The sequence below is a fragment of the Aythya ferina genome, assembly GCF_964211825.1.
Source record: "Aythya ferina genome assembly, chromosome: 2".
Classification (NCBI taxonomy): Eukaryota; Metazoa; Chordata; class Aves; order Anseriformes; family Anatidae; genus Aythya; species Aythya ferina.
In genome coordinates, this window is record NC_140297.1 from 108371649 (window position 1) to 108660006 (window position 288358).

The window sequence follows — 288358 nt, forward strand, 5'->3', positions numbered from 1 at the left end:
TTCTTCATTCGCAGAACAGGTTGAATCATGATAGAAGAAATATAAGTGCTCTAAAACCATTTATTCATAGTGCCTCAGTCCTGATCACTTTTAGAGATAAAAGGATAATTCAATCATCATTTAGTTTCTCTTCCTCTGAGACTCCCAGCCAGGGATGATTTATTGAAAATTGTCATGATAGCTGTTATGTTTCAGACATTCTTGGAAAGGCTCTTTCAGAAGGCGTAGCCAATTCACATGGGCAAGAAAATGAACTTTATTTTAAAGACAGGTTTTTTAAAATATGTATTAGAGGAAAAAAAAAAAAGAAAGAAAAAAAAAAAGACATTTGGATTAAAACTGAACAGCTATTAGCTTCCCTAGATAGTCGTCTTTTTTTTTTTTTTTATTTCTTTCTTTTTAGTAATGATTGACTATCAATTATTTATTTCTAGTAAAAAATTTGCTCTCAAGCAAAATTCTTCTGATTTCATTGCCCTTACTGCAATCACTACTGCAAATCTGTCATGCATTAACTCCAAATTCCAGGCTCAGTGATTCTTTTTTTTTTTTTTTTTTTTTTTTTTTCCTTTTTTTCCTGGGGTAAAGTTCAAACTGACCTTAATGAGAGTTTTGCTTCAGGAAGGGATGTGGAATTTATCTTTTTGCCAATATTACGCAAAAGTTATAACAGTAAAACCTGTTACTTTGACAAAGCAATTAAACCCATGAACTTAGAAGGCATCCGGCTTGTTAAATGCTAATAAGTGAGTTCAGCATGGGTACCAGAATGAACCAAGTATCACAGAATCACCGAATTGAAGGGGTTGGAAGGGTATCAGAAATTTTCAGGGAATAAGAGGTGCTACGAAAGTTGTTCTTTGTTTTTCAAAGAGGTGAGGCAAACGTGGCATCTAAGAGGAGGAAAAGAAAAATATTATTTTTTTGAACGTGGAGAAATGCTACGAACAAGAAGTATTTATTGCACTCACATTGATTTTCAATCAGGTTGCTTATTAGCTACTGTGCCTCCTGTGCCCCTCTTCTACCCAGAGCTCTGCAGCCTTCTCTGGATGCTGTTTCAGATGAACAGCACGTGAAACAAGCCTGCAGCTGTGGCTCTTCAGGCATTGTATGCACGACGAGGACATTCATGCAGCCGGTAAGTTACATTAGGGAGGTGAAAAATAAACTCGTAAAGCTCGAGCTTTATGAAATAAGCTAACGCTTAACTGTTCAGGAGCAGAAAAACTCCCCTACAGACAGCCGGTCTCATCATTTTTTCCATGAGAGTGACTGTTTTGTCTGCCTGAAGCATCCTGAGCTGGCCAGCCTCCTGCCAGGCACAGCCAGCGGGATGCTTCTCCGTGCAGCAGCCAGCAGCGGGGGATGAGCACAACCGATCCTGATTTTTCAGACTTGCATGGTGACAGATGTGAAAAATACAAAAAGGCCACAGCCAAAAGCAGCCGGTGGCCTCCGCTTTGCAAATACAGGTTGAGCTGGTTCCATTAGCGCAGATGAAGAGGGTGCTGGGAGGAAAGGAGTTAAAGGTTTCAACTTGCAGGTTTGCACTGCCACCCAGTGGGTGTTTTCAATCACTGCAGAACGAAATCTGGAAACGGCACACTGAAACAGGAAGATTGCAGGTTCGCCAGAGATAGGTAGCTAAGATTTACAGATTTGAATAAGACAGAACATAGGTCCACAAATACTTAATTGTAGTTCTTTATTATTTCTGTGCGATTTTTTATTATTTCTTTAGCAATTAAGACCTTTTCATTACAAGTTTTTACTCTAATATTCTTTAAGTATGTATAAAACAAAAATGTATTACTTCTGTTAGTATCGAGCAAGTAATTAAAAATCAAATTAAAAAATACTTTAATAACAAAATACACCAAAACACAGCATCATCACAAATACCATAGCAATACTTGAAAATTGAAGTAGTGCTACTATTTTTCATCAGGAAACAAGCTACATGCTAGTGCTCTGGTTTGGATTTGAAGGGCTTTTGTTTTATTTTATTTTATTTATATAGTCTTGTGCTTGTGGTTTCATTGTTGTGCCAATTAATTGAGCCATACCTGTTGTTAGTGTCATCATCTTGTAGAGTTTATAGAATGCTTTGGAAATTATGTAATATAAAATATTCACCAAAAATCACTGCGTAAACTCCATGCTGACTTGTTTATTTTGTAACTGGCTAATTTTCAATTTTCAATGGAGCAACTTCCAGTATTCTTTAGTTCCTGACATTTTACCAAAAATCCTATTGCAATAATAGCTATTTTTCCTGTCCTCTGTTAGCATTTATAAAAGAGTCTTCCAAGCAAAAGTAAAATATTTGCCTGGTTACATTGTGCGTGTGATACCAGCCAGGGCTTTTTTTTTTTTTTTTTTCCCCTGACTTTTACAAATTAGAAAAACTGAAGAAGAGAAAAAACAATGGTTTCATTGGCACCTTCAGATGAGCTACAAATGTTATCGTCAGGCTGGTTGGTGATGCCTCTCCCCAGAAAGATGCAGGCTCCTGGGAGCACCTGTGGTGGGGTCACCTCAGGCTGTAGGGTGATGGAAGGAGAAGGAACTTTGTGTAGATGGGGAAGAATTTTAATTGCCACTTTCAGGATAGCACCTCTGTCTGCTCCCTGGAGACAACCAGAAACGTGCAGGAAGGAATTCAGGGATGGTAAATGCAGTGCTGAAATGTCTCTGCAGATAAGGACTGCCTACAACTTGATAATGTTTTCATTTTTTCAAATGAAGGCATTTCTTGATTGAAGTCAAAGACGAGCTACAGAGCTCACCTCCTAAGCTCTCCCCTCATCAAACTGATTGGCTTTGTGTCTCTTTCTCCAAAACAAACCTCTAATTAGCAACTGTGTTTACATAGAAACAGTACCTTAGTAAATACAGCCTGACAATCCATCCATCATGTGGATAATATTTATGTAGACACAGTTGTCTCTTCCTGCTAAGCAATTCAGATTCTAAACATTTCCAGTATCTCATGAATTTTTAATTATCGTTCTTTTTCAAGTGGAGCTGATACCTTGCTAGATATTAAAAAGTGTTAAACTGCTTCTTCACTGATGAGAGTTTATTTTATACAGCATGAAAGAGACTGAAAATGCTAGCAAGACTCAGTGGCATTTAACACTGAGTTTGCAGTACATTATTAAAAAAAAAGAATCAGAAAATAAGTTCTAGTCGGTGTAATTTAACTTGTCAGTAATTAAGATATCCCCACAAACTTTGTCCTTTTGCCTGCTACCCTTTAGTTCTTTATGAGTTAAAGGGGTTTCTCTGTTCTCCAATTTTCCAGCTCAGGCAAAGAACTTAAAACACAATACAAACAGTGATTTCATCACTTCCTGTATTTAATTCAATGTATATGTATTTAATTCAAAATCAGGCACTTCAAAGAGTGCAGAGTTAAGTTTAAAGATAAAGTGTAAGCCTTAGCTCTGCTTCCATTCAGTATGTTAATGCCAATGTTTGGGTAGCAGAGGGTATCTCTAAGTACCATTAGAAAGGTGAAGCACAAAGATTTTCAGACCACATCATCAATTTTTTCTCCACTTACAAAAATTTGGTTGAAATACAGATAAAGGCACCCATCAGGCAGTAGGAAGACAAGTTCACCTGCTGTATAGAGAGGAAGAGCTAGTGCTGGCTTTGAAATGATGCTTCTTGAAACTTCACAGTAGGACACTCCTACTGTACCCTATATTATTAGGAAGCCAACATAGTTTTCTGAATTACTATTTTTTCAATGGTGTGAGTCTTAGGCGGGTATAATTTCTTGAAAATTGGAAGTGATAAATTATTCAGTTTGATAATAATGACTTTCCAGATAGGTGTAAAGCACTTTCTTGCAATAGCAGGGATGGCACTTAAGATTAAATAATAGCATTATGTGCGTATTTCCTCCCACATCAATGAAGTTGCATTGCCTCTTCATGTTGATTCTATGGCAAATTTCTGTAACAGAAGCTTAAAGCTGACATTAAATTCATGTTTAGGTGTATAAATAAATGACTTCACTTTAAAAGCTACGAAAGACAACCACAGATATTTATTGTTCTACAATTTGGAAAAAGAGGTCACATATTTAAACTCTTGGCTTTCATTTTCTACTTTCTAGAAGTTGGGTTTCTTGCATGATCTCCAGATACTCTACAGAAAAGGTGATGTAAATCTTGCTAATATCACATCAAGATGACTTTTTTTAACACAGATGACTTTTTTTAACACAGATTTTGCATAGACAGGTATATGTCTCTGGGCAGCAAAATCTTGGCACCTGCTGTTAAAAGCTCAACCACCGGAACAATACTGACATCCTACAGATCTTTTCCCAGCTGCATACCTGACTACACTTGAGAAGAAATCCAAACTCAACAAAGAAATGATCAGACTGTGTGATTAACTGATTAACTCCTATTCAATATATTTTGCAAAACAGTATGGAAGCAAAAAAAAATCACAAACTTTAATCTTCTTTCATAAGTCAGTTGTGGTTGAGCTAAATAATTTATAATTTCTCTGTTCACTCAGAACTATCTTAGAGGTTAGGGGCACAAATTAAAAGCCATTCATCTTGCACATCTCTAAGAAGGCCACGTTATATTCTTTCCCCTTCCTAACACAAATTTGGAAGTGGTGGGTTTGTATCTTTCAAGTCCCACAAGCTCTTTCTACAGATCCAGGATCAGGTTGGAGATGATCAGTATGAGTTAAAAATTTTTCTGCTTTTATGCTGAGTCCTTCATTATAGATGCCTGTCATGAACTTACCTGGGGCCGTTCCTTTGCCTACATGGGTTACTGGAGCCTTCAAGCTCTTGCAAACAGTTTAATCAAAATGCAAGGAGGGGTTCCATGCCCAGACTGGAAAGAGCATTATTGCTGTTGCCGATCACCAGCGGTGATGGTATTGCATTCTGTATAATCTGTAAGTCCCATTTTTCCAACAGAACAAAAATGTATGTGATTTTACTGTGATTTTCAGGGAGAATATATTTACCATAATACAATATAGCATCCAATCATTCCCCTTGGACGGTAATCACGACTTCCAGCCTGTAAGCTATTCACAGAAGACATGCTGAGTCTGCCTTTGACATCTTTCACAGCCAATGCTTCCGTCCCTTCTGGTGGAAAAAGAACAGAAATCAATCAACAGAAAAACATCAACAGGTATTTTGCATCGCAGAACCAGTGCAGGTCTATTAACCCATTTCCAGATCATACCACCCGAGACAGGCACGGTTCCCTGGTACCAAGTACCTCTTGCTACCTGCAACTCCTTCTTTGGTCGTCATGAAGGGCCAGGAGTTACACAAAGTGTTTTCACAGTCAGATAGGTGTCTTGGTGTGATCCAGGCCTGCGATATATTTACCATAATATAATGAGATAGTTTTCTCCTTCAGTTCAAAACAGGGAGTCTGGGGCAACTATATGGCTTGCCTATAATAGGTCTACCTATTGCTGCATGATAGGAGGAGTGAAGAGAATGAAGAGAAATAAGAATTGCTTGCTATCAATAATCCTTGTCTTATTTGCATCCTATTATAAAATCACTTTTATTATGTTATTTGGTTATCTTCCTGAGATCAGGAAGAAATCAGCCCCTCCCTGGTGCAGAGCAGCCAGTAATGACACTTCTGTCTTGTGCTGGCTCCTGCCCACATCTCCTCCTCGGCAGAGCTTTTGGTCTCTTTGCTGGAGCTCCTGGTGCCTTCTTCACAGCAGAAAGCACCAGGTGCTTTCTCCCCAGATGCTTATAGCACCTGGGCAAAAATCACAGCTGGTAATAGGAGGGGGGCACAGGGTGTCCACAGCCCCTTGAGAGCCTGGAGGGTAGGGTACCACTAAACCTACACGTGGTCAGGGTAAGGCAGAGGCATGTACCTGGTATATGAGGTAGCCCAGGAATTAAAAATCCTCTGTGTTATATGAGTGTTCTGGGAGCAGAGTAGGAATTTACACCAAATTTCCCATTTTCTTTCCTCCATTCCCCCCTCTTGGCATCCAGACCATCCTAGAGCGCTTGCTTCTCTCTAAAGCTAGCCCTCCTCTCTGGCAGGCACTTAAGTCCAGGCAGCTCCTGGGGTCAACAAAGCCCACAGCATGAAGTAGGCAAGCCTTTGGGTGACTGCATCTGCAGGGCAGCCCACGCTGTGCCTTTTCTGGCCAGGCTGGAGGCGCTCAATCCACTCGCACCTTGTCCTCTTGCCTGTGACAGCTCTGTGCAGTCTGCTGGAGCAGCTGTTTCCCAGCTTCCTCCAAAACAGCAGATTTTCTTTAATCCTCCTGGAAGCCTTTGTCATCTCGGAGCCAGATTATCATAACACAGATTTCAAGTTATGGCTTGAAATCATTTTCAGGAATTGGAAGGGCAAAATATTTTGCAGAGAGCCAGGCTACCAGCAGAGGAGCATCGGCAGGGAATGGGGATCTGCCCCAGCCCACACCTTGTTCCTTGAATCATACTTCCCACGTGTCAAGCTGTAAAGGTGGCTTTCTCTGATGAGAGGAAGTTGTAGGCAGGGTGTGCTGTGAAGGGCCTTTTGCTTTGAATTTACCCCTCTCTTTGGTCTGTCACAGCTCAGATTTATTAACCTCCAGACGGACTTTTCTGAGGGAGAAAAACACTTGAAGAGTTCTGGGGAAAATAACAAGTTATCTAAACCGGCTTTTAGTAGCGAGTGAATGTTTATTAGAGGCAGACAGGCAGTTTACTGAACTTTTTTTTTCCTCTGATGATAAGTGATAATTATTTCCAGAGTACTTTTTCAGAACACTTGGGTGGTGCTTCTGAGCTAAGGAGACAAAGACAGAATGGATAACAAGTGTGTGCAAAAAAAGCCCAACCAAAAAAAAAAAAAAAAAAAAAAAAGACAGCAGCTAAAAATTAGAAAGACCCTTTGTAGTACAGTACAGCTATTAATAAGAAGCTTACTTAGCTGTCAGATGTAGTTCTGGGTGGGATTATTGACTGGTTTGATTAGCATACCTCCTTTGAGAAGCTATTCCAAATTCCCCACCGCACTTCCAGCAAATACTGCATCAAAGGTGTTTGTAGTGTAAAAATGCATTGATTTGCAGTGGAGAGAAAAGGATCACTAGAAGTGGGGTAGGTAGCAAGGTGGGATGCTGGGATGTGCAAGTTATATGCTATGGATGAGGAGAAGCACGGCACTGCTGACAGCTGTGAGTGCCCCCACTGCCCTCAGGGTCAGGAGGTGACTTCGTGCTCCTGAGGGGGCTGGAGGGAACCTGCCACCAACACAATAGTTCTGCCTTAAGCACAGCAGCCCAGACAAAAGCTGAAAAAACATATTTGGTGTTCACTGGGCATTTACTTAGGTGCAGGATAGCAGAGAGGTTCCATTCAGACTTTGTGTATTTGGTCTTTCTCCAGTTTAATTCTCCCAAACCTCTGTTTTTGCCGAAGGCAATGTTTTTATCAATAGGCTGTTACCCACAGATGGCTAGTTTAACGTATTCACTTTGTGCTACATAATCCCAAATATTAGTATTTTCCATTTCTTTGCAACTGAAACACTTAGTCCTTAAGGCAATTCTAATTCATGAAACTTGTGGTGAGAGAAAATAAAATTTTAAGAAGTTCCCTGTAATCACACCTCTGAGTATTTTCTGGTTATTTACAGGTAACTTTTTTTTTTTTTTTTTTTTTTTTTTTTTTTCTTTCATTGCATAGCAAGCTTGTTTTGTTTATTTTGGAGCTAATTTTAATTAGTAAAACAAATAACTGTGAGGTATTCAGAATTCATCCTTAGTAAAGTTTGTGCTATCTCTGCCCTTATTTCATGGAAAGTTTTAGCACTAGCAAGTTAATCATTTTGTAATATAAAAGTCTCATCTGCCATTTTATTTTGTAGTGTTACTATTTACATTAAGCATATATGGCATAATAGTGCTCATAGTTTCAGTTGATGGATATGGGCTATGAGGACTGTATAAATGTGCATGAAAGAGTACAGTACTCTGAAATGTTTTCATTCTTGTACACTTCTTCACACCATCAGGATCTTACCTGTACTATGACATTCCATTTTCTCATTGGATTGGTTTGGTAAAGACTAAGAAATTTCTAATCTTCCACAAATGGTACCTGATGTGCTCAGTGTAAACATGCATTATAGTTACACTCGCTTAAGAAGCTGAGATTCTCATCTAAAGGCATAATCATTCAAAGCTCATTAGAAACTGAGGTCAGGAAAGAATTATATTAGCAGTGGTATGTCTTGAAGCAGGGATCAGCCTGATTGTTTGGTACTTTGTACCAACAGCAGTGAACTGTGGAAGCAGGAGTGAGAGGAAACACAATAATCCTCCTAGAAGAGGTATGTACTCACATGAAGTTGGAGGAGAGTTGGCTTTTGCAGGGAATGGACACAACAACAGAGATGCGGTCCTGCAGACAAATGCAATGTATACTTTTCAGTTACAACTTGTATACAGATGTTTAGTTAAGGTATAATAATTGAGGCTGATGACATAGTCCAGGGCTGGATCTCGATACACATACTCTAGCCCTAGTAGAATATTTTGACGACGATTAATGCATGTAATAAAGAACTGGCACTTGCTCATTGCATGGATGTAAAGAAAGTACTCTTCAATCTGTTGGAATTTGATGAAATGGTTAAACTAATTACAAAGCTGCAGACTGGTGGGATTTTATGTTGCACAGATGCTCCTCTTTCCCATTCCTTTGTACTTGGCTTCCAACTGGTACTTGCGATCCTGCACAGAGGATTCCTTAACCTGACCTCTGTGATTTTAGAACAAATGACACTTGGGCTCTTGAAATTTGTTGACTTTTCTCTCCACAGATGTTTTGCTTTCCTCCTTCTTGCCTGTCCTGAAATTTAAGAAGTTCCTGGTGTGAGCAAAGGACAGATCTTTTGGAAGGGACAGATGTGGAGTGTTATTTATTTGTAGGCTTGAAGGCCTTTGATACCATTTTGTGGCAGAACATTTTCATTTTTTTCTCCTTGACCTGGGGATTCTTCCTTTTTGTGCGTGTTTGGAGAATAAATAATGTTATGCATTCTCAAGTACAATTGATAACTCTTCAGTTACAGGATAAAAAATAGCTTTATTATTTTACGAAATATACAAATTACTGTTCTTTTCTTGAATTTCTTTACCCTGATCAATAAAAACCACCAGACAACCAAGCTGCAGCCTGAAAGCTATAAGCAGCTCCCCACGACTTGAAGAATGCACTTGCAGCCTAACTTTGCTCATGCAACTCACAGATGGCAGTGCATTTTGGAATGTGGTTTCTGAAGCTGAGCAAACTTAGGTTTTCCTAGAAAGTAACCGGGACGTGTTCTCAGGTATGAGACGGTGTGTCTTGACTGAAATTCCCCTGCTCCAACCACACAGCTCTTTGTTTCGGAAAGTGTGGTACCTTGCTGCAACTCGCTTGGGATAGTTGTTAAGGAGTAGCTGTGCGTATGAGCTGTGTGACTGACGACCCTTAAAACAGGGAAGCCAAACGTGAATGAAATCTGAGTGAAATATGTAGAAACGATCCTGAGGAATTCCCACAGCCGGTTTTCTGGTCCAGGTCGGACCAGAGACGAGCCCCCCAGTGCACAAACATGGCTGCACGGCCACGCAGCAGAGGAGGCTCAGGAGGGCTCCGCACAGCCGGGGGGCGGGGGGGTGACACCTCACGACGCCCTTTTGGGGTTTCTCAGGCGCCCCCCTCGGGCCTCCCCAAACGGGACGCTCCGACGGGGGGGGTCGTGGGTGGGCGTGGGTGCGGGTGCGGGGCGGGCCGGGGGCGGTGGTGGGGAGGGGGGCGGCTATAAGGCGGGCAGCTCGGCGGGGCGGGCGGCAGGCAGTCCCTCCCGGCGGCGGGGTGATGATGAGGATGATGGTGGGCAGCAGCGGGTGGCGGCTGCTGCTGGCTCTGGCCTCGCTCCTCTGGGCGCCGGGGCACGGCCAGCCCCGAGGTGAGGGTCGCGGAGGAGTGGGCGTGGGGTGCGCGGATCCAGCTTGTCCCCATCCCCATCGGGGGTTATGGGGTGCCCCCTGCCCGTGCTGGGCACAGCGGGTGCGGGGGTGTGGGGGGCTCTTTTCCCCCTCGCTCCTCCATCTCTGTGGCTGCCGCAGCCCTTTCTTCCCCCGAAGCGGCGGCGGTGGGGGCCACTCCGCCCGGCCGCCTCCTCCGGGCCACCCACTCCCTTTGTGGGGGACGGGGAACGCCGAAAAGGGGCCGGGGGAGGGAAGGGGAAGGGGGCACGGGAGCTGCCCGCTCCCCGGGGCCGGCGGGGGGGACCCGGGGGCCGCCCCGTCCTCAAGGGAGATGGGGGGCCCGCAGCCCCGGGTTCCCCCCTGCTGGGGAAGCGCCGTCGCTGATGCAAACCGGCTTAAGCCCCTCTTCTTTGGGGTGAAAGGGGATGAAAAGCCCTCTCCGGGCGTGAGGGAGAGGCGGCGTGAGGATGTAACGGAGCCGATTTACCAAAGTTTTCTCTCCTCGCACGTGGTACCGCGGCGGACGGCTAGGGGCGGCCGCTTTGTTCCAGGAGCAGAGCCCGGGGAGTTTGGCTGGCGAGCAGGAGCCGAGCCCGGCTCTGCAGGGGTCTGCTCGGGTGTGCTGGGCTGCCAGGTACAGCGCTGGAGCCATCAGGTGCTCCTGCTCCGTGTGCTTCTCCTCCTGCTGGAGCCAGCAGCAGGACCTGCGCTGAGCGCTGCTGCCGGCACGGCACGGCACGCCAGTCCCCAGCCGCCTCGGGTCTCAGTTAAAACCAAAAGCCGAGGACGGAAAATGGTTGGAAGGCATATGTTGTGCAGATGCATGACTTGGTTTTGTTTATGGTGAAGTGTGGCGTTCAAGATGGGTATAGCGTGTGAGATTAGCATCTGGCTGTTTGCACGCTGCAGGAAAAGCAAGTGTGCTTATTAATGTTACGTGTACAAAACCTCCTCCTCAACATCAAGGTGACAAAATCAAACCCAAGTTGCTGAGTCAATATATTTCAACCTGTAATTAAATACACCTTGCCTTGGCTGTGAGAACTTACTCTTAGAAACAAATGAAAAGTGGCACAAAACTTGCACTTCACTGTTGTTTTTCATAAGGTACCATTTGTCCATCAAACAACCCTAATTCACTAATTTAAATATGCATGCTGGCACACAGTTTAAAAAGGTAAGAATTATCCTAAAGCTAGTCAAGTATATCTGAGAGAGCCCATGCCTTTTCTTCTCACACAGAAATTTGCAATGATCACGTTGCAGTAATCTGCTGCAACTTTAGTAATGAGTTTAGTGCTGGCATTCCAGCTCTTATGTAGCAGCTCACATGGTCAGTCATCTTGATAAAATGCATATTTTTATCTCACTGATTGAAGATAGCAGTATATTTGAATGTACCTAAGCCACCCTTCCTGGGGCTATTTAAATTAATTACCCTATATTTTTCTAGTTGAAAGATTAGGTCAGGAGACCATTCCTCCTATTAGATTAAGTTGATAGATTTTTCTTTTTTTTTTTTCTCAGCATGAGAGCACAGATCATCAGAGGAAGCAGTTGGTATTAAACCCCCCAGTGGATAACTGCCTTACAAAAAAACACAGAATTCAAGATAACTGAACCTAAAACAATGCGAAGAATGTGATGCAGATTAGAATAGCCATGCTGCTTTTGCAGAAAGTAAACAACTGAAGTTTAAACTTTAAGCATCGTAATGATGTAAAAAACATTGTTTTGTTAACAGAAAGATTTCTTGGACACTGCAGGAGTATTTGAAAGTTTTTGGGCAAAGGTATCTTGGCTTGCTTGTGGAGAGTACCTTGGTAGAACCCTTTCAGCATTTCCTGTTTTTCTGTTGGTGCCTGCTTTTGTCCTGTCAGCAGATGAGGAAATGTGCATACAATAGTTGCGGGGGTCTGTCAGAAAGTGCTGAAGTCCAATCTAAGAAAAAGCAACGCGGAATAGTAAAGTTAGTGCAGCAACCAGCTTTAAAGGTTAATGATTGGTTCTTTCAGCCTGAAGATTAATATCTACATACCTATAAAATTTACTTGGCATTTTAATTGCAGGTGTGTTGTTGAAATATTACCATCATGTTGAAAAGCTGGGTCTGTATTTTCAACTGAGTCTTTTGTATTTAATAATGGGAGTTACTCTTTGTGAAGCACGTATCTTTAGTGTCCAGATCCAGACAAGAGCTGTTGTGCTACCTCAGAAGCAAATAACCATTTCAGAGGCTTTTGTAGCAGCTTTGCTCCACTGGAATGCATTCTTCATTATTCTGAGGGTAAGAGTGATACAGGTCTCTAAAGTGGAAAGAAAAAGCAAGTTGTGCAGCATTACCTGTATTTCATAAACTTGATTCTGCCACTGTCAGGTGATTTTTCTACAATTAAAAAAAATCTTGCCACAGTAAATGTCTTTCAACGATAACTCTCAAATGTGTACTAGACAAAATCTCCTTGGCTGCATCTCATCTCAGTCTGTTCTGTGAGCTGGTGTGCTGTGGCAGCCTGTTCTGTTCCTGCCTGGGGTTTCAGAATCAAAAGGCTTTAAGTGTTGGTGCTCAGGAGACTGAATGAGTCCAGGGAGGTGCCTTGGGTGCCTCCTCTGGGCAGAACTTAGCAAAGGTATTTCTCGGGCTTATCACCATTTGGGTTTCAAACCTACCTTGCTTTAAGAATCTGGTTTAGAAAGTATGTGTAAGTTATGACTATAATACACAAATCATAATGTGATGTTCAGCAAACACATTTTTTTCTGAAACATAAGTGATGAGGTTTACTTATGAATCAGATTATTAGAGCACTTGCTCAGGAAGTGGGAGATTTAGGTTAATCTCCTTAGCTTGAGATGGTCTGAACCCATGTCTCCAATTTCTGAATAAAGTGCCTTATTACCAGTTTGCTATGACAGGTAGTGGAGGGGGAGGCATATATGAAATCCCTCCAAACCTCTGTTTGAAACCAAGCTACTGTGTATCCAAGTTTAAAGGGTGCAGAAGGATAATGGGCAAGAGAAAAAGCTGATGCTCTATTTTGGTCAGCACTCAAAAATGGAAGGAGAATCAAAATGCTGGCCTTCTCTTTTTTATCTACTTCTGTTGCAAGCAACCATCAGACATTTAAATACAGTATGGAAAGGTGTTTTTTTTTTTTGTTTGTTTGTTTTTAAATATCCTTGTCCACCAGCTTTTACTGGGTCACTTGGTGGGATCCACTGTGCATTCCACTTAGTGCAGATAGATTTCCTGGTGCTCTTGTTCAGGATGGTGAAGTCCACCTTGGAGCTGGTGTGCTTGAACTCTAGGTGTGTCTTTAGTTGTTAGAAAAATACTTGGGTCTTTTTTTTTTTTTTTTTTTAGATCTGGTCTTCAGTCTGCAAGCCTAGATAGGTAAATCTAGGTATAGTTTTAGTTGTCTCACTACATCCTCATGTTTTATGGGATGATCTACAATTTCCTCATACCCTTCTGAAACTGAGAGCCAAACTCCTAGGATGTATTAAGATGATGATAAAACTTTGAGGAAAGTCTTCTTAAGCTCTCAAGATAGGGCTGGTCACTTCCCCTATGAAATGAAACATTATTTCATAGGGAGTTTAGAACTGCCATGTGGTATCTTAGCAAGTAAAGCTTTTTTCCACTGGTCTTATAAAAACCTATGTGTCCCTCATGTGCCTTCATGTGGGTTAAGTAGCAGGGCCATGAGGTACTTATTAACTGTCCAAGCTCTATTTACCTTGTCAAGCTATGTGATAAGTCTCCTCTTCACACACACAAAGGAATAAGGTGGGGCAACCCCAGTACAAAACTCAGTCCCTCTCAGGGCTGTCCCATGATAGCCATCAGCCCGTGGGGCCAGGACTGTGACACCCATCACTGTGAGGGAGCTATGGGAGAAGTTCTCCAGGTAGTGACTGCTTATGGGGGACTGTGGGACTCCTTATGCAATGCAGGGGAAGAACATTTTGCAACTGGACAAAACTTATTATGGGGAAGAGCCTCAAAGGGGAAAACCCAAAGACAGGGAAAGGGGAAAAGTGAAGGCAGAGAAAGGAGCAGAGGATCCAGGAGTTCTGAGAAAGAACAAGTATGGAGTAAAAAAGAGGGATGAGAGGATAAACATGTTGGCTGTAAGCAGGTTGCCAGTCAGCAGGCTTGTCTTGCTGTACCCTGTTCCTCATCAGTACAGTCTATCCTGTCTTTATTAAACTGTTTCTAACTGTTTTCCTGGGTGAAGGGGTCTCAGAGTGTGGAGGTGAAAGTGTCAGTCCCTGGAGAGGGGACCACAAGTCACAGGGACCTCTATGTCTTGAGTGGCTGTGGCTGGACAAACCAGAGAAGGTGTTTGTTGTTTGATCACACTGACATATAGAACCACACCAGGCCAGCCAGCAAGTAGGATGAGAGGTTTAGGAGCAGGTATCAAAGCAGCTATAGTTCTAGGATGGATACTGAAGAGACCAGAGGGTCTGCAATTCAGCAGCCAGAGGGATCAGAAGGACCAGTGCTACTGAGGAGACCATCTAGGGATTGACCAGGAGACCCATCTTTGTGAATGTGCATCTGTGCATGAGTCAGAAAGAGATGAGAAGAGTCAGGGCCAGCTTCTAGGTAGGCTGAAAGTCCAGGCCAGTTACTGGAGGGATCCACAGTGAGCCTGCACATAGGCAACAGCCCATAGGGCTGTTGGCTTTAGAGGCTCGCATGCCCAGGAACCAGTAAAGGGGGAGACCTGGGATTCAGGGGCCAGTTACTAGATAGATTGAATGCCCAATTTTGTAGAAATCCAACTTGTATATATATGAATATATATTTTCCACTTTTACTTTGTTCTGTATAGTGCTCTAACCAAATTCAATTTTAGGTTACTTATCTGCCAGGTCACCTCAAACAGAGACCACATTGCATGTGCCCAGGAATGCTGCCTTTGCAGGTACTATTGCATTACAATGATAATGCTAAATTCCTAATAGGGAATACAAATATATTTCAAAAATTATTAACGAGAAGTAGGGCTTGATAATACTCAAAGAATTTGAAATGTAAAAAGAATAATGTAAAAGATAATGAATCTCAGTGAGGTAAGAATTTTGATGATTGAGGTCTGACTGGAAGATGGGATAGAAGAAAATGATGAGAAATTTCATTTTTTTCTGGTGGTATGCAAGGAATATTTTGGACATTCTGTGAAGAAAACGTGCTTGGCATTGAATGGAGACTCCTAGATCCCAACTTTGCTTTCCTTTTCCTTTTGCCCACACGTCTTTTAAAACAAAGTTAGCACCAACAAGCTACAGACTATTTCTTCTTTTCTCGGAGTGCAAAGGTATGTGACAAAGAAAAATCCCATGAAAGCATGCTAAATAGACTGAAGATTAAGATAAAAAAACATTTGTCTGTCATAAATATTTCCCCTATTCCCTAAGGGCTTAGAAAAATGCATCTCTGGAAATTCAGGACTATCAGTGTGTTGATCAGTTGTTGGTATTTACAGCACTCTCACACAGGATCTTCAGACGGAATATGCTTTCTTTTTTTCTATGTCTTTATTTTTTTTCTAAAGGGGTTAGACAGCTGCTGTCCTCAAGGCATCCCTTTCTGACCAGAGAAATAGCATGTTGGAGAAGTTTTGCAAGGTGAGATTGGTTAGGTTGCAAGAATTGTAATTTCTTAGTTGGTATAAACCTTAGGTGCACATCAATCAAACCTCCCATTTACATATGTTTTTGGGTACATGAGTGATATCCTAGAGGCTGATCCTAATGCCCAGGGGCACTGTGTGGTGAGTATAGCACTCTGGCTTAGAGTTTTGATATGAACACTTCATCTGCTGGAGTTGCGAGCCAAAGCAAAAAAGGTTAGGAGGTATGTTTGTGTTCATTCCTTTGTAGTTAAAGTATCTCTGTAAGAATCACAATTGTTTTAACAACTATGTGAGTTCATAGGGCAGCTGGAAGGGGGGATGCATGGCAGTCACTCACCTGCTGCCTGGCCAGAGCCCTTGCCTTTCTGCAAGCAACCCAAACTTGCAGGCTCTGTGAAGCAGTGGCTAATTTGAGGTAATGGCCTCAGCAGTTTTGTCTTCTCTTTTCTGTGATTTTCCTACCAGTCAGCCCCATGAAGATCTGCTACCACTTTGTGTAAACTGAGTAGATTTGAGCAAAGCCAATAAAACAGGAGGAATTAACTTGTTAGCTTTTGATTTTTTAAAACTATCATTTAATACAGTAATGGCTATATCAGAGGTATTCCCTGACCAGTTCATTTTAGATTAAAGTCTCAGATTTTAAATTGTTTTGCTAGCATACAGTAATTCCTTTTCCCGAACTTATTTATTGTGCTGTGAGTTCCAATCCCCCTCTTGATTCCCGCATGAGAATAAAGGTTAAAAAGCTGTTTAAGAAATGGCCTGCTTTAAGTGGAAACTTTATTTTCCCCTTGGCTTTGCCTGCATTTTTGCTGTTCTGTTTCGCTGTAAAATGACCTTGAAGATAGGCCTGTGTCCACTGCTTCCTTTATCATTTTTGTTAGTGTAAGATTTTATTTGCTGAAAGGCTGCAGGAACAGTGCAGAACCCATACAGGTAATTTGAAACAACTTCTATAGCCTTGATTTGATTATTGAATGTTTTTCTTTTGTAGATTTGATTAAGTGGATAAGCTGTGCTGCTCCTCCACTGCCTCTTCCCCAGACAGAGCCACTGCCTGGGGTGTGGGAGGGTAGAATCTGTCCTTACCAACTTCTCAGTTATTCTGAACCCATCTCGGAGTATCCAGACAAAAAGCATTTGAGTGAATTGATGAGCATCCAGCTCCAGTAAAATGCCTGGGCTTGGAAAGCCAATTAATCAACTCTCGCCTTCCCTGTTTCTGCTTTGCTGAAGGGAGGAAACCAGTTCCTGAAGGCACTGCTAACACGCTGCTGAAGAGCCCCCTATTTTTTTTTTTTCCTAATGTTTCCTTACAAACTTTTCTCATTCAAATGCATGAATTGTAATGCATGTTTTGTAATCCTCCATGCTACACCATTCATATATTTTACTTGCCTTTCTAGTAGTCTCTTTTGTTCATATCTTGCACTGTTGTAAGAGAGGAGGCAAAATAGGGTTGTAACTGTCTGCTAATGCCTCTTATGATTAGGTTTCAACTTTATTGGCTCAGAGGGGCTAGATAGCAGAAATTTGCAGTGAAGGTTCTTTGAATTATAAGGGTCTGTGGAAACCCTGGTTTGAATTGGGGTTGTGAAATCTGTGCTGTTGAAATTTCTAGGATTCCATCCATTTGCTCTAGCCTGTGGAGCCTCTAAAACACATGCTAAGTGACTTCTACCAGAAAATACCCTTTAAAATATGCCAGAATTCAACTTTTTGATGGGAATAGGAGAGATCAAATTAACTCCACTGACTCTGGGAGAATAGCTGTGAATTCACATTTATCTACAGACAATTGTTCATTTATTCCTTCAGTAGTTGCTAACTAATGCCATTGCATTAGTTCAGTAAGGCATTTAAATTATGTTCATTTTAAATTGTATGAGTTGTCCGATTTGCATTTACAGGATAATACATCTCATTTACAAGATGAAAAACATTGTAAATGTTTTAACTTGTAAATCTCAGTAAAAGTTGATCACATTTTAGAAAGCATATATTTTTTGCTTTGCAAAAATGTAAGCTTGTTACTGAAATGGTCATTTAAAAGTAAACATGAATTTGAAGCTGAAACTGACAAGTATCAAGTCCTAATGACAATTTATCTTCCTTTAAGTAGGTTTACAGCATGTCTGCCAACATCCACCAGAAGTTTATCATTGCTAAAGGCATGCAGAAATACTAGGGTCAACTAGATGACCTCTCTCCACTTCACAGTGGTCACACAAGGGACAGCTTAATTTCTTTTGTATTTCATAATACTGGGAAGGGGGCATTTCTAATAGGAGAAATGACTGCAAAGTGCAGTGTAGGCTTTCTGTGAAGTGGAGGAAGCTGTTCTTTGCAAGCAGTGAGAAAGATGTATGGGGCTGGGCAGGGAGCTTCAAGCTGAATTGCATGTTGACTAGAGGAGAGAAGATCTGTCTGTAATGATAACAGATAGCATATGACCTGAAGGCACCAATGAAGTAGTAGGTAGAAGCTGTGATTGCTGGTGGATAGCTGAATTCAATGTGTCTTGGTGTAGATCAGAGGTTGCCACACTGATGTTTACTCCAGCAATCAGTAAGGTTGCTCAGAAACTTTATTGCAGGCACTTGGTGTAAGGATCTGCTATTGCTGTGCTGCCACTGCCACAACTAATAGCAGTAACTGAAAAACCTTGGCTTGGTTAAGGCTGGTAGGCCAAAAATCCTGCTGAGGTAATAAGAAAAGAGGGTAAGAAGGGGCTTTTCAGTGGTGTCAGGATGTTTGCCCCCAAAAAAGAAAAATCCTTGTATATACCATATAATACTAACTGATGATACAGGCTCTTTCTTTAAAACTTGAGCAGCCCTCTTCATCTTGTCTATTCTTGAGGACAATGAGAAATACATGCATTCTGCTCTGCACCTCTTCCCGGATAATTGTCTCACTTCCCACAGTAAATCAGCAGAAATGTTTGGGGTGTTTCAGGGTAGGATCCAAAATGTGCTTTGCAAGTTGTAATGTCACAGTAGCGTTGCTGAATTTTAAATTAAAGGACTTCAGCTCTCAAGCCTGGTCTTCAGACTGTTTGAATTTTCTTTAAAAATTACCCTTTAGGCTGAGATGTATCATTCTTGTTTTCAGGCCAAAGGCAAAATACTTTTAGGACACTTGATTAAAATTCCATGTGGCTGAGTTATTGAGCATTGATGGTAATACAGAAGAGAACTTTTTTTTTCTTCTGCAATGTTGTTTTTCCCCCCTCTTTAATTTTGTGTCCTTAAAATTACACTTTCAAGAATTTATCCAGTGTGACACAAATGCCTTTGGTTTTATAAGGATGTTTACTCTAAAATAATGAGGGTTTGAAAGTGGTGAGGGCTTGAAACACAGCAAACATGGAATAGGTGATTTGCTACTAATATTTTTAAATTAGAGATGCAAGATATGCCCTGTGTATTTGTTAACCTGTGAGTAAAGACAGGCAAGTGGAAGTAAATTAATGTAGTTTGCAATTTTACTTTGTTGCCTGGAGTAAAAAGCCTAGGGAAAAAAAGTAGCAGTGTATGTTTTACTTCTTGCAAAAAGCAGACCACCACCTCTGTAGCATATTAAACAGTTGGTTATAACAGAAAAAAGTCCTGCTGAGGATATTTCCCAATTAACCTTTTAAATTGAAGATGAGAAGATATCTCTTAGTAGAGGTGAGGGAATGATCGAGTCTTGCATGTCCTAAGTGTTGCACCAGTTGCAAATCATACCAGCTCCATCTGAGTTAGAGGAAAGGTGCTCCCTTCCACCCAGGAATATCTGGCAGTGATACAAGGCTGTATGTGCTCTGATAATGGCTTTGTGCCTGCTTGAGTGAAAACATTTTTTTTTCTGTGTTTGGAGAAACAAGTGGCTTTGTAAAAACAGGAGAGCTGGTAGTTCTGAGATGCCAAAAACTATTCAACTTGAAATAGCTTTTGTTAATTAATGGAAGTCCATTTATTTTAAACAAGCATTTAATTTCATATAATGCAGCTATACACAGTAAAATTAATATAGTGTGTTCATATTAGGAAAGCAAAGAAAGCCATATATAAAATTTATTTTGACATATGGCTGGTGAATGACAAGCGTAAATGAACTAAGTGAAAAATAAATTTCAGAGTTACCCTGTAGTGCTACTAGTTGCTATAAGACTTGGTTTATGATCACAAGGAGGTGCCAGTAGCCTCAAGGGATCCTTCTTTATGTTTATATGGGAAAAGACATAGTAACATTTTATAATGTTGTGATACTGGGTCACCATATAGAAATAGCTGGGTCTACTCTACCTTTAACTTTTTTTTTTTTCACTCTCAGGCCTCTTAAAATTTGCAAGTAATAAATATAAATTTAGCATCATGAGAGAGCTAATAGATACTTGGGTCATAACTTCTAATTTATTATATTCAATATGAAGCTTAATGCTGCACATTTATGCATGCAAATTTAATTAGGGTCAAACCCAGGCATGATTTTCATTTGCAAGGGAGACTGTTGCCTCAGGTTAAAAAATGATTACAGAAGAGAAGCACATGATGAGCTGTAATTTGTTGAGGTAGTGATAGTAAAAGGCAGGAAAAAAGGCTAGCTTACATCTAACATCAATAGGAACAAAAATGTTCTGCATCTTTGAAATTAAGACAAATCATAAATAGTGTATAACTGAGTTCCCTAATCTTTGGCATGCTGATCACAATCCCAGTACTACTGTCATATTCATCTCAGCTAAAGTCTTTTAGGCTGCATGTAAACTAATCTGGCAAGACACTAAAATATTTAATAGTTGTATTTTCTTTAGCTTTGAGTGAAAATTGTTTCCAAGATTAAGGTGACTTCAGGAAAAAGAAATAATGTGGTGCTTAAAAATTTCAAAACAAAACCGGAACAGCCCCCAAAACAATAAACACAATGATGCAGACTCCTCAACATGTGGAAAAAGCTTTTGGTGAACAAGAAAGAACTAATTTCATGGTCTAGCAGGTTTGTTGTTCCTTGGCAGTCTGCCCATCTGTCAACTTTTGGCTCTTTTACTTTGTTATAAATACTGTGGCAAATACTAGGCAGATTCTTGAACAGGCCAGCATGATAGGAAAAAAATATATATACATACAAGACAGGACTGAAGAAATATAAGTTATAGTTTAAAAATGCATGATATATGTAGAAATTATTCACAAATTTCTCAACTTTTTATATTCAGTCACGCCGTTCAATGCACGAACTAGCATGAATGCTAGTTTTCTTCTTCCTGTCTCTTAGTATGTTCTGGATGAAAGAAAGCAGGTAGTTAATGCCACGTTATCTAGAAATTTCTGTTTAAAGATTTGATTATCTTTTTATTCCCAAGAATGGAAAAGTCAATTTTTTGCCTCTGATGTGTGAAATTTGTGGCAGACCAAGCCATGAAGCTATAAAACCTATTGAGGGCTGTGATTTAAGCTATTAAAGCTATTATATTTCCCAATGTTTTTTATTCCCTCAAAATGTTGAGTATTTTCAACCTTAGACCAACAAGTGTTGTGACATACGCTCCTTTGGGCAGCAAGGTAGCTCATTTGTAGGAATCTGGATGCTTGCTCAAACTCCTTCAGTGTTACACAGTTGCATGCTGACCATGTCTTTGCATCCTAATAACTCTACATCCAATTTGAGCACATGTTCATTGTGACAGAGTTTCTATATGATTTAAGTCTGTGTTTGCAAGCTCAGAGCATGAGGGATTTGTAAGAGAAGATGAGCTGTTGTAAAGTTTGCATTAGCTATCTTGTTAGCACTTGACTTCATAATGCAAAGGATATTATTCTAATGTTGGTGTTCAGTCTAAACTTGTGTCTAACCCATCTATGGTGTTTAAAACCATGCTTTGTGTATAATAGCATTAGTTACTGTGTAACAGAGGTGACAAAATTCAGTCTCTGTGGAGATGTGTGTTAGTATTGTTTGTCTGCTTTTTTTTTTTTTTTTAGCATTTAATTTGGAAGTCTGGGTTTTCTTTCATTGTAGGACTTTTACAGGGAGTGTAGTAACTTCCTAATTTTAACTCACCATCCTCTGATGCTACATATAGGGAAACTTAACATCTTGAAATTAAGACTTAGTGTCAAATGCTTTCTTCTCTCTTCCTTTACCATTAGTTTTCCATTGTCTTTTATATTTACCATGCTCCTTATGCTTTGAAATGTAGTATTTTATTAGAGTTAAGGTATTACTTTTTGGGGGGCAAATTTTCTTCCTTATTCAAATTATCTACTGTGTTTTGGCCATCAACCTGGCTATCTGCTGTGCTGAGTATTTGAAGGAAACCATACAAGTTGTGTAAGACTTGCTTTTAATCTTCAAAAACTCTAGAGAGAAAACTAAGGTGTGTGAGGGAATAGTACAGCTGACGTTCATTCGTTATAAAGCAAACTTTTGCCTCCTGTGTTTCCAGTCTGAATTTGCAAGCATGCATCTTTACTAATTTGCAGTGTTATACTTTTTTTTCCCCAATACTTTTCTGAGCCATTGGTTGTTAATTAGCACATCATCTAGCCCAGGGAGACCTCAGTAGTCAAATGCTTGTTGCTGCTAGTGCTCTCAAATTAAGGCTCTTGTTAATAATGCTGAATGCACATAAGCAACATCAGAAAGTGTTTGGCAGAGAAGCTCTCTGTTATTTGGGCAGAAGAAAGCACAGAGTTTGGTCTTCTCCAGCTTATTTGTGCCCTGGCAGCTTGCAGGGTTCAAACAGAATATTGTTTACTGGTCACATTAACCATTGTAGTGTTTTTTTGTTGGTGTTTCTTCTGCTGTTTCTGTTGAATTGTTCAATTGTGATTTGCAGAAGCTTTATGGAATCAAAACTATAAAATAATCAACAGATTTTTCTGAAATCAGGGGCTTATGAACATTCAGCAAATGGCTGTAAAGTAAGCTGTTTCCTAGATAACCTGAACTCATCTCATGGGCTGGTGTAGAGTATATGTCTCTATTGTGACTGAGTAGGAAGCAGTGCAACAGAAGAAGATCTTTAGCATACAACGCAAACTGAATTGTAGTGCCTTGCAAAGAAACAAAACTTATTCTGGGGTGTGTTGATGACACTGTGAAGAATTCAAGATTTTTTTTTTTATTTCAGTTGGTGCTGATGAGGTCTTAAGAGTCACACTGGAAAGATGCAAACTGCCAAGAATTCGGAAAGATAAGAGGTTTAGAAAATTGACTGTGGAAAGACTGAAAGGCTTGTTTCTTTAGTCTGGAAAAGAGTATGTGTGTGATAACAGCCTTTCAGGTAATCAAAAGCTGTAATCAAGATCATGACAGATCATGAATGGAGCAATGATGACTAAAAATCAGTAACTTTGCAAGTGATAGAGCACACAAGTTGAAGAATACCTCTCACTTGCTCTTGAACAGAGTAGACAAATTTAGTACATTATTGTATTCAAAATGGATTGAAGTAAATAAACTTAGTCTCACTGAGTACTATTTCCGTGAATGACATGTTAGTCAGTTTTGCTTTACAGCATGAGGAAACAAAGAAAACAGGTTCTAGGAGAATGTTTGTCATGGCACTGAGGATTAATTCTTAATCTGAAATAATCTTATCTAAATACTTCAAATTAAAGTTTGTAGAGATGCTGCTAATAAAATTATGTTCCTTGGTTGGCTCATGTATAATTTGTGTTGTACTAGCAGAAATTCTGCTCTCTGTTGAGCTACAGAAAAATGAGTGGTCAGTTTTCTGAATGATTTCTTAGTGGCTTGCTATGTAAACCCTGTGTGGAAATTGTAGTGAAACTTTCAGCTTTTCCTATTGGTTGATGCTGCTGCTAATGCATATTTTCAGGTAGTGTCTCCGCAAAGTGGTTATAAGGCAGGTTGGGTGTTGCACAACAAATTTCCTGCTTACCATAGGAACAGAGAATTAGTGCCTTAAATCCAGCAGTTAGAAATTAGGGATTTACGCCCATTTATGTTAGGGAAATCAGCTCAGATTTTCATTGTGATTACAGGATAGGATTCTGATGAAAGTATGTAGAAAAGGTTAAGCTAGGGACATTTGCTGGTGAAATAAAATGAGAGTCAATCTATTAAGAAGGCAAAGAATCTGAACCCAAGCATGACAGTTCCAGGGTTTTTATTTAGTAAACTCACTTAGTCCAAAACTTTAATAGGACAGAATAACTAAAACAAAAATCTGTGCCATTGAAAAATGGCTGAGAATGTTATAAAGAATGTGACCTCAACTTCTGCAGTGTAATACTACCACATTTTATACATTCTAATCTTCTGTGACATTTTATTACATTTTGTCCCTAGTCCTTTGTGTTTTCCTGGAGTGCATCAAACTATTCAGAACAACTATCACTACATCCTCTGTAAATATTTTCCATAAATGAATCTATTGCTAGTGAGCAAATTTCAACATTGCCTGCTTTTTATGAACCATTCATTGCCTTACATTTTATTTTAAACACTAACTTGCAAATGAGATTAGACCCCTTCAAGTATCTTTGCTTCTGAGAAAAGACAAAATCAAAAGCTCATTGTTACTATATGCATCAGCCCTTATGTTCAAGTTGCATTTACTCTGTTCACTTGGAATTACTTCTTTATTACCCAGTTGGCACAAAAACAGCCAAAATACTTGGGGAAAATCAAGCTCTTACTTTGCTAAATGTCTCAGAACTGTTCACTGAAGTCTGGTTGGAAGTGTTCATTTTATACACTGATGAACAATGCAGAAAACGCTGTCATCTATTGGACTCAGTGCTTGGTTTGCTTGACTGTCTTGCATTCATTTCCCATCAGTTCTGTTTTCTGATTTCAAACAAACAAAAACACCGTCTGGATTCATTCAGTTTATTGGGATAGCATACAGATTAGTTAATCCGGATTCAGTGGAAATCTGTTTTAAATGGGGTCTTCTTGTGAGAAGTTTTGCTGTCCTTGCTGTGTTTATCAGGTAACAAAAAGTAGTATAATCTTTATTGCACTTACTGAACATATTTGCTGACATAGTGAAGCCTATGGAAAGCAGAACTGCCATATGTATCTTTCTGTTTGTACAACTGTGTTTGTAAAAGAAACATTTAATCAGCTATGCCTCTGCTAGGAAAACAGCTATTCTGAGGAATCCCACAGTTTCTCCACATGCCATCTGTAAAAAGGGAAGAGGTACAGCCTGTCAGTCACATTATGAAATCCATACACATCAAATATGTTCAAACCCACAGACAACACAAGGATTTTGCCAGAACACCCAACCCCAGTCCCCCTGCACATGTAATAGAACAGTGATGAAAGACTTAATTTCCTGGGTAAAAAATGCAATAATCAGGGCTGGTGTTGGGATGTCATTCAGATCTAGCTATACAACATGCAGACAATGGCTCTAAAGTGAGAGTATTTTTTAAAGATGAATGAGGGAACATATATATCTAAAAAGCCCTTGTTCAGTGGCAGAGAAGGCTTACACTTGCATGTTTTTATGTGCTGTCACCTGCATGCAGACTAAGTCTAATGTCTTTAAAGTGCAGTGATGTTTCTGTACATGGGCAGGCTATATGAGCCAGCCTATTTGAGAATGTTCAATAAATCCAGCATGCATCAGATTTGTCTAAATAGTATGGAACTGATTTGCTCATGTGCAGTAAATCAGGTGTATCCAGAGTGTGTTGACAGATATGCATTGGTCATATACAGGGTTTTTCACTCCTAGTAGGAGTTTACAGAAACACAGAACTGTGGAAACATGTCCCAAATACTTGAGATTCAGGAAAAAAATCAGGGGTGCTTGTACCTTTAAAACAAACAAACAAAAAACCTCAGATGAGGAAAACTTATAAAACCACTCAGAATTAAGAATCCAGGAAAAATGATGGTAATCATTCCTGTAACAAAGAGCTTGCCAGGTCTTCTGTAGATACTGGTTTCAAGTAGGGTAATTCCCAAAGAAATCTAGGCCATATGTCTATCCATAACCTTTACAATGGAGACATGGATAGGTGTCCTGCGTGCAAACATCCACTACTCACACAATGATATATCTCAATCCATAATGACTTTGTGTGAATTGTCATAACTTTGGATGTGCCCCAAAAAGCTGCATGCTCCAAATGTCTCATTCATTTGAAGGATTAGCATAGATAGGCACATGGAAGCACATAAAATAGATGTTGACTGCCTCATCTACCTAAAAGCTCCTTGTCTGCCTTTCTTTTCCCTGCCATGCTGACCACCTGTTCATTACAACTGACTTCTTTATGAGCAAGCCTTTTCTCTGACATGTAGTAAAATATTAACGTTATGTCCTTCACCACAAGGTCTGCCTGCTGAGCTATACCTACAGCAAATTTGTCTAACCTTTAGATTCTTCCTTGCCACTCTAAGAGTCAAACATTGTAGAGTGTTAATGTGACAAATTCTGCCACATCCACATTGCAGACCACGTTGTTAAGGATTTGATTTCCTCTGCTTCCTCTGAGCCTGGGGCTTTCTGCCTCTGTTCCTGTAGGAAAGCTCTGAATGGTGTATTTCTGGGAGCATGCACCCAGGTATGCAGATTTTCAGCCTTTCTGTAGTTTTAGTTTTGTATCTGGGTAAAACCAAGTCCTTACAAATGAGAGCAACTTCCCTGAGTATTCAATGAAATCACACTCAATTTCTGTGCTGAATTAGTGAATCAATTGTTATTCTTTCTTAAGGTCAAACTAGCATGTACACACACAATTCATTTTCTGGTATCAGGTGGTGTGTCAATCTCTGGTTCAGGGCAAATGGGCTGCTTAGTAGATGGGAAGAATCATGTTGAAGAGTTTACCTTACCATGAAAAGAGTTGGCCAGCACTCAGAATTAAATGCATTTACTTGAAAAATTCTTATTTTCTTGGGACTGCCAGTCTTCTTGCAAAATGATGGATGGTAACTCCCAAACAAAAATGTTCTCAATGGTAGAAAAGTGAAGTAGCAAGTGCTTACATGCAAAATTGTCTATAAGGTATTTTAATAATCGGAATATAGTCAACCAGACCAGATTAGCCAGCTGAGAAGTCACTGTAGAACTTTACAGATTGTGGCCATCTGTATGGAGGTCTCTCAAGGCTCTTTCTAAGCCTCTTTGGTACGATTGCATAATGTGATAGAGGTACAGGATATCTTAGCAGTGAAGTTGCGAGGATTTTTTTATGTAGCACTTACCTTCTTTTCTAGTGAGAAATAAGTATGATAAATCTAATTCAATCAATCATCTGTGCTGGACTTCAGATAGCAAACTGTAAAAGTTACATTAATGCCTTTAAGAATGCAAATATCACTTGCTGTAAATTCAGTTTAATGATACGTGGTATCTTCCGGCAGAGCTTTATGTCAGTTACAACCACTTTAATTTTAAAGCAGGATATGATCACAGTCACTCATTTATCTGTAATTGGCTCATTTAAGTGACTGATTCTGTGGTTATTCATCTTTATCATACCTACCTTCTCCCTAAGAAAAGTGAAAATGTATTTCACCAGATGGTTATAGTCTTCTTTTTGTGGCAGAGGAGCATCTGGAGTTCATCTCGCTATTATGAGTACTCAGCTTTTCTTAAAATTTTCTTAAGACCATGCTGAATGACTGAAGAGGAGCAATGTAATGTAAAGATGTAATTAATTTATTTTAATTTGCCCCTTTTTTCATGTTGTTTATTCCAGATACTTACTGTTTCTTTATAAATCAGATCATAGGCTATTCAGTCTCCACTGAAATCAGTGGCTACACCTCTGAAAATTGCCTTAAAACTTGATTGCATTAAAGAGAAGCAGAAATTAATGTGATTACCTAGCATTTGAAGAGATGCATCATGATAAAGCTAACAACCTCTTGTTTTTTGTTCAATTCTGGGACAAAAACACTACAATTGGATTGAAATGCCCTATTTCTTATTTCTTTGAGAGAAGAAAACTCATTATGAGACTTTCATGGCATCATACCAGCATTTCATTTTATTATCAGTCAGTGCATTTGATAAAGTTAGTGAGATGCTTGATGACAAGCAGTCAAAAGGGCTCAGTCCAGAGTGACAGCTACAATGTCTGAACCTGACCTGAATTTGGGATTTTGGAATGAAACATTTCCAAGACAGCACTAACCATCAGCACTTTTTCTTCAGAGCTTTTCTATTCCCATGGCACAAATTTGTTGACTCATGGTTATTGTAGGTAAATTATGTCACTCTAACAAATGACCCTGGAAACGAATGGCAGGGCTACTGTGTAACATGAGTGAAGGGTAATGAATGACCTGGGAAGTTAATTGGTAGATCTTGAAGGCTGGCCAATAGATGCCTTTGTGAACAGTAGTGAATAGCGAATACAGAAGTTTTTTTTAATCATTAGGGAGTAATGTAAAACAGGGTACCCTCTTCCATCAGTGAGCTTTCTTGTCTGGTAAGAAAATGTAGGCTGCATTTCTGCTTTGCCTACAGCTGTGAGTCTGGAGCAGTACTGCACCAACACTACAGTAAACATGAGATGAGTGTGCAGACGGCATGTTAATGGAAGAAGAGGCTCACCATATGGTCAATAGTATGTCCTCTATGTCATCGCCTGCTTCAGATTTAGGTATGATGAGAACAAGGTGTATGCTCTGGTATAGATTTAACTTAAATGAGGTAAGGATTAAAACAAACAAACAAAAAAGAACCCACCTCCATCTTCCTCTTTGAGTATGGCACAATTCAGCACAATGAAAAACACGGTTTATTACTCATGCTGTGGTGAAGAAGGTTAGGACTTAACCATGTAATCAAAGGAATATTGAATTCTACCTTTCTGAGGTGGACAGCTAAGAAATACAAAGTATTAATATTGCAATGTATATTGTAGATTAATGAAGAAAAATAATTTTTGTAGTTGTACTCGAAGAAAGGCATGTTTTCACAAATATGCTTAAATATGTCTGGATTTTTTTTTTTAATTCCTTAGACGAAAAATTATAACAAAAAAAACACAACTTTCAGAAATGTGATTTTAATACCTCACTATTGCAACAGTAGCAATTCTTGCAGCACTCTTAATATGCTATTCCAAGGCTCCAACTTTGATTTCAGCCCATCATGTTTAATCTCTTCACACAGATCAGTTTTTTCCAAATTGGTTCTCTTTTTCAGAGTTGTTTCTGTATAGAAATGGAGTATTTGTGTTGTGAAATGGAGTATCTGTGTTGTATTGATGGATGCAAACTTAACCATGCAAGAAGCAAGAGATTTTTAACCTAGGAGGGAAGGCTGGAAAATTGTAACAAAGCTCCTGAGAAGTTGTGCTTACTTAACTTCTTCCTGTCATGGGAAGTATTCCTTAAATGTTATGAGTAGACTTCAAGCTCAAGTAAAACATCCCTCCTTTTAGAAAATATTAAGAGTTCTGAAGCCGGTAACAGTGGTCTTTCATTACTCCTGTGCACAAGAGCATTACCGCTTGAAAGTACTGTAAAGTGTGTAAAGATTAATAAGCGACAAGCCAAGTTTTCCTTAGACTTTACACAGGCTTCAGAAAATCCCAGAGTAAAGGTCTAAAACACAGCTCTTAAAATGTGCAAGCAGGGAGTGTGTCGCTGAGGGCAGTGGTGTTCTTGCCCTGGGGAGCTTGGGTTAAATGCTTTGTTCTGCATGGGCAGAGGGCTTGCTGTACGGCTCCTCATCCATTCTGGCAGAGGGCCAATTTTCCCCCTGGTTTTGATTATTTCACAATGTGGCAAGAAGGTTTAGTAACTGGAACAGAGTTAGTTTACTAGCTCTTATGTTCCTCAGGAGAGCTGGGGACTCCCCTGGGTCCATCAGAGCAGGGCATGACACCCAAGGCCCATCCCTCCATCTCATCCAGGAACAGGGCAACCCGGGATTGCCTCCCTGGTGACAGGACCAGGATGTAGGGCCATGGTGTGCCTGGCTCAGTGAAGGCCAATGGCTGGGCAGGGTTTGTCTGTGGGGAATATCACTGGGTGGGGAGAGAAATGGGGATGCTTGGCTCTGGGGGGGGTCTTCTAGAGGGGGTGCCCCCAGGAGCCCTTGGGGGGGTGGATTAGGGAATGTCAGGACCAGTGGTGCCTCAGGGACATAATGGGTGATGTGCTGTTGTCAGTTTGGTATGATGATGTTTTCACAAAATAATCTGTTTTCATTGCATTTTTCTGCATCTCTGTCTCTAGGCTAGAAGCTTGTCACAAAACAATGCATATTCAGAGATCTATCTCATAACGATGACTGAATTTTGCTTGCTTTACACTGTGACTGATAATTGTTTTTTATTTCAAGGCCTGTTCCCTGCCATTTTGAACCTGGCCAGCAATGCTCACATCTCCACCAATGCCACTTGTGGGGAAAAAGGACCAGAGATGTTCTGCAAACTTGTTGAGCATGTCCCAGGCCGACCACTGCGCAACGCCCAGTGCCGGGTCTGTGACCGTCACAGTGCCAATCCCAAAGGCAAGTTTCTCTTTTTTGTTGTTGTCATCTTTTTTGTTTTTGTTTTCCATTGTTTTGTCTTGTTCTCCTTGACCCTTTACCATAAATACAAAGTGCATTGGGGTCAAATACTTTTTGCTTTTAGTGTCTCAACTACATGAGTGAAGCTGCCTTTAAGCAAAAGGACTGACAGAAAGCACAAACACCTTAAATCACCGTTAAGCACTGCAGAGTCCAATGACAGCCTTTTTGTCTGGAGGCAAATTTCAGCTTTTACTTTGTGGCAGAAGGAAATTATACTCTGCATGAAGTAAATGTACTGGGTCAGAGAAAATAGCTTTAGATGTATTTTCAATAGATGTTTAATTTTTTTCTCTTTAATACAGAGCAGCACCCAATTTCTAGTGCAATTGATGGTACCAATAATTGGTGGCAAAGTCCCAGCATTCAGAATGGGAGGCAGTACCACTGGGTCACCATCACCTTGGATCTAAGGCAGGTGAGTAACATTTACCTGAGTGTCTGTCACTTATTGAATGTACAGTATAAGTCTATGCAATTTATTGTAGTTCTTCAGTGTTTAGATGGTTGGATATTTATCAGTTAGAAATTTAACAGCACATAATTAAAGCTGGACAGTTAAACGTTATACAAACTGATTTTAAACAGATGTGTTTTTCAGTTATTATTAAGGAACATCTTAGAGATTTTATTCCTATCAGCCTGGAATGGAAGTGACTTTGTTTTCAAGCAATATAGGTCATGAAGTGTTACTGTAATTCAAGACACAGCAACAGTTGTGTATGTGTGAAGAAGAGAGTTTACACCAGTGTTCGCTTTGTCTTCATAACCTTCCTTTGTCTGTTCTTGATATCTTTCCCCTGACAGTCCTCTGCTATTGTTTTTCTCTGCTTTAGATTTCATGCAAGTTGCTTGAATTCTGGGTTACTGAAGATATTTTAAAGCAGAAAACGGTGTTTTCAAGGTGTAACTCTGATAGGCACAAATTTTATATATGAGGATGCATCTTTTTTTTTTTTTTTTTTTTTTTTTTTTTAAGCTATATCTATCAGATTTTCACCTGATCACTTGATCACTGTACAGTTTTGTAGTAAAAGAGTAATGATTTGGAGTAGAACATAGCAGAAACATCTAACATTTACTACAAGAAAAAACACACAATACACTTACAAATATGAACTCTTCCAATCCATAAGCATTGTAACCCTGATACTGAGTTTAGGAGAAAGAAAGAAAAGTAAGTGACAGGAATAAATGTACTCACATCATTTACCTGATGGTAGATCTCAAGTTATATGGAAACCTGTTAATGGAATGCAATGATCAGACTGAAGTGTAAAATGTCAGAACGTTCAGCTGCAGGATCTCCAGAACCCTGGAAATGCAGGCTTTCCTTTCAGTTGATTGATATGATAAGGACTTGACCACATAAAATAGAGCAAAGTGTTTTTCTGTGCTTCCCTTCTGACTGGTTCTGATCACTCTTTTTTTTTTTTTTTTTTTTTTTTTTTTGTTAGAAGGAACATCAGAAAAAAAATGTTCTATATTCCTTCTGTGGACATTTAATGTTAGTTGTTCTGCAGAGTTAGAAGTTAGAGGTCTGAATCAGAAATTTTTGCCCTCGGGAAGGATGGAACTACTTTTACAGAGATTGATTCCTTTGCTTTGGCACTTAATGACAAAAAAATACCCCCAGAAGCTTAGAGGTATTTGCCCCTTCTTGTAGCTGGTAAAATTCTTACATGGGAAACTGCCAGACTGCACAGATGATTCCCTAATTTGTTGGTTTGTCTGTTAGGCATGGAAGAATCAAGTCTCCTACCCTGCCCCAAATAAAGACAAAGTCATTTCTGAAGAAAATGTTTTTTCCTTTGATTCTTCTTTTTCTTTGAACAGATCTAAGCTATTTGAAAATCATAGGTCAGCAATTCACAGATTATTAATATTAATTTGCAGCTTCATTTAATATGAATTCTAATATGAATTGAAATTAATATTTCTGAACTCTTAGCTTTGTTACTAGCTAAGAAATGCGTACTTGCTACACAGCTGATAACAAGCTTTTGCAAGATTGTTAAACTCTGAAGGTTATTTTTAATGTTAAAACAGAAGATTTAACTTTGTTTTAAAAGAAGTATGCTTTAAAATGAAGCATAGATTAAACAAGTGTGTAGTTTCCTCTTTAATTAGAAAGCTGAGCTATTAGGAAAATAATCACATGGTATCTTTTGTCATAAGTTTGAATAGGACTTCCTTGTTTGGATAGTTGATTTTGTGTTTGATTTATAAATGGACAAACAGGAAAGAAAAATGAAGGAGGGAGTGAGGCTTTCCTTTTTTTCCTCCTAGAACATTTTTACTTTGGAAACAGACCAACTGAACTGCCCTCTAAATCTTAGCCCTGTTGATGTTTCTTCAAATAAGTATCTTTCCTCTCTTGTCCCACACTGTTTCACTGATTTGATTTGAAAAGTTTCCCCTGAGGGGTCTTTTTTCTGTGTTTTCCTCAGACAGTTTGAGAGAGAGAAGGCATCTAGGGCTATGCAACATGAATGTAAATTGCTGCTCTGCAAGGAAGGATTTGGTTAATAAAGAATGCTTGAAGTCAATAAGTTATTAGAGCTGACTTGTTGTCCCTACTTTAACCGAGTCAGCACGAGTAAAAAATAACAAACAAAAAACATATGAAGGGCCCTAGTGATTTTAGTAACTTTTTACTTCACAAATTTTGTTTTGAATGAGTTAAAATACTCTTCTAGAACCTTTAAAGGTATTCCTGAAATTCAGTATCTCTAACTATATGCATTGCTTTGTCTCTTTAGCATTGGTACTTTCTTTTAAATTTCAAGCTTTGTGCATTAAATATGTCGAATAGCATATTGAAGTTTTTAACTTTTCTTGGCAGAATATAGAATATATTAACACCCTTTTGTGATGTGAAGAAATCTAATCTGAATATTTCTTATTATTTTTGAAAAAATACTAGAAGTTATAACAATATGAAAAATGTTTTTTTTTTTTTTTCCTTTTTTTTTTTCTTCATATTTTTGCTAATGTACGGCATTGAGATACAACCCAGCAATGGGGTTGGTGAGTGCTGGAATGCAGTCTTAGCTGGTGAATATGGGGAAGATTCTGGTGGAAATTATGGTTCCACTCAGCTTATCCTAGGTATATATATTCTGGCCACAGTCTCTGTCTGTTGGCTGTATTCATCTCTGCTCAAATTTGAAGGGAGCAGAGAATATTCCTTCAGCTAATATTTTAGCTTGCAGATAGTTTATTTAGTTTAAAAATGTTCCATTCAAGATCAAAATTGCTATTTAGATCTTTCTCCTTCAAAATTTCTGTGCTATTATAACTAATGCTAAGCATTTTGTAAGGATAGCTTATGGCTACTTCACAGTTCTGTAGCTCATATGGATCATGAAAACTAGGTACATATGTTCTGTCATGCATTTTCGTGTTCCCAGGACCAAATACATGTGCGTGATAGTTGGGAAGACTTTTTTTTTTTTTTTTTTTTTTTTTTCCCCCATTAAAATGTATGTCAAAGTTCCAGAGCTGGGGAAAGAGTAGTTTAGTAATGAGATGTAGTATTGGTGTACAAGATACCAACGTTTAATTTATGATCTCATGCTTTCTACACTGGCAGTTCTACATAAATAAATACACAGCTGTTCTCTGGACAGCTATTTTGCAAAATGATAATGAATTAAAATAAATGCCGACTATTACAAATGCCAGTTGTGTGCTTGTGCCAACTGTAAAATATTTCTCCATCACAACATTAAATGAATATTTTCCTTAGTATTATTAACATGTTTCAGACTTTCAAAGGTATTTAAGGGTGCTTAGTGCTAGGCAGTAACAGAATGGCACAAATTTGTATCCCACAAAGTTCTTGAATTGTAAAGCAAGATAAGTCGTTCTTGTAAGAACTCAAGTATGAAGTTGTGAAAACATCTCCACTTTGATAAAGTCATAGCTCATGAATATTTCATGAATACTGGATTACAACTCAGAGACTGTGAAAGAATAATTTTCAGTTTCTGCTATTAGAAAGTCAAATATAATGTAAATAATGTTATGATATGATATGTGCTGAACTTTCATCTTGAAATCACTTGGCAAGAAGAAGTTACTGTCAGGACAAACCCTTTGCTGATATAAAAAATACAGTTCTCTTGACTAGATCAATGCTAATTTACTTTATGTGGCAAGTTAAAGCCTTGTTGCTATAAAACTGATGATGAAAAATTCAGGGTGCTCGTTCATCTGTACTTTCTTATAATACACTGATTGAATAAAATTAACTTCTATTTCAAAACAATGGTTGCATCAGAGCAAAATGTAGCAAACAATTGCTAGCTAGGTCTCAGAATTTTACTATTTATATGAACAATGCAGACTGATACTCAGAATATCCCTTCATGTAGTCTTGGACTCTGAGAGTTTGCAAAAATATCATTCATTTTAGGCTTTTTGGATTCAGAAAGGAAAATGAAATCAGAGAAAAAGTACCAGCTCTATATGTATTGACACCATTAAGCAGAAAGGTTTTTTCAGGTTTACTTAAAATACAGAGTAATGTTAGTTGTTGCAAGCATTTTCACCACAGCATGTCATGCCATTTTGAAAGCACGCTTGGCTGTTTTTTACATTGCCTTCCTGCACTCATCCTGAAGGAAAGATTTAGTTGAATTTATAAAATTAGAAGGAACTGATCTGTTAAACTAATCTGAGATTTAGAAAAAAAAATCTTTTGGGACTTATCCTTCCTTTTAACTTTTCACTTTTGGAGACTGGGGCTCAAATAGTTATGGATAGACAGCACATCTTCCCTTACTATTCTGTCAACCTAAGTAAATTGAAAAATTTAACTGGCAGTCTTTATCCAAAAAGACTACTGGAAAAATTGTACTTGCCAGGACATGCCTGTGGAAATAGGAACATTTGGCTAGCATCTACTGTGTGGTCACTGCTAGCAGTGTCTTGAGCAAAAGAGTTTGTAAAATTGCCTGATGAATGGGGAAAAGGATTTATCTGCCAACCTTTTACAAGAACAGAGTACCTGATGTCGCTTGATCTGCATTCAGGGAAACAAGGTCATTAGAAAAGCTAAAGAAAGTAAAAGTGATGTGTTATGTTGGTATTGCTGCTACAAAGAAGGGGTTCTTCAGTACAGGTTTATTTGGCTGATCTTTACAGTCAGGATTGAAATGCCTGTAAAATGACACTTCTAATCTATGGCTGCTTGGGAATTGCTAACTTGCTTTGGCTTGCCCTTTTTACCCTTGCAGCTCAATAAGGAAATGAGTCCTGGGAAAGCTATACAGTCAGATTAAAGCATACAAATCATTAGCTCTTGCCACACAGCTCAAGTTTATCACACGGCCAGTTTGTGGACAATGAATGAACATGTAGAGTGGGAAGAAACTGCCCTCAGTGATGTTCAAATGTGGAGACCTCATTAAAGTAAAAATCTTTAAGGAAATACTGAGGATGTTGGTGTCAGTTTGCCTTATATGGAATCCTGGTTCAGATCCATTCTAGGTTGCATAGGTTATGGGATATGAGGTCTCCCAAGCCAAAACTGACGTTCCTTAAAATGTCTTCATATGAACACACTGGGGACACCTGAATCCCTCTGTTAGCTTTGTTCTCTTGTTTGGGAATGTAATTCCTGAGAACATAACTTCTACTGGCAGGTTGGCTTGTGATTTCTTGATAGCAGGAGCATTTATGCAATATCCTTTCATTTATATATTTAACCTATATAATTTCAGGGACTGACATATTCTAGAGTTTACTGACATTCAGTATCATGTGAATTTACCTATGAAGTATTTTCAGGTACTTATGGGCTATATGTGGAAGAGACTTGAGAAAATCCACAGGGAAAAGAGCCTGGCAGTGTTTTTTTACACATGCTATATGTTGAAGTATACTATACATACTTCAACAGATACAGACCATTCATTATTTTTTGAATGCCTCTTTTGGGTTCTTAGTTTCAAATATATTCAATTCAGTTTTTGGAGAACTGTGTACATGGAAGAAAAATAAATCACTAGAAGACTTGAGAACCAGACTGGGCTACTTTTCTGAAAAAAAAAACACATTGGCTTTAAAGGATACGACATTAAAATGAACTGCTCTGGAAGTTGCTGTGAGAAATTTTATCTTTATATAGCTTTTCCCCTCACCAAGAAACTTGATATTTAAAATAAATGTCATCTACATACTCTCGTATGAAAGTATCTTCCGGTTTTATTTCTGCCTGCAGTTAGTTTGTGATGAAGGATAACTTATTGTTACTGGTTGGAACTGGATTTAAAACTAGCCACATCAGCTGCAGAACATAATCGGTCTTGAAAAATCTCAGTGTAATCAGAAGTAGATCATTTGTTGTTCAGCCAACTGTGTAATAAGTAGGGAAGTAGTTTAGTTGATGAGAGCAAGCACAGAGAAAAATAAATAAATAAAAATAAAATCAGACCAGCTGACTATCACATTTTATGTATGATTTTTAATCAAAACCAAGATTGTTTGACTTTTTTAGATATTAAATCCAAAAAGTCAGAATTTAAAGATGAGGTGGAAAAAAAAAATCACAAGTGTCTGTAGATTTCCTAAGTAAAGCTCTGTTCACTTGTGCATACAATGTAATTGCTCTGTTTTTGTATGTTTATTTCTCCATTTGACGGAACTGAAATTTGCTTTTTCATGGCAAGTGTTATTCTTGCTCTGGCTTTCATCAGTACTGTGAAACAAATACAACAACAAGTTACAAAACAAACAAACAACCCCAAAACATGTTTAAAAATGTCTGAAAGAAATCATAGGAGTTACAATAATTATACCAGCTAACCAAGTGGTCCACTTTAGTGAGAATACAGACCTCTGTGATGGTAAAATAGCACGGTGTTTTTCTTTTTCCAAATGTGGCTTGATAATATACTGCACGTAAAACATTAAACTCTTATAAGGAGTCTTATCAATTTGCAAAGAGCCTTTTGTGAGGCAATGGGGGCATTAGTTAAGGAAAAAGGTAGTAGTTTTGGAGTAAGATCATTTCAGTGTTCGTGGCTGATGCTGTAGCTAGTTGCAGGCCAGCACAGGTTACCTAGCTGCCACAACAAGGTCACTGGAAAGGTGATATAAACTTAATTACTGTCCTGCCTACTCAGAGAAGAGAGCAGAACAATGCTGTTGTGGGAATAGAGTTTTCACTTTGGACACAGAAGAGTTTAAAAACAAAAACAACAACAACAAAAAAAAACACCTCAAGGTTATGCACATAGCTGAGAGATTCCATGTCCTAAAAGAACGATTTAATTAACATTATCATATTTATATTTGTCATATTCACTTTATCTATGTACATTTTCAGCAGTGTCTGTAAGTAGCCTTATGCTTAAATAACTTCAACGCAGAATGAAAGTGGAATGCATGGAGATTTTTAATATAGGATGTAAAAAGCTTATCATAAATGCTATTAGCAGGAGGATTAAACTCCAAGCTAAAATGAATGTGTGTGAAACAAAGAATTGTTTTGGCTGCAGCTGTTTTTGGAAGAAAAAAAAAAAGAACTCACTTCGTTGAAGCCTTCAGTGGTCCAAAAAAGCTAAATAGCACACTTCCCTTAGAAAGACTGTTATTCCCAAGTAATCCGGAAATCAACTTTGTGTGTAAATATACAAGTATATATATTTCAGTTTGTTTTGTTGTAATATTCAGAGTTTTGACAAAAAATGATACATATTTCCATTAGTATCATAAAAGATTAATCTAGCCTTTGGTCAAAAGCTTATGCAAAAATTTTATCTAGAGCCAGTCTACCAAATTTTACCCTCTCTCCAGGCAAATTGCGTACTGCCTTTAAAATTTTAGTTAATTTTAGCAGCTGGCCTCTTGTGGTCTTTTACAGCAGAATGAAGTGTTAAAATTTTCTTTTTTCATTTTTTTTAGGTCTTTCAAGTTGCATATGTCATCATCAAATCTGCTAATGCTCCACGACCTGGAAACTGGATTTTGGAACGCTCCATAGATGGCACAGAGTTCAGACCATGGCAGTACTATGCAATTAGCGACACAGAATGTTTAACTCGTTATAATATCACACCAAGAATTGGGCCACCAACGTACAAGAGAGATGATGAAGTGATCTGCACCTCCTATTACTCCAGACTTGTTCCCCTGGAACATGGAGAGGTACGTTTGTTTTTGCACTTGCAGTTTGCGAGTGTGAACATGGACTGATTGTAACTTGAAAACACTTGAATTCCAATTACAGAGTTCATCGCCCTCAGCACTACCAGATGATCTGTTATTCTTCTTTAATGATACTATCTTTACATCATGTACCAGTATAGAAAACTTTTAAAAGTTGGGATAAAACCTGTCTTTAGCTCTACACATTCCTATTACAAAACTCTTTGCTCTCTCTCTGTACACATAATTTGATGGTGGCTATTAACTGTGAATTATTAGTTGCTTTATCCTATGAAAGGCTGCAACAGAGGCTCTATGTTCTGCCAGGTTTTTCATTTAATAAAGAAAATCCCTGTGTTAGGAACACCTGGTCGTGAGATAAAGCTGCAAACACTGTTGAAGTGCTCAGCACAGCTGGAACTCCTAAACTAGCCTTGGCATTGTTTCAGGGATGAAGCATAATTAAAAGAGCTATGAGTTGTGCAGCCTCACTGTTGATTGTTCGTTCTTTTAGCAAACTCTATTCATGGTATTTGTGTAATTTATTTCATAGAGGCAGCCACATAATGAAACGATACATTAAAACCAGTGGTTATTCTATTGTGAATGCTATCATGCAAGAGTATGATAATAAATGCAGTGTTATCCTATGGAGAATGCTACTAACTCTTAGCTTCATAGGAGCCAACATGTATTTATTGCTTAAAAAAAAAGAGTGGAGTGTGTGCAGTAAAGGGCTGAAGTTTGTCAAGCTTTTTCACATAAAATTATGTTTCAGACAAAACCGATGAAATTCAGGTGATGTCAAGTCCCATTTATTTTAATCAAATTTTTGTTTCAGTGATGTAAACATATCCCCTACAGATCAAATGGAACAGACAAAGAAACTTAACCTGGCTTTCACCACAATTAATCAGAAAGCCCTTAGGCTGACTGTGTACAAACAGTGCCTCTTGTAATGAATGTCTGATAGGCTGTCCAGCTCCAACCCAGAAATGATAGAGATTCAGATTAGTGACTTTTCTCCTTTTAATCAACAGCCCTATCCAGAACATTGTGTTTTTTTTTTTTTTTTTTTTTTTTTGTTTGTTTTCTACATGTAATAGCATAAAAACAGTAGAAGAATATAAAAAATGACAGAATTAAGTTTCTGTGTGCTACATAAATAAATGTTGCTCACAAAGAACAGACTGCTCCATTGTAGCTGGAACAGCAGACAAGAATATTCCTGGACAGAGAATGTCATAATGAACTTTGGCATCCTTTTAAAATGTATATATATTTAATGCTTTGTAATTGGTTCTGGACAATATATTGAACTTAAGTATGGGGCTCTACAAAGTTCCACACATCAGTTGATGTCTGCAGATACCTGCTTTGTATCCTTATCCAGCATTTGTTAGCAAGCCACTGTTGTACATTTTGCTTGTAGTGCCTTGATCTGAAAGAACAAGGTAAAATGACCATGTGTCTCAATGTGTCTTAACAACATTTAGCTAAATCAGACATTTTGCCAGTTTGGCTGCTAGATTTTTCGCAGGTTTAAAGAGGTATAACTGCACTGTTATATAATCTGTTGTTAACTTGATTAATACTGCTTGAAGATGTGCTCATAGATCTTCATAATACTCTGCTTCCAGAAATTTATGTAATGAAGTCAGGGCTTATGATGAATTCCAAGGCTCAGACTACAACTGCTGAGAAATGATCTTCAATTAGGGAAGACAAATAAGACAAAAATATATAATTCAAATATATCAGCATATGTAAGGCGTATATAAACAAAATGCAAGAAGTATATTAGCCAAATACAGCAGTGTACATGGAGAATCTTTATTTTTCTTCCTTAATGTATCTGTCCCTACTATTTCTTCCTTTTCCTAGTAGGAAAGATTCCCCTATTGCCTCTATGTAAATTACAATGTATTATTACAGATTTTCTACTGGTCTAGCCAGTAGATAAGTTTAGAATGAAAATGTGAATAAGGTTAAACTTTTCATCATTTGAAAACACTATTCATGAATAGAGATAATATGTATTCCCAGAGAACTGGAGCTTGAGGCAGGAGAGATTATCTAAAATGAAATGGCTTGTGTTGCGCAGGAGGTAAGGCCAGTTGGCTGTAAAAGACCTTTTTAGGTCTTCAGAACTTTAGAGCCTAAATGGTAAGAAGAAAACACAGCATGCTAGAACTAACACTCCTTCTCTCATTATGAAAATCAAAGGATTGCGATGAGCTAAACCAATTCTACATCTGTAATTAATGCCAAATGAGTAGGATATGATCCACAATGCTACAGTTGGGCTTATGTATAGTGAGTTTATCTGTATATATATTTTTTTCAGTGGAAGCAATGCAATGTTATTTGAATATTTGGCCAACAGTTCTGTCTTGTAAATGCCATCAAAAAATATGACTTCTGAATGAATATATTGCAACAGTTTACCTAGAGAAAACAGACTGAGATGGGTGGGCATCCAGAGGTGGGTTGCATACAACATGGGTAATTGGAGGAGCAGTCTGTTCTTTATGTCTGTGAGAGATGATGAAAGAAGTGATCTGAAACTGCAAGAAGTAAAATATGCTTCAGAGATAAGGAGAATTTCTAACAATAGAACAAGGAAAGGACAGTAGTACGTTGTCTTGGAAGATTGCAGAGTTACCATCAACAACGGTCTTCAAGAACAGATTGGTCAAACGTCTAACACAAGTTCAGTTAATCCTGTTTTGGGATTGTCTATATGTTCTAGAGGAATTCTCTGCTTCTATGAGAGCTGAATATTATATAAGGTGATTCAAATTTGTAGGATCTGACCTGGAAAAAGGTCAGATAACTGTTTTTCTGCAGTTGGAAAATGACGATTAGTTTCTAAATAGGCTATTTGAAAAGTGAAATTATTCAACCATGTTATATTAGACTATTTAGAAATAAGGGTGATAGACCATAAATGGCAAAAGCATATAGTAGAGAGTATGAACTCCATTACCAGACTCCGTATATTTTTGAAATAACACAATTGCTGTCTGTGAAGTCCCTAGTTGTGCAGAACTAAACTACTTCTTTATTATTATTTTAAATTTTTAGTAATATTTTCAGGAGAAATATTTGACAATACTAGGAAAGGTCAAACTATAAATCCAAGAGTAGTATATGAGACAAAATTGTTCTGCATAAATGAGGATGTGCCTTGCACTCTAAAATGTATCTGATGAGCCTAGTGCATAACCCTTTATTATTTGTGGCGGACATCAGGTTTACTGTTTAACACTTGTTTGTGGTATTAGGGTCTCATTTTGCAGTTTCTACCTCAAAATGTAGCACAAACTGTCAGCTATGAATCTATGATCACATTAAACTATATCTTTGTGTGCTTTTAAGTTGCTTTGGAAAGGAGCAGGAAGCTGTTTCTGGAATAAGTTGCACTGCTTGATAACAAAAGCCATATTACTGGGGCTAACTTGGGATTGTGTGAGATGGAGAGATGGAGACCAGATGGGTTGTTTCGTGGTGGCAGCCTCCTGCTTTCAATTATCTGCATTGTGGCTTCCCACTGTGCTGTCGTATCACGGAGTATTCTTTGCTGACTGGGCAGCCCTGTCCCAACAGGATATAGAATTAATGACTCCACATTGAGCACATGCACAATATTATATTTTGCAATAAGATCTCTACAAATTGTTTAGGAAAAATCTGTAAGGACAAAACCATGCTTATGGCCAGAGTTGCATGTTCCATGTCAATAAGGGAGAAGAAGGAAGACCAGGTAACTAAGGACTAGCTTGTGGTACTGCACTTCTCCATATGTTAACTCCACAAATATCCAGGAGCCATGAGACTTTATGATAAGCCAAGACTGGTGGTTTCAGAACTGTGTTATTCAGGAAGTGGGAGTTATACCTGCAGGTGGAAAGTGGGAAATAAAAAATAATTCCAGGTGAGTCAACATCTCACCATCCTCAGTTGCTAGAAAACAAGCTTAATTTCTATGTTTTTAATTCTCACACTAAGATGTTTGTTGTTGCAAATAGATCATAATTATGTTTATGATTAAGTCATTCCCTCTTTCTAGATTCACACATCACTGATCAACGGTAGGCCTAGTGCTGATGATCCTTCGGAAAAGCTTTTGGAATTTACTTCTGCACGATACATTCGCTTACGACTGCAGCGCATTAGAACCCTTAATGCTGACCTCATGACTCTCAGCCATCATGATCCTAAAGAACTAGACCCCATTGTTACCAGAAGGGTAAGATGATTGTTCAGAAACACTTCTCAGTGTGGCAGAATGGGAAAGCCTTTTCTGATCTCTTTGACGAAGTACTTGATCATTGCCATTCACAGAGTTGTTTTATCGGGTTGTTAACTAATTTCTGCCTTCCCTATGACTTTATTAGCAACAATACCTTGCCAGATACAACTTCAAGAAATAATTTTAAAGATTATTTTTTGTTTCCTTTTATTTATTTGTTTACTCAAATGATTTAAGCTAGGAATGTCATTTCTAATTCTCTATAAAAAAAGAAAAAATAGGGTCTGGCTACATGAAAGTGTCACTTGAGGTTGCTCTTTATGCAATTTCAGTACATTTTCTTGTGTGTTAAGTTTTCAGTGCTCTGATCCATAAAAATTATTTGTAAACCTTGCTACAGTGAATTTTGATGTCTGATAAGAGTTTTCTTCTTTTCTTTACACCATTTTAATTTACTGTGTTCAAGCACAGAAATAATAATGCAAAACATCTAGAATTTTAACACTTTTCTTAAAGTAATCTTTACACACTTGATATTGAAACTGGATTGGGTGGCTGTGTATAGAAGAGAAAAAGGAGCCTGGTTCTTAGCGGGCTTTGGTGGGCACTTTCAAGGCAGCCCCACTCTCATCTCCATTGAAGGTGCCTGTTCAGCTGCAGCATTTCAGAAGCACAAGATCTGGATGTTCCATTCGTTCCACCTACCCCATGGGGGAGTTGTTATAACAGGGACTGCATGCATGAGGATTAGGTGTCTGTTCCAGCTGTGCTTTGCTGTACGTAGGATAGCAGTTAACACAAAAGCTGAACAGGTGAGATATTCATATGGAACAGGCTGGTAGATATTTAAGCCTTTCCATAATACTGTAATATCAAGAAATACACCCCAAAAAGGAAGGCTTGAGATACAAACATGCAGTTTACTTGGGAAACAAGGGTGCTGAGGATAAGCATACCCATTGCCTTCATAACATACACTGCTGTATAATCCAGGGCTTAGTATTAGTTTACCCAGCAAGATTTAGTGCAGCTCTGCATGAACAGCTACGCATCTTCATCTCCATAAGACATGGGTTTTACTGGGCCAGGGTTCTTGTGTCCTGATGTCTCACTTTGTGTCTCATCCATTGTGTGACCAATGACAACCAAGATAGTCATTTCCAGCTTTCTGTATTCCATTTTTGTTTTTGAAGACTTTACATCCAGTTGTTGATACCAATTTTATTGGTGTCTTGTATACAATCTTGCAAAAGGGCTGATGCAGAACTTTTCCAAGTGTTCAACAGCAGGTTTGTTTCTGTGTTTTGCTTCTTTTATTTATTGCTCTCTGTAGCATTTGGTTAGCATTAGTCTGTTGTTCAACTTCAAGCTGCACACAGCTGCTGTGAGCCATACAGAGTTTAAGCTTTAAGAAAACAAGACAAAGGGGATGAAGAAGTGAATGCAATGAGCTTTTTCTGTACTAACAAATACAGCTCTGCTTTCTGGTCATCCTCCTACTTTTCCCAGTCTGGACCTCTACTCTGTAATTAAGGGCTTATTGGGGCTTATTGTTCTCTCTCTTTTTTTTTTTTTTTTTTTTTTTTTTTTTTTTTTCCCCTGTAATGTTATAATAAAAAAAAAAATAAACACTTAAAAATTAAGTATTCAATCAAAGAGGCTAGTTTCCTCTGGCTCCAATATCCTTCCATGAAATAACAGTCCATGGAGTCAGCAGGTCTGACCACCCAAGGCCGCCACCTCATCCTGAAGCAGATGACCCTAGGGCTGTTAGATCTGAGAGTCTTGAACTTTTACCTAGAAGTGTGGTCAAAAAATATTTTTTTTCATTCCCCTCTTCTACAAGTACATACTTCCCAGGATACAAACAAGCCAACCATGTTGATACTGCAGCTGTAACTGAACCCAGATGGTCATTTCCTGCCTCTTCCTTGCCTTGAAAATTAAATCTTTTCCTTATGTATCTGCTTTTGCTCACCACATCGCAATATTAATGGATTCTATTCTGCTGTATCACCAATTTTAAGCTAAAAGTTTGGATACCCTAGTACACTGCATCACACTAGTAGCAGACTTAATCTAGAAGGAGGTGCACAAAGTGATTTTAAGGGAGGGCATAGTTCCCATTTTAAGAAAGCACACATTTACTTCACAAACTGAAATTCAAATATAGCATTTTGTTATGCTGCATGGCTTTTATGGTGGAAAAATGTTTCTTTTACAAGCAAATTTTGGTTACAGTTGCTGGTCTTTCCTGAAACTTAGTAATGGTGCATTATTTAAAGTTAAAACTTAGTTGCTGTTTTGTACCACTGAGCAAAAACATAGGAAAAAAAAATAAATCCCAAATGGAAGGCTTCCCCCAGCTCAATGATCTGGATGAGGGGATCGAGTGCACCCTCAGTAAGTTTGCAGATGACACCAAATTGGGCTCAAGTGTTGATCTGCTTGAGGGTAGGAAGGCTCTGCAGAGGGATCTGGATGGGCTGGAACAATGGCCCAAGGCCAACAGTATGAGGCTCAAAAAGGCCAAGTGACAGGTCCTGCACTTGGGTCACAACAACCCCATGCATCACTACAGGCTGGGAGATGAGTGGCTGGAAAGCCACCTGGCAGAAAGGGACGTGGGTGTATTGGTTGACAGCCAGCTGAATGAGCCAGCAGTGTGCCCAGGTGGCCTAGAAAGCCAACAGCATCCTGACTTGTACGAGGAATAGTGTAGCCAGCAGGACTAAGGAAGTAATTGTCCCACTGGACTCAGCTCTAGTGAGGCCATACATCAAATATTGTTTTTAGTTTTGGACCTCTCACTGCAAAGAGGACATTGAGGTGATGGATCATGTCCAAAGAAGAGGAACAAAGCTGGTGAACGGTCTAGAGAACAAGTCTTATGAGAAGAGGCTGAGGGAGCTAGGGTTATTTAGGCTGGAGAACAGGAAGTTCAGGGGAGACCTTATTGTGCTCTATTGTTACCTTAAAGGAGGCTATAGCAAGGCGGGGATTGGGCTCTTTTCCCAAGCACCAAGCAATAAGATAAGGAAATGATCTTAAGTTGTGCCAGGGGAGGTTTAGGAATATTAGGATTTTATTTATTTATTTATTTTTTTTCCACTAAAAGGGTTGTGAAGTATTGGAACAGGCTGCCCAGGGAAGTAGTTGAGTCACCGTCCCTGGAGGTCTTCAAAAAAACACGTAGATGTAGAGCTTACTGACATGGTTTAATGGTGGACCTGGCAGGGCTAAGTGAAAGGTTGGACCAGATGATCTTAAAGGACTTTTCCAACATAAATGACTGTGATGCTATTCTACTTTTCTAAGTGAGAGAAATTAATAGCATTTTCTTGACATGTTTTAAGTCACAAAATAATAGAATGCTGGCATTTTATTATGTAGGAGGGAATATATATGTGTGTGTATGTATATATATATATATATGTATTGTCTTTTAATCATTCTTTCTTCAACTTTAATTTTTGTAGTACTACTACTCAATAAAGGACATCTCTGTTGGTGGCATGTGTATTTGTTATGGCCACGCTCGAAGCTGTCCCCTGGATGAAATCACAAAGGTATTTTTTGATCTCATTGATCTATTTTTACAAAACAACTTGTCCAATTTAAAAAGGTCTTTGCCTAAGAATGGGAAAGAGAAGGCTAAAATACTACATAATGCATACAAATTATTTGCTATAATTTTCTTCCTTTTCTTTGTAAGCATATCTGGGTCTCTGGTAATTTAACTTTTTTGAAGGGAATTTTTACTTTGGCATTAAAATTAAACAACTTGAAAGGCATTACAAGAAATAGTCTGAGTTGCAAAAGGAGGAGTTTCCTTGTTGTAGAAATGCTACTCCCCAGTAGTTGATACAATGTGATTGAATAGTTTAATGCTAATTGATTAGTATATGTGAGCGTTGACATTTTTTGGGGAATAAATCAGATATTAGGCAGACTTATGAGAACATTGAGTAAGTTTTCTGTTTAAAAATATTTAAAGAAAATGATGTGTTTTCTTCTTTTTCCTAGAAATTGCAGTGCCAGTGTGAGCACAACACATGTGGAGAGAGCTGTAACAAATGCTGTCCTGGGTATCATCAGAAACCATGGAGACCAGGAACCATTTCTGCTGGCAACAAATGTGAGAGTAAGTATGCACAAAGGTTTAGATAATTTCATAAAGGCTTACTATGCTCTTGTTTGAGGTTGCTTTTCTTACAGATCTACACTGATTCCCCCAAATAGCCTAAAAACTGTCTTCATGGAGTAGAGAGCCTACTTCTAATCTTAACTGTTTAGATGATTTTGAATATTCTATCTAATGTGACTGCCTGGTTAATGGAAGTGGCATGCAGTAAAACTTTCAGAAAGGATGAGACAAAAGAGGCTCGGGGATTTATTATACTCCTGTAAAAACTAGCAGATTTGCATCAATCCCTTTGTTGGCTACTTGAAATGCAAACTTCTTACTTGATCATAAATTTTGCCAGGTAAAAAACAAAAATCACCTTTGTTCTGATAACAAATCTTTTGAAAGAAAGTCCTTACTGGCCAATTACATTTCAGATTAGTTGATAGATTGGCTTAGGCTGTGACAGTAGTTCAGTACAGATGAGTGTGTCTAGGGCTAGCTAGTGTATTTTCCCTCCTCATATCACTAATGCCTGGCACAAGCTGCAGACAATTAAAAACATACTAGATAAAACTTACAGTTGCTAACGGAAAAGTATTTTTTAGTAGAAGTTTTTACATAAATTTCAATGTTACTGTTTGGAAAATAAGTGCTTGTTTAGACTGAAAAGTATGTTCTAACCTAAATCAAATATATACTTATCTACTGGCACTGTTGACTTCTTAGACTTTTGTCTACAATACAAATAAGAGATGAATCAGGCAGATTTTATTCTATAATACAGAAGACAGAAGATGTAACAGCAGCTAAAAGTAATAGCACAGATCGCTATTGACATCACTCCTGAAAGGAGTGTGATCTGTGGAATACTGTTAAGAAGGGTGCTATTAAAGTGGTGACAGTGTTTTTGAAATGTGCTTACTTACTAAGAAATTGAGTGTATGTGAGACTACTGGTGCATAGAGCATGGTTAATGGGAAAAAAAAATCACACATTTGAGATGAATTGATATGTTCTTTGACTTACAATTTTCTCTTTGAAAAACGTGTGGTAGAAACTGTAATGTAATGTACATCTTTTAAAAAAGTGGATTTCTTTTGTATTTCTTCTTAGAGTGCAACTGTCATAACAAAGCAGAAGATTGTTATTACAATCAGAGTATTGCAGATCAGAAAAGGAGCATGGATATTCATGGCCAGTATATAGGAGGTGGTGTCTGTTTAAACTGTACTCAACACACTACTGGTATCAACTGTGAAACGTGTGCTGATGGATACTTTAGACCACACAAAGTAAGATCTGGAATATACCATTTTAATGTTCTTTTACATTCATACATATGCTGTTATCCATTGTAGAATAACTAAAAACTATACAGGATTTTATTTTATTTTTTAATAAATCACATACCACCATAATTTTCAGAGAAAAGCATAAAGTGCTTCTCCAGTTGTGTGGAATGGCAGGTCTAATTGCTCTAAAAGAAACTGTTAGAGAAGAAAAGAGTAAATAAATATGTTTTCCTAGTGCGGAAATGTAGATGTTGTGATAGGAAACCCATTTCTCCTGTGGATAAAGCTCAAAAAGTGCCAACACTGAAGATCTGATGTCTTCAGAAGTGCCAGAATTATGTACTGTCCTATACCAGCCCATTTCAATCAGTGTTTAAAAAGACCATCACATGGTTCTAAAGTTTCTACCCCACAAGGTCTTGCTTCAGCAGGTTCATGCATATTTTCAAAAGCCCATGCTTTAGAAATCCAGCATAAATAGGTGCAGAGAGCAAGAGTGAGTTGTAGGAGTCCTAGATTCTCTAATTCACTTGTTTTAAAAAGCACTGAAGTATTCATTGTATTTGTGGCCACTATATATGTATACAGAGGTCATTACTGATTTGCTTTACATCCAAAGTACTCAAAGGAAAACTTCAGGTTTCCCTTATAAAAAAGAAAATCCTTTCCATGAGAGTTACATCGCCTTATATTACAAAGTTGCATAGAGCTTGAAGTTAGAATGAATCTTCATGAATAGATAATCTGTCCGCCCATTGAATACAGAGCCAAGGATTTTTTTCATTTCCTTCTTCTTTGAACTAGAGTACCTTTGCAAAAAACATCCATTCTTGTCTTAAACATTTCCATAATCTTTGGCAAACCACCACAGTGGTTAACAGCTGTCACTCTAAAAAAAAAAAAAAAAATAATAATAAAAAAGTGTATTTAGGCTGAATGTGTCAAGTTTCAGCTTCCAGCCATTACAGTTACTGTACCTTTGCCTGTGCTATTGAAGACCAAATTTTGTTCCTGCATTTAAGTTTTTGTTGTTGTTGTTTGTTTGTTTTTTTTTCTAGACTGCAATCCCCCCATTTTCTGTTTGCTAAAATTAAAAAGATTGAGTCCCTTGATCTATTGTTGTATACCAGTTTTTCTAGTCCTCATTTGTGCTAGTTCCAGTGATCCCAGACAAGAAACAGAAGTAACTTTTTAATTTTCCAGTTAATTATTTGAGAATTTGACAGAGAACATTTGTCTTGTAGGTTTCTCCCTATGATGATCACCCCTGCTATCCCTGTGGCTGTGACCCATTTGGATCTTTGAGTTCTGACTGTGTTAAAGATGAGCACCATGCTGACTCACAGCATGGTAAGGGAACAGGAAATAGCTTCTCTCTAAACTTAAAATCTGGGTAATGTGTCTGGGATGTAAACTATGAGAGAACAGTTTCTTTTTGTGAATGGCTGCCAGTTAGGTACCATTTCAAAACAATGGTGGATATTTAGAAAAGTGAGGTGAAAGATGTCTCAGGTTCCTGAATGTGGTCTTGTTGTGTGGGAGATGGAAGGCTCTGACTTTGTAAAACAATATGAAGGATTGAGATCTAACACTGTTGTTCATGAATGCTGTTACAGCTGTCATAAAATCGATTCTGCTGCAGCCTCTGCATCTGTACTCTGAACACGAAAAATGGATGGTGAGACTGACATTATGTCAAGTGTCCGTGGACTAATTAAGATGGAATAAATAAATGAAATAAATAAATTGAATTAACATGGAATAAATAAAAAAGGGATGTTAATTTACTTGCATTCTCTGAGACATCTTGAATCCAGTTTACTGCCTGTTCTTATTTGTTTATTTATCAATTTTTGCTTTTCAAGAGATGTGGCCAGGTCAATGTCAATGCAGAGAAGGTTACACAGGAGAAAAATGCGACCGTTGTGCATTTGGGTATCGAGGCTATCCAAACTGCCTTCGTTGTAACTGCAGCCTAATTGGCAGCATTAACGAAGATCCATGCACAGAAACTTGTATTTGCAAAGTGAGTATTAAACCAATTATTTTTGTTTAAAAGGGAATCCGTGGATTGAATTTGTAAATTTTTATTTTTATTTTTTTATTTTTTTTTTACTAAGGGGAAGTTATTCATTAATTTGAGATCACTTCTTTTATAAGTTGTGACTTGGCATCACAACTAGAACTTAAAATGACTAACTATTCTCTGAACTGAAAATATTGCAAATTAAGTTGAATAGTTCTGTATGATATTTAGTATTCTGTATGTTGCTCTATAAGAAAGTGCCAGACTGACATTAAAATCAAACGTGAGTGTGAGAGAATCACAGGGAGAATGACAGTGTGCCAAGCTGGGTTTGGTTTTAAGGATGAGCTGATGTTTCTCTTAAAAGCCACTGATGACACATAAAGAAAGGACGTGTTTATAAAATCTGCTTTGTGTAAAGTAACAACATGCATTTGGAAGGAATAATTATTGGAACAGTTAAATTAGATTTATGTATGAAATATGAGTTAATTATTTTATTCTGAAATATGAACCATCAACAATTTTAACAAAAAAACAGATTTCTACCACCTTTCATTTTTGGTAAATACCCAATCCTCTTGAAATATCTTGCAGCTGTAGATTCTGCTGAACTTCATTACCAAGCTGTGCGTCAATATTTAAAGAAGTTACACATAATTTTCTGAACCAAATGTTAGCTAGTAGCTTATGTATTTGTTGCCAAATATGACAGTGAACAGGAGCCAAAAAACACATGGTTTGTTTGACAGTTTTTCTGAAACTGCTTAGTTCTCTTGCATGAGTTATCTGATCCAAAATATCAAGTGTATAAATAACCAGAGTCTGGAAGAAAGAAATAATTCAATGGCCAATTTAAATAAGAAAAAAGATATACAACCATTTTGCCTGATTCTGAGCTACAGTAACACTGTTTTAGCTGATGCAGCTAACTGGTTAAAATTTTGTTATAAACTGGATGAGAAACTGTCCCCTTTCAGTGCTGTCATGGCCACGAATCTGGCATACTTAATTTTTATGCCAGATCACCGAGAGTGTCACTAGCTATCAGCCCACTTATACTGGGGAAAGAAGTATGCTCCAAATTTTAAATGAAGGAGACAGAATTTCTAAGCCTGTGTCATTTCTGTGAACACAGTAATGCAAGCTTGCCCTTTATACTTTGAATTTCATGTTTGATCATTTGTGAAATACAGCTGTAGGATTCTAATACTCCGATCAAATTTGTTTAGATATTCCACATGTGGAGGGGGAAATGTTTCATATCAAAATCAAATTTAAAAGATCTGATGTTGCATTTGCTCTCGATTTAGAGGAGCAATGTACTAAATTTACTATACAAGGGCAATACAGCAATTGTAGTATACAGTTGAATCATAGTAAAAATGTGATTCCCATTGCTGGTCTTTATATACTCATCATCACGGCATTGGGTGTCCCCACTTGCCCGGGTTGAAGCCAGCTCAGGCCTGTTGCTCTCTTCAAAATTCTTTTGCTGTTTGTCTTTTTTTTTTTTTTTTTTAAATACTTTGAGCAACATATTCACACCTAAATCCACACACCATGCTCATCTGGAGAACTCAGGGAGACATTAACACTTTTAAAATGAACACAGAAATAAACATTTTCATCACTAGTTGATCTGTTTAACTGTTGATAGCTGTTTATCTAAAACAAAGGCCACTCTCCAATCCCTTTGTGTTGAGATAGTCAGCTTCTTTGCAACAGCTGTGGTCAGTAACACCCTTCATTATTCCCTGAGTTTCATGGGCACATTGCTCTTGACCATACTCACTTGAGTCTTCCATTATAGGGTTTTAATCATAGTCACATCCCATCCCTACAGTTTTCTCTTCACTCACAACAGCTCTTGAGGTCCAGTCGTTGGGTATGACAATATGTTTTGACGAAGAAATAATGGTAATTTCTTCCAGTGTTACAGAGATAAAATGAAAAGTGTGATCCAAGTATATTCTGAAGAAATGAAGAAGCATACAATAATTATTTCTGTAAAAACAAAATTTTAAAATCTCATTATCTCAGTAGGCCCTTTAGGTGGGATTTTCTGTAAATTTAAATATTAACAAATAACATCCTCAGCCTTTGAATAAAAGAGGGGAGGATCAGCTAGATTTTTCATAAGATTTGCAGAAACGGTCTCTATTTTATGTACAGAAATGCATGATCTACCTGTTTAGAAAGGTCTTCAATAAACTTGATATGCCAAACTCTGGTTGACAAGAGGAGACTGTTGATAGTGTTTAGATTTCTCTCTGGTAAGCCTGAAATTAGCTCCATTGAACGAAATCTAAGGCTGGAATTGGGAGTGGTTCTCCAGGTGAAGTGGAAGGATGTTAGCCAGGTAACAGCTTCCCAAAGCAGAATTTGGTCCACAAGCTTTGTATTTCTAATTACACTGCAGAGCTCATACAGGCCTTCTCAAAACAGCAAGATGGAAATGCTTCACTGTATGCCCTACAGTCCCGGTGTCCTAATCGTGGGTATTGGGGAACTTGGTGGGGTGCTCTGTAAAGTCCTCTTTCTCTTTGCAGTGAGGTTTTCTCTCAGTGGAAACCAAAGGCTGAGGTGGAGGAGTGATGTGTATCCAGGTCTTGTCCTGATACATCAGGACATGGTCAGAGACTTGTGCCTGACAGCAGGAAGTGTTCTGAATCTTACTGTGTAGAAATACCCACTGAGATCTACTTATACAACTTTGTGGGTATTTACTGAATATTTTCTTTACTTATTTGCATCTCAGCAACATTTGTTTAAACTTTTGGAATAAACGAATAAATAGTGCCTGTACAGATTTTGGAAGAAAATAGTTGGATCCCCCCCCCCCCCCCTAAATACTACACTGAAAGAGGTATGTCACAGTGTGCTGTGAACTACCTAGCTTGCTTAGTAAGGAGGCAGCAGGCCAGTGCTAGGAGCTAAAGGAGCAGCACAAATGTATGTAGAATTCCTCTAGGAAGAGGTGGCAGTAGTGGTTGAGGAACTGGCTGTGGTGGGGACAAGCTGTGCTGTAGGCCATCTTGATTTGGTAAAGATGGAAGCTTTTGTCCAGAGAAAGTTAGAAATTCAAACTACCAGAGTAGCAGACTGGCAAACTGGCAGAAGTTTTTCAAACCCTTCCCATGTGCTGAAGTTTCACTGCAATAGAACCTTTACCAGGGTATATTTTGATTTTGATGAACTGGCAAATTCTAATGATTTTTTCCAATCAGTTTTCATTTTAAGCTCTGAGTCTTATTCAATAAGCCTGCTGGGCTGAAATCTGTTTTCTTTTTGAGCTTTCTGAATGCTGTTACGCTTAAATCCCATCTAATCCACTGTATTTGTTGCCATAATAATACTGATGTGAAACAAATGTTATATGCCACTCACAGGAAAATGTAGAAGGTGAGAACTGTGACCTCTGTAAACCTGGATTCTACAACCTGCAAGAAAGAAATCCTCAGGGCTGCACAGAGTGTTTCTGCTTTGGAGTTTCTGATGTCTGTGATAGCCTAACATGGCCCATCAATCAGGTATTATATGCTACCTCCATGACCTAATATTCTTTCCTCAGGCAGCTGCAAAACATACCGTATTTCTCTTTGACATGCACCCAAGTTAATTCTAAATTCTGGCATGTGTTTTCTTACAGAGGAATAGACTTTCAATATCATTTGGCAGCTGTAAGGTGGTCAACATACCTTTTCAGTCAGGCTTTGACCCCACCGGTTTGCAGTAATACCAGAAGCTGGCTAGCAGAGTCTGTGATTAAAATATATATATATATTTGCTTTCTGACCTCGTGCTGTTAAAATTTCTTTGTATATTGAAGAGCTGATGCTAATTTTGCTGGGAGGATGAAAATCAAACTTGCTGTATTTGTGTTCCTGTCTCTTACAGGGACAGAGACAGTCCTAGTCTCATCAAGTACCCCATTTGTGTGTATTGGACTGTGTTAATAAAAGTGTTATAGATTCACCAGTTCAAATGAATATCTAGGGATCAGTTAAGTTTAATGACTGCTTTTTCAGTGGCGCTAAGCCTGACTGTTAATTTCTTGCAGATATCACACATGACTGGATGGCTTGTTACTGATCTGTATAACACAAGGGGTGTGCAACCTCAGCGAAGCCAATTGGATGGACCCCACCAAATAAGCATCAACAACTCTGAGGCTGTGAAAGTGCTGAAAAATACTTACTACTGGTTAGCGCCTGAGCCATATTTAGGCAATAAAGTGAGTTCTTAGAAAGAGCCAGAACAATTCATTTCCCTATTTTAATCATACTGTATTGGTCTAACAACATTCTTGTATGTGAACAGTATACATATTTCTGCTTACCAAAATGTTTTATTTACTGGGATGTTAATAATTTAAATTCACCTCTGTTAAATTAATCTCTGTGCCCCTAGAACTTTATTTGTACATCTTTCCTGTATGACATAAAGTTTTGTCTTTCAGTTTAATGCTTTCTTACTTACTCAGCACTGAAACCTTTGGAGTTGCCTTGTTTGTTCTTTGTTTAGCTTATGGAAAGTAATTAGAATTTGAGTACATTTGGAATATATACACAACATAATATATCCATAATTACGAAGTACGTATAAAACCTAGTATTACCAGACTTCTCAACCTGTCTCTGTTCTTCTAATTGTAGTGTTCCTGGCTAGATGATCCCAGTTTTTGCCACTCTTTCTCTCTCTTAGAGCTCACTCATCTCCCCACATTCTTCTTGGCCTGTCTTCGATGAAACTAATCTCCCTCCTTCTCTTGACTGTTACTAGCTTTCTTGCTCACGTTCCCTATATCAATGGCTCCCAACTCAAAGCTGATGCCCTTCACACCTCATTCAATACATTTGACAGGATGTTGCTCATCTTTCATTTCAGATTTATTAGTTTCCAAATGACTGGTCTTAATTTTTGCCCTGGTCTTAATTTTTGAGAGCTCTGGGTACCCTTCCTCTCTCTCCACAACCCTCCCCCAAGAATCATGGAATAATTGAGAAGAGATCTCTAGAGGTCATCTTGTCCAATCTCCCATCTCAAGCAGGGTCACCTAGAGCAGTTTGCCAAGGAACCACATCTAGAAGGCTTTTGAGTACTTCCAAGGAGGGATACTCCACCAACTCTAGGCAACCTGTGCCAGTGGTTAGTCAACTGCACCATAAAGGGCACAGGAACCTCCTGTGTTCCAGCGTGTATCCACTGCCTCTTGTCCTGTCACAGCACTTACTGAAAAGAGCCTGGCTCAGATTTTCTTTGTACCCTCCCTTTAGATATTTATATGCATTGAGATCCCTTGATGAGGCTAAACACTCAGTATCTTTCCTCATATGAAAGGTGCTCTAGTCCCTTCATTATCTTCAGGGCCCTTTACTGGACTCTCTCTGGTATGTCCATGTCTCTCTTGTACTGGCAAGCCCCAAACTGGACACAGTACTCCAGGTGTTGCCTCACCAGTTCTGAGCAGAGGTGACCTTGAAACCTCACTTTATTTTTTTTCAGTCCAGCCTCTTTGCTCATGCAGCCCCTGTTCTTAGTACAGTAGCAGGCTAAATGAACACAAGATTCAGAAGTGTAACTTTAGGGAGTAGTTTTTGCACAGGGGAACTCACTCAAATTCACTCAAATTCTGATTTCTCTTCCATTTAATGTAGGTCTAACTGTTGATGCAACTCTTTCATTTGCTTTGAAGTAGTCAGCAGCAGATGTGGGGCTACGGAGACTGGAAGGTGGGAAATGGAATGTGAATAACTCCCACGTGCTCTGCCTCTTGGCTAGGATGGTAGTGTAAACCCTGCTGTTGTTGAAAGTCCTGTGGGTGTTTCACTGAATGAGGGCACTTATCTGAATCATCTGTGGAGCCTTCAGCTAGCTTTCCCCACCTGCACAGTAACAAGTCAGCACTTGTGCCTGTGCTGATAGGCACAGCATGTTAAATTTTCCCTGGAAAGTGGTGATTGTAAGCCCATGTACTCCTTTAATCTGGGACACGTACATTATATTTTCTCACGCCTCTTCTTTGTGTTGATTGGAGGTTATTTTGTTGTTAAGTTGTTTTGTTTTGTTTTACTATTTCAGCTCACGGCTTTTGGTGGAGACTTGAAGTATACAGTGTCTTATGACATTCCAATGGAGAGTGTGGACAGTGATATAGTATCTAGCGTGGATGTCATCATTCAGGTAGATTGTTTTCAGCTGGCTACTACTCAGACATTATTAGGAATCTATGGATAGGTTAAAAAAGATGGAAAGTGAAATTAATTAATCTATCTTAATTGTTTTAAATCCCTAGTTAAATCTCAGTTTTAAATCCCTTCTTAAAAGTCAGCACCAATATTTTCTTGCTAATCAATTATCTAATTTTCTATTCTGTTTCTCTGAAATTGTAGGTATACTATACTATTTTTAAATAATAAAGAACTAAATACTATCCTTTGTGAAAACATGTGAGGTGATAATTACTAAATGAATGAACCAAGTTGTGTTTACAAAAGTAACTACAATAAGCAGGAATGATTTATATTTATGAAATGGATGAATATTCTTGCTGATTACTTTTTGTTTTTTAAGAGTTATATTGCAGTTAAAAAGTAAGACTATATGAAATCTAGACATCTCCAAAAAGCATGATTTTGTAATACATACTTGGCAATAGAACCAAAGCAGAAAAGAGATTGTTTTGCACAGTTGATTTCAATTTTAATGTAGTTCTTTTTCCAAAAGAAAATCAAGTGTTTCTGAAGTCTCTAAATCAAAAGAGAACGGGATTGCAATCTTCCTGAATACACGGAAAATTCAGACCTTTAATTTATTTATTTTTTCATAGAGCAAGAAATCTGTTTTGTTTCTTTTCTACATTATCTGGATGAGTATCTAACACTAAATGTAATAGATAAGTAAAATTTCCATGCAAATTTGAAAAATATTTTCTCTGTCTTTCACATTCAGGGCAATGGGCAGATTTTGAGCACAAGAGCAGCAGGCTTGTCATTGCAGCCGTATGAGGAGTACTCTAATTCAGTGAGATTCGTGTCGGAGAATTTTATAGACTTCAATACAAAAAAAGCTATAGACCGAGAAAGACTGATGACTGTTCTAGTAAATGTGACTCATCTTCTCATTAGGGCCAGCTACAACATTGCCAAAAGAGCTGTATACAGGTGAGGGAGAGAAAATACTCAAATTAATCTATATACTTTTACTACTTTTGTGCATGTGAAGCACTGTTTGTACTGTCAGTATTCCTAAAGTGTTGCATTAATAATTTCTAGAAGAAAATGATTCTTTTTTTTTTTTCTTTTTTCAAGAGTGTTGTTGTCTCCAAAATACATCCATGTGGAATGTGCAGAAAAGGGCATTTGGTTGTGAAGCAGGATCGTTGTTTTCTGCTTTAAAAGAATACTGCCTAAAAGCCTTATTACAATGACAGCTTTGTTAGAAAGAAATAACTCTTAAACTCTCAGTGGTATGCTTATTTTGGTGTGTGGCAAGTTAATCCATCATTGATTATTGATATTTACCTGCCAGTAAAGATGCTAGCTTTAATTTCTTTAATTGTTACCAAAGATGTTATTGATGCTCCTCCAAAAGGAGCGTTTAATAGGAAAATTGGGCTGGGATGGAGTAACTGGTCATTCATAGTCTCAGGTCAGCAGTGGCAGCGTCTTTATCAGTCATTACAGATCTGTTTATTCTGTTCTCCAAGTTATACAGGAACAAAGTCTTACTGATCTCAAGGAAATCTGTTCAGTGATTCATCATTTATTTAATTACTTCCCTTAGCCTTTCTTTCTCATTCCCTACTTTGGTAGCATTTTATATCAACAACATTGGACTTCATAGTTAGAACAAATTTGCTTTGTGCTCTTGAAGTGATGATATTGATGTCCATTTAGGACACGATATTCATCTTCCTGGAATGATTATAAAGATTCATTTAAATAACTTTATCTGTGGCTGAGAAGATTGCCCCTGCTGCAAAATGCCATTTCACTGTGTTGTTTTGCTTTGTTATGTTGTGTGCACCAGCAATGAACTGGTGCTGTTTCTCATCGTTTACCCTCCTGCAATATATGTCTAGTTTAGACATGATGTAGTAAAGCTGTCTTATCACAGGACTTCAAGAGAAGACTGCACCACCAATATACCTCTAGTATCATGACAGAGGGGGAAGTTTTTAATTAAACCTCACCACAGGAGAAGTCGCCAAGACAATGGGAGTAACAATAACGATAACAGGATGAGGGTATATCTACTTCCAGCTGAGAATTGCAAATGCAATAAAACCACCATCGCAATATTTTATAACTGAGATTTTTTTTTTTCCTTTTCCTCAGCTGTTGCTTCCAGGGAGCATTACTCTGTGGTATGACTCCCATAGATCCAGTTAAAAATCAAATTTTAGGAAATAAATGATAAGATGTTCTCATGCTTAATCCTAGGCTGGACTCTGTAACCCTGGATACTGCAAGTGCGAATGTTATAGATCTTTCTTCAGCACCAGATGTGGAATTCTGTGAATGTCCTCAAGGTTACACAGGAATATCCTGTGAGGTAACCTCTCGAAATGTTTTGTGTATATAAAATGATCTTTCTGAAAGGGTCTAGGTTTTAAAGAAGCTGCCTTTAATTACACTGCCATAAGACTATACACTCTGTGATTAGATTCTGTGTACTGTACTGTATACAATGCTGTTGACGTTTTCTTTCAGACATATTAGATGAAGTTTTAAACTTATTTCTTGAGTTCTGTTTGATGGCACTAAAAGATGATGATAGACTTCACAGCATTATTGTTAGGGAAGGAGTAGCTGTAAAAGCTTTGTGAATCTGTTTTATGTGTGCCTTACTCATGAATAGCACTGTTCCTAGATCTGACTTGTGCAGTTTATTTCTCTTTTATGTCATTAGCTTTACGGAGGCAATAAGGAATCTTAGCAGGGAAGAATGCTAGTCTTTGGAAGATCCTACAAGGATCAGATATGTAAGGCAAGGTGGTATCTGAATAGAAGACTATGGAGGCAGAGCACCACCTGCAGAATAGTAGGAATTATATTGACAAATAATTTCAATATGAAGCCATGTGCCATAGCATCATTCATGATTCTGCAGAGAAGGTAGACCATCTGTTTTTTATTGTCCCATAATAAATAACTTCACATATTCAAGTTCAGAAAACTTAACTTATGTGCCTCTGGGGTACAAAGGGCTGAATCAAAGTTTCATGGAGTTAATACTTATCCCCTTCATCCAGTGCAAGCAAAAAACAACCACCAGAAAAGAGTTGCAGTGACATCAATAGACTTCAAAGAGTATTCAGTTTACCACGATGTGAACAAGTCGGTGGGTGGTCAGAAGTGGACTCTTTGAAAATGATTTGGAGTGTAATTTTAACACATGTAATGCTGCTGCTTTTTCCCTGTTTCTTTTCAGTCCTGTCTCCCTGGGTACTACCGTGTGGATGGAATATTATTCGGGGGTATTTGTCAACCCTGCAAATGCAATGGGCATGCAACTGAATGTGATATTCAAGGTGTTTGCTTTGTAAGTCATCCTTCTAAGTGTCAGTAGAAATTAGGATAGCATTTTGGCTGTGGGAGACAAGTTTATGATGTATGTAAATTTAAAGCTATGGGTACAAATTGTTTATTTTTCTTGCTTTTCATTGTTTACTTCAATATGTGTTTGGAGGCTCCATTAAAGCATTCTCCAATAGTTTGTTTCAGTTTACCGTTTCAAGTGTGGAATAATCAGAACTAAAGAAAAAATGTTGATATATACTGGCTGATAAAAATCTTAACTTTGCTTGCTCAAATTGACAGTAATACTTTCCCTGAAAGGAACAAAATTAAACAGTGTTTTGTGTGAATATATATGTATATGCGTGAATCTTCCACGACCAACATCAGTGGAAGTTACACACTCCTTTCTGAGAAGATGATTTAGCTCTCAGATCTCTTCTGAAATTCAGAAATCACAGGACTACAATAGCTAAATACCAGTTAGAAATATATAAGATTTTTTTTTCTGTGTTTGCAATTCACAAAATATGTTTAAGATTGTGTTTAAGTGAGGTTCTGTCATGTAAAGTACATTCTAAAATGAAGGAAAGAAACAGTTATGAATTGTTACTATAACTTGGGGGGAAAAAAAAGCATAAATCCAATAATTCATTTTAAAAGTTCTTCATGGTTGTTTCCTTGAATTTTAATATTGTACTGCATGCAGATTCCTGCAGAGATCCCACAAGGGATTAAAACCCATCAAAAGTAAATATAAGAAGTTTTTTTGCCATGTCTCACAGGCTTGCCAACACAACACGACAGGACCTTTTTGTGATCGGTGCTTGCCTGGCTTCTATGGAAATCCATCCCAAGGAACTCCTGAGGACTGCCAGCCCTGTGCCTGTCCTCTGAGCTCTGCTGCAAATAAGTAAGCTGCTTGAGATTTTTTAATTTTTTTTTTTTTTTTTTTTTTTGCATTTTCAGCAAAATTGGAGTGTGAGATAAAGAAAAATGTTATGAAATCTGAAGGAGAAAGACAAGAACTTTTCTTTCCCTATTCATTTGAGCCTGTGTCATAGAAACATTTTTATTTTTATTTTTTGCCAGGTAGATAAATAAGTAAGCTAAGACAGGACAAGTGAACTGGTGTAATTTGTATACAAAGTACACAAAGAAATATTTAGACCTATCCTTGAACTTGGCAGCAACATCACAGTTATCTTTCATGTTGTTGCAGAAAACAACAGAAGGACAGAAGTGTTACATCTGAAAAAGAGGCACTTAGCAAATTTGTCAGATCTCTGTACTAGGAGAGACAGCTTTTTAGGAAGCATTATTAAATCTTTCTTTTGAATGAAATAAAAATCAAGAAGAATTTCTGAAAGTGATAATTCTGCTTTGACATACTGCGATGTGTAAAATTGATGTTAATCTGGAAAAACTAGAAATTATGTAGTTACATGGACAGGTGCATGGATTTTAAGAATTGGGTATTAAATGTTTATAGAAGTCTTGTGTTTTCATGCAGTAATACTAACTGTCACAAATACTGTTGATAGTTTCAGTCCTACTTGCCAGCTGAGGGAAGGAGGTGGAATTGTCTGTGACAAATGTCTCCCAGGCCACACTGGTTTCCAGTGTGAAAGGTACGTGTAGTAGCTTTGGTATAGTATGATTGTTGTTACTAACTATTCATCATGCTACCTACTTTGAATTGTTTATACCACATGTACAAAATATTCCTAATAACATTTTCCTCATTTTATCTTTGCTTGTGAGAGACTCATTAGATAAAAATCTAATAGGAAGTACCCTCTTGGGGTGGGAGAGTATTTGACATGACTGCATTCAAGACACAATTGGTCAGGGTGCTAGATAACCACATCTAGGTGCCCTTTCCATGAAAAGTTGGACTAGATAATCTTTGAAGGTCCCTCCCAACCTGGATTGTTCTATGATTCTGTGATTTTTGATACAGTTTTTAATTTCTGGTACAGGTGTGCTAACGGGTACTATGGAAATCCACTTGTGCCTGGGCAGTCGTGTGCTCCTTGTGAATGCAATGGCAATGTAGACCCTCAAGAAGATGGTCACTGTGATACTGTCACAGGACAGTGCTTGAAATGTGTGGGGAACACAGCAGGTGACCACTGTGAGAAGTGCGCCGATGGGTATTATGGGGATGCAGTGGCTGAGAAAAGTTGTCGTGGTAAGCTGTTTTTATTATTCTCAGAACATATGGAATGGAAAAAAATGTGGTGTGTATGTAGCAGAATGGGTGGGGAGATATACACTTTTTCCAAAAGTGCTAACAGAATTTCTAGGTTGGAAGAGACCTTAACCTTTAAGTTGTGAGTTGACAAGTGCAAAGTGAAACCTATGGTGTTGGTTTAGCCTAGGGAAGGAATGTATTATGCTAGGGTCTGACACCTCATATTCCTGAAACTTACTGACTTGCTTAATACTACCACTCCAATGACTTGCTGTAGACATTTCTTACTTCTGAATGATACAAATAAGGCTGGAAGAAACAAACTTCTTAACCTGTATCTCTTCACAGAAATGTTTTTTATTTTGTTGTTGTTGTTTGTTTGTTTGTTTGTTTTTCTTCTTTTTTCTTTTAGCTCAAATGTGTAGTATGGGTCTTGCTGTAGTATATTAACATTTATAGGATATAAATAGGTGAAACATACACAATGTAACAAATCTGGAATCCTGTCATAATGAATGCATATATTAATGAATATTTTGTTGCTTTTGTTTTTTTCCTAAACATAAGCCTGTGAGTGCCACGTGAATGGTTCTCTTTCCAGTACTTGTCATCATGAGACAGGCATCTGTCACTGCAAGTCAAACGTGATTGGACAAAGATGTGATAAGTGCCTGGTAAGCAAATATTTTTATCTGCTCCTAATATCTATGTTTTCTTGTATTGTGGTCTGCCTGTTTCTCTGCAGATAACAGCATCAATGTGACATGACACGAAAGGAAAGTTTTGGCTGTTTGAAAGCATGGAATATCTCTCATTCTCCAAAATTTTCAGGGAATTCAAACTTGTGTTTGCTGCATAGGAAACCAAATGCTTTTGATCAGTCGTTTTGACTAAGACCTGGAGGGATCTTAACACTGTGCTTCTGCAAAATGAATTCTGGGAATATCTGAAGAATGTGCTTGGTGATAATAAATACATCATGGTTGAACACCAGAAAGGGATTCAGCTAAAAGACAGGCCTTTTGCAAGAACAAATAGGTATTCACTGGCGAGACAAAACAGCAGTTTTCAGCCTTTGATAAGTATGGAACTGACTCAGAGACCAGAGCAGGAAGTCTGTGCCCAGTTACTGCCCCTGTGCCAACCAAGATGAATGCTTTTCAATCCACATGTACCATAGGTCACTGACATGCTCTGTTCTGCTCTTCAATACGCATTCACAGGAGTCTGTGCCTGGCCAGCACAGCCCTCCTTTGTCCTCACGGAAGTCTTCAAATTAAAATAACCTCAGAGTTTAAAACAAAGTCTCTCTAATGAGATTAGAGGACTTAGATGAGATTAGAGCATTTCAGTGTTGAGTTTTTCATCCAAATGCACACTTGCAAATGGCTGGGAACATGGAATAGACAAGGCCAGGAAATCCTCCCACTTCAGTCAAACAGAGCTGATCAATATTCATGCAGGTCAGGCAGCTGGGAAAGTAACTAAGAGAAAATAAGCACAGACTTGATGTTCTCAAACATATCTACTTCTTGTTCAACAGAATGGCTATTATGGATTGCTTACTGGACTTGGCTGTATTCCCTGCAACTGCAGTCAATTTGGCTCAGTCTCCGAGGTCTGCAACCATCAGGGGCAGTGTCACTGTTTACCAGGCGTGGCTGGAGAAAAGTGTGATCACTGTGCTCATGGCTTTCATTCGTTCCAGAATGGGGGCTGTACACGTAAGTTATAATCCATGAGTTTTCTAAGGTTGGCATGGAATTTCTTTCAATGGTGTGTTTTATCTTATACTGCAGCAAAGTTCTGTTGTTCTGATAAATATTCAAAAAAAAAAAAAAAAAAAAAAAAAAAAAAGGAGAATGTTTTCCCAGTATTTTGGTTAATGTAGGGAAGAAAAGTTAAAAACTACTGCTATTACAGACTTTTATTTTTTTTTTCCTGTTTTATTCTTAAAAACGTGATTTCTGAATTGATAAGACACACCATTAACTGTATTTTCCCATTATCTCTAAAATCTGTACATACCCAAGTGCAAAATGTTAATCCAAACTGAGAACATGCCATCAAAAAACCCACACATTTATCAGGTCAATAAGATAACCTTTCAACAAAATATAGCCAAAGGAATGCCTACCTTTTCTCCAATCCGACTTCTTTTTTTCTTCATAGTATAGTAATGTGAATTTTGCAGGGAGATTATGTGGTAGGATTGTGTTTCTGAAAATACATACTGTGTCTTTACTAAGAATAAAATATCTTCTAGGTACCTTTTACCATCTCAGTTTTGAAAACTTTGTAAATGTTATTAAAATAATTAAAAACCCACTTAACTGAATTTCTTCTTTTTAGCAAGAACGGTGTTGCACTTCTTAAATAGACAAGTGCTTCCTGCAATAATGTTAGTTGATATAAATAAAATCATTATTTTCCCATTAATTAATAAGAAATTCTTGAAAAGTATTAATCCCTGAGATTAATCATTTCACCTCTTTAAGAATATTATTGAATCTCTGATGAGTTTTGCATCCTCTATAATAACGTTTTTCCCTACAAATTTACTTTTCTCCACAATAATTTTATTTGGCATTGTTGACTCCCCTGTGGAAAAGCAGCACTGCTTTTTAAACCACCAATCAGGCTATATCAAGCAGAAATAACAGACTTTTAATAAAAAAGTGAAATGCCAGCCTGGTCATAATTTGTTTCACAATGGTTGGGGACAGCAAGGGGTTCCTAGTGGAATGGATAAACCTTACTGAATAGTTATGAGAAGTAAGATTATCAGTAGTCATGTAGTTTCTTCTACATAGCCAAAGCAAAGGAAGTTAATCATTTGGTCCTATTTCTCTTGCAGCCTGTGACTGTGCTCATACTCAGAACAACTGTAACGCAGATTCTGGTCAGTGCATTTGTCCCCCTCACACTCGGGGACCAAAATGTGAATTCTGTGAAGAAAATCACTGGGGACTCTCTCCTAAACTCGGCTGCAAGGTATAGTAGGCTGACTGAAAAGCCATGGTTGTTCAAAGCAGTTTGCCATATGCTAATGCAAGGATTGGGCTCTTGTTACAAGGACCTCAAACTTTATTCTATGTCTCAAGGTGTTAGTGCTAGACACATTAAAAATGGGAACACACACACACACACACAAAAAACACAATCCAAAACAACAACAACAAAAAAACACAAAACCAGACTGAAAAGTATTTCTTGAGGAACATTCTAAGAAGGATGTCTTTGAAAACATTTGTCTAGAGTGTCTGTTCCATGTAGGTGCATAGATCATATAAAAATTGTGAAGTGTGTATTCTAGCTTTTAGTTGCATGAACAGTGATGCTAGAGCAGATTTATAGCAACAACTGGTAGCAAGAAACATGCTTCTCTGTTAACCAAGGACTGTTATTACAGCTTTAAGAACAATGAACTCTAGCTTGTTTTGAAAGTCACTATAGACTTTTTTCTGAGTATTTAAAATTAAAACAGTGTAAGTTAGTTTCCTGAATGGAGAAATAGTAACTCCTGTTATCTCAGTTTCATGTTTGTTTAATCACTAAAACACAAACTTTGTGCAGATCTAAGGAGTAGCAATCATTTAGGCAACTAGGTTCACCCAGTAAATTCCTATCAGATATGGCATTGGGCCAATCTTTATTTTATAAATGCTGAGATTTTAAAAAGCCTCAGAATTACATGAATATAATGAGTAATTTTAATGCAGAAACCACAAATGTAATCAATTTGACAAGGTCTGTCATTATATGTAATAAGTACCCGACAAGCATGATCATCCGTCAATTACTTTTTTTCCTCTTTCCTTCTTTAGAGTAAGGATGATAAAATTGTCCTATAAACTTGGAAGAAGGTTTGCTGCCTTAGTGATTTATAGAAACTTGGCAGCCAATCTTTAAATCATTAATTTGTCAGCTACCAGCTACTGCTATTCTTTATGTAAATGTTTTGCAAATACAACATGCTAGTTCCTGTGCATTTCGTGTAAGGATGTGGTGGTGATAAGCTAACACCCCTTTAAGTGTTCCTTTCATAGTGTGATTCCACAACACTTGCCACTGATCAAGTTAAATTAAAGGTGTGACTGCTCACCTTTGGTAATTTGCTAGCATTCCTTTAGCTGACAGCTTCACAGTAAATAATATGGAATTACTTCAAGGTATTTTAGTTACTTTCATGATGCAACAATACTGAGATCTGCAAATAGGAGTCTCATCTCAACAGAGGCTGCAATGAGTTGGAATAGACAACAGTGGCAATAGTTGAGATGTGGTACAAAGTCTACTGGCAAACACGGGAGAGTCTTCTTCATGTTCTCGAGATGTATGAAATGGAGAAAGAAATCCCAGCGGTCTGTTTTTACAACGTAGACTGAATGAGTGGCGTACTTCATGTTTCTTGCATTTTTCTCAGTATTCAGCATCCATTCCTGGGTGCAGTGATTGAGCAGAACTTCAGTCATGTTCTGCTTATGACCCGTTTCAAGTCAGGTGCTGCACACATTTAATTGTACCTCAGAATCCTTATTTATCCTTACCACATATTTTTATTATTATGATGCTTAAAATAGGGTTTAGCATTCAGAATTGTTGACCTTTACAACTTTGGCTCCTAAGTATCATTAAACCTGTTTGGTTGTAAAGTGTATTAGACTATGTACCTAGTGCTGATAGAGTAAAAACTCTGCTTAATACAAATAGAGTGAACAAGAAATGTAAAGAACTCTAGAGAATACACAAAGATACTAATAGATTTTGTGGGCCTTTGTGCGGAGTGCTTTTACAAGGTAAGGCTTTTCATCTCAAAGAAATTATGAGAAAAAAAGAGTTGAGGAAAATGCTCATAGTCAGGTGAGGATAGATGGAAAGAAATTTTTGTTTGCACTGTTAGAAACAACCACAGAGGAAAACTGGACTTCAGTAACCACTGATGGGAAATTAAGACTAAAGATAACAGCCAGTCTGCCTCAAAAAAAAAGGACAACAAATTTTAAGTACAACCACTTTGCAAATTTGTTAAAACAAGTTCAAATTGCTGATTGAAATGTGGGCTCTGCCAGGGATAAGTGTTCCTCTGGCACTGAACTGCATCTTTGGATTTTGTAAGATTCTCGGTTCCTGATCAATTAACAAATGAAGCTTGAGCAAGATGGAAACTCTATTAATGCTCCCTGAAATCTTCTAAGAACGTTAGTATTAAGATTTGTCTATTCTATTTATAAAATTATTCTATTCATATGTATTTCCTTCATCTAATATTTATATCACATTATTGTAATTTATTTGCTAAACACAGTACTTTAAATAAGGTCTTTTGGAATTTTATCTTCTGGAACTGTTTCCTTCAACTCTTGGTTCCCAGGTCTGGGAATCAACGAATCTTCTTACTTTTTACAATTCACTGTTTACTAGCAATACAATTCTTTGTTCAAATACAAATTAAGCAATCCTATGTTTATATGGAAGTTCTTCCCTTTTATATTGTGTAGTAATTGTTGACAAACATTGAGTTTTAATGGCCACTCTAAATTTATAGTCCTGTTTCTGCTGTTAACAAAATTGTTTTTAAAGACTATTTATTATTTTTTCCCTCTAAGGCTTGCAACTGTAGTGACACTGGCTCAATCAATCTCCAGTGTGATGTATTGACTGGTCAATGCCAGTGCAAAGCTGAATTTGGAGGACAAGACTGTTCCAGATGTGCATTAGGCTACAGGGACTACCCAGACTGTGTTGCCTGTGACTGCGACTTAAGTGGAACGACAGCAGAGATGTGTGATGATACTGAAGGACTTTGTGGGTGTGAAGAAGAAACTGGCATCTGTACCTGCAAGGTACTGAAATATTCAGACTTTTTTGAGACAGCACTGAGGCATTCTGATCATTTATTTCCTAAAACTCATGGAAGCTCTAGGGCTGAAAGGGACTTAATCTGCATCCTTCCTTTGAGATATTTCTGAGTACACCTAAATCACTCCCAATGGATTTTCTGTGCCAGTGCTAAACAGGTCTTATGATTAGTCAGCTGGGTTAAAAACTGTTGGATGAGGTTCTCAGTTAGGGCAGACACTGCTGCAAGGAGCAGCACCAGCATTACCAACATGCAATTGTTATTTCTCTTACAAATTCCTGTGATAATAATAGACAGTTTGCCTCTCCTACCTCCCTCTGTTTGGTTTTAAGTATCCAGATAATTTTATTTCCCATTTGTGGTCATAAAATTATTGCAGAACATTACTGTAGTTCTCTGTTAGACGAAACTCAGGGAATTGAGGTGGATGTGTGTTAAGAAGTCAGGATCAGATCTGTTGTATCCTAAATCATGAGAAATCATTTCTAACTTACTAATGCTGAATCCTTCCTAACTTTACAAAACAACTGTACATTTGATAGAACACTGCTGTCTTTCAAGTTTTTTCAGGAGCTGGCATATTTCACAACAGTCTCACTGAACTCCTAAATTCAAATTGATTGCATTTGCTAAATGTAAAATCCATGTGTTTTTTCTGTGTTAAGTGAATGTCTATAACCACATCGTTCTTACAGTACATTCAGAATCCTATTTTTCATGAATTAGTTCTGTAAGATGTAAATGAATGAGGGCTGGGGATGCATTTGTCCTGCTTTTTCTTTTGCTGCAAGATTTCTTTCTGCCACACAAAAGGCAAGTACACCTTTTTTGAACAGGACAAAGCATTAGCTATGAGTTCTGGGATAAAATTTTTGCAAACCTTATTCAATATATGAGACTAGTGCTAGAGACTTCAGTGTCACTATATTTCTCTGTATGATGTAAATGCCTTCTGATACAAAAACTATGCCATCTGAACTGTTTTTAATGACATAGTTTTTATGTTTTATTTATGGAACCTCCTTTTTGCCTTGCAAATAGTGCCAATAACAGCTCATAACTCATGGATTATTTTGGGGTTGCTATTTGAAAGGATATTTTTCCAATACACATAGAGAATTGAAGACCGATATTCTGATTCAATGAGCAAAGATTATGTTTCTACCTCAAGCCAGGGAAATTCTATTCCTTCATATCATAGAGTCTAAGAACACTCTGTAGTCAGTTACATTTTTGAGTGTAGGTCACATTGACTGATATCATCTTGAGTTTTCTAAGACAAACTCTGAGTTTAAGACAGTATCTTATTAAAAAGTTTGTTTCTTTCTTAATTTAGAAGTGTAAATTCCTTACTGTTTTGACAGAGAATCATTTCACTCTCTGTGTATAGTTAGCATGTCTACAGCTTCTTTCATTCTAGATTTGAAAGCATTTTAAAAAGCTAATTAAATGTTAGAAAGCTCCAGTGGAAAAGCTATTTTATTGTTATCCTCATTATGTAAATAGAAAAAAAAGGGGTACAGAGAAGTTTTTTCTGCTTATACAGACGTGGTTTTATTACACGTAGGAACAGCGTATTAATTCAGATGTTAAGAGTCTGCATTTGAAAATCCAAATTATATGATAGCAAGAAACCAATAAGTGCAAAATGGAGAATTTCAACATTTTGCTTAATTTGATTATGTTGCAAGTTCAAATGTATGTTTTCTATGCTATAAAAAAAAGCAGTGGTTAAGAATAACTCCGGTATTATTGCTAATAATGTAGCCTGAATGGACATTGTTGTATTAAAACAGAAGAAACGTTAACTACAGAAATATAATAGAATGTTTTTTGTTTGATTGTTTGTTTTTTGAGATGGTGGGCATCTGTTCATGAAAGACATGGTGATAGAAAACTTACTTCAATGCAACAAATGTATGCTGACATAGGCCTCTGTCCAATCTTTTTATTAAGGATGGGATCAACACAGACACTAGTTTTTCTAGTGTTTGTTCAAGTTGGATTTACCAGTGGAGAACTGAGCATACAAACACACGGGACTAGGTCCCCTGATTTTTATTCATCCTGAACAGCTTCTTTGGCTTTGAGCCTGTTTTTCAGATGGGGAGGGGGGTTAGGGAGACACTTTTCTGTCTTTAATGGAAAATACATAATTGGTAATTTTAGTTAGAAATTTGAATGCATGAGTTTTGTTTGAATGTTCCATGTTTTTGGTAAAACAGCATTACGTAGTAACAATAATAAAATCTCCTGCATAGTAAACCAGAATAGATACAATAAATTACTAGCTGTTATATAGTTTATATACCCACTATTTTTTCTTCTAATAAGAGCCATCTTTCATTTAGCTAGCAAAGTAACATGAGTGTGTTGCTGTGCTTTTTTTATTTCCTCCAGGAAAATGTATTTGGGCTGCAGTGCAGTGAGTGTAAACCTGGAACTTTTGCTCTGTCTGCTAACAATTCACTGGGTTGTACTCCATGTTTCTGCTTCGGTCTGTCCTCATTTTGTTGGGAAGTAGAAGATCACGTGAGAATTCCTGTAAGTAAAGTGACATAAATGTATGGATGCTGTTTGTTATCCTCATGGTACCACTCTAGCATGCTGAAGGCTGCATACGTTTCATGAATCAGACTGAATACAATAGGTTAGCTCACAGAGTCAGAATAAAAAAGAAAGCAGTCTTCTTTCTGAAAACGTATCTTTCACTGTTCACTTTTTGTTTTTAATAGATATTAAAAATGTTTCCCAATTTTTTGGCTTGGGATGTTATTACTATAAAATAGACTGCTGACTATCTCAAAGAAGCTGTGAACAGTATATTACACTAGGATAGAATATTTTCCTTACATTAATCTATTACTCTTCATGTTGTAGATAACCCTAACTCCTGACCAGTCCATTCTGCATGTAGTAGCTCCAAGTAACCTGACTGGAACAGTGGAAGGAGTATTTTCACAATTTTCTGACATTTTACTGGATGCTACCATTGTCAGAAAATACTTAAATATAGAAACATTTTACTGGAGGTTACCAGAGCAGTTTCAGGGAGACCAGGTAAGACAATTAACTAATTGGAATGCTTTGTTGATCATTCTTTGTTGTATAAATGTCACTCCTTTATTGTATAATAGTCACTTTTTGAATGAACTTATTTACAGCAAGCACAAATAATACGTTTACATTACCTTTTACTAATGAAATTTTTCTTGACCCTGTAAATGGTAGCACCCATATTTAATTACTGTGTTACTCTTCGGAGATTGTATGTGATATATTCAGTTTTAGTTTAGAAACTGAAAAGAGCTTTCAGCCTTGACAGTAGATTCAGAATATAGATCATGGAATGGTCTGCTTAGGAATTAAGTGAAAGTTACACACCTTGAAAGAATAAAAGAAGAAACTGTGCCTGCTATTTAGAAATACACATTTGACCTTGGTACAAAAACTGCTGAGTTTAAGTCAATTTTCATGTTTTATTGCTAATTCATCAAGGAACTGTCAGTTTTCAAATCTTCTGATGACTTTAAAATATTTTCAACTAGCAGCTATAACCTTGGAATAAATAAAATAATAACTTTATATCCAAACAGCTCATGGCATATGGAGGCAAGCTGAGATATACTGTTGCTTTTTATGCTTTGGATGGCTTTGGAACTTCAAATTTTGAGCCCCAGATTCTAATGAAAGGGGGTCGTACCAGCAAATTGGTCATCTATGTAGACATCCCTTCCCCAGAAAATGGAGTAAGAAGTGACAAGGAAGTGGAAATGAAGGAGGTAAGCTGAAACATTGGTGTGGAAATGGGGACGTTTATATTCTCTGAGCTTTTATAGAGAAGGTGCATGTATATAAGTAAATAAAAAATGCATACTTGATTTCAACTAGGCTGAATAAAAATAGAGTACTTGGATTAAAATGCATCTATTTTATAACAAAAATGTCTGGAAAAATCTCGTTATAGAAGCAGATAACATTTTGACATTGTTTCCTCTTTTGGAAGTGCTGAAGGTGTGTTTGTGCTTTTCAAAGACAGACACAGATTTCAATGGTAAATGACATACTGCCAGGTATTGTCACCATCAGTCAGTCTCACAGTTTTGTAGCCTGTCTGTTATACTCTCAGCCCAGGATTATCACATGGGACTTGAATCTTAGCCTAGCAGGAGCATTAAGTTTCAGTAGTGCTCACAGGACAGTTTCAGAAGAGAGAAAAATGACATTATTTGGTCCTAAGACTCTCTGCTGCATGGGGCTGAGGTTAGGTCTAATCTCTCTTCTTGACAGGAGGCACGACACAATTAAAGCAGATGTCTTTCTAACTACATGTAGGAAGAGTGGTGTGAAGTCCCTGTTCTTTGTCTATCCAGGTTCTCTAGATCTAGGAAAAACAAACAAACAAACAAACAAAAAACAACAAACATACAGATCTGGATTGCTGTCCTGTAGAAAATGGGTGTGGAGGCTGGAGGCAGAGAAGGAAAGGAGAGGCAAATGTTATAAAATTAGTCTTGTTCTAACATGGAGCTAGAAGTTGGATTTTCTGGGACCAAGCGTATAGACATAGTCACTGACTGTATTTCTGAAAGAGAGTGTGAAGAAGAGACCACTACCTTTAAGTGAGCTTGAACACTCATGGTTTTAATAATGTGTCATGTTCCCCTAGGATTCTTGGAAGTATTTTAATTCTGTGTCTGAAAAGCCTGTCTCACGTTCTGACTTCATGTCTGTGCTAAGCAATATTGAATACATCCTTATCAAGGCAGCCTATGGCCAAGGATTACAGCAAAGCAGGTAAAGCAATCTCTGACTGCATTTACTATAATGTAACTTAGAAATAGTACCAGATGAACCATACAGTAAAGATTTAACTCAAATTAGACATATTTCCAATTTCCTATTTATGACTTTTATTGTTCTTCATCTGATAAGAAAACATTTATTACCTTTAATGTGAAGCAGAATCTCTCTTTAATTCTTTCTGTAAAACACTAAATGTCTCTGCTGTTTATTTTGATAGAAAAGCCCATAAAAAAGCATAAAGCCTTACAGGCTGATGCAGTGGTCTGCAGGTTGGGCAATATAGTTAAAAGATTTCTAAATTATTTCTTCCCCATCTTATTTTTATAGGTATTGAAATTTTTGTTTGTTTTTGATTTTCTGGTGGAAGAAATGAAACACCTGATCCTCTGAGTTCATTTGTACAAATCTAGGTCAATCCTGTAGCTTCATGTACTATGGACAGTGGTAGCAAAGTATTCCCACCTCAGAATTGTAACATTTGACTGCAGTTTTGAACAGAACTAAGTTACTAATGAAAGGAAGGAGATGGTATATGATTATCCCATCTGTTTGTTTAGAAACAAGACAAGCAGAGATGCTTCCAGTGAAAATTCTTACATCTTTACAGCTGTGAAGTAGAGCAGATCCACCTCCAGATTTGGGATTATATTTGATTCACAGGCTGTCAACTATATTTTTGCTAGCTCTGTCAAAACATCTGTGGAACAGAGCTGATGTATTTCTTTTTAGTATATCTGAGGCCATACTGCATAGTCTTGCATGGAGGATTTGTCAGCTTTAGTGGACCAATGGAAATCAACCCATATTACTTTAAAGTACTTCTGATTTGTTTGCTGTATGTCCTGAAATCCCATACCTAGGTAAAAACAAACAAACAGATTTTATTGAGATGTTTCCACAGACTCATAGAATAGTTTGGGTTGGAAAAGACATTAAAGATCATCTAGTTCCAAACACCCTGACATGGGCAGGGGACATCTTTGATGTGGAAAATGGAATCACAGAAAAACGTGTATGTGTGTATGTATATATATATGTGTGTGTGTGTATATGTGTATATATATATATACATGCACATCTTGAAATATTAAAAAAGTTTGGATAGTTCTGCTGCTAGGACTTTTCTAAATGTTCATGCTGTCTTCTGCATGTATCTTGTAGAATTGCAAATATCTCAATGGAAATTGCAGTGAAGTTTGAAGAGATGCATCGAGGCAGATCTAGAGCTCACCTTATAGAGCAATGTAGATGTCCTGCTGGTTATACTGGATTTTCCTGTCAGGTACTAAATCCTCAAATCCTTTCTTAGTTAGATAATAAAAAGGTCACATAAATGGTTTTTGTTCAAAACTGTTGGCAGCCATGTTTTTTTGTTTGTTTTAATTGTGTTCCCCTTACACACAGAGCTGTGCTCCAGGATACTACAGGGAGAAGCCTACAGAACTTGGTGTAAGAGAGTCTCATACTATGATAGCACGTTGTTTGCCGTGTCAGTGCAACAATCACAGTGAAACCTGTGATCCTGAAACTGGAAAGTGCTTGGTATGTACACTTTATGCATTTTTGCATTGGTTTCACCTGAGCATATAATGGCTGTAACCCGTGAAAGGATTTTTTGGGAGAAGTATGTGTATGTACTGTTTGGAAAAAGTATAACTTCCCCTCCATCTCTACAAAAAAAAAAAAGAAAACATGAGTGCTAATTTCCTTAGGGGTCCATTCAGTAAAATTCTCAAGCTTTTTGAGCATTGACGTCTTCAAAATCATGAAATATTTTAGGTTTAATTTCATTTTAAAAACAAGTTCTGTGTATCAGTTCAATATATCCGTTTATTTTATTTTTTATTTTTTTTTTTATTATTTTATTTTATTTTTTTATTTTTTATTTTATTTTTTTTTTCCTGTGTTACTTCTAGTCTTCACTTTCTTGGCCTGGCCAAGGTCTGCTTAATCACACAAAAAGGTGTGAAGTAAAAGGAGTAAGGCACACCATACCACAGACTAGGTCAAAGTCAAATTCTGTGTCTCTACTGAAGAGAATATATTTCAATTTTCTTTAAATTTGTTTTTTAGTCTTTTTTTTTTTTTTTTTTTTTTTTTTTGAGACTTCCAGAGAATAAAGTAGGCTAAGGATATGTTTCAGCTAAGTTAATTTTTTCACTTCCCTCAGTTTGTTCCAAAGGTTGCAAAGAGGTTCCACTTATGACTAACACATTGCCTCTTGTCTTGTCAGCTAACCAAATACAACATGCTGTCAGTTCTCTGCTACAGTTTAATGAGCAGATATTATTTCCTAATTTTTTTTTCCTAACTTTTTTTTTTTTCATTTTTTTGCAACTTTTTTTTTCAGTTGCTTTTTTTTTCAGTTGCTCCAGTAGTGAGTTGGTTAGTTCAAAGTCTTCTGCTGATTTTATTTTTGAAGCCATTTTTTAAATTAAGTTTCCTCAGTCCCTCAGGCTTTTTGTAAACTATTATTTCGCCTAAAATATGAATCTCATGAGTAAGAATGATGGTTCTCATTGCTATGAGGCCAAAACACATGGGTCTTTCACACCAAAGAATAATAGTCATTCATCCTCTCAGACTCTCATTGGAGGGCTAGCAAGTCACCCACATGTTACAATTGCTCAGAGATTTCCATCTGAGTAGTGTAGGCAAAAGAAATGGTTTTCACCTCTGACTTCTGCTCCCATACAGTAATAGACTGCATTGTTACTGCTTACTGTACTCAGCTAACCTCTGAAATCTATACACTCACAAGTAGAAGAATCATAGAAAAAAGGAGAAAAGAAAGAAATAAATTGAATTTTATTCACTTAGGAGACTAGTCAATTAAATTATGTTTATATCACTGATTTAGTGTTTTAACATTAATAGCACTGGCTACTGATCAGTACTCAAATTAAGTATAGTGTCTGTGAGTCCTAACAGTGATTGTTGTTTGGCTTATAGCAGTGAAATGCTTTTGCTAAAACACTGATTTTTTTTTTTTTCTTTTTGGTCCAGGTATCCTATTTAATTTTTCCATCATTTGCTTTTTTTTTTTTTTTTTTTTTTTTTTTTTTTTTTTTTTGCTTTGTACTGTGATTCCCTAGCCTGAATTGGATTAATAGAAGCAGAAATATATAAACCTTAATGGAAGTTGAGAACAGATATTAGGTCAGCCTGTCTGCTAGGGCATTCACATAATGGAAAATATGCTGGCATTCTGCTTATTTTTGCATAAAAAGTCCCTCTACCCAGAGAATGCTGACCAATGGGTGGTGGCATTTAGAGGCGATTGTCAAAGACCTTAGGCATTTATGGATTGGGGAGAAGATAAAATTCCTCTTGTTGTTTGTTGTTGTTTTAAACTGTCTGAATTCATTTTCTTTTGTGTATCAGAACTGCAGAGATAATACAGTTGGTGATTACTGCAGTGCTTGTGCCCCAGGATACTATGGTAAAGTAATTGGATCTGTCAACGACTGCTCTCTTTGTGCCTGTCCCAGAGCCAACCCTGTTAGGTAACCAGAACTTATTAAATCCAATGTATATTTTAGCATTTCATATGCCTTGTGGTGTATGTCTCATCTCCTACTCCCCCGACTCTATGGCAACAGGAGATTGTTATTGTTACATGTTCTTAATCTTTAGTCATCTGAAAGCTACCTATTTTAGTAAGTAGAACTTGCATTCCGGGGTTTTCACATCTAGTGATAACTTTGTGAAGTTTTAAAATAAAAAGATTAACTAATAGATACACATCTCCTGTGTGACTGATCTATTCTCTAAGAATAGATCAGTCACACAGGAGATTTTATGGATTTTATGGATAATGGAGAAAGATGCTCTGACATATTTTAGTTTCAAATGTAGTTCCCTTTCACTCAGCTCTCTTGCCTTTTCTCATCTGTAAAATGGTGATGAAACAATAGATATAAATCAAGATGTTGATTTCTTTGGAGTATTTTTGGCAGCGGGCTCTACCAGTACAGAAAATTTGAGACCTCCTCTGTGCTCAGGGTGCTGATCATTGGCCATGTAGAGGGCTATACAGAGGTAGGAAAGGGTTCACACAGCCAAGATTTACTTGAAATTGGCTGCATCCTTAAGGTGGTCACCAGAACTTTCCTACTGGAACAGGACATAGCTGACAGCCTCCATTCTGACACACAAGAGGCATAATTTCTCTGCTGCTCTGAGGAGGGTGAAGTGGGAGAGGTCACTAGTATTAAATGACTCATTAAAAGTCTCTTTCAATTTGTTTATGCAACATCTGTTTTTCATTGTCTTATCTTTCAAACTGAAGGTCATAAGATGCTTTAGCATAGTATACAGTAATGGATTTGCATCAGGAATGCAAACTTTTAAATTCAAAGCACTCATTCTAGCCCATTGCATCATATTGAGCAAATGATGCTGTTGCTTACAAAATTTGACCTGTGGCTGAAAGAGTTCTCTGTCATTGTATGTTTTCTTATTTATGTGCTAGCAGGTATTTGTTTTTCCTTCCTCCAGTTTTAGTCCCACTTGTGTTCTAAAAGGTGTCCAAGATTACCACTGTGATGCTTGTCTCCCAGGATATGAAGGACAATATTGTGAAAAGTGAGTTGTACACATTGTTCCCACTTGTCCCCAAACTTCAAGGACAGTTTTGATTAATAAAAGCTGTATGTAGTTGTTTATAGCTGTATATAGCTGTTTATAGTTGGAATTGATCATTCAGTGTTTATAAATAGGCATATGAAAATGTGCTCAAGGATTTAGAGTGACTTGTCAGTTACTGTTTGGAAACTATTAATTAAAAGTCTATCAGTGTCTCAAATATAACATCTGATTTTATGATGATCCCCTCTGATGTTGATGTCCCATTCTTCCCATTGTAGGTGTTCCCTTGGCTATTACGGTGATCCTCAGCTGCCTGGAGGCAGCTGCCATCCATGTCGATGCAATCCAAGTGGCTCTGTTCACGTTAATTGTGATCGTGCCACTGGCAAGTGCCTCTGTAAGCAGGGAGTGACAGGACAGCTCTGTGAGGAGTGTGAAGCAAGGCATCTTCTTGTGGAAGGAGAGTGTGTTTGTAGGTGAACGTGTTTACTTTTTCAGTGGGCTTTAGTTTGTTCCAGTGATACTTATATGCACATTATTATTACTTGAGTGTTTTTATGTCGAGTCCTATTCTTTCTATGAAAGAAAGGAATATTAAGAGCTTAATATCTCTGTAAAGCAGGGGGGTTAAACTAAATAGACAACATGTAGAGGCCCCTTCAAACCTCAGCCATTCTGTGATTCTGTGAACACAGAGGATACTGCAGTACAAACCATAATATCAGACAAGCAGTTAATCCTTAAATTGGCTGAGATAGTACTACAAACAAATTTAAGTTCTGTATGAGACAGTGGATAGCAGGATTATCCAGCAAGTGTGGTAATCTGATTTTATAATGAACTGGGAATAATAAACTGGAAAAACTCAGGTTTTGCTTTATACAAGTGAAAAAGAAACAGGGTATAAATGTAATTTTACCACATGGGCTTGGATTCCCTGTCATTAGAACCTGTTTGGTGAATGTTAATGGTATCACCCTGTATTTACAGCAATACTGTTAATAGATGCAATATCCATACTATATATATAACAAGCAGCTTGGTAGCCAGCAGGATCAATGTGGCTCGAATGTGTGCTAACATAAGGAGAGTATGTTTGGAATAGATCCACTTCTGGGGCAAGTGTGGAAGAGCAATAGTACAAACCTGCATATTCAAAATTACTGAATTCTGTCAGTTTTAACACAAAACGTAAAGGTACATACTGTGTAAACAACAAAAATAATCACACCAGTTTGTTTTTTTAACACTAATATTGCTTTCCTTTTCTGAAATTGTTTCTCTAGCTTGTGATGACAACTGCACAGGAGTTTTGCTAAGTAATTTAGATAATCTCAACCAAGCCATACTTTCAGTGAACCTCACTGGTATTGCCCATGTGCCCTATGGGGTATTGTCAGAGATGGAGAATGCAACAAAACATCTGAAGGTAATACAATCACACAAATAGTAGAAATATTTAGTCACACCTTTAAAGCAAAACTTGCAGCCACTAACATGTGCCAGAAGTTTAAATGAAGTCTTCTTAAGTTCATGGCTTTAATATGTGTCTGTAAGTGAAGTACCAGATTAAGATCTTTACATTTGTTATAGAAATACATCTTAAGCCGCTTAGATCCCTGTATTTCTTTCTTTGTATTTGTTGTACAAGCATTTAAATTAATGCCTGAATGTAATTTTCAATCATCTCTGATTGTTGAATGTGCTATATGTGCATGTCACACCTGGATTATTTGGATCCTTAGTATTGGCCCAGATTTACTGAAAGTCAGCAGCATAATTTTCAGCAATGAAATAAACACCTGGCCAGGTCCCTTTTTGGTCCCTTGGCTAAAGATCTGTCAAGGCTGTTCCCTCAGATTCCCAGGGAAGAAAGAGTCTGGCAGGCTGCTTCCCTGTTATGCAGGGCTCCTTGGATGCAGCAATTTGCTTTCCTTATAGTTATGTGGCAGTCCAAGTGCCTTCCTCTGTACTGTCAGGAGACAAAAGTCAGGCAGAATATTTATGTTGGACACTTTCAAACTGCTCGTTGCACATTTTACCTCCTAGTTTCCTGCTGCCTTAAAGCATGAAATACCACATTCTGTGGTCTTAGAGGTTCAGTTATTGTAGGTGAATGTGGACTCTGCACAAAGTCAGAGGTAAACAGAACTATTCCCTTCCTCATGACTACTAAAATAAGCATATTTATCAATAAGAATCTGCTGAGCAGTAACTTTAGCAAGAGAAGCGCTAAAACAGAAGAAAAAATAGCCTCTTTCTATTCCACTCTATCACAACAAAATCAGAATAAAAGCCTTCTTGTACTGATAGATTTTGCAAATTAAGAGTTTTAATTAAAATTTCATTATTTAAAATGTGAGGTAGGCTGAATTCTGATCATTGTGCTTTGAACTATTAATAATTACAGTATCTGAAGGCAAGCTGGGTTAAATAACATGTATCTGTGTCAGCAGAGGTAGTCTTATCCTTTAGTTTTAGATGCTAACATTTTAGTTATAAAAATTCAGTTATGCTTCCCTTCCTGTATGCCATGAAGGCACAAACATACCAAATTATTGTAATACTTTAAGGATACAATTGACTTGCTTCCTCTAACTGTTTTGCATTTTTGTAGGAGCATCATCTTCTGGGAGCATAAATATTAATCAATATGTAACATCTGTTTAGCACTTCAGTTATAAAACACTCAAATCATATGTAAAACCAAAAAAATTGGTTTAATACATACCTTTTGGTATTAAAATCAAATCAGCTGTCACTCTCTTGTAAGTGCACTATTTAAGGGATCTAAAACTGATACTAAACCTCTTGTGACTTAGTTTATTCTGTTTGTGTAAGGCCACAATGTTCTTTGAGCAATTTAGTCTTGAGGATAAGTTGGTAGTCTCATAATTTTTCTGTTTTGGAAGCAAGTATTCCCATCCTTCGGGCTAGTGAAATATTTCCTTTACTGTTTGACTTGTACAAAAGTAACTGTACCTGGAAGCTGGAAAATCCCTAGTTTTATTTATGTGAATTACAGGTACTCTCTGAAGGGCTGTCCCCTCCGTTGTATTGAATCTTTACCTCAAGCTGGTTGCTCAGGGACTCTTATTCCTTCTTTTCTGGGTGTGGGTTTTCAGTAATGAGAAAGTTATCAGACTGTCTACTCCTTATTGTGTCTGCACCTCTAATCCATCTGAGGACATCAGTAATTCTGTTTTTCTAATTAAAGCCCCCTGCTTTACTCCTCATGACATGCCTGGGCATATTTGCTATCCAATTCTGGGTTTCTGAACTCAGCTTTTAAAAAAAATATTGCTGTGCCTTGTCCCGGGAGCCTCAAGAACTTCAGCTTCTACCACAATTTATCTCACTTATTTTTTCCTCAACCTGAGGAGAAGACTCTGAAATTTTCATTTGACACAAGGCTGTGTGGTAATCCTGCACACTCCTTTAAAAAGCTGGGCAAAATAATACTTGTGATGTTTATAGTGGTTCATTCTGAAAGATCTGAAATCTAAACATAACTTTTTACCAGACATGCCCTTCTTGTAAGAGATTCCTTACATCACTTTGCATCAGTAGAGAAGTGGTATTCTGTTGCAGGCCTTGACTGTATCAAATATGATAAAATTGGGTACAATGGCCTATTTATTGCCATATAGAGCAGTTTTGAGGTGGCCTTGAAGTCATATACAGACTATTATTGATTAGAGTATCCACAGGGGCAGGGTTGCTTGTGTTATTGGAGTGCCAAAAATCTTGAACTTCTGAGTACTGTGCACTGGATTTGACCTTGAAACAGCTCCAGGGCCATCCTCACAGATGTACACTAAATACAGCTGTTTTGACAAGCTGCTGAAACTGTAGCAGCTGTGGGACTGGATGGAAACATTTAATTTGATGGGCCTTTGAACTTCTCAAAGTAGCTTATTTGGAGAGCTCAGACTGGTGAAATGGAGAATCAGGAAAGCAGAACATTATGCTTCCCTCTTATTACTTGATTAAAAGTGAGACAGCTGGATCTAGAAATTTGTTTCCTTATCTAAAGAAATGACACACTTTGTTGCATCAACTCCTATGTATGTCTCAAGTGTCTTGCAAATCAGTCATTTAAAGAATATAAAAATGGTGTAAATAGTGTGCATAGTTATTTTCATCCCATGCATTTTCTGGAAACACAATGAAGTCTTTAAATTAGTGTGTTGTTTCTTATAGGGGTCTGTTATTTCTAGAGAAGATCCAACTTACTCATTAGCTACAGCAGAAGAAAGTCTTCTGAGTTTATCTGGAGGTTTTGCTCAGTTGCCTGAAGAGGTAGGTACTGACGACTTTATTCTTAGCCTTTGTGGAGAGAGTCTTCATAGCATTGTATATAAATGCCAGAGTGTTGCTTAGACATATATATCTAAGTTGAAGAATTGAGTGACAGAATTCTGTCGATTCTGTAGTCTTTATGGGGAAAGAAATTAATTGACCTTTGGAAATCTTCAGCAGACGACAGTGTTTTATGATATTGTACAGGAGATTTACATTGTTTCTGTTGAAGCTCAGTAGCTTTTTAATTATTTTAAACACAATGCTATAAATATTCAGCAGTGACACAATTTTAAATTAGCTCCACATGCTATAACCAGTGAAAAGAAAAGTTCTTCGGTTTTAGGGCCTTAAATAATTTCTGAGAAAAAAAAAATCTGCTTTTATGCAACAAACAACATTCATGTTTTTTGTTGTTTTTGTTTGTTTGTTTGTTTGTTTGTTTTAACACCAGAAAAACTTTACATAGGAAATTGTCACTAATTCTTTGTCCATTAGTTCTCATTTGATCACCACGTGTACCTATAGTTTGCCGAGCATGTGTGACTAATATAACTAGGCGCTTGCACTAGCAATATTGTTGTTGCTAAGAGTGATTGTCTTTAAAAGTACATGGTGTCTATTATATTAAAAGAAACAGCTTTGGTAATTACCTAAATTATATGTAAAAAGTAATTGATAAAAAAAAAATTCACTGATATCAGAGGCTGGAACTTTCAAAATAATGAAGTTGCAGGCATCTGAAAGCATGGAACTGTAATTTTTTTGACTCAGCGAGATGTGCCTTATTAAAAAAATAATTTCCTCTCAGAAAGTATTCTCAATATTGGGAATAAATGTAAAAATTGTAAACAATTGTCATTAAAATTGATAGTATTTTAACAGAACTGTCAAAGATTATCTCTGATTTTATTCCAGTCATCTAGAATTTTGAAAAAAGCTTGGCAGCTTAACACAATGACTCAGGAAACCAGGAATAAAAGTAAAGAACTGATTGGGTTTATTGACACGGTACATACAGCCATCAAAGGTATTCTGCTTTTAAGATATCACCATTTATTTGCACAATTTACAAAGGTATCTCCTTTGTAACTTTTTAAAGAACTATTTATTTGCACAGAAATGCTGCAATTTGTGCAGGAGTTTCACATACTCTTTTATTAGTGCTATGACTAAGTCGTTTATTCTCTTATTTAGTACTTGCTGAAGTTGCAGTGTCACTAAATGAAACACTGGATCTCCCACTGCCAAATGCTACATCTCAGAGCCTTCAGGATGATATTTCTGCCCAGCTAGATGCATTGCGCAAGAAAGATTTTGGTCAACAGCACTACAATGCTACCAGTCTCCTGAAGTAAGCCTAGTCTACTGGAAACTTTGTTTCACGTATATGTGTACTATGCAATACTGCTTCTTTGGGAGAGATCTGGAGAAATTTTGTGCCTTAATAATAGGCTGTGCTATTATAACTAGCCTTGCTGAAGCCATATGAACTCTGAATTTGGGGTTACCTTATTTGAAGATACTTCTGCATCTGATGTGATACTGATATAACCAAAGCCCGTTCATTCGGATGTGATACAACACAGTAAGTGAAAAGAGTCACTGATTTCAGTTGTAATCAGATCTGAATTTGATTCAGATCTGGCCCTAATACATATGGCTAGGAGATATGGTAGAACAGTTTGTCAGCTGCAAGCCCAAGAGTTGTCAGATCTACTTAAGGACATGATAATAGATAGTCGATGGAATATGTATTGACTAGATTTGCAAATGAAATGAAGCCAAACCAAACATCAGCATTATGAGCCACTGTTTAAAATTTGTATTTATTATCTTGATTTGCCTGCAATTAAAGGCTATTTTAAAATGGCTTTTGAATTCATTATTTATTGGTGCTTGTTGCCAGACTTGGCAATATAAAACATTGGCTATTCCCACAGTCAGCATAAATTTTGTTCCAACTTTAAAAATATGAAATATTGACCAAAGCTAGCTTTCACTGACACTGTGAGAATAGTAGTGCTGGCTTCAAGGGACAGAGGTTTAGACCAGGAATATTTCTGAAAAATTGATTTTTCTTTATTAAATCCTTTAGATTAGACAGAACAGAGTGTTTTTGGTTTTGTTTTTGTTTTTTTCAGGTAGGATATCTGATTTTTTTGACAGACTCCTGTGCTTTTCTTTGTGCTGAATATTAAGCTGTACAACAGCTAAACGAACGTGAAAATGGCATGGGAACGTACTGTTTATTCTTATATTTATTAGGAACTTGAAATAGCTTTTTTTCACTTAGTAAAATGTCTAATGTCCTGTCCCGTATTAAGAGAATGTTCTGACTTTCAGCATCAGCTTGAGCTGTTATACAAGGCATTCGTAAATTAAGTTTTTCAATTATATACTCTGTTGAAATTCCTGAAAGTTCTCTGGTAAGTCCTTTGACAGAATGAAGGAGAGAGTTAATAAGATTTATTAGATAGTCAGCTCTGCAGAATTTATCATGCAGTGCAGCTGTAAATTCAAAACTGACTTAAATAAGCAGCATTTTTTGGAATGCAGAAGTTACCACATGGCTTATAGTGGATTGAACTTGTGGTGACATACTGTTAAGCATCACTCATAACTTAAGTCTCCTCACGTTTGCCGTGCACGGTAGAATTTCCAAGCCATTTGGAATATATAATCTTTTTACTGTATACTGAAATAGAAGTCACCACTGTCTTGTAAAATACATTAATTCTTGTAACTTTTTAAGTTCATAGTTTCTGAGTTTGAGGACTCTGAATTATTAGTTTAAAGCAATAAATGCAAAAGCACATCTGCTAATCAATATGAAAGATAGAACGTATCATGATATAAACTATGCTGCTTCTACTTTGGCTAAAGATCAATATGATTTGAAATCAGATTAATAGGGACAAAGTACATAAATAAAACGTCACTTACAGGAGTTAATGTGTGCAGCATATGTGCAGAAACAAAGAGAAACAGAGGAGTAGAGTTTCAGGATCATTTTCAGTTCAACTTCTTCAGTATTAGAAAGTGTTCAAATGGATATGCAAATATTCCCAAATAAACTAGTTGAAGAGATTAACAACTGTCTAGATCTGGGAAGATTACCCAGGTAATATCTCTAACAGCTTTCAAAGGATAAGTACAGAGATGGTTTCTTTCAAGAGTCATTCTAATTATGCTGTTTATTTTTATTTGATATTTAAAACTTTCAGGATTCTTGCACATGTATCTTTCAGTTCTGGTTACTTGCTTCTTTCCAGTGTCATTGCTCTTAATTGATGATTTGATTTTCACTTTGCCAGAGCTGCAGAAAATTTGTTGCTCCTGGTTCAAAAAGAGTATCATAGACCCCAGCAGGAGCTTGCTGAGCTGAAAAAGAATGCAAGTCAGCTCTTATCAAAGCACAGCAGCAGACTGCAAGATGCCCAGGATCTGGTGAAGGAGGCACTGGCTAACATCAATGAGACCAATCGCTTGTTTCCTCTTATCTCTAGCAACCTGGGAGAATTAAATGTAAGACTGGACAATCTGCATTGTTATGCAAGAAATATCAAATGTGAAATTGTGTTTATAAGTTTCTTTTTTGACTTTCATAAAACTGTACGCATTTAAACACGTTAATCTGTGTAATATCTTAAGAACTCAAAACAAACCAGATACTTGTTTGAAAGCAAACAAAAAGATTATAGAATGTATGAACTTATCTGCACTAATTAACTTACAAACTACTATAAAACAATTGTTCTATGCTATAGGAAAAAAAGCTGAATATAAAGGAAGGTAAAGAAGCCTCAACCATGCTTATTAAAGAAGGAAGGATCCTAGTGAATGTTGCTGCTTCTGTTGTCCAGGATGTAAAGAACTCTACATCTGTAAGTTCTTAACATCCTTTTTGACACTGTCAAGTGGATTTTGTTATTGGAAAACAAAAAAGAGGAAAACATTTTGTTCGACAGAACCTGGAGGTCCACCAGGATGGGCTAGTTCTATGGAGTACCAACTTGCGACACCATGTGGATGAGCTGGTGATGCAGATGTCTGTGAGAGGAGTGCTCAACCTGGTATACAGAGCTGAAGATCATGCTGCCCAGTTCCAAAGACTTGCAGATGCACTGGAGAGGTAACAAACTCAGGGAAGATGAAATTGTGAGAGGCTTTATTTACATTATTGTCAGATTTAATTTAAATAGGTAGTAGTAGCTTAATCCTAGTAGTTTAAAGGGAACAAATCAGTTTTTATCCCCCATTTAATTTCAGTTGCTTTTCACCTCTAAGGTAGTGCACAGTGTCTTTATGAAATGATACAGAGGGGGTTGACAAGACTTGAATTTCATGTGGCTGACTTACACAGTAACGAGTGAGTTATTAAGTGCCCAGTGAATATATCACGGCATGACTTGAAAAGCTTGTGGTCTGTGCATGAATACTTCTTTGACAATATATCACTGAATCTCATCAAGAAGCTATTCTTGCTATGCCTGCATTATTGTTGCTATCAAAGCATCTTGCAGAAATGAGTGGGTTGCAATCCCAAATGGACTCAAATGCACTCTTAGAATTTTCAAGTTGGGAAGTTATTTGAGTTATTTCAATGGAAATAAATGGAAATAAAGTCCCAGGAATACTTCTAGGACTCTTGCTGCTTTGTCTTTTAAAATCAGCAGACGTGTGTTTAAAAATTAGCTTTTACAAGAATGGAAAATTGACACGTATTTTAAGTTCAGGAACAGAAGACTTTGCTTTGATTAACACTGAGCAAGTCTGCTGATTTTGCTGCAGCCAGACAAATCCAATAAAACAAAATTTGATATGGAATAGCTTTCAGATGTTCATATTTCTTCCTTGATTCTGTATTTTGCTTTGCTTTTGAGTTCCAGCTAGGAATGTGTTTCTGTTATGTTATGTTTAGGCAATGTGATTTGTTTGTTCTTCATGTAAAATGTCTATGCCTAAGTGGCTTTATAAATGGAAAAACTCACCATAAACAACAAGGAATAAAATATAAAATGAATTGCATTAGGTTTTCAGGTGATTTGGAACTGATTTTTTGGTTCAAAATAATTAACTGTAATGAAAGCCCTTGTGTCACTTTTGGGTACATTCAATTTTTAGAGTACATCTTTACTTTAGAGTATTCTAGAAAGATGTGCATGTTGTAAATGAAGACATAGAACTTGTTGTTTATGTTGCTTGATTCATAAAAAGAGAATTATTTGTTAATCTCCTGTTTAGTGGCCTCTCTAAAATAAGGAACGTGACTCTGAATGCAACTGCTGCTGTCTACACCCACTCCAATGTTAAAAGTGTGATTGAAAGAACAGAGAGTCTGGCAGATGATGCATCTAGAGTTGTGAATGGCCCGTTGGATCTGGTAAGTACTGATACTAGTATCTTAATTAACTTCCCTACCATTTTGGAGTATTGCTTCTTGCTTCTTGCACTTGCTGGAATCTGGGTCTTTTTGATGATGGCAGCCTTTTCTGCTGGCTAGAGTATACTCCATCCTGAATCTATTCTCCAAGGTGGTAATGGTACCAGATTTCAGTTCTGTCTACCTTGCTTTCCTCTTTGCCAAAGTACTATTTTTACTGTGATTTTTACATCTAACGCATGGTTAGCTGGACTAGATTTTGTTCTGTGTGTTTATCATCAGTCATCTAACATACATACCTGTAGGATTTAAGTTGACAGTCCTCTGGTGCTCCCTTTCTCTTTCAGAATTATTTAGCCACCTTCTTGCTTGACCTATCCCTATTCCACTTGTATCTGGATATTCCCAACCACAGTTGCTTTGCCTAGTTGAGGACATTTCATATTTTTGTCCTATCTGTCATTCCTCTGCCTTGCAAAAATATCAGGTTGTTATTAAAACAGTAGATTAGTAAATCCTGACCAGTTATTATTATTTTCATATTGTTCTGTTTTTCCTCTTTTATCTCTTTGCATGTTTCACGATTGTAAACCCAAGGAAAGAACGAGCTACATTTTACATGTGTCATGCATATTATTCCTGCAAACATAACAAATGCATATAATGTGATAGTGATCAAAATGTAATTGCTTTGTGAGCTTGTTTGTTATTTTATATTAGTCTGTCTTATTAAAACTTCACACAACATGAGTATTTTTCCAGATTTTCTAGATGGAGAAATGGGTTAAAAGAACACTTTAAAGACTGGAATTTTCAAATATTTCACTTAAAGGGCTCAGTGCTGAAAATTTTGACTTAGAACTGGTACTAAAATTACTGATGTTCCAAAAGGCAACAATGAATCAGTAGCACTGTTCAAACTAGAATTTAATAGTTTTTGTTTCAATCTTTTTTTTTTTTTTTTTTTTAAGTGACCCACAAAGAGATTATTGCGTCACACTCACGGACAAAAGGTTACAGCTTGGATTGTTTTTATTTATGCTTTATAAAATAATAAATAGAATGTCACCTAAATAGTGAGAATAATCAGTAACTTGCAGTAGACATCCAAAGATACTTAAATGTTTTCAATTGGACTGATTTCTATTATTTTTCTTTCTTCCTTAGCCAGAGGAGTCTCTCAGTCTTCTTGGAAAAGAAGCTCTACTGCTTAGCTCCAAATTTCAAAATGAAGCAAAAAATCTGAAGAAAAAAAGTAATGGTCAGTTCTTTAGATTTCACATTTCTGGTTCTGTTTCTTTTTCTGTATCCTGCTTGTGATGGATTTATTTTATCTTATGTTTTTAAACGAACATAAGGTAAGTTACAACATTGCATATGAATTTTTATACAACTGAGATTATTTTTGTGTTCAGGATTCAAGTATTGTTTTACTTTTTTGGTAAGAACGTAGTTAAGTAAACACTTTAAAATTAACCTTTACTATATCTCATTTCATAAAACATTCAAAGTAATACTTTCTTTAAATCACTGTTTTTCCGAATGCTATGAATTAAGTCATTAGGGTCTGTGCAGTAGTTGAAGGACAAATGTAATTCTTGAAGAAATGCATTCATCCAATTTGATCTAATAGATCATGGATTACATACAAGTATGTAGGACAATATATCTAAATAATATTGTTTTTCTTGATCCTTTTACACAGTTGAAATACAATAACAAGATGAATATTTTTTTTGTCTGTAAAAAGTGCCTTTTGGCTCAGCATCCTGCTATAAATTCCAAAATCCTTTTAGCTTGTTGTTACTCCAGAAAGATCAGCAAAGCTTTTTAGTTTGCACCACAGAAGTTCAAAACCATTTTGAACACGACTGTTTAGGAGCAGCATCTGGCCCTATGGAAGCTGTGGACAAAACTGGTTAGAAGATGCATGTTTCACAAAGAAAAACAGTAACTGTAAAAAGGTCTTTGCTTTGAGTATCAATGGCTTTTAGAAATGTATAATTTTTTTGTAATTTGGATGGACAGAATGCACACTTTGTTGTTCATTCTGATCTACATATTTTCATTATTAGTGAAAGGATTCTGCGAACAACTCACAAACAAGAAAAAAGAAAGACACTCCTCCTTTCAGTTTCTACTGTCATATATCAAAAAAAAAACAGTCAAGAACATCATAAAAATTATAAGGGTTTGCCATCTTGGAAACATTATAATTTATAGCTTTCTCCCTGACTATGTTTCTACCATTTCAGTCCAATGGAATTGTCCAAAAAGGATAGCTTTGCATGGAACAGCGCCCACAGGAGTTTATTTGGACATACTGCATTAATTTTAGGTTAATGTTTTTAAAACACTCTTTCTGTTGAGGAAAACAAAGTTTTATTTGATTAAATAGCCAAATGCTTATTATCTTTGTATGTTGGTTTTGTGTGGACTGTATGGTATTTGTTTATGCACAGAAAAATCACAATTATTTTTTCCAACAGGCCTTGTATTTGAATTGAATGGATTGAACAAAAAGGTAGAAAAGATTCATGAAAGTGCTATTAAAATTGTCAACCAGCTTAATGATTCCCTGATGACACTAAAAGCATTGCCTAATGGTAAGTGAAATCGGTATTGATATTCTTCTTGTTACAGAACAGTCCAGTACAATCATAATAAAATCCTGCCTATCATCTGATGGGAGAAACCTAGCAACAAACTAGACTGGAGACTCATTTAGCTTCCTGCCTTACAAGGAATATTTTCCATTTTTAGTAACCATAAAACATAATTTGGTTATTATACAGGGTCTGTAGTCTGATTCCCATTTCACACTGTGGTAAATCAGGAGGGGATCTGAAAGCAATGGAATTACACTAGTATGAGAAGAGAATGAAGTCCTAGAATATTTGATCCCACATGGAGAGAAACGTTATATGACGTGATGTTTTGCTTTCTTTTGATATCTTGTTTCAAAATCATTTCTTCTCTGCTACCCATCTTATCATGTGCATCTAAATATTTTCTAGTTGTAAAAGCTGAATTCATTTAGCCAATGAAATGTTCTTTTGGTGTTTTTCCAAAGCAAAACCAAAAAATCCATTTTTTTTAAAAAAAGTCATTATTTTGGATAAAGAGGAGTCCTAGAGCTTCACTGAAGCTAGTAAAGAAAATGTCTTTCATGTTGTGAAGAGGAGGGTCTGAAATACTTTACCAACTTTTATTTTTTATTTTTTTTTAAGGTAAATTAACACTCCTAAAGGAGTGCATGGGTTGTTGGGTTTTACTGTATCTCCAGATTAGAACACTAAGTCCAGAGCTTTAAAATACCCTTTTTATTGCTCAGGCTCTTAACTCACACTAAGGAGTGATATTAGTGACGATGTTACACTGGACATTAATTGCAGGATGCTATCTGACATTAAGGTACACGTTAAAAATGAAAGCATCATTAAAATCATGGAACAGCCCTCCTTAACTCATAGCTTAATGATGTTTGATTTTAATTTGTTGTTTTATTTCTTGAAGTTTTCTGGTTTTTATCTGGACAGAGATTAATGATTGTATTGCCCTCTGCCTAGGGTAGTGGTAAGAAGGATCCCTGCAGACCTAAATCAGGCCTTTTGTGCCAGTTGCAGCATCTTCCCTCTATTCCTGGCACAGGGACTGTAAGGGGCAGGCTGATAATTGGAGCAGTATGCTCACTTTATAAGTGCTCATATCCAAAAACAAAGGGTGTAATAGGCCTTCTGCCTTGCCAGCTTTCTGCAGGATGCAAAAAGTGAGTTTCAGACTAGTGACTTGGGGTGCCAGCATTTGTTCAAGGAACTTAAAAACTGTGACCTTGATGTGTTCAGATAACCTCCCTGTTGGAACAGACAGAATGAAGTTCTCCGTCACATCATTCTCTGTCTACATTGTTTTCAGAGCTGGTCACAAAAAATGAAACTTCTTTTTTACCCCAGAATTCAAACTTGGTTTAATCAATCTTTTTATCAAAAAACTTGAAAATCTAAAGTGACTAGACTTAATTGAAATTGCAGTATAGTCTATTATGTATATATATTTGAGGAATACGGTATTATATATGTGCGTATATGTGTATGAGCAGACATTTACATGTATAGCTATATCCATATCTATATCACCAGCATGGGAGCATCTACCATGTTTTTAGTTCAGGGCCATAGTCATGGCCATTTTCCACCTTACTAACTGGGCAAGAGGAGTTTGCACCAGCCTACTCTGGCCCTCCAGTTTCACAGGAGGTAAAGTTCTCACTCTGTAAGACACGGGGCATTCAATAGCTACGCAAAATTAAGTATCAATAGGTCTTGGTTTGGAGCTCCTCTTATAACCTGAAGTAAACAAAGAGATAAAAATATAACTCTTACTATAAAAAGCCTGTAACTGACAGCATTTCTAATGTTTTGATTATGGCTATAACTGTGTTGTTATGAAGCAGGCCAGGCATTTATTGCTCTCAAGTATTTATGAAAGCTGTGGTTTTATTTTTTAATCTGTGAACTGCCACTGTCTTTCAGGTACAAGGAAATATGTGCTTGAGGTGAAAGAGCTGGCCGTGTCTGCAAACACCAGCACCGTGGTGGGTTTAAGCCACTTTGGGGACTTCAATCAAAAGCTCCTGAATACTTCGTCTGCATTGTCCCGAGTTAATGACACATTGAGGAAAACTAGTGAACTTATAACTGATTCATCAAAAGTTGGTAAGTTTGCTGCTTCATTACTCTGTAGAAATGTCACTGCTTGCAGAAACAGTACTAATATTAAAGTTTAATGGGCATTAAATATGTCTGATGGACTGAAAGTTTCATCCCAGTTCAATAAAATTGGGCTAACTTTTTAAAAGACCTCTAGAGGAGTCTCATAGGATGCCTTTAAGTATGCACATTCCTTACTGATATTTAACATTGCTGAAAACAAAATGGTCAGAAATAAGTTAACTATTTTAGCAATTAAATATTTTAGCATTTCTCTTTCAACCTGCTTCAACGTTTCATTTACATTTTGCCAGCAATCACAGCTGAAAAACAAGTTAAAGAGGTCAAAGCACAAGCAAGTCTTTTACTTAATAAGCTGAAACCTCTGAAAATACTAGAAGAGAACCTCAGCAGAAATTTGTCTGAAATTAAAGAGCTCATCAGCCAAGCCCGCAAGCAGGCAGCATCTGTAAGTACCATCACTGCAGACTTAACTGGCTTCACTTTCATGTTTAACACAGAAATTCTTTGAGAATTTCTTTGAGAATTTCTGTATCTTTATTTTCTGAAATCACTAAATTGGCTTTTTTTTTTTTTTGATATATGAGCTTTTGACCAAAGATTTATTGTTATTTTCTGAGGTATTTGAATAGTTTGATCTATTGGCTTCAAATCTCATAACTGGATGAGTGAATTATGACACTTTCCTTTCTTCTCTATCTGGGAATCTCTTTTTTTAGCGATACCTAGGAGACTGATAAGATCTAACCCCAGTAGCAATACTAAAGTCACATGAAAGTATCTCAACAAATTGCTTTTATTGGTTGGTCAGAAGCTAAGTACATATTTCAGAAATATATGCTGTGTACACTGAAGATTGTTTGGATTCCATTTCCTCTTTTCCCCACAGATTAAAGTTGCGGTGTCAGCAGACAGAGATTGCATTCGTGCCTACCAACCCCAGATTTCATCTACAAATTACAACACTCTGACCCTTAATGTGAAAACTGCTGAACCAGATAACCTCCTTTTCTACCTGGGTAGCAATGGAAAGGTAAGTTTCTGATGTACATTCATCAGAGGTGATATTAATCAAATACTTTAAATGGCCATATATATAGTTTTTTCCTACTTGAATTCAAACTAAGAACCCAAATGTGACTGCTTGCAGACAAAAGTGGTCTCTAAGGGTGGAAATATTTTTATGCCTTTGACTGATTCCATGGAGATCCTCAAAGGCAGAGAATAAAAGCACTTGATTTGTTAGCATTGCTTCTTGTCCGTGTCATGAATCTCCACCTTTTCCCATTCTGTGTATTAACCTCACAGAGTGTGACACTCTGTGTGATGTTTTCATAGTATGCTGAAGTACATCAGGCATTTTGTTATCACAGAGAGGACTGAATTTGGCCCTCATGAGCACAGCACATCTACCTGGTTGAAAAGGAGCATGACAGCTTAGTGTCATGTTGCCTTTCTCTTCCTTCCCTCTCCCATTCTAATAAATGCACAGCTGTTACTTCATTGTGGCACACTATCATATGATAATACTTTTTCATAGACTGGTTCGTCACTTTACATATACTCAGAAAGAAGTTCGTATTTGTATGTGTATGTAAACAATATCACGTCTTTATCAAGTCTTTATTTAAAAAAAGACTCAACTGCTTGTCTGTAAGCTGAGTTTCTTTGTTTCATTAAAGGTTTTTCTTTCACTGGGCTTGATTTCACTAAAAGTAAACTCTAAGGATGTGCGGACATGAATCTGGAAAGATTTTCTCAATGTTACATGTTAAAATTAAATATATAGAATAGAAACAGCATGCTCAATATGAAGTATTTAAAATAAGCACTGCTGTTTTTCAGACAGACTTCCTTGCAGTAGAGATGCGACGCGGTAAGGTAGCTCTTCTTTGGGATTTGGGCTCTGGATCAACAAGAGTGGAATACCCTGATCTTCAAATTGACAACAACAAATGGCACAGAATACACGCAACCAGGTAGTTAAAGTGTGAATGACATTATTATTGGAGGTCTAAAAAGACAATCAGAAATAAGTTTGGTGGAAACTGAGATAAGGATTTTTTGTTTTGTTTTTTAAATTTGATTGCTGTATTATAGAAATGTCCATCTACTTAGTGAATGAACTCACCAGAAACCACACAAAACATCTGCTGAGTTTTCTAATGACAAGATACTTCTTATCCTTAAAGAGAGAAGTTGATAGCATGTGCTGATTAAGCTTGGTGTTTTCTAAAACTGCTTATTATTATTTTTGAATTGGCAGGTTTGGAAAAACAGGTACACTCAGCATAGAGGAAATGAACTCCAATCAGAAGTCTTCATCTAAATCTGCAACCTCTCCTGGGATAGCCAGCATACTAGATGTTAACAAATCAACACTGATGTTTATCGGAGGACTTGGGGGGCAAATCAAGGTTCAATTCTGAAATCAGTATTCTGTTATATGTTATTTTTGTGATGTTTGAGATACACCTTTAACTTAGCAATAATCACATGAGTTGGTTATTTCATCAAGAAATGCCAGGTACTTTGAACCTAAAGCAAAGATGCTGTAAGGAAGTTCTTCAGTATTCTGAACTTAGTTTTGCCTGGAAAATTCAGCATAAATTGTTCACCAAGATAGGCTCTGTGTGCATGTATAACGCATAGATATTACATGTTGAACTCCTTTTTTTTGGTTTGCTCTTCCATGGCTTCTTTTGGGTTGCCATTGTTCATGCAATGAGAAATGTGAGTAGGTCAAGGACATAGTTATCTCACTTTTTTACTTGCTGCAAATCTAATCTATTATGATTTAAATGGTAATTGTTAATAGTTATGCTAAGCCATGTTCTTTTATTATGACTTAAATATAATTAAAATTTTAGAGTTCAAGAAAAATAAGCAAGCAGAAATTTGGCTGTATAAATTTCAGAATACTTAACATTAATTGTATTCATAAAATATTTCTCTTACAGAAATCACCTGCTGTTAAGGTGACACATTTTAAAGGGTGCATGGGAGAAGCATCCCTGAATGGCAAATCTATTGGTCTTTGGAACTACATGGAAAGAGAGGGCACATGCAATGGGTGTTTTGGAAGGTATTTTGTCTTACTCTTTTGAAATAAATTTAGAGTCATGTAGAAAATATATTTCTGTTGCAGCCAAAAATAACAAACTCAGGCAAATTGCAGTGCTTCATTGATCATTAACTTACAATTCTGAATATGTTAATCTGAATGTGCTAGTGGTGTCAAATAACTTAATTGTGCATAATTTTATCACTTATTAATACTTTTTTAATAGAGTTCTGTGGTTGTGATCTGTTTTGTGCACTGATTGGGGACTGTCAGTAAATCAATATATTTTGGAATGTTTGTCTTTCAGTAATTTGTAGCAAGATACATTTATTCTTTCCAAGCATCAGACACACTGTAAAGCACTCTTACGAAAAAGTCCAAAACTGTAGCCACTGAGCTTGCTACCCATTCCTGTGTGTGACAGAGTGAAAGGTGATTGCAGACTGTGCTATTTTTATGTTTAAGGAATGGAAAAGAAAGTTGATTGTTTTCCCTTTTGCAGAACATTTCGTGTAGAAACAGCAGAGGGTGCTGCTTGATTGGATGAGATATTTTTACAAAATCTTATATTACAGAAAAAGAGGCTAATAGAAAATGTATTGTAAATGCTCTTAGGCAAATCATTTTGATAAATGTATCACAAGTTTAAAGTAAGAGGGTGTATGTTGTAGCAATTATTTTATCTTCTATATATCCTTCCCTGAGGCTAAAATATGCATTGTGAGATTCTATAATGAAAGTGGCCTTTGGCTGGAATCCTTTAGTTATTTGTAACATCAAGATTCAAGCTTCTTTCTGCACTTTCTAATCATACTGCCTAGGGCCTGCACCAACTGATTTAACTTTTCTTATATTTTATATAAAAATGACTGGAAAAACACAAATCTTCAGTTAACATTTTAGTTCTCTTCTCAACTTCCATAGCCCACAGGATGAAGACACTTCATTCCATTTTGATGGCAGTGGATACTCAGTTGTGGAGAAGGCTCTTCGCTCAACAGTGACTCAGATAATAATATTTTTCAGCACCTTTTCACCTAATGGGCTTCTTCTATATCTTACTTCAAATGGCACTGTAAGATTTGGATTCCTAAACTATCAAAATTTGTGTTTAGATCACTTGATAATTTCTCGCTTCAATTTATCTGTGTTAAAACAAGTTATTATCTTTGTATATATTATCATCTGTGATTGATATTATGAGACAAAGGAACAAGAGAACATGAACATGAGACAAGAACTCTAGAGATAACTCTTCAGAGCAAATGTTCATATATACTAAGGCCAGGATTAAGCAATGAAAAGAATTATCCATCCATTATCCATTTTAATTCTGAGAGAAAAAATAATGGTTAATTAACTAAAGACAAGAAGAAGAAGTAGGGATGATGAACTAGTGGTGTTTTTTTTGTTGTTTGTTTGTTTGTTTTTATTTTCTTTTTCCTCTATTGGAGAAATCTTGCCAGGATGTAAAATCTTTTGGAATTGAGCTTGCAGGAGGAGAGGAAAATATATTATTGAATAGAAATATTAAATAAAAGCCATGAGATTTGAATTCAGTAAACTGAAATAAATTAAATAAAATCTATCCTCCAAGAGCAGCATAACCTAGACCCATGTCTAGACCTCCATTGTTATGTCATACAGTTTACCACGTACTTTGGTGATTTTCCTTTTCCTGAAGGAGAACAAAGCTTTGTTTAGATGCAAATTGTTCTAGAGGCACTACATAATTCATTTGATTTATGTACTCACTGCTTGAATGTGTTACACAATGATATGTGACTTAAATTTTACAATGTACAGGGAGGCAGTTTCAATATGATATAGAAAGACTCTTGCTTCTGTTGGTCTAAATAGATGAGAAGAAGTTTTTCCATCTTGCAGAAAGAACACTATTGTTTGATCTTTATGATAACAGTCAAATCAAATTACTTTCAATCAAAATATAAGAAAGCAAATGTGACATTTGTTGTTTAAACTTCTGCCTGCTGAATAATCAAGCTTGCTGATTAATTTAAGTAAGAACAACAACAAAACAAAGGAAAGACATCCTGATGAAGTACAAAGAATTTAAATTTCCTAAATATAGCAAAGATAAATGTCTTCTGCCCAACAAATAGCCTAGGTACAAGAGATATTAACCCTTCTTCACACAGTAGGCCAAACCTGCCAAGTATGCATCCTTTTGGAAGATTTTATTTCCACTAATTTATTTATTTTTTCTTTTCTTTTTCTCCCAGAGAGATTTCTTGTCCCTTGAGCTTGTTGATGGCAAAGTGAGACTGACTGTTGATCTAGGTTCAGGACCTCTTGCTCTTACAACAGAAAATCGTTACAATAACGGAACCTGGTATAAAATTTCATTCAGTCGGAACAAGAAACAAGGTAGGTTTCAGGCTGAAAAAACAGGTGTCTGCACACATACAAACGTTCCCCGCAGGGGAACATCACTGCAACCAAATCTGGACACTTCCAATGCAGAGATTCTTTAGCAGCCATTCCGATATTACTTTGCTAAAATAAGACAGCAGAAATACAATGCAAATCTGATTCTTAATTTGGCACATCTTATAAAGAGCAGGCAGTGCAGAAGCTGCCAGAAAACATATCAATAGTCCTTAAACAAGAGGTCTTTTTCCAAGCCTGTATATTGGGGAACATGTTTTCTTATGGGCAGTTTCTTAGTAAATCGTACAACAGAGCTTTGGGGCCTGTGTTTGGGACGTAATGCATTATGATGGAAGTAATGCATTACAAATGATATGTGTTAATAGTTCATATTCTCATATATGCATTTTCCTGTAGACTTCCCCAGATTTGATTTTGACAGAGAAGAATGAATGAGATTAAAAGAACAGCTGGAAGTACAATAAATGACTCACTCAAGAAATAAGAAGATTGTTCATACAAGTTTGACTAAAAGCATACGTTTTCCTTTACTAGAAGCGAGATTGCCAAAATAGAAGAATCAGTATTGGTGTCCTCCTCTAGATCTTTACTATCTTTTCTTTTCAGGAATGCTGGCAGTTATGGATGCATATAACCTTAATTATAAAGAAACCAAGCAAGGAGAATCTCCCGGGGTTGCCTCAGACCTGAACCGCTCTGATAAGGACCCAATCTTCATTGGTGGGCTTCCGAGATCAAGGGCTGTGAGGTAAAGTGTGGTCCAACTTCTTCCCCTTTGCTAAGAATAAGCAGAGAGGAAGACATTAAACTCTGATATTCCACTGACATTAGTGGAAATCAGTGAAGTCTGACATCTTGCTGAAGATCTGTCTTTCTATCTGTCTTTCACCTTTAACTCTTAATATGGTGCTTTTCACTACTATGTCTGATCAGTTCAGATCAGGGACAACCTATTTTTCCCCTCTGTGGGTGATTTCTACAGCAGCCACCTGCTCTTTGTGTCCTGCTGCAGCAAGCGGTGCCTGCAGTGATGCTACTCTGATCTGTGAGACTCATGCTTTCCAGCTGGCATTTATGGTCAAAACTGCACTTTGGGATAAAAGTTCTACTTCACAAAGGAATTGTAATTCAGTTTTGACCTTTTGAAAATTCACGTTTGAACAAATACAAGAGAACTAAATGTAAACAGATCAACAAAAATCACTACAAATATACATGTATGTTTTATGCAGGTCTCTAGTTTTTACTTTTTGTATTGTACATCCCTGCTGAACTTGTAAAGCCACAGTTGTTCCAATGGATTCACTTTGAAAAGATAAATATGACTAAAAGAAAAACTTAATTGAACTGTCTCAACAGTAAGGTAAACTCTAGGGCAGTATTTATCTCTGTATAGTTATTGCTCTCAGCTGCAGTCTTGCTAATATTAAATGGCATAGGAGCCTGGAAGGGATTATGGCAGGACAGTCTTAGATTTCTCTGACTTAAGTGTCCTCCAGTCTTATGAAATGAAATGAAATGAAATGAAATTGAATTGCTTGGTAGTATAGAGCTACAATTACCCTCCCATACAAGAGCCATCACATTTCAGCTGAAGGTTCAGCTGAAAGTTTTGGAAAATGAGCTCACCTGTGAACACAGCACTACGCGCTTACGGGTTTCTATTTGGGTACAGTGCTATCTGGCTCTTTTTCACCCTGTTTAAGGGTAAAATCCAAATTACCCCTCTTTTTGCCTACACTGGCCTGACTGAATTCTTTAAAACAGATTCTCTCTTTTTCATATTGAAAAGAGCTTAATATTTTATCCCAGAATATTCCAAGTACTACTTCTTGGAAAAAAAGCCTCTTTTTGTCTTTCAGAAAAGGTCTGAATAGTAGAACGTATGTGGGATGCATCAAGAATCTGGAAATATCCCGTTCAACCTTTGACTTGCTTAGAAATTCATATGGAGTAAGAAAGGGCTGTGTATTGGAGGTAGGAGACCCTTGGGTTTTGTGATCTGAATTAATATTATTGAACAACGAACAGTAATGCTTGTGAAAGAATATAGTGAGTTGAAACGGTGTGATCTGGAAAAATTCTAAGCTAATTAATCTATGTGTGAAATTATTTTTTCTCACTGGGGTCTACAACAGGACAAAGCCAGTAATTATTTCTCTTGCTCATAAAATAGCCTATTCGTACTGTGAACATCTTGAACAATGGATATATTGAGTTGGAACCTAAGTCTTTAAGTCCAGAATCAGAACTGATGGCAACTTTTGCTACAAAGAACAGCAATGGCATCATCCTTGCTGGACTCAGTAGAAGAATGGAGAAGCGACAACGCAGACAAGCACATTTGGCAAGTACTGAAAAAAAATATGTTTTTTGGTTCTGTTTTTACCATTTGTATTTTAAAATATCGTCAAATTTGTATGAAAGTAATTCGCAAAAGATGAGAAATAAATATCTGATCAGATATTTCTGATGGCTGTATGGCTGCATACAGAGAGTTGCAGTCAACAGCTCTGTGCCAGTGTTGAGTGGTGTCTCTCAGGAGTCGGTCTTGGGACTGAAAGTGTTAAATATTTTTATCTTTAACGACATAGACAGTGGGATCAAGTGCACCCTCAGTAAGATTGCATATGACACCAAGCTGAGTGGTGCAGCTGATACACCAGAAGGAAGGGATGCCATCCAAAGATACCTGGACAAGTTAGAGAAGTGGGCCCACATGAACTGAACTGAAGTTCAACAAGTCCAAGTGCAAGGTACTGCACCCGAGTCAGGGCAATCCCAGGCATGAGCACAGACTGGGAGAAGAACTCACTGAGAACAGCCCCGAAGAGAAGTACTTGGGGCTTCTAGTGGAAGAAAGGCTTGACATGAGCCAGCAGTGCATACTTGAAGGCCAACTGCATCCTGGGCTGAATCATCAGAGGAGTGGCCAGCGGGGCGAGGAGAGGTGATTGTCTTCCTCTGCTCCACCCTTGTGAGACCCAACTTGGAGCCCTTCATCCAGGTGTGGGGCCCCCAGCACAAGAAGGATGTGGGGCTGTTAGAGCGGGTCCAGAGGAGGGCCACAGGGATGATCAGAGGATCAGAGGGCTGGAACACCTCCTATGAAGAATGGCGGAGAGAGCTGGGGATGTTCATCCTGAAGAAGAGATGGCTCTGGGAAGACCTCATTGCAGCCTTTCAGTACTTTAATGGGGCTTGTAAAAAAGATGGAGAGTTACTTTTTACCTGGGCAGATAATGAATGATAGGACAAGGGGGAATGTTTTTAAAGTAAAAGAAAGGAGATTTAGATTAGAGGTCAGAAGGAAATTCTTCACTCAGAGGGTGATGAGATACTGGCACAGGTTGCCCAGAGAAGCTGTGGATGCCCCATGGCTGCAGGTGTTCAAGGTCAGGTTGGATGAGGTCCTGGGCAACCTGATCTAGTGGGTGGCAACCCTGCCCAGGACAGGGTTGTTGGAACTAGGTGATCAGTTAGCAGAGACTTGTTGAAAAGATCCAGAATACCTCTGGAACAAAAAAACTGCACATGAACTACACACTGTGTATTACTTTCCACTTCTGATAGTCAGAAGTCAGTTAGTGAAGCATTTGAGATGAACAATGAACTCATACCTGGTGGACTGTTTTGGAGCTCTTAGAATCCAAAGATGAAGTGTTAGTAGGAATACCGGTCCCTCTCTATTTCCTTATTCTAAGCTGGTATGTGTGTCTATACAAACAGAAACCTGATTTTTTTACCTGATTTTTTTATTGTGACCAGAGAAATGTTCAACTTTCTTGTCTCCTGTTAGAAGGCTTTGCATTCTGTGAGGTACCAATATATACCTACTAGTCTTCGAGTTTCGTTAATATTTGTTTACAGCAAAGTTGGAGGCAAATTTGTCCAAACTATGTTCTATTAACACATTGAATGAGCGACAGAAAATGGAGTTGCATTTAAAAAAAAATAATCTTCTGGTTAAATCCACAGCCCTTCTTTTCCATCATGCTGGTTGATGGTCATCTTGCAGTGCATATTAATGCTGGAGATAGAACAAGTACTAGAAAAGTAATTCTTCAGTCTGCTAATGGAACGTACAGTGATGGACAAGAACACTCTCTTATCCTAATTCGGAATAAGAGGTACATGTGACTGTGAACAGTTCTACCTGTTTAATTATTGTATGCCATTGTCAGTTCACTGCACTCTCTGAGGAACTGCCTTTGCTTGATCATTAGGTGAAATAATCAAAGTTGTGTTTTTTCTGCTGTTAATGGAGGTGTTTGATTGATATGGTAATTATATACAGCACACAGCCACGGATTAAATTGTATTTAAAAGCACTCAAAATCTCCAGACAGATTGGGCCACTTGAGTGAAGATGCTAAATAATATTAGAAAAAATACAGCTATCAAAATAATTTAGAAACATATCTATCAAAATAGCTTGGAAAGATACTCAACAAATCTCTACATGTTAAAAATTATCTACAGAAGTTCTTCTATTTTTTTGTTATAGACATTGAAAGGATTACCAAAGTTATGAAATCTTAATTCCTTAGAACAGGATATTTCTGAGGATAAAAGGAATATTGTTGATTTGAATAAGAATGTCTGAGGCCCTTGTTGAATGTTTTTCTACTTTATCTTTTTAGGATCATAACTGTACAAGTGGATGAAAGTTCCCCTTCAGAACTGAGGCTTGGTTCATCAACAGAAATGAGTCCCATGAATATTTCCAACTTCTATGCTGGTGGCATTCCAGCAGGAGAGAGCTTCTTAGGGCTAAAAATGACTGGCTCCTTTCGTGGCTGTATCAGCAATCTTATTTTTAACAAGGAGTAAGTCAGAGTGGTAATTTCCATGTTTTGGAAAACTGTACGGTAATTAGTAATTGTAGTTTGTAATTGTTTTCATAAAATTACCCACTTGTTTTTTAACATGATACAAGCCTTATGCTAATGATCTGTTATCAAAACATGCAGAAAATTAATACTGAGTATTACCAGCTACATTTCTAAATAACATTAATAATGTCTTTAACGTGTATATAGATGCTGCACAAAATGCAACCCTCTGCTGTAGTCTCATCTGCATACATAAATAAAATAGTCTTCAACAAATATTTTCTATTATCATTGTTCTATGGTCAGATTATTTAACTCTTTTCAATCTTCTTGTGCCAGCATGCTGCTGATTTTTTTTCTCCTATTACCAGTGAAAAACCTTGTAAAATACTCTCCCTGTGCTTGTAAAATGTAGGGATTTGGGATTTCACCTTTTAATGTATTACTTCTTAAAACACAGACTTTTGGATTTCACCACTTCCATGAAGTATGAATATGTGGATATGGACAGCTGCTTTTTGTCAGAGAAGCCTAAACCAGCCATACAGCTAGAAGACTTTGATATTCAACCTGAACTTCAGGCTTTACCGGCTCCCATGAGGCCTCTTACAGATTCAAAAAAAGTATGTATTATAACAAGTCTCTATTGCCTCTTTTAGGAAAGAACTCAGGAGAAAGCTGCATTTCAGCTTTGTGGAGAATCTTCAAAATATGGGCTGTATAACAAATATAGTTTCTTCTATGGTATGTAGGTGGTCAACAAATGTGGATTTTAATTGATTATTTCCTATGAAAAATTGAGATAGAAACCTGTGTAGCAGGTCTTTTGAAAGGGAAATGTAGTTAGGTTTATCATTGTTCAGGCAGCAACACTAAAAAGAAAAGTGGAGTGATAATCCCTCAGCAGAAGGACTTGACAGTAATTATTATCTTTAGTGTGTTCCTGCCAAAGTGACACCATGCTGAGGTTTGCATTAGCTGTGCAATTTAGCATTCACATTTTCCTGGTCACACACGTACAGTCTCTGGTCTGTGTCAAGGACAAGGCACAAACCATTATAGAGACACAGTGCCTGAATACAGCTTGCTTGGAACCTGTTTCCTCTCACACAGTCCCTGTTCCCAAGAGAGAAGGCAGCATTTCATCTCTCCTTCTGCAGCTGCACATCTTTATGATGAAGTGTTTCCAAAGCATCTTGAAATCATTTTTCTGTGGCAAAAGAAAGTAGGATTTTATGCATTTCATACAACTGTGGCTATAAAAAGAAACAAGCTGTCCTTACAGCTAAAGTATAGCTTTGACTCATGCTCTGTTACTCAGCTTTTTATTCCCTAAATCATAACAAAAATGTGCATCCTCACTAAGTGGTAAAATACTTCTACTAAGTCCATAAGATTTTCACTGAAATTCTACTCCATCTTCCAGCATTCATTATCAAAAGGACTATCAATTAAGAGAAATGTGAATGAATACATCTCGAACTATAAACATTTCTCGATAGAGAAGGCCAGTGTTATTCGTGAGACATAGCTTAATCATTACAACTAATTCTCTCTGAGACTAATGCTAGCTTGAAAGTATTAGTAGTTTAGCTTACTGATGTTACTCTCTGCTTTGTGGCTATCATGTGGCTCTGTTTTTTTTCTTACAAAGTTCAGCATGGGTGCATTGTCATTCAGCATTGCTGACAAGCAGCCGATACTGTTCTTAATGAAGTCCTTTCATTAACAGGTAGTATGTGCAAAAGATGAGCTGCCTGATCATGTTCAAGGTGCCCATCAGTTTGGACTTGCCAAAGGCAGCCACTTGACACTGCTCTTCAATCAGTCTACTGTCAGGAAGAAGTGAGTATCTCCTGAATCACGCATGCACACCTGTGTTATCTTGTATTGAGCTACTAGAAGTGAGATGATGGTTTTCATGCAGAATTATGAGTTTTGAACATGGACCTTGCCTCAATTTCTGTGAGTTCCTCATGGAAGAAGGTATCATAACCACTGGATCATGATTAGCATGTCCCTAACACGTTTGTGGTTGTGACTTTATCAGAGTTCTGCTTTTTTTTTTTTTTTCCTTCATAATTAAGAGCCCTATTGAACCTCCTGTAAGCATTTTGGATTTCTGTTTTCCATATTCAGACCTCAGCTGTTCCTTGCTTCTTTGGGTAATGCAGATAACACCTTGCCCTCTCCTTTGGATTTTCTGCAATTGTACCTTCTATGTCTGTTTTACTCCCCAGGTCACCAAAGGAGATAAGACTACTGGAAAGAGTCACTCTTTTCTTCTTAGTTACCAAATATAAACATTACAGGGGTTGATGCTCTACAGGTCTAACCTAGTGTCTCCATAATAAATGACTGCTCCATAAATAGCTTTTTGGGACCAAAAGACTAGAAGCAGCTCCTCTACCTTTAAGCTTCTCTCTGTTCTCACTCTACTCATTTATATTCCAGCAAGTCTGGCCAGCAGTAATGGAATTTGTTCCTTCCTTGGGGCAATGGGCAAGCCTGCAGTTGCAAACAGCCAAGCCCATCCCTCTTAAAACCCAGCTCAGTGTGTGACAAGTTCTTTTTGCATTTCTAAGAGGTACAGCACTGATTTGTATTATGAAATACATTATAGGTCATGCTTTCATAGAATACAATGCAAATTCTACTTTTATGTCCTTTGTAATAAACAATGTCCTTTCTTAAAATTAAATTGGTTGAGGCTGTTCTCTGCCTCCAGAGAAGCTTTTTATCAATGCAGAAGAAAGTATCCATCAGTAACACTGAATTTTTGTTGTCTAGACTTTCTGTCCAGCTGAATCTCAGAACCTTTGCCTCCAGTGGTCTGATTTACTACATGGCTCACCAGAACCAGGTTGATTATGCAGCCCTACAGCTTCATGGGGGACAGCTCTATTTCTCATTTGATCTAGGCCGAGGAAAAGCAGTAGCATTTCACCCTGCTGTTGTCAATGATGGAAAATGGCATACGGTAGGTAGTCACTGATCTTGTACTCCATTTTCTCTTCCCTGGTGTTACTTGGATGGCTTTTCACTTCCTTTGCTGTGCAATTTCTCTGTTGAAGGGCAAACAGGATTTAACCCAGTCATTAAACCATACAGATAACTGTATTCAAGTATAATTACTTCCTTTTAAAATTCTCATTATGCATCAATTCCAGTAGCCAATTACTGTCAAGTATCTCAGATTATTTAGGAATAAAATAGTTCACTCATTATGTAATTAGCACAGTAGTCATCTTCTTCACTGGAGAAGAAACCAACAGAAAGGTCTAGAAACTCTGATCTCTTCCACAGAGAGCTTTCCATGCACTGTGCTACCAAAAACCTACAATTCACTGTGGGACAGAATGAAAAGGATTTATGGGTGCACAGTTTCTCCTTTCTCCCACTTACCACTTTAATATCCGAGCACATTGTAGGAGCTCATTTCATGAGCAGTTGAGCATATGGATAGTACGAACAGGGAAGCACTCTCTTTCTTTACCTTGGTTGATGCAACAAGAGAAAGCTAGATATTTGGAATGAACGGAAGTTGGAGGGAGAGAACTTGGCCATAAGAAGAGTTTGGGGAGAAATTATAGCTGTAGATTTCAGGTAATATGTAACATGCATGACCTTCTGTACAGAGGCTCTGCATCAGCCAGTTCCTCTGCACAACCCCACTGACTGTTGGTTCTGGCTTTCTTTGCAAGAAATTTCTGTGATATCTGCATAAGCTTTAAAAGCAGCTCTCACCACATGAGTTTTCCTTAGGGCAGATGAGGATGACAATATTCATCCTTCTCTTTGCTTGTCCGTATGTGGTGCCTTAACCCCAGGAAGTGGCTTCTCTGGGGCAAGGTGATTGATGACACAGGATTGCCACCTTTCCCAAGTGCCTAGGGAATCAGCAGAATTACTTTTTTTTTTTTTTTTTTTTTTTTAATATAAGCAGTCGAATAACAAACAGCAAAAACTACCATAAAGAAAGCAAACATGAACTTCTGTCAGAGAGAGATATCACAGATAAGTTCTGCTGCCTACCCTGAAGGGAAAAACATTCCAGGATTTACAGTTGCTTGTTTAAAATTAAATATACCTACATAAAACCTCATACTCATATCATCTCCTTTATAAGAGATGAACAGATTCTGTATGAGAGGTCTGCTGACCTACCTTTACTACAAATAGCATAAAAAAATGTGCGTGAACCTTTTTCTGAGATTAAGGCTGTCACACCATTTCAAAGCTGAGGATGATTATTGGAGTAGTTGTACAATCAATTTAAGCTAGCATGCATTGCTGCCAAAAGAAGTACTTCTTTCTGTTCTGTCATGTGCTCATATTACCCTGCTACCACTTTATTCCCTGACCAACACAAATGTTCATGAAACCTCACGTTGAACCTGATTAGGATTCTGAGTTTGGCTACAAGTAACTAGGGAAGAATAAATGGTTAGCTGACTACAAATCAATTACCTCATCTGCATGTGAGTAACTGTTTTAGTGCAAGGAAGGCATAGGGGCATGAATGAACAAGATGGACAGGACTGGACATCTTTTTGGTTGTAGCAAATTCATCACTGCCCATCATAAAACTGCAGCATAGGCCTATGCACTTCAGGGAGCTAAGATGGTACAGTTGCAGACTAGCACAGAACTCCACTTTTCAAACTCTGTTATGTACTCATATCTTAAAGCAATAAACCAGTCATTTTAAATATTAATTGTTAAGATATTGAAAAACTTGTGCAGACCAACACACAATCAGTGTAGGCCCTTGGGCAGGCAAGAAAGCAGTTTAACCTGCTTAGTTGCATTCTGAAGTGCAAGTCGTACCTCTGTGAATTTTAGGAGGACGCCTCAGTATAGTACATCAAAGCAAACTAACCTTTAAAAATTGTCTTTCTTGCTTTTTTTTGGCAAACGATGACTAGGTGACTGATTCAGCTTACTGTTTTCATGCTCTTTTTTTTTTTTTTTTTTTTTTTTCAGATAAAGACAGAATACGCTAAAAGAAAAGGTATCATCATTGTGGATGGACATGAATTGGTAGCAGTCAGTGCCCTGGGAGATGGCAGCACTTTGGATGTGGAGGGGAAACTGTATGTGGGAGGACTCCCCTTGGACTATGTGGCGAAGAATCTTGGGAATGTAAGAAGGTTTGAGGAGGGGCAAGGGCTGTTGTTGTCTGACAATGTGTGATATTAGAATGGTTGTACTGCATCAAACTCATCTGATTCAGTATCCTGTCTCTGAGGGGGAAAAAAAAGAAACAAACAACAAAGTTATGACCATTTACCAACTATAAATCTTTCCAGCTTTCTATGGCTTAGTGATTCTAGGATTCTAGCTAGAGGTTCTAGTCTTGTGTTTTATTAATAGTTCTTAATGGATTTCTTCTTCTATCAATCTCTTTGTTGAAAACAGATGAAGAAAGTAAGTTATGTTTAATAGTAGAAGAGAAAAATATGACCTAGAACCTCAAAAACTTTAGTACCTAAATCCTTTGGATTTAGAACTAGGACTTAAATATTTGAAAGGCTGGGATTAGCTGTCTGAGAGTAAAGCATATGTGCTTTTAAAATGGTGTTTTTTTTTTTTGGTCACCTTCTTCCTTGTGCATGCCATTATCTTAGGGAGGAGTCTGGCATCAGTAGCAGTGTTTCTCAATTCCTGCATGTAATTTCTTCACCCTTGCTTTCTAATGGCATTGTAGGAATAACAAATATTTTAATACTTTGAGTTTGCAGTTGCTAAAAACAGTGATAGAGAGAAATGTGAATAAATCTTACTGCTGGATAGAACTCTGGTGATACGTACTTGCACAGTGTCTTAGAAAATCTTGATTTACATGTTAATTTGTTGAGGCATGTTTGAAATGTCTTTAACCATAGGGTTTATCCCTGCTCAAATTCAAGCAAATGCAGTTCTTTCTTACATTATAAAAAGTATATACTGTGTTCCTATACAATGCTTTTTTTTTTGCTTCCATAAGACATCGTGTACGTTTGCAACCTTATATAAATAAATATAATAACTAGAAATTCAATTATGTAAATATTTTAGATCTTGATGTGTTTTGAGAGAATTTTTAATTTATGGTAACATGTAAATCACTGAAAGACCATAGCAGGAATTTTTATTATGCATTAACTATTGTGTTTCAATATGCCTAGGTGACTCACAGTATTCCTGCCTGCATTGGCAGTATGACCATTAACAGCAAGCAACTGGATAAGGAGAGCCCTGTCTCCATCTTTGCTGTGAATAAATGCTATGTAACAGTGCAGGAAGGGACTTTCTTTGATGGAAGTGGTTTTGCTGCTCTTTGTAAGTATCATTAAATGGAACTAGAACCTCACTGAATTAATGGTAATGAAAACAAACTGCTTTTAGGCCTTGCTGAAACTATATATAATTAATATGCCCTGCATATGTATTTCTAACTGAATTGCTTCAATCCCTATGTCCAAAAGTGGCCTTTTTTTTTTAAAAGGGGGATCTTCTTCCACAAGTGAAGGACCTAATCATAGAATTCTAAAATGGCTCAGGTTGGACGAGGAGATGCCCCAGCCCTCTGACCATCTTTGTGTTCCTCCTCTGGGGCCCACCCTAACAGATCCACGTCTTTCTGATTCTGAGTGCCCCAGACCTGGATGCAGCACTCCAATGCTAATGATTTGGGGAAAAGAAACAAACTATCTCTTTCTTCAGCAGCTAAGAATACCTATGTTCATGATATTACATGTATGTTGAGGTCTGTAAAGTGAATTGAGACAAAAATGATGCAGGGGAATTGTCAAATTATATGAAGCATTATATTAATTTACACTCTTTACTGTTTCTGCAGCAAACGAGATAGGATATATTAAATCTATATGAATCAAAGAAAAATATTTGGAAATTTTTCTTTTCCAATATATAATGTGAATTTTGACTTTGGACAAATTACTTGGAAAAACTTGACAGAGTTTCTACAAAGTCATATCCCAACAAACTAATTTACATCCTTTGTAGGCATTTTAGTGAACATGTATGAATGCTACTTTGTACTGTGGTTTACAAATCTTTTATTAGAAGCTTATAACTATTTTTCAGATAGAGAAGGTTACAAAGTCCGGTCTGATGTGAACATCACGCTTGAGTTTCGTACAACAGGCTTGAATGGTGTTCTCCTTGGGGTCAGCAGTGCTAAGGTTGATGCCATTGGACTTGAGATTGTAAATGGCAAGGTAGGCTACCCTGTGCTGGCATACTCATTTCATGAGGCTTTCTTAAATGTGAGAGGCTTGAACCTGCTGGGCTATTGGGTAGCACTAAATAGACACCAGTGAAATGTGATGGAGGCAAAATGTCAGAACCAAATCCCCAGAGGTCAGTCTCCACATTTCTTATTGTCATCATACAATAAAATGTGAGATTAACAGAATTCACTGGAACTTTTTCCTTTTTAATTTTAATTTATGTTAACCTGCAGCCACTGTGACCTCCTGTACTAGATAATTTGTATGGTAGACTGAATATATTCCTGTCTTGCAGTTTAATACATTTTCTGCCACAGAGCTAAACTTGTCCTTATTAAGCATATTCTTGCATGTACAAAACACCCTGTTTTATAATCTCTTCTTCAATATTCATGAGCAATACTCAGAGCAATTAACTGTAAATCCACTGGCCGTTATGTTCCATAAGCCTTTTAACAATCAATATGTAGTACACCACTCATCTCCTGCAGTAAAAAATGCATATTTGATTGCTCTTAAGTATTTTCATTTCTCAGAAATAGCTCATTTTTTATTCAATGCTTCCCAGCTAGAGACAGCATTATATATAACTGTTTTTGTGGGATATACTTTCTCTGTTAATATTTACATATTAATCCTTACCACAGAGTTGGGGAAACATCTACTGCTTTGAAAAATAAAAGACATGAAAAATCAAATATTGGCAATGATAAGTGCTTTTAGTTAATTTTCTTTCCCTTTAACTAGATACAGTGGATCTTCTTTCAGATCTTAAGTCTCAGCTTTTCTGAGAAAAGGATTTGGTTGTATTTGTAAGAAACATTGAAATATCAAGTATACAAAGCTAAGCAACAGATCACTGTGTGGATGGATCTAAGTCTATTAGGTTTTAAAGATACTTCAGTAAGGACTCACGCTCTATCTATCAAAGTAAACATTGGCTTTGCATAATTACTGAGCGTTTATTAAAATGAAAATCTCTGCACCAGCATGATTTTACTTTTATCTAGAGAAATTGGTTCTTCTATTCTTACTTTATATCTTTCTTGGAATCTGGCTGTGTATACAGGTTTTATTCCATGTCAACAATGGAGCTGGCAGAATAACAGCTGCGTATGAACCAGGAGTCACAAATGGTTTATGTGATGGAAAATGGCACAAGCTTCAAGCAAACAAAAGCAAACATCGTATTTCACTGATAATTGATGGGAATTTGGTTCAAACTGATAATCCCTACATTCAGTCAACATCTGCAGACACAAACAATCCCATTTATGTTGGAGGTTATCCTGGTAGGTACAATAATATTTCTTTTTCCTACTCTCCCTCCTGTGTGCTCACTCTGTCATAAGAACTGGCTCCCCCAACCCTTCTCACTCAGTCATAAAGTTCATGATTGAGTTATAAAACATACTTACCATTTTTCACATTGTCACCGAGGTCACAGCATATTAATATTTGTGTGTTCTATCTTTGTGGAGGAATGCATTTAGCCGTTGTGTGAGTTGGCAAGATCAACTGAATCATTTTATTTCCTACATAAAAACTACTCCTTAGTTCATGAGAAGGATTTCCTACATGTGGCTTGTCTTTCACAGTCTGTCTCAGGATTCACAGCATCCTGCCTGTGTACGTTCATGTTTGGTTCTCTTACAGCCAAATTCATATTAAGGCTTCCTTTTACATTAATCTAAGTAAAGGTTATACAGTGCTTTTATCTGCTTTATTTTTTGCTAATGTTCAATGTCAGGGGCTGTGCATGCAAAAGCCAAATTGAAGCAGATGCATATATGTCTCCCTCACTCTGTGTGTGTTTCCTTCTGATTTAACTGCTTGTCAGTCGTAGTATAATGGCAACATAAATAGATAGTAACACAAAAAATATATAATTGAATTGTTTGAATAGTGTAACTCATTAGCTGATAATTTGAACCAGGAGAAGTTGTTCATTAAGAGGGTTGAATTTGGATGATCATGAGCTTAGCCTTCTTGTAGGCATATAGAAATATGTTTATTTATTATCTTTTAAGAATCACATCATTACTGAGTAGGCTTTGTATCATTTTTAATATTCTGTACCTTTAAACATAGCATCAAATGCCCATCAAAACAGCTGTTTCAGTTTGTCAGTTCAAATATTTCCATTTGTGTGAAAACAGAGTGATGAAATCTCAAGGGCAAACTCAGCTTTTAAATATTTGGAAAGCTTTAGGGATAATACCTTAAAATGTTACAGAGCATTCAGTTGGACAAGGTTTTGGTTCTTTATGAAAAATGAATTAATGGTAATTAACTGGATCTTAATTAGTCTTACAGAGTGAACAGAGTATAGAGTGAATTTTTTCACAGGTTTTAAAGAAAAAAGAGTTGAATTCTGTACCGCCTTTTATTTGTAAATGCAATCTATGACTGTGTATAGCTCGGCTGATGCTTCATATTCTGTCTGATACAATTTTTACTTGGAAGACGCATGTAAAATGGCTTTCTCCTCTCTTTTCCTCACTCTAATCTCCCATTGTCCCCTGGGGCAATTTATTCCTGCATACATGTAAGTTGTCCCAGTGCATGGCTAATGCTTGAAGGCAACAATGCCCATCCATGGTGGGATGCTAGAAATCAAGAATCAGCCTCTGCCAAAGCCAAACGATGCGGTAGAAGAAGAAAAGTCATCGCTGGGAGGGTACACTGTGAAAATAAACAATTATGGTTGGGATCAGTCAGATAAGTTTATTAAGATTCATTATTATTTATTATTAATTATTTATCAAGATTTATTATTATTAAGATCATGAATGGAACTTGGTGCTCCTCTATTTTTTCTTTTTTCTGTCTGTTTTGTGACGGATGGGAAGCTATGAAATAGTAACCTGGATCTTTGTGTTGTTTCATTTCATTGGAGATATATTCTACATATTTCATATTTGGTTTCAGGTGACGTGAAGCAAAACTGTCTCACGAGTAAGAGCTCATTCCATGGCTGTTTGAGGAACCTTGTGCTGAACAAGGGCCAACAGGCAGAATTGTTTGACTTCAGCAAAGCTTTTGACCTGCGTGGAGTCTTTCCTCATTCCTGCCCTGGGGATGAGCACTGAACAGCAGTAAAGCCTGTCTGGATTAGAGAGTGTTAATTTTTTGTTTGTTTGTTGATCTGTTATTTTTCATTCTCATTTTGTAATGAAAAGAAGGTTTTGGTGAGAACCTGCATCTCTTTGATTTTATTTTTTTTTCTGGTTGTTTCCAACTCAGGTCATCTTTTTTAGTAAGAAGCTCTATGTCTGAATTTTAACTAGAATTTTTCTAAACAACAAATACCTCTACTACAATGTTAATGGCGTTAATTGGGTATTTTTCTTTTGGGAATTTTTATTAATCAGTGTTTACAATATGTGTTCTCTTGATTACTTGACAGTATTTCATTTTATTGTGTCTTGGTCATTTTATAAACCGGCAATAATGTTGGATCATGTAATAAAACTACAATAAACTGCATTATTTCATGTAGCTCAGCAATTCATATATTTCAATTGGAAGAAAAAGAGCTGTAAGGTTATGAAGTGAAATGTACAAGTGCCAGCAGGGGGAGCAGGAGACTAATGGCATAACTTTGAAGGTATCAAATTCAGAGTCTAAAGAATAGAATTTCCTTGTTTATAGTTTATATGGTAACTCTGATCCCCATTCCTTCTGCTTAATATCCAGTCCTGGCCCCCATAAGCCACATTATCTTAGGCAGGACAAGAAGCAACTCCCCAGCACAAAGAAGCACGTGAAATACAGTGTTGGTGAAGAAACCATTGGGGTTTGCTTTGGCAACAACTGTGTATTTTTGCAAAGAGAACTAATGCATCTTTCTTGGGAAAACAGTATTTCTTACAGGATGAAAAGGAACACCTTCCATGTCCTAATTAGCAGGCCAGACAGCAGTTCTCTCTCTCTTTTCTTATTATGCCTGCCTCTCTTTCTAAAATGACGCTTCAATTCCATACACTTCCCCAAGTGTAGCTTGGGGGCTACATGCTGAATCTGACTCAAGTAAGAATGTGTACTCATCAACTGACTGGATCACTGACCAGTGGTGAAACGTGTCTGGTACTTACAGATGAGTCTATACTAAATGTAGTTCTTTATAAGTCACTTCCCTCTCCTTTTTGTCTTTGAACCAGCAGAGTTTTTGTCTGTGCCTCATAATTTTGTTTTTCTTTTTCCATGCATGTTTACAATTCCTTCCAATGTCAATATCGTTCTGCTTATTTTATGGTAGTTTTAAAATATACCATCTCCAATGAAACCTAAAGTACTTTGTTGTTAATTTAAGTGAGGCAGGATTATAAGTAGTGTCATTTTGTTTTGTGCATTGGAGTAGTCCAAGAGAAAACCTCCTGAAGCAAAAGTCCTCCACTTAAGCAAATGTGGCAGAATGTGGTCTTTTATCTTTTTGTGTACTTGTTCAGGTGGTGTACCAACAGAATTGCCTTTGAGACAGATTCACCACACCTTTTTGCAATTTCTGTCACCTGCTTCCATCAGAAAACCATGTGTTTCACTTTGAAGATTTTTTTTGTTGTTACTGCTTTTATTTTTGACATGAATACAATACAATGGACACATTCTGCTGTACAAATACACTAATACATGGGTTTACTTCAACAAAACACTTAACATTATAATGAGGAGTTTAAGGGAAACGTACATGCAAACATTTTGCTTTGATTAGTGGCATTGTATTATTTTCCAGAGAAGATACACATTACTGGAAAGCAATTGAAAATAAAAACTGAAACAATGTTTGTTGTCTGTTAACCCCAGGATGTGATCAAATAAGGTTCACATTACAAACAGTAATTGAGGCAACATGGTTTGGATGAAGTTTTATCCATATCCTCAAATATGTCTTTTAATGTATATTTTAGATAATTTCCAAATACTGCCCCTTATAAGGAGAAGCATTTTATCTATGTAAAAGAGTAATGGAGAGGTGAAATTAATATTAGAAAGTTTTGGAATATTGAACTTCTAAACCTTTTTTTTTTTTTTTTTTTACTGGAAAATGGAGAGTGAGGTAGTTTTTATTATACACAGACACAGACACATTTGCACACACGCACACATTATGATGACATTAGCTGAATAAACAGGTTAGAGCATTCTACTCTGTTTCTGATGCCTACTTCTTGCAATACTCTCTCTCTCTGTATGTGTTGATATGCAAAAAGTTGTCTTTGTAGAACCACAGAATATATAAATTGGAGTATATAAACGCTTCAGGCATCTTTGGAGATTTTTGAACAAGTCTCTTCCTTCTTGCTACCACTTTCTTATTAATGGCTTTCAACATAACTTTGTTTTTACTTCAACTGCTGTCAAGAGGAGCAAAATTCCAGCTACCTCTGCTAGCATTTTGAAATCTAATGCCTTAGGTTGAAATCTCACATTTATAAATTTTGTCGAGATTGTTCACTTTGTCTGCTGCATATTAATTCAAGTTAGTGTACCACAACACCACAAAACAACTTAAATGTGTAACAGTATTAACCACAGTACACATGGGTCATTAGGTCCATTTGTATTAAAAAAATAATAATAATAATTACCATTCTGTTTCAGAGACATCAGGTATTTGGCCACATTGTAGTAGTCTGGGCACTGTATGCAGAATCTAGTTCATCTGCTAACATGCATGTCTGACAAAGTTATAGGCAACTTTAGTGTGAAACAACTGTTCATGGAATGGATTTCACTACATCATATTTGTCTTTTCTAAGTTGCAAAGTGGTAAAAAGTGAAAGATAACCCCTTCTATCCCATGCAGAGTACTATGAAATTGAGGAAACCATTTTGATGGAGTCCTCAATTCAGGGTCCAGAACATGCTAAGTAAGTAACCGCCTGAACACAGGTGCTCTGTACCTTTCTTTCCCTTGCATAGCTATTGAGAACAGATTGAAGGGAGTGGGCAAGACGGTGAAAGTGAAAGTCAGTGTGTTTGAAAGTACTGTAGAAGGAGTTATCTTGTTTGCTATGACATTTCAGATTCTCTAGTTAATGTTCAGGCTTTCTGTATAGTCATAAAAGCTCTTTCGTTGGATATAAATACAATGATGCTTAGCATTTCTATTATGCATTTCGTATTCAAAGCACTTTCCACTTAAAGTCCCTTTGCTGAGTTTGTCCTTCCTAAATGGATGTTTATAACTCCTGCTCTGCTCATGGAGTTTGGTGAGTGCAGCATTTAACTCCAACTAATTCTCACATTACCTTTACAAGGAAAGTACTAGTCCTGTTTTACAGCTAAAAAAGGAGGGCAGCATAGCAGAAGGAATTCTCCATGGCCACAGAGGGAAGTAAAGGGAATCAAGAATGAAGCACATGACAAAACGTTAATGCTGAGTTCTATAAGCAAACCACAGATCTCTCTCATATATTTAAAATAAATAGTTGTCAAAATAAGCAGTGTATGTTATAATACAATGGTCCTGGTCTTAGCCTGGCTGCAACTATGCACCCATTAGTGTTATGAAAAACAAATTAGAAATACAAGAATTACACCGTTCTAAAGTAAACAAAAAAAATATTGTTGCAAAATTTTATCATTTTTAATTTCAAGAAGGAAAAACAGGCACGATCTGCACTCTGTAGACATTATTGTTGCTGGTAAAATTACAGATTAGATGTTGACTTCATTCACTGAACACTGACAAAGAAAGTTAACTATGGGAGAACACAATTAAATTTGAACCAGGAGTAGGGTTTCTTAAGTATGAAAATCATCATCACAGAGCTTCAGCAGACCATCACAAGGTTGCAGGCTTTTTCTGTAGGACAATGTACTTTATGTTCTCATGGAAAACCTGGTTCAGAAGACTTTTGCATTGGTACCTGGTAACTGGAGCACCAGCTTTTGTTTCATCTGTGTATCCAGATGATGAACAAGACCCACTGATCACACTGAGGGTGAACTCATTGTGCAATACATTAATTAATGTAATGACAAGGACATTGTGGTGTCCCTGAAGGTGTTGAAAGTGTTAGTTCCCACTTTTTTTCTAAGACAAAGATGAAAAAATACTTTCTGTTTGATGGACACTTGTGATTTTCCTACTTAACAAACATGCTTTGATTATATAAAGTGTAGCCCAGAGCAAGATGATTAGGTGAGGAAGGATGCTCATCCTTGTGACTGGCTGCCAACTAGACATCCTGTCTTATATTTGCTATGCTGAACTTCCAAGGCAGTTGCAGCCCCCTGTTCTCTTGTCATCCTATGTATTTTCATAGACTGCATGCAACCTGTAAAAGTAGCTGCAGTTTGCTACGTATTTGTAAAAACCCTAGCAGAACTGGGCCTAGTCTGGTTGTGGTCTTAAGGGCCTAGTATGCCAATGTTAAACGAGTATTAAATCCCTCTGCTCATCGGAAGCTCTTTTTCTTCTCCGTGCTGTGTTATACAAGGTCTGGACAAAGATCTTTCTTCTCAATGTAGCTGAATAGTACAAAAATTGCTTACACAACAAAGCTAAAATAAACAAAAGAAAATAATTAGATTACAAATTAAGAAACTATAATATTTAACAAAAATTGGTGTCTGTAAGTGGCAGCATTAACGCATAACACATAGTGTGTGGCATTACACTCATTTACTTGAGTGTATCAAGTAAAAGATAGAGCCAGGGGATGTGCCCCTTCTCACTTAGTATTCGTCTCCTGAAGCTTGTGTGTCTCACAGAGGAAGGACGGAGAAAATGTTTTGTGGCGCTACAAATGCATGCAGTAATGAGATCCAGACAGATGATTTCAGAAGACTGATAGTTATATATACAGTGGCACATACATAAAACAGTATAGCTGTCTACACAGTAGTTCCCCCCCTTGCCTCCTTCCCTCCCTCCCCCAGCACCAAGTACTCATGAGGAGTGATTGAGAGATGTAAATATTGCAGTAATGCACACTGCACAGGTTTACTTTCAGCAGAAAGATTTGATTTTGTCACACAGCTATGTCTTGGCACTGCTGCAGGTCAGGCACCTCTGTTCCATGCTTGACAGATACCTTCTTGAATGTCTCTGTGATGCTTCTGTGTTATGCTGTGGTCGGTAGTGTTTCATGCATCCTCAGATGCCACTGGATTATTTCCTTTCCAAAGATCAATTTCTGATGCCAGGTCAGGAAACGAACAACTCCCTATGCAATAGGTTGTTGTCAGTGCCTCCGTACCTTGGTCTGTCTACCTCAACTCCTGGGCCAACTGGCACAAGCACAATCCATACAAAAGCTTAACTGATGTGTTATTTTCAAATTGGCCAGAAACTGGAGTGACGATGCTTATACCGAAAGTAGTATATGATCAACATCAGTTGGACAGTATGGTAGGAAGGAATAACATCCTGTAGATAGCTACCATTTTGTTTTCATCTCTGGCAAAAGGCAAGAGCTTCTGAAAATGACAGGCATCACAGTTGTCCATTTGGCCTTCGTCCAGTACGCTGCAGCTTTGTGCTTCAGCTTGCTTTTGGTTTTATCACCCATTCTGCCTGAGGATTTGCACGGTAAACATCTAACATGTATGCGTCTGGATCCAAACAGTGCTGACCTGAAACAAAAATTGACAGCTGTGAATCATATCATGCTTTGAGCGCATTTAGTGAATGGGATAGGGCTATGTTGAAATGTCCTTGAATGCATCTCTGATGTGCACATAGTGAGTTTTGTGTGTCAAGCTAATGTCTTCTGGCTACAGATAGGGGCCTTGGTAAATGTGCCAGTGATTTTCTCAGTGAGATTCATAATTCACTTCCACTTCCAGGCAGGATGCCTTTCATTATGCAGAGTTATGGATGAGGCATTTAGTCAAATGTTAAACAAATATTATGGTTTCTCTATAACTAATAACAACACTATTACAGCAAGTGACACAGGATATATTTTTTTTATTTCTTTCAATTTACTGGACTGGAATTATACCTCTGTAACTTTTTTTCTGTGCTATTTTTAAATACTGAAACAGCAACTCTGTAAATCATGTTCCCATCTATGTAGGAACTCACAAAGACAAATACAGACTATATAAAGGTTTCTGGCAGTTGCTGTTTAAAGTTTCCAGTTTAAAAAAAAAAAAAAAAAAAAAAAAAAAGGTCTGAAGTCTGGCAGTTTGAGGGTTTCATTGACTGGTGACGGGAAATGAGCATTGGCTGGCTGGGAAGTGCCTGCTGCCTTTGCCACAATTTGCCTTTCACACTAAAAGAGGCATTTGGTGCTTGTTAATTGAATAATAAGGCAATAAATGCTTGAGTTAAGTTGATTTGTTGGATTACATTGGGTTTATGCTGGGTTATGAAGCAATTTAACTGGTGAGGTTATGCCTCTGTGACACAAATGATGATAGTAAAATTTTTGTCCAGCTACTTATGTCACTAGGGTCCTGATGATCTTATTCAAGTGAAAGCAATATAAATGAATTGATGGAACAAGGCACCCTGGAACATCTAGGATTATATTAAAAACAAAACACACTACCACCAACAAAAATATATACAAAGTAAATGTCTGGATTTTTTTTTTCAAGAACATGTTGGAATACTTGGGATTGTTTCAAAAAGTCTTTAGGATCATCTCCTGTGTTAGCATCGTTTGGCCATCCTGTTTAACCAGGCAAAACAAACCAGTAGTCAAATTAAGCTTTGTATGAACATAGCAATAAAAAAGACTGGTTCTTGACTACCATTGAAATAAGTCTGTGGTGCTCTGTAATAATTTTATAGAAACTGTTTAAAGCTGAACCTAGAAGTAATGAGTCTCATCAGACAACTGATAAGACTCCGATCATTCAGAATTTCAAGATGAATAGAGAAAGGAGAGAGTAAGGATTTGCAATATCAAATTAAAATATGGTTTTTGACCTTTTTTTGGCGGCAAACCACTGTTTGTATTACAAAAATGTCACTGCATGGAACATAGAAGAAAAAGAAATCATTACTGCAAGGAATTCATAATATAAATAAAGTACACGTATTAATACAAATATATTACACCCATATAGGCAGGGGCTGAATTCTCCATTCCGTGTTTATATTTTGGGAGGTTAACACTTACACACAGTGAGGAAGAAACAGAAATGTGTTTTAGGAAAAGATGTAATAGTGAGGTAGAATGTGTTCACAAGAGGAAGACCAAGGATCTCTTAACCATGGAAAAATGCCCAATTGTAAGTGCAAGAGAGGTAAGTGAAAGGTCAGATGAATTTGGCAGGACGACAGCGATCATAAGGAGTCCTGCTGAGATCTTGCCATCAGGTCACTCTATCCTGCAGGGTGCTCCTCCAGTCATGCTGGAGTCAGCAGGCATCTTTGGATTGATTTTAACAACTGTAGATCAGACACCTTTCCTGCAGATGGACTGGAGTGCAGGAAAGACCCAGCTGTGTGAAAACAGTACTGACCTGTGATGTTTTAAGAGGCTAAGGACATTCGGAGTTCAATTTTCAAATAGGAGACCTACCTATGTTTCCTCCAACTTCATGTAAACTTTGGATCTGGCCTCTCATGTTCTGTGAAGATCCATGGCTAGGAGAGAAAAAAAGGTTCAGTTTGCTTTTTGTGTTATAACTTCTGCCCTATCAACTGTCATCTATATTAAGCAGAAAATTGATATTTTTTCCCTTCTCTGATGAATTTACTAATCAAATGGACTTCTACCAAACAAAGCAGAATATATCTGCTGCAGAGGCAGTTTACTGTCACAGTTAACTAAGCTTTCTATTATACTGTTTATTATTTATTTAAAGAATAGAATTATGTGTTAACATTGGAAGATTCTGTAGGAAAGGCTTTCAAATACAATTTGCCATTTCCCATAGCTGTTAACAATTATTACTTTACAGAAATAAAATCATCAACGTTTTATGGACAGATGTAAGACAATCTCTGTATTCTTTATGTGGCAAGCCTATATAATATATGTTTCTGGTAGTGGCAAAACAGAGGGCAGATTGATTCTGTGTGGGAGCCAATTATTAAGTAAACTTTAAAGAATAAAATCAGTGGTTAAATTTTCTTTGACGGATGTAACCATGAATTAGCAATTTTAGAATATAAAAAGAATTCTTGTAACACAATGAGTCTCTGAAAAGGGGACAATCTATTCGTTAATGGTTCTGGCATTACTGTTCAGGAAAAACAAAATGTTCTGTTTTACCCACCTGTTTTCACAGTGGAATCGAGCCAGGATGTCTTTGGCTTTTGTTTGGCTGTTGAGTTGAATTGCCATAGAGACTTTTGAATGCAGTGGAGCATAAACTCTTATCACCCCCTCGGGTATGTCAGACTGTAGGTATGGGGGAAAAGTGACAGCTCCCTAAAGTGAATATTCAGTAGAGTAAGTCTAAGGCACATGTTACTGTAACTCCGATTAGAAGCAGTTCTGCAACTCTTTTGAGGTTGCTTGCAAAAATTACAGGCATAGATTCATTTAATTATCCAAAAAACAATTTTATAATCATATAATTGCACATTTATAGATACTGTATGGTAAGATACAACGCAAAGACAAAAGTTCCTTGGCAAACATCACAGAAATAAGTGCAGAATAAATTACAGCCCTTGAATTTTAATTGCTTGCAATAATAGTTTGAGTCAAGTTGTTATCTGAGATTTTTAAAGTTATTCTCTTAACATTGTTTAGTGGATCAACAGCTTATTTAAAAATACATAAAAATGAATTTAGGAATGCCTGCTCTTCCCTTAAAAGATGAAACTCTCTCAATGCATGAAGATCCAGTTCTGTTTCCACATTCTAGAGCTTTAGCTATATCGAAGCTTACGTATAGTAAAATATTGACGTACCATATGGTTTCCATTAATTTGCAATTTGACCTTGTGTAGGGTTCAAACAATCATCTATGAAGTTTATGCACTCTTCCATGATTAATGGAAGATAAATCAATTAGCAAGGTTTGCATTCCAGTGCTAATCCAGTTAATACCATGCTGAGCAGAGCACAATAGTCTCTCCAGTCTCTGCCGCTGTGTAATTTAGGACATCTGAGACCTGGGGTTTGTGTTAAGTGCTCTCAAAATTCAACTCAGTTATCCAAACAGAGTTTGCTTCCAATTTACCCTTCATATTTCAGCTACCTGCCAAGGTTAGTTTCCTTTTTACTAGATGCAAAACCAATTACTACGATCAATGAACTTGTCTTTCCAAAGGTGCGGGGCTACAGTAATGCACTCTCCTTAGAAGCTTTCACTGTGCTCCCTCCAGAGTGAGGACAGTTTTGGCACAAAGTAACCTAGACCTCTTTTTTAAACAAATACTTATGTCTGTATCTGCGTTATAAACGTATATCCTCCTCACAGCATATTTCAGACAGTGCAAGCAAATGAATTCTCCAAAAAGCTGAATTAGCATGTATTCACCATTCATACATATCTTCTATTTTTTTTCCAAATGCTCCCTTTGCAATTTCTGTGTTGTCTGTGTTGGGTGGTTTATTCTCTATTTCTCACAATCTCTTAATACCACTCCTTCCTACTTTGTCTTCTCCTTTTTCCTTCCAGCCTATTCTCTGATATCTGTAGGGGCCTCAACCAGTTCCTTGTTTACTCTTGTAATTCACCAATCTCCATTCTTTTAGATCACCGTGAAAGAATGTAAAGGCCCTCTAGTTTGGTTGCCAAAGGTAGTTACTACATGGTGGTACCACATGAAATCTGCTATAGGGACTGCATATGTTGCACAGATGTGCACAACTTGCCGTGTTGCCTGGTTTATATGTTACACTTAACAAGTATGTTCATCTGAGGTGTCTGCTGAAGTAGTGTTCCTCAAGTAAGTTCTTAAACACTACATCCAGTTGGTGGAGAAAAGCTGGTGGCTTTAAGATAACCAGAGGGAGATCTTTGTATCAGACTTTCCTAAGCCTGAACTGGACCTGGAGCTCTGGAAGTTGTCCAAGGTATCCACCTCTTTCCTCTGACTATCTGGTGAACAGAGACCTGAGAACTACTTCATCAGATGCTTAAAATTTAGACCAAGTTTTGGTGTCTATGTAGGGCCAGCTGGAATTTCTTTTTGCTTAGGAAGTTAGTGCAAAGCTGTAAAACCAAAACTTGCAAGGAGAATATCGAGTGTTCTGGGCCAGAGCATGGGTAAGTGCAACTACTAATATGGACCATCATATTACCCAACTACAGATCCATGCATTTATAGAATATCTATAGGTCTGTAAAGGACCATCTACATATGATCATTTTCTTACAAAATGTATAAAAGCATCACGTGTAACAGTTTATAACTTGGAAATTTCAAAAATCATTCTGCATGCATCACCTTTTCTCAATCAATCCCCAGTGCTTTGTATTATCAAAATATTGGGACGGGAAGCACATCTTTCAAGATAGCTCCCAAATCACAGAATCACAGAATGTTATGAATTGGAATCAGTTTGTTTGTATGGCAAAATATACAAGCTGTTGTCTGACTGGAAAGTTAAGGGACTTTTATTTTAAATGTTTGTATAAAATCCACTATTCTAATACCTTCATTCATACTGTTTTTCTCTATTAAAATATACAATGAAGGTCTGATATTGGTCTAACTCACCCCAGATGGGAGCACTTAGAATAGAAATAAAATCTGAAGACATATTTAAAGAAGCAGTAGCTTTATAACACTTCTGTAGGAATTTCCTCCCCACACTCCAGAAGCTTTTATGAGATAACAGAGGAGGGATGTTAGTTAAAGCTGACATTTTAATATGGTATATTTTTATCACACCTCTGGTCTTTCAGGTCTCTCCCGCTCCATGGTCTTTCTCCTCAGAAGTTTTCTCACTCCTTTGTCAAACATCAGCTGCCTCTTGCTGTTGTTTATTGCTGCCTCATTCATTTTTCTCACTTGGGAAATCAGGAAGGACGGCACCTAAAGGGAGGAAAACAGAGCTGAGAATAAATATTTGATTTTTCCCCCTCATAAAACTGGTGTTTGGTCTTCAAAAATTTACCAAATTTCATGCATCAGAAGCTCTATTTATTACCGCAAGATACATGGGTTTAGCATTTCCCTCCAACAACACACCTTTGGTAATTCATCTTTCATTCCATTTCAATCTTTTTAGTGGTTTGCCATGGTAGGAATTTTTTTAGGAAACTGCCTTTGCAATCCACATCATAGCTTCCCTTTTTCACGAGGAAAAGAGTTAAGACTGTCATCATCTTCACACCAACTTTCAGAAGTCTAGCAAGTAGTATATACTTTTGGCCCATATTTTTATAGACTAGACTTCAAACAGTCATTTCATTTGATTCTAGTGTAGATATCTCACCTAGGCATCTAGATTAAATCGTTCTCCTATAAATTCTCCAATATAATTGCTGTGGGAGAGGTACCTCTACAGGGCAATTCATGCAAAGGGAATGTCTTAGATAGGCAAGGTAAATCTGCTCCCAGAGGTACCTGCCACTTTATCTCATTCTAGATATGTAAAATAGTTAAATCTTCCTCAGAAAGAAGCTCAGTTTAGTCTGTTTTCTACAGTTCTGCTGTATACAGCAAAATCCTTCCCTGTACTGGAACCATAAAGAGGGAACCAGCATCACTCACTGTCCACAGGATGTCCTGGTACCGAATTAAAAGCCGCACAATATGTGCTGTGGTGGCAGCTGCTTGCATTTCTTGTTGGTTTGCACGTTTCCCTTTGTAGATGAAGAGGTTTGGTGCAACAATCATAGAAACATTCCACAAATTCATTTTATTCTTCCCTTCATTAGCAACCACCTTCTTCAGGAACTGTAAAAAGGCCTGGAAAAACAACACTTATTATGCTCAAACAAATTATTTCACTCAAACGAGCATTTTCAGATGCACGACCTATATGGCTAGAAAGCTGCAATGTTTGCACTTGGAAGTGAAATTTAGGGGCTTTTGTATTCTATTTTGGATTTCTTGCTGTCACAGTTACAACATCAACCAGAGAGAAGTAGTTCAGCAAAATATACTTTAATAAATTATGTACCACTTAGAGCATAATCCCAAATCCCAAAGTCAAGTACAGTATCTGTGGTAAGGCTCTGAACCCTGTAGTAGAGGAAAGATAGAAAGATGTTGCATTGGAATAATTAATTTCTTAATAGGTTTCCAAGCGTCCATTTTGATCTAACTGGTCAAGACTTTATATGTTACCATAATCAGGGTGATCAGCCTCTCTTCAAATGTGATATAATCTGAGGCACTTCTGCAAGCAACCCCCAGACTTTTGTTCTGGGATAATGAACGCAAGAAGCATTCAGTGGTTATTCTCTGACGTCCCTTCTGCACATGCATGGCAGACTCAAAGGAAACTCATTTCCCTTTTGGGCAGTTTATTCGAATTTTACTTGTGTGACTGAGTAGGATGGATTGTAGCTGTGGTTAGAGTTGGGGTCTCCCAGTGAGTCCTTTTGCAACACAACAACATTAAAACCACTATCTTTGTACCCTGACATTGTTATTGAAACATTTTTACAAACCAAGGGATTACAAAACAGAAAATGTGTTGGAGACATTTCTAAAATCTCATTATAGATTGCAAGTAGAAACACACTCATTTTTGTCATCATTTCTATTTTAGTATAAAAGCCTAGTAATAATTAAAGCCACTCTTCTATCACAGAATCACAGAATTTTCTAGGTTGGAAGAGACCTCAAGGTCATCGAGTCCAACCTCCAACCTAACGCTAACAGCCCTCCACTAAACCATATCCCTAAGCTCTACATCTAAGCTTCTTTTGAAGACTTCCAGGGATGGTGACTCCACCACTTCCCTGGGCAGCCTGTTCCAATGCCTCACAACCCTTTCTGTAAAGAAGTTCTTCCTAACATCTAACCTAAAACTCCCCTGGCTCAACTTAAGCCCATTCCCCCTCGTCCTGTCACCAGGCACGTGGGAGAACAGGCCAACCCCCACCTCTCTACAGCCTCCCTTGAGGTACCTAAAAAGAGCGATAAGGTCACCCCTGAGCCTCCTCTTCTCCAGGCTGAACAAGCCCAGCTCCCTTAGCCGCTCCTCGTAGGACTTGTTCTCCAGGCCCCTCACCAGCTTCGTCGCCCTTCTCTGCACCCGCTCAAGCACCTCGATGTCCTTCTTGTAGCGAGGGGCCCAAAACTGAACACAGTACTCGAGGTGCGGCCTCACCAGAGCTGAGTACAGGGGGACGATCACCTCCCTAGCCCTGCTGGTCACGCTGTTCCTAATACAAGCCAGGATGCCGTTGGCCTTCTTGGCCACCTGAGCACACTGCTGGCTCATATTCAGCCGACTGTCCACCATCACTCCCAGGTCCTTCTCTGCCTGGCAGCTTTCCAACCATTCCTCTCCCAGCCTGTAGCTCTGCTTGGGGTTATTGCGCCCCAGGTGCAGGACCCGGCACTTGGCCTTGTTAAACTTCATGCAGTTGACCTCAGCCCATCGGTGCAGCCTATCCAGATCCTCCTGCAGAGCTTTCCTACCCTCAAGCAGATCGACACACGCACCTAACTTGGTGTCATCTGCGAACTTACTGAGGGTGCACTCGATGCCCTCATCCAGATCATCGATGAAGATATTAAAGAGGACCGGCCCCAGCACCGAGCCCTGGGGGACGCCACTAGTGACTGGCCTCCAACTGGACTTGGCTCCATTCACCACGACTCTTTGGGCCCGGCTATCCAGCCAGTTTCTAACCCAACGAAGCGTGCGCCAGTCCAAGCCAAGAGCAGCCAGTTTCTTGAGGAGAATGCTGTGGGAGACGGTGTCAAAAGCCTTGCTGAAGTCAAGGTAGACCACATCCACAGCCTTTCCCTCATCCACCCAGCGCGTCACTCTGTCATAGAAGGAGATCAGGTTCGTCAGGCATGACCTGCCTTTCATAAAGCCATGCTGACTGGGCCTGATCGCCTGCTTCCCCTTCAAGTGCTGCATGATGACTCTCAGGAGGATCTGCTCCATGAGCTTTCCTGGCACTGAGGTCAAACTGACAGGCCTGTAGTTTCCTGGGTCTGCCCTCCGGCCCTTCTTGTAGATGGGCGTCACGTTTGCTAGCCGCCAGTCGATTGGGACCTCCCCCGATAGCCAGGACTGTTGATAAATGATGGACAGCGGCTTGGCCAGCTCCTCTGCCAGTTCCCTCAGTACCCTTGGGTGGATCCCATCTGGCCCCATCGACTTGTGCACATCTAAGTGCCGTAGTAGGTCACCAACCAGTTCTTCATGGATAATGAGGGCCACATCCTGCTCCCCATCCCCTTCCACCAGCTCAGGGTACTGGGTATCCAGAGAACATCCGGTATTGCCGCTAAAGACTGAGGCAAAGAAGGCATTGAGCACCTCCGCCTTTTCCTCATCTCTTGTAACTAAGTTTCCCCCCGCATCCAGTAAAGGATGGAGATTCTCCTTAGTCCTCCTTTTTGTGTTGATGTATTTATAGAAACGTTTTTTGTTATCTTTAACGGCAGTAGCCAGATTGAGCTCCAGATGAGCTTTGGCCTTCCTAATTTTGTCCCTGCACAGCCTCGCTACTTCTTTAAAGTCCTCCTTAGTGGCCTGCCCACTTTTCCAAAGCTTATAAACCCTCTTTTTCCTCCTAAGATCAAGCCACAATTCTCTGTTGAGCCAGGCCGGTCTTCTTCCCCGCCAGCTCGTCTTTGGGCACGTGGGAACAGACCGTTCCTGTGCCATTAAGACTTCCCTCTTGAAGAGCGCCCAGCCTTCCTGGACCCCTCTGCCCTTCAGAACCGCCTCCCAAGGGACTCCACCAACCAGTGTCCTGAGCAGCTCAAAGTCAGCCCTCCGAAAGTCCAATACAGCGGTTTTACTGGTCCCCTTCCTGGCCTCGCCAAGAATAGTGAACTCCACCATTGCGTGGTCACTCTGCCCTAGACAGCTCCCGACGATCACGTCCTCCACCAGTCCTTCTCTGTTTGTGAAGAGAAGGTCTAGCGGGGCACCTCCCCTGGTAGGCTCACTAACCAGCTGCGTCAGGAAGCTATCTTCCACGCTCTCCAGAAACCTCCTAGACTGCTTTCTCAGGGCTGAGTTGTGCTTCCAGGATATGTCAGGGAAGTTGAAGTCCCCCACGAGTACAAGAGCTGATGATTTTGCAACCTCTGTCAGCTGCCTGTAGAATTCCTCATCCTCATAGCATGTTTTACATATAGTGTTCCATATCTGTATGGACTTTTTAACAAGAAATAATTCTCATTGTTAACAGATGACTGGCAAGACCTTCAAACATTTAGAAGGCGGTTCTTATTCACGTTCTACACCTATGAATAAATACAAGAAAGTACCTTGTTTCATAGAATCATAGAATCATAGAGTTGTTTGGGGTGGAAGGGCACTTCCAACTCCCCTACCTTGGTCATCAAGGGACATCTCTCACTAGGCCAGGTTGCTTAAGGCCCAGCTAAGCTGGTCTTGAACATTTTCATGGATGGGGCATCCACAGCTTCTCTAGGCAACCCGCTTCAATACCTCACCATCCTCAAAGAAAATATTTTTTTCCTAATATCTAATCTAAATCTACCTTTATTTAGTTTAAAGCCATTACCCCTTGTCCTGTCACTACACTCCCTGACAAATAATCCCTCTCCAGGTTTCCTGGAGGCCCCCTTTAGGTCCTATAACTGAAACTAACCAACAACTATACTATACAACCAACAACTATACTATATAACCAACTATTATATAACCAACAACTAGATTTAAACTAACCAACAGGAGTTCTTCCTGAGTTGTGAACCTGCAGGGTCTTGATGAGCAGGGAACCTGATGAAACATCTGTGGCTCCCTGGTAACTCATTCACCCAGGTTTCCTTTAAGTGGAAACAAGTTCAAAGACCCAGACCGTGTCTCTTAGAGTCAGGGCACAGCTCCAACCAGATCTGGGAGCTCCCCCCATGCCAAATGTTTGTAGTCACAGTGTTTGTATCAAGGAATGGTACAGGGATGTGGGCATGGGTTTGTGAAGCAAAACAGCTAAGGCTGAGGCCCTGACATCCATGCTGTAGATATATACATGTATTTCAAGAGTTTTTACTTTGGATTACCTCCTCCAGTCTGGTCCTGTGAACTGGAACACCTTCAGCCCTCAGGGTGCATTAAGCAAACTCCTTAGGGACAGCTTCTGTTTTAATTTCAACCTAGAGAATTCCAATCATACAGAACTCCCAGGAACTGAACCTTCTTTTCCCAAACTATTAAAGGAACATCCCTCTTTTAAAAAGACGTTTCAAAATAAATGATGTCTGGGAGCCATTTACTAACATATGGAGTTGGATACCTTCTGTAACTATTTCTAATTGCTTGTAAAAGAAATGACAGCTAGGGAGTTTGATCACCATTTCAAGGAAATTATAAGAAGCATAGATGAATACTTTCATGGTGCAACATCTGATCATTGACTGTTAAGAGAAAAAAAAAAACAAACCACACAAAAGAAAAAAAAAATCAAACAAAAAAAACTGTCTCTCATTTAGAAGTCAAAGGCACCACAGATGGCAGGTGATAGCAAACAAAGAGCTTACCTTGGCTGTGTCCCTATTGGCTTCAGGCAGCAGCATGATCAACAGATGCAAAGCTTGGAGCTGTAACTTGATCTTGGAGATTTCTAAGAACATGAATAATTACATTTTTCAAATCCCAGTTACAGATTTTGTTCTAAAAAACCGGTTGGTCAGTAGTTCTAGAAACACAGCAATGACTGGACAGTTCAGATTAGCATGTTTAGCTATTGATTGACAACAACTTTTTTCCCAAATATAAATTTGGTTTAATGAGTGGGTTTTTCCTTAACATCTGGGATCTTTGTCACAGACAGAGACAAGGCTGTATAAAATTCTGTCTGAATAACAAGGACTCAATATTTTTCAGTGCTAATCAGATTCCCTCTGATATCTGGGTCAGAATGTGTTGTACAGGGATCATGTACTTTCCACCTTTTCAAACTGAAATAGATATTTGTTTTCAGAAAAATTTCATACTAATATTGTTGGGTATTTTGCTGAATGCTCGTGTCAATAGAGTGGAGATTGATTATTTATAACTTAAAAAGTATTTGTTCCAAATCTAGCACTCTAGCTAAATGTCAGTTACAAAATACCATAATGATTTGGTGTGAAGAAAAGAGGAAGGGAATACTAACTTACATCCACTTCCATTCTGGGAAGATGAGTTGGGCGAAAAACAAAGGTGTGATGTGGATAGTGTGTCTATTATTGAGAAAAATAGTCACTTTATTTTGCACAGTCCTCCTGTTCAGTCTTCACCACACTGGAAAGTGATCGTCACTGCATGAAGTCTGGGACTTATAAGGAGCATACTCAATTATGTGAAGGATGCAGCAAGGGGTCACCTCTCTGTGCCCTCTAAACTACCTCATGGAGACATAGAAAATATGGCTGCAGCCTTGTATAAAGGTTCTAACTTTTCTGTACCAGTCTGCCTAATAAATTCACCATCCTGATAGTCTTACTCTGTCCTAGCTCAAGTGAATTTACAATAAAGTCAATAGGTATTGCAAGGTACTATGGCATTCTTCCTGGAATAGAAAAGAACGAAATGTACTCCAAATGAGACAGCGTGTGTACACTGAAAACAAAAACAGATGGCCTGAAGCCATCTGTGATCACATATATCTTGTATGAATATTCTGACCTCAGCATAAACTTTAATAAAAATTATAGATCTAACAGAATATTAACGAAAAGGAAGTGACTTGAACGCACCTTGCAGAAATGTTAATTTATGAAATCAATGATTTGTGTGAATTAGCATACATATGAAAGGTATTGCTCAACCATTGTTTGTTCAAAGGGTTCAAATCTCACAATAATCAGTTGTGTCACTCACACGAATCTATACTATAAGCTAAATACACATATATTTTTTTTCCATTCTAAAAGGAACAGTTGCAGAAAAATTAAATGCTTATGCCACTCAGTAGATTTTTTTTTTCTTTCTTTCTACTTCTGTACTGCTGCAATTTATCAACATCAGTTCACGCAAACTCCTTTTCTACCTACTTTCCACTAAAGTGATGAAAGCAGGCAGATATTCCACTGTGAAGAGCGGACTTGGGAGTTCTCTAATAAACATTTTCAGCAGTCCTGCTGCATCATTGTTTCGCACTTGGTCCCAGTCAAAAGTGTCTTCATAAAATTTTGCCTCCAGTTCTTGATGAAGATTCTGAAAGATAAGAGGAACATCTGACTTTCAGTCCTTGCTTCTGACCTGGCAATCTGAGATCACTTCAGAAATCTTTTTACAAACAACAGGCATGTTTACACCACTGCTGAATTAAAGTAGCCCTAAATCAGTAGTGGTCCTGGTACAGCTGTGTGTTCAGAGCAGGTTAACACAACCAATTCCTGGGGATATTTTTCAATGCAGGCTACATTTTTTTACTATAACTAGATCTCTGCCAGTGACATATTTGACATATTAAAATACTCGTACAGAAGTTTTGACCCTTAAATCACAAAGAAATTGCATGTTCTTCCTGCCAGTGAAATTGCTAGACAATCTGTTGGCATCCTAGTCCAGGGGCCTTGAGCAAGTGGTTTGAACTTCTTGACTTCCTGTCTTTAGAAGGATATTTTCTTTTAGGTTAGTGATAATTAAATTTGATCACTTTGTAGGAAAATGAAGGCACCAAATAATCATCAAATTATCAGAAAAACTACACTTGATGCATGATAAAAAAAAAAAAAAACACACAACAACACAACAACAACAAACACTCAAAAGCCCAAGAGAGAGTTCAGACAGAATTGATTATACTGTTTGGGGTGCATATTTAATCCTGTTGTTCTCCACGTGAGCATCTTGCTCTATAACAAAGGTATGTTTGGCTCTGGGGGGTAACAAATCAATATTTCATAAGTGTGTGAATGGGAAATATTCAGTAAGGTTCCTATTAGGAGCAGAATTTGGCTTCAAACCCAGATCACTGTTTGGAAAATGCAAGCTTTGTAAAAAAATTTTTGGCTAAATAAGATTGAAGGAGATTCTTGTAATGTAAGGATATCCATAAATAATGCAGCTTTCACAATTATTACTGGCCAAACACTGCCTTATCCATAAGAAGCCTGTTAATTAATTAATTAATTTATTTATTTATTTTTTTGTGAGACTGTTTTTGACAAAATACATCTGTAGTTGATATTCAGGTTTCAGATCATGCTTTTGTCAAATGTACATTACTACTACAAAAAAACAAACAAATAAACAAACAAACAAAAAAAAAACCCACACTACCAACAACAAAATAAAACAAAACAAAACAAATAAAAAACAAACAGTCCATTTGGACAGAAAAGCTTTCAAAAATGAATTTTGTTTACCATGCCTCACTTGAATGGAAGGAAATTACATATCAAATATGGTCACACATAATGAAGTGAAATGGCTGGCACAAAAGGAAATAGAAACTTATTCAGGATTTTGTGTATAATGTTACAATCTCATTTTTACTAGCACGTTTTACTTCTTGTAATCTGGGCTATCACAGCTTCCTCTGTTCACATCCTTTGCTCATAAACCATATAAACACCTGGATTAAATTTTCTCTTGGTAACTGACTGGGAAATGTGGAACAGAACTCCTCTCCTCACCTTATCAAAATCGCAAGAGGAGAGAAGAACTACTCTCCATTTTTCTGCTGAGAAAGCAGTAGAAATACAAAGCAAAATTTTTGAAACGTACACATATGTGTACATATATCTACACAAGCAAGAATATATAGAGATATTTATACATAGAAGCATACACACACCCACAGACACATGCATCTAAGTGCTTTCAAAAACTTTTTGGCCATTTTTTTACCATGGCTGATCCCACAGTAGATTATTGTGCATTTTTGGTTCACTGGAGCTTTCGTTACAAACTAGATTAGAGACTAGATTAGAGAGGAAAAGTTGTATTTATTTCTTCTATTCTTTGTTTTACAGAAGAGTAAATTTAAATTTTAATTGCTTCCATATGCCTTTTCTTTCTCCAAACAAGACTGAAATAAAATTGGAATGCCCTCAAATCATAATGTCATAATAACGTATGAAGGCTTTGAAGGATGAAATCTGGATCTACTTTGAAAAAAAAAACAACCTCTCTCTTTCTGGTTGGGTTGTTGGACAGACTTAAATGAAGCCAAGACTCAAATAATTTAAAACATTTATGTGGACAGTTTGACTTACCACCCAGTACAAGAAAGTTACAGATAACCTCGTATCTCATAGAATCTCCCTAGGTAAAGGCTGTGAATAAGGAGTGAACAAGACACAGCACTCTATATGCAAAGAATAAGAAAGTCATTTAATTAGGCAGAGCACAGCCCTGCTGTGTAATCTCCCCAGAGACATCAGAGAAATTTGAGATTGTGTGAAATAATACTCTTAAGTATTTGTATGAAAAAAATGAGGAATCTGACAAGTACAGGACAAATTAGGAGTTCTCTTCTTCAAGATGTGGCACTTTGCAAGGTACTGAATACTTTTATCAATCCGGAAAGACAAAGGGAGTTGGGATGCCACTGCCTATCTTTGGTGTATTTCACATGATGTTGCTTTTTCTTGTACAGTCATTTTTGACGATACCCAGGCCATCAGTGTTTAGTAATCCCCAACATTAGTCTTTGTGCATGTGCCACCACACTGAGCCTTCCTGCTTCAGAAAGCAAGAATGGTCACACTGCCACACTCAATAAGAATTGAGTTAGTCTGGAGAAACGTTTCCAAGTGTTACTGCACTGTAGTGGTAGAGCCAAGGTTATTGGCTACCAGCTAGCCTGTGTTCATGGCCTGCAAATAGCCTGTGAAAATACAGCATTCTAGGCTGCCAAACAATGAACACAGGCCAAAACTCTCTCACTTGGAACATGAAATTGTAAGATCACAGAAGACAAATGAGAAACAAAATGACAAAAAGGTTAAAATGACATAGAATAAGATCTTTATCTTAAGTCAGCACAACTTGACAACACTGGATTTCTGAAATAAATTAAAAAAGAGATAAGATCACAGCAATTTTGGATGACAAAGCTAAACTGAAAGTATCGCTCAATGTTTAGTTCAATTCAACATCAAGTCTATGCTTTATATAGAACATTAACAAATGCAAAGCAATAGACCACGTGCTCTGTGATTTATTGGTTCCCAGGAACTAATCTGCCCTTTCACTGGTAGGACTGGAAATGCTGATCTACATACATCAGTATTTATGTGCAGTGAGTATTTCTGTGTACTGTGTTATTTGACACAGAAGCTGTGGTCCGGGAGACAGAAAACTGGCACAAACGTCTACCTTAACCCTGGAGGCAGATCCGGGTACTCGAAGAATTCCTTCAGTTTCTAAACCAGTTTCCTCAAGCTTGAGCAGCAACTGAAAATAAAGAAAAACCCAGGAAAATTCTCAGAAGTATTTAAAAATACTGCTTTTTTTTTTTTTTTTTTTTTTTTTTTTTCCAACCTAGGTCTCATTGAAACTAACTTGAAAAAGATACATTTCTAAATAATTTGCTAATGAAAACAAGCCAGATCATGTAAGTATGCCTTCCTAATTTGATCTCTATATTCCTGACCCTGAAATCCACCATATGGAGAGTACGGAAAGCTGATAACACAATAGGCCCCTCTGTCCTTGATTTGGGACTTGGCACTGCTATAGAACAAGCAACACATAAATGTATTAATAAAAGGGTAGATACACTGGGTTAAACACAATGGTGTTTTGAAGGAAAATTAACCTCAGAGAAACGTTTAAGTCTCTCCCTGAAGAGCACAATGGAATGGATTATAGATAACATATGTTTCTGGGACCTGAGAACTCAGATTAGAAAATGATCACAGGATATTTTATTTTGAAATTTCTGTGAATAGAGCAATAGGCTTTATATTCTAATTTTTTATAAAAAAAAATGTTTTGATTTAACAGAAATTAGAATGAACAAGAACAAAAAATCTTTCTTAGTATTTATTCATATAGCTCTGAAGTTTTGCTACCAGCTCTACTTTCTGTTCTCACTGTTGGATCCTTCTAATTTTCAACAGTAACTTGACAGAGGACACCGAATCACAGAATTGTCTAGGTTGGAAGGACCCATGAAGCTGTTTGCAAAGTCATGCAAATATCCAAGATCTGTCAGTCTTTCCCCTGACATTCCTTGCCACTTCCCCTTTCCTAAGTATTTACATTGAAATTTATTGTATTGTCAACTTCTTGTAAATCTGTGTAAATGTATGTGTGCTTGTGTCTGTGTACCTGTCTCCAAGACATCTGCTGGATGTCAATGTATTGTCAAAAGACTTACATAAATGACATGTAGCTTGTCATAAAAACCTCAAGGAGAAGATACCACATCCACTCTGCAAATAATAGCTAAGTAATACCTGCAGTTTGAATTCACATGAAATTAAAACTTTTGAGAGCAGTCACTTGTGCTACTTCTGCACACACCCACACAATTTTGCCTGCCTCTCTAATTTAAAGAGAAAGGGAAACAGAAAGCCTGACATTTGTTTTGCAAGGTTTACTGTATAGTGCCACACAACTGAAAAATGGAAAGAGGTCCCCACCATAGCAAAAATGCAAAAGAAGCAATTATTGTCTCTTTGTCATGAGGTGTTCAAAACACAACATACATACAGAAACCTGTAGAAGACACCTTGAAAACTGCAAAGCTTGCATCTCTTCTTATCTGATGTGTGTTCTGGGTGTCAGTGCAAATGATGGAAATGCCCATCTTAGTGGCTTAGACGGTCACGTTATACTCACTTTTTGGAAGATGAGGGGAACTTTTATTCCAGGAACCTTCTTTTGATCATTCTCCAGCAACACTGTTAGAGGGACTCCAAAAAGACCATTTTCTTAAAAATAACAACAACAAATATGAAAGAGAGCAAACACAGACTTGTACATATCTTTTTAGTAATGCTGAGCAGTGCCCAAGTGGCTGCCACACAGATGCCATGGAACAGTACCTCGTCCCCGCACCCTCTCTGCACGGTTCCTCTTCAGCTCCACTCCCAGGGCATCATAGAAGGCTGTTAGCTCAATCAAGGAGAGGTAGCGGATCTTCTTCATGTCTTCAGGAGAGAGATCTCCAACCTCTGTCAGTCCAAACCGGCTTTTCCGAACAATGAATTTCTACAGTAGAGATGGGTTATATCTTGGCATGTAAATTTTTATTTTGAAAGAAATGCTCATATTTAAAAGGAAGTCAGGGTAGATGGGTAACACCAAAGAGCTGAACTGCAACCCTATATATTAGCCTGGTATGTTGACATAACTTCCATCCACCTGAAACAGAACTTAGCTTCTTGCTTACCATGTTCACTTGCAGTTCAACTGGTGTCACTGGAGCAGAGATGTTAACCTCAGTGCTCTGCCAGTACTCTAGGCTGGAAGAACGAGCTACATGTTAACTAAACTTTGCCAGTTTTAGCAGTATATTACACCTTGCTTTGCTTCTTCCTCCCCCAGAGTGTCTTTGATTGTTGTTTAAGTAACTGACACATTTCATCATGGATATAGTTGTATATCTATTGGTGGTGGGAGGGATGAGTACCTGTCTGCTTTGCATAATACTACTCATTTATGAGGTCTTACAGGAGAATTCAGAGTAAAGATCTGAAAAAAGTCCAGCAGTAAAATCAGATAGTCCTGATGCCAACCTGACTCTTTACTGGCACTTTTTATTGCTCAAGAAGCATTTAGACATAGAAATGACTTCTAGCAGCTAAGAAATGATTTATTCAAGTAGGCTTGAACTAAATGATACTTAGTAATATTGGGCATGTGAAGATGTCTACATATTTTAGAAGCTGCAGTGTCATGGACGTGAGCCAGGAGTATTGCATCATACCATAACAATTTCTACAAATGTCAGAAAGAACAAATACCCAACAGTTTTTGACACAATTTCCAGAAATAATAACAAAGTATGGTATAAAGCATGCTTTCCAAAGCTTTGTGTAACTTTGGTGTTATATATATATATATATATATATTTAATTTAGTTGTAATTCAGACCAGTGATTGTTAGTCAGAGGTACAAATAAACACCGTTGCAAACAATCTCTTCCCTTCAGGGAATTGTGTGGAAACCCATCTTTTTAGAGTGTTTTGCTTCTGGAGATTTCTTCCCAGTCCTCCCATTTTAAACAAATTTGGACTCAATATATTTAACCCAATCCAGCCAAACATGCTAAGAAAAAGACAGGGAAAAAAATAAATAAAAATTTACACCAGATTTCAAAAGTAGGAGAAGAGAAAGGACATGTAGATCATGTGGGCTGAGTCTTCCTGAACTGCACTGCACATAGCTTTTCAATAGGGGTTAACTATAACTGGGGAGCGCAGGGAATAGAATAAGTAATGTATTTGCAAGATGTTTAGGGCATTTTAGTCCACAATCTTTACTCCCCAAAATGCAGCAACCCTACTGTTGCTCTTATGCTGAGACTTAATAATACAACAAGATCTATATGGATCATGGCCTTCTGAAGATAAAAATAATTTCTATTTTTTTTCAGCCCCATTGATGTACAATGTCCAAAAGCACTGTAAGTCATCTTCGGGAAAAAAAATTATACAATATATATATGTTTCCTGAGGGGATGGAGAATAAAACAGAGAATAACAAAGTCTGTTTGCAAGTACTAAGCATACCAAGACAAAATGACAAACTCTCCAAAACTGATTACAAAGGGTAGCTACAATGATTTTTCATATTGGCTGGTTGACTTCTAGGGTCACAATAATGTGATACAACGTTAACACAAGGTTTGGGGCTATGCTTCTTTGTCATGTCTTCTGTCATTATTTTCCAGTGATTTTTCTTACAAACAGCGGAGTCATGCTATGTAGCATCAAAGATGGCTGTGGTATTCTGAAAACTAAAGAACTAGTACTTTGACTAAGAATCATGTCTGATATTGTTTGACATGTTTTCTCTGTATATATGGTTTACTATATGATTTACTATATGGTTTACTTAGATAGGCCTGAAATGCTTACTGACTTTAATTTTAAGAAATCTTTGGCTAAGTCACATTAATTATGTTTCCATGTTGGCGAAATTGCATGTAACCCTATGGGGCAAGTGATGTTGAGTTGGCTCCTCTGGAAGCTGCAGAGGACATGGTATTTTATGACATAATTTCTCTACATGTAGCTCAGTATATGCCATCCATGATGCTGATTATACTAGCATGCAAGAAAGCTCCCAGAAAAAGTATGATGTGTAGACTTCAATTTGCACTTTTTGGCCCACCTTGAGGAAGTTTGGACAGTCCTTAAGAGCACGGGTGACTGATCTGCATAACAGACCAAGAGGTGATTTTTTGCTGGGTCCCATTACAGTCTGAGCCATTATGGGAAAAAACAAATACCATGAGTGGCAACACATGAGCTAAGAAAAATGCCAACACCAACAGCTACAATTATGGTTACAATTACAGTTAGAGTATCTCTGCCTCCGATGACCTGAAATATTTCTTGTGTAAACTTCCAAGCACACAGAAAGCTGCCCTGCATGCAGGATAGTTCACCTCAAGCACAAAACTGGCCTTTTCTAAAACTAATCAATTATGCATCCATGGGTCCAAAATAATCAAAGTGGTTATTCTCTTCCCTGTTTGTCACCAGTTTCCCTGATCTATCAACTGGAAAGTTAGTGTCAGAGCGCTTGCAGAGAATAATTTGTGTGTGTGTGTAGTAGCAAAGGCTGGGGTCTGAGGTTTGCTATTACAAGGAGCAAGGAGGAACTCTTGGTTTGTGAGAGTCATGACGAATGCAGAGATAACCTTATTCTCCACAGGATGCCAAGTTAACCATACCACAGAAAAACAAAAACAAAACAAAACAAACAAAAAACAAAACACAGGGATTTCATAACAGTTGCAATCAATTTGGTATCTTATCCCTCTTTTCAACAAGGAAGCTTAATTCTGCATCTAAAGTTCTGCTTCCTTGTTGGTGCCTGAGATAGACAAATGGATAATTCTCAGACAATTCAATGTCTGTGTGGATAGCAACAATTTCGGATTAGTTCAGGACCTCAGGATGCCATAACATTCAGGAAATGCTTACAAATAATTTACAGCTATTTCAGACATCTCAGTAAAGAGTTGATATCTGGAGCATGAGCCTAAAGTTCCAGTTGTTAGTAATGGAAGCTGTGAAGGCTGATGGAAATAGAAAGCTATCTACTGAATACAAGGAATAATTCCAGAAAATGGCATGACTGCTCACTGTAGGTCTTGTTGGATGATACACGATATGGTTAACTTTCCTTTAGCCATTCATGCAGTGTCTCCCATAGTGTAATTGCATAGAATATTGATTGGAGGCAATCAGCACTGCTGCAGGACTAAGGCTTGCTTTCCCCTCCTTCATCTGTGGAGCAATTTTAAATCTATGCATTAACAAAGGCAGATAATCTGTGGGGGAATAAAGTAGGAAAGCAGACCAATAATGAAAATGATTGCTGGTATTAGTGCCAGTAACAATTTCATTTCAATGTGAAAAATGTGCAGGTAATACAATATTTGTGGATTGAGTTACATATATTCATTTGTGATGGGTACATCTGAAAATCAGGCTTGAATATCCAGTTTATCTTTGGTACCTCTCTGGGAATCGGTCATAAACTGTAGGCAAGCATGGAAGAATGCATAAAGAACTCATGCGGATTCGCCATGAAGAACACATAGCAAAGAACAGCTAATGCACCTTAACAGCCTCCAATGTGTTGGGCATATAAAGCAGGAAATTAATGGGTAAAAAAAATAATACACAAAACTAAACCAAAACAAAAAGAAAACAACAGCCACAAACATTGAGGAAATATATAGAGAACAAACTTACAGGCAAAGCAGAGTCTTCCTTTCTGAACCTCTGGTTTTTCGTCCACTCTTGGGTTTTTGGAAGGACTGTAATGGATTCTGAGAAAGAGACCTCATAGGAGAGCTCTTCTGTTACGGACGGGCTGCCTTTATCTAGTCCACAGTCTAGACAGCTATTAGCTGAAAATAAGGGATACTGCATATGAACACCAAATGTATGCTTGCATTCAGGACATTAAAAAATTGAACCAAGATGACAAAAATCTTGAGAAAGTAATAAAGGAAGTGCTTCAAAGAGGAATTTCAGTGTAAAACACAGCATGTTCCTGTTTTGACTGGAGGAAATAACCCCTTAGAAATAAAACCCTTATTTTCATTTTAGATTATTTAACTTGTTGCTTTTCGTGAGAAAGATAGTCAAGTTGGAACTTCCTGTTTATCACAAATTATCAAGTTTTTGTACTCTGTCCTTGTCTATCCAGGCTAGCAAACAGTGTTGGCACTTGTGTGATGAGCAATTGAGAAAAAAAAAATATCAGATAGAAAAATGTTGACACATTTTCACGTCAGTCTTGATTTATTTACAATCAAAGGACATTGTGCATATATTTTATACACATTGCGCATACATTTTGTATGCTCACACACATATGCACTCACATTTCTCACAGTTGCTAGTCTAGGTGCGTAGCACCAAAACAGGACTCAATGTACAATCTTAGTTTGCAAAAACACTACTTTTACTGTAATTTCTGATAGATACTATGAAATGACTTACTGTACAACTCTGAAATTCGGTTGCCTCCTGAAATTAGTGGATATCAAAGGAAAATTTTTGAGATCAGTACAGTCAAGTACAGAAAAACCCTATTGTCATGGAGTCCAAAGTGTGATAATATACATGAGTTCCAGTGTTGCCAACTTTCATGACTGATCTCTCACATTTCCGGACAATTTTACATTTTCCATTAAAGTCCAGCTCCTAGACTCGTGCAATTGGAACAAGATCACAGTTTCCACTGAAAGTGATATAAAATTTCAGCCCCCAGGACTGCAGAGATGAGTTTACTAATGTGACCCAAATGCATTCAAAACCCATGGAAATCAGAAGGTGAATTAAAAAGTATTATATATTTTATAAGCATTTGTATGCCCCATGATTTTTGAATCATTTCATTTACAGATATTTTTTTTCCAACATATGTTGTAGCAACATTTGTTTTGAAATTCTGGTATGAAAAAGGTAAGCTTGGCTTCTGAACTTTGGCCTCAGATATTACCCAATGGCCAAAGAATTTTAAGATGCTTTCCATCTCTCTTTCCATCCTTAGATCTGGTATCACAGACTCACTGTGGTGGCCCTGGCCATTTGCTACTAAATCTGTTCTAATACAACTGCTTGAGGGGCACAGGTATCAGTAGAACAGTGAAATGAACAGCTTTTGCAACCAAGGAAAACGTCTGTGGCACTATATCCAAAGTTAAGCATCTAAGTGACTAGTTTAGACACTCCATATATGTGAAAGTTAATATAATTATATTAATAATAAAATAATACTTCTTAATAACCCTTTAGGTAAGCCCTGAACAGTAGTGATGGAAAGAGCTTTCAAAATAAAAGATGGACATTCCCTGGAAGGCTACTGACAGCTATCTGGACACCGAGTAGAGCAGAGCTATCCTTTTCATTAGCACTGCCAATAACTGCCAGGGCAAAATGTTTAATGGGTGTCCAAACCGACACCATTAGTATAGCAGAATAATAGGGGAGAACCAGAAAGACAATAAATTTATAACATTACAATTTCTGCAGTACTGGAAAAGAAATATGGAGGACATATGCATCCTTCTTTTTATGATTTGCCACGAGAAAATATACTGCTGAGAGACATATTTTTGGCAACTTCTGCTCCATACCCTTTGGAGGTTACTTTCACATTCCAAGCCTTGCAATATTCAGTACATTTTAGACATCGATGCCTCAGAGACATCAGTCTGTGTCTTTAAAAAAACATCTTGAATGGGAAACTTTGGGTCCTACATGACAATAAGCTGACAATGATATTAAGAAAATATATGTAGCACAGCCCCACCACAAAAGAGGGGACTAACCTCAGAACCACAAAAGGATCTTTCTGTCTACCATTTTTCTAGGAGGAAGTGAACACTGGTTACACGTTGGCATACTCACAGCTAACTGATTTCCAAACTGGCTTCTGCCCAGGAAGCTGGATACCATTAGAAGGAACTGGTGACACTGGAACTGTCTCAAATGTGGGCTGATAGGCAAGGAAAAATGATCAGACTACAGTGAAAGTCAACTTCTATGGACAGAAACTGCTACAGTTAAGCAACAGCAAATCATTCTCAGCTTACATCCTTTGCCAAGTTTAAACAACCTGTTGTGATTTGCCAGAGTACATTTTTCATAGCTGAGCCTGAGAATTAATCTTCCCCAGGCTGCACAGATTTGGATCATGTTGAGGTCAGTGATATTGCAGCTCACTGTAGCTAATGAGTCCTGCCCTGTATAATGACTGAAATTAGCTAAATAAATTGCTGTACGTAATTGTACTAAGTGAAAGGTCCTTGTCAAATTGTAATCCATCCTGCTTTTAATCACTTTGGTCACAAATCTTTTTGGGGACTCTCTGACACATGCTGAACATCCCAAGCACCTGGCAGACACCAGGCTATTCGCTACCTTTCAGGATATTTGGGCACTTGCGAATTGTTAATTGATGGATGTCCTCCAATAGGCTATATAATAACACTTTAGCAGAGAACTGAAAATACAGTTTTTGGAAAAAAAATGATCATTTTTTATAATCAACTTCATTTCTTTCTGCTCCATAAATCATTCTGTGCTGTGTGAAAGTGGGGGAAAGGGCTCTGAGCATAGTGGGTGACTTCCAGGCAGAATCACCTCTCTGGCTACTGGGTTTTGCCCTTATGCTCAGCAATTTGGGGACTGATAAAAACTAATCTGAGTGTGCATGTGTGTGTGTGTGGATGGTATTGCAGCTCACCTGCACATTTGGGGATGAAAAAAGGCTGTAATTTAAAAATGCTCTGAATTGTACTCAGTGAAAATGACTACAATGCCCTCAGCCAGCCTTGTATTCTTTTTGGCTGTCCTTTATTATCCTGCTTGGAGCCCACCAATCTGCTGCCTCACCCCCCTGAGCCTTAAGGAGCAGCCCCCAGCTTGCTGAACATGCAGCTGAGAGCCCCAATGAGCCTCCAGCAACAGCTCTTCAAATTGCTCTCTGAATTGTTAAATTGGCAGTTTATCAACAAGCAGTGATGCCTCAGGGCAGTATTTGTTGTCTTCCCCTGATAAAAATGTGTCAGATGTTTAAGAGGCAGGCAGCTCTTCCAGTTGGAAACCTGAAATAACACTGCAGTTGTTTTATTCAGTTTTATCCTCTGAGCTATTTGGGTAATGAAGTCAAATGTAACATGAATAAGATCTCTCCTGAGAGAGTCCATTTAATGGGCTACAAACTTGACAGCAAACAGGATTTGAGTCACATAGACTTCCTTTGCCAGCAGACTGTACAAACCACTGACTTATTTATTTATTTATTTATTTATATATTTATATATTTTAATGGAGAACTGTAGGAAGCTGTTAGCACAAATCCCATAACATATTTACAAACATTTTTAAGACATAAAAAGTAAGAGCGTTTCAGGTGGGAGTATGGGAGTGGAAGGGTTGGTTAAACTTGCATCTACAATTTTGGAAAATCAAACATTGCTTAAAATCTGCTTGAGATCCAGATAGAGGAATTAAAGGTAAATATTCTATGGTTCTATGATTAGCAACTGGCTCACTTTCACTGTGCAGAATGTCTGACCCTACAAACGGTATTCAGAATAGATTTACAGTGAGTCAAGTTTATTAAAGAAAAAATCCTTGCAGCCTTGATATCCAGGTGAAATCAATAATGAAGACGCTGAAGCAAGCGGCTTCTGCTAAGCACAGGGGAGCTGGAAGAGGGGAACTGAGAGCACAGCTCTGTTTCCCACCCAGCAGTGCTTGCAAGAGCCTGGAGGCTGCTTGAGCTTGTGGCAGATGGATGTCATGAGCCATGTACAATATCAGGGTAACTAAAAGCATCACATTCTTGCTTTCATTTCCCAGCCTTCACGGGGGAACTACATGTATAAGAAAAACCTTTGTGTCTTTTGTGGAACTCTCTTCTAGATGAAATCAACAGGAGTTTTATTTTTTTTTTATTTTTTTATTTTTTTTAAAAAAAAAGCTTAGGATAATATGATGCAAAGAGAGGGTGGGCTGGGAGTATGGGAGTAAAACCTTTATATTGCATTAATTTGGAAGTTCCATGTTGTTTCTTTAGTAAAAATGAAGATTAAAATGCTTTGCAACTCATATCTTAATGAATGCAAAAGGCCAACAGTCAAATTGTGTTCTTAATTAAATTGGGACAGATTTATTCCTTTGGCTGGGGCTCCTGTCAAGGCAAGACTTCATATATCCTGATTTCTAACTGAAAGTGATTCATTAGACAATTCTCATGATCGGATACTAAAAATGAGCCCAGTGTTTACTAGCATAATGTACACAGGAATTTCCAATGGGAAGAGGAAACTAGAACAGCAAGAAGAAGATGGAGATGAGATAGATAGTTCTTTAGTGGTTACCCTCATTGTAGAAGATGTAAAAACAATTAATTGGAGCACCAAAGCAACCAAATCCTGTTGTCAGCCCTCTAGCTAAGGAAAATGAACGCAAAAGAGGTAGTCTTATAGCTCTAGTCAGGGTACAGCTTGCCAGTCCTTTGGTTTAATTCATATTTCCAAGTGCTGTCATCATGATTGTCTTTTCATGCAAATAGCTCTGGGTTAGTTAGTGATTCTTCTTTAATTAAGATAAGATTTTCTTGTGCATTGCTGAAGTATAATGCTCTGAGAACTCTTGAGGAGTTTTAGTTGATCACAACATACAGGGATGGGCTGTTAATGAGCATGTTGCTTCACTTCCTCCCTCCAATAATAAAATCAATTTATTTTTTTTTCCCCATTTGTATTCTGCTGCTGATTTTTCTAGGCTTTGAGCACTAGCAGAGCTGATAGTTTCTGATGGAAACAGCAGGGTACCAGCAATAGGAAAAATCAGGCCACTGTGATTAATAAACCACCCAATTTAAATCCTTGTACTGTGGCTGTCAGTTGAGCCTGTTGAGTGCAAGACTGCCTGAAACAGAGCAGAAGCACTTCAGCTGGGGCAAGGTGCTCCACTGAGGTACTCTTGTAGGGGGCAAGGTACCACAGATGATGGATTTTACTCTCTGCAATCACTGCACCTTTCCAGCAGAATAAAAAGTAAGGAATTGTGGCTTTCATTTCAGTCCACTTGGACTGCTGAGGGAACACTCTTGCCTGAGCCCCCTTTCCTCTGTGTTGACCTACCTATATAGAGGCTGGCCACCAGGCAAAAAGCCCACCAGACAGACTTTTTCAGAACAGAGAAAAGAAATGAGGGCAAAACTCTTCCACTCCACTCCCCTTCTCCCTGTTTTTTTTTTTTTCTCTCTCTCTCACCCTCCGGATGACAACTATTTATACAGCTTCAGTCATCCTGTAAATCTCATCTCAGGTTACCCCAGTGAGCTAATCACCTCTTCTCTCATCATTAGCCACAGAAGAGAGTAATCCATCCTGTGACCCCATCCCTCTGGGCTCCTGTAATGCTTAGGTTGTTGGGAAGAAAAGTGTAAATCCATCCTACTAATGGGAAGGATTATAGAGTTATGTGAAGCAATTAGAGCTGTTTTGCTATTTGCAACACATTTTCTTCTACCCCCTTTGCTATCTCCCACCACCAAAACAAACAAACAAACAAAAAAAGCAGGACTGGAGAGTAAAGAACCTCCTGCATGTCACTTTAAGCCATCTTTTCACCAGCCTCTCCGTAGCAGCTGTGCTGGAAAGATTTGCCCCCCCTATCCCCTACTGCTCTTCCTCTTTGGTCTGTGCTCTTTTAAATCCAGATCACTTTCCCAAACCGATTCATTATAAGGGTTCACCAGTGGTTGTAATGGCATGCCCAAAGACTCAGCAGAGCATGAGGGACTTGTTCAGCTGGGAATGCCTCATGCAGGGCTGCTCAGAATCAACCTCAGCTTGGGACACAAGTATCCCCTAAAATGCGGGTCTGCTGCATTCTGAAAATGCACCTGTCCATCCCCGAAGAGCTGATAATTAGGATGAGCTTTCTAAATCCCATAATAAGCAGCAGAGATAGGAGTAATGGTTAATTGAAATGTCCAAGGCTGTTGGGAACCTTACGGGCTGTTAGAAATACAATCTGCTTTGTAGTCTGTTGGAGAGAGGTGTTGGTGGGTTCTGCAGCTGTGTTTGTGCATCTGTGTTTAAGATTTAGGCAAGTACCTTGCAGAACTGCATATTTCTGTGGGAAGAAGAATTACAAGTCTTAATTACTTCTTCTGCCTTATCTTTCACGTTCTCAAAGTGCGAAACAAGTAAGTGAGGTGAATTTCTAAGGAGGTAAAACAATGATTTGAAGGACAATGGATTAGAAGTTTCTGATTCCTTTAGCAAGTGAAAAACAGTGGAGAAAAATAAGCAGGTCAAAAAAACATCAATAGCGTGTCTCTCTGAGAGAATGGACACAACGTTTATTTGGCTGATTTAAATTTATTAGAAAGTGTAAGCTTTGCTAGCATTATTAAAAATTATAAATGCATTTAGGTTTCCAGACACTTGAAACAGGAGAAATGTGCCAATCTAATAAGAAGTGCCATCAGCTTTTTAAAGTTCATGCAAACATGCCTAAGGATTTCTCATGCAAGAAAGTCTGCCCACAGGAAACTACTGGGTGCTTCTGGAAATATTTATGGGATATATGCAAGAGGTTCTAAAGAACCCAGGTACTTAAATTGGAGACAAAAAAAGAATTTCCCCAACCATTATATTTTTGTAATCTTAAAATAATTATGCAGCTGCTATTTATTTTATTTAATTTTTGAATTATTTTAGGGTGCCAAGCCTTGAGTAGAAGGTAGGACAAATAGAAAAACATAAAACAATTTCTCACAGAAGGTGTTTCCTAGAGTTTTATAATGACAAAAACTTTAATTCTTAAAGGTGAACTTGTGAGCTTATTGGTCATTCCTGTTTAAGATATCAAGAGTCACACATCTAAAATCATGCATTTTGCTTTGGACTAAATTCAGACAGTTGACTGCATTCACCAAAATCAAAATGTGAAGTGAGGAGAACTGGTGCTTTTAGAGCCATCCTCAGGGAAAAGTGGATGAAGCCACCAGGGGAAGCGTTCGTTTCTGAAGCCATGAAACAAATGGACTGTTAATAGATTTTTGTTTGCTATGTAAGTGAAATGTAACTGCTAGTGTACCAGTTGCAATCGTGCTGGCAGGTGTTTAATTGCTTATGCATATTTGAACCCCAGTTGTTTCATTAGAGAAGCTTTACTTCACCGCTGAGACTGCTGAGTAAATAGCAAGTGTCCCCAGAAGCCAGCAAAAATTTGAATATCTGCCAAGAGTAACTCACCAATTTCCAAAAAATAAGGGAATAAATGTTAGTCTTGATAGAAGATTGCAGGAGAAAGACTGGCAACAGATACAACATTATGTTACAGGTTATTTACAAAACTGCACCATCTATTGTATCTTCCTTTCCTCTCAAAATTTAGCAAATACAGCATTAAAAGCCTGGACTTAGTGTGAGGAACTGCTACTGGCTGGCTGTACATCGTTAGCAGAAAAGGATTCCTGTCTGGTAGAAGCCTTCATGAGCTACTTACAAAATATGTAAAAATTAAGCTCATAAGCATTCCCATGGATGCATCAGCTACTTACAGAAGAGTCATTGGTGCCAAAGATGTCTCGCACATCACGGACTGTGTGCTTGTTCTTCTTCCTCAGGGTCTGTGTGTAGGTGTTGTACCTCTTCTGTACAGCAGCAGCTTGTGTTCGGGTTAGAGTAGACAGCAGGGCTTGGCCATCTTCCTCTTCAGCTCCTGAGATCAGTGTAGATAAACCTACATCCTGCAGCCACTCGGCCTCCAGCTCCCCTTCTGTGGAGGAAGAAAGCAAGTTATGAGCTAGGCTTGATGTGGAGGTAGAGGAGGGCAGGAAGGAATGGAGGTGGCACAGAAGATCACTGCATTAGCCTATACATTGGGGATATTCCATGTCCAAGCGTTCTTAGGCCACAAGTGCAATTTAATTTGATTTTTGTCAACATACTGCCAGCTTTCATTTTGTCAGTCTCTGCATAGGAGACACTTAGGAGAAGAGTGGAGGAGGTATTTGTAAACTGTGAATTAATGTTTTCGTGTGAAGAAGGCAGCAGAGTACCTAGCCTGACATAGAAAGATTGCTAAAAGCTAACCCTTCATTCAAGAGCATAAAACCCCTCAGTTATCACTTAAACCACATTATAATAGATGAAACCATTTGGCAGGTGGAAATTAAGTTGTCATTCCATTTCAAATAAGCAAAAATACTGAAGTAGTGATACAATATAATGATGTTTTTCCAAATGAAGGATGAGAAGATTTAAGATGCATAAAAACCCTCAGCCAGCTAGCTAGTAACCACACTTTATGAAAGCACACATTGAGAAAAGCTCAATGTCCACATAGTCTAATAGCTTGTTTTGGACAAGATGATTAAGAGCCAGAGCCACCCACTAATGAGGAAGTAGGGGTAGATATCAAAGAGGGCAGGCAGGGGTGGAAGGTGCAGAAATAGCTAACTTTGCATGCTAGATATCATCCAATTTCTAATAGTTAAATGCTGGCTAGCACTCTACACTCCAGGGTTTCTTGATACCCAGATCAGTGACTAATAGCTTATTGAGTCCTGTTCAATTCCTGCTTCCCAACTGGTTCCACAGTGAGATTATGCGCTCTGTGAAACATTGCTTGCTTTCCTTGGGTTTTGGTTTGCTGTAATGTTGAATGAGTATTTCCTGTCACTGTAGGACAGGGAGAAACTTCCAATCTACCTTCTCTGACTCATTTTGTAATTTCAAATTTTGCTGTCATTGACATTTTTTTTATCTGCTTTCTAAAGTAAACAATCATTGTCTTTTTAAATCTCTTTTCACACAGGAGATTTTAAGGGCCTTCATTTTTATTCTGCTTGTGAACAATCCTAGTTCAGCAATATGCTGTTTGAGACAAGGCAATCAAAACAGTAATTGTATTCCAGCTTTGACTGAAGGAAAGGTATTACAAATAAACACATCAAAGAGCAAATGGACTAATTTGCAGACTGTTCTGTAAAACAACTAGTCAATACGCTCATTGTTCCTCCCACAGAACTGGTCTTAACGGCAGGCTGGTATTCCCACTCTTTCTCTATTACTTCTTGACATCATCAGATTGCAGACAGATTGATGGACACCAGTTTACAGAACTTTGGCAGTTAGATATACAAAGGAAAATTACTGGTCTGGTCAGCAGGGACAAGGGAAAACAACTTACACATGTGCCATCACTGACTTCATTGTTAATTGCCTTGTCTCTTTGCAAAGCTCTAAAAAAAATTCTGCTCCTAAAAACCCAGCTCTGTGTTACACTGAGGTGTGACTGCTTGTCTCCATTCAGATCCTTTCCATATTTACAGACAGGATGACTGGCTGTTCCTTTTCCTCCTCTGTCAGTTTTCAAACCATAGTACTTCTGCCATCCTCAGTCTTTCTAACAAGCCTTCTTTTCATTTCTGTATGCTGCTGTTCTAGCCACATCCATTCATGTTCCATTTTCTTAATTATATTCATTTTGGCTTTTGTTCTGACATATTCTTTCCAAGAATTTAGTTTTTAATCAAACTTGGCTTTCATGATGCTATGAAAAATAGTAAACCAGACATATAATTCTGCCTGCTTACCAGCCACCCCTGTGACTTGTTTTCTCTGGCTTTTTCCTATTTCCTTTTCCAACTGCTCACAAACAATAGGCTAAGAAATAACAAAAACAACCAAAGGAGTAAAAGTATTACAGGGAAGGAATTCCTGCATTAGAAATCCTCAAAATTATATGAAAATAGATTTAAATAAGGACTAATAAAATCACATAATTTTATAAAACGTTATTTTTACAGTGGTAGCTACTTATACAGCATGGTCTTGACACTGGTTGGGTCTGTTCCATCAGAAGATAAACAGATAATAGAGAGGATTCCCTCTGGCTGGTAGTTCCCTCTCTTTTTTTTTTTTTTTTTTTTTTTTTTTTCCTTCACTTAGAGACTGCTAGGAAAGAGGTGTGACTTTGTTTGAATTTCAGATGTAAGCCCAAATGACTCACACCATCTCAGCTTTGCAACACTAAGTGTTAAAATCAGTTCTGCATGTCACTGCCATCTTAAGCACCCCATGACTTCCTTTTCCCCTGCATTCTCATCCCTTGTGTCATTTATTATGTTATTCTACTTTTCTTGCCCTTAGTTACACATGTCTATAGAATAAGTGCTCTAATATTTTCCCATTGTACATGTTGTCTGGCAAAAAGCAGCACTATGGCTTTGACAATATCATTCGTACCTGGCTGCTGCCACACTGTTGGTTCCTTCCTAAGGATTCTGCACCTCTTCCTCTCAAAGAAATCTCAACAGGGTGACAAGTGTTTGTTTTAATTTTATCCTGAGGACTTCAAAATCGATTTCCAGTGTTTTGATCCTTGGCAAGAAGTATTATTCTACTAGTAGTTTAATAGAACTCATGATTATTTCCAAGATTTATAATCTCAGACTGAATATTATACTGAAGTTAATAAGTAGTACAAGCACTCCCTTGTTGTGTGTGGGTGTATGTAATATATATGTGTTTAAAACAACAGAATGAAGGTAAATGAAGTGTGGAGATGTATTGTAGTTTACTATGTGGTCTCATTTTTAATTTATGACAGAGAGGAAAAAATCAATATAATTTAATGAGGCATAATCAGACAAAGGATAACACGGGACTGTAGTACAATTTGCATGGTTGTGAAGAGTTAGTTCAGCAGTGATGAGAGCAACACAGAAGCTTGTGAGAACTGGGAAAATGGGTGCCTGTATTGCCTTGTCCTGCTAATTTAACTGGACTAGTAGTTCACAGATGTAGTTCACAGTGACCTTCCCCTAACACTGGGGACAAGTCACAGTCAGTTCACGTTGACAGTTGCATAAAGGAGTTACCATGAGGTTCACAATCTCAGCTTTCTGGGGTTTCCAAGCTACAGAGCATGATTAGACAGGAGTTCTTACAGAATGGCTGAAGTGGAAAGGGAACCTCTGGAGATCACCTGCTTCAACCACCTCCTCATCAGGGTGTCCAGGACCATGCCCAGGCAGCTTGTGAAGATCTCCAAGGATCATAACCTCATAACCTCTCTGGGCAGTCTGTGCCAGTGCTTGTCCACATGCACAGCACAGCAGTGCTGCCTGGTGCTCAGAGGGAAAGTCCTGTGCTCCAGTCTGTGCCCACTGCCTTCTGTACTGACACTGAACACCACTGAAAAGAGCTTGGCTCCATCTTCTTTGCACCTTCCCTTCAGGTATTTAGGCATGTTGGTAAGAACCCCTCCTGAGCCTCCTCTTCTCCAGGCTGAACAGTCCCAACTCTATCAGCCTCTCCTCATAGGAGAGGTGCACCAGTCCCTACATCATCTTTGTAACCCTCCATTTGACTCTTTCCAGTATGTCTAGGTCTCTCTTGTGCTGGCCAGCCCAGCACTCCAGGTGTGGCCTCACCAGCACTGAGTAGAGCAGAAGGATCACCTCTCTTGATCTGCTGGCAATACTTTTGCCGTGTGTACCCAAGAGGACTGTTAGCCTTCCTAGCCTGAAGGGCACATTTCCCCAACAAGGTCAAACTGATTGAGGCAGATTGCTTTTCTGAGTTACCATAACAATAACCATAAAGTTTCAATGTTACACCTTGATCTATCTTTTTATGAGACCACAGACCAACACAAAGAAGTGCAGTTTAGATTTAAGCTGAGAGATCATGGCCCTCATAGCAGACTGCAACTTCTGGTAAACAGAGGTCTTCTACTTTCGCTCCCAAGAGAGCTCTACCTGGAACTAGTGAGTTGGAGGTATTCCCCATGGGAACAATATATAGTTGCAGCTAGATACCTCTGTGTAGGGTGTTTATCATGAATGATTACACATTTAGTTGCTGAGTAAAGTAGCACCCTTTCCCTCTTTTCAACCTTTTTCCTGGTAGCAGAATGAATGACATCCTATTGCATGTAAAGGTAAGAAAATACACCGTCACTCATGTTACTAATTGCATGGAAAGAATACACTATTCTTTCAAAATCTATCCTTAGATCAGTTATTCCCAGGCTCGTGGCCATGACCACAAAAGGGCTGTAGCAATCTGTGGGTCATGACCCCAGAAGAAATCTAGTTTCATCCTATAGTAGGAGCTGGTATTTTGTGTTGCACAATATAATGCATTTGTAAGTGGGGTTGTAACTGGAAAGAAATTGAGGACTGCTGTTCCAGATGTTATCAAATCATCTAACACATAGCTGCATAACAAAAGTTAATGTAAATTATTATGTGTTATTCCAAATACATTATAAAAAAAGGAGAGGTGAAAATGTTAAGGGAACAGAATGAAGTAATAATACCTTCAGCATAATTTGTATAAGTGATCAATGAATTTTAATGACTGAAGAGGCTGAACAATGTAGGCATCTGTGTATTCAAACTCATCTCTAATCTCTCCTTGAATTACATCTAAATTGGGCAATCTCAGAGAAACAGGCAGTTATCAAATTTCTGATAGCACCACTAACTATCTAACTATATCTAACTAAAAATTGCTTCAAGACTTTCATAACTTCTGCTTTATATCCTACCAAAAGCCAGAAACTGGAAAATTCCAATATACTAAATGAACTTTTTGCTCCCTTTTTAGCCTTTCGTTTAGATTTTTTAATGATAGAGATAAAGTTTTCATTTATTGCTTCTTTTTTTCTGGCTCAAACTAGTCTTTATTTTAACCTTGCTCATACTGGGTGGGAAGGAAATCAGGGCGTCACTAATCAGACAAGGCAAAGCCAAGGTGTGAGGAAGAAGTGGTGTTCATGTGCTTACCATCAGCAGGTTTGAACTCCAAGAGCGTTGCTTCTTCAGGTCCATCTTCACTGCTCTCCTTGATGCTCTCCACTTCACACCAGAAGTCTTCCATGGAGGTGCTGTCCATGGAGGCCTGAGAATTGGAGCGACTGAACGCGGGAGGAGGTGTGGACTCGTTGGAAAGCATCCTGTTAATTCTTCGGCAGCGAGGAAGAGATTTTCTGAAAAGAGAGATTGATGAAAAATAAATATACTCCTTTTTTTTTTTTTCTAGCATGTAGACAAAACATGCAACTAGGGCTTCAAATATGGTTGTACCAAGAAAGCAGGGAACAAGATGTTGGAGGCAATATGTACAGTTCTGGTGGTCTTCATGATATCTGTTGCTCATCATAGTTATGACTTGAAATTTGTTTTGCATCTAACAATTTATCTTTTAATGACTTTTAGTGGGTTACACCCTAGAGGGAAACTCAGGATATTCAATTTCTTTTCCTAACACTGCTACACATCTAATGAAGCAATGAGAAAATATTTTAACTTTGTGTTTCAGTTTTTCTTTCTTTCCCTTCCTTTTTTGCTTACTTGCTGTAATTCTTCAGTGAACACTTCTTTGGGGACAAGTGAAATACTTGGGAACACTGAAATACTGTACACGCTTATCTTGACTCCAGTAACTGTGCATATTATGAAGAAAAAAAACAGCCATAGCATGAAATACTTTAATTCAGAAGAATAATTACAATTTTTGTTTGAAAGTCCTAATTAAAATAACCCATTATTTTCTTATATGAAATTAAAATAAATTAATTCTTAACAAAATTTGTTTTTGAAATAAAACAGCATGTTTCAGGCCAATTGGAAGGTTTCGATCACAGCTTTAAAGAAAATTGATTCACTAAAAATCAAATTTCCAGTTATGATTCAAAACAAGGATTTCTTTCTTTAAATTGTTTTAGGATTTTTAGTAAACCAAGAAGTTAGATCCTTGTCCCTTTGTTTTTGTCTTTTCCTGTTGTAAATTCTTACAGCTGAAGATAGTTACACAACTTCATAGAAAATTTTATGAAATACCCACCACAAGAGTCTTGTCTAACTTAGTTCTTTCACACTATTAAAACAGCAATACTATAAGCAGCTTTTGTAAGCGTGATTACAGTAATTACAGTAAACAGTAATAGCAACCAGTATTTGTACAAAGGAGTCAGAAGGTAACATAATTAGGGCAGAGAGCTAGACTACAGAAATTAATGGAAAATTATGTCATAAGCTCTTCTGGCCTTCACTTATCTGAATTAATTCAAATACTGTTTCCCTTTCTCTTCCTTTCCTTTACGGCATCATCCTGCCAACAGCCTTTTGTTTAAAACCACAGACATCACTTTTACTCCATTAAAAAAAAAAAAAAAAAAAAGACACTTCCTTTTCAGTGTTTCCTCTCTTGTCCAAAGATTCATAATGGATGTACAAACATTGTGTTATTTAATGAAGCCAACTGGACAGGCTTTTCCATGTTTGCAATGTTGCTGCTGCATCCCCCCACTCAGTGAAGGGCTGCCTGCTTCTCTGAGGCTCCTGGAGCCTCCTCCCATCATCTGGGTGGTCCGAGGCAATTCTCTATGCCTTAGGTCTGAGCCCAAGGTTGGGAAGCTGTGGTGGATACAATGGAGCACAACAAATCTGTCTTCTCTGATGTTATCAGTGCTTGATGAAAGCAAAGCTCAGGCCCTTGCCTCTTTCCAAACACAGGGGGGTGCAATGCAGACAATTCGGTTGCCAAACCTGCCCACGTGCTGCTAGCCAGCTGCAGACAGGCAAAGCTTTCAGACAAGTGGCAATACTTCAGCAGAAGAAAATGTGGTGTTGTGATATGGAGATGAATATCCCCCAGAAAAAGAGGTGCCGTCTTCAGTGCTTCTTTTCTTTCTTTTTTTTTTTTTTTTTTTTCTTTTTTTTTTTTTTCTTTCTCACAAACAGCAAATGACTGCCTGTTTTTAAACACATTACTGAAACTCTTGTTGTTTTAATTAGGACAAGCCCCAGTCACCAAATGCGAGAAGAATTTGCGACACAAATGTGGTTAAAGCTATTGGCGTGCTTTCTGAGGAGCTCTCCCGCTGGGGAGACATGAGATTTTCAGCTGTTTGTTTGCGAAGCCTCATGTGACCACGGTACCTGATAAACCCTAACTGCTGGAGTTAGCTGATGGAGGCTGTGGGACCTCTGTTTTCTGGGTTTGCTTTTCTGCCTTCCTTGCATCACCACCAGCAAGGAAACAAAATTGCAAGCTTTGCAGCACTCAGATATTATGAGTTAATACTGTGCCAAGTGTCCCTAAGCAGAGGTCTTAGCTAGGAGAAGCCGAACCCCTGAGAAGCAGCCAGGAAAACTCCGTGCCTTCAGCCGGGAAGTGGCCAGGACAGGGAAACAGCCAATCACTTACTGCTACGAAAAGCTGTGCTCCTTTGTTTAAGAGGTGATAGCGAACACAAATAAGGAAAAAGGCAAAGCTTCCTGGCACTCCAGAGACATTTGGGGCCCCTTTCCACCCTGCGCTGTACAAGCAGAGAGCCTACAGCAAGGGCTGGTGTGGGGCTGGTGGTGGGTGCTAACCTCCCACTACAGCCTGTCCCTCCTCAGCTTCCTTTTTAGCCCAGGGCTCTGCCTGAAAACCCCAGGCTGCTGCCCACTGGGTAACCGATATTAGTGTTGGTCTAAACCTTTGTTAAAACAAGTCCACCCATCTGCTGTATAGTGCAGCCCAGAGCTCCTGCAGCAGCACTCAGAGGAAGAAACGCTCTCACCATGCGGGAGTCAAAGGCATGCTGGGATGAGAAGAGGGCTTTTTCCCTTGCAGCATTGCTGCCTCCCATCATTTAGTCATGGTCAGGGAATTTAAACATTTCCTGCCCTCCCAGTGTGAGTCTTGACCATGACCCTTGTGCTCCTCGGGCACCACACCAGACTGATCCCTGGGCTTTGACTCCATCAGCACTTCAGCTAACTCAACCAATGCTTTTTATTTCTCCATATTAGGATGAAAGAGGCTTTGCGGGTTGTTTCTTTTCTCCCCACAGTGAGTATGTTATTTTGTAATATTACCATACCAAAAAGCTAAATGAAAAACAGACCATGTAACGTGGCAACAACTGCTGTGACAACCAGCATTACCAAATACGTCTAAGGTTACTGGGTAATCAAAATGCATTTACAACAATATTAAAAGTATGGAGCTTATTTGGAAAATCAGCTGAACAAAGTCTCCTGAGAACCTCATATCTGAGACTTGTTATCTCAGTACAGATAAAATCACACTGTGTAAAATTCTTGTAACAAGGAAGATCAGGCAGAGATGCTTTATCCTTATTGGTAAACAACTGAACCTTGCTTTCAGCTGGTCTGGTACAAACGTCCAATTATTCAGAATCTTCCTATTAAAAACTGACTTGTTTGAAAAGATCTCCAGCTGCCATTTTGACCCATATACCTGGAGTTTCTGTCCTGGAGGAAGTGGTCTTTCTTTAATGTGATAATAGCAGTTGTCTGCACTTCCTCCAACCAGAGCTGCTAAAAACAGTTTCAGGAAAAAAAAATATCCTACTAAGGAAGCAAAGCATATTCTTCATGGCTTTTAATTCATTCTTGAAGGACACAATGAGCACTGACTCAGCAAGCCTGTCTCAGAAACAGCTCAAAAAGCCCAGGTTGCCTGTCACCTGGGAACTCTGGCAGCAGAAAACCTATGCTTCCATTAGCTTTCTCACCTTCAAGGCTTTCTGACTTATTTGTCCTTTTCCTCAGTGTCTGTATAGAAGTTTACAAGGTTAATATATATATATATATATATAAGATATATATATATATTTTACTAAGCCAAGCGTTGTTTTTACAGAAAGTTTGAACACCGGTCTTGTTAGACAAGTAGCAGTCACGAAGTTCATGCTCCATTTCATTTGCTCCCTCACACACAGATGCAGTGGTGAGCTAATCTGGAAGGCTCACTAAAATTCAATACAAGTGGGATCTCAGATCCTGCCTTCCTAGATGGAAAATGCTAGGAGAAAAGGATGAATCTTAAAACATGAAACAAAACTATAGTGACTCCACTGAATGAGCTGACACTGTTTTCAGGATGCAAATAGAAGAAAAAACAAAACCAAAAACAACACACAAACACAAATACTTGAAAAAGAAAGGAGGCAAAAGTATACCACAATGGCCAATGTTATCAAAAAAACTCTATTGCTGGGCATTGGTCACAGAAAAAAAAGAGTTAAAGAGTGCAAGTAAGGAGAAACATGATGCTATCGTGTAGAGGGCTTTTCATGGAAAGTTTTTTGCAAACCTGGGTATTTCCATTGGGCACAAGGAAGCTGATTCAACAGCATGTGACTCCAGGTTTGCAGTGGTGGTGTGTTTGCAGTGCTGATGAAATGCAATAGCAAAGCAGGCCCACTGAACTTATATTTTATGTTCTGTATATCACATAGAAGTGAGCTGCTCAGGGTCTCACAGCACACATTGATTTTGGGATAGTCATGTCAAATCCAATGAGCAATTCTTATCCTATCCCCAAAGCGAAGGTTAGTCAAACCGCATGAAGAGCTGGTTCAGTGACACCTAATGATTGCTGACTAATCCCAGGCTGACTAATGATAAAGCTAGGCTTGTGTTTTCAGTTTAATTAAGTAATGTGTGGTAAAGAATCCATAAAATAGATGAGAAGCAATAGAGACACCTTGTAGTTAAAACCAGTATTTAATCCTTGTTTACACAAAGACAGGACATCTAACTCTTGTGGGTCATTGTGTTTCACTCCATTCAGCAGGTTCTGAACCCACTTCACCATAATTAGACGAATTTACAGGAGTAGGGAAGGTGAAGAAAGCAAATTGTCCCGGTCATTTTAGCACCAAGATCTACCTATTCATATTGCAATCATTCTATCAGTGTAGCTAGTCAGCCCAGTGAAGTCAGTAGCACTTTCATAACACAACAGTGCCAGAGTACTGTGCAGTTGTCTGTCCCCAGTCTTTCTGTTTTTCAGTTTATCATGACAATTCACCAACTTCTGACAAAAATAATTACTCTATTTCTGCTCAGCTTTTCCCAAATATAAAAAAGGGATGTTACCTTGCATTGAGAAAGAAAAAAAAACATTTCTTCCTTTTTGTTATGAACATTTTTGTCTGTTCTGATTTTTTATGAAGCAATCATACTAATATTTCCTTTATTATTTATTATTTATTTATTATTTTTTTAACATGTACAAGCTGTAGGCAAAGGAGGAAATGGTATCTTTGTTCACAGTTCTTGACTTGTTTTTAGGCAGCACTCTTCCCCCAAATCTCTCGTCTTCTGGTTCCTTCCTGCGACCCAGATCCAGTGCTGTTTACTCTCTGCTTGCTTCCTTCTCTTTGTGCTCAGTGGCATTTAATTACAGAGAGGAGTCTATCTCAGACAATATCCCCCCAACTCCATCTGCATACTTCTTTTTCTGATTATCTTGCAGATATTAGGAAAGTTGGACCCTTAAGTTTCACGTTTCTTTCTCTAACAGCTAGCATAGCAAATACATGTACGTAACCTATTATGCTCATTGATTTTACTGAAGTGTCACTGAGCCTCTCTTGCAACAGAGTGAGTGAGAAGTAAAATACAACTTAATTTCAGTAATAATCTTTTCATCCTGTTGCCTAACAAAACTCCAAAATCATATTAACTAATTGCTTTGTTACAAAGCTGGGTTTGAAAATATACAATTATTACAAAGAGTTATCACATTACTATATCAGCTAGACTTGGAAACACATGAATTCAGTACTTGGCATGTCTTTGTATTCTACAAAACATTCTGCAAAATATACTTCTGTTAACTATTCATTTTATTTTTAAAGATCCTCTTCTGTCTCCACAAGCATTTTTTTTTTTTTTTTGACCAAAGGGACTTCTTTAACTAGCATTAAGACTTAAAGGCATAATAGAGAAAAAACTTACAAGATTTAAAGGACTTGCAATACTTAAAAGAATTTAATTTATTTATTCATTACTCACCTTCGAGGCAGTAGCAGGAGTCAGGACATTCATCTATAAAGTCCGAACACCAGTGTTACCTGCCAGCATTTAAAAATGCATTTCACCTTGGCTTCTTCAGCTCTCTTTCGCAACTCTTTCATAAGTGGCACGGAAGTCCCCCATCTACAAGGGTCACATTGTGACTGCTCTGCGGCTGAGCATGGAGATTGCAGAAGAATCTCTCTCTGTTTGTGCGTGTCAGTGTGGGGGCTCTCACAATCAGACCCTTTGAGCTAGGGGAGTGCGGGAGTATACTTTCTAGGTATTGCCTGCTGGCAATGATGACCTTTGGGGACATGACCCAGACCTCCCCTCTACACTGGCAATCACATCATTTAAGTGCTGGCCTGATGCAACTGAGAGCTATGTGCACTACATAGTTTCAATGTGTCTGTCAAAATCTGAAAGCGACTGTATTTTGTCTTCATTGTCCTAACAAGGCTGTTTCTAAAGGGCAGAAGGGATTCCCAAATGATTAATGCTAACAAGAGTATGTTCTGTTACCCCCTTTTTTTTTTCCCCCAAGTGAATTGGAAAAGAATTCTTTTCTTATAGATTAAGAGTCAGCATAATACACTAGTTTTGAATTCTTAAGACTTAGCAGATCCTGGCAGAATATGGTAGATATGAGTTTCAATGGGTATGGACAAGATAATAAACATCTAGACATGGCCTACAGCAGGCAAAAGTTGTGGTTGTGTGCAGCCAGTTTCAACATCGTAAAAATTTCCAACACATTTCTGTTGTTAAAGGTGACAAATTCTTCTGTTCGTTTGGTGTTTGCTTAAATCCAATTAATTTTATATGAAACAAATCCACATATCTAGGGCAGACCAAAGTTTTCCAGGAAGAAACATATGCACATGGGCCATGTACTGTAGTTTTAGTAAATCTCATGCTACCAGAAAATATTTGATCTATTATGCATGTATAGTACAAATGTTTTCTGTCTGAACAGTGAACCCAGTGAATCTGACAGTTCACTGTACATACACCTTAATGCTGATCAGGACCTCCAGGAGTGTTGGGCTCAATGCTCATGCACTATATATATCTGGTTTATCTACTCATGTTGAGTAGATGGCTGCAGAAATTCCATCTGTCTGACAGTCGTCCATAGTGATTGCTAGATAGATGACCACCCCAAAATCCAAGACAAATCCTTCAGATTTGACATAGACAGCATTTGAAATCAAGAACTATGATCACCCTGAATATACTACTATAAAATACCAGTCCTTGGCATGAAGTGCTTTGTTAAGTTGTATGGTAAGGATAAGGCAGACACATTTCATTCTGCAGCTGGGTGCTAGCATCTACCTAGTGTATTACCCCAAGTAGTAAGGAAAGATGAAGCAGAATTGCATGAATGAAAATGAAAGGGGGGAGCACAATTTCATTAGATCCTATGGATACTAGGATACTGCACCAAGGCCAATATTCTTTGTTACATTCTCATCGTTCCTCTTCAGACAGCTGTCTATGGCAGTGAGGAAACTCTCACAAAAGGCTGTGAGAAAGCTGTATTTCTCTTTTGCTTCCTACTGCCCTGGCAGTGTCACTTCTAAGGTAACCAACAGCTGTGTAACTACTCCAAGGAAGATCGCATCATCTCAGGCCCACTGGAGTATGTCAGGCCACTATGCATGCATGCATGTGCAACTACAAATAAGGAGGTTAGCAGGTGCAGGGCAGTGTGTAGACTAGTCCAGGATCTTCTGTCACAATAAAATTGATAAGCCTTTGTCAACAACTCACACTTAGATAGACTTATTATTTACAAAACAACTGGATACAGTTAAAACTACAGGAAATGTACAGGTCTGAGAACTCAGATGAGGCCTAAATCATTCAACAAACAAAGAAGCAAGCCAAGTGAAACACACAGGGGATGCAAAATGTAAAATTAAGAGACATTTGGCTCTAGAAGCACAAACTAGATTTTCTAAAGAAAAAGAAATATGAAAATACTTATCAGTCATGATGAAAGCACTGAAATATAAGGGGTCAAACTTGCTACAGCCCTCAGTACACCTCCTAATGTTGCCTACATTGATGTGGTAACTGTGGAAGAATATCTACTTATTTTTACTTTAGGCATTATTAAAGGAGCTATCCTTTCAACCAACATGATTATTATTGTTAATGGGCTCAGAGTATTTATAGGACTTTGTCTCTCTGAAGCACTTCAAGAGACAAATGCAGTCATTTTAGCTGAATTAAGGAAATAGCATAAAGAACTGGACCATACTATCTATTGGAAGGCTTCTAATGTGATTACATACATTGCAAGTATAAGCTCTTTAAGCCCCTAATATAACCAAAGAAGGGAGGCAGATACTTCCAGAGAGTGAACATGTAAACTAAATGGGAGCTTGAAGTCATGCAAAATGTCTTTGAAGTTTTCCTTGTGCTTTGCTTTAAGTGAACTCCAGCTGTTGCTCTGTCCCTTCCTATAATTAATGCACCCTTTTAAGTAAATGCTTTTTTTGAAGGCTTCAGGAACTAAGCAAAAAAGCTGTGCTTATTTTCATAAGACAGTGTACATGTATTTTCTTTAAATGTTTTAATTTATATGGGAGGGGATGGTTGAGCTACAAAATATGAATGTTTCTAATGTATTAATTTACATTTTAGTCATGACTTTTATCAGTTACCCTGCAATCCACAGAAATGTTTTGAACACCATACTAGATAGTATTCACAGTACTAGACTGAAGTAATGTTGACATGCTGAAATGCTTGATTTTTTTAAGCTAAACGTTTAAAGTTATTTTATGAAAAACAATGCTTATGTTGGGAAAATACTACTAAATCTTTAACCTGAGTGTGGAGCAACTTCACATTGTCACTGTTAACATACTGGATTAGATTTTCAGATAGTTATAAAATGTTACAACCTCACTGGTTTAATTTATCCCTTATGTTAAACTCAGAACATCCTACTTTGTGGTACTGCTAATGCTGAAGTTATTACAAATTACAAAAATTGCATGAACAAATTTATTTCTCACCATTTAAATTTTTCTCTGCGGCTCTGGGTCAGGCAAATCTGAACTCTCAGACTGTATTTTCCATAGTGTATCGTACTTTGCGGCACACTGAATCAGTGAGAAGGAATGAAAAATTTGTTGGAAAATATTGTAGCCAGATACAAATCAAGATGTGTGCATAATTCTATTTTTCGCCGCTCAAGCACATTTGTAATGATTATATGAGTTGTTTTGGAAAGAGTCCCAAATTTGCTGAAGAGACTGTTCTTTTGTTAAAGAGTGCTTAATAAAAAAGTGTTGATGAGGTATCTGGAAGACTTATCTCAAAGCACTATGTCCCTATTTTTACCTGAAGAAAAAAGGTTATATATCAGCTAACGTAGAAAATACAGAGAAGTAGATTCTCAGCAAATTGCCTGTTGATTTCTCTTGTTAATGTCCAAAACAGTCTGTGACTTTATTCTAGATGACCTGAGACAACATGAAGCCTCATCTCTACTGCTATCTCCCTTTCACTCCATCTGTAGCCATCCCCAAACCCTTGTGCTGTTGGGCTGGGTGAAAACCTGAAGTAGAGGTGGAGCAAAGAGGACATATGAGAAGGGCTGTCTGCACACAGCCACATGGAGGAGATACCAGTGCAGCACAGGGCGGACCTGGCACACCAGGCAAAAAATAAGGATGGAGACTGCAGCTGATGGTTGTGTTCCCCCATCTTTCTCCAATGGTATTTGACAGTCATATTTCCTTATCAGAAGAAGTCATGCACCAGCCTCTCTCTCCAAACAGTTCTAAATATTTGTAAGAAGTTCAGAGAAAAGCATACTTTGCATTCTAAAAAAAAATAAATTGCCAAAAAATCCTAAATAGCTAGGCCATGTTAACAGAGGTAAATCCTTATAGCTCTGTTGAAGCCAATGGAAGGTTCATCTTTAAGCTATAAAAAGCAAGCTATATTAGAACAGGTTTTTGACCAGCATTTGTGAGGGAAACTATGAACAACTAATTTCTCACTAATTCACTTGTCTTCTTTGTCTTCAGAAACTGAGGGTGTTTCATTCACATTATAATTAGATGATATATCACTTGGTAACCTTTCCCATCAGGGCATCAATGACCATTTAAGCATAACTGTGCAAGCATAAAGACAAAGCTGAATTTAAAGCAAAGGATGTAGTTCAATCCTGCTGGAGATTTGTTTAGAGAAATTTCATTTATAATGTAGGCACAGAAATGTGTTGGCAAGAAGCTCTTGAGTTGTCAGATGAATCTGATAGCATTATCCATACCATGAAGGGTCACGGTGAGATGATGGGAAATGTAACCAGAAGAGAGGACAGAGCAAAGATGAAGAATGTAAGGTTAAATTTGAAGGAGATAAAGCCAACAGCCAGGAAACACCAAGTACAAGATTATAGGCCTCCAAAGAACAGACATTCCCATTTTCAGGGGAAACAATGGACCATAAAATCAAGTTTACTTTATTGTATTTTCCAGAATGAAAGAATGAAAATGGTTTCTAGGTTCATGATAAAGAGATGGAAGGAACATCTTCATGGGAATAGTCAAGATAACACCTTGCCTTTAAAGTGGTATTTTTCTAATTTGTTTTAATGTTTGTACTATGTGCCTGTGGAGGAAAAAAAAAAAAAAAAAAAAAGACCTTTCTAGGTAAGGAGCCAAAAGAATCAGTGATGCTTCCAAACAACTTGGACTCCAGTAAGAGCTGGAAATGTTTGACTAAGTTACACTTCTCTACAATGTCTATAAAAAAGGCACATAACAGAATAAGAAAAATCACCTCTTAAATGGAATACCAGCTCATGGTGCATAGCATCTTTCCCGTTTCCCTCAACTACTTTTCTTTTTATTTTTTTCTCCTGCTTATTTTATTTTAGAGGTTTACCTCATATATTTCATCCAGAAACATTCTGAGGGAAGCTGCAACATGCCAGGTATTTCAAAACTAGCTATTCAAATACATTGCAATTCCTGAAGCTGTTGGAGCTAGAGACCTCAAATATTTACAAAATATGGTGCCTTCATTTGCAGTTCTTCGGCGATTTGAGTAATTCTGAATCCTACAAGCAGCCCTGCTGAAACCAGGCAAATGACTTTGTGTATAAGGTTTGGAAGTTCAAGTCTCTTAATATTGACTTTGGGGGAGTAAGATGTAGATCTTGGAAATTTCTGAGGAAAATGGGCCCTCATTGAAAGGAAGTCTTCAAGACAGAAGATATAGATGGAGACTATTATCTTAGTTTCAATCATCTTAACACAGGTACAAAATGTCTATTCATGTTTTCCTGGGAAGTACAAATGCAAGACGGTCCAGAACTTTAAAAAACCTTTAATAAACAGAATGTATTGCAGGAAGGCATTACTCCTGGCTATTTTGACGGTTACTGGTTCATTCTCACTTCTTCTAAGCCGTACTGGGCTTGCATCAGCTCTTCTTGGGAGAATGGAAAAAGGACTTTGGAGAATTGCCTCTTTAGCTGTGTTGAGAGCTCCGCAGTCACAGCTGAGAATATGAACCCACATGTCAAAGAACATCATGTGGTGGATAATAGATGCAGGATCAAGAATGTGGTAACTACTAAAACATACCAGTTATCCCCTGTGGCATTTAATTAATGATACAGGCAAGTGCTAATTCATCATAACAGGAGCACCAAGAAGTTGTTAGATAAGAATTACCGAGGAAGGTGAAGTGGTATCTCTAAAATCACACAGACATTTTGCCACTGACGAGGATTAGAAACACAAAAAATAGTTCATGATTTAAAAGTCTGGTACACTGTGACTAATAGAACTGCTAATCTTCAGTAAGTCCTACAGAGCTTGGCTGAAGTTTCTAGATGAGCTTTGTCAACCCTATACATATTCTTGGAGGGATAGCCTTTAAAAAGTAATTAATATTGCTATGCAAACATAGTAAATCATTTTTGAAAACTCATATGCTCACGTCAAATGGGTACAACTAAGCTGTTGTTGTGTCCTCTGTCATCATGAATACATACTCCTCTTCTCACTCCTGCCTAGATAAGAGCCATGATCCATGATGGGAAGTGAAGATTCACAGGGCATTCATCCATCTTTTAATGATTGCATTAGATCTTTCACAACACAGGCACTTTATGAATGTTGTGAAGCTGTAATGCTATCCTTCCCACGAGGACACTGAATTACTTATCCATGCTTTTGATATAATGTATCTTGGCTGAACTGTTGCAGCTCTCTCACTCTGGAATATTTCCAGTCAAGTGCTATATTTATATCAGTTACAATTGATTCAAAATGCTTCCACAGGATTTTGAACAGGCTAACACATCTTCACATGGTTAATCCAAAACAGAGACACTTGACAGCTTTTCAGTAAAATAAGGGAATAATTGTGCTTATAACTAGTTCTTTGGTTTCAGTTGGTACTCTTGGTTGGTGTTCAGCCACTGCTTGATATCTTTTTTTGGCCTTCCAGGTGACTACAGGTTATACGTTTAAAAGAAACTAAGGGGGGCAGTCACCTAACTCTCATTTTCAGAAACAACTGTAGAGTTTAGAGCACACACCCTACAGACTTACACTTAGAGTAAATACTTCTGCATTCAAACTTGGTTTTGAAGGTGACAGGCTTTTACATCACAGAGACTGTTTCCTTTAACTTCATTGCATACTATTACACTAATTATCTCTTTCCGTGGGCATTAAGTTCACCCAATTTTCTGGGATTTTGGCCACCTAAATTCAAGCTTTATCTTTTAAATTTGGCTTTGATTAAAACAGCTGTTATTTATTCTTTTGCTTGTCAGGAGTTTCTGCAAGACCACCATAAAGTCAATCTGTATTGTAATGCGCTTTCCTTTATGAAATACACACACAATACCCTAAAGGGAAGATTATTATATGTATATATGGATTCATATATGTGAGTATGAATCCATATATATGTATAATAATATATATGTATATATATGAATACACATCGGAAGATCGAAAGAAAGGGAAGGAATATTTCAGTAATCTCCTAAAAGCTTTTGTGAAAAAGCCATATAACACAGAGAATGGAATGTTTCATAAGGCATGAACTAGGGGATAAACATTGACTGGTTGCTAAATGGAAGCTTAATTCAAGATAAAATGGAACAGACTTTGATATTCAAAGTCATTGGACTCATGGGTAGGAGAAACACATAACAAATTGAGAGGCTGATGTGTCATTATGATCACTTATGCATAGTTCACCACCAAATGTTTTCAAAAATAATACATTTTAAGAAACATTTTACTAAAGAGTGATTAAAACTTGAAACAATTATTGCTTATTGCCTAGTGTTGATAGGTTCATTTTCATCAGAATTTGGTCTTTATCTTGAAACAACATCAACAGCAGAGAATTTGTAGCTGTTTAGAACCATCTACATTCCTGTGCCTCTCAGAAATTTTCTGAATTAGGAATCACTTTTAATTGCACTGTAAAGCCCTGCCTGAAAATGTCCTAGCACCTAGGAGTTTTATGCCTTTTCATTGCACGGACAGGATCACTTTCATTGAGAACAATAAGGAGCAAAACCAGTGATGGGAGACCCCTCAGAATTGTTCCATACGTACGAAAAAGAAATCAAAAAAACACAGAAGGCAGTTTGGGCACTGCCCTGATGGCAGTAAGCCCTCTCTTCCAACCTGGCAGGACACTTCTGTGGCTCATAATGACACCTTACTTGCTGAAGAAAATCTCTTAATGCTAGAATTTTAATCATACAGTAGAAATTTCACAATAAACCTTCTGATTTTTTTTCTCTTTTTCTAAAAAAATCAGTCAAGAACCTAGCTAGCAAAAGTCAAATCTCATGGGATGTTAGCTGCCTATATTTCCTTTCAGTGAGACTTTGTGCCTGACATGGCTAAAAAAAGTGCTTGCTCTTTCATTGTGATCAAAGTCAACAAAAATCTATTATGTACTCATCATATTGGATCATGATCATCATATTGTGTTGCTCTGCAGCATCTTGTGCCATTCGTGACTTCCCTTTGATCTTCAGTAGAGGCCTTGTTCTGCCTATACAAAAGGAACAACAGGGTAAGAAATCCTTGAAAAGTTTTCCCCAAGGCAAGGAGTATTATTTCTGTCAAATGGTCATGACCCTGGCTCATGATATTTTACTACAGGGGGACTTTGGAACTGGAAATGTTGTGTTGGCCATTTCAGTATGTTCAAGCTATCAGGGAACAGGAGCTCCCTAAATGCAACTCCTCAAACACTCCTGATGTTTGCTCTGGAGGCGCAGTGATGTGTGTGTCACACCAGCCAGACAGCGGGAGAGAAACTCCCTAGAATTCCTACTTGTCCTGTCCATGAGTTCTGGATTGATTGTCTATTGTTTCATTTATTTTGACTACATACATAAGCTTCCAGTTTCATCCAAACAATGTGGACTAGCCCTGGTTTCCAGTTCCCTTGAATTTTTCCAGTTTTCATGACCAGGCAAACAGTTTTACCTACTGCTCATCATGAGTCCCCTGCTGCACTGGATTCTTTTTTTTTGTATGTGTGTGATTACCAAACGTAAGTACCCTCAAACTGAAAGTGTCCATTATAAAAATCTGGTGCTACCTGCAAATCCCTGCCTACCAAGTTTACAGAACCAAGCCAGATTTGAGCACAGTTTGAAAAATATGGGTTTGGATAAAGTATTCATGAATATAGAAACACTTTAGCTCATTTAGCCATGTAATCTGCATGAATGCATCACTTAAACTGTCAGACCTGGATTTCCTCCCATTCAATGATATATCTTAAGTTTCTTCTTTCTTTAAAGCTATGTTTCTATAAACCTCTAGTTGTGCAAGTTAAATTATGGCCACAACACTGAGCTGAAATATGCACTGATATCACAAACGCCTACACAACATCAAAAGATAAAGGTTGAAAAAGGCAAGTTTCTGACCTCAAATCAAACAAAAGCAAGAAAGGGGAAAAACTTGACTAATTTAATTTGAAGTAGAGGTTCTGCTCCCTCTGGCACATTATTCCACTGACATACATTTTTAAAAAGCATAAACAATGAGGAAAAAATTGTACAACAGAGTATAACACTCCAGAAACACACCTTGTCATTAAAACTTTAAAGAGATCCATATTAATAGTTTTTGAGGTGCATTTTCATGTCACTTCAGCTTGAAACAATTCAAAACATTCATATACCTATCCTGCAGACTCTTGCACTGTGTCTAGTTGTTTTTCTGCAGTGGATCATTATTTCTGCTCCCCCCCCCCCCCCTTTCCTGCCTGGTAAAGCTGGAAAATTCCACTAGTGATAACTCTGACAGCTTGCTCCCCCTCCTGTCACTCCTTATTTAAGAAAACAAGAGGGAGGGAGCAGGGTCTGGGAGGCTGAGAAGTTATTGATTTAGAAAATTCTGCAAATCTTACCTCACAGCGGAATAAAGCCTTGGTGCTATCCTTAAAGCAGCAGGGCAGAGTCCTTCTGAAACTCAACTTCTTCATGCTCCTAGTGGCAGTGAGCTCTTTCTCAGCCTATGATCACAAAGTTGCTTATTCTGGGAGCTATCTGACAGCCTGTGATAGGATATTCTGCCTCTAGTCATACAAGGGCTGCGGGAACAAAGAGCAGTGGAGCTTCTGGTCCTTGTGGGAAACAGACTGACACTGCTCCATCACTATTTAAAGAGTAGATGCCTTCAGGATAAATCCTCTTAGTGTGTTTTCCTGTTTGTGTCAGAACTTAAACCTTTTATCCATTTCCTAAGAGGAGAAATAAAAAAAGTAATCAGTGCTAGCTGTGCTGTAATTCAGGAGAGTCCCTGTGGGGTGGCTCAGAAAAAGACAGTGCCAATTTATGTGTTTTCTGCTAAAGGGATATAAGACACTACCATTAACATAACTCAAAAAATTGTAAATGGCCAGATGTAAATTAATGAGAAGCTCTCTCCAGTGCACAATGCCAGCTAGGAAAGAGAAGCAAGCCAGAGTACAGCTATTAAGAAATCAAACATTTATGGGGAAGTCTTTCCTGCTTTTTTTTTTTTTTTTTTTTGGGGGGGGATGGTCACTGTGAAACACAGATGAATACTGGCAAAAGCATGCATCAGGTTTTGCATGGACTATGGCCCACAATTGTTTTTTGACACAAGCTAGAAAAATTCTCAAAGTTCAGGAATGCCTGGAGCTGCAGCTGGGGGAGAGCCCATGTGCAACCAGTTCCTTACCACAGAAAGCACTTGCGGTGGTCAAACTAAACTCCCTTCACCAAACTTTTACTTATCCATTGAAATACTTAAGCTGAGCTGTCAAACTGGCAGCATTCCTGTCATCATTCCTGCAGCTCAATATACAGGAGGAAAAGCTGGCTTTCTGGTTATGAGCTTTCTGATATTCTTCACTTCCTCCAAACACATAGCTAAAGCCCTTTGGTAGAGTAAAGGGGAAAGAAAGCCTGTTATTTAATCGGAACAAGCAGAGAAAAAAAAAAAGGCAGAGAAAAAGAAAAGAGAAGGGAAAGGACTACCTGAATCAGACACAGCTTTCCTGAAGGGACAAAAAACAGCAAGACCAGAAGTGGTTTGGTTTTACAGTCCATCTTGAAGTTAAGTTTGTCTCGTCTTTTACACTGGATTTAATCTTGCCTTTCTGTTTCTTCTGGTCAACTTTTAGAATGATGTAAATCCTTGAAAATTTTGAAAGCTTCAGGTCATTTACCATTGCCTGTAGGTCTGTTTAGGGACTGTTAGGTCATACTTTAACGTATAAACTGCAGGGGAAACGGTGGCTCACAAGTTTGGTAGCGGACTACAGAGCTGTTCATGATGTAAGTCCAGCTGGCATTGCTGGTTACTAGCAGCTGCTCGGCAGCTACTGTTTTGCATGAAATGACATGGTGATACTAGTCTGTATCCTCCCAGCTAAAATATCTATATTGTCACCTCCTATAGGCATTCAAAGGCCACCTCCATGCTGAATAGTCCCAAGATTGCCCCCCTGCTTCAAGGATGTCTTCTCCCTCTTTTTAGAAAAGTGATTCACTGTTGCTTCTCCTTAAACTGTTGCTGTATGAATAAATTAATTTTATATTTAATTCTAGGCTTTGTATAAACACTCAGATAAATATAGTTTAAATATAGCTTAGTATAGTATAGTATAGTATAGTACAGTACAGTATAGTATAGTATAGTTAGTATAGTATTGTGTAGCATAGCATAGTATAGTTCAGTTGAAATATATATAAAAATCAATACTGGATTGCCTTTTCCCAAAGTTGCTCTCAGATGAAATTTAGGCAAGCCTTGGTAACAGTGCCCTACCTAGGCTTTCCTAGGAATTAAGGTGAGATTTGGCTGCATTTGGTAAATGTGAAGGCAGGTTCGATTCCCATTTACAAACTTAGTCCCTTGCAGCTTGCTGCCTGTGTGGTACAGAAAAACACGGCTGGGGAAGGAGGGAAGGAAGCAGAGGCCAGCTCACTTGCAGCAACTCACAATGAGAATATCTTCCCTTGGGCTCCTGTCAGCATTTAAAACACTCTCTGTGTTTCAAGTTGGGTCCTCTTGTCTTACACTAGACATTGAAGTGGAACGTGTGAGTTAGGTCTGTGCTGTTTTGGGCTCCTGATGACAGCTGGTGGAAGGAAAGTCACCTCCAAAGAGCAATTCAGCACAGCGATGGATGAAATGTCTCCTTTGCTGTCCATAACAGGAGAGGACAGTGAGGGACTCACTAAAGAGCTGTTAAAGGCTGCAAGTGGATAACTGCTCACTGGGCATTAGGTACACTCGAAACACTTGAAAGCAAGAGAACTGTGAGACTCTGCCTGCAGTGCCCTTGCACTTAACATTTTTTACCTCCAAAGAATTTAACTATGTTTCAACATCTTTTTTTTTTTTTTTTTTTTTCTTCTTGACTGTTCTGGATCAGCGCAATGGTGAGCCGTAATCACAGCTGTCCTATGAAAAATAAACAGTGGTGAACTCATATACACAGGTGTCCCACTGAAGCTGGTCACGATTCGCATGACACAGAGATCTGCCTGCACCAGTATCTTTTTGCATGTTTGAGTACTCTGTTTCATGGTCAGTACAAAGACAGCTCGCCACTAATTCCATATACAGTTTACATAAGGGACAAAAGGATGAAATAGTTCAGCAGGTATACCGAATGTCATACAACAGTTAAATTCTGACACATGTGGCTTCATGCTATTCTTTTTCTAAAATTAAATGCTGAGACATACAATGGGCCTGCTGTTGACTCCATTTTATGACTACAGAAAAACACAGATTATCCTTACAATGAGACAAATGCTTAAGCTCATTGCTGCATCTGGATGTAAGTTCCAGTCCTAAACAATTAGCTATTAAAATAACTGACTTTTCAGGGCTTTGGCCAAACACGTAATTGAACAAAATCTTCATTTAAACATCATCTGAAGCAAAGCCATTTTCTTTTCCTGTAGAAATTCAGAAGAACAATAAACAGTTTGATCTCAGAGATTTTGACTTTGTTTTACTTTTCTGTTGAAAGTTAAATCCGCATAAGTTGGAAACAAAACAGTTCATTTAGAAGATGTTGCAACAAAATGTTTAATCTTTTTCTGATTTTTGCATCCTTTTTTTCTCAGCTCAAAATATGCTGTGTAGATTAGTCTGATCAACCCAAACCATTTTTTTTTTTTTTCCTGAAAGAAAAAAAATCCTGAAAAAAAAATCCTTTTATTTTGGTCCCACATCTAAATAAAGTCTTCTGTTTTAGCAGGTCACTGCTGCTGGGGAATTGCTTTAAGGACTTGTCTAACTGATGTCATATGGCAAGCATGAAAATAAAACTACAAGGAAGGAACTGGAAGAAATATTGTTGGATTAATTATTCCACAGAAATTAAACTGGCATGATCATAATCATGTGGTGGTTTCTTCTGAAACATGACTGCTATTTCCAGGGTCTCTATATATTGATCTATTCCAGCTGTTAGTGAGCAAAAATCAGGGGCTCTTCTCCAGGGTGGATTTTATGTTAACACTGGGATATATTAAGCACACATGGTCCAAATCTGGCTTGTTTTTCATGGTAGAAAAATGGTAATGGCCAAAACTTAATAAGTGTTGTATTTTAAAGCAACTATTTAGATAGCAAGAAGATAGTCGTTCATGGCCAGGCAGTCCAGACCTGACTTCAGCTTCTAGAATGCTATGAAAGATTAAACCTTCTCATAGGAGATCTCTGGGAATCGACTTCTTTTGCCTGGACTTTGGCAGGGGATCTGTGAAATCTCCTATCTGCAATCGTGATCAATTAAGATTTAATTTTGGTCTTAGATCTGCCAAGGAGGGCATAAATTTACAGAATAGGTATTTTTTGAAAGAAACTATTTAACCCCAAGACCATTTAGATAGAAAACCAGCCAGGCAAGAGAAGAGGGTTTACAGAGTATGACAAAAGACGGATTGCAAAATGTACAGTACTGACATACGAAAGCTGTGGAACAGAAAAATCCTCCCAGTGCCTGTAGGAAAAGTTTTGTTTTGCAATGTGCCTGTGCCTCTCAGGAGTCCTGCTGCCAGCCACTTCACTGAATTTCACAAATAAGCTGACACGGCATTCTTTATCTGCAGAAGCTCAGTGTCGGCTACGAAGGTCACCTTGACAGATGAACTTGCCTGGTGGAAAAAACCTCCTCCACAAGTAAATTAACAGGAAGGGCTTAAGCTTGTTTTCCAGTGCCATTGCGAAGGCCACAAGCCAGGGCCGTATGTACACTGGAAACAGCATGTGGAGCCATGTGACTGGGAGTAATTTTTTATGATGAATTTACAAACACTGGATTTTTTCAGGTGTCTCTCTGATTTTTGGTAAAACAGTATTTTGCACCTTAATTTTCAGTCAGCTGGTAATGTTCAACAATATACTCCTGTTAGGACCTTACAACAAAACCTATTTTGCATTAAACTAAATCATAGAGAAGATGTTAGTATTTCTAGCCTCAAGGATTTATAGATAGTTCAGTTGGAAGGGACCTTCAAATATCATCTAAACCAAGTGCCTGACCACATCAGAGCTAACCAAAAGTGAAGCATATAAATGAAGGCATTGTGCAAGTGCCTCCTGAACATTGACAGGCATGGGGCATCAACCACCTTCCCAGGAAGCCTGTTCCCATTTTTGACCACTATCACAATAAAGAATGTTTTCCTAATGTCCAGTCTGAACTTCCCTGGGAGCAGCTTTGTGCATTCCTGTATATCAAAAACAGACTAAGAAGGCCAGGAAGGCCAAGAAGATGACAGTCTGGTGGAAGAGTCACAGAGTGAGGGGCAAATGCATAAGAAGCCCTATCAGTCACCTGGCAAGAAGATTAGGAAAACCATTACCCGTTAGTATCTCTGAACTGCAATATATTGTCATTAGGAAAAAAGGACCTGAGCTGATAGTCTGCTACCATTGCTCACATTCATCAGGACCAATTTCTAGCTTTTGCTCTTCTTTAGAAAAGGCTTGAACATGTTCCTGCACGAAACCAGGTGTAGCCTTGAAGAGGCTTTTCAGGTACAGTTTGAAGCATCCCTCAACAGCAGTGACACTCTGACCCTTGAAAGACATCCTTTTCACTGATCCTTTCATATTTTGGTTTTCCTCATCCCAAACCATCTTTCCAAACTGGTCTTTCTGCTGTTGCTTCTCCTTTGTGTTGCTCCTTGTGGCACACAGACAAGTGTTAGGGGTAGGGCTCCTGCAGTCTAAAATGATTGCCTGCTTCTCTTGTCCAAAAAAAGAATATTCATAACATATGATGTTGTCTAAGGGTTCAAAGAGTATTATAAAAAGTATGGAAAACCAGAATGCATGACATCAAGGAATGAAGGATTACTGCAACTTGAACAGAAACAGAGAAACTTTGTATAAACCCAAACAAAGCCAAGCAATGGGTAAAAGTCCTGGCTTACTGATTGGCAAATGTAAAACATTTGTTCCCCCTCTTCTCTTAGATGTTAACCAAGCACTTCTAAACTAACTACAGTTAAACCACCGTAATGCATCAGGGATATTTTTATGTTAACACATGTTCTTCACTAATATGAATTTAAAAGTAACCATAACTGCCAAATTCGTATTTGGCCAGTAATCATTATTGTAAGAACTGAGGTGAGTTTCTGGTGAGCATCTAATGGCCTATCAACCAATTAACATCTTCTTAAAGGTGAGGATGTAATTTGAACAAAATGTCTTACTACTTTCACCCATTAGGTAATGCTAATTTAATCAGCACTGTTATTGCATATTACTTGAAAGGGATTGTAAATCATAAAATGTGTTCCAGTAAAAAGACTTAAAAAAAATCCTTAGCTAAACAGTCTGAAAACCCTGCTGGACACAAACAGACAAAGGAAAAAAGTTTTTATTTTGTATACATAATTATGGCTCTGAAAAAGCTCAATTAGTTGCAAATGTTCAATCTCTAAAGTTCATTTCTTCAAACAGAAACATACATAAGTCAAAGACACATCTAATTACCATGTATAACATAAATATTGGGTTAATCTAAAAATTTTATTAATTATTTGACATAAAAGCAGAATTGGGCTTGGCAGAACTTGAGAGGTCTGTCTTGTACAATGCAGCAAAAAAAAAAAAGAGGACAGAAGAAAATTTAATTAGCAAGTGCAATAGAAGGAATCAGTGTTAGCCACTCCAGTGTGAACCACCAGACATTTCAACAAAGCAAAAAGATAAATTAAAAAATATTAACCTGTTATAAAAAAACAACCAACCAACCAAAAACTATAAAAGATAACAAAAAAGACCCTTCAAAAGTCAGTGCAATGCTATTGTTTACCATTGACACAATTCAATGGTATTAAGAGTGACAGTAGACAGATCTCCCTTGCCTGACTCTGGATTGTAATCCAGAGACCTACCTGACACACCAGGGTCAGGGCTTGGCACATGTATTGTGGTCATGAGATCATGAGATTTTTGACCACAACTGCCACGGTGCTAGCACTATTGACAGTGGTGTTTTACCCTTACCTGTGCAGGTCTGAGTGGAAGGCAGTGGAGAGTCAGGCTCCCAAATGAATTTTTATCTGTTTGGGAAATGGACAGATAACCCTTCTCAACAATGCCTTCACAGGCTGCAATGAGATTCCTACTTGCTTTCAGGATCAAGGCTTTTATCAAGATTTACAAGTCCCTGGCTTCAATAGCAGTGCCCAGACCATCTATACACAGAGCCACCATTTCCATCAACTGCAGTAGAAAACAAAGCACACTTTCAGGGCCAGCAGTCACCTGCCATTTAGCTTTTCCCTCTCAGTCCCTCTAGCTCAAATGCTTCTGGAAAGCCCGAGGAAACCAGCCATATGGCAACATCACAGATTTCATGCAGTCCTGCCAGGTGACTAGCCAAAAACTTATTTCCTCCTGCAGCATTGTCCCTTGCATCGAGCTACTTTGTCTCCCTGTTGTCCATGTCACCACACTCACCCACCCAAGTTGCACCGGCCAGGCTTTCTTGACAAGACGGAAAAATAATGCTGATAGTGATTTCTACAAAGTGCTGGATCTGAAAGGGGCTGATTTGATAAGAGATGGTGTTTCAGAAAGGCTTTCCTGGCAGCACTTTTCAGGACTGCAGTAGTCCTTTGCCAGCTGCAGCAACTGCAGGTAGCACAATTTGGATGCAGTGGTGGGTAAGGGATTCACAAGGTCAAGGATCTTACTCTTCTGCAAATTCACAGGAGTAAAGAGGACAACTTATGTTTTACAGGACATGCATTATTAAATTACTTGGTGGTGGGTTATAGTAGATAAGAAAAGTCATGCATTTTAAAGGTGGCAGTGAAATCTAACAAAGTCACCCACAAAGGACACATGCAAACTTTGTCTGACAAAGATGTCCCTTACCCCCTGTCCCCCTCGCATCCATTTTGGAGGTGTATATGTGAGAAAGCCACCAGGAAATTCCATGGGACCATAACCAACAGGTGGGTTGGACCAGCATATACACTGAGGGGCATCTGTATGAGTAAGGCAGTGCATGAAAGCAGAGACATAGCCCCTCCCTCCTTCCCCCCATCTTTCTGCAATCTGGGGCCCTGTGCTGGTAGGGCTACAGTGCTGTTTCTAGTATTCTGGCCCAATTCCAGGGTACACTGAGGCCTGTTTATAACACTCATGAAATTTCAGTCTGCTGTTCATGCCACTTCTGCTTGCTGTGTTTGTTTCTGTGTGCAGTGAAAATATTATTATTTATTATTATTATTATTATTATTATTAATTATTAATTATTATGCACTGGAGGTCTGAATCAGAAGGAAAAGCCTCCTGTGTGCTGTGCATTGTACCAGTTACACTGAAAAATGCTGTTTACCATCAGGAGCTTACTTGTGCTAATGTGGAACGCTGCACTCCCTGGCCATGTCCTGACCGCAGTTTAGGCATAAAATGTCATTTTGTACCCCTATGGTAGCTGTATTTCAGAGATGGAATTGCTTTTTTTCTCACTACATAAACTCAGAATTTAGGGATATAAGAAAATATATACAAATAACAACAAAAAGCCAGCGTCTTTCCCATACTCAATTATATGGCAATTTTAAAGCTGCTGTCTTGGGTCCTGCTAGGCATACAGCTAGTGCTCTGATCCAGTGAAGAATTATTTCTAGCCCCAGAGGGTATGGACATATATGGGGACATCCAAGCTCTTAATCTAATCAGTGATCCAGGACTATACTTTGTCTTTCCCAGGCCCTAGGCCAATTTTATAACAGAGGAGAAGAGGTAAATATTTCCTTTATTTTTGTTTTTCTTTCTGGCAGGCTGCTTAGAAAATCTAGCAGCTGTTTGAAGATGGCCAGAGGTTTGTAATGCTTGTAAAATTTTGTTGTGGGGGACGTGGAGAGCAAGCAGGGATGACTAACACACACACACACACATGAGTATGGACACACAAATGGGTACAGAGCACACGAGAGATCATACCATGGTGAATGCTATTTTTAAAACATTATGTACTGATTTTTAAGGCACTAAATAATGATCAGCTCACAGGGGAATTAGGAATCCTAACCCTGAAATGAAAACCTTGAATAGGCTTGCCACTTCCCAAGAACTGTCTTTGCTTACTTTGCCATTCCTTTCTAATTCTAGTCTTCAGACTGATTACAGATCTGGCTCTACAATTTGAAAATTTGCTTTGGATTTGCAATTTACAGCTGCTCTTTGCAAAGATTCAGTGTTACAGGAAAGAAACGGGGGCCAAGAGCACAAAAGGTGCACGCCATGGTGACGAAAGAGGTTGGGGTTCTGGAACTGAAGTATTTCATACAGCATATGTTGTCAGGCACACCACGGGGACTGCTTCCCTAGTTTTTATTTATTTATTTATTTATTTATTATTATTTGATTTAAAAGCCAATTTCTCCTCTGGAATGTATGCTGACAATGCCTGAGGATTTATTACATACGCTTCCTTCTCATCTATAGCTGAAGTTTTCATTTTGTTCATGCTTTGAGTGAAAGGAGTTTTGAATAACTCCAGGTAGGACCTCAGTTCAGGGTAAAATATCATCCTCCCTGGGGCCTATACTGCAGTTTCCACCATGGGCAACCCATGGCTTAACCCTGCTTGACAATGACTATTCAGCATAAAAATTTTTTAAAAATGGGGGTTGGGATGGGCTGGAAGGAAAATCGCAGCCAGAAGTGCTAGGGCTCAGATCTAAGAAGGATTTTTCTACAAACCAGGAAAATTAAGCAAGGGCTGGTTCCTGGGGTGCTCAGCATTCTGGCCATGATCCCATAAAGCACTTAACATTAAGCATGCACCGGAGGGTGCCATAGGAAATAGCCTGAGCACTAGAGAACCCTGCAGGATCAAGCTCCAAATGGGGACCAGACATATAGCAGATGGTATTACGTTAGCTTTGCTGTGCTAGTAAGCTCTTTGGTTTGCATTTTAATCTCTCTCTTTCTTATTTTCCCCTTCTTTGCTTTTCCCTTTTCTGTAAAGCAATCCATACATGCACTAGAAGAGAAGGGCAATGTACTGAAATTTCCATGTTGCCTTTTCACAAGCATGGAGTTAAAGCAGGAGCTTCATCAGCAGTGCTCAAACAAGGACCATCAGGGGTTTGGACACGGTGATTAAGAGAGGAAAATGCTGACTCTGCCTTCTAGTGAGTTCCCCAAGCACATGCAGTGGGTGCGTGGTGAGTGTGCCATTGTGTTTGCGAGCACCGATGCCTGAATCAGAGGTTATTCCAATGCCTTGTTTTTTTTGGGGGGTTGGGGATGGCTGAGAAGGGGCAACAAGAGGCAGCTGTCTGCATTCATAAACTGGGTTCAAAGTGAAGCACGACTGCTGCCATGTACTGCTCAGTTCTCACGCATCCATTGAGGTTGTCTGCCAGAAGGCAGTAAGAAGAAATTAAAACCCTAGATTTTTTTTTTTTTTTTTCAGACAAGCTCCTGGCTTTCCACTTCTTCCTTTCCAGCACAATGACAGCTATCTGCAGAACTTCCTCAGCTCTGTAATTTGTGCAGCGGCCAGATTTTACGTGATGTTTTTCAAACTGAGTGCTACCCAACTGGGAGCCATCCCCACTGAAGCTGGAGCCACCTTCTTGCAGGGAGGGCACCACAAGCAGCCAAGACATGCTTTATGTCTGTGCTGCTGACACTGCTGGCGCTCAAGACACAGCCATCTAGGCTCATGTCTGAGTCGGCCAGCTGCCAGGCAGGTTTGGGGTATTTCTTCTGTGCAGGCTTGCAGCCATCACTTGTGCTGGAGCTGTGCACACGTGGGCTGTACAGTGAGACTCCTGAGGAAATCTCTGTGATCATTTTAGCACTCAGGCAAGTGGAAAAGGATCTGGCAGAGGCTCCAGGGCCTTTGCTTTCATGACTGCATTAATCTTCTCCTAGCCTTGGAGAGAAATCCTAAATGAACTTCGCACATGTTCTCAAGCAGCTTTCTTTTTCCAAGATGTTTGTACAGTGGAACCTGTGCTGATAAATGATTATGCCGGTGAAACAGCTAATGTAAATCAAACATCACTTGAGGATGACATAACATAAGGATGACATAACAGCAAGGATGTCTGATGCTGTGCTGTTATTTAAGAAGTTGACAGTAACTACTATGGCCCAGAACTTTTGAGATACATGGATTATTATTATTATTATTTCCTATCTAAGAAGGTTGTGGTGGGGACAGACTGAAAGCATTAATGCCCCATTTTTTTCCATACTCAGGTATAACTCCAAAACATCACTTTCTTAGGAGTAGCTCAAGCATTCTTTTGGTCCAGGGGAAAGATTTTCAGGTGCACCTCATTGTAAGAACTTAGAGAAACAAAGTTATTGTTACTGCTGGAAAAGTTCCTGTGTGGCACCTGAACCATATGAACTGTCATGTCAAAGTTTAGAGCATAGCAAATATGATATAATTCAAAGTTATTCTGCCATGAGAGACATAAAAGCTTAGTTAAGTTACTTTTTATTTGCTCCATGTTAAGAGCAGGTCCTTGAACAGTTATAAAATCCCACAGTGGAAGTGGTAGCTTGTTAAATCATTGTGAATGGCTTGCTTGTGTTTCTGAGTCCTAACACAGTAGGAGGGAATTAAAGTCATTTGGAGGTATCTGGCCACCTGATAGCACCTGTGGCATTGGTGGGAATTTGACTTTATATATATATATATATATATAATCAAATAAATAATCAAATAAAGAATAAACTGAAACAAATCCACTTTCTATTTGTGATCTGCCTATTCCTCTAAAGTTTCCCCCAGAAAACACTAACATAATAGTGTTGTTGCCGTGATTGCAAGAGCTACGCAAACCTGTCAGCAGCTATTTTTTTTAATTTTATTTTTCCTACAATTTCTGTCTGTATGCCTGCCATTTGAGCTACATTTCTGAAGACAGACGGGGAAAGTTTTCTGGTCTCATTTTAATGCTTTGAGGCAATGATCTGGGCTGGGAGGTGGATCAGGAGGACCTCAGAGCACTGCCTGGCACGTTCCACATTCAAGCTTAGATGTCACCTGAGTCTGTCCCGCATGAGCTGCTAGACAACACAATTTATTCCCCCAGATGTTTCTCCACAACCAACTCAATACGCTAAAGAATATGAATAACATGTGAATCAGTCCTTGATAATGCTACAGGAAATGCAGAGTGAGTGTCACTAAGAACAAGTTTATGATAAAAGTCGTGTCCAATGAAAATTAAACAACTATAGCAACTCAAAGGAGCCACAGAACTGCTCTTGTTATTTATCTTGCTATTAGGGTTAAGAAAATCCCGTCCATCAAAAGGTGTTCAAAGTTCTCAGAATTAAAGCAAGTCAGAAAACATTCTATGGTATAGTTGTTAGCAGTGTATACATAAGGAATTTCCCCCCAAGATATTATCAGATCATTTTCTTCATGCAAAATAAACTAATTTCATTTTTGTTAGGCAAACATTGGATTGTAGCATGAGGTCACAGCTAACCAAGAAGCTGCTCACTTATCATAATTTGCAGGGAAACAGGACTTTCCTCTTTACATATTGTATAGGATAATAGTCAGAACTCAAATACAGTCTAATAAGTCACTTGACCTTAGTCATTTAAAGGTTTATATAAAAGAAGTATACAGACTTGATCTTTCAAAAAAAAAAAAAAATCCCCATCAAATCTGGTATATGGATTTTTTTTTTTTTTTTTTGAAATGCCTGGTTACATCTGTGTGTTTCAGTTACTTGTTTAGACTTCTGAGTAGCTGCTTTGATTTCAACCATCAGTGTTTAATATTCTAGTCACAAACTTTCTTTTCCATATAATCCAATTACAAAACTTTTCATCAGCTTTGCTTTCAACAATTGCATGATCAAATCAGTAATTTAAATAAAGCACCACACCAAAACAACATGTTAAAGTCAAGATTCATTTAAAATAAGCTTCATCTAAAGAAATTTACATGATCTTCCATCTACTTTCATCATGTTTTTAGTCTATCCATCACTTCACTGCTTGGTAATAGAAGAAGGTACTCACCAAAATCTCTTCCAATGCTGTCAAACATGTCTCCTTTTCAAAGACTGATTAGCTAAATTTTTGTTGATGATAAGACAAATGCAAGACATAAAATTTATCCTCATAACAAAAACATTAAAATGCTTATTTGTCATAAAAGTAGATTTTGATGTTTTTGTCTTAATCATATATTTCCTATTTAAATAACCACTACAGCCACTTTACATCCTTCAAGTTTAAGTTTTCTCTTGAGTACTTTTTGATTCTTTTAATGATTGGAGGATTTCTTAGTTAGGTGTCTGATTAGTTGTTGTATTATTTTATGTTATGTTATTTTAGTTTAGTTTAGTTTATCTTTACATAAGCTAAACATTCCAAAAATACAAATAGGAGGTTATAAATCTCCACTGACCTTCTTAGCCACCTAAAAATCATATTTCTATCCATTTAAATTGATGACTATGATCAGAATCAATTCAATGATTCATCCCTAGGAGATACAACATCAACTACAAAGACCAAAATGCCTTCCTCACTCTAAAAATCTACAAGACTTAGCGCCAGGCCACAAACGAGCAACTCATCCAAAGTTAGTAGCAATACAAAAAGCATAGACAATATAATCGGCAGAGGAAAAATCCCACACCTTGATACTTACAGAATTAGTAAAATCTATCCACTTCTTTCCATCTAGCAGACAGAAGGCAGTTGTGTACGAGGCAGAGGCACAAACAGTACATCCTCTGTAACCTGTCCACACAGCTATATGAAGCCTACTTAAGAGCAAACTTCTGAGCAGTTACATAATGACAAAATAACAAGAAGGAAAAACACATACATGATTTTGTGTCAGCTCTTCTGCTTTCCGCTGAACAATTCCCATGAAGACAGTAATGCAGAATATATTTTTTTTTGCTGTTAGCTTTGCCTAGTTTGAGCTTTTATAGCTGCTTGGAGATCCACATGATTGTATTTGATTTCAGCTAATCAAGCATACAAATGAACAGGAATGCAGACACACAGCACTGTAAAAAACACAGAAGGAAGTTTTTTCAAACACAATCCCTTTATTAGGCAGTGGTTCCAGTGATGCAATCAGAATAGGAAGGAAAGTCTGTGTTGTTTCATTGTTTAGTTTGGATTTGGGGGTCCAATGCTAACTTCTGATAATATTTCCATTCGTAAGTATATTTCTCTGAGGGCAATCCAAAAAAGTGTCTATGATGAATCTAAGAGGAAAAAAACTATTGAACTTGCTAACATTTTCCATCATGAATGACAATTACAGAATTGTCCCACTTTATTATCCTTTTTTTCTGTGTAGTTCAGCAGCTTTTGGCTGAAGTTTATTGTTTTTTATCAAAGTCCTATATATGCACAAAGTGGATTCGATAGAAATGTAATTATAGAGAACTTCAATAACTGATTCATCCCTGTGAGGACTTTAAGAGTTTTTAAATTAGGGGAGAGTGGAATGAATAGCATCAATGACCAAAAAGAAGCACTGCAGGATGTATCAATGATATAGAGTTGGTTGCAGAGTATCGACACAACACATTTATATCTTTTGAGACAAGCTCAAAGCCTACTGCAGCCAAGAAGAGTTTTGAATCTGACCTTAAATGTTGTGAGATGTCAACTACATTAGTAATACACAGATTCAACTCTCTGTAACCTCCACAGTTCAACAGTTAAAACAAACATGTCCTCTCTACAGGCAAGACTTATCTGATCGGCTGATCACACCGTGTAATTCTAAACAGGATTTTCCAGGTGGCATGTACAGAGTACTGTATCATCTCTCTGGCTTTAGGTAGCATGGTTTAAAAGTTGGAAAGGCCAATGGTGGCAGAAATGTTAGCTTAAGCAAACAGGATTTTTCTTTATGTCTCTGAAACATAAAATGCACAGCAGCAGTTTTGCAAAGTGAGCAAATTCTTTTCCTCACATGTAAAATTGATATTGAGGATTAGGAAGATTCCTCCCCTCCTGTAGGAATATGTCACTCCTCTCAGCATATGTAAGTTGTGTTGTTCATTGTTTATCCTTGAGACTTACTCATTGCTTTCCAATTATCTTCAGAGAATGCTAAATTTGGTATGTCGTAACTACATTATAGGGCATTACGCATCTTATGGATCATCAACAACGATGGAAAAGTGGTATAAAGTTACAATTTAAACTAAATGTAGATCACAGAAAAGCACAGAAAAATACCCACTGAGCTTATTATCTTTAGCTATTCCAGTTTCTTAAGTATATTGACGTCAGAGAATGTTGTAAGACCCTGTGAAGGTGGCCAAAGCCGTAAATATATATTTTGTGTAAAGATATCAAAACTCTTTCCACCATCTATTATCCTCCTGGCTGTTTCTGGTACCTGATACAAACTGCTTTAATTAACTTCAAAGATGAATCCAATAATAAGTTTAAATGTATTAAAAGTCTTCAAAGACTGCCTGTTAAATTTTTCTGCAACATCCAGTGTAGTTGTAGGATGTGTCTCTCTGCGGACTTTTGGGTAGCCCCATAAACATGTATCATTTCTGTGTTTGGTTTATTTCTACTAAAACAGTTGCAGAGCCTGAGGTCCCCTTTGGGTTGGATAAAATGTAAAATCTATCCTAGTGATGGAAACTCATCACCAATACTCTCAAAGGAGGTAACTTAATCTAGCTGTCCACTTCACTGATATAATTAGGAATGCACTTTGTCAGCCTTTGAGGGTTTAACTACAGCTGGCTGGGTTCGATGCAGTCTCTGAAACCAATCTGTTCTTAGTAACACCATCGCCTTCACAGAATTACAGACATAGTTTCAGCATTTATACCCACCTAACTGCTGAATGATGTTTTTCCACCCACTTAGGCAGTGGTCAATGCCTGTTTTAGCAAAGCTGCAGCCTTGGGTCAGTGCCATGGATTGAATCAGGAACCAAAGGCTAAACTGGTATTTAAAGAATAAAGGTTATGAACCTTATTTACAGTGTTTGAATATGGCTCAATTCAGCCTGTGAATATCATCATATTCCCGATCCAGCAGATGAGATTTAATTAGAAAAGAGATTCTAATGGATAGTCAGATGCTGACTGGCCTATCTTTTGTTTAAGAAATAAAAGATAATTAATGCCTTGTTCTCTAGGAGAATCAAAGCTCTACTTTTTACACAGGTTAGCTAAACTTGGGGAAAGAAATTTAACCTAATACAATTTTTAAATCTTTGAATTTATTCACCAGGACTATTTCTGGCTTCCTGCTATACCCTCGACTCTTCTGCTAGAGTCTGCACAGATTCAGATGATGAATTTTGGGTACCTTTACAGTATTGTCAATAAACTTTGCTAGCTGGATATCACAAGCACCACTCCTTTTTCTTGTGTTTTGCTCTGCTAGGAATCCAACTTGCATAAATGAATGAGATATTCTGTTATGGTTCAAGCAAGTTAGATAAAGTTTCTCCTCCAGCCTGAAAAATATTTGAGAAAAATGCAGCACAGCTTTTCACCTATTTACTTTAAGCATCTAGCCCTGAAAATAGCCAGCCTAACCTATTAATCAGCAGACTAGCCTGTTCAGAAAAACATACCCTTTTTTTCTTATCAGTCCTGAAGCATTAGTCTAAACACTTTGAATTCCAGCCTCCAATGCTGTGCCAGCAGGCTGGACACAGAAGGGTCAGAAACTGTATAGCTGTGGCAGTGCAGAGCTGCAACTATGCACTGCTTGGGCAAAATGCTGTGGTAACACAGCTATACAGCCCCTGGACACTGGCAAAGAGGGGTTGGATTTGTTTTCAGACACCTCCCCAAAAATATTCTGAATTCCTATGGTGTAATCCTTCTGTGGTAATTCATTAAGTCTATGGATTTATTACCTCACTACTAAACCTTGTGTTGTCAGACAAAATTTTGATTTTTTTTTTCAGTACTTGATTTTTTCCTTTCTGCCTGTAATAAAGATTTTCACCAAGTATCAAAATGTAGGCCTCACGTCTGTGCCTGACATACTTTGCATACACAAATTTCAGTGTCCCGTGTCTGACAGTATCCAAAAAAGGACAATGAATTAAATAAAACACAATATGCCTCCTTCTTGCTTCAGTAAGTCTCCATGTAAGTAGTTTAACCCTGAAAAGTAAAATCTACTGTATCTTCTAGAATTCCTGATAGCACTAACACTTTTAATTATAGGGATTCTCATTCTTACCTATATGAATATTATACCCCATGTTTGAATCCGGAAAGAGAAAATGGACCTCCAAGGATATCCTATGACAATAAGCTCCCTGTATGAATGGGTGATTAGTTGCAACTACAGTGACTTGTTGCTGCATGGCACATACCATAACTAACTCCAGATTTACTTGTTCTCAGTATAGACTGAGGCAAGCTGGTTTGGTTTCCATGGTCTTGTTGCATTTCTGAGAGTGGCACAGTTAACATCATTCCTGGCTTAGCTAAGTTTTATAAAAAAAAAAAAAAGAAAGAAAAAAAAAATCTAACTAAAAAAAGCCATCAAAGCTGGTGCTTATTAAGGTTGCAATGTATCTTGACCACAAAAAACAGCTGCAGAGTCAATGTCCTTCCCAAAAATCTGTGGTGTGCTTCCTAAATACAGAACATGGAGGTTCTGGATGATGAAGAAGGCTTTTCAGAAAGAGACATAGTAGTTTCATTTGTTTTGTTTATTTTTAATTGCAACTCTTTGTCAGAGGCAACAGATGGCTTGAAGAACTATGCTTCAAGAAGACTCAAGTTAATTTTTGACTTGTGGGCATGTAGTTCTAATGCGTGCCATATGTTTTGTGAATTGCCAGTGACACATGGGTAGTATTAAGCTTCACGCTTCTTCTATAGACTAGTGCATACTGTACACACACACATAGAGAAATAAATTAATACTTCCAGAAACCTAACATTTTCTGTAATGTTCTCCTTAAAATTTCATAATTTATTGCTTTTGCTAATTGAAAGAGAGGAGGGAAGCAAGCAAGCAAGGAAAACAGCAGTCAAGGATCACTGCAGGTTATTGAGGATTATGGGGAAATGAATTCTCTTAGCAGAAGACGCAAGAAGGACCTTACAGAAGGTGGGCACAGTAATTCGAGCAGGACACTAAAGACCTTCACATATTTAAAAGACCCCCCTCCTGCACTTGGCCAGCTGTGCTTCCTTCCTTCTGCCCACTCTCTCTCCAAAAGGGAACACTTTCAATGTGAAATCCTGCTGCTGTCTGAGGACAAAGACTTCCCTTGTCTCTGTTCATCAGGATAAGCTTGCTCTTTCCTTTCGCTTCCTTGCACATGCATGATCTGGGCACCATCTGGCCTAGAAATGGCCAAGGACAGCCAAGCCTGCAAAACATCTTCAGAGAATGCCCTAGGCTTCTCCGCTTCATGTTTCACCTGTAACCACAGCACAGATTTTACATTTATCTTCATTACATCCAGACCTATGTTTAGAAGTTTAGTTTTCACTGTATTTCAGTAGCAGAGGGAATCACCGCAAAAGGAAGACAGGCCTAGGCACCATTATGTTTTACTAACTTAACACTTCATACTGATGTCTTATTCAGCAAGAATACTATTAAACAGGAGGTCAGCCTGAGCTGAGAGAAGAGATGGCATAATCAGATCACTCATTGCCTGTAAGCAAAATTATTGACAATAAATGTGAGTTCTGATGGCTTGATCCAATTTCCACTGAATTCAAAGGTAAAACTTCCATTATCTGCACATCTCCTAAGTACACATTAACTCAGTCTATGTGTATGAGCAAGGCTTATATCCCAAATTATGTTTCACTGACGGATTTATTGTTGACATTTTATTAGAGGAGAATATATTAAAAAAAAAATAAAAAATATTTAATGTTAGATTGAATGTTACAACTATTCAGATATTGTTCTCAAACTAAGGCTAACCTTAAAATGATCTGACTTTCACACTTTTAAATTCCCACTTGACTGTGAGGTATGATCATCACTGAGACAGAAAATAAGCCTAGATGATATTTTGTTCTAAGCTTTTATTAGCCAGAGGAAGAGAAACTGAAGGGGAGGAGGCCATCCATTGCCTCCCCTGCAATTTGTATAGACTAATCCAGAGCCTGGCTAACTGCAGACTCATTGATGTGGAGCAGTTATCAAGAAACATAGCACTTACTGAGACAAATTCAGGCCTTGTATAAAGTTAGTTCCTCCCTAAGTTAGTTAGATCTGTCCATTGTGAAGCCAGTATCTTTCTGATCAGCTGTAGCAAAATGTGAGACCTTACAGGTGTTAGAGATTCTTCCATCTCCAGCAGCAACCTGTGAGAGTTGTCCTGAGGTTTGGCCTACAGATGTTTAAAACATAGTTCCCCAATGAGCTTGCCTCTTGCTTTACTCATCTTTCAGCTGATAAATGATGTCAACCCAGCTGGACTTCTACATCTGATACAATTAATCAATACATATTTCCTTCTGTATTTCTGCACTGCTAGGATTCTCCTCTACCCTTCATGAAAAGACTTATGGTCATTATTTTGCTCATGACATGCTCAAAGCAACTCCTACAGTAGTCCTCAGGTGGAAATGCAATAACGACAACACTTGGTAGCAGTCTTCTTTCCCTCCTTTGTTCAGCTTTTTTTCTGTTTAAACCTCCAGCATATGTCCATCCTACACTTCACACATCTGAAAATCCTCCAGGCTCACAGTAGCTGAATATTACACATAGCATCCTAAATAAGAAAACATAGCCGCCTTCAAACGAACAACCTGATAATAAGCTCTCTGCTCCAATGTTTGTTCCGCTCTCTTTCCTCAGAGACCAGAGGCTCTGGCAGTGTCTGGAAAGTTAACAAATACAAACAGGGGAGGAAAAACATGAACTGAGGGATCCCTCACAGAGCATCAGTCTTTCCCTTGCATTAATTACAAGGGATGCCAACTCAAGCACTTCTGCTGACCTCATCTAAAACAGTCCTTAACAAGCAGGGGCTCATTTTCAAACAACCTTTTAAACCATTTCAGCTTTTGACTTCCAAAGCAACACCTCAAATATCATTTGGAACCCCCTTGCCACATGTCTCTGGTGGGACTTGGGGGTTGACTCTAAATGGCTCCACCACACAATGTCCTTCTTGTAGAGGTTTATTTTCTCATTCCTTTTATTTACACAAAAGAGGAGAATCAGGTCCTTCTGCTTTCCTTTGTTACCCTTGTACCTTCAGTCCCTTGTTTTCTTTTTTTGCCTCTCCCTTCAGAGTCCCTGTTACGCACAGCAGGACTCGGAGGACCATGATGGGGACTATTGCTACAGAGAGAGAAAGAAGGAGGCTGGCAAAAGGGCCAACAACCTGGGAAGGATGCTTTAGTTGTCAGCCTGGGTCACTGGCTCTTCTGGTTCCCCTCTTGTTCTTTTAAAACACCCAACATGATGGCATCTGAAGGCTGCACATGGTCCCACCCTGATGGCAGATGTGCTGCCTGCCAGCCAGAGCAAAGCACTGCTTAGGGCCAAGTGGCTGCTAGTACTGTGGTTAGCCAAAATCCAGGACATTAACTTGATCCTTTGCTATGGATACTCAGCACTATGTCAGGATGTGATTCTATATTTGTATGGTGCTAACCAGATGCTTTTCAGATACTGTCCAACCTAGGACTTTTACCAGTATTCCATAATTGTGTCTTGCAGTCCCCACTACTGCACATTTTCCACTCATTTACACTGAATTATTTTGATCTTCTGTGCAAAAATAACACTTCACAGTTCTGGACTCCTAGCTGTTTGCTATGCCAGTGCTGTCAGTGTGCCAGATGCAATCTGAAGGTGTCTGTGTAGGGCATGTAGGGCTTTCAGGTCTTATGTTTTTTGCAGGCAGTTCCAGTCCTCATGTAATCAGAGATAAGTGACTTAGTTAAAAATGAATGGGGCAGCTGGCTAAATGCTCAACTAAACAAAATGATCAAAGGGACAGTGCCAGATGTTTTCCATCAACTCTGCATATGGAGGTACCAGGGAGAGCAGCAGGAGCACCAAACTAAAAAGAAACCAGAGAAGCCAACTCTAGTTTCAACCATAACATGAGGAACTGGCTATAAATATTACATTCCGCAGTGAGGCTCCCAGAGGACATTCTGTAGGTATTTCTAAAACCTACAGGAAAAGCGTGTCTACTATTGTCTGACTTATTTATATGCATCCTCTCACTAAATGCTGTATTAAGAATCATAATTCCTAGCATCTATAAAAAACATACTTTTAAAACCATATTTTGGGAAGCTGGTGGAAATTATAAAAAGTATTAATTTTTCCACAAAACATACTTCTTGCCCAGTCTGTGCCAGTACAGTATTTTCCTAGACTACTGTTTCATGGAGTTTTCTTTTACCACTTTTAGTACATTTTAAAATTTTAATTTCGTCGTTTTGAGTCCAAGTTACTGCAAGAGGCTCAAGCCATTGCAAGATTTACTGTGGAAAAGGAGCCAGCTCTTTATTTTTGTCTTCTGGGGAAGTTTATGGTAGAGCGAGATAAACATCCAACATAGTTAAGGTTGTTTATCCTGCATCACTTAGAAGACATTCTTGACATCACTTGTATACAGCTGAGCAGGGGAGCTGCTCAATCAGCCTGACAGAAATTAAACCCAGATCACCCAGCCTCAGGGCATACAGACCTTACTTCACTGTGACAAAATCTGCTTCTGTTAGGATAAAACCTGAACTGCCCATGCAGTTCCTCTTGTCACAAGCTAAGTTTTGGTGCATAAGGGCTTTTCCTCTAGTTTTACTCCTTCCAGATACAACTGTCATTATTTCAGGACATTTTACCTCACCCTAACATATCTCTGTAGTATCTTGGGGCAAGCAAGAGGGGATGAATATTGCACAAAGATCTTCTGTTGTGCTTGTCTGGTGCAATGATTTTACTACTGGCCCCAAGTCCAAGATTTGCAGAGCAGGGACCCTTGAAGTTGTCAACAGGTAATTCAAGGTGACATAAAAGTTTCAGAACTTTTTCCTGTTCTTATTTGAGTCTACAGTTTAGAGATGCCTGCCTGAAAGTCCCCTCCTGACGTCAGGAGGAGGCAGACGTGCTGAACATGTAGAGATTGGACAGCCTGAAACAACTGGAAATGACTGACTTTCTCTTGACTAGGAGAGAAGCTATGAAAGGAGTCCTGACTGCATTGCTCAGTGGTGCTGAAATCCATTTTATCCTTTGTAGCATGTGCATAGGTTTGGTGCATGATTATTCATCATGAGGATGTGTGCTTTATATCTGCTCTAACCCATTGTGCAGGAACAAAGCCTGTTAATGTGCCTTTTCTGTCCCCTGATTCTGATGTCATGCTCATACAAGCTTAAGCCACACATTGCAATGGAAATATTTGTGAATTTCAGTGCAGGATGAGTTCTTTGCTGGTAGATATGCCAGTAACAAATGGGCTGAGGAACTCACTAACTCTCATACTTGAGTCAAGGAAAGCTTGAGCATGACTCACCCAGGAATGCTTTGTACTCTCCTAATTGCATAATTACCTTAGAGAGCTCACTGGCCATTTGGTAGAGAGGTCATTCCTGTTTCCTCTGAGCACAGGAATAACTCCTCCTCACTTCTCACTTCTACCAAGCAGGATAAAAAAGAGATGTGATGAATGGCTGTGGCACCACTTTTCCTGTATATAATCTAGGAACAGTATTTGTGCACAGCTGTAAAGTCTTTCATTCTCTGAAGTTGGGATGGAAAAGGTGACCAGTGCTAAACGCAAATAAACACTTTCACCTTTGCATTGGGCTGGTGTCTGTAATGAAAGGGGTAGTGTGATATTCTGAGGTGTTTGGTACTGGTACTTGTGTTATCTGAATTCTAATAAAGGGGATTAAAAACAAGTGAGTGTCACAAATGCAGAAGCCTTCCCCACTGTCCTTATATGCTGCAGAATTAGACTAACTGCTAATAGTGAAAGAAAACAGAGACCCTGCCAATATCTAGTTCTCAAAGGCAATGAATTACAAAAAGATATGAATAATATGAATGCTGTAAACAATTGCAATCATGTAACATGGATGACAAGGATAGTGAAGAGGCCTAAATGTCACATGAGAAAAATGAACTTGATAGTTGCATTAACAAAATTAGAGGAAGATGAGAGGATGGACAATTCCCCTGCACCTCTAACAATGTCAGCAGTACAGTTTTCAGAGCTCACCCCATTTGTGAAACTGGTGAAGTTAAGTCTGGGGGTGGAAAAGTAGGATAATGATAGAAATGAATGATACAGACCCCTGAAGAGGAGATATTTAAATACAGCTATCTTTAGTCCCCTTGACACTCTTGTTCTGGAGAATGGATGGAATTAGTGGCCTCTCTTCTTAACACTTTTATTAATAGTACAAAACAGTAAATTTAGAAGATAGAATTCTCTCCCTTTGCAGACCAGTGATGGTATCACTGTGTAGTCAAATTTTCATTCCACTCTCCCATTTGTTACACATAAGAATTTACTATCCTTCTTTGCACAGTGGTGTATCTTCCACTCAAAGTAACTAAAGCACATCTTGTCCTGATCTCCGTACCGTCCACCACCAATATCACCTAAGCTATAACTTGGCAGACACTCATTTATTAGGTTTACAAATGAAAATACTTATGGCTGCTATATTTTGTGTTGATGCTAATGCTGCACAGGTATGCTTTAGACATGCACACAGGATGTCCACTTGATTGGCCCTTCAAGAATTGTAGATGAATTTGAAGCTAAGTGGTCTGATGCATCTAAGTTACTTTATTAGTGTAAACTTTTGTGTCCGTGAACTTCTCAGCTGCATACCTGGGTTGACAAGAATAAATATGTTTGCTGATTTATTCTGAGGTTCATGGTACCTAAATGTTTCCTCCTCTTTTTATTTATTTATTTATTTATTTTTTAATCAGGGCCTCCTTAAATAGTGGGAAGCAGAGCCGTTTAATGCCAACAGAGGCTGCATTAGCTTCCCCTTTCTGTGAGAAACCTCCGCTTAGAAGGTTCCCAAAGTGAAAGTGTAAGAGAAAACATAGCTAGGAGAGACTCACATCCAAGTCTGGCAAGTGGAGTTGTTCTTCTGATATGAATGGAGCATCACTCCAAAGCTAGAGACATATTTTGGGGAGATGAAAGAAAATAAAAGATCTTGATTGCTAATCTGAGAGAGAACTGACCAGTAGTCTATCAGATCAAAGGCTAAAATCCAAGACTGATTCAGTTCATACAGATACATATCTGAAATATGGACTTTGTTAGAGCTACATTTAAATAAAGCCAACAGAATTTAGGGGAAAGTCACGCTCTGGGTTCTAGTTGTTTTTTGTTATTAAATGAAAAATAGACAACATTTCTGTTTGTTGCATGCTTTTTCAAATCATTCTGCTAGAGTTAAGGAACTGACATGCTGTAGTGCGGGCGGCTTCTCTGGGATCAAGGAACACCAGACAGAGGTTATAGTAAAGCCGCTTGCATTAGGATGGCGGCAGAGGAAACTATATAGAAAATGCAGTCCAGGAAACAGTTCTTAGAAGATGGAGTAGGGATTAAGTAAGAGCCTATTTTACTATTTGCTAAAAAGCTCAGTACATTTGCCTTCATGGACTCTGCATTCCAGAGGACTGCATGCTGGGTTAATAAAATCCCTCTCCTGAACAGCCTTTGGAAACTCAGATGGTCACTGACTGCCTATATGGCAGAATTTGGCTATTGCTATTAGACAGCTGCAGGAAGTTGAAGACAAGAAAGGGGAGACAGCACCAAAACCTTCTGGACACACAGATATACTGAGACCATACAGAGAGACACATGGTTTTGCCTCATGGCAGGAGCTTCCAAAATATGTTTCTCATCAAAATGCCAGGATCCTCTTTTTTTTTTTTTTTTTTTTTTTTTTTTTTTTTAAGTAACTGCAATTTGCACTTCTCTTTTTCTTAGGTGATGTGTATGTGATTTAAACCCTCAGACATTCTGGCCTTAAGTTTCAAGAGCATTTTAAAACAATGAGCACACCTACCAGCAACACAGAAAAACACCACATTTCCGTTGCTCAGGCTGAAAGGGAGGCTCAGTTTAGCATTCTTCCTTGGGGAAGAAATGACATGTTCCCCACTAACTCAATGCCAAACCACTGCTCTCTGATTTGAGTAACAAATGCCATTCCAACTGCGTCTAAAAGCCCAGGCTCTGTTTCTTTTCTTAACATGAAATTGTGTATTTTGGTGCTGCTCTCAAACAACAGTTTAACAGAACAAAGAAGTTATCTTTATGAGACAGCCAGGGAAATACACAAAGAACAGGAAGATGCAGCTAACCTAAATAATGACAATGAAAATAAAATAACCATCAGGCTATAAATAAACAATATGAAGTAAATATCATTATTTGTATTAACAGGAGACACAGACTTAATTCCTGTGGACAATTTTATCTACTGTTTCCTCAGACTTCAGTTTTGGTTTCTTTCGGTCAAGCCGCAGAAAAATGTTTTCTACTTTGTTCAACTTTTAACAGTATGAACTTCCACACTACTTTTGCTGGAGAAAACTGCACAGAACAGACACTTATGTTTAGGAGAAAGGTCAGATTTTTCTAAAACAATGAAATTGCCCAACCGTGCAAAATTTTGAACTGCGCAAATGCATGCATTCATACAGAGCAGGGAAGTAAACATACACACCATTGCATTAATTAAGACAATACTTAGTTTCCTGCAACACAAAGGAATTTTCTTATTTAGACTAGTTCTCTGACGATGTGGGCTCCCATTGTGTGTGGGGGTGTGCAAAGCAGCAACTGCAGTTCCACAAAAAGGCAAGGGCTGGACCTGACCCAGTGGGTGAGTGGGGAAGGAATCAAATAATCACCTATTCCAAAGCCAGGATCAGTTTTCTGGGAGCCAGCCTCAGTCACTCCAGCTCTCTGGCTTCCCTAAAGGACCTGAGCAGAAGCCTGGCGCACATGTCGTGTGCCTGGGGATTGTGTTGTTGGGATTCCCGGGCGGGAAACAGGCTCAATCTGTCATTTACACAGTTTAAAACAGGCACTTGAATGTTCCACTCCCAGCAGCACCAGGCTGAATCACTTTCCTGGCTGGAGGCAAGAAACGTGTGAGAGCACAGTGCTTACCAAGTGGCCGAGCCACCGGTCGGCCTCGAAGCGCACAACCCAACCCGCACACAACAGCCCCGACCCTTCGTCTTTACCTGCTGCTGGGTGAGCGACTGGAGGGGACATCCTGCACGAAGCTCTGCTCCATGCCGGGGATCCTGGCGGGGCTGTGGGGGTGGTAGGCTGTCAGAACCACGCTGCCCGAGTCCTTCATCTCCATGGTCATAGGCACATGTCGGTGAGAAAGGCGGCCGGTGAGGGCTCCTGTCACGCAAGCGAGCACGCGGCCTGACCCGCAGCCGCCTCTCAGCACCGTTTGCTGTCAGGAGAGCAGCGTAGCTCCGGCACAGCGCGTCTCCCTGTCAGGAAAGCTGAATTAGCATATATTCAAAAACACCGCCCACAAAACAACCCATGGGGAAGTTACTACGTTCCTAGGAAACTAGAAACCTGAGATAATCCTACAGGGCACTGCGCGGCCGCAGGGAAAACTTCTCGCTTTGTTTCTTTTTGTTTCTGTTTAAGAACCCATTTCTTGATACGCCTCGTGCTCCCAAAATAGGCACAGCAAAGTGAAGCTATTTGCCAGAGAAGCAGCAGAGTGAGTGGTGAGAGCTACTCAAACATAAAACGTGGTTTGGCAGTGCAGGGACTGACATTTAAACTGCTTACACGAGAGACTTGAGAGCAAAGTAGGCTGTGCTCTGTTTAAATAATCAAGGAACAGTAACCTTGATTTCCTATACGCCAGATCATTCCTGTGGTAGGGGACTTTACTGGCTTTCTGTTGAACTCCAGTGAAACTTTCATTTTGCATGATACTTCTGTGCAAGTAATTAGAAGGGCACCAGGAAATGAGAGAATCCGTTTTACAAGTTTGTGTTCAGCTGGAGCAAGTCCATAAATAAATATACTCCGAGATGCTCAGTGCTTTTTCAGGCTTACTTGTGATCTTTTGAAATGATAATGAAATGTTTTTCCTCAAGAGGAAATAAACAAACAAAAAGATCAGGGTGCAATTTAGGAATTAACACCCAGAGAAAACTGTGTAGATAAAACAATAAAACTTACACAGCCCTTTCTTTTCCCCTCCCACTTCTTTAGTTTTTGTTGTTGTTGTTGTTAATAAGTGTTTCTGTCTGTTCCTGAAAACTATTGTCCCACTTACAAAGCCATGGGAAGGATGCCCCTAATTTTAATCTACAACTGTAAAGTGCTGCTTTAATGCCACAGGTCTCCAAGTGCCTTGTGGGCACGAGGGTAAGACAGCAGCGCCTGTGCATCTTCCCCACAGCTGCTAATGGCATTCCCAGCACCGGTACAGTGCAAAATGCTGGCTAGGGTCCTCTTTCACATCCCCCTTTTTTAAGGTGCTCTCACCAGCATTGCTGAAGGGCTGCCTGAATTGCTCTGGCAGTCTCTCCAGCTGACAAGGCAAGGTAGCTCAGGTTTTGAAGGGCACAAAAATGATTCATCTCTTCTCCACCTTCCCCATGAGCTCCTTATCCTGCCTGGAGGGGCAAAACCATTTCAATCAAATATGCTGCTGTAACTCATGTAGGCAGTGCCCAAGTTAATTTTCAATTAGCCAGCACAGGACACTGATAGCAGTACATTTGGCAGCACTTCTTGCCAGACTCACCCAGGAAGCATAAATATTTGAACACAGAGAGCCTCTAGGCCTGCTCTTGCTACACTGTTAATGTGTCCTGGATTAAAGGTTATACACGATAAAATCATGGTTGCTTCCTCGGAGGCATGGAGGCCCTCTCAGAGCCATCATGCAGCCATATAAATAATTCTGATTTGAAGGAGAAGGCTGTGAGCTAACTCACTGCCCATGGCATCAGGACCATATCCTGAAGTGTCACCTGTGAGGAACTGTGGTGAATACAATAACCACTGAAGACCTGAGGGTGCTTTGTGACTAGCGAGAGAGAGCAGGTCTGACAAAATTAGGAAACATGTCTTTATGGGTTTCATGTCTGAACTCTGGGGAGCCCTAACTGAACGTCAGGATGATGCCTTGCTGCTGAATGACAAAGGAGGCTGCTGTCAGTGTCATTTTCCCTCTGTCTACTTTGAATTTGCATTCTCTTCCTGAAAAAGGAGGTGGGAATGCCACTTCTTGGGTAGGAGGGAAGTATATTTTGTCTGTGTATATCCTGTGTATATCCATTCTCCATTCACTCCAAGAAACTAAGCACCTGAAGAAAGACATACAGTGGAAGTCACCAAATGCCATCAGAAAAGAGGTAAGCATCTTTTAGGAGATCAGATTGAGAACAAAATATTGGCTGCAACTCCACAGAAGTGCCTTTTTTTCTGCCCTTCCTATCATCATAACTGTAGGCTTTCTCCAGTACCATCAGACAATGAAATGATGCCTATATAGTTTAAGCTATGTAGATAAAGCCCACACCAAAAATGGCACATATTTTAGTATTATTTTAACTACTTCTCTTCCCATAATAATAATAAGTAAATAAATAAATCAATATGATTTAGAAAAGAGCACAGTTACCTTCTCAGCAGTAAAATGTGTATAAAAATAAAGTTCCACATTTATCAAATGGGATTTTCTCTCTAAGAAAAATAAACATGGAAGATGTTATTTAAAGGTTTGTAAAGTGCTGGTGTAAAAACTGGATGCTTGTATGGAAATAGCAGGCTGTTTGTCTTAAGTACCAATAGGTATTTTGAAAATTAATCAGGCAAAATACATATATCAAGCTGAGAGCTAAAAATGTTTATTTGCATAATTGATCTTGGGATTAGATGAATACATATTATGGAAAACTGAAAATGATGAAACTGAAATCCAGTAGAGATACACATCAGCCATTAAACAAAGCTTTAACTGGACTAGTAATAAGTAATAAGAATTGTGCACAAGGCAAAGTGGGCCAGATTTCTCCTTCACTTTTATGTGTGTAGTTCTGCTAGTTAAAGGAGAATTTATTCTCCTAGTTGCTGAAGAAGCACTTAAGAAAACATTTTGCATCTTAGCCCAACATACCTGTATTTCTACAGGATATCCTTCAATACTTGGAGTACCCAGGACTAAAATACTTTTTATTTATTTATTTATTTATTTTCAGGTAGATAATAGCTCCATAGAACTTTTCAAATACTCTGGAAAGACCAGTTTGATCAGAAATAATATCCTGATTTTCTTTCTTTCTTTATTTTTTATTTTTTAAACGTGTTGCAACCAGTAAAGTGAAATTACAACAAGAAGAGAAACTGTGGGGCGTCTGCAGACAGTGAACCCATGAGCAGCTAGCCCACTTGGGTTTGGTGGGGCTATACTGGTCTACATAAGGTAGCTAAGAACATTGTTCTTATGCCAAGAGGCATGCTTTGAACTCACAAATCTGGCAAAAGAAGTGTTTGTATATAGGTCAGTGGGCCCAGATTTTGAGATTGGGAGTGAAAACCTTTATTAGCCTATTGTTTCAGAAGCACAAGTCAGTAGATATATCGATTGAGCTGAAGGCTTGACAAGAGTATCTGTGACTGTCATATATAAGGAGAATAAACCCACAAAGAACCACTAGTAACTCTTACTGAGATGAAAAGGAAAAGTGTGACAAATTCAGTGGCTATTGCTTCAAAATGAACCAATAAAGATTTCACAAAAATTTAGAACAGCCTTTTCTGGCTAAGTCCAAGGGGACTGTTACTGAGAGGAATGGGATTTGTAAGCTAGGGGTTCTTGTCCCGGGATTATGAGAGCATACACCATTATAGCATAAGGGAGTAGAACCACAGAGCCCTGGAAAGTACAAAATTTCCCTTTGAAGTACAAATCACACAAAACTCTTCAGGTATTGGATTTCATTGCTAGCTTCCAGCTTAAATTAGCCAGGACAAAGTTGGACAGAATTTGCAAAACTTTGAAGTTAATTTTGGACCAGTTTAATGTGAACTTGGGTTATGTTAAGTTTTAAAAGGAAGCTGTTTTAAGCACAGAATTTTCCCCTGATTAAATCAAAGGAAATAGAGTGAAGTACACAGAAAAATGTCATCCTAGCTTTGCACCTAGATTTCCTCATCCCTTTTTTTAGGTAGTGGCGTGCAATATATTTTCTGTAAGTGTGAAAAAAAAAAAAAAAAAAAGTGAAAGCAGAACCACTGTATTTCTCCTTTTTTTTTTTTTTTTTTTTGTGGAGGGGAAGAGGGAGGAGAAGGCATCTCTTATCTTTAATTTGTTATTTCGATTAAAAGATGCTTGGGTGGTGGAGGGCAGAGAGGCTCATCACAACAAAGAGCTGGTGCATGCAAGAAGCATCTGGATGGTCTGAAAACAGAGTGCCACGAAGTCACAAGAAAGTCAAGGACAAGGGCATGTGAACTTTGTACTGCTCAGTACTAAAGCCTCCCATTTAAAAGACTGAGAAGAGGCTGCCTTTTGTGTCAGGAAAATTTTCACTGGGACTTGAGGTCTGTTTGCTTAAAAATAATATTATGCATCATGAAAAACAATCTTCAGCAGGATAATGCTTGATTTAGTCTCTGTGTTTTCTATTCCCAGAAGGATTATGGTCTTTTTTTTTTTTTTCCACTATAAAGGTGAGGTTTTTGTGTGCTTCCGTGTGTGCATCTGGTAATACGAGTAAATGAGTGGGATTTAGCAGTAAAATCATAACATAGCCACTGCTTTTATAATATAAAAATGTTCATAAAACAGAAAATAAACAGAATTAGAGGAAAATCTGTGTTGTTATGCTTTCTTTGACTTTTCAAATGGAGATGAAAAACAACATTGAAACACACATGCTTGTCCTTTACAAACCTATTAAGTAGCAAGGCGACTTATGTGAAGAGATTAGAAATCAGGTGTCATGGCAATTGGTGGTGTTTCAAAGTTCTTTAATTAGCATATGAATCAAAACATCCGTATTTGTTAAATATAACCTCACATATTTCAGTCCCAGGTCTATACATCATATCTGATGAACTTTAACATAGCTCTTTTTTTTTTTTTTTTTTTTTTTTCTTTTAATTTAGTGATTTACTGTGGATTCTTTTATCTTAAAAAAGATACAAAGTGTAGAAAAAATCTTTAGACAGCTTTGCATAGATGCTTGCTTCATAATGACCATCACTGATTTTCTGGGAGTTCAAAAGTTGGTTCTCGTTATTCCAGATTGGACTTCCCATATACTATTCCCATGTTAGTTATGTGCACAAAAGGAATATTCCTTAATCTGTCTACCACAACAGGGTTTCCTGGAGGTTTACTTTAAGAAAAAGCTCATATATTTTTATTCATACTTTAAGTTAATGCTCCTTCATGCCATGTTGATCTAAGTGCTTCAGCTGGGACAGCTGACACTGAAGTTGAATGCTATTTTTATTTATTTATTTATTGGTGGGTTTTGTTATTTTTATGAGGCAGTAAGTTAAAATTACATATGAAGGGGTGGTAATGTGGTCAATTAAGGAAAAGTAACATTAGGAGGAGCTGACTGTTTCTCTGAAATATTTCTCAAAGCACAAACTGAAAATGGGAATTGGTCTCTGCAGCATGGAAAGGGAGGAATAGTAAGCGATGGACAGCAACGAACATTTTCTGTATGTATGTGTCTATCCTGATGCTTCTGAAAAAGCAGAACTGGGATATTTGCATTTTGTATAGGAAAGATGAGGCTTAAAATTATAATTAAAATAATTATTAAAATTATAATATTTATAAATATTTGTATACCCCATATTATGCAATTAGGGTTATAATGAAAAAATATAAAGATGAAATTTTGTTATGTAAAAAGACAACCAGACAGAGTTTTATAACATTATCCTTTTAAAAATTAGTTTTCTAGGGCCAGTCAAATACTTTAGCATCTGTATGCATAAGGATTTATACATAATGTTTTAGAAAATGCACATAACCCCTCCTCTTTCATCACTGTTCAATTAATGTTTTTTTACATGCTATGAACAGCAAAGTTTATTTTGCTGAAGGTGGTGATACATCTATCTTCATCATTACAGTTCTACTTTAGTAAAATGTTTGAAGACAAATTCATTAACAAGACAGATTTATTGGATTTTTGTAACATTTTTTTTTTTTTTGCCTGCAAATTGTTCAATTTCTTGGGAAGGCTTTACATAAGGTATAGTTGGTATTTCCCTGTAACCATGCCAATGATTTCTTCCATTGTGCCATTTCATAACAGTCTGTTTCCCAGAAAGCAGCAGTAAAGCAAAACTCTGCTGCTGTATCGGGAAGTTGTACTGAGTGAACTAGTCACCAGAGTGCTGCTCTCTTAATCAATCCTGACTTTGAGTTCTGTTCTTAGAGTTATATATAAAAATTGATGAAGCAAGGTAGGGGTATGTTAGCATGAGCCTTTGATGTTTCTCAGGCACATATCTAGAGACAAGTCAATGTCAGCTGTCTAGCATTGATTGCGTTCTACAACTTCTAAAATCAAGAGCTGTGGTTTTTAAAATTAAGCAGCCAATAGTGCTAACAAGGAACTGGATTTCCCATATCTGCACTGAAAAGGGAAACCTCAATTTCTCCTGCCCAGCTAGAGGAGAGGAGTGCATTTCTGAAATATTCATGTATTACATCTCCATCCTACTTTGGCTTTCTGCGGTTTGATTACTCAAATTCCTGAAGATACTAAACTTTCTGCCTTTCCCATGCAGAAGTGAAGAAACTGTTCTTATCTGCTCATTCCTGCACAGTGATAATATCATCACTAAAGTAGTAATAGAGGTCACTGGAGGAGTCTTATTCACGTATTTGTCATGCAAACATGATAGCTCAGAACTTCTCTGAAATTTCAGTGTGTGTACTGAAGAGAGGTGAGAATAAAAAAAAATATTGTGACCTCTGTATGATTAAATGCACGATGATGTAGGCGTTCAAGTAGTGGGTCTGCGCTGTGTTTGGTGGATCCATCCAGTCACCCTGTGTGTTACTTTTGCAAATGCTGTGAGCATATTGCCAGCCAAGTATGCTTAAGCTGACCACGGAACTTCACTCATTTCTCATTTTTGAATAAACTGAAAAACTGTCATGGTCATGAATAAGAATCTATGAAATTCTGCATTCTTAGTTTTGGTCAATCCTTCTAGATCTTTAAGTTATCACAGAATGAAATGACTTCTGCTCAAGAGATTTTCCTATTTTGATAGAGACAGTTTTATAAATTAGTAACATCAAAATTAGATCAGCTGCATGAGTAAACAGTTGTCTATTGACTTACACCAGCTCTAAAGATCTCCAGTAAGAGCAAGAGCTGGTTTCACCTAATTAAATCTCTGTAAGTGAATATAGTCATATAACCTATAAGACAAGTAAGTTATAATTTTAAATACTAATTCTGATGCCTCTATGGTTAAGAATGTTAAGACGAGAATAATCACACATTAAAAAAAAAAAAAAAAAAAAGCTTGAATATATTTAACCAAAAAAATATGGAGCAGGAAAGCACTAGAATGCACAATGATTAATGGTCATTTGCATTTTGATGTCATACTATAAAGGCATGCATTTACATTATAGTGTTGCTAAGTTAAACCTAACTATGGGAAAGGCATATTTCATTAATCCTTGCACTAACACTGTGTTTTAAGATCAGAGACACTGAACATTTTCTGAACATTTTCCCAGGAAAATGCAGGGTAACTATGGCATAGCCATAGAGGGAACCTAAGCTGCCTGACTCACTGTCCTGTGCTGTAATCACATGTGAGGATGCAGAGCTTAATTAATTAGCAGTTTGGAAAGTACTTTTGTAAAAAAAAAAAAAAAAAGGAAGAAAAATATAATGCATTTAATCATTTAATCATCTACAGAAAGAGAACCACAAGAGGAGCTGTGGGGAACACACTGTGTGAGCCATAGAAATTCCACATCTTCCCTGCAAGTGGCTGTTTAGCAATTTATTCTCTACAGAGGGTATGTGCTAATTCTGGTAGGGTGTCTAGGGAGGCTAGAGGGTGTTCCACCTAATAATTATTAAATCATACAGATTAGTCCTAAGTGGAAACACAAAAAGGAACATAACTTTGCTGAGCACATGAACAAATATTTCCAGGCTGCTTTTAAGGTACTATATTGAACACTGGGGGCTTAAAGATCTTTCAAAAGCACTAGAAATAGCTCTTGCCATTGCCCCAAGAGGTTGGTTGCATCACCATGATGATCTGAGGGAGCAGTGATAATCAGAGGGTGGCAGAAGGGAATTTTGCAACACAGAGCTTTCGGGAATTACTGACATGGGAGATTGCAAAGAACATTTTAATTTTTTTGCTTAACAAGGTCAAACATAAGCCTTTCGCTCTGTGATATTGGCAACAGTAATTTTGCTTCACAGATGAAATATATGTTGGTGTTTGAAGACATGGAAATTTAGCATTAAACTTTGTCATTGTGTATTGCTCATAGAAAAATAAGGATTCCCAGGGTTATTGTGCCAATTTTGTTAGTGTAAATTGCTAGCCTTCTCAACACCACAGAAAAAAATTACAGTTATCCCGAAGGCATTTCTGTTAGAGGAAAAAAAAATAACATGCAGTTATTATTTATCTGTTTCATTTGTTTTTTGTTTTTATTCACATGTAATTTATCAGTGGCCTCAGTGGGCTACAATCCATGGTATGTAACCCTATTAAAACAAAACAAAGTCCCACCAGGGACAAAATGGATCCATTTTCTCCAGATTAATTTAATAGATGAATATTTCACACAATGAGAGAGCCAAATCTGCAGATGACTTGTTTTTTGGTTTGGAACTTCAGGGAACAGATGGAAAAGCGGCAGCATTAATATACCTTAATGGATCCATGGGACTGTATTTATTATTTGGCTTCAGTTCAGATTTTTTTTTTTTTTTTCCAGTGACTGTACCTTGCTGAATCACCACTGCAGAGTCTTGTCAGAAACTTTCTTTTGTTTCTCTTCTGTGCTTTTTTCCCCACTTTTGATCCTACCTTTTTTGTCATGATCAATTATAAGTTTCAATCTCAAAATAGCAGGACAGTCTTGAGCAGTTTTGCAAAGCTATGGTTGTACATGGAGATGTTCAGAGGACTGCAGGGAACAGGCAGGTTTGAGCCCTCTCAGTCTCTCTCCAGGGACTGTGGGTGCTGGGGAGCAGGAGGAGACAAGCTCACAGAGAGCAGCTCAGCTTACCTGTTCTTCCTAATCAGCATCTCCTGTTGCCACTGTTGGAGAGAGAGGACTGGGATAGACGGACCTCTGAACTGATGGTATAGGGCATTTTTCATGGTCTTCTGTTCTGAGAATGAATATTTATTAATTAGTACAGAATGCAATGGACACAAAGCTGGAGAGAATACAGGTTATCTATATAGGATAAGGTTTTGTTTCCAGCACAATTTTGGTCTCCCAAGGAGATACAGCTATTAAACATAGCTGTACTAATTATCCAATTATCATTATTTAATAATTTTTATTTGGGACATTGTTTTGCAAGAAACCAGGAGAAATAAGTTGTATATATTTTAGTAAGGATCTGTTTATATCCTTTTCACTGCAATGGTTATGTGCAGTTACAACAAAACTAAGGTCTGCGTCTCATTCAGAGACATGAAATTCCAAAGATTTGTGCCTTTGAAGCTGGAAGATAAACTTAAGAGAGCCTGTAGGTCAGACGCAGCTTAGAAATAAAATAAATAAAAAAAATAAAATAAATAAAAAAAAAGAAAGAAAACTTTGATATAAGTGGTTCCACTTATATTTGCTTTTACCATATTTATCTGATCTAAGTAAGTTGCTGTTATAAAGTAGGAAGGTGTTGTGAGTTTGTTCATAATGGTGGCAAAACATACTCACCAATTTTCTACTTTTGAACTTTAGTCCACCAATGGTAAGCGACGACACCCCACAGGGAACCTCAAATTCACTTTCTGCGTCTGCTTGCCATTCTCTTCAGGAGTGTATTGGATAAATGTGTGTCTTGTCTATGAACACAGCTTGCCTTCTAAATTTATGAAATCTTAGATTTTCTTCTAGCTTTACCAAAAGACAGCATGAATGCGGTTCCCCACAGATATCTACCTTGGCCCATCAAATATGCTTTTGTAGCATTTCTGAATTGCATGCTCCTATGTGGAGGACTGCTGTCTTCTGTCAGTCCACATGGTCCACAGTAAGGTTTGGCTTACAGTTACACACAGCGTCAAAATCTCTGGACTGCTACTAATGGTGCAGTCTCTTTGCAGATGTCTTCTACATGTTATGTGCAGCATAGTTTTATTTCTTTCAAACAGCAATTTCATTATCTCTACAGTCATTCTATTCACTGACATTTCAATCTATCTCATATTCTACTGAACTGGAAAACTACACTGTGAAAAGAAACTTGAAAATAAAGAGAGAAACTAGCAAACATAATTTATTAAGTATAATTCAGCATGACTCAAATAAGGATAATGAAGCACATGGGAAAAAAAAAAAGTAAAAAAAAAAAATTTAGATACTAGTAAACTGGGAGTCTTTTGTCCTCAAAGTCTCATCACTTGATGAATGAGATAGTATGGGTCTCTTACTACACTGGAAACACATTGCTTGTGCAATCACGCTCAGTACCTATGTCTCAGCAAAGATATAATGACAGTGATATATGAATAAATCTGAATTACAGCAATCATAGCATTTTATTTAGTCATCTAAGTTTTAGTCACTGACCAAACTGGCAAGTAAACCCTGGCATTTACGTGCATGAAATACATAACTGAACCTCTGAGTAAGCCCCATTTTTGTGGGCAATTACAGATATTGCAACAAACAAACAAAAAGACATTCACACACTAAATGCAAGATCATTCATTTCCTGGGTGATCCATTGTACCTAGTGCCCAAAGTGTGCTTCACTGTTTCTCAAAACAAGAGCTATAAATAGACAAGCACTTCTGTGCTGTTTTAATGCTGAGTACTGCACATTCCAGTAGCTTCAGTTTTTCAGCTTGTTATTTTTATTATCCTTTGTTGTGACTGGGCAAATGAGCCCAGTCTTCTGAAATGCCACCCACTTTTTGAAAGAAAAAGCTAGGAATAGACTCAAAGATCAGGAAAAAGGTCTGCCTAGAAATACTCCTGGAATAAGGAGAAATGAATGTAGAGGACTAAATGAGAAGGCTGATCTGAATGCAGGGAAATTTTGTCTGAGGAAACAAAAAGTAAAAACAAAAAAAGACTTTTCTGTTGTAATTTTAAATCTCAGTACCCCATGAGGAACATCACTAAACTCAGGAGGGATGGGGGATTATTTATTTATTTATGTATATATCTATCTTTTTATTTATTTATTTATTTATTTATTTATTTATTTATTTATTTAATTTTAATGGCAAGTCAGAAAGCTGCCTGAAAAAATGTTTGCTTATTTATTTATTTATTTATTTATTTATTTATGGCACCCTATTGTTTCCCTACCCTGGGATCTGGCACTCAGAGAGCCAGTAATTTCATCTGAACACTATTAGAAAACACCAGGAATGATATGGAACATTAATGTCCCTTGCAAGTAAAGTTTCTGTTTATGGGTGAACTGCTATGGCATGAAGAGACCTTTACAGTTATCGCAGGGAGTTCCTCACCCTATTGTCTTTAGGAATACAAAACTTCAAACTTCCAAACACAATATTGCTGGGGATTTCTTTGCACTGACAGTTAACTCTTGATGCTGCATATCCTTTGATGACTTGCCCTTTACTAAGTGATCTGACTTCTACAGTTATATGCTTGAGAACCATGTCCTCATTTAGATTTTAACATTATTGCAGCTTATTTGATGAAAATCAATTAAAACAAATTTAAAAAGATCATAAAACATTTTTTCCCCCCTCTCCAGCTAGGAGAGATTGTTTCCAGCAAATCATTCCCAAAATGCTTTTCTGTCAATCAGAGGTGCTCACTCACCAGAATGCTTTGTATGCAGCAAGGATAGAAGACATTTCTTACTGCAATTAGTAGTGTGCTGAGTCTATTGGAAGACAGTGTAATTATGATATGCATATATGGTTTTAAGTTGCAATGTCTTAAGAAGCATAAAAAAATTCTGCTTCACAATACACCAGAAGTGCAGCAAGGGATGCATGATCCCCCAAATTGGTACATGACTTTGGGCTTTGGCTCTCTAGCTGCTTTGAATGATGAATTGTGTGTTACTGCTTTTGGGTCAGAAGCTACTAACATACGTTTTAGGAAAGGCCTAGAACAGTATTGGTTGTCATACTTATGGAAATAAAAATGCAAGAGCAGAGTATGCCCTTTCACCTGGAGTATATGATGAGGAAACAGAGAAGGCAACATAACAAATGTTTAACACAAGGACAGGAAGAGCCTGTCCTACTGAATATGCCCAGTCTTTTCTTCCTTTCTCTCATTTATCTGAAAGTAACTTCCTTTCCTTTTCTTCACTCTGCTCCTCTAGCTTATTCTGAGGTAGTCTTTAATTTCCCCCACTTTTTCCATTAACATTACATGTATGTAAAATCTTGGCATAAAGTAGTTCTGGTGGAAATGTTTCAGTTTCTTCTAGGTTTTGAATCTGGTGGAAGCTCTAATCTGTTTGCCCGTAATTTTGAATTGCAGTGTTGACAGTGAGCACATAGCTTTAGTCTGCTAGCCGTCTGTGCATTACAGCTTCGCTGACTTTTAGAATTCTTGTGCCAAATTAGATTAGACTGAAAGACGCTCTAATAAACATTTTAAATAGCCACAGTTGCTAGTGGCCATACTTTTCTACCAGCATGGCACTGAGCTGTTCCATTGGTTTTCTGTTTCCTATTTAAGCATTGTCAGAACAAGGGAGTATTGTAAGAAATCTGTAGCTTTCCCTGTGACATCAGATTTTAATCAACTGGGAAAATTTCACATTTCATAAAGCAGGGAAATTTGTGATAGCCATGATGGACTAAGTAGTTATACTCCATCATGCCCCTTGATTTTTAAAAGTCCTGTTCATACCTCAATATTTTTAGGATGTTTAAAGCAACTAACCCTGCCATAAGCAGTAACCTCTTTTCCTCTTCAAAAATATCTGTGCATCATTCTCTTTTGTTCTTCAGGAGGCAATTTTTATCCTACACTATCTCTAATCCTTTGTTCTATACCTTTTATCCAATAATCTTTGATGTGGAGCAATGCTGACTACTTTCTGAAAACCTAATTAAATTAGAATTTTCCTTATCTATCATGGCAGTAATATCTTCAAAGAATTCCAACAAGTTACTTAAGGTTGAATTCCTTTGCTTCAATATAGTCTGAGTGTCTTGAGATGTTATCCTTCTAACAGAGAGCTCTTTAAAATACTCTCAATAAAGTCTTTAAAACAGTCTTCAAAATCATTGGATCACCATCTAATCTTGCCTGCCCCATGTACCCTTTTTACTAATTGACCTTAAATTGTCTGTCTTTGTTGTTTTATTGAGGGATCTAGTGTGAGTTAGTGAACTTCATATCCAAATTAAAATGAAATAAAATATATGTTCAAAGGTTCCCTTTTCTTCTCGTCTCAGCCACTAATACTCATGGACATCATTCTGCTTAAATGAAATTCTACTAACCAATCATATTACCTACCTTACAGAATATATTCCTCCCTCTTTGACTTTGAAGACTGATTCCTAGCTGAGAACAGTTCACTTTGTATTACCTCTACAAAGGATAGCAACAAAATAAAGAATTAATAATTCTATTATTTTAAACCTATAGTAGCCTCCTAATTTTCTCTTTTCAAAATTCCAGTCAATATGCAAATTTAATATACAGATGGGACAAGACCACTTGGAATTAAATGATTTAGCTGATTACTTTCTGCTTTAATACCATTTAAAAATGTATTTGCCCTTCCTCCCTTCCCTTCCCTTCCCTTCCCTTCCCTTCCCTTCCCTTCCCTTCCCTTCCCTTCCCTTCCCTTCCCTTCCCTTCCCTTCCCTTCCCTTCCCTTCCCTTCCCTTCCCTTCCCTTCCCTTCCCTTCCCTTCCCTTCCCTTCCCTTCCCTTCCCTTCCCTTCCCTTCCCTTCCCTTCCCTTCCCTTCCCTTCCCTTCCCTTCCCTTCCCTTCCCTTCCCTTCCCTTCCCTTCCCTTCCCTTCCCTTCCCTTCCCTTCCCTTCCCTTCCCTTCCCTTCCCTTCCCTTCCCTTCCCTTCCCTTCCCTTCCCTTCCCTTCCCTTCCCTTCCCTTCCCTTCCCTTCCCTTCCCTCACTCTGGATATCCCTTTTTTACTTGCATAACCGTAAGCATACTGTAACAGATCCTGGAACAGTTTCATTTTTTCTTACTAACCTTGTCTGTGCATGTGCAGAACTTGTCCGACACTTTAACTCTGCTGAGCTGAAGGGCCCTGTGGGCTCTCTCCATTTCTGCTGCTGCCTGGAGCCTCCCAGCTTGTGATGACCTTTCAGTTCCTTTTCTATACCTTCTGTGTTTACAGTAAGGCTCTGTACCTCCACAAGTAATGAGTTAACCAGACACCAAAGCTGATTCCAACTCCATGGAGTCTGCAGGAGCGATTTTGTCCAGACCTCTCTGCAAAATTTTCACTGTTGCTCACTTGTGGAGAGCACAGACAGAGATGAGATTGCAAAATACCTGCTGGAAAAGAGCAAGGGATCCAACCTTGGTTCCACCAAGCTGGACTTACAGCCAATAAGCATGGCCAACAGACACAATTTATGCAGCAGTGTCCAGGGAGGAGGCACCCTTTTCCACCTGAGGCACCCGTCGTTTGAAGGCTTGCAACTGCCCTGTTCCAAGACACAGGTTGGCTGGGCTTGTGGATTCTACAACATGGATGGCATGATTGCTTCTTCTTGAGAATCACACAGCAATTTTAATTATGCTTTTGTTTAATTTAATGATGCTCTCTAATCACTTACATTAGTTGAACAAAAGTTAGGAAAAAGATCAGTAGTATCTTGAACTGAAAACCCACTTTTGAAGCTAATGTCTGTTTTGTTTAAGTAGGATATCCTTTTTGGCAGGTTTGCAAGCATGTGTCAAACAAATGTTTTACAACAAAAACATTTTGCTACAATCACAGGCTGATAGAATGACTGATTATCATTTAAGAGACCCTTTGTTCTGACTCCTCAGAGGTCTCCTCATGTGCTTACAGTCTGAGATTCATTTCTCTATGAAATTGAATTCATATGTGTGGAGAAAAAAAAAATCTATCCCCTCATTCTTCTACTATGAGGTCTTTTTTCTTCCCCTACCATGACCATAGAGTAACTGATTTTCATAGTACCAAATTTTATAACTTCAGTGAGTGTAGCTCATAGAGTGTGAAAGAAGTGAAGTTCAGTGCCAGCATGCAGGGAACTGCCTGGACAGCCCTTGGCGTGCTGTGCAAAGACTGATGGGTTACCTTTGAGATAGGTGCCTTGGGTGCATAGAGCAACTCAGCTGCAGTTTTGCAGAAGGGACTCCCTGCTCTCATCCCTCCTCACACAGGCCTCAGGTCCCCAGATGAATTAGGATCAGCCCTCTGAGGTACAGAAGTGTTATCCCTGTAAGAGTTGCCTGCAGTCACAAGCTGCAGCAGAGCCAGGAGCTGAACCTGGCTTTGGAGTTCCAGTCTGGTGCCTTTTACCACTTCCTTCTCTCACATGAACATTTACATTTCTGACCTTTGGGGGGGGGGGGGGGGGGGGAAGAAAAAGAAAAAAGAGATTTATAAATGTTCATATTTGCACATTGGGCTTTTGGTTTTGAAACATCTTTAAAGTCTCTGTCATCCTGCTATCTCTGTAAACTCCAGCGTGTCCGAGGGAAAGCACATCCTGAAAATCAAAATTTGAATTCTCCTAACATTTGGATGGAGTCATAACCAACCTGGTAAACTGTGTTTTGTCACATTAGTTCCCTTATGGAATGGAATAAAGGAACATAGGGATAGCTGCTTGGTGGTGTGTAGGAAAAGTAAGAGCAGCAGCACTTTTAGGAGGTGACAGTGGCTTAGCTCTTGTGGGGATTTGAGGAGCAGTCTTGATTGCTCTTTACTGCTAACCAGCCCTGAGAACCTGAGAAGAGAAGACTTCCTTAGCAATAGATTTATCCCAGTGGCAGGAGAAACACTTTCCACAGCTATAAAATAAATCCTGGGATAAAAACTTGTTTGCATGTTACTTTTCTTGGCATTGCTGTATGGGCAGTGTATGCTCATCAACTCAATTTATTGTTTGTACAATGTCTGCCATAATTGATGATTCAAATTTGATGGCACCTCTACATTTTGAAATATGACATATTGCTGTATATATTTAATTTTATCTGGACCAATTTTTTATTTTTTTATTTTTTTATTTTTTTCCTTTTCAGCCAAAAACTAACTTCCCTGGATTGGTTGAGAGAGACAGACTTGAAGAGGTTTTTAAAAATAGATTTATTTATTTATTTTTAAGATCTATATAAAATTTATTTGCCCAAGAGTCAGAACATGTCATTTAAAGAGGCCTAAAACAATGATCTCACAGACTTCACAGTCCAGAGAACAAAGAAATCAGAATGTATATACTTTGTATATTTGCAGGTTTTTTTTACTTTCTTGACATATTGCAGACTGAATGGTAAATTCTTCCTGTGCATTGGTCTCAGCTAACAAGTTCATTATCTATTAACACCAAATCCTAACTGTGGTCTCGGCTGCCTCAAGCAATTTCAGATAACCATATGGTGAACAAGCTGTCTAATTACTTTCTGGAAGTAAAAACACTATTCCTTGGTTGTTCTTTTCATGCAAGTTGGTAAAATGTTGAATTTATTGACTTTTTTGGCCTAAAATAGAAAATTTTAGTTTACTACTGATCTTAATGGCTCTACTCAGATATCAGAGTGTAGAAAGGTTCAATTCACCAGAGTAGATGTGTAACCCTCTGCAGAGGGCATACTGTTCCATTTTGTCAAGCAAATAGTAACTATTAGCCTAGGCTTGCTGAGCTCCATCCTAGATTACCAGCCTCCATCACCAAATACAAGGATTTTAGCTTGAAGAGGGCACCACTGGGACAATGAACAAATGCAGTGTAGCAATCCCTCAGTTCCCAGAAAACCTGGGGGTCATTAGAAGTCACTGTAATCTACAGGAATCCTCATGTGCTCCTGGAAAGTGAAAGCACCATAAAAGCAGAAGAGTGACATAAATATTTTTAAATTAAAAATGCAGATAAACAACTTTTCTCTTTTTGTTTTGGAGCTAATTCATCTAGAAGTATTGTCTCATAACAGCAATAGGATGTGTTACCCTTTTACAGTGTCACGTAGCATAAACTAAACTGGAAATAAATAAATAAATAAATAAACCTGAAATTAAGTCAAAATTTCAGGTACCTATTCCAAGAAGCTTTCTCACAGAATTCTGTACATGGCTTTATTATCAGTTCATATGCGACATGAACTGATAGAGACATATATACAAAATGTAAATGCTACACCTTAAGCCTCCTACCTTCTAATGAAGCATATGGCAATTTGCCAAAAAGAAAAGAAAATTAAAAATCTTTCTTACATTGTACAAAAGCCCAAATGCACAGATGATCTCTGTTTTCATACAAACACACACCCAGAAATAAAACACAGCTGTAAGGTCTAATTTTAGGAGCCAGTAACCTTGACCTTAATAATCTTCCTATTTGGAAATTCAAAGACTGAAAAAGGACATAAGCTCAAGAGTTTTAACCAGTTCTTGAAACTAATATTCATGGTGTGTCATCTGATCACAGAAACAATATTATCAAACTGCACTGGTAAATAGTGGCTTGACCATGAGGTCTTCCTTTGGTGTAGGTACAAAATTAGAATATCGTGAAACATCATCTCAAATATAAGCAATACGGAGGACTCCATAAGGATGTTTCATCTGAAAGAATTGTGCTAGGAGTGTAATATCATATTTCTGTGTCAATAGTAACCTAAATAAAAAAATAAAAAACAGAACTAAAAATTCTCCATCCTCCAGATTCTGCCTCCTCCCCACCAAGCTACATCTCTCAACAGTTCATTCTGAAAGTCTGAAAGTCTGAAGACTTTTTTTTTTTTTTTCCCCAATTCTGGTAAATAAATGAGGAATTACCAAAAAAAGTCCTGAAATTGACCTTATGCTTTCTTTTCCTTCAACATTTCCAGTTGAATCTCACTAAATCAAAGCTTTTATATTTTTTAGACCAGCTGCTGGTTTTACAAAACTGCAGAATTTGATACTTTCAAACTATTTATTTGAAACCTTATGTGACAAGTGCATTATTTCAATGTAATCTTAGTCAGAGAAACCTGTGATACATGAAATCATATGTTTCTATTAAAACATAAAACATATTGGAGATCTCTGTCCTGTCTTGCAGTGACACAATGGCTCCATGGCAGCATTTGAGCAATGACCTGCACAACCAATCTGACAATGCTAGAAGGACAATCCCAATGTGCAGCAGGGTATATAGGTAAACTGCATCTTGCATGACTTAATCCTTAACCTATCCTATGCAGTATTTTCAGCTACTGCTAAGTTCCTGGGCATCATCTGCAGATTTTAGGTTTGCTTGTTACGGAATAGATGAATAATATTGAAGGATGGTGTTACAGGAAAGTTCCACAGCAAAATCCCCTTCCTGTTATATTTCTACCTTATGACCACAACTCTGTACAGTCCCTCCCACATAGCTGCTCAGTTGTATTTCAAAATCGGAATGATTCCCAACATTCCTGGTTAGCACATTCAGAGGTTAAACATAAACCAGAAACCAACACTGACTATCATTAAGCATTCCTGTGTCAAATACCTTGCTGAAGCAAAATGATAAAAGTTCAGCACGTCATTCTTGGCAGGTATGACCTTTTTTTTTTTTTTTTTTATGCTTCTATTAATATTCTTGCTTTACTATGGTTTCAAAATTGCTTTTATTCATCTGTGTAATTCCATTTTGTTTAGTTTTGTGAGCCATTATTTCTGGCTTAGTCCTGTATCATGTCCCAAGGAAAGGCTGCAGGAATTCATAGCTTGTTATAACGTACGTAAAGAACAAATACAGAGCTAATGTAGTATTACACATGTTGGCAAAATACTATGTGAACTCTAAGTCAACCACAGAAAAAGCCACCTATTTACTCATATATTTTTACCACTTAACCAGAATGTGCACAGGCTTTATGTGATGGATGATAGTTTGGTTTTTCTTTCTGCCCAGATATATGTCCATTAGCAAGGATAGTTCCCATCCAGCTGTCAAATACTTTTCCAATGACTGCTTTCTTCAAAATGTAGGATTTTTTTTTTCTTTTGCCTTTATACCCTCTCCCTGGAGCTCCAGGCACTCCAGAAAAAGTTGGAAATGAACGAAGAGTTCACAGGCCATGGCCGATGTAGCTGAATGGGCTTTCTATCAGAGCATCACCAATGCAGTATTTTTAAAACTATTATTTTCAAAAAACATTAATTCTTGATGGTGCTGATCCATAAAGTTTTCTGAGTTAAAAATAGCATCTGAGATAAAACTACAAAACTATAAAATATGAACTCAAGCCTATGGGAATGACATGCTGCTATTTGTAGACATTATACCCTGATGTTTCTGGTCTTCTCCATGTTTTGGCATATTCTGGTAGATTACATGAGTGACAAGAAGGAGTATCTGTCTCTGGAACATTAACAGACTTCACTAGGCCCGTCCACTACTCAAAAGTGACATACATTACCTAAAACTTTCCCAACCCCATTCCTTCTCTTCTAAAGTTTGACAAAAAAAAAAAAATGATGTCAGTACATAAAGTACCTAACTGTGCAATCTGTTCATTTTCTCTTCTCTGATAAGTACAGTATTACCACAGATTCATAACACAATGGGTTCTACATACATGATAAAATTCACCATTTTATCAGCCCATTTTGAGTCCAGCAAGGACTGGCAGATATAACTTCCAAGAAATGTTGTCAGACGCAGAACAAGTAATGGAAAAGATGGAATTCCTCTGGCTTTCTCTTCAAGCGGAAGAATTGAGAGAGCTGGGATTGCTTTTGTGTTTCCTGACATTTAAACAATTTTTCCTTATCTTCTTTATAAGGGCTGCTTAATACAGCAAAAGAAGACAGATAAAAAAGTCACAAAACAGTGTAATAAATGAAGTTGTGGAATCCTCCCTAATATTTGAAATAGCTTAAAATACTTTGACTAAAATCCCTCAAATCTGATTGTCTGCAATGGGGGATCATTGATATCCTGTTTAAAAACAACACTATGGTGATAAAAATGTGACTTGCTTCGCTCTTTCTGAATTAGATCAAAGAAGTTGCAGATGTATGAAACACTGGAAAACTAAAGAGGTTACACATACAGTTTCTTTAAAACATGGATTTCATCTCTGATATTCAAGCTCCTTATAAAAATAACCAGCCAGACAAAAATTAAAACCTGCTTAGATATTTTCTTTGAAAGGAAGAACAAATGCATTTTTTGCATGACAGGAATTTTTCTCTCTCTCTTTTTTTTTTTTTTTTTTTTTTTTTCTGATAAAACTAATTCTGGCTCAATAACTTTCTTTAAGCATTGAAAAACAAAGTGAATTTCTCCTCTGCTCCCCATGAGCTCTTTCACTTTTTTTGTGCTCTCCCAGTCACAGACACTCTCTGTATCTCCCCAGAAGATCAAGTAATATTATCAAAATTATAAGAACTTCCTTACCAAGGGTTTTGTGTGGTTCTTAATGACATTTTCAAACACCCAAAACAAAAACAGAGTTTACTTGCCAAACATAAATCCCCAAAAACACCACTGGAAAAACTAAAACTAAGATAAAAACTCCCCTTTGTGGGTTTTTATTCTTGGTAAACTCCTCTACTGTAAGTCAAGCAAAATAGCTCAGTTCTGATTCTCAAGTATTTCAGCATTATATTTCTGCTTTTGACTATTTTTTTTTTTTCCATAGGAGAAGGAAAACTAAAAACTTTGTTTTTTCCTCACATGCAGTTTGCTGTGATTGTCAAAAGTTCCTATCATTTTAGTTCTTGGAAAAACAAAGCAAAACAAAACCTTTGTAATCTGGAGTTCTTTTATGCACTTCTATTACATATCTTAAGAATTTTGATACTGATTTTGTAAGGTTTTCTAACTACCTTTGAAGAGCAAAAGGGAAAAATGTTTGGCAATGAACTGTAGCTTTAAAAATAGTTAACTTTTGAAATAAGGTCAATATTCTGTGTCTGTATTATTTACATCAGCTTTTTGCTTTGTTTGGGAATGTTTTCTGTCCTCATCTTGTTGCAGTGTGAAAAATGCATTTGAACAATACAAATTGCTGTTTATGGATTGTCTTACATAGAGATAATTTTTTCTTGTTTATTTATGCTTCCTGTTGAAAACAGTATTCTAAGCAAAAATATTTAAATCCTGTTCTCTTTTAATTGACATTAATGAAAATAACTCAGTTGATGTGTCATGCAGTGTGAAACCAGGCAGTGGTATTTTGGTGTATGTGTGATTGTACTGGATTTGGAAATTTGTTAAAGAGTTGGAAAACTGGCCACCAGACTATTTGTTAAAGCCTCCTGACACAGAGATAATGGTTTTGAAAATTTAGTTCAGCAGAAAAGAATAATGAACAGCCATCTTTCTTACCACTGGTTGCTGACACCTGACTACCTTTCCACTCCAAAACTCACATAGGAATAAAAATACAATAACAAATGTCTGTTGCATAGTTCAGTGAATATTCATGAAGAGGCCACCTCCATGGCATAGTTCTGCTTGACAGAAGCACTGGGATGTGACCCCAGCCATGTGAAAAAGCTGGACGTACTTTAGAGGGTTCCTTGTCCAGTCAATCCTCATTGTCACTCCAACTCAATTTATTTATTTATTTATTTTTAGAAAAAGAGTGCCAAAGTGAATGCATAACCAGAGGAAGTAAACTTTAGGGAAGTGAACAGTATGGGAGATACCAGGGTATTAGAACACGAAGCACACAGGCTAAGAATATTTTCACATTTCTGAAAATATGAGGATGTTCGGGAACAGTGAAAAATATCAACAACTGAGTAATACCTATGTCAAGTTTCCCTGCTCCTGATGTTCAGTTATTGTTCATCTGTCAAGGCTTTTCAACTGTGCATGAAAAAATGCTGAAGAATTTGATCAAGAAAATGCATATTGACTTAGAAAGTCGTTGAGTTTCATATGCAACTAGTGGGACATGACGGGTAGCAGAAGTAACACTAAAACTGATTTATTTATTTATTTATTTATTTATGAGAGGAGCAGCTATTAGGCAGTAAGTAGACACAACCCTTTTCCTGTGAAGCACATGTGGGTTTTCTGAAAAACATCTGTCTGGCTATTGCTGGCTGCAGGCTAAAATACCTGTGACAAACATAAGCATCTGCTTATGAACACCAGCTAATCATCCGCCCCATGGGATGTAAGCTGCGATTGGACAAAATTCCACACATAAAGTCGGACCTCTTATAGCAGAAAATGATGACAGTACAAGATAGCTTGTTGAGAGCAGAATAAGTTCTTAAATATTTTCAATCCTATTTATAATAAATAAATAAATAAATAAAAATAGACATTTACTAAAAAGCTCTAATTACTATTCTTCAAACAAAATTAAACAAAATTTCATGCTGATTACATTTTCTGGGATAGTGACCTCTTTATTTGATTTTTTTTTTTTTTTTTTTTTTTTTTCCTATTGCTAAATGACCTTATTAGGATCATGTAATTTAATCTAGTTAAATCTAGTTCTAATTTAATATAGTTCTGCTCACAGGAGCAGAAATCCATCTGTTCACCTACTTTACATGTGAAATGATTACATGACCTAGTTTTGAGTGAAATATTAAGTTTAATACACTTTTCAGCATTCCTGGGCTGAAATGAAAATTTAGTTTATAATAAAATATGGTAATAATTGATCTGAACATAATGACTACTGAATAGTGGTCTGATGTGTTGCATTTTGTGGAGGACAGTGCGATACATATAGGTTATAAAGACATCATGGAAGTATAACATTTTCAATTTGTAATGTTAAAAAATGTTGAATTTTATGTTCTATATGTTCTATGAGTGTAGATGGATCTCCACCTAAGAAAAATCAATCAAACACTCTTGTCAAACTGAACAAAAGCTATGATATGAATAACCTGTAAAAAGAAATCAATTAAATCCACTGCGTATGACAAAAATAAAAATGAATATAATAATATTACCTTTCAATAATAAATGGGTTGGTAATTTATAAGATCCATATTTTTGGCTTACCCTTCCAACAAAAGAATTAGTAATGACAAATCTTTGCATAATTCTTCCTACTGTAATTAACATTCTCTTTTTATAATCTTCAGATTGTTCTTAAAGAATTGAGTGAGATTTCTCTGAGACCAAAAGTGATTTCCTACATTTCTAAGTTGTATGAAATCATATTTTTTAGTCTTAAGATTTTTTTTTTTCTGAATATATTTTCAAAGAAAACAAATAAACAAAACAAAACAAACAAATAAAAAACTTTTCCAAACCCTTTGCCAAACTTTTCCAAAAGTGGTGAAAGAACAAGAAAGCCATAGCAAAAATATTTTGGCTAGATGAGAAAAGCCCTTGTCACTGAGGGTGAACAATTCAAATGCAAACCATTTAAATCCTTTAACCACTATTGCTATTTTGAGTATTGGAATCTCTGGAGTGGAGAAGGTCATTTCAAAAAGGGAGTAGCAGCTGCTAATTTCAGAGCTAGAAAGCTGACCAAAGGTATTTATGGTAGTTGTAATAGTATGAAGTATGACCTCTACCAAGTCTTAAGAATCTACAGGGAACCACTACAGAATTGACTTTTCTAATTATTAACAAAGCTTCAAATACAGCCAACACCACATGCCGACAGTTGTCTGTGGCTACCATAGTAGAGATATTTACTATGTCTACTAGATATTTAGTATAGATATTTACTATAAGACTACAAGGACGTAGTATAAGCCTGGTTCTATGTACCTCAGTTGTCAGGACTTATTTATTGTTAATATTCTTATGATACCACTATAAATACTTCAAATATATAAGAAAGGGATCTTTTGCCAAACACAAACTATGAAGGATCTACTTGATCATTTCAGAAATGTGGTGAACTGTCCAGGAAGAGGGAGAAAAACATAGTATTTTGGTGAACTTAATTATTGTGAATTGTGAACTCTAGATTAAATTCATGATTTTAACCTGGACTTGGTTCTCTGACATTCACTGTCTCCTAAATGTCTCTACATTCTTACATAGAAATCATTTCTTTAAAAAAAAAATAAATATTTCCTTGTTCTCAGATTTGACATAAAAATCATATATCACATTTTAATTTATGGATACCAAAATTACAATATCTTGAGAATTGGATGTCTGTCCCACACAAATCAGAGTGGCCATTGGTCTGTAGGGACAACTGAAGTTTCCAAACGTTAAGCAAACAAGCCAAGAGGTTCAGCTGTACTCATTTGTATTCTGTTATCAGATAAAAGAAAAATGCTACAGTTAGAAATTTGTGAATAGCACATATGTAAATGAGAAAACATCAAAGCTGCACAAGGATCCTGGAAAGGATGGATAAGGAATCTCTCAGTGACAGGTGGTTGTACCTCAAAGGCCTAATTATCAGACGAGATGGTGGGTAAGGGTCCTTACTCAAAGAAGAAGGTGGCCTACAAAAATGAAATGCCTCCTATTCATTGGCTTAAGCTGACAAGGAGATTTTTCAATGGATGAATTTTGATGAGAAAACCCAGTCTCAATTTACTGTTAATTCATTGCATTAAATGGTCAATGTAATGTCTGCCTACATTCAGTTCTGTGTTCCAGTTACATATCCTTTGCATTAGTTTTTTTCTACTGCTGCAAAGCCATCTTCTAACAAGAATGAATGACCTCACTATAACCTTTAAAATAAGAATTTTATCCCTATTTTACAGGAACCTGATGCACTGGATGATTAGATGACTGACCTGGTATTACACCCATTAGAGCTGTGCCAGAAATGCAAGCAGAGCATCGATTTTTCCTGCGGCTTATTACCCTATGATTTTTGATGGAAGAAAGTCAAACTTTTCAGATTGCTTTCCCATTAGTTCATGTCCTTTGTACTTGTATCTAAGTGTCAAAAATCTGCCTACAGATCTCCTCCACACCTTCAGATACATCCTCCCTCATCTTTTCTGAGTATTCTCAGAATTTTTCACAATTTCTAACTGACTCTGCTTGTCCCTATCAGTGGTCTGTGAGGTACATCCTAAAGCTTGGCCAGCAGCTCATGTACATGTACTGATTGGCAGGCAAAACATAGAAGATGACTTTTTTGCCTCCACTTTTTTTTAGAAAGAGCATTAACTGGATTTATCCTGTCTAGCAGGTGACAGTTTTCATGAAAAGTGTATGACTTTAACGGTCTTTAAGATTTTCATTAGTCCATCGTGTCTTAAATTTGTTAATCAGTTAAAATTATTTGGATTGAAATGTAACCCCCATACACCGAAGAATAAATTAATCTACACTCAAAAAGTAGAACTAAACTTTTCTGGGATTATTCCTGAAGCAGCCTAATGCTGATGATTGTGTATATCTAAGGGTATATCTAAGGCAAGAAGTGAGTTTTCAGAAGTCAAGGCACAAATCCTAGGTTCTCTCTCTCTTTTTTTTTTTTTTTTTTTTTTTTCTCCTCCCAGTCAGAGGAGAAACCTTCATAAACAATAGATTCCCTATGACAACTGACTTATGAATCTGTGCTAGATCATTCAATCTGTTAGTCCTAACTGTTGTATAGATCCATTACACATCAGGATTTTTCATAGCCAATTTTTGACTAACACAGAGGCCATTTCTTGACAAACGGTTCTGTTTCTTTGCTGTCTGAGCCTCCTGATCCCCCTTTTTTTTCACAGTCCTACATTTGTCTTCTGTTTGGCACAGGTGCAGGTGGATAGCACTATTACACTGGGAGTGCTTGGCTTGCGTAGCTACTTTTCTGTCAGTATTTATCATAACTAACACTTTTTCCCTTTCAGTGGGTACCTAATTAGAATCTGAAAGCTGGCTTAAGGCTGTCTTAATATCAAGGGCCCAATTCTTCTTTCAATTACTTAACAGTATGTCCAGGACTGTTAGCAGAATCAATACATATTTATGCCAGTAAAATCAAAATTTAATCCGAGTTTCTGCTAAGGAATACATTTTCAACTATTTGGGGGAAGATAAATAGCTTAAGATAATTGTTGTCTTGGTAGCTTGATGAGAAAATGACAGTTTACTTGATAAAGATGATTTTCCCTCTGTTTTATTCCCACAGAAGATGCCTGGTTGTGATGATGCCTGGTTGTGATGAACACCTGCTGGTCAAAAGACTGCAGGCAGTGTTATTGGGTGTAGGCTCCAAGTGGGCTGTCTCTTCATCACCTTTGAAGAGCTATAGCAAGAACAAACTGTGAGGACAGGATCTCTCTACAGTTGATGACAGGATTGTCCAGAGGTACATGTTTTAGAGACCTCTGATTGACCCTTATGCAGATGTCAAGTTCATAAGATTGATAAGGGCATTTCTTGCAGAACTATAATATTTCCTTTTTCAGAAACAGAGAGCTAAACTGAAGATCTGCTCACACTTGAGCAAGCATGCTGGACTGGCTCTCAGAAGCTTGGTGTAGGAGAACATAACACCACAAGAATATCAACAGGACTTTGAGCAGCCTTCCCTAAGGGGAATCTGGCATGTAGATAATATAGGCAGGGAGACACTTGTTTCAGTAGGAGACTCTCTGTATTTACAGCTGAAGTGTAAATGAATCCACTGGAGTTCAGAGATATTCATATAATCTAATATATTATATACATACATATATAATATTATTATATATTATTAGTATATTTATATATTAAATGTGAGATTTCTTCTTCCTTAGATCAGTGTAGATGGAGCTATTAATTCCCAAGGTCTTGCTATAATTCTGTTGCTTAACTTGCTATTTCAGTTTTAATTCCCAGTTTAGTTTGCATACACCACCTCAGTTACTGGGCATCTGGAGTTAATTGTAGTTTTGCCATTAAATTCAACATAAGTATGTGGAATTAGGGCAGTAGAGCAGAGAGCAGATGTCCAAAAGTTTGTTGCAAAACCAAGGCTTAACTATGTTAAGCCCAATATAAATGCTCAGCTTTTATAGTTTTGAAGAAGTGTCTGCCAACCTGATTTGATCCAAAGGGATCAGATTAGAACACTTTTGTTAGATAGAAAGGTTGTTATAGAGGAATCAGGTGTTGATAAAGGACAAAGTGGTATAAAGACAGACAATGTGTTTATAGACTTTGTCGATGATTTCTTTGAAAGACCTATGAAGCAGATGGTGTTTCAAATGGAATAGGTACCAGGAACATCAGAACTGATTTATGGGTGTGTAATTCTGGTTCATACCACACTTTTGCACTGCAGGGCAATTCTTTATATCTGCAGTAAAGAGCATGTTTTTCATGTGGAATCTTACAGCTGTATCTGTATCAACTATATTTGAAGATGGCATTGACAGTGCCAGGCACAGGAAAAACACAATGTGTCAAGATTTGCAAACTGCTAGAGTGATTTCAGAAGTCCCGCGCCCTGATTAAATGATTCATACCCTAGTTTACAAGAACAAATTGATCCTGGAGTATAATATGCTGAACAACACGTTCCTGAAAGGAATTTGCTGATGTGTTAACAAATGGTGACTCCAAACTGTCCTGCTTTAAACTTGATCGAGGTTTCTTTTCCACTGAACACTTGATATCCTAGCCACATTTAAAAGGGAAGTTGAGTCCGGAGAAGAAAATGAGTAATCATTCATGGATCTACAAAGAGATCTTTACAAAAGAAGCCAGATGATGTGTCAGGGTGTTTTCAAAACTTTTCTTGATGACAGATGTTCAGATGAAAAAGCTCTGATTTTTCTGCAACTTGCAGAAGGAGACATGGGCACTTTGTGAAGTAGATTTGTTCACAAAATCAATTCTGTTTGATGTTATCTCTTCACACGTGGGTAACAAACAAGATAATCAAGAAGTACTCATGGCTGTTAAAGAACAACTGTGTCAGGAAGAAAAGTATGTGCTAGGAAATTCCCACATGTTTTGAATAATACAGATGTCTATCATATGGATGTCTTTTCTCTTTTGCCAAAATTCTATACACAAGATAGATATTTCATATAAAAACTACTTGTAATGTATACTGTACTTTTTCATATTCTTTATAGATATTTATGTAGAATTCAGTGTCTTTTCATCACAGAAGTGGTAACAGATAGTTTTAATAAGATTTTAAAGAAAGCAACAAGTTGAGGTAGTTAACAGACAAAGCGTCAGTCATACATGTATTTGAGATTAAAATATATAGCTGTCCATTATTTTTAAAGTCTTAAGGTGGCAAATCAAAAAAAATCACAATTTTAGGATGGATTTCCAAAAGTCATGTGCCTGTTTGACTCTACTGAATGCTTAGCCTCTTTGAGGAAATGGTGTTGATTGCAGATTTTATCATCTAAGATTCATCCTTCATTAAGTGACATTGCAGAATCACTGAACTGAGACCTTCCATCTTTTTTCCTTTTTTTAATTTTTTTTTTTAATTTTTAATTTTTTATTTTGTTTTGTTTCTTCTCAGTTATTTTAGAAATGAGGTATCAATTTACCTCTCCTCCAAATTAGAAAAGGGACTTTGAGAAATAGCTTTTCAAGAGAACTGAAAAACTTGTGAAGTATCAACTAATTTTCTCAAAACATAAATGAAAGTATAAAGTTTCTCAAGTTTCAGAAAGGGATAGCCATATGAAAAGCACTGATATTTTCATGGTAATAAAGTTTTGCAAGAAATGTCTGATGTCTGGCAATAAATTGTGATCCATAATATATTCCAAGTAAACTGGTGTCTCAGTGTTTCTAATAGGTTTGTACCCTGGAGTTAGGTTTTCTTATTGTCAAGAAATTGTTGAACTTTAAGGCATGCTGAACTTTAAGTCCTATTTGAACTTTAAGACCATTTCCTTTGTTAGGACTTTACCCAAGGGTGTGGGGGAAAAGATCTTCCTGATTTTCATAGGTCAAATCTTTATATTTGATTAATTAGTTTAATCAAAGTTTTGGTACTTTAAAAATCATTACCTTCATTTATGTAATTATGATGCACATATGAGCATAATTTAATCAGGTATATTTCATGAGTGAAGAAATGGCTGACTCTTTAGTAAAACAATGTTGGATAGATTTCAAAATGTTTTTTTCATGACACATAAAGGAGCTTGATGCAGCTGAATGATGCTAAACAGACCTAAAGGAAGAAAGAAAGTCCTACAGTTGATAGAGTTTCATTTTCTGCAGCTGATCCAAAGGGAATATATTAAGACCAAGTTGGCTGTGGATTGCAAGTATTTCTGGCTGTCCAATGCATTTAGTTAGTGTTTCCTGAGAGCTACATGGAATTTGGTCTAAATGATATCTAAATAGTAAGTACAATTGAGGAGACAATTCCAGAAGTACACAGGCACACTGGTGAGATCCCATCTGAATGTTTGAATGGCAGCATTTGGGTGATATATGAACTTACTCCTTTCCATGCCAAGTTTAACAGGAGCCTGGGCACATACGCACGGTCCATGTGATCAAGAAAGTAGGACTGCATGCTCACTGTTCTCACCTACCCTTGAAGTAAAAACACAGCTTGTGGGACTCCATCCCCTAAAACAAGTACACCTTCAACTGTAGGACCACTTACATTTAGATTTAGGCTCTTTTAAGGCTGAATGGATTCAAAATACAAATAACAAATGCACAGAAGCCTGAAAAGTGCTCTGCATAATATTTATAGTATTAAATAGTAAATCAGTAGGGTTAGCTACCTTTAAAGCAAAAGAATATAACACAGAAGAAACCGTATAAACAAAAGTGCAGATACTTTAGTAAGTCTTGCATCTGAAATTGCACAGACATTCAGACCAGTGTGGAACATGGTCATATATTAAAAATACAGTTTGGCTCAGAGGTAGAGGCAATGATAGCCTGAGACATTTTTTTATATGTCTGTAATGAATCATAAAGTTATTAATGGCATAATTGGCAATTATGTAGCTCTTTTATTAGAGGACATTTATAACTGTTTGAGAAAAGACAACCTGTATGTGTAATAAATCTTCCAATTTTTCTCCCTTTTGAAAGGAGAAAATCTTAAGCCGGTTATGTTTACAGCGTGTGATTGCACTCAGCTGAGCACTGTTAAAAGGAAGCTTGTTTAACTTTAACTCACGCCAGTAGAATCAGCAGAAACAAGAAAGCATCCCTCAAAAACACAAAGTCTATGAAATGTTGAGTTCTTGAGGTAGGATATATTAGTATTATGCTATCCTATTTTAGCTCTCTAAAACAAAGCAGCTGCTTTAAGTTAGTTGTCTGTTTTATCTATTGCTCTAAGCCAATTATGAGAGTGAAGTACATCTGTATGGGCATCTTTTTTTTTTTTTTTTTTTTTTTTTTTCCAGCTCAAAAAGGATTTCTGACTTGACAAAATTTCCATTAAATAGATGAGGAAATGAGCCACAGGATCACTCAGCATTTGTTCAGATGATCAAAACATAAAATTTCCTGGAGAATAAGTCTTACAATCAATGCTATAGGAACAACATAGTAACAATTCAGATCTGTTGAGTGTAATGAAAAATAAAGCACTTCAGCAGAGACGAACACTAATTACAGAACCATGTGATTTAAAATAAATAGAAAAGCACAATGTAATATTATCCTAAGGAAATTATGTTTTATTTTAATTATGGAAATGACAGAGAAGTTTAAAGCAAAATTCATTTAATGTTCCAGACAGAAAAGCAGTACAAATATGTGCAACTATTCAAATATATTTTAATAAATCATGTCACTTTCTAAACAGGAGATGCAGTTACATTCCTGCTCTTAAGCCATTAACCTTCTGTTCTAGTAAGACAGTTAAAACTGAGTTTGATGTAAACGCTAAAGAACCATGCATAGTATGCAGAGACCATGTTCTACATATGCTGATGTTTTCTAAATACTAAAACGTAATTTATTCCATCAATCCTTCTTCAACAAAAAATTAATTTCCTCCAATCAGCAGAGTAAAGGTTAATTGTGACAAGAAGGGAAAGCGAAGACCTTTATGAATGGGAAGATAGAAGAGCCTGCATCTTGAGTTAGTGGCTGATTGTATTTGCAAAGACAAAACAAGGCTATAAGTGATGCACACAGACTTTAATAAAACTTTATAGTTTAAGCATTATCTCAGAAGATTCCTGAGAAAGTACTGAACAGACAAAAACAGAATTCTCTTCAGTATGTCCAAATAAGATGCTGGATTTACGTTTAGAAAGATGGGCTTTGTTTTCTAGTTTGTTTCAGGTAGTATTCAAGTATCCTGCATTTCATTTGTATTATTTTTAGCAATTGTGCAGATCTTGGAGTACTAGCAGACAAAGATGTTACAATAAAAAGGTACAATATGGGTTAGGAACCATAAAGGCAGGCTGAAGGATTTAGACAGGTTTTCAGTGAGCAAGAGAAAATCAGTCTAAGAAATCAGCCTACCATACTCTTATCTATTATAGACATATTTTGAGCAACGAGAGCTTAAATGAAGATAAAAGTACAAGCAATAGGTGATATATCTGAGAAATCTCTGGCTACTGCTGATGGAAGCAGAAAAGGCAAAAATGCAGTTCTGCACGGCACAGATAAGGCAATAAGGGAACACAGTCCCTGCCAGGAAAATCACTGCAGACATCAGCACTGCCATGGTCCTTAGGCACACAATTATTCAAGAGACCAAAATCATCGTTGTTGCCAAGTCTGTGTAAGCATGGTGGAAACTGAATTCTTGTCAGTTCACTTAGTGTAATAGCAAATGTGTTTGTGCGTCTTTAATCAGACAAACGAGTGTAGAAAAACAGTTAACTTTTATTGATACAAACTCTGTGTTTCCAAAATCTGGAATTGTATTTAACTGATGGATCCAACTTTAGTGCTTGAACAGTTCATAAAAGTGACATAGCACCACTGCTGACAAATCTGATTACCAAGTGCTTACCTCTTGATTCTCAAGGGCCTGTTGAACATGACATATTCTACATGTTAAAATATTTTGCCACATCTGGTATAGCACAGAGAGGCCTCAGAAAACATGGTATGACTTGGTAGCTGCCTATGACTATGTTACACGGCCAAGACAGATTTTGCTGTAGCACACAATATAGTTCCTATGTTCCAATGATAATAATTGCAATAATAATAATAGCAGTAGGAATAGATCTAAAAGGAACTTTGATAATCTAGTTCAATCCTTTGCTGAAATATTCCAGCTAAGACTTTTTTTTTATATAGAAGAGAATGAAAGGATAGCTTCCTATGTCTTGTAGAGAACAACCTCTTTTTTATTATTATTTTATTTTATTTTATTTTATTTGAGAAAATTTTATTTTAATTTGAGAAAATGACATCTGTTTAGATACAATTGCTGTCTGGTTCTGGAAGGAAGCAGTGTCAACACTCAGTTGCAACTGAGACCTTCAAATTCTTAATTGTGATTTGTGTATAGCAAATCCTACATATATATAAAAACTCCAGACTTATTTCTCCACAGAAAGTAGATTTCCCCTTATGGGAGTGGATTCCACTGAGTGATCTATTGATGCCAATAGGCACAAGCCAAGGTATGATTCATAGAATACAAAAGGATGTAAAAATTCAGAACATAGCCCAAAAGGTACTGTTTGTACAAGATGTATAACCATATATGGTTATGTGGTTATATATATGGTTATATATATTGTATAACCATATACAATATATATATTGTATATATGTATATATGGTATAACCATATATGGTTATACAATCACTGCTAAGGATATTAGATGGCTGAAAGGCAGCAAATTAATGGTATTACACAATCACATCTTCATGGAGGACTCAGGGATGTATTAGCTATGATAATCCTCTTGCTGGCAGAAGACTTGGCATACTGATGACCAGATCCTCTTTATACAAATGCAGAAGCTACAACATCTTACAAAGAAGCAATTACTGCTCTGTCCACTGTTAGAAAACAAGAAAATATTGTTTGAAAAAAATGTATTTTTCTTAAGATGTCCTTACCCACTAATTGGAATAAAATATTTTTACAGTGTTTCATTCTTCCATTTTAATAGTTTACAAGCATAGTTATATTCTTTATTGATTTTTTTTTTCTGGTTGTTTTCAATAGGGATTTAAGGAACATATGTTTTTTTCTGGCTCATACCTCTCAGGCTGGGTATTATTTTGAACATAATAATATGCTTCAAGCTTCGTATTTCCAAGTCCCTCTAAAACACAGATACAACAGGTCAGAAGATGCTCTGGATCTGGAGCACTGAAGAGCAAATCACTTTTGTGGGTTCTCCCACTAAACCCAAGGGAGAGTAAATATGATTTTTCACTCTGCAGTTTTGCAAGGTTGCTTGAGATGTGATGTGGTGTTGTCCTGTGGATGCCACATTGACAAGATATGCAGAAACAAGAGGAACTGTGGACTGAAAATTTGAGGCATTTTGAAGTTTTTTTTTTAGGTGCTATAAAGTGCCTCACAAGGAGGAGTTAAGGTCATGATTATGGCTGTATGAAGTTACACTTGCTGTTGACTGACTGAATTATCCCCTGGTCTTCTATATGAGCGTGGAGGAATACTGGGGTATTCCTCATTGGGGAAACAACTATACAGTTGTATTTTATTAGGTAGGGTTTTACAGTTCACAAAACCTTAAGACAAGTACAAAATGAACCATAAAATGCAGTAATGACCAAATAATTATTTATATAACCAGTTTTTTTCTCAACAAGTTGACCCCACTCAGTCCATTTTGCAGCTCTTCCAGTGTTATTCCAACTTTAGAGTAGAGCAAGACCCATTCAAGAAAAATAAGAATGACATAAAAATATAGTAAGTAGCTGTAACACAAGAATATACACTTTCTTTTCAATGAAAAGTGATAATTCTTCTGTAAGATTCTTCCTTAAGGAAAAAATGATAATGATCCTGAAGTGAATAATTACCAAAAGAGCTAAGAAGCATTATCAACTTAGATAATTCAGCATTAGTTTTCTATATAGGAAGAAAAAAACTTCTCAGAAAGAAGAAAAGTTTTTGAAATGCTCCACTGTGTACACCTATGGAGATAGGAAAAAATATTATTGGGGTCTACATCAAGTGTAAGTACTTTCATATGAACAGTATTAAAAATACATAACTCTGTTTGTCTAGCTATCTTCAACAGACTTATCTGGAATCATATCATTGTAGCTTGTTTAACAGAGCATCTCCCTTTATGCCTGCTTATGTCATTTTCTGGAGTCTTGTTACAAGACAGGAAAGATTCACCTCTTCCCATGTTAGTTTTCTGTAAATAGTGATGTTGATGATGATGATGTTCTAAAACTTGATGCTGCAAGTTTGTGCTATGACTGCTCTTTGAAAATTTATACATAATGGATCATATCAGCAAACTTTTCTGCTTCTGTTTTCCTTAGATAAAATGATTGAAGTTGCTTTTAGCAGATGTTCCTTACTGAAATCCACTGATAGCTGTTTAGGAGCAGAATATTAATGGAATACAACTAAGTATGCATATGTCCTAATGCAAACACAGTAATGAATCACAGAAATCATAACTTTGGACAGACACCTTTAACTTTAAAGGTGTCATAAACACCTTTTAATTGCTTTCATCACAGCTATTATTGAATCTCATTATTGTAATTTGTCTTCCAATGATAAGAAATGATGATATGGTTCATCTTACCCTCTAACCAAATTAGTCACTTTTATTAAAAAGAAGAAAATAGGGTTCATATCCACCATTCTAATTTAGTTGGTAGATTCGTGCGTGCAACTTCCTGTTAGTTCCTCACACTTACTGATTTTGCATTTTATTCAGGGTAAAGTATTTGGCTTGTGATTAATTGCATAACCTTCATTAGTCATTCAGTGAAGAAGTTTTTAACTTTTGTTATATTGAAATGGTTTTGTAAGTTATAAGATCGTGGACAAGGAATTTCAACAAATGTTACTTATGTTGATTCATAATTTGTGAAAATCCCTTTAAAATTGCATTACTTTGTATGTGAATGATCTGATGGCAAGAATACATTAGCATACCATGTTGCTAATCACATATATTATAATTCCTTCTTCCTTTGCATACCTTTTCCTACTTATTTGTATTTCACAGAGCTTTATTTAACAGCTATCAAAGAGTTTTTAGGATTTAATTAAAATTCACAGCCCTTATAGAAATGATATTTGTATTCTTGTTCTGCAATGTCCACTCAGAAGTCCAGGCTTGCCCAAGGTCAGTGTGGTTCAGAGGAGAAGAACAGCACAGAGCTGACTCTAGCCCCAGGCAGAATCCCTTCCTTGGAGCATGAAACAAAGCCCAAGGGAACCTTCCCTCTCCTCTTTGGAATCCACATGATTATTTTATAAAGTTTCTTCAAGCTTGATGACCACTACAGGAAATTTCAGTTCAATGAAGTTGGGCAGGTGAAGGATAACCAAAGGACAAAACAAAGCTGTTTCAGCAGCTTGTGTTTTATGAGAAACAATGGTGAGAGAGAAACCATCCATGAGTGCCAGGGGAAGCAAGGGAGAATGCTCCCTTGGAGTTTTTGAGTGTTATGATAATCACCAGAGCTGAATAAAAGGCAGAATTCACTGGGCTTTTGACAACGTAAACCTTGAGAAAAATATAAAATTATTACCAAAAAATCCTAAGGTCTTGTTTTTCAAAATCCCTATTGCATTCTCTAGCAACAACAAATACTCCCTGAATTTGGCTGTCTGATTTGCCTGATCTCCCATTTTCAGGACTAAATATGAGAAACAAGATTACTGTATCATCGATCCAAACAATTGTATTAATGTTCTCTTTTTTTGGATGAGGCCAAACAGTCTCTGAATTTGATATACTAAATTTGAGAAAAAGCTTGCAGTGTTCATGAAGCCCAGGGCCAACAGGCTGGATGCAAATGTGTGAAACACAGTTAGCAGTACCAAGTTGTCTACTGTAAATAGCAGATGGGAATATTCAGCACGATCTGGTCAGCTTAGTCAGCCCAGCCAAAATCTTTGCTAGGATCCTCTCTGACTCTGAATGTGCACTGAGAAAAAGTCTCTCTCCTTCTCATACTACTGCTCAAAACACTGAGCTTATGAGCTCCCCTCATGCAAACCCTTCACTCCTTCTAGCTCTCCTCCCCACCATAGAGGTTCTCCATTCACTACCATTACTCTGTCATTGCGGACTGAACAGGCAACTAACTTGTCTGTCAAAATAAATGTTTGCCAAGTCCAGCACAGGGTTTCTCTAATCTGTGGCATTCAGACATGCACAGTTTACTTGAGTAAAAATATTTTGGGGTGTGGACAGATACGTTTTTAAAGTGAACATTCCTCTGTACTTACAATCCTTCAAAGAGAATGTTAGTGATTACCAACACCAGTTGGGAGAAAAAAAGAAAAACTTAATATTGTTATTGTACTGTTAAACTTTTGGGCCTGAGGACAATGAAGATTCAGTGGATTCTGTCCACCTCAATGTCCTACTATTTCTTAGAGGAGAAAACTTGTAGAAAGTCTCTGGAGACCTGCTACATTGTTTTCCCCTTTCTCTGTTCCCCAGGACATGGGGATGCTGCTCCTCAGCCTGGTTTCTCCACCTCATGTACTTGTCAGGTCCTGGGGTGCTGTTCTGCTGCAGACCCTGGCTGCTTCTTATTTTCATTGCTGGAACTTGCTCCAGATAACACTTGTGAAGAGGAATGGGTTTGGGGCAGCACTGCAGAGCCCAGAGCACAGGGAGATATAGGATTGTTTGGGAATAAAGCAACAAGATCAAGGCATGAAATGTTTTTCAGAATCATGGCTCGATAATTGTAGAACGAGTTTTTCTTAAGTTAGTGCTTTAAAGGTGCAAGAAAAAAAATTATTAATTGACCAAACAAATCTTATTTGTGAATTCTTTCAAGCTATTTCCACTTGGCCAGCCCAGTTCAGCTGAAGGTCTGCTGCTAACTGCAACTAGAGCAGCTCACTGCAGCTGAACACTTCTAAAGGGCAGAAATGTGCACTACTTATTTTGTATCCTTAAAGCAGAGGTAATAAATATGTGAGGTGGAATTGCAACAGCTCAATTGCAATTTCCTGATTAAAAAATTAAAACCTTCCAAAATATGACACCTAGAATTGCCTCTTCTCTGTAAATTAGTTTTAAAAGCGTCAGATGAACTTAAAGACTGCTGTTTAAATGAAAGAACAATGAATGTAAGTAAGTAACGTGTATAACGGCTTATTGGTCATAGAGAGAGAGAAGACTGGTAAAACTGTAAGGAGACAACATGACCCTTCTGTGTTTCCAAATTATGCACAGCCAGTTTTCCCTTGTAAGTTCCATCACACAGCAAAACACTGAATACAGAGAGGCAGGGAAAAATATGTTTGACTTCTGCAGCCTAAATACAGTCAGGAGGCTTCAATAAAATAAGAAACCTAACTTTCAACTGAGAAAAAGTACAGAGAGGAATTTGTGAGGAATTGCCTTTCTCAAAGAATTAGGAAGGCTCCAGCCAGGATGATTGTGTTCTTGCTGTCCAGGACGTGGAGAGAAAGATCAGGGGAGAGCGGAAAGGGAAAAAGAAAGCAATGCCAGTTCAGAGCTGGTCTGGAGATCTTCAAAGAGTGAAGGTGTCTCTTGTAATGGCTCTGGAGTAGACTGCCCCTTAAGCTAAATCAATTTAGTCAGGGCTGGGCCAGGAAAGTAATAGACTGCATCTTTTCCGTTCTCCTTTTCTTCTTGCATGAAGAATATCCTTGGGAACAAAAGAAACTGACCTCTAATTATTCATAAAGCTGGAAACCTTACTTTTCTAAGAGCTTTGAAAAAAGATCTACCATTAATAGACAAATATGTTAAAAAATAAAAGTATAATCCATTTTATGAGGGGAAATATATATATTTTAAAATTCTTAGATGCCAAAAAGATATTTTAATTTATTTTTCTTATGTCTAGTTTATTCTGCATTTTTGTAGAATAAAACAAATGAGAACTGAAGTTTTTCACATGTATGAGAACTGAACAACTAAGTCCTCACCTTAGTGAAGCCATGCTAGCTTTTCCCAGACAGACCATATTTCTCAAGTTGTGCACTTGGTGTGCACTTGTGGTAATTTTCCCAGTAAAGAACTCAGACTTGGTCCCCGTGGAGCTTTTTCAAAAAATCTGATACCACACTTGCTAGTCCTCAGGTGCTATGGGATTCTTAAACCAGAGGTTAGGTAGTGCTGTTATTAATTCAGCTATTTCTCTTGGAACCCTTGGGACAATATGATCCAGGCCTGGCAATTTGTTTTAGTGTTCATTTTATCAGTTTCTTCCACAGCTTTTCCTACAATCACTTCAATTCTGGACAGGCCCTTTGCTGAGCCCACTCCAAGAACAAGGAGTTCAGTTATTTCCACAGGGAATGTTAAGGCAAAGAATTTGTTTAGCATCAAATCCTGATCATTGGCTGTCCCTACTAACCATGCATTGGGTTTCTTCTGTTGTGTTTAAAGGATTTAGTATGAGTTTTTATTTCAAATTTTGTTTTGGTCTGTCTTGTTTTTATTTTACATTTTACATTTGATACATTTAAATGTCACCCCCTTTTTTTATATTAATTAGAATATGCATGATTTCATCTTTTTGAAAGCTGTTTTCATGTTTCTGGCAAGCTTTCTTTCTTGCCATTCTTCTTTCACTCATCCTTATTCAAAACTTTCTTAGTACTTTTTATGTATATTTAATACACTTCAATCCTCCTTTCAGTCTCCCTTTTTCACATGCTCCCTCATTTTTGTATATTTCTGTTTCTTCACGACTTTATGAAATGGTGCATGAACTAGAAGAATTGTTTTGAATGTGTAATCTGTTTCTTGTAAGTGAAAAAATGAAAGATATATGAGGCCACAAATTGGTGCTGCTCCCACAGCAACAATTCCTGTATGCTCAAAACCACAGTATTCAACAGAAATGGACTGGATAACTTCTCAAGTCGTAGCTGCATCAATGCTGGTAGAGAGTGCTGGTCCAGATGAGATCTCCAGCTTAGGAAGTTGTTACCTAGTTGCTGGAAACTGAGATGGCATACCAGGGGAAATATTACACTTTATGTGTTCTCCATCTTATATATAATTCCATAAGCATACCAACCACTTTCCAAGACAGGATATTGAGGCAAATGGCTTTTATGTATAACTCCATATACTTGTTCTTATAAAAAGTAAATCCATTAAACAGGAAATGCTTCATGAAGTTATATTTCTCCAGAAATTTATTTCGTAGGAAAACAGAAAAAACACCTGACATTATTCAGTTGTTCATTTTACATGTAAAGCTTCTTTTAGCAGAATATCTGCTAAATTATGGAAAAAGGTACAACTGAAGTGAAGCAATTTTCTTGCAATATAAAGTTTTTACTGATCCAAAAATATTTTTATTCCAATATTTTCCTTTCAGAAATGTGTCACAATGGTCAATGTTGGTCAATGTTTGATGCTTTTAGAGCATTAGATACTTTGCAATCTTAAAAAACTTTCATAAATCAGAACATTCAAAGCCTTGAAAATACAAACAGCTTCAAGAATACACAAAATATAAAGTTTTTTCCTGGCATACAAGGAAAAGATATTTAACTATATTGAAATGAAAAGATACTGCTTTGAGTGTTTTCTTGCAGTTTCTATTATGAAAAACAGAGGGGGAAACAAACAAACAAACAAACAACAAAAAAAAACACCCTGCAAATTTGAAAGCAAGCTACAACCTGGGTGAAACTGAAAATGCTTTTGTCTTCCACATGTATTATGCAGTTCCTTTCCCAACCAACTCTACTAAGCTTCATTACAACTTGATTTCACCTTTTTGTCTGAATAATGACTCTTTCCTTGAAGGAGCCTGGTTACCTCACTTGGCTTTCATTCTGTTAGCAATGGACATAGCTTTTTTTTCTTTTCTTTTCTTTTCTTTTCTTTTCTTTTCTTTTCTTTTCTTTTCTTTTCTTTTCTTTTCTTTTCTTTTCTTTTCTTTTCTTTTCTTTTCTTTTCTTTTCTTTTCTTTTCTTTTCTTTTCTTTTCTTTTCTTTTCTTTTCTTTTCTTTTCTTTTCTTTTCTTTTCTTTTCTTTTCTTCTCTTTTCTTCTCTTTTCTTTTCTTCTCTTTTCTTCTCTTTTCTTCTCTTTTCTTCTCTTTTCTTCTCTTTTCTTCTCTTTTCTTCTCTTTTCTTCTCTTTTCTTCTCTTTTCTTTTCTCTCTTCTCTTCTCTTCTCTTCTCTTCTCTTCTCTTCTCTTCTCTTCTCTTCTCTTCTCTTCTCTTCTCTTCTCTTCTCTTCTCTTCTCTTCTCTTCTCTTCTCTTCTCTTCTCTTCTCTTCTCTTCTCTTCTCTTCTCTTCTCTTCTCTTCTCTTCTCTTCTCTTCTCTTCTCTTCTCTTCTCTTCTCTTCTCTTCTCTTCTCTTCTCTTCTCTTCTCTTCTCTTCTCTTCTCTTCTCTTCTCTTCTCTTCTCTTCTCTTCTCTTTTTTTGAATTCACATGATTATCAATGTGAACTGACCTTGAAGCTATTTGGTGGTCACAAGTCTGGAGGAACACACGCAGTGTTTGTTGTGATTGTAGGCTGTTTTTGATGGTCTGCCCATGCCACCTGCTCCACTGGTCACTTCTGTGAATTTGGGAGGGTCTGTTTGTTTGACCTGTTGTAGAATGTGAAAATTCTGAATTCAATTTTAAGTCTTAACTATGAATGTGCCAGTGAGCTCCTTGTTGCTGCAGAAGACATGCCTTGTACTCATTACTATATTACTAACCACAGAGATATTCTGACTTTAATAAATAGAAGGAAATAATATAATAATTGATTTTTATATTTTCTAAAAATTGTAGGCATGTTTTAATTCCAAATCATACTAAATGAAGAGAAGCAGAAATTTGGTCATTCTTATAAAGCATTATATGACTTTGATCAGAGCAACATAACTGAGATAGAAAACTGCCTTTAAAATCAAATATGTTGCTGTGAAATGAAAGTATGAAGCTGAGTCAATTATGTTCAATGAACACTTAAGTTACAGGAGAGGCTCAGTACTTTTAGTGAAAGAGCTCTCATTTAAATTACTGGGAAACAAAAATTCATGTTAATACTCAACCTATATTGAGGGACTTGAGCCTGGTAAGAAACTTACAGTGTGGTTTTATTTGTATGGGTCTTTCTCTGCCAGAGAATGGATGACATTGGTAATTTTATAGCCAGCCCATAGGTGCTGATGCCATGGAGACATACATATTTCAGAATCCAAGTTGCTCATGGGGTTCAGCCCCAGGAAAACTTCTTTGAAAAAAAAAAAAATCAGTTTGGCAAAAATTATCAGCAGAAGTCCTGGATTTTTTTTCTCAGTTTTTGTCAGGATATCTGCCTTTATCTGCCTATATATCTTTCTACATTTTACAGAATTACAGAATCATCTAGGTTGGAAGAGATCTCCAAGATCACCGAGTCCAACCTCTGACCTAACTCTTAACGAGTCCTCCACTAAACCATAGCACTAAGCTCTACATCTAAACTTCTTTTAAAGACCTCCAGGGATGGTGATTCAACCACTTCCCTGAGGGCAGCCTATTCCAATGCCTTCAGTAAATGCTTTCAGAAAAGAAGTAAATGCTTCCAATGCTTTCAGTAAAGAAGTTCTTCCTCATATCCAACCTAAACCTCCTCTGGCTCAACTTTAGCCTTGTCCTGTCACCAGGCACGTGGGAGATTTTCTATGAAGTCCTGAGTCTTCTGTTTTGTCTGTAAAGCTGTTACTCAGCTGTCAGCTTGTACAGGGATATTTTTAATAGCTGAGATATCTCATGTTAAGTCTGCTTAGGCTTCCAGGAAATACCTGTTTTGTCTTGGATGTGATCAAGTATACAGCACAGTTGTTAGTGTAGTGACTGCATACTAGCCATCATTACATTTGTCAAACTTATGGTTTCCTCTCCAGTCAGGAGAGAAAAAACTCCAGCGTTTAAAGCACCACCTTGGTTTATTGACAACTAGGTCTTGCACTCTGCCTAGTTTTTAATCCTTTCTTTTTTCTTTTCCTTCACTGTTATTTTCAGGCTCATCTCCCTCCAATGCCCTTGCTCCAGCTTGGCAGCAAAGGCCAGGGGTGGCAATTGCAACACATTGTTGCAGAGGAGGCCACCATAGTAACAGCAGGAACTATGATTTTAAGAAAGGGATAAAACCAGAAATAGCGAAATACTTATATTAAACTGAAATTACAGTTACGTTTTGAAAACTGCATTTTTTCTTGCAGAAATTAAAAAAAATATCTTTTTGGAAGCAAATAAAATAAAAAAATATATTAAAATTCGACCTCTCCTATAAAGAAAAATCTATTATGTTATAACGGTCATTTTGAGTAAGAAAGAATCTTGGTTTATTATCTCTAGTTTATTACTTGTTCTTTTAGAAAAGAGATTACATTTTTTACCTATGTCACAAAAATACTAACATCTCTAAATGTAATAATATTGACATGGTCATAATGTCTCAAAAGACTGACAAAACATGCTCCTTATCCAGGTATATACAGGTTCTGTTTCATACCAGTTTACATATGCTGAATCTGATTTTCTCTAAGCCAGGGGTAACCAGGGGTAACCAGGGGTAACTTCACTGATTTAACTATCACTGATTTAACAATCAAGGTTTACCTTGATTTTAAGCCCACAAATGTCTCATTAGAAAAAATGATTTTTTTTTTTTTTTTTTTTTAACAAAAATGCTTGTTTAGGCATATTCAAATCACAGTCCAGGTCAAGACCACAGTATTTGCTCTCTGACAACTTTATCACTTAGAAGTGATAAGGTATACAATTAAGTATATATTGGTTTACATCTGGGTCAATTTAAAGAAAAAATCCTTCTTTGGAGAAGAAAAGTTTTGGAATGATCTATTTAGCTTGTTCAAAGAATACACTTTGTTTTCTCATTCTGCACACAAAATCTTCTCCATCAAATTTTGACGTAAATTGTCCCCCTTTCCTACTTCGTTTCATACAGACTAAAGGATTCTTTACAATTTCAACAGCTAACAACTTAAAAGACAGAAAAAATCAATAATGATTTTAGAAACAGGGTAGAGTTGTTTTTCAGAGCTTCACAAACACGTATTTCACACAGTTGTGTGAGTGTATTCACAGCTTTGAAATTTACAGCCTTTCAATGACTACTGCAACCCACTTATTGCAGACATAAATTTTGTAATGTCAGATAAAACATTTGAGATGGGTTCTCAAAGAGGAACTCAATAGTTTAATGTGCTGCTTATGTAAAACACTGTACTAACAAATGGACAGAATTTCCTAATTAAGTGTGATGCAAGTTGTATAATGGAGTGGTCAGTAAATTTGTGTTACTGACTTGAGTGCAAGACACGCTAAATTTAATACGATGATTACTGGAAGTTAAAACAGAAGATGTACATATTTAACAAGCAAACAATAGATAATAAAGCCCATAGATTTGTTTAAAGCTCTTTTAAAAAATATAAAAATGCAGGAAAAACTTTACAGTTTTGTTGTTGTTTTTAGCAGAATATATATATTATATATATATATTTTTTTTTTCTTTTTTTTTTTTTTTTTTTTTCTAACAATTCCACACACAAACAGAAAGCTCCAACACGAGCCATGAATGAAGTGTAGTCCACCACTCATGGGGTTGCAGTCAAAGGGACCTCTATAGGTCCCTTGCAGTCAAAGGGACGTCACCTCTATAGGGCAGACACATGCCACTGATTGTTATCCAGCTATTTACCCTTTTATTTTATTGTTCCTTTAACAAAGAAAAAAGCATTAGTGTTACAAGAGAGGTTGTTATGTGCCCTAGAACCATATAAAGAATTTAGAATAGAACTAAGAATTCTTAGTAGTTATTGGTAATATCTGGATCATTTTCATTAATATCTGATAAAAATTCAATGGATGAATGTATACTTCTACCTATACTATTACTATCTATACGTATCCTACATGACATTCAAAGAAAAAAAATCATCTTAAGACAGTATTCATAACAAAGCAAAGGGCTATTAAATTTTATCCATGTAACATACAATTCAACCAGATATAACCAAAAGCTAGTCAGGTTTTCTGCTGGATAGGAGAAATGTGCTCTACAGAAAGTCATACTACTGGAAATCTTATCATTTTAAAAGTTTTAAACAATGTTCATTAAAATCATGAAAAGGAATATGAACATTAAAATGAATGTATCTTGAGCAATGGTATGCATAGATCAAATCTTGCTCTAATAAGCAAGTCTGATTCAAGGACCTTTATTTCTGCAGAAACTGGGATTACAGTGACAGAGAAAGAACCCAAGCAGGGGATTGTTCTTCTGACGGGTAATAATATAACTATCATATACTATAGTTATATACTAATATAACTATAAAACGAAGTGATTAACTTGATTCAAAAGAGCCATCTTTGCTTATTCAGTGTTTGTAGTTCATTCATATTTCACTAAAACAGTCCTGTGGTATACCAAAACAATAAACACACAGTAATGGTTTCTGTACGTACATGGCTTTATACATGTTAATCTTTATGCTCAGGTCTGTTTACTGATGTTTAATTTTCTTGCACTGTATTAAAAGTTAGATATGGAAAGTAGGGATCTACTGAATAAGCTTAAATGCAGAATAAGTTTTATTCAAAGATGGATTAACAATAGATCTCCATAACATTGGTGGAATCTAATTGCAAGTATTAACTGACTTTTTTTTTTTTTTAACTTGACCTATTATACAAAATAATTGTTTATGTAACTAAATATTTGGAACATTCTCTAACACCCAATAAATGATCTAGAAAGGCTCCCAACGACTCTGTTGAGCTTTGGATCAGCCTTCCAAAAATCCAGCATATTGAAAGACATTGACTGTTTACTCATTTTTTTGCTGTTCTATTGAACAAACATGTTTAGAAAAAAAAAAAAAAAGCCTATGGACCATTTACAGTGCAAGGTTCTTTCAGTAAACTTCAAAATATATGTATATCTAAAATATATATTAATATGGTATATATATAAAAATAAAATATATATTTTATTTTATTATATATATTACATAAAATAATATATATTTAATAATAATACATACAAATATTTACATATATTATTAATAAACAAATATATATATAAAAATATGTACAATAAAGTATATTATTTATATATATCATTAATATTAGTAATATACAAATATTTAATAATAAATATATAAATATACATATATTTATATATTTAAAATTCTGAGGTGCTTATAATTAAATATTAAAGATTAAGGTGCAATTTTTTAGACTACAACGGTAAAGGTACATTAGTAGCTGATATCATCAGCTAAGTGTCATTGAATGTCCAGTCTTATCTATCTGTATGTGCTGTTGACAGTAGGTTTTCCTCCTGCAGAACCACTTTAATGTCTTAAGGAACGCCGCTGAACTATTGTACCATTATTTTTAAACGTCTAAATAAGCCTAAATATACTTCATGGAAACTTTGAGTAGAAGCTATTCTTTTAGAGAGCATAAGCTTTAAAAAAAAAAAAAACAACAAACAAACACAAACAAACAAAAAACAACAGCTACAGTTATTAATATACCAATAGTGATTTTGTTTATATATATATATCTGTATAGGTTAATCCACAATTTTTAAACATCAGCATAGGAAAGATGAGAATACAGTACAGCTCTCCTTCACAAAGAGACAGATTTATTTTCCACAGATAAAATGTATCATTATAATTAATGAAAGAATGTAGAATAATGAATAATTAAGAATTAATATTATGAAATAAAAGCACTTAACTCACGGGCTATTAAATATATCCATAATTAAATATTTCAATTTAATATGATGTGTTGTAGAAAAGAACATTAGTTATAACACTGTCATTGGCCATGTATTACAAAAAAAATAATTGGAGAGAACGCAAAAATGATTGATGTTACTCTATTTGCAAAAGTGAAATGTCCCCAAATTTCTTTTCACACAATTATACTCTGTATTCTTTTGAGATAAATAGCCGTGAGTTTAAATGTTTTGTAAGACTCTTTTGCCAGTGCTATGACAGTAGTAGATGATAACTTCTTCTTGTATTAAGTGAAGGTATAAAAAAAGATAAATGAATGTTCTGGTTTTTACTATATCAGTCAGGATGTCACAAATCTACATGTTAATATGTTAATCTCACTGTTTTGCTTGGTCAAATAATTTTAAGTAAGATTATTTAAATGCTCATCTCTTTCTGAATGACATGACATCATCAGTCTTGAGGAGTTTATTCCACATAGAGCTGATGAATGTACAAGCAGAGAGACTCATTGAGGCAGGACGTCTGCGGGACCCCAGAGTTTCAAAGAAGGATCTGTGCCTCTTCTTGATTAAGCCTCTGCCTTGAAATCTCAAGAGTGCAGCTGACTGGAAGGTGAAAGGAGGCAGACCTTGTTGTACATGCCTTGCCCTTCTCTTTACCCCAGCTGTAACCTCTAGACTGCTCTTTACTATGATTCAGCCCAATTTTTATGTATTTCCTTTGTCTTGTGAATATAGGTAAGACTTTTTTATATACATTTCAAGGAAGTAAGTTTTCTGGAACCAAGAGGATGGCTACATAACATGAATTGACCTCATCAAGTTTTCATCTGGCAGTTGTATGAGTGTCAACAAGCAGGTACATTTCTATTCATGTAGCTGAATATAGATTCCCTTCATCTGAAGAAGCGTTAAAAAGAAAATATCAGATACTACCAAGTGAAAGAAGTTTCTTGATAATTTTCCCCCAGAAAGCCTTGGTGAGTCTTAAATTTTTTGTTCCATGAAAGATCTACTATGCAAACAACTGACTTGAGAGTCTCTCATGCAAGGAAATCCTGGATAAGGTGGAGTTGGAACAACACAAATGATCCAGCTGGTTTTGAAGTCTAGTGTTTCAAAGGAGGTGACAACTGGTGAAGGTGTCACATTGACTTCACTTGGCTATGTAATAACACAGCTTAAAATAGTCTCCACAATCACAGCAAATTCCAGAATTCCATTGGCACAATTCCCTAAGTGAGAATTGTTGGCAAATGGTATTGAGCAATGGTAAGATAATGAAGGGGTGATACTGAGTGAGTCTTGATAAACTGTGCAACTTACCTCAAATTACCTCAGTTTCTCATTCACCAAAGTAAAAGAATAGCTTTCTATATTAACAAATAGCTGGTTCATTTCTGAAGGTGAAAAATAATTACAGAGCACTCCCATAAAGAATTTAATAGCTTCTGATAGAAATGCAAATTTTACATGGTGTTCCTATATACAACACTTTTATGCTTCAGAGACCTCTGCAATAATAGAATGTGGAATATAAGCTGAAACTAGCATTTATAAGGTCTAAAATTTACACATGGGGGGATTATATGAATTGTCTTCTAACATCATGAAAATAGTGTATATTAATTTGCTCAGAAATCCTGGACAATCTTCCACATATCCTTTTACATTATAATGTTTCATCTAAATCTATTTATGCATGTTGTAGACCATAATATGGTCTGTGTAATTAATCATTTAAGCTATCTGCAGGTACATGGTCATTTCAGATGAAGTAGATTTAACAGTGAGCAGTTGTTTTTCTCAGAAGTGTTTCAGTTTGCTTTTAACTACAAGCTTTTTTATAAATCTGCATAAAGATTCTGTCTTTGGGAGAATGGTCTGTATGTTTAATATCTTTTTAGCAGAGTCCTGACTCTCATTTCCAAGGCCCAGACACAACATGAAACTGTCTTGCTCTCTCTCAGGGTGAAACTGCAGATTTCCTTCCTGGATTAATTTCGGAAGTTACAGACAGCAACCTTGACCTCCTGAGTGCTGCTGAACCCAATTTGCCTTATTTGTAATTTAAGAAATGTTTGACAACTTTTAATTTTATATTGAAAAGCTCAAATCACTGCTTTGAAAACAAAACAAAACAAAACACAGCAAAAACAAACAAACATAAAACATAACAGCACACACGTCAAATGAAAGGACATTTAAAATGCAGCAGAGGCTTGTATTGTGGCATCTTTATTAAAGCAAGTAAAAGTTTTTTAGTGAAATTATCTTTTTGTTTGTTTGTTTCAGATGCAGTGAAGATTTTGCAGGGAGCCTTACTCACATCGCAGACTTAGAATTAATAAAACAGAAGAGTTTGGGGGCAGCTTCAACAGGAGACCTAACCAGAGCTGCATCCTGACCCCTGAAACAAATAATTTGCCTTTTATTTTTACAACTTCTACGAGCTTCAGAATTTAAGGAGTAGAGGCACTTTCTTCTACTTTGCATTGGTCTCTTAAAATCAGGATATCTGATACCGTGTGCTGCACAGGCTGCAGAAATAATTCTGAATGCCTCATTACCTGTCAGGAGAATATACTAATAGGAGCTCTGTCTTCTATTATCAGAGCTCAAACAAAATCTGTTCTCTGCCAAAAATTATCGCTTGCCTGTAGCAAATCTTTTGTGCTCTTCATTCTCCCACCACCTGTAAATCGTAGGTTCACAGGCCCCGTAAATATGATCTATACTAAATAATAATGTTGCAGGGGTACTTTGGGTCCCAGAGAGGCAGTAGCTCGGGTTTATTCTCATCTGTAAGCAGCAGGCTGACTTGGCACTCACCAGTAATCAGTTCAAGCATTGGCCAAACAAGGCCTGACCTCTTGCTCTTCCTTTCCCTTCTGCCTTGGCTGATGTGGTGGGTATTTGCTTGTGGCCATAGGGCCAAGGAGGATAGCTCTGCCTCTGCTCTTGTAACAAGCTTTTGTAATATTGACACAGCCTGCACTGGCAACAGTGCAACGGATTTTGCTGGGAGGGTCTTTAGGGACTTCCCTGAATGAAGTATGCTGACTGAGAATTTAAAATTTTGCTGGTCTAAATTTAAGTTTTTGTTTGTCTAACTGTTGCATGCAATCCAGTAGGCTGAAGTAATATACCAGTCATTTTATTTATTTATTTATTTAGTGCATAGACATGAGAGATATGAACCTTGCAATACTAAGAAGAAAAGTACCAAGGAAGAGGCTCTGGGTAGTCAAAATGGTTTTTCATTAACACTTTAAGATAAAATCCAGGCCAGATATAGACAAGGTATTCTTCCTCATTCTTTTGACAATCAAGTCTTTTCTTGCTGCCCACTCAGTTAATGGCCTTGGACATAGAACTAATGATTTTCCCACCTGCTTTCCTGCTAGCCTGCCTTGCCCACACTTGTGTCCACAGCCCCTGCATAGAACAGCTGCTATGATCATTGTTTGTGTCCAAAGCCTCCAGCCTCAAAGTAAAGGAGGGAGACAGAAAAGGTTGAGAAACTCTCTGACTCATGTTACAGATGAGCTAGAATTTTATTTTTGTTGAGCAATGTTGTTACAGAAGACCTTTCTGATTAGCTGTTTTATCCTAATTGAATAGGATTTTGCGTTGAAGATGTTCTGCAGGGATATTTCAGTTCTCTTTGCATGTGTGCATGGATGTATGTTACCAGAGAAGCATGTCAATAGACCCTTACACTTTTATATGTGCACTTACATTGGAAGAACATCTGACTTTTAATTTAGTGCTACTTTTACTTCTTGCATTTACTGGTGGTCTTTCATGGTGCTACAGTTCACTGAACACAGGATTAATTCAATCACCACTTTATTAATAAAAGAAATCATGAAAAAGCAATCTAGCATTCTTAATAAGTAACACTGAATTTCCTGATCTGACTTGTCATGCACTATTTTATTGCAAAGTTGATTGACATTATTCTGGTTACTATTTACTGAAAGACCAGCTTTCTACTGGAGACTAAACAATGTATAATCCCTGCAGAAACCTGAACTGCTTAAATTAAAGTCAGATGTGATGTAAAAGAGAGAGTTTCTGTTATTCTTGGCTCAGTAATATGCGATTATGGTAATTTCTACCAGAATACTCAGTGCCTGTGTTTTTGTGACAGGACTGAAGGGGCCTGTGCTTGGCTATTTCTCTTCCATTAGTGACAGGATAATTTAACCACTTTAATGTAGGCTATAGACTTGCTGGCTCAGAGATATTGTTGCCATCACTTGAGAGATAGAGGAAAGGCATGGAGGGTTTTTGAAAGCAAAGTGCTTTATTATGCACTGAGGCACATAGGTACATGAACACATAGTTTGTTACTCTTCCCAAGTGACTGGAGTCTTCCTCATGTTAACGGCTAGCTCAAAGAATGAGGCTGCTAAAATCATGCTGATAGCTGCAGGTCCAGCTAAGTTTAGCAAATTCCAAATAGTGTCTCAGAAATCACTGGCAGGAGAGATACACAGAACAGTAGGGAGCTGACATACATTGTGGCCCCTTAGCTGTTCAGAAATTCCTGTAAATATCAGTTATGGGTAAAGGTTTCAAGTATATGATTAGATCTGTTGAAATAATGCTGTAGAATGAAAACAGAGGGATTATTATTTATTTTTTTTAATATTGCAATCATTTACTATCAACCTTACAAGTAGAAAGAGGGAGAAATAAAACCAAACCAAACCAAACCAAACAAAAACAAGCAAACAAACAAAAACCCACCTGGCTTTGTATGCTGGTAGAGAGAATATTATATTCCCTCCAGCCATGCTGCAAACGTGAAATTGTAGTGAAAATACCTTTTTCACAGGACAGAAAAATGCAGGTCTTGTAATTTTCCTCAGCATAGGGAATAAGAGCAAATGAAATTAAACTAGAATTAATCTTTTCTGTTTACCTAAAAAGAAATAATATAAACAACAGGAAATGTGTAATCTCTTTGCCAGACATGAGATTTTCTTACATTTGCCAAAGCTAGCAGAGTAATAATATTGTTTCTATTGTCACAGGCATCATTAAACAGAGAACCTACAATTTGCCTGGAATACACATTTCCTGAGTCATAATCACCATTAACTTGAATTATAACTTTTATATCTCAGAATCTTCATTCATTATAACTCTTAATATTGTTCTAATTCCTACTAATAATTTGCAAGACGATGTTGCAGAAAGATATTCTTTTCTCCAGACAATTGACAACAACAATTGAACACTGAGATATATGTAAAGCTATAATTCAAATGTACAGAGATCCTTCAGCAGATTCAGAGGTGTAATGTGTTCTGTGTTCCCAGAAACAGTTGGTCACCCATGTTGAGGCAGAAAATAAAAGATTCAGGGTGGGCCATTTGCTACATCCTAAGCACCCACCTCTCTTGGGGTCATACAATATCTTCAAATTTCTGAAAATTATATAATGGCCCATGGGTTGATTTGCAAGTGTTATCTTTGTTTGAAAATGACAAAATCTTGAATGACAAAAATCTATTGAGTAGGGTAATTATTTAGACAGCAGTGAAGCATTAACCATATACCAATGCACAATTGGTAGATAATACGTTTAGTATATAATTGCTTAGTGAATTTTAAAGAGTACTGTCGTTGTTGCATACTGTGTGAAGTTGAGTGTAACTGCATTGCAACTTTATGTCAAAAATAGCTAAGTTATTTATATTTCCTATCTCTCAACACTGCCCTCTCAGAAAGCCTCCTTTTTCACTGTGGCTGTTTCCAATCATGACTCATCAGTTAACTGAATAAAATGATGTCAGTTTAAATGGATAAAAGAAAAAAAATACTTTAATACAATTTAATGTCTGAGAACTCACTGTTCTGCATATTTCTGCAGTTTGTGTAAAGCTTCTGTTATTAGGTTAATTCATCTCTGAGGAGTGTAATATTTTGTGACTCTGTATAATCCTTCGTCCTGCAGTTCAAGATGCACCGCACCATCCCCTGACTCAAAACAAGTGATGGATTACAAGGTATTGTTGCCAATTTCCCAATACACACAGGATGATATAAACAATGCACACAGAGATATAAACAATCATTTCCTCGTAACAGCAACATGAATTTAGCTGGGCTCAAAACTGAAGTAAAACCTGTACTATAACAGACATTTTTTTTTTCAGACTATGATTCAGTATTTCCTTTCAGTCCTATATTTGAAATATTTGATATAAAAAATGCAGAATTCTTTTTTGTAAGCATCCAAGCAACCAAAGCCAGATCTGGATAGTATTAATCAGTACATATGCACAGGCATGTACCTATATGCATGAGAATAAGTCCAAGCATAAGTTTTCAGAATTATCTGTACTCTACATAGGATGATAACAGAGAGACATAATTTCTTTAACTCTCATGTGCTTTCTCATGTGAAGTTATTTTCATCACAATTTTAAAATTCAACAGCTCTGTACCTTAAATCAAGTTTTTTTCTGACAGTCTTCTTTCACCCTGAGTTTCTAAGAAACCCTATAAATATTTTCCTTTTCCTCAGATCTTCATTGCTTTATTTTATTTCAAACATTTCTGTAATAAAACTATCACTGAATCATAATTTTCTTTGTGTTCATTTTAGGGTCTGGCTTTAAATAATGGGCTAGTCAGAGGTTTCAGGTCTGCTTTACAAACCTTCTGTCTTCAGCAATGTTCTCCTTGACACCTGCAGAACTCTGTAGTTGGTGGAAATAAAAACTCAAATTACCCTTCAAAATGAGACATGCAGGAGAAAGAAGAGAGAGGAAAAAAAGAAAAGAAATGAAAAGAAACCTTGTAAATCAGTAGAGGAAGAACTGAAGATGTATACAAATACAGCTATATACAAAAATGCTGATGTCTGCACATGCAAATTTTGGAAAAATTCCATTACATTCATGAGGTTTCCTCTCTCTGCCTCTACTGTATGTTTTTCTGAGGAACAAATGTCATCCTCTTAGAATCACAGAATCACAGAATCATTGAGGTTGGAAAAGACCTCTAGGATCATCTAGTCCAACTGTCCTCCTACTATCAATATTACCCACTATGTTTCTTTCTAGTTTCTCTCACTATGTCTGACCCTGAAACTTTTATGTATCTATGACCCTGAAACTTTTATGTATTTCCTTTATTATTACTCATAGGAACCAGAATATTACCTGTGAAGGTTTCTTATCCCAGTTTAGAAGGGAAGAAGTCTCCATAAAGAAGAATGTTTCTAATGAGAAGGAGAAGAGAAAATGGAGTCACAATTCAGAGCAAAGGAAAGCATTGAAAGTGACCTAGGAAGTGGGGAGGGAAGGGGGATTTGGAGGAGAGAACAAACCATACCATTGCAAAATAGTATTTTTTGTAGTATTTTTCATTGATTTTTGTCTATGATGCTTTGGTTGGTCTGAACAGAAGACTGCAGAATTAGGGCTTGTAAGGAAACCAACCAAGAGATTAAAAGATCACTGTTAGGAGTTTTGTGTTTCAGAAAACTTTCACTTCAAGCAAAGCTGTTTCACCTAAGCCTTTTCTGAAGGTTGTCTGCAGTCTCAAACTGAGATCTAGAAGCTGTTTTTTATGCTAGAGGTAAAGTACCAGAACCTTCATGAAGTTCTGAATGTGCAAGGTACCTAGTGATACCAAAACATTCAGTTGATCCTGTCACTGTACCCTGTATTATCCAATAAAGCTGGCTGCATGTGTACTAATAAGCCAAGCAGGAGCAATGTATATGCAAGCATTGTCCCACAGTACATACAGCCTGTCAATGTCAAGTTGCCCTCTCTTAGATTCAGCCTGGGCATGGTTTAGTAGTAACCTGGGCCAGACAGCCTGCATGAGGTTACACTATCTGCTATCTGGGTAGATACATAAGTATTTATATTATTTTTACAGGCAAGATATAATTACCACAAGAATCAATATATTTCCATATTTTAAATGTTGATGGTAAATATGCTTCCAAGTCAATAAAAACATGCTAATAATGACATTAGTCAATCTGAAGTAGGAGGCAGTATTGTGCCTACATTAAGAAAGATGAACATTAATGCAATTACCATTAGGTATTTGGTAAGACCCAAGGAAGCTGCATCAGCAGAGAGTCAGGCTGGGTGTTAGGAAAAAGTTCTTCTCCGAGATAGTGGTCGGGCACTGGGACAGGCTCCCCAGAGCAGTGGTCATGACACCAATCCTGCCAGATTTCAAGAAGTGTTTGGACAATGTTCCACATGGTCTGATTTTTTGGGTGGCTCTGTGTGGAGCCAGGAGTTGGACGAAACCCTTGTGGGTTTCTGCCAACTTGGGATATTCTGTGATTCTGTGAGTATATGATTAACATGAATAACAGCAATATGAATTAATATGAATAACAGCAAATTTTCTACAGGTACTCAATTTTTACCTAGAAAAAATTATTAGGTTTGGTATTTAACTCAAATGCTCTTAATATGTGTGTATATATATATATATGTATAAGTAAATAATTCTTCCAAGTAAAAAGGCTCAAGGTAACAATAGTCTTTAAGTTTCACATATATTCACTTTTTTCATACTAAGTATATAGAGAAATAAAACTTTGTTTACAATCAGCAAGGACACATGCACTATATAGATACATTTATACACTTTTTTTTTTTTTTTCCTCTGTGACTTCCTTGGGGCCAAGGAAATTTTGTCTAAGAAAAATAAGATATACTTCAGAATCTAAGCTCTGTAGCTAGTTCTACCCATGACCCTAACACAGCACTACCATGCCATAATCAGCCAGGATCCTCCCCTAAATCTGCAAAAACACTATCATGTTTGTTTACATGTTCAAGTGTCTTTGGTGCATCTCTTCTTTTATTGGCAGTTCTGAAAAAGGCACATTCTTTAGCAGTGACAAAGTCTTGGATTCTTCCCCAAAAATACACCAGACTGCACAGGATGTGTTATTATCTGCTTTGTAACACATAAACAGCAAATTAACTGCTATCAGCCTGAAGACAGACAGCTAAATGGAAGGTTTTCATATAGTTTTCCTTAATTAGCTATAGTTCTTGATAGCTATCTTTTCTGATATTGCTCCTGTATCAGATGTGAGAAGATTAAGCCTGTCAGAACAGAGGAAATTATTACAGACAGCAAAAATACAACATTCCATCAGTAGCAGGCCCTTTCCAACTGAATATTCTATATATTACTTATATTTACAAGTCCTCATTTCATGGTTTTACTAGTGTATTTTATCCTAATTAAAAAAAAAAAAAAAAAAAGTAAAAATATATTCAGAGCTTTCTCAAAGATGCCAGGAATTGTTCTGAGTTCTTAAAGAGCTTAAAACAATTGTATTTTTTATCGTAATATTTTAGAAAAATACAGAAAATATGATAGTATATTTGGTGGGGCTGTGGATGCAATTTTAAAAAGGATTTCGTGACTTTTCAACTCAGTAAAATAATTAAAAAATAATAATTAAATACTTACCTGAAGCTGAAAATCTGCACAGTGTATAATTTGAGAAAATTATCCTTTCAATCAAAATTAGTAAGTAAGGAAATGCAATAGTCAGAAAAATGCCAAATTCACTCATTCACTGAAGATGAAATGATATTTTCAATACGTCTCCTAGCTAAAAATGGGATGTGCTCCAGTGATAAACACTAGGCTTTTGTATAGATGTCTGTCTCAGAATTTATAAATTTCAGCAAAGTTTCATATTACTGTGATAATTCATGATGTAGTTGCACCACCTGTCATGAAAAGTACAACTGTGGAGCAGAATCCTATGACATGAATACATGATACTATATAAAAGTCTCTGTCCCACCCTTTCATAACATATCCGTGTTATGTTTGCTAGCAGTAATAATACATGCTGTTTTACACAGCTGGAAGATTTAATAAAAAATAATAATAAAAAATAATTTAAAAAAGCAACTTGTTACCACTCCATAAACATGATCTGCTGCAAAATCTAAGTAAGCAGAGATGTGACACAAATTGCATAGACTAGGAACATTTGTTATTGTTACTAGCAATTATTTCTGTGTGAAAAAGGTTTTCTTGGATTGCTGTATATGATAGTTCATCACTTTGTTTGGAGGCGTTCTGTGCAGAGGACAGACTACAGTAGCTTATGGCAGAAAATAACAGTATTGTTAACAAGTTTGTACCTTGTGCAATTTGGTTTTAGGCTGTCTCAGACATGCCTAGGAATCAGAGCTTTGGAAGGGGCAGCCCTTTTAGCAATGGGAGTGGGTTAAAAAAGCATCACGGAAAATTGCATTTTTACAGAATGTTTAAGATAGCTTTATTTAACATGGTATGTTTTAGTTTGAATGTGTACAGACAACATGAATATCTCTACGTTGTAAGCTGCAGCTCTTACTAACATACATGTACTTGCTTTTCTATTTCTTCATCCTCTTGTCTTACTTTATGTTCATGACAACAAAAAACAGTAACTTTCATCAAATTCTCTTTGCCCATAGATTCTGGTGTTTGTGTACTACATTGCTAAATACACACACTCCTGCTTAACAGGTGAGTCTTGCCAAATACTTCTTGACTTTTAATTATTTTTTTTTTCTGCTTTCTTATTGGCTGCACCTTGCATCATAGTTTTTGTGAAATGTTCCCTTGTCCTCTCTGTCCCCTAAATTCTGAATTATCAACTGCCATACTTAAAAAATATTATCTGCAGTTTTCATTTACAGTACATTAAATGCTGTCATGACATCAGCCAGATGACTTTATTGTATTGTCCTCAGAACTGTAAATGAACTCGCTTTCAGCTGCAGGCAGACCTGCAACCTTAAGTGTGCTGCTTCTCTATGGCAGCAAAAAAGAACATGATAAAGTAAATCTCTGTAGAAAATAATTAACAATCAGGTAGAGTAACACTTTTGTTATGCATATATGTGTATATATACATATATCAAACTACATATCTCTTTAATATATTTATATATTGAGATCTGTAGTTTGATATGTATATATATATATACATGTATATATATATACACGTGTATATATATACATACATATATATATACACGTGTATATATATACATGTATATGTATATGTATATGTATATGTATATGTATATGTATATGTATATGTATATGTATATGTATACGTATATGTATATGAAAGAGATTTGTAGTTTGATGTAAAAATCTCCTAACCTTATGCACTGTCATTAGCCTTGACAAGTACTTTGGGCTACATTAGATATTCTCATTAGCCAAGCACGGTTTACCTCAAGCCACAGATATTTGTTGGAAGGTTAAAGATAATCACTGTTCCATTGTAAGATTAATGTTGAGAATAAAGAAATGTAACCTCCCTAAGGTCAAAAGCTGAGGTTTCTTTTAATTGTTATTTTTTATTTCCTATTTATTTATTTTTATATTGCCTTGTTCTTTGGAAGTAAAAAGCTAACTGTTGGCAAAGAATGTGGGAATTTAAAATTAATAATGCCTCTTCTTCTCAAAATATTTCAGTTGATTTTGTAGCCATGCATTTGATAGCTCATAAAAACAATAATAATTCCAGTGCCAAAATACAAAGAAGAAAAAACAGCCTGAGGTAAAAGTTTTCCAAAGCTACAGATACTGTAGATGCTGAAATAAATGGAAAAAAAAGATTTTTGTTGGCAGAACATAGAGGTCAGTGATTAGTCTCAGGAAGAAAGGGGCAGATGTCAAACATTCAGCAGCATTCAATACAAGTGAGCAGCACTTTGAAAAACAAGATGCTCATGTTGCCACAGGAGAGCTCATCTTTCAAGCAAATATGGTAAGTATGACCAAACGAGCATTTATCTTCAAATGTATTCAGAGATGGAAGGCATGATTTTTCTTTCCTTCAGTTCTTTTCACACATCCTAGGACATGCTGATTTTCTGAAATGAAAGAAAGATCATTCAAATACAATCTCTCGTGTAAGGATAGCAAAAGGGAAGGCAAAAGTGTCTTATTCTTGTAGATATCTTTGTGATTTCTTTTTGTAGTCCTTGGTAGATATTCATTAGGTAGACTTAATTGGCTTTACTTCCTCTGCTGAATTATGAAAGCATCCTCAGAGATCCACTGAAAGTGTCTCCATGTAATATTGCTTCCTGCATTTGTGCATTAAATCTAATTATCATATGGCAGGAGCTGGAGTCACATCTGTGTCATGATAAATGCTCACAAGTTTATGGGTTCTTCTTACACCACTCTGGAAGTTCATTTTCATACCAAGATGAAGAGTTTGTGCAGTGAGGTTGGGTCCCAGAGCTCTGGCAGCTATTAAGGAACATTTATGCACAAGAGATACAGGAGTGGCTGCTCCTTTTTTATTACCCTGGAAATGAACATTTCATTCCTGTATACTTCAGAAAGAGGTGAAATGTTTACAGCTGCTTGGTGTTGGTAAGATAAGCAGTTTTTAAATTATGGGAGGAATAAACCCAAGGTTTAATTCTAATGCTATGCATCTTTAGCTGGAGAATATGCTGTCCTAGAAATTGGGTGTAATTCTCCTTGTCTAGGGCTAAGTGTAGTCAGGAAACACTGTTAATCTGCTTTGATAAGTGGTTATACTGGTCCTTGGCATGGGGACTGGTGCCAGTTGTTCACAGCACTGTGAGTGGCTTCGTGTGGGCCAGGCACCATCTCTGAAAAGCAGTTCAGGTGTTTCCAGCCAGTTTTGATGTGTAAAAGAGTTTAAAATAAGTATGGGCATCTCTGTGCTGGGGAAGCATACTGTGCACATTAAATTTCTTAGCATAAACTGTGTTTTCCTGATTGCCCCCTACATGCTCTGCCTTACTACAGGCTGAGCACGTTGCTTTTGGGAGCAAAATCCAAGGGACCACAGAAACAAAGTCCCCTGGGCCTAGGCCAGCTGTTGCCAAGTGGCACCGACATTTGCAGCTCTGTTGCCTGCCAAGGCAGAGGTGGGGGTGTTAGCCTGTTGGAAATGGCCTTGATGCCCTGGGCCATGACAGCACATGGGGTATGAAGACATCCTTAAAGTAGTTATTGTCACCACAGCAGGAGCATAGGCAACTGAACTACACCTCACACAACCCAGCAATATATATGCCTGGAGATGACCCAGACACAATTCCTTTTGCTTTTCTCCCCTTTGACTATAAAATGAACCACTGACTTTTACAGGGGTATGTAGGTTCATGCTGCTAGACACTGAGGCAAGTTTCATATGAGCATGTCTGAGCTTCATCAGTGTATGTCAGTATTTTTTTTTTCAGAGAAGGAGCACAAGAGGATATCCTCCTCAACCTACACCTTGCTTTAGTGTGCACTTCCTCCCCCATCTTACAGATGCCTCTCAGATGATTTGCACTTTCACAGTCACTAATCCTTTCTATACTTTACAGTGACTATATATTAGGTTTCACATTATTATGCCAGAGGCTTATGAGTTAGCCTCATCAGCTCACCTACAGTTCCAGATCCAGATTCTCTTGTAGCAATGATGTTTGCTTCCAGTTTCCATATAAAATAGTCAACAATATGGAAAGTGTCTTGAGGATGTTTTAAAGGACTAACCTTATAAATGGCTGTTCCTATAAAAGGAAATCTCAAGAGCAAGATGTATAAAATACTGACAGGGATTAATTACAATACAGAACCTAAAAAGCTCTCATAATTGTTGGAAATAAGAACAGCAGGGCTGTTTGTAATATGAACACCTCACTTGACAAACTCCTTTAATAAAAGTTGAAGACTACTTGGAAAAGATGCTAAAAATTTCTGCTGATCTGATTAAACTTTATTATTATTGTTGTTTTTATTATTATTTTGTAGATAGATTAAGCAATACAGGCTGCAGAACACCAGAGGAATAACTTCACTGAAATATTGCTATATGCCTTCTGAAAGGTATATAATTGAGATAATCTCTCTGACTAGGAACAAACTGGATTATGGAAGTTCTGTCAACTAGAGAGTTTATATTATGTTCATAAAAATTCATCCAGTGACATCAAGTCAATGTCTATTCAGGCAGAAACCAAGCACTGTATTAAAAATAAGCACACATCATGACACTGTCCAGGGAACATTATGGTTTGCAATGAGCATGAGTTGAAAAAAAAATCTTTAATCATCTTTCTCTAATTCACAGTAAATAAAATCACTTTCTAAACAGTTGTGATTCATTGCTAGCTGGCAAACTATGAAAACTGCACTGAGAAAACTTTTTTTTTTTTTTTTTTTTTTTTTTTCCACACTGGGTTTAACACTGCTTTAGTTAAAGAACACGGCACATTGGGTAGTGTTTTCTTTGCCACATGTTCAGTGCTTCTTACATCAGGCAGGAGTCAAGCTTCACATATGATTCCACAAAGAACACACATATGGAAACCCAGAAATAAATGCTTGTCATGTAACACTTCCTGATTACCAAAAAGCTTCACCGTGGAGCTCTAAGGAGTCACACGGAGACCTCACAAAAATCCAACTTATTTTCCTTCCATGTCTTTCCCACCTCATTTGCACACTTAAGCAAGTTTTGGCACCTGTAATCATCCGGCCCCAGTGTTATATCCGTCCAACCTATCCACTCATCCCATGTGCTTGTAATCTGTCATAAATTCAGCCTTCATTATGGGCAGAATTTATGAGCTGGGATTATGCTGTTTTTGTAGAAGAGACTAGGTGAATATGTCTGTGATATTAGGAGCAGTTTTCTGAGGAAATAAAACACTAAAAACCACCCTAGACATTTTGGGAGATGAGATAAAAATTCCTTGGAAACTATCCCACAAAACTACTGGAACTAATACTACTTTTAGGATGCAGTTTTGCAAAGACCTTTGTACAGTACAATGCCAAGCTTTGCAAAGTCTGTGTCCACTTTCAAACTTGATTTAAGGACTAATGAGAAAAGCCACAAAATAAATCTGATAGTAACGGTAACTTGGGGCCCTCAGCAAGGACATGAGGGATGAAGTCCTTAGAAGGAGAAAAGTGACCTGAACCCAAATCTTTCCTATAACAGGAAGTCACTCTGACTTCATTAACAGTTCACAGGATACAGGTGTTTATCTGCTCTGCCTTCAGCCTTCTATATAATGAGTTGAAAGAACAACAAGTTTGTTAGGACAAAATTGGGTAAGTGTGGTCTGAGAAAGACAAAGCAGTTTGGACCCTTTAGGCCTTTTGATCAAAAAGGTCTTTAGGACCTTCAGGTCATTAGGATGCTTTTAGCTTGCTAAGAAACAGACAGAAAAGTGTGCAGGGAAGGATACTGATAGCAATTTGGGAGTGTAGGTAAGTCTGGGATGGCTCAGTTTGGCCATCCCCTGGGGACTTTGTTGGGTGTAGATTTGGAGATGCTGATTAGGCATGTTTGTTCTCTTGCAGACCTTGTTCTTAGTTTCGTCGAATGACAGTGGGATTTACTCTTCTTCATGCCCAAGTCACATATAAAACTGACTCTTGGTCATCTAAATCTCTTTGGCAATGTAACAGTAGGTGAACTCAGTGTCTTCACACTTGCTCAGCTGAATCATTTCTTCTGATATCTGAAAAGGAACTTTGAGGAGAGGAACAGTCCAGAAGCTTTCAACTCAGGGTGGGAAAAGGAAGAAGTTCCCTCAGCAGTTGGTAATGACAGTTTCTGCCTCACAGCTCTTATCCAGTCTCATTCTCCCAGGCTGCAGCAGCTGACACTGACTTTATCATGTTTCCTTTCCTCACAACCTCTCCCTCCCCTGCCACCTCCATGCGAAGCAAAAAAGCAAACAAATTCCTCTGCCCAGCCCCCAGCTCACCAACCTTCTCCTGCACTGTGCAGCATTGCAGCTAATCAGCAACATTTTTCCTGGATGACAGTTCAGATCTAGCCCTCTGTGGTATCCTGACAACTGCTGATACAGCACATCCCAGCACACAGGAGAGGACAAAAGAAGGCACGGAGGCCTGAGAGGGCAGAGTCAGAGTAACCATGGGTTGTAGATTGAGTTATGTTCACATCTTGGTGGATGTTTGGTGTTCTCGTACCTTCAGCATGAAAGGTCGAAAGAGCATCCAGAACGAGTGTCATCCTGATACTTTGGGTGCTTGGTCCTTGTTGTTCCAGTCCCAAATGGAAGTAATAAAACTTTGAGGTGATTATGGAGGGTGCAACAGGGATCGGAAACACAGAGAGTGAGGAATATTTACATCCAGTCTGTCACATAGGCACCATCACCTTTCAGGTAGGACTTTCACCCCAAGGGTATCCTTCCAGTGTAGCTGCCACTCACAGAAGAAAAAAGGCCACTGTTCTGTTTTCCATTGCCTCCCACCAAGGTATGTTTGGTTGAATACTGACCAAACATGAAGCCAGGAAATATGCAGTAAGTAAGCATTATCTTTTCACTCATCTAAGAGAAGATACAGAATGAGCAAGAACAGGTGTAAGTTCTTGCTTTATGTCAGACCTCACAAAGGAGGCAGTGATAGTGAGGCAACCTCTGGTTGTGAAAATCTGAGGTTCAGTAAGACAGTCAGAGCAGCTTGGAACTGAAGACACATTCCTCTAACCTCTTGCAGTTGCTGACAATGTTCACCATAGTCTGTGCAGGATTTGGGTATAAACCCTGATAATCTCAGAGGTTCCTAAGTCTCTGCAAAGAATTGTCTGTGTTTGAACAGAATTAGAATTAAAATTTTCACTGACATCATCTTTAAAAATGTATCCACCGCAGCAATGAAGCTGTTTGACAGTGCATACCAATGATACGCTAGCTACACATGGAAAGATAATGCTGCAGAATGGATAGACTACACTTAACAATGATTATGCTTGCACTTAATATAGTGTGTTCACTGAAATGTGGGTCTACCTCTAGGTTTGGATGCTGAATTAATGCCATCTAGTGGTGGTATTTTTTTTTTCCTTTTTCGTTTGGTGTTATGATCATAAATTTCACAGCCATTTTTATGTAATTGAAGTTCCACCTAAGAAGTAGAACAATTTCCTGGTGACTTTCCTACCCTTTTGAAAATAATCTACATATTCTTCAAGGCTAAGTAACTAAAAGGTGTTGATATATACTGATCAAGATATGAACCAAATTGGAAATGTTTAAGTTTTCATTAGTTCAAATAACTATCCATTACAGATGAAAACTCTTTTCTACTGAAGGCAATATTACATGGCAACTTATCAAACACTTCTATTTTTAAAAGAACATCTTTGCTTTACTGTGTGCTAAGGTGATATGAACACCACACTGATCAGCACTACCAACACATACGAGTTTGTCTAACAAAAGGTATTTCCTCTGATGGTAGACCTTACTGTGAGCTGCATCTTACTAGATTTTAATTACAAGCATCAAGATTCCAGATGTTTTTCATCACACCTGGCCCCTCAGCAATAAATTCTTCTATGTCAACAAGAATTGACAAGAACAGGCGTTAACAAGCAGGATTCATTTCAAAGCTTCACAGCAAAACAAGGAAGTTCTGAGCCCCCTGCAGTCATATATATGAAAAATGAGCTACTTTGGTGGTCTGTTGTTTGCTTGCAGAATATTGGCAGAAGTGAAATGTCAGAAACAAATGTAGTCTTATTTAATTACCCCTACATATTGAAGGTGTTAGTGGGTATAAATTATACACAGTTGTGAGCACTTTATGTGCTGTGTGATATTAAGGCGGGAGTGTAGAAAATGTGTCCTATGGATTCCTATGGTATGACTGATCATTTCCTTAATATATAGCTTACTCAAGTATTTATAGTACAGTAGATAAGTTCGCAAATGTTTGATATTACATTGAGTGCTACATATCAAAATTAATCTCTCAATAAGCTATTGCTTTAACTTTTTCCTGGTATCAGTGTTGAGCCACAGCTTGCCTGTAGGTGACAGAAGGACAGACAAGATGGAGGTTATACTAAAATGTGAAATGGTGGCATCCTAAGTACCAAAATTTGGTAAAGACTGAGTGCCTGAGTCTTAACTAAAGTTGATAAAAGCAAAGGTTCTGTGGGCAGGAGCTCAAAGCAGCCCTGGAAAAAATTCAGTGAGAGGATCCTTTGCTTTGTGTTTATGATGTATTCTTTTGTTGTTCTGTTTTCATATGTTTACCCGCTGTTCTTTTTCTTTTTCCCTCATGTGTTCCACGAGGCTCTTCAAATCCATCCTTTTATAAAGATGCAAATAACAGTATTGGTATGGGAGATTGGACTTTGAAAATTTGGTTGCTTCTAGGAGCCACTGCAAATCTTTTTCCCTTGTGAAAAAGTCCTTTGGGACACTGATTAAAAAAGCCAACAACACTGGAGCTACAGGTTTTAACATGACCTAAGCTCTATTAGGTATTTTATAAACATAAAAAGGTAATGAATACAAAATCTAAGACATTTTTTGAAAGTAAAGAATATTTATCTATTTAGTACATGAAAAAGGAGGATCTGCAACTGTATTTATATTATATTAATTATATTAGTTTATGCTATATTATATTATTATATTTATTACATAAAGCAATGTGTTATCTATAATAGATGGGAATCACATACAATTCTTGTTTCCTTTCCAAATTGTTGTAGTTTTTGCTGTTTCTGATAGTACTCAAAAGAATTATGAACTGCTGTGGTCTGTCCTTGCAAACAGGAGAAAATCAGCAATAAATGAAGGAAAACAATGTCAGTAGCACATACATTTCTTTAATGTATTTCCATCAAAGGCAACACATAATCAACTAGAATTACTGTTACCTTTCATAGAAGTCCATTTTTTCAGTGTGATTTAATACCTGCATGAACTGTATGAGCCCTCAGTACCTACAACACTGGGCTTGTCTTGTTTTCTCTGCATATATTCTCAGTTGTGTCAGGTGGGGCTTCAAAATGTAGAAGCTAGTTTTACTATCAAACATCCTTTTCCTGGGAATAAACTCATGGATTTCTCAGCTGAACTGAGTGCCTGAGAATTACATCAGAGGAGGTTTTGAGCTTTGGGTGTGAGTTCCTTGAGATTGGGTTGTATGAACGTGATACAAACACTGTAGCTGGTGGCCGTGTGTCATTCTTGGAGCTCATGTTTTCCTATATACTCTTTCCAGTATTTATGTGAATAAAAATACTTTTTTCCACATCTCTAAATCTACAAAGAGATTATGTTTGATGTTTTGCCTGGGTTTAGTGTCAAATATTTCAGATATCCAGTTTAACCCCTAGGAACCTACCTGGTCTCAGGTAAGCCAGCTAGCATGAGCTTCTCCATCCTTTGCCATCCCCTCTGTCATACAGGGACCTCTGGTGCCCAGTGTTGGGCAGGCAAAGATGGGCCCTTACTCTGGCTGCAGCACAGGCCACTTGGCTCTCAGGACCTTCTGTCAGGACCTAAATATCATGGAGGAGGCCTTATGGTCAAGAGAATAAGAAAAACTCACTGGTGAAGATTTTTGTCTTGTTACTGGAAGCTGCAAGTATTGGCACCATTATATCTGCACTCCAAAGCAGATAAGCCACGGAATTTGAAATTCTGCCTTAACCCATGCTCTCCTTTCACCACAGTAAATCTTGACATTAGACTGAAATGGCAAAGACTGCCTATCCAGCTTTGAATTCAACGAGGCTGTTCCATTTGGACAGCACCATTTGGTAGCACCCATTACCACATAAACAAAGCTGGTCAGGTCTGGAATGTAGCTCTGAAGTTATCAGTCATACAACAGGCCAGGGCTGTGTGGGGTTATTATGTGCCTGTTCATTTTTATTAACAAGGGCTGTATAAGAACTTGGCAGCTCAAAAGTGGGGAAAAGAAAATAAATCTAGTCCTCACTAAGGTCTCATAGAACGACATACAGCTTAAAGTTTCAGGTCTTTGAAAAATGTTCCCCTCTCTCTTCCCAAAACATTACACATTGTTCATAACTTTAGCAGAGAAGTGAGGGATGCTGCAAGAGCCACCCTTGCAGTTGGTGATGGTTATTATGATCTAATTGGTTAAATAGGACTGGCCTCTTTTGAATATGTTTGAAGATACTTTTAATTATAAAATCCAAAGAAACATCCTTCATGCTTTATTAAGAAGCAAGAACTAGTAGTTGTTATGAGTTTTTTTTTTTTTTTATATTTTTTTACTGATGAAAGAAAATGAATGTCAAATAAATGGATAATGAAATGACACTCAAGTTTTTTCCTTGTGTGAAGGAATATGGTAGTAGAGTTTTACTTCCATAAAATTTCAAAGTACTCCAGGTGTGTCTCTGCACTACTCAGAGCTCATGGCAACTCCTTGAAGAATTACATAATAAGGGCTACATACTTGCCCTACTTATACAGAGGTGGTTTTTTGTTCCTCCTCTAATTTTCTTCTGCTTAATATTTGATGGTTTATGGAAAATCCTAAGAAAAATACAGATTTCCTGTGCCTTCAAGTGATTAAAAGCTTTTGAAAATTTAAAACTAAAACAATTTTGGTCAAGTGTATTTTTGTTGTATTAATAGCAATTGTGATGACTGTGCTATGGTGCCACCTCTTTATTGAATAACATACTTTTGCTCTTAGAACAAAACTCAGTCATCTGAACACAACGTTCACATTCTGTTTTCATTCACTGCCCCAGCACTTGCCATTTCTCACCAGATGTTTGTTAGACATAACTGTTTTCCTACAAAATACTATATAACTCCAAGCAATTGATGGCTGCTCAGGTATTACCAACACAAAACCTTTCTAAATCACACATGCAAGTGGAAATTTCATGAGTAGTGTTTTGCAGTGAAGTATAAGCTTTATATATGTGCAGTGGCATTCCATTCTTCCACAACTTACAAAGTGGCATGTAGGCAAATGCACTAAGAAAAGACGGCACTAAAAATACATTTACAGAACACCCCACATTTCAAGGAATCCCTCAGCAATGGAATCCCCTTTCATTTAAAATCTGTTGAGCATTGTTACATTGAGCATCCATATGAGTCTGCAATACAAAAGGTGGTTAGAAATGTTCTGTCAGCTGTAGAAAAGAAGCACTGAATAGATATCATCTGTTTCTAACACTAACAGAGGTAAAGTTCTCTTTTACTGATAGAGAAGTGATTTTTCTTTTAGCAGAGTTGCAGCAGATATCACTTTGCTGATTAGACTATACAAACAGATGGCAGTACATGTTCCTCAAAATAATAGCTGTGCATGAATATATCCATATATATGTAGGACACCAATAATATAAACAGGTCTTCTTTCTCTCTTCCTTTTTCTTTTATCTGTAACAAAGTCTTATTTATTTTTACAGCAACTTGTCTTCAAATAAATATTCTCCTATACTATGTATTTGCCCTAGTCTCTTAGATAAAGCATCTTTTGACCTATGCTTCATATGAAATACAAATATGTTTATATTTCTGACTTTTCAGAAACTTCTCATCAGCCACCTCTCAGTTTTTTTGAAAAGGAGTCTGCATCCTTTGCTAAGGAATAACAGCCATATCCTCTCAATTATATTTAAAGGGAATTCAGAGCTGCATTATGAATATAGTCACATACTGGGGACAGGACTTGTTTAGTATGTGTGGATATCTTACAGAAATGAAAGTGCATTTCATAAATTTCATCCCTACAGCAATACTCCTCCCCCAACATCTGACAGTCTCTCTTCTTTGTTGAGGAGGTAGGAATAAAAATTACTGAGAGACACATAGACACCCATTGCTAGACCTATTTCCCTGCCATCATGTCACTAAGTAAAACCTGGATTGCAGTAACTCTGGGATTATTAAAGTGTTATTAAAGTCAGCTCTCAAATGGAGATTTGTGAGCTCCTCTCTCTAACCAGACTTTCCAGATGACCTAGGTTTTGAAAGACTTCAAATAAGGAAGAGGTTCCTACAAGATCTACCCCTAGTGACTTCCTAGTTTCTTCCTCTATGAAGAAAACTGCAAAAATTTGCCTTGTGGGCTATAAATATACTTCTGCCCCTGTAACAAAACAAAATCTCGCTTCTCTTTCAGTCAATACAGCATTATATAAACAGAGAGGATGGTGGTTTTTTTATTTTTATTTTTATTTTTTTTTTCTTTGAGCTCTGCATATTTAAACATTATTGAATAACAAAATCAGAAAATAAATTCCAACTACATTAAAATGATAGAAACACCTAGATACTATCTTGTAGGAAGGCTTGTCTAGACAGTAAAGTTGAGCAAAAAAATCTTAGAAAATACTGTGAATAAATATATCCGGCAACTTAGCTACATGGTTCAATTCTACTCAAGACAAAAAACAATCACTCAACTATCAGAAAAAATGTATATACATGCATTTCCTATACACAGGTTCAAAGTGACAATATATAATATATTCTTCATTGAAGATAAATAAAATCATAAAAGCACACTGGCTGACATGCCATAACCAAAGAAATTGTAATTTTTCTACAAAATTACCTTTACGAATATAATCTAAATAGCACCACATTCGCAGGGAAAGAATACGAGTTAGAGCCTAGACCCTGCTTGGTGAGATCACTGCAACAAATCAGAGCAAGAAATGAAGAAAAAAGAGAATGTTACCTGATAGGAATAGAGATTTTAACATTAGCTTTTTCTACATTGGGCAAATAAAAAGCAGAAAGAAAAAGAAATAGCAGCCCAAAACAGAGTATTGAGTAAGATGTTTTGAACTATTACAACTAAAATGCTTATTGTCTCCTAACAGTGTTTACTTACATATTCACATATTTAGTGTTCAATAAAGTAATAACATCAAGGCAGGCAGAAGGTTGTGCAGGAAGTATTAAATGGTGTTATATGAATTCTTTGTGCTTTCTCAGACCACTGGCCACCCAGCTTTTTAATGTGTCTTCAGAGGTGGTCGGCTTCTGATGCTTCAAAGGAAGGCAAAAAGACAAAACAGAAGCAAAACAGAAATGATGCTGTGGAATAAAGCATCCCCTTTAGCTTTGTCAAGGCACTGAATCAAACTCCAGAACTTCAGGATTAGTTATAATTCTTGTTTTAACATAGACCTACTAGTGTTAGGAACACGTCATGAATGCCAGAGGAAAAGAATGAACAAGGGAACTCAGAACCATATATTTTAAGCCCAAATAGACCATGATTGTTATTTGTCTAGTGCACTTCTGACCCATTTTTTCCATAAACAAGTTAGAGAACTCCACCCTCCCATCTCCCCCCCAAAACAAACAAACAAACAAACCATTCTGAAGATATTTCTAAAAGCTGTGCTGTTTCAAGATAGGGATTCTCAGTGAGAACCTATTTTACCATGATTAAACTGGTTGAATGAGTTTGACTGCTTTAACTTTTAGTTGCAGCAGCTGGACCTTCTCAACAGCTCATCAGAATATCACGATTTTACATTTGTTCATATAATTAAAAAAAGTGCTTAATCTTTTTGTGGTCTTCTCGTTGGGCAGCCGAATCAATCAAAGTCCTTATGCAACTATTGGAAATGACCCACCTTTCAGTGGATTTTGAAATTTCTACAGTTTCCATAGCCACACAGAATCATGGTCAACTGCTACAACCTAAAGCTAAACCTCTTTCTTACTTTTATATCATCATCCCCTTTTAGAGAGCTAGACATATCTTCAGCCTTTCATTACAAAGAAAGAATCAAGTAATTGTATTACTTGTGGAAAATTCTGAGGTAAATGCCTAGTTCGCGGAGTCATTGCTTTCTATGACTTCATCTTCCATTTTATCAACATTTAATGTTCCAGTTTTAAAATATTCCTCTTAGTGGTTGAAACTGTACTGAATTAACAATAACTTTTTTTTTCTTTCTTTTTTTTTTTTTTTTTTTTCTGTTTGTTTGCTTGTTTTAGTTCTAGTGATAAGTGGAGGCATTTTTTGACACTGAAGTTCATGTATGTGGAAAAAAAAATCTTAATTCTAATTAAAATGGGTTGAGTTTATTTGCAGTTCATATTAAAATAGATTTTCTATCTTTTTTTCTTTTTCTTTTTCTTTTTCTTTTTTAATCAGAAAAAAAAGGTTGTATGAAAAGGAAACCTATATGCAACCAAATGACTTGATTTTATACTGTCATCACTGTATAGTTGCTTTTTTCAAGTTATATCCTGTTCATTTCGTGGGTTACATGACTTGAGAAGAAATTCATCTTCCTAGTCATCTCGTTCTAGTCTGCTCTGTTTCAGACTGAGAGTCACAAATACCTTTACGAAATAAATGCCTTCATTTCTAAAGCTGTGTTAATAAAATCTGTCAATTTTAAAAAAATATATTGCATTTACTTAAAAATATATTGCATTTACTAAACAGTGATAATTACTCCACAGCTTAACAAGGGGACATAGGCACCTATTAAACATTCAATTCAAGAGCTATTTTTTTTTTTTTTGTTCCCAGAAATGGAGATTGCATCCCTACTGCTCTAGATCTTTATATGTAGATACTGATTCCAGAGATACTGATTCCAGTTTATTATGTCCTACTTAAGGCAGCAATTAATAGAGCTAGAATTTTATTAGTACACATAATAAAAACACTAGCAAATAATATGATGACTTGGACAGACAACGTGTTTTCTTTTTTTTTTTTTTTCCTCACAGTATGATATAAAATTTCTCAGCTTCTTTATCTTTTCCACTTTTTACAGAATATTTGAAGGATTTCAAATTTATATAACACATACACAGTTATTTATTAAATATCAATGGTCATTTTTTGTAAAAAGACTCCAAAGTTGAGGTGAGGTTTGAGGTAATTTATTCTAAAATACTTGGCCTGAAGATATAGACAAGAAAGTGTTGGCTGAATGTTTCTAAGTAGATGTGATAGAATTTACTGAGGAACCTACACAGTAGGCTTATTAGTATGTGATTCTTCACGTTATTTACATAAGATAAACATTATGGAGACCGTAAACATTTAATCATCTTAATTTCATTTAGTTTAATAGATTACTTCCTCTTTGTCGTTTCAGCTAAACTTTGAATGGTAAACAGCCAACCAGATTAGCAGCAACTACAACCATGGACAAAGCTATGTTTTGATTATTTCGGATTTAAAAAAAATACTGTCAAAAAAAATCTACAGTATGAAGATGTGAACTTACTGAGTGAATGTGAACCTACTCTGATGATTATTTACTGAGGCAAATAATCATCAGAGTTTATTCAGTAGACTGTGAGTACATTTTAAGTATAGTCAAATCAAGATTACAGCCTGTTGTCTGGCCGTCACTTGGGAAATGGGAAACTTTAGCTTCCATGTATGTGGAATGTGTAAGAGGTGACAGCGACATAAGCATAGTGAAAAAGGGTTAAAAAAATGAATGGAAAATATTCAGGAGAAGCAGTGATAAATATAAAAGGATGCATAGATTAACTAATTAATTTATTATGCATTTGAATAATATACTATTTTTCATATTGCTATTCCAGGAAACTATGCAGTTTTGGAAATAAAATGAAAAGGTTTTCTGTTCTTACAGCTTTCTGATGAAATTGCTGAGGGTCAAAAACATATTCAGCTACTAAACAACATCTGAATATACATGGCATGGCACATTAGCATCATGAGATGCTGAGGTCAGAAATGTAAGGCAATACAATACATATGAAAACTCTTACTGTTGGTAGTTTTCACATGCATTACATTGTTTCATTACTATTATTGTTAGTAAATATCACAACAAAATGCATTTAAATCAATCCATTTGCATAGATCATTTTGCATAAACTATTAATGTTCTATAATACCTTTCAATAGTATCCACATCAGTCGTGTACAGAATTAAGAATATATTTCACCTTCATCAATTATTTCTGAAGAATAAAATTAATAAATAAAATAATCAAACCTTTAATATTTTGAAATAAGGAAATAAGGGGTTGATATTCAAACCAGGAAAGAGCTACTGCAGAAAGATATGGTTCACCCAATTTTAATTTTATATTAATTCTTCCTCTAACAGAATCTATATGAATTATAATTTCTTACTATAGACAATTCATATTTTCAAAGTTTTTGTTTAAAGAAAAATATTTAAATAGCTCTGCACACAGTATGAACTACATATACTTAAATTCCATAGCAAAAAATGTTGAATAAATTTTTCTAACATTTTCATAAATGTTTAGTTTTTGTGAAGGCTGGCAGAAGCACTAATTATGAATGAGGTCTATGCAGGAGCATTCTCTGAAATGTTTTAAAAAATATAGACTTATCAAAACAAAAGCCAAAAAGCAAACAAACAAAAACCAGAAAACATCTTCCCTGCTATTAACCACAGATAAATTTTCTACCTTCAGCTCTAACATGAAAATGAAATTTGAACTGCTCAGCAAAATAATGTAACTTGCCCAAAGAATGTTTCTAATGAGTTCATCATATTTGTATGCTATTTTCCTATTTGCCTTTGATTTGTAAACTTTGATTCATAAATGAGAAGCCTCACTCACTTTGATCTATGGGAAAATCATGGAGCGTGTCTCCTTGTAGAATGCTTCTGGTCACATGAAGAAGTTGAACTGGAGTTGCCATCATGGCTCTGCCAAGGGTGGGTGTTGCCTGAGCAGCCCAACTGCCCTCAGTGATACAGTGACAAGGGGTGAGCAGCAGATGTCACTTACTGTGACTTTAGCAGGGCTTTTGAAATTTTCTCCCACAGTGTTCTGGTATCCATGTTAGGCTGTTACAGTCTAGGTGGAGAGCCACCAGGTCAGTTGGGCACTTGTTCTGTGGGGAGAGATTGAGGGACCAGGGCTGGTTCAGCCTGGAGATGACAAGGCTTTGGGTGCACCTAACAGCACCCTTGACATCCAGAGAACAGAAACAGGTTCTTCACAGTGGAACATGATGCGAAGATGTAAGACAACAGGCAAAAATGAAAATAAGAGAGGTTCTGTCTTCAGTTTCACATGATTTGCTTGATTTTCAGGAATGTTTTTACCCTCAGGACAATTATGCAAGGGCACAGGCTCACAGGCTGCCCAGGGAGTCTGTGCAGTCTCAGTCCTTAAAGGTTTTCAAGATCCAACTGGTCAAATCCATGAGCAAACCAGATGGATCACATAGCTGACCCTGTATGGACCAAGAACTTGCGCTGGAGACCTTCTAAGGTCCCTTCCCACCAGTATTGTGAGATATAAAATTGATATAAAGCTAAAAGCTGAAGAAAAAAAAAATAAATCAGCTGCTTTGAAATCCCATTCCTGTTCTCTCAGGGCTTTGAAAAAGAAAAAAAAAAAAAAGAATAAGAGAGAGAAAAAAACAAAAAAAGAAGAACAAAAAGAAGATACTTGCAAAAGGTCCTGCTGCTTAATAAGGCTGGTATAATATCTGCAACTTGATCTCTGGAGAAGAGATTGAAGTCTGCTTTGATATAAATACAGTAATAAGAATTCATTCATCTAACAGTGTAACATGGCATTTCATTTTACAGAACAAAAAGGAAAGGAATTCCAAAGAGAGCATAAACCTTTTACTTCTCCAGAAAATGAGCACTGGCAGACACTTGCAGTCACAGCTTTAAATTAAGTGGAACAGTTTTACAGATAAAGGGGTTTTAGTGTCACAGTCAAATATCCTAAGTGGTGGTTGTTGTCATTATTTATTTATTTATTTATTTACTTATGGAACTCAGGAAAAAGGTAAAATATACTTGGAGTAATTCAGGCTGATTTTTAAACATATACAGGTGTTTGCCTGACTCCTGACTCTCAAACATGGGTGCGCAATTGATACTATATGTGCCACAGGGTTTTGCACTTAAGGGACAGACATGCATTTAGCTGTTGAATTTGCTGAAGTACTGTCACTCTTGTTGGCATCTATGAAAACAAAAGAGTAAGTGGCAAAAACTGTGTATGTGGATTCAATGTGTGAGCCTTGGAAAAATGGTCTGAATGCTTGCCTTAAATCATTATGATTCAGACAGATTTCTGTCTTCTCAAATAAAATTTTGTGAACTCTGAACTGTTACAACAAACTTTTTCAAGTTTTTGTTGTTGTTGTTGTTTGTTTGTTTGTTTGGTTGGTTGGTTTTGGTTTTTCCCAGCTTTGGGACTAGATTGGCATTACATTTTAATAACTAGTAATTAATATATATATATATATAATATTATAGATAATAAACATTATATATTATTTATATATTTACATATTATATTATATATGTTATAAATAAAATATTTTAATAATTATTATTATTGGGATACATTGGCATTACAAAGTATGGGCCAATGCTGACTCTAAGTATTCCTCCACTATGTAGCAGCCTTCAGAAAAAGCATAGGCAACACAGTTCTCTTTTGCTGCTGTATTAATAACATACACTTTATTTTTATGCCTTCTATAGTATCTAAAGGTAATGGAACAACTCGAATATTTTTTTTCTGAAGTTAAGGAAAGTCATTCAATCTCCTTACAGAGTCAACACCAAGAGAAATGAGAACTAACGTATCACTGAATGTCCCAGCAGTCTGTTTTCATGCTTTATATAAACCTCTTGAAAGTTATATGGGTCTCCCACTGTTTTTGGATTATTGACAAAATAAGAAAACATAGGGCGATCACTGACAGATCCAAGCAGAACAAAAGCAAAATGTTCAAAGATGTAAGTCAAGAAAGAGAGAAATACTTGGTTGAAATAAAAGCAGAATCTGACCAATGTTATACAGAGGTATTAGATGATGCGGAAGTTCTGAGGTGTTTTCTTTTGTTAATATAAGAACAAATCTCAGGAAAAAGGACAAACAAATTAGCAATTTTGATTTCACTTGCCTGGACATGACAGAATGAGTTGTTCTTTTTCTTTTCAAACCTTTAAATGGTACTAATTGGTTTTGGCCAAGAAAGCATAGCTAGGAGCTTTTAGCTTAATGAACTGATCTTGGTGGGGAACTGAATTTTAGAAAAACATTAAGTCTGTAGTTTTTTCACCAGTGGCTGACCTGCTAACTAGGCGAATGGGTGAATAATTTGAATGCTGAAGGTGTCACAGAGTGATAATCACAAGGCTCTCAAGCCTGTCATGCTGCACTACTGGTATTTTGCTGCCAAAAGCCCAGTAATTCCAAGCATCCATGTTTTGTGCCAGATATATTAACAAGCTGTAACTATGTTAATTTTGTTTTTGTATAGCATACAGCAAAAGTGTAATGAATAAAAGCTAAGCCATCTTCCAAGAGTAACATTAATACTTTAAGCTTCTGTTAACATAGATACACTGAACAAAATGGGATGTTAAATACTCCATGAAAGATGTCTGCTTCACAAAAATCTGTTCTGCATTTGAACTATCCTCTGATAATATAAAACCAAAAAATGAGTGCATATGTAGAACTATAGATATTTGAGCATTGTTTATCATTGTTGCAGGAAAAACGACTTTAGGGTAATCATGAAGGAGATGGCTGAAAGGATGTACAGTGGGACTAATTTTTTTTTGAATGAGGTTCTGAAATAAGAACTCATGTAGTCAAAAGCAGTTCCACACACACTATATTTTAATAAAATTACCCTGGTATATCAATTTTTTGCATATATCCATGTAAATACATACCAATTTTTTAATAAACAGAAAAATACAGTACTCAGCAACTGGCAGATTCTATCTGTATAAAGAACTAATGAAAGCTTTATTAATAAACAAAGACAAAGCATATTAGTGGCTTTAACTTTTTCTTTTTCTTTTTTTTTTTTTTTTTTTTTTTTTCTTTTCCACTTTCCATTTTTAAACAGCAAACATGTAAGAATTGAATTTTGAAAGTCCATAACAAAACTGTGATTTACTTTAAAGGGATCAGCATTTCATTATATACATATTGTGTGTTTGCTGGAAAAGACTGCAAAAGATACTGAGAAAAAGGCCTAAGGGTCATGAAATGTGACTATAGACATCCTTCTGCAACAAAGGCTGAAGGATTAAATAGCATATCCAGCATAAATAGCTGGTTCCAAGAACCTCATTTTTGTTTGTGACTCTGTAAACTCAATAAGCCACTAAGAGTGATTATTACAAATAATTGTTGTTTTCTTATCTAGAAGAAGCTGGATTTTGTTCAGAAATACACTTTGATGGTTAATGGCATTTTAGAACACATTCATCATGTTTAAATGTTGATTTACGTGTTGAATATTACAACAAAAGCATTTAGTCTTTCCCTCCTCTTTTCTCAATCATGTTATTCTTTGCAATGAATGGCAAGAATGTATAACAAATAGCAAAACCTAGATGGCCTCTTAGGAATGCATACCAAATTATTCAGGGCTTGAGCATCTTAGTTGTCAAGCTATGACCTCAAACTTCACACTCCCACTGTAGAAATAAGAAGAATAATTAACCGCTAAGGAAAGAAGCACTCTCTGTCAGCTTGTTCTACCAAATTAATAAATGAACCTTTACTAAATGGCCAGTGAAACTCAGTTTGAACACATGTAATTAAATGGATGTTGAGGAGTGATTTTACATTTGATTAATCTGAATTAAAAAGATACTTTTTTTTTTTTTTTTTCCCAAAAATTGTTGAAAATATCCAACAGCATCTCTTCATCTTCAGAGATCTACTGCAGAGTATGTTCGGATGTATTATTGAGCTCTTAGTGAGCTGCATAAAGAGAAGCAGAGAAAACTGTAAGGGTAATGCCATTACAGAAATCACTAGCATATTTTCAAGAAGAATAAGCTATACAGAAATTTGGTCACTGCATCAGAAACAACCCGAAATGAATAGAAGTCCAGCAGCCCTGGCAGAAAAAATACATCTCTAGAGATTCTGCACATAATAAATAAGAAACACCAGCACCATCTCATTTTGCAATAACATGCATATGAGGTGCTGTGACAAATACCTGCAGAAATGCATGTTACTTCATCTGTCGTTAAGATGTTATGGAAATATAAGAATGTGAAAGCCCGTGATGGAATTGAAACAAAGGAAGGAAGGAAAACAGGAAGGCAGGCTTTCATTAACAAAATGTACAAATTAAATGTACAAATACAAGGAACAAGTAGATGCAAAGGTTTGGAAGCAGAATCATTCTGTAACTTTCCTAATGATTTCAACCAGAGAGAAGGGAAGGTGGACCTCTTCTCCTGAATGTTTTTATTTTATTTATTTATTTATTTATTTATTTTTAATAATGTGGTCTCTCCACAAGCCCTGACATAATGCTTGGGTAGCTCTGGCCTGTTATTCACCCTTATACCCATTGTTCTGTTCTGTGTCCCAGATTTAGTCTCTTGTCTTAGGGGTGTCTTGTTTAACAAAAGCTACAGTGCTAGCCCATCGCTCCTCTTGGCCAGAATGTCTCACTACTGGGTCCTATTTCAGTCACCACCCGTAGGATTAGCCACTCTGAAATCAGATCAGGTGCTTGCAGGGTGAGAAGAGATAATGCAGCTGAACACCCAGCTTCACAGTTCTCCAGTTCTAGATAATAAGTGAGAATAGTTTCAGACTGCTATGACTCACATCCAGCTGCCTGTCACCCACCAGGACAACTTTGGCAGCCAAGAACCAATGTGGCATAAGGGCCTTTGGCTCTACTTTTTCCACCTCTTATTTGCTATCTATCTTTCACCCACTGATTCCATTTACCCAATGGAATTGCTCTAATATCAAGTTCAGCTGCCTCTCTGATTGCTTCCCTGGACAAGCAGCAGGCTCCAATCCTATATACTGACATAGATGCCTCCATATTTATTGTATTACCTCTAGGGAAACTTTTTGTTTGACTTTCCATCTTCCTTTTTGCCAACATTAGTCAGCATTTCTTGTTGTATCTTGTCTTCAATTTGGTCCACAGCCTGAGTGATAATAAGCATTTTCATTGTACCTGCATCCCACTGACTCTCATTAAAGTATAGTGAGTTGTACAATTCCTTCGGGATCTGACCAGTAATCTGTTCCTCTTTTCAGCAGCAACATTTGTAATGAATTGGGAGCTTTTATAGAGCTATCAGCAGAAAATATACAGTGTAAACAACAGCCACTGTGTGCAACCTCAACACATAAGCTTTAGTTTAACAGACGTGTGCTAAAACCCTGCACACGGGGAATTCTGAACATATGTAGCATAGTTTTAAATAAACCTAGTTCTAGGAAAGTTTTCTGTTTTAAAGAACAACAAAAATATGAATTAAAAATGAGCACCATCTCATTTTGAGATGTCACATCACATGAGGTGATGTGACGGATATTTAGGAAAATGTATGCAACTTCGTCTGTTATTCAACTATCCTTGAAATATTGTATCATGGAATAATGTATCCCAGAATAATTATCTCAGGAAACAAAACAAAACAAAACATCAACAACAACAACAAAAAAAAAAAACTATCAATGTAATCACATTGAAGTAAGTTATACCAAAGATGATTTTCTTAATTTCAAACTGTTAGTACCTATAATATTGAAGAACACGCCTGTTCTCCATTGCATCCTAGCAATTCTCTGTTCTGTTAATCAATGTAAATATGTTATACATACAGGGTCAATTATTCTGAACTTGATTTTGGATAGGTTTTGAATAGACCCAGGACTTTAATAGCACAGACAACACTTTTTGCTTAGTGGACAATAAGATCAAATGGTTGCAAAGAAGAAAGGCACTCTGTGTCTCATGTGGAGATTTTTGTTTTCCCTCTCATTTATTTTGCTTGTTCTTTTAAACACAATTCTACTTCAGGGTGAAATTACTTGGATACATTTGTAAGTAGAGGAACTTAAAATAATCCTTCATTAACCAAATACCTTTGACTAATGAAGTTCAAATTTTTCATCACACAAATAAGGTAATGTATTTATTTATTTATGGTGTGAATTTGAGCATAAATACATTTTCAAGAAATGGGTATAATAACCTTATTATATTTTATTTTAAAACTTCGTAACAGGAAACAGGTTTCTATATGTATGTGTATACATACACATACTTAGGTATATAGCGGTAAGTTTGTGTGCTTAAATGTACATATACATTATATATTGCTGCAGAAATGTCCATGCATATGTCTATTTCTATTTCAATTGAGATAAAATAGGAGGTGACTCTGGTTTGCACCCTGATACAATGTTAGATGGGTAGGACCTGCTTTGATTTCTGAAAGACAAAAGAGACTAATCTAAAAATATCAGGAGGTTTTGTAGCCATCTGTCTTGCTCTCTCCCATGGTATTTATACAGGTGGTTTATTTTAATCAGTTCTTAATGAAACCTCATGTAAGAGGCAAAAGGGCCCCTGCATTAAGAGTGAGCATGTCTTGTGGGTTGGGAAGTTACAGAGAAGAAAATAAACCAGAAAGTAGCAACAGAGAAGGCACTAGAGACTGTCAGTTATATAGGTTTTGCTCTTTTGGAAGGCTTTTAAAAGTAAAAAAGCTGCTGGTATGCTGGTAATGGCACTCCACCTAAGTAGTGCTCGAAACTTCCCAGATGAAAGGTGCTCTATCTTGACCCATGGTCTAGCTCCGGTGAAAAAGCACACGCAGTGTATTGCCTCCTGGGTGCTTCTTGGTCAAATGTAGGTTGCTGCAAAGGGGTTGGATTACTTCTGTACAAGGTAAGAAAGGCATTTGCCTACATCAGGTCGCTGTCATTCAGACATTTAGTGCTGGTGTGGAGAGAAGATGCAGAAGGAGAGGGAAGGTACCACAACCTGCCATTTCTTCCCAGACGTCCTTTTTCTGTAAAACACACAAAATACATTATGACTTCCAGATCACGATGCTACAGCCTAGTTTATCTATTTGCTGATGTGGATAGTACTCACCTGTTATTTCCTGTAGCAAAAGGAAATATACTGACATATATTCCAATATTTGTTTGTATATGTATATATGTGTATGTACATACATAAAAGGCATACACATGCAGATGTCAAATACTCTTTTAAAATTGTTTTTAAGGAATATGGCATTCAATTATCTCTCTTGTAATTGTTCATGAACCATGTGGCTAACTTTGTGTGTTTGTGTTTGTATTTGTGTGTGTGAGTATGTTTGTATGGAGGCAGGGAGGAGGGTGAATTCAGCAGAATGTGAGAGACTGAAAGTGTGACAGCAAGAGGGAAGAGCAGAGTGACATTTAAATGCCCCTGTTAGATGTGTGCTATATTTCAGCACTAGTATCAGATTTTTTGAACAATCACCTTCTTTAGTTGTCGCGCAGACTTCAGCAGACTTCAGCATAAACTCTCTTTGTGGCATTTTTCCAATTTGTTGACTGAAGTCAAAAAGCAATATAACAAATTACAGCCCTAGGGAAATCTTTTCTGTGTGCACATTAACACTGCAGCTGTTAATAACAACACCTAATAAAGAAACTGAATAAAATAGCAAAATTTGCTGTCCTTTCCATCTTAATGATAAAACTATCATTTGCATTAAATTAATGAAATTGATCTTTTTATTTTTTTTTAAACTTTTGAAGTAGTGTGGGATCTCAAAAAAAGAAAAAAACAACATACAAAACAACAACTGATTAAGCAAACAAACAGACAAAAAAAACACAGTTCAGTTTTACTGGAAGAGAATAAACTTTCTCAAGCAGTTACATAGATTATAACTTCTGTTTCTACAGCCACAAATTGCTCTTTTCTTATATTTGGTTAATTAGTCAAAGTACCCCTAAAAAAAGAAGGCCTCTATTCATGGCATTCACACTGCAGAAATGAATATGAGGTTGCCCTATATGTTCAGATGCACATAATCTTTCAAGGATTAAGCCTGAGATATTTATTGTATTTTATTTATTTATTTATTTTCCCCAGAACATTTCTGAAGTAAAATGTGAGAGAAATCTTCAGAAAGGATCTTATAGAAATATTACAGCTGATAGAAATGTTTTACCGGTGTTTTTTGTCAAGCTAAAAAATTCAAAGGGAAATAATTGTAAGTTTATGTACTGGTTGAAGAACATCCATCAAATGCCAAATCTAGGAATGATACCTTATCTCATGCTTAGCATCAGACTCAAGTGTAATTCTTCTTACTGTGATAGAATAAGCAACACTTTGCCTTTCTGAATACTTTAATAATATTTGAAAATGTCAGATGTAAGCTGTCCTTTGAAGTAAAGAGATTCTCATCTACAATACTGTTAGTCAGCAAAGCTCATTGTTAGGCAAAATCATGCAAAATGATACAGATGCTGACATTAAATTTTGTTTACAGTGAAAACATCAAAGCAAGTAGGTAAAAGTCCCATAACCAAGAGCATACTATTAGCTCTTATTCTTAAAACAAACTAACAAACAAAAAACCCACCACCACCAACAACAAAAGTTTCAATTTGAGCTGATGGACATTCGCTGCACATTCTCCCCCTTTTCTTTGTGAGAGATTTTGAGACATGAAGTAGATGTATATGTATGAAGATGAGTGGTAGGTTCAGAAGGAGATACAAGAATAAGATGCCAAGTAAGAGCTGAGATTTCCTTCCAGTTCAGGACAACCCCATTGCTCACCATGTCACATCTTTACCCTGTTGCAAACAGTAAAAAAAAATGAATCAAAATATGCTTATATATTTGAATTTATAGTAGATACTTGTGAAAGCGAACACTTGCAGTAGGCTCACAAATTACGTGTAGTGTTTCTGCACAAATACCTGTGGCTAGAACAGTTTTAGAAATGAAGCTATGAGCCTACATATGTATAACTTCGGTATAGATGGACATTCACACTGCCAGTACTAAGTACAGATTCCCTTGGCAGTGTGAGTTAAATTTCTTATGAAACCAGTGGATGGTTTCATAAAACTCTCATTCTACTCACAGTTGAGGGACTGTCATGATAATTAGTCACAATAGGCTTTATTTTTTGAAATATGGGAGTGATCAATTTAAAACAAAAAAAGTTAAGGAAAAAAAACACTACAGGAAAAGTGTACACGTGTGGAATGTTCACATTAATACAGGTACACATAAATAATGTTCACATTAATACAGGTATTCAGTTTAAAAGTGAGTCCCTGAAGCTAAGCATCATCATACCTGTTCTGAGTTAGCCTTAATGAATCCTGTTCAGATTATTTATCTTGAAATAACAAATAAATAAATAAATAAATAAACCCACAATTTTCAACATTTATGAAGTGGTCAAGAAAACTTTTCTACTCTAATTAAGACTTTTCCCTGTAACAATTTTAGAAAAAGCAGACACTAATAAAATTGTAATTACAGATGATTGTGTTTCACATGGAACCTTCCTCCCTCCAAGCTTTACAATACAAAATATCGGTTTATTCAGCTTTAATGATAAAAATAAATAAATATACAGTTACTGCAGTTAGGTGGCACTGTTTCCTTTTTTCTTAACAAAGCTTTTAAGCCTTTGCTGTCACTGGGCTTCAGAAGCACCAAAAAAGCAAAGCCTTTTCCGATTAAGGCTTCATTCTGAAAAGGAACAGGACAAACATCAATCTGTCTCATGGGTCTGTAATTATTCCCTTCCCTTCCCTTTGAAGCTGACACATATTTCCTACAGTCTTTGTCTATCACATTTTATAACGTGCTACAATTACCATGGGTATTTTTTAGCTTGGAGAAATGCTTGAGGGTGAAAATTCCATCCTCTCCAGGTGTTTGCACATAAAACTGTGCGTTGTTGTTCCTTGTTTTTCCTGTAACACCACCAGAGTCCTATATTTATCTCATGTATATCACCCATGTTAAGGATTCTTCAGGGCATAGAAGGTTTCAAAAAGACCATGTCTACCAAAAAATTATGCCTGTGAGGGGATGTGCTTCCACCTTAGCCATGTGTACAATGTTATGGTATTTACTTTTCTAACTCATCCTTCGATGAAAGGTTTTTAACATTTTTGTGAGCCTACTGTACTACAATCAGAATCAATCAAAATTCATTTGGATCACCTGAATGAATTTTGATCTTTAAAACTTTTTTTTTTTTTTTTTTTAATTATTATTGCTCTTTTTTCCCCTCTGGAATGGTGAGTTCAGTCATGATTACAAACTAGGCTGTCATCTTCGTCAAGAAGCTAAATTGGACTCCCGTTGAAATAAGACCATAAGAACTTCTGTAGATGCAATAGGTCATGAAGTGTTAAAGAAAATATCAGAACCCACACTATTCAACATAATCTGTAGCTACAATATGGACAACTCACCATATTATTTCATATTTCAGAATTCCCAGTGTACTCATTATTACAATTTCGACAGACTTCATAAAATGTTTTATCATGCCATAATCTTTTTTTTTTTTTTTTATTTTAATTCTTTATTTTTTGTTAAGACAGGGACTATAAATCACTAACAAGCTTTTAGCACTGCATAAATAAATAAATAGATAAATATATAAAGAGGAAAGAGGCAGTCTCTGTAGCTTTCTGTCAAGACAAAAAGAGCTGATGAAATGGGTGGACATGCTGGGAGGTATTGTCTTCCATGAAGCACAGTGATCTTATCTCACCATTATATAGCACAAATTGAAATGAGCAAGTGCTAAAGCTTATACTTCTGGAGTTCTGTTCCACATTTTGTATATTACAGCCTGGTGTGATGTTTTATGTCAACTAACATAGTTAAGAGTCAATAGGATCCTTATTTTCTAGGTAGTAATAATAGCCACCCCACTTAAGACTGATTCTATGAATTCACTAAGTCTGAAATACAGATTACTTAATCCTCAATAAAACTGCACTATTGAATCATTATTTGTGCCTTTCTAAAATAAGTCTGAAGAGCTGCCTTTCTGGATGTAGTTTATTCTGCCATATATTCTAATGTTATTTTAAAAGTATGAGATAAATAAGCTATGCAATATGACTTCACTGTGCTGAGTCTTCTTTTCACCCTTTCCTATCCAATCTTTTCCACAAAACTTTTTTGTGTTCTTTAATTCCCAATAGTCTATAGTGTTACTAGAAACATGAACTTGAGAAATTTTCTACTAGTAATATTCCACCACTTACTGAACATCATCAAGAATATTTTGCTAGTCTAATATGCCATCTTTGAAGTAGGGACTGGATCACCTCTCCTAATAGGAGATGCTGAGAGAGCTGGGACTGTTAAGCCTGTAGAAGAGGAGGCTTGGGGGAATCTTATCAATGTGTACCTGAAGGGAGGGTGCAAAGACAGCAGAGCTATGCTATTTTCAGTGGTGCCCAGTGCCAGGACAAGAGACAATGGGCACAGACTGGAACACAGGAAGTTTGCTTTGCACATCAGGTAGCACTTCTGTGATGTGCGGATGACCAAGCATTGGCACAGGTTGCCCTGAGAGGCTGCGGAGTCTCCTCTTTAGAGATCTTCAAAAAACACCTGGACATGATTCTGGGCACCCTGTTCTGTGTGGCCCTTCTGGAGCAAGGAGTTTTAGCAGGTGACCTCCAGAGGGCCCTGCCAACCTTAACTGTTTTGTGATTCTGTGATTTGGTAAAATACCACACTTTATTAAGTAAATAAACCTTAGATCTATGGTGGATAGTTCTTAATATACTCTGAGGTCCTGTGTAATTACTGTTCTGCTTAGTTCTTGTCTGATTCTATTGCTGTTTCTTCAGATCTGTATCCACATAAATTAATGTAATTCATCAATATGACTGCTGAATTTCAAATTCTGTGTTGTTATTTTTTTCAACAGTACCACTATTCACTTTAACACTACCATGATGATGGTGATGTGGGTTTTACATTATGTAGTTTCTGAGGTCCTTAATTCCAGATTTATGTACCATAGATGAAGAGTAATATACGTTCCTCAGCAGAACAGATATTTTTATTTTCTAGAGATCTTCCTCTAGCAGCTCCCTAAACACTTCTGAAGTCATGAGACCATCCATGTTTATCTTAATCTTCTACCGGGTCATCCAAGTGACACAGGAATTACTCTCAAGGCTGGAAAGTCATGCCTCTGCTTCTGTGCTGGCAGCCCTGCCCCAAGGCAGAAGTTCAAAACTGTTTTTATGACCTGAAACCCTCTGCTTCTATATGTTTTTCTTGGAGAATATGTGCAAAACATACTCACTTATTCTGTTTCACAAGTTAACAAGTGAGGAGAAACTTACTGCTTGCTCTCTGTTTATTAGTATTTATGAAAGTGACAGAATTAACTATCATCTTTTGCAGCAAGCTTTTGGTAAATTTTCTCCTCTGCAAAGACAAGAATGGAATTTGTATGGCCTGCTTTTTCTCTCTTTCATCTTAGGAAAAAACAGATACTAATTCCTAACCTCTTGCTGAACTGAAGGGAAACTTAGGTCTTTGCCTCATTGGGAGCACGATCTGGCCAGTTGTCCAAAGGCTCTGAATTTGCTGCAGGACATAGGCAAAAAGTGGACTGCAAATATTTTTTTCTTTTTTTTTTCTTCCTCTCCTTTTTTTTTTTTTTTTTTTTTTTTTAAGTAGAAGTTGCTGTGCCAGAAATTATGCTTTTTTTTTTTTTTTTTTTTTTTTCTTTGTTTATTTGGAGTAACAACTTTCCTTCATTTTCATTATACTGAACCTGCATCAGAGGCACAGCACATTGCTAACTGTAATTTTTAAAGAGCAAACTTGTAAACTTTCCAACAAAGCAACAGCTGCCAGACTTAAAAGAAAAAAAAAAAAAAAAAAAAACGGACTGAGGAAAAAAATTACAAAAACTGCAATATTTTCATGAAAAAAATGTTGGATACCTTAAGTTTTTTTTGGAAGGAATCTTTGAGCTAAAAAAATTGATTCATGATTTTAGAGTCCTGTATTTTACATATTTTACATTTTTTTGTATATTATTATACAATGTTCAGAGAAAAGGTCTTTAATTAAAGACAGTGACCACACTCTACTTACCCTTACAGACTTTACAAAATGTGCATTATAAAAATCTATAATTAAATATATGCAGATATGACAATAATAAGAGCTTGATTAACTCCATTCTATAGGAAGCTGCATATTAATTTATATAGTGTTAAAAATGAGATGAATTCCATCTCAGTTTTAATGTCTTCCCTTGCCAAATGAAGATGCTAATCATGCTATTCAAATGTTTGAAGAGAGAATTGGGAAGCTTAGTGCAGACAAAAAAATCTATAGTGTTACCATTTTAGCAATACTCATGTGCCCAGCTTAACCAATCATAAATGAAGCCCTTTTACCTAAATATTTGGGAAATGTCTAATACATCTCAACAAATGAAGATTTTTGAAATTCATCAGCAGAGAATTAAAACGGAATGGATGCTTTCTAAATAGATTACCACAGTATTTATTTTTCTTGAGAAAGAATGTCAGCACTATTTTCATGACTATGTTACTTGAATTTTAGAAGATATTTATCTAAATCCTATTTTACCAAAAAGTACGTGTTTTGAGGTCATTACTAAGTATTGATTTCCTTTTGGCACAAACATTTTTTTCTACATCTGGATGTTGAACTATCCATACACCAGAAGTTATTTGATAAAACAACTTATCCTATGATTACAGCAATCAACAAAAAACATGCTGGTTTCCTACATTGTTTCCTTCCCTCTCTCCCTCCCTCCCTCCCTCCCTCCCTCCCTCCATCCCTCTCTTTTTCTTTCTTTCCTTCTTTCTTTCTTCCTTTCTTTCTTTCTTTCTTTCTTTCTTTCTTTCTTTCTTTCTTTCTTTCTTTCTTTCTTTCTTTCTTTCTTTCTTTCTTTCTTTCTTTCTTTTTCTTTCTTTTTCTTTCTTTCTTTCTTTCTTTCTTTCTTTCTTTCTTTCTTTCTTTCTTTCTTTCTTTCTTTCTTTCTTTCTTTCTTTCTTTCTTTCTTTCTCTTTCTTTCTTTCTTTCTTTCTTTCTTTCTTTCTTTCTTTCTTTCTTTCTTTCTTTCTTTCTTTCTTTCTTTCTTTCTTTCTTTCTTTCTCACTTTCTCTCTTTCTTTCTTTCTCACTTTCTCTCTTTCTCTCTTTCTCTCTTTCTTTCTTTCTTTCCCTCTCTCTCTCTCTCTTTCTCTCCCTTCCTTCCTTCCTTCCTTCCTTCCTTCCTTCCTTCCTTCCTTCCTTCCTTCCTTCCTTTCCACTCAGTTTTTGTAGCTAAGATAGAAATCTGTAGGTTGTTCCTAATACAGCATTTGGAGTTGGGTTGAGGTTTGGGGTTTTTACCTGCTTAAAATGGAAGCTACTGGTATTGAGGGAAATATCCCTGCCAATTTCATTCCCAGCAGGTGTCACAAGGTTAAATACTTCAGGGCAGTAAAGTGTTGTTTTATTTCTTCTAGAGTTGCCAGTCCAGTTTACAGTGGTTTTAGGTAATGTCCACTGAGAAGCCTGTGATGATTCCTTAGTGTAACAACAAATAAATCACCAAACCTTAGAGGATAGATATTGTGACAATAGTACAGAATCTATGGCTTGCTCTTAGTCAAGCTTCTCACAAACAACTAACACTGTTTTTAATCTTACTGTTTTAGACTTCAAAGCCTTTTAAGGTGCCAGCTTCATTTACACTTTTGTCTCCTGCGAAGAGAGATGGTGTCATGCATAAAGCATTGAGGGGATGTAGCAATGATTGCTACCATCAACAGTGCAAACCAATTCTTTTTCTGTTCTTCTGTTCCTCCTGGCTGTTTCTTCAGCTTATTGATTTCAGGATATCAGCAAGTGTCAGCCATTCATTTAAAAATCACCATCTCTGAACAAGAGCAATGCCATATAAATGCTACAAAAATTACACAGGCTTTAACTAAATCTTAATCATTGAATTTCTGAACAGACTGATGATGACAGCTATCATGCTGAAAAATGTCATAATTTATGACACACAGTATGTGTTCTCTGAAACACTGTAAACCAGTATTTCAGCTTTTACTAGATATTTAGGATGCAGATTGCTATTTTACGTAATTAGGGCTGCCACAAAAGATTGAACTTGTACTAAAAATATGTACCATGATCTAAGCGCAACGTTTATTATTATTTTTCCATTGCTTATTCTTTGTCCTATCTCTATTTAATCCATATCTCATTTTCTTTTTATTTTCCTGTCTTCATTCTCTTTCCCATTAGTTCTTCGCTTTTTTTTTTTTCACTTTCCTTCACATCTTTATTATATCCCCACCATTCTTGTTTTTCTAAATCATTGTTTATTTAGAGGTAGAGAAGTTATTTCTATCTTTTTTTTTTTTTCCTGGTTTAGCATGATTTTTTTTTTTTTTTTTTTTTTTTTTTTTTTACTTCTTGGTATTTGGTTATTGCCATTTCACATCTCTGCAGTTTGAAGTTCTTCCCTTTCTCAGAATTCCTGTTTTGCTGTACTTCCTCCAAGCAACTATTTTGCTCCTTCTATCCACTGACTACACGTTCTTCTTGCTCCTTGAATAAAATGTGTATTTTGTCAAAATAGTGTATCATACATAATTTTAACCAAGACCCAAAAAAACTAAAATGTGTTAGAACAGGGTACACTTGCAAAAAGTCTTAATAGAACCACAGTTATGTGTCCAATATTTTACTGGTCTGGTCAGTGAAAAGAAAGAGTAGATCATCATAGATTTTGATGAAGAAAACATGACAAAAGGGTCTCAAACAACTCTGAAAGTGAATTGAGCAAAAGCAGAAAAAGAAAGCTATATCATGAGGAACAGTTTTGAATTTCTGTTCTTACAGGGTGGATGTTGGATCCAGGTTCCATCTAAGCTTTCTTAGATCTCAACACATTTAAATGTATCAAATCCCTACCTGATCATCCCCTCTTCTGATGCCTCAACTTGAGCTTAAATAGGAAATTAGGTTAACTTTCCTAGGCTTTTAGCTAATATATTGTTTATATGGATCTAATTATCATTTAACTGTCTTGCTAGGGTATTTGCAGTTTACTTACAATTTTGTAAGTAGCATAAGTATTATCTGATTAAAGATAATTTAAATGCAAACTATCATCACTTTCAGTAGGTCCTGCACCCTCAGAATTAAAGAAGTTAATTACTTGCTTAATCATGTCACCCTCAAAGTTACTTGTTTTAGAAAAAGCTATTTTTTTTGCATTAGGTATTGCATTTACATGACAGAAAATTACTTTGTTACTTGCCAACTTGTTATTAGTATGTCATACACTAGTTCTGAAATATCAGCTTCTTGTTAAGCCATTGTTAAACAGAGGAAGAAAAAGAGACTTGACAAAATTATGCAGGTTTTAAGTCTCATTTTGTAATTCTCTCACTTTATGCACTATCTGCATGCCATAGTATGGAAAGTACAGCAGCTTGCTTTTTTTTTAAAAAAAAAAAAAAAAAAATCTACCCAGAAGAGATCTATAAATCAAGCAAAACTTTCAGACTGTAGCTGGCACTGGCAATATGCTGTGACAGACTGCAATAAGAACAGTCTGGTAGCCGAGTCAAAATTGCTACTAAGGTCTTATATCCTGTGTTGACTTCTTATTAGCAGTTTAAAAAATATATATATATCTGTTAGTACAATTCTAGTTTTAAGACCATAATATTAAAAATCTGGGCTGTGAATGTTTAATGTTTCTTAATTAATTTAAATTACAACAACCATTATCTTGGTAAGGAATTCAATGAGGACTGAGATACCAAGGGCCTCATAAGTAGTAATTAAGACTGTGAAACAAGAGATGAAGAAGGTAGTGTGTTGGTGTTTTTCTTTTGCATGTTTACTGCAGCTCTAGACCATAATCCGGAAATACATTTGAAACAGCAGGTATCAGACCCACTTTATATATAATCTAGTATTTTGTTTTAATTGAATGTTTTTTGACCAGGGTAATGACTCTGGTTGGTTGCTGTTCATATGCAGTCCTAAAAGCAGAGCTCAGTAGGGTTTTTAACACTCCTGTAGTTTAGCCATCTAAGTGCCCTGCTGAGGTCAGCAAAGGGAAGATGGCTTGACTGGTACAGCAGCCATCTCATCCCAACTGATGCACCACAGAACAGGTGAACTATCACCTTAAACTTTGGTGACTTCCTAGACAAAGATAGTTGATGTCTAAATGTACCTAATTATAGATGAGAGGAAATTTGTCCCTAAAGCCAATTTCTGTTCCCAAGGCTTTGGTTATTTTGGCAGTTGACAGACACAAAGAGTGAGGACAAAAGAAATACTAGTATTCTTCTTGAACACAGCAGTGAGTCAGAGAAGGAGGACAACACTGAGCTTTACTGAGGTTTGGTTAAAGCCCTAAATGTCAGATCTTCAAAGGATTTTGCATATCTTATTTAGGTTCAGCAGCCTCCTTGGATTCAAGGAGGTTTGGTGTCTCTGTCACTCCCGTGGCACATGGTAATTTAACTGTGGAATAGCATTCAAACTCACTGCTCATTCACCCTCTTCATCTATCAGAGAGTATGGATATAATAAAATAATTTCTGTAAAATACAATTGTCTGTTTATGCAGTCTTTTATACAATCTGTTCCAAGTTTGAGAAATCAAACATAGGTAGTGTGTGTTACATCACTTTTCTGACCAATGTACCTATAGAATCCCTTCCTAGTATTCTTTGCATCCCTTGCCAAGCTCAGTTCCATCCATGCCTTGGCTTTCCTGATCCCATCCCTGCACATCTAGATGGCATCCCAGTACTCTTCCCAGGCCACATGTCCCTGCTTCCACTGCCTGTGTATTTCCTTCTTATTCCTTAGTTCAACCAGCAGGCACTTTCTCAGCTATGCTGGTTTCCTGCCTTCCCTGCGTGATTTCTTACACAGGAGCATGGAGAGCTCTTGCACTCTAAGAAAAGTGTCCTTCATGACACTTAGACAAATTGTTCATGTCTATTAGAAAGAGATGCACAGGCAACAAGAATGCTGGCAAGATATGGTGGTTTTACCCTCCTAGGCAGCTAAATTCCACCATTACTGCTCTTCTACAAGCTGCAACATGGAGATCTGCTCCATCGTGGAACCTATGGGTTGCAGAGGGACAGCCTGCTCCACCAGGAGCCTCTCCACAGGCCACAGGGGAACTTCTGCTCTGGCACCTGGAGCACCTCCTGCTGCACTAACCTTGGGGTCTGCAGGGCTACTTCTCATTCTTCTCTCCCAGCTTCTGTTATGTGTTTTTTTTGTTTTTTTTTTTTTTTTGTTTTTGTTTTTTTTTTTTTTTTTGTTTTTTATCTTTTTCCCTTCCTTCACTCTGTTCTCCCGGAGGCCCAACCAGTGTTACTCACTGCCTCAGCTCTGGCCAGCAGCAGGTCCCTTTTGGAGCTGGCTGGAGCTGTCTCTGATCTGACATGGGGCAGCTTCTGCACTCTGCTCACAGAGGCCACCCCTGCAGACCCCCTCCTACCAACCCCCTGACACTTAAACCCAATACACAAGATAATCCAAACAACACCTCAGTAATCTCACTGAGTATAGTAAAGAGGATCTAAGGTATCCATAGACCTCAAATTAATCAAGACAAATGTTAAAGAAATATTTACAGTAGGAAAAAAGAACCTTATGATCACAGAACCGGTTTGCAGATAAAATATATATTTGTTTTCTTTGGCAATCTGATGAATTTTTTATTTATTTCTGTATTTAGAATTTTCTTCTAGTGGGGAAAAATATGCATATACATATTTAATAACAAATTTCACAGTAAGAAAATAAAATTAAGCTGAATAACATCACATATTATTAGTATATTTTTTGCTAGTTTTGTAAATTATGAAATAATAAGAAACATACATTCATACCATTTGTTACATTACTTACGTATGTGCTTGACATTGCTGATTTCACGTACAAAGTTATTTTTTCCTACAGTCCTACCAAGAAGTAATTCTTATAGCATATCAAGCTTTACATATGAACTCCAAAGTTCAGTGTATTTATCTATCCTAAATCATGATTCACAGACAATAATTCCTTATTTGTTGAGATTGCAAGAGGTAGACTGAATATACTCAATTCAATAACAAAAGATTAATTTCATGCTATCTAAATAAAATTTATCAATCCAGCCCTTCTCTGTACATGAACAATTTTAAATCTATGCCTGTGGCATACAGTTATCAACCCTGGGCCACGTGTCATGAACACTGTCTTGATGTCTGCCTTGCTATCAGTAATTATGATGCCTCACAACTTGCCACACTTAAATGAGAATCTATCTGCTCATGTTTTCCTCTTCCTCCTTGTAGCTTATTTGGGATATACTAGGCTTAGTGGGGAACAAGGAACAAATCTATGGGACTCTCAGTGTCACACTAGATGCAGCAGTTTCACTAATAACACTACAAAACAATACAACTACTACATGGATATTCAGACCCCTAAGTGTAAAGACAGAAATTAGAAGATAACTAGTCTAATATACCTTTAGGATGATAGTCCCTCATTTAGCATGAAAATGTAAGGTTAGACATAGGAAGAGAGAGAAAATTATCATCTTTCAGACCTAAAAAAAAATAAATAATAATTATTATTAATAATAATAATAATAAAACTGGCATGACCTTTCCCCTTTGTCCTTAGAGATTAATGTTCCCAATACAGACCATAGTTTTGTCTTTTTCACTTATCCAGTTTTCTCTCTCCAGAAAAGAACAACTACTGCTTCTCAGCTAAAGTATCATGGGATGACAAATGCAGGATAACAGTGAAGCCTGCCTTGGTCTAACCGTGGGCAGCACATGAACTAGAGGTTTTTCCAAGCACCAGTCTACTTTTCAACACAGAGCTATGTTGCTTTGCTGGAAAAGAGCTGGGGAAAAAAAGCAGACAGCAGAAACTGAAGAGACACTACAAGGAGTAAGATAAAGTATCATTGCAGATCTGTCAGAACCAGCTTTTTAAACCATCAGTCGTGACATCAACAATTCAAGTGATGAATGTAGATGGTGGCTGTAGCACTGACTTCTGCCCCAGACTGAGAACTAATGTAGGAAGTAGCACCTGAAAATACTTAAGAGGCAAAGGTCACTTCTAATTTTGTACAGAACACTTCTTATCACACAGCAATGTGCTAAAAATGCCCAGATGAAATGTATTTTTACAGAGATCTTAAGCACAGCTGCTAATACAAACAAGTCCTTGCTCTCCCAGTTCATGATTTATTTTCACTGATGATATGAAACAATTTGAGCACAGATTGTTTTGAATCAAGTAAAAATACATCTACTTTTCCTGGGATGTGTGAACTCACAGTCAGGTCCTAGTTCTGCATGGTTTTATACAAATCAACAAAAAGACGAAATTTTCTTTAATATGACAAAAATAATTTTAATGACATTTTCATAAATAAGCATAAAAAATAAAATAGCATAAAAATGCTATTAACACCTTTAAAAACTGATGTGGAATAGACAGGTCTTAATATTTTTTGAGAGAATACAATATGATGAAATGTTATAAAATAGTAATTCAATTACAACCTAATGTAAGACACTGAAGTTAACGATGGGTAGAGTGATAGGATTTTAGGAGGAAGATAATTTAATTTGTAATAGAGATGGCAAATTTCAGAGTTGATTTGATTTTTGATTATCATAGAAGATCTATTAACTGTCAAGGAAGTTAATAATAATAATAATATTAATAAAATAATTATGACTGCCTTGTCACTGGGAAAGAAATGTACTGTTTTCATTTCCATATTGAGTCACTAATACTGAAATATTTATGTAAATATAGAGAAAACTTGTTATTTATTTGCAGCTTCTGATTTAAAGTTTGCCAGCATAAAATAGTGCCACATGTTCACAAACACCAAAAAGGTATTATTTAATTGTTAAGAATCTGACATAATAGTTCCAGACACAATACTTTATTGTTCATCTCTTAAATCATCAGGTATTAGCTTAAGAAAAAAATTAATAAAGTGCAAGTCAGTAATTTCCCTGGAAACTACTTTTTTGTTTTATTTTGTTTTGTTTCTTAAATACCATCAGCTGTTTAACCTATGTTATCCAATGATGGCTTTTGTGAGTTATTTATTTTGTTACAGTTCTCTCTCATGCTCTATATCTAAAGACTCACAAATATACGGGTATTTTCAAAATCTATGCCTTTTGAAAAATTGCTGCTTGAAAATGAACTGTTTATAACATTTGTCACCTGTGGATAGACTGCTACAGATTCTGGGGTAGGCACATATACAGGTGGTTTCTGCTTTGTAATTTCAGTGGCATTTCTCTCTCTTTCTTTGAATAAATATCTTTAGAATCTAGTTGTCCTTCCCTAATAAAAACACATTATTGAAATAATTTTTATTGGTTAAAATGTGTGTGAAAGAGATTCCTAATGAAAAGATTGTCTCCTGCTACATACAACTGTACAAAACTGTATTCTTATCTTAAGTACTTCCATACGATCAAAGTCACTCTTCAGTTCTGAGTACAGCCCATGCCTTGGAGCAGAATGATCCAGGAGGCAGTGCTGGCAAGTAGGAAAGTAAACTGTATATATATATATATATATGTATATATATATATAATCCTCCCAACTAGCCCTGTGGAATTGAAGGAGGAAATGATTGACAACTTACTGCAGGATAAAATACTGAGGGTTCCCACTTGTTGTCAGTCCTGCCTTATAACTCTAAAACTACCACTTTTTTTCAGGTTCCTTTTCAATGAATGCATTCTGGAAAGACCAACAACAGAGTGCTAGGGCTTGTGTAGAGATATAGGACGTTTGTGTCAATGACTGGGATTTAATGCAAGAATCAACAGACATAAAATGGCACTGTGCCCTAATCTGTTCTTTACACAGTTTTGCTTTTCATCCTTCATAAGAAAGATTTGAGGTAAGTCTTCACAATTCACAAACTTTGTTAATGTTGCTCTGTTACTCTTTCCCATGAGTTTTGGTATGAATAATGCAAACCATTTTTGATCAAGAACTTCACATAACTGAAGAGCAGGTCACATTGGTCAACAGCAGAGCATTTTAACAGTATATGTGCATAAAGAAAATACATGAAATGAAACTAAAAAGTAACTGAAGTTTCATAGGAAGAAATTTTTAAGAGAGGAAGCCTTCTTGCCCTCTTCTTTCACTACCACACAAGCTAAGAAAGAACAGTCAACTTTCCATGCAAGACCCTAATTTCAAATATAGTCTCTCCATGGATGGAAATTACAAAAGAAGTAGCTGAAACCCTTGGATTCATAGAAATTCAACCCAGCTTTTGTGGCTGGACAGAGTGTAGGCATATACATTTTTTATCAGGAGTCAAAAGCTCATACTTTTAACCAAAACACAGAAGTACCACCTCACTTTTACAATTTTGTTTGAATCCAAATATATATGTTTTTATTTTAATGTCTTATCTAATGGCTTTTTGTACTGTTTAGTCATATAAAAAGGGAATCTCCAGTATATGGAGAGGATTAAATGTTTTGTTTTAAATTTAT

The 288358-nt window shown here is 37.3% G+C and overlaps 2 protein-coding genes across 5 annotated transcripts; one reads left to right on the plus strand and one right to left on the minus strand.

Moving 5' to 3' along the window:
- The first annotated feature begins 9867 nt into the window (after positions 1–9867).
- Positions 9868–114134, plus strand: LAMA1 (laminin subunit alpha 1). Its single transcript, XM_084508163.1, has 63 exons — positions 9868–9986; positions 29941–30111; positions 30477–30589; positions 38086–38328; positions 42401–42580; positions 46063–46152; positions 46610–46727; positions 47826–48004; positions 49249–49354; positions 49870–50030; positions 53423–53563; positions 54094–54267; positions 56115–56216; positions 56985–57196; positions 58478–58589; positions 59469–59579; positions 60340–60467; positions 61099–61185; positions 61537–61748; positions 62319–62425; positions 63295–63475; positions 64609–64745; positions 67361–67597; positions 70015–70158; positions 70495–70674; positions 71211–71396; positions 72284–72411; positions 73582–73702; positions 73825–73962; positions 75805–75926; positions 76921–77007; positions 77289–77482; positions 78297–78439; positions 81214–81312; positions 82231–82342; positions 82510–82666; positions 84630–84840; positions 85083–85199; positions 85284–85447; positions 86560–86698; positions 87866–87959; positions 89188–89304; positions 91231–91413; positions 91722–91876; positions 92318–92461; positions 93274–93407; positions 93695–93845; positions 94389–94513; positions 95417–95567; positions 96736–96880; positions 97511–97652; positions 98767–98881; positions 99081–99251; positions 100883–101034; positions 101548–101733; positions 102200–102362; positions 103472–103584; positions 104530–104719; positions 106726–106884; positions 107910–108063; positions 108832–108965; positions 110047–110269; positions 111909–114134. Exons 1-63 carry the CDS (start codon positions 9896–9898, stop codon positions 112067–112069), a joined length of 9297 nt encoding a protein of 3098 aa, XP_084364289.1. The 5' UTR covers positions 9868–9895; the 3' UTR covers positions 112070–114134.
- A 2631-nt stretch (positions 114135–116765) lies between these two features.
- Positions 116766–193870, minus strand: ARHGAP28 (Rho GTPase activating protein 28). 4 transcript variants are annotated; one of them, XM_084508165.1, is made up of 17 exons: positions 193593–193870; positions 193238–193501; positions 180861–181047; positions 151938–152140; positions 146697–146914; positions 141014–141101; positions 138845–139002; positions 134956–135121; positions 134750–134841; positions 133280–133357; positions 130003–130165; positions 128506–128588; positions 123568–123765; positions 122743–122886; positions 120168–120322; positions 119468–119532; positions 116766–117563 (listed from the first exon to the last, which is right to left on the minus strand). In XM_084508165.1, the coding sequence occupies exons 4-17, from the start codon at positions 152104–152106 to the stop codon at positions 117472–117474; spliced, it is 1869 nt and encodes a 622-aa protein (XP_084364291.1). In that variant the 5' UTR covers positions 152107–152140; positions 180861–181047; positions 193238–193501; positions 193593–193870; the 3' UTR covers positions 116766–117471. The 4 variants fall into 4 exon arrangements, with proteins under 4 accessions (XP_084364291.1, XP_084364290.1, XP_084364293.1 ...); XM_084508164.1 differs by lacking the exon at positions 180861–181047 and having other exon boundaries at positions 193593–193717; XM_084508167.1 differs by lacking the exons at positions 180861–181047; positions 193238–193501; positions 193593–193870 and adding exons at positions 157974–158032; positions 167421–167477.
- Between the last annotated feature and the right edge of the window lie 94488 nt (positions 193871–288358).

Coding starts and splice junctions, on each gene's coding strand:
- LAMA1 (XM_084508163.1), top strand. CDS start 9,896: ATGATGAGGATGATGGTGGGCAGCAGCGGGTGGCGGCTGCTGCTGGCT. Junction 46,153..46,609: donor CCCTGGATGAAATCACAAAG/GTATTTTTTGAT, acceptor TCTTTTTCCTAG/AAATTGCAGTGCCAGTGTGA. Junction 106,885..107,909: donor TGGCGAAGAATCTTGGGAAT/GTAAGAAGGTTT, acceptor CAATATGCCTAG/GTGACTCACAGTATTCCTGC.
- ARHGAP28 (XM_084508164.1), bottom strand. CDS start 193,368: ATGACCATGGAGATGAAGGACTCGGGCAGCGTGGTTCTGACAGCCTAC. Junction 135,122..138,844: donor AGGAAGACTCTGCTTTGCCT/GTAAGTTTGTTC, acceptor TCTCTACTGTAG/AAATTCATTGTTCGGAAAAG. Junction 134,842..134,955: donor AGAGAGGGTGCGGGGACGAG/GTACTGTTCCAT, acceptor GTTATTTTTAAG/AAAATGGTCTTTTTGGAGTC.